The sequence below is a fragment of the Canis lupus genome, chromosome 2 (assembly GCF_003254725.2).
Source record: "Canis lupus dingo isolate Sandy chromosome 2, ASM325472v2, whole genome shotgun sequence".
Classification (NCBI taxonomy): domain Eukaryota; kingdom Metazoa; phylum Chordata; class Mammalia; order Carnivora; family Canidae; genus Canis; species Canis lupus.
Window position 1 is genome coordinate 30642504 of NC_064244.1, and position 284416 is coordinate 30926919.

The 284416-nt window shown below is 54.3% G+C and overlaps 2 protein-coding genes, 3 long non-coding RNA genes and 1 pseudogene across 10 annotated transcripts in view; 5 read left to right on the plus strand and 1 right to left on the minus strand.

Moving 5' to 3' along the window:
• LOC112658978 (uncharacterized) overlaps window positions 1–315 on the plus strand; it is a 7771-nt gene extending 7456 nt beyond the window's left edge. The window contains exon 3 of the long non-coding RNA XR_003136072.1: window positions 1–315. This exon is cut by the window's left edge and continues 201 nt beyond it. This is a non-coding gene — a long non-coding RNA (uncharacterized LOC112658978).
• Window positions 316–74581: 74266 nt separating this feature from the next.
• Window positions 74582–111535, plus strand: PITRM1 (pitrilysin metallopeptidase 1). 2 transcript variants are annotated; one of them, XM_049101344.1, is made up of 27 exons: window positions 74582–74706; window positions 78315–78414; window positions 79953–80059; window positions 80615–80766; window positions 81345–81459; window positions 81534–81630; window positions 82807–82967; window positions 89538–89664; window positions 89942–90030; window positions 90836–90964; window positions 91602–91715; window positions 91894–91990; window positions 92911–93045; window positions 97965–98103; window positions 102178–102294; window positions 103426–103558; window positions 104664–104784; window positions 104880–104956; window positions 105162–105327; window positions 105538–105659; window positions 107120–107240; window positions 107830–107901; window positions 108373–108485; window positions 109501–109626; window positions 110348–110493; window positions 110918–111020; window positions 111116–111535. In XM_049101344.1, the coding sequence occupies exons 1-27, from the start codon at window positions 74654–74656 to the stop codon at window positions 111207–111209; spliced, it is 3126 nt and encodes a 1041-aa protein (XP_048957301.1). In that variant the 5' UTR covers window positions 74582–74653; the 3' UTR covers window positions 111210–111535. The 2 variants fall into 2 exon arrangements, with proteins under 2 accessions (XP_048957301.1, XP_025301356.1); XM_025445571.3 differs by having other exon boundaries at window positions 105559–105659.
• A 756-nt stretch (window positions 111536–112291) lies between these two features.
• LOC112659098 (phosphofructokinase, platelet) lies at window positions 112292–155982 on the minus strand. Of its 5 annotated transcripts, XM_025445572.3 has the most exons (23): window positions 155790–155978; window positions 145773–145846; window positions 137325–137402; window positions 134220–134409; window positions 133166–133331; window positions 132164–132208; window positions 131891–131999; window positions 129150–129245; window positions 128218–128310; window positions 127718–127843; window positions 127318–127382; window positions 126800–126869; window positions 126534–126680; window positions 125137–125207; window positions 124306–124393; window positions 123656–123808; window positions 120320–120472; window positions 118451–118615; window positions 118086–118147; window positions 117715–117826; window positions 116778–116877; window positions 113001–113103; window positions 112292–112684 (listed from the first exon to the last, which is right to left on the minus strand). In XM_025445572.3, exons 1-23 carry the CDS (start codon window positions 155899–155901, stop codon window positions 112537–112539), a joined length of 2526 nt encoding a protein of 841 aa, XP_025301357.1. In that variant the 5' UTR covers window positions 155902–155978; the 3' UTR covers window positions 112292–112536. The 5 variants fall into 5 exon arrangements, with proteins under 5 accessions (XP_025301357.1, XP_025301359.1, XP_025301358.1 ...); XM_025445574.3 differs by lacking the exon at window positions 123656–123808 and having other exon boundaries at window positions 155790–155977; XM_025445573.3 differs by lacking the exon at window positions 120320–120472 and having other exon boundaries at window positions 155790–155977.
• A 10103-nt stretch (window positions 155983–166085) lies between these two features.
• LOC112658844 (neuronatin-like) lies at window positions 166086–169217 on the plus strand (annotated as a pseudogene).
• A 2378-nt stretch (window positions 169218–171595) lies between these two features.
• Window positions 171596–173179, plus strand: LOC125753283 (uncharacterized). Its single transcript, XR_007404725.1, has 2 exons — window positions 171596–171984; window positions 172079–173179. It is a non-coding gene; the product is annotated as an uncharacterized LOC125753283 (long non-coding RNA).
• A 60158-nt stretch (window positions 173180–233337) lies between these two features.
• LOC112659036 (uncharacterized) lies at window positions 233338–235363 on the plus strand. The gene is made up of 2 exons (XR_003136128.3): window positions 233338–233462; window positions 235021–235363. It is a non-coding gene; the product is annotated as an uncharacterized LOC112659036 (long non-coding RNA).
• Window positions 235364–284416: the final 49053 nt, after the last annotated feature.

Below are 284416 nucleotides of genomic sequence, written 5' to 3' on the forward strand. Positions count from 1 at the left end.
TGTGTGTCTGCAGGGACCAGCTGGGCCATCTGGTCTACCGGCCCCACAGCGCTGCGGTCACCCCCACCGCCGCTGTGCCAGCCCGCCCCGGCCAGCGCCACGGGCCCCTGGTGGGTTGATGAGCCCACCTGCTTGTCTCCAGTGGCCACTGAGCCACCACCTCCAGCTGTGAGCCCCACGAGGACAGAGCCTCACTTACCCACTGTACCTTCCAAGACTACAACATCTTTGGGCGTGTGGTAGGAATTCAATAACTACTTTGGGATGAGCACATGCATATTTACAGTGATTACACTGGGGCAGGGGGACAAAGAAACTGAGAAAATGAAATTTGCTTTTCACTGAATTCTCTGAAGTGTGATTTTTTTTCCAAATCTATAGCAAACAATGTGTTACGGAGAATGACAAATCCTGGAAGTAAATAACCCTTCATCCAAAAGGTGATCCTGTGCTGAAAGGGCCTGTTGGGTCCTCTCAGGCCAACGGAGGAAAGGCGGGGCAGCCCGAGGAGCTTCAGCTGTGCCCCAGCCCCTTGCTCCCTTCACGGTCCCGAAACCAATCCTAAAACATTCCCTCCCCCCAGTGCAAGAAGGGAGGTGCTTGTAGCAGGAGGGTCCGGTGTCTGTGCTTGCAGCTATATCCCTGCAGGTACCTCACCTTGGGTGTGGTGACCCTGGCCACTGAAGCTTTCAGCACGTTGCTAGATATGTGGCCACAAATGGGTGACACCTGAGGGTGCAGTTGCCAGCCCCGTGGCACGCCTGAGCGGAGGCTGGCAGGTGAAGGGGCCCTCCTTCATGTGGTGAGGACCTGCTGCCAATATAGGTGAGGCCCGAAAGGACCATGCTGTGTCATTAACGTGGGTCAGCCCTCATGTGTGCTCCGTCGAGGCGACTGGCTTTGGCTGCTTGGACAGAACTAGGTTTGATGGGTTGATTCCATTGGGAAAAGCTGTTTCTAGGGGAAGAGTGGAAACATCAAACAAAGAAAAGGTTCTGAGAAAGGTCAGCCCTCCATGTCCTGCTATTGTTCTTGACGCCCCCCAAAAACAACACTTGGTGAAGGGGCCCCCGGGGGCCCAGAGTGTGTGCTCCTAACGGTGCGGGCGGCCAGAGGAAGCAGCGAGCGAGCAGGTCAGAAGCGGGGGCGCCGCCGCCCCCGTGAGTCATCTCTGGGCTCCGTGCAGCGGCCACAACTTCAAAATAGGAAGAGGGGGGTAAGACAGAGAGAGAGAGGGAAGGAGGGAGGGGGAGAGAGAGGGAGAGAGAGAGAGTGGACATGTGGCGGGGGAAACAAGAGCCACACTGTTCCTCCAAAGGCAACAAAATAAATCACCACTGGGACCTAACAGTCTCCATGTTTTTTAGGAATCGATCTAGAAAACAAACAAGTAGGAAAAAAAAAGAAAAACTTGGGTGCGTCCAGGGCTGGGATTCGGGGGCCTCACAACCGTAGCAGCAGGGAGGCCGCGGTGCATCGGGCCTGGGGTTCCGCTCGCTGGCAGCTGGGGGCGCCCCAACAGTCACGTCTCCGGGCAGAGGCTGCAGGGACCCCCCCCCCTCGTGTCCTGGCTTCGGGACTCCGAAGCTGACGAGGCCCCATCCCAGCGGAACACACAGCCACGACTGCCGGCCCCCGGGGCCAGGGACGTCTCCAGGCCTGCCGTCGTGGATGCTGTGCTGCTGGCAGCTCTTCTTCTAACCAGAGTAGATGACAGAAGCATCCAGAACAGTAGGAGGGCATGGGCAACACACAGCATCGGGTCCATGGGGTCAGCCCGGGACCTGTTCTCCTGCCAACAACCACACACTGCCCACACCAGGATGAGGTCTGTGGGTCGGGATCCACAGCACACAGCAGGTCAACACAGCGAGCAGGCCGCACTGCACAGGATCCACACCCCATTCCGGGATCCACAGCACACGCCAGGATCCACAGCACACGCCAGGATCCACACCCCAGGATCCACACCACAGTCCGGGATCTACGTCACACACCAGGATCCGCTGTGAGCCACTTCCCAACACCTTCCTTGCCCAGGCACCATCCTTGGTCTTCCCCGTACACTGAATGGAGTCTTAGCTCCCTGCTCCCCCGCACCCCCCACCCCGGGGCTCATCCTGGTTCCCTGCGTGGTGAGGGCCAGTGATGCGAAGCGGTTGGTCAAGGTTGGTTCTTTGCTCTCTCCCCGTGGGATGATGTCTGCTCCCACCCACCCATGCCCCCTCCCTGCAGGGCGAGGTGACCTGAGAGGTCGCGGCAAGCTCAGCAGGGTTGTTGTAAAGCCACAGACATGTGTGTGTGGAGGACACCCCAGAGCCGGGCGGCTGGCAGTGTAAGCAGCACCCCAGCCTGCCCCCCTCCAGGCTCCTGCACCCGCCCGGGCACTGTCCTGTCCCTGTCCATTTGGGATCAGCTTCTTCCTCCTCCCAAGGGTCACACAGGAGAAGCCTTGCTCACGTGGATGCTCCCCATGTTCATGGAGCGGCGGCCGGCAGGCCCAGGGCTCACTCGCAGATGGGGATGAGTGTCCCGGGGACCCAGCACTACAGTTCTGTGACAGGCGCTCAGCCCCAGGCATGCGGGTCTTGCGCAGGTGGCGAGGCCAGCCGGGGCAGGGCAGCTGAATGAGGGCCTCCAATCCAAGGCCGCGGGGTGCTCAGGGGGCCCGGGCACCCCAGGAAAGCTCCTGCTCTCTGGGCAAGGGCAGAGGGCATGCTGCTCGGTCAGCCCTGGCAGGAGTGACCTCACGGCCACCTCGGGATGTGCTGTCCTGCTGGGAGACACTTGTGCTTGGTCTGTGTCCCCATTCCTGGCCCAGAGCTCCTGGACCCCATGCTGTTGGCTAAGGGAAGGGCTACAAGGGTGGCAGGGGTGTCTTGGGTTCACACCAAGGCCCTTTGAGCCACGCCTGGGTGCGTGCTGGGGGACTTCTGGGGAGCCCCGAGGATGGAGCGGGTTGCCGGGGGATCTAACCACGTGAGGATGGGGCTGGAACCTCCGGCCCTACTCCCTGATCTCCAGGGAGGAGCGGTGGGGTCAATGACCAGAGGCCGATGACTGAGTCCATCACTCCTGTGCAATGAGCCTGTGTAAAGACCCAAAAGGAGGGGTTTGGAGCACCTCTGGGTCGATGAATCCTGGGGTGCCCAGACAGGCGGGTGGGCCCTGGACCGGAATGGGGGCCCCTCGCCGCCTCCCACGGGCATCGCCCTATGCACCCCTCCCCTCTGGCTGTTCCTGAATTGTAACCTTTGTAGTAACTTGTCACGTAGCAGTGAACAATTTTCCGGTCAGTCTGGACCCGCGACCGGTGTCTGCAATGGGGTCGTCTCGTGGGGCCAAGCCTGTCACCTGCGGGGCCTGTGCTCGTGGCAGGCAGACAGCGTCAACAGTGGGCTCAGGCTGGGACCGGAGAGTCTGCCTTTGGTACTAACCGCCACCTGCACCACGCGGCCTGCCCTGGGACTGCACCCCGAGCGCTAAACACCGAGGTAATAACCTATATCCTTAAATATAGAATTAAATAAATGAACTATAGTATTGAATGAGCATAGAATCAAATCTATATTATTAAATACTTGAAATCATAATAAAACTAAACTGAAATCATAATCAGGGCCATTCTGGAGAATTCCAGCCAGGCACTTTTTTGTCCTAATTCTTCCAAAAGACTTCCTCAAATATCAGAAAGGGAGACAGAACATGGAAGACTCCTAACTCTGGGAAACAAACTAGGGGTGGTGGAAGGGGAGTTGGGCGGGGGCATGGGGGTGACTGGGTGGCAAGCACTGAAGGGGGCACTTGACGGGATGAGCACTGGGTGTTATTCTGTATGTTGGCAAATTGAACACCAATAAAAAATAAATTTATTATTAAAAAAAAAGGACTTCCTCAAAAGCCTGACTTCTGGGTCAAGTTCTAAGTCACAAAAACACATATTTGCTCTGTTTCTTCTTTGGAACGGGAGACCTCCGGGCTCACCAACAGCCCAGCTGCCTCCTAGGCTGTCCTGGGATCTGACCCAGGGCCACCTGAGAAAGCAGCATGCGGGGGCACAGAATAGCCAGGACCCCAGGTGTGAGTCCACCTGGCCCAGGACCGAAGGACAAGCCCCCTCCCTAGCCCTTCTGAGTCTCCTCCACTCTGCCAGAGGCTCACCTCCATTCAGTCATTTGATTTCCATTCATAAACTCAACCGCCCAATTCAGGGATCTTGAATATCGTCTTATGGCCCGGCCGTTCTTAGCCTCTGCTTCGTGGTCACAAATGGCTGCCCAGGCACCAGCCATCGCTTCAACGCTGCAGCCAAGAAGAGGTAGGGGGGGAGCTTGCATTCTGTCCAAATCCATGCTGTGTGCCTTCCTGGCTCAGGCAGGTGCATCCTCCACTTCCTAACAAAATATCCCTCAAGGCCTCCGAATTATGCATTGTCTCTCCAGCTTTGGGGTTTTACAAGATCAAATGCGTGAGACATCCTAGGTATTAGGAGAGTCTTGGATAAATGAGTGCCACTGACTGATTTCCTCTTATTTCCCAAGTTCTCTGTAAAACGTGAGCTCGTTTCTCTACTCTGTCGCAAAGACACATAAGTCAGTGAGCCCTGATCAAATATTCCTCTAAGGACTGCAGACTATTGATATCTTGGGTCATCATCCGTAATGTAAATCCTCAACCTTTAAATGAAACGTAGACCAGGAGTTTACTCTAGGAAGAGCTATCCTGGGGATGTACGCGCTACGCGGCGTACAACCGATTCAGGGATCGTTTTATAAAGTGATCTATTTTTCTAGAGATTTTTCTCTTGCTCCTCATTATAGGCTGTACCAAGCCTGCAGACATGTGGGCTAATTGATCATCGTGATCCGCCGAGTCGGGCTTATGTGAACAGGTGTCCATTCTTTGTCAGCCCCTAAAGCACGGAAGAGTTGGCCACTTGCTCGGAATCGGTTCCTCGGAGCAGGACAGCTTGGCGTGCGGCTTCGTATCCCACCTGTGCGAAAGGAAGGGGAGGCGAGGGAGAGGACTTTTCCCTTTAGATAACCACAAACAATCTCCAAATAACCCCTCCGCTGCAGGGAGTGACGCGTCTCTGTTTGCCAACCTGTGTTTGAACAGTCAGAATCACTACCTGAGCAGGCCCACGGGTCCGTGCCCTCGGCTGTGTGCATCTGATTTGGAGTGAGCTTGAGTTGTCACCGTGGGGCCACAGGCCAGCGTCCAAGAAATGACATTTGGAGCGAAGATGAATGATCCCCAGACAGACGTTTGCGATGGTTATGATAAGGCCCTGGAACCTTACCTCCCTCGAGGAGGCCAGAAATATTTGTGTAAAACCAGATCAAATAAAAGGCCTCTCCCTGGTCCCTCAACTAAATCATCTCTCACTTAGTGTCGTTAAACAAATATTGGCCTGGCTGCGAGGGATGTGACCTGTGTGCCGCGAGTTTGTCCCCCCACCCCAGCTACCCTCGGATTTTTTTTTAAGCCTTTTTAAATCCACTCCAAGGAGTTTCTTTCCCACCAATCTTCTCAAGAAACCCTGTCCTATGGCTTAGGTTTGGATGAAGCCCAAGGCTCCTCTCCCAGGTGCCATGTTGCCTGAGAAGGATGCTGCACTATCGGCCACCTTGCTCAGAGAGAGAAACCATCAGCATCTCTCAAAGCTGAGATTGAATCAAGAGTTGCCAAAGGGGTCCCATCGATGCCCCGGTCAAGAGCCCATGATTTCGATACAAGCCTGCCTGCAGGTCAGCACTGCTGCTTACCTGAGGCGGCCTTGGCCAAGGGACAGAAATTCTCCAGGCTTCAGCTCACTTATTGCAAAAGTAGGGATGGTGACAGTCTTGTCACAAATCGACCATGAAGATCGAGTGAGCAAAGGCACAGGAAGTGCACGAGGTGGTGCCGAGAACAAGAGCAGACTTTACCTGTGTGTTTTAGAGTAGCTTGAGGTCCAGATGGTGCCCTGAGCTCACTCCAGGACAGGGCCTGGAAGCTGGGATTTTCTGTGCGTGCCACTCTACATCTGGGAGGTGACAGGAATCCCAACACGGTGTCTCCAAATATGCCACTTGGGCACATGGATCATTTTTGAGCTGATGACAACTAAAAATAAATAGTTGTATACAGAAGAGGTCTTAGAGCCTCCTTTATCTGAACGCAGAAACTCCAGGAAAATGTGGACCACCGTAAATGTCCTGTCTAGGGGAGTTTTATGGCTGTGAGATGGCAAAAAGCCAGCGCCAAGATCAATCTGCACAAACAGACTCAACTAAAATAATCCTTATCTTCCACGAGTTTCCTCATATATTGACCTTCCCACAATTCACCGACCCTAGAAGCCCAACAGCCCCCCTGCTCCTTTGTCTGCTCCGCAACTTAGTGCCTTTTCTTGAAATGGTACATAATTTTCTGAGCCTAACCATGTCTTTGGGTTTCATTTTTTTCCCTGTGAAATCCCTGTGCATGAACTAAAAAGTATTAACATCAGTAACAATGTGTATGCTTTTTTCTCCCACTCATTTGTCTCTTGTCTGTTTAATGAGAAGTCCCCATGGGAAGAACATAAGAGGGTGGAGGAAAAATTTTCCCTCCCCTACGGATAGAACTCGGGGACTTTGGGAGGAGCCCGGTGAGGCATTACCCTAGATGCTCTGGGATTGCCTCCCACTTCTCGCAAGAAAACTTCCCAAACCAGGCAAATCTCTGTCAACACCACGTACTCTTTTATCCTTTAGGGCCACGTTCTTCTGAGTTACCACTGCATCTTGACCACATTTCCAAGCTCACCTCCTGCCACGGCATCTTGCTGAGCCAGAGTTCAGTAGCAGAAACGAGTCATTGTGAAGCCATCTAGCCAGGGGCATTTCTGCCCTAAAGCCATGGACATTGTGTGCCATTCTTTTCCCAAGCCCGGCCTCATGCTATTTCCTGAGACTGGAAGTCCCTTCTCTTACAGCTCACCCTTTCCCTCTGGTCTCGCTTTACGCGGCATCTCCACCATATTTCTGACTCACCCCATCCTGATCAGAACCCTGTTACACATCCCTGTAGCACCCCATGCTTTTTCCTTCAACACAATTGATTGTAACCATAGGCTTGAGTGTTTTCATTCATAAAAAAAAAAAACATCTTCTTGACGAATACTGCAGAAATCCACTCATATGAGGTCCCTAGAGTCATCAAATTCTACTGAAATGAAGTAGAAGTGAGTTCCAGGGGAGGGGCTGAGACTCAGGGTTTGGTGGGGAGTTTGGGAGGATGAGAAAGTTCTGGAGGTGGTGGGGGTGGTTGTAACACAACAGTGGAAATGTGCTTACTGTCACTCCACTGCACACTTAAAATGATTAAGATGGTAGATTTTACGCTATGTATATTTTATCACAATAAAACCAATCACCTTGTTAATTTACAAAAAAAGATCTTTTATTTCCCTGGACTGCAAACCCCGAGGTGGGACACTGCTGGTCTGGCTCAGCACAGAGCACACGGAAGTTGCTCAAATGCATTTGTTATGTGAACTAATAAGGAGTGTTTAATTGCTTAGATAATTCACCACCTTCTTAATTTAATTATCTGACACTTCCTCAGTAACAGGGCTGCCTTTCCTACCAATAGAAGTTAAAAAAAAAAATGTATATTTTCTCTGTCTGGGTCTAGTGCTTTCAGACCTAAATCACTCAGCAGGGATCAGCTCAGGAAAGACAGCCATGTCCAACAGCACATGCAACGCAAGGAAGCGTGAACTGAAGCAAACCACCAAAAAGCCACTCTGCCACTGTACAATCTTTCTGGAAACGCATGGAATAGGCATGGTCAGCTCCTTCTCTCTCCAAAAGCTATCTCTAGAGAAGGAAGACAGAGACTCAGGGATCAGAGATCCTGGGCTGGGGCTCTGGCTTCCCACCTGTCTGCAACATGACCAGCCTGGGGAGCCTATGAGTTTTAGTTTCCTCAAACCAAGAGTGGGGCCAGTTGTGAAAAATCTCATGACTTAATATTGATGGGGTTCAGAACATGCCACCCTAGACTGACTCTTTCAACATGAAGGAATCTGAAGAAGGGATCATGCAGGAAGGACTTTTCCACCTCCCCTGAAGCAGGTCATGGGACCCTCCTGCCACAGGTGCCCTCCCTCCACCTTGAGGACGGGAGCACCCTTATATCCAAAGACAGGGACACCAAGGGGAGTCCCAGGGAGCAGGCCTTGCTGGGTCTCCCCAGGTCACTACCCTGAGCTCATACCCTTCGTCCTACCACATTTTCCATGAATGTACACACTTCATCACGCCCAGCGTGAAAACACTCAGGTTTAATGGATTCTCCACATCTTCATTTCCTTATGAGGGCTCCGTGCCACATAAAACTTATAATAAATCTATATGCTTTCCTCTCCTTAATCTCTTTCGTCTGTCCAGTTTATAGAGTCCCAGCCAGAGGACCAAGGGTTGTAGTAGCAGAAAGAGCTCTGTCCTCCTCTCCAGTGTCCAGTGAAAACTAGGGCATGGAGCTATCCACACAGCATTGTGTCAACACACACACCATGATTACAGCCTGGGAAAAAGAGACACCAGCCTGTCTACTGGCTGGTGGTGGGGAGGAGTTTTGTTTCCTTCTTAATGCCTTTGTGTGCTTTCTAGATCCGCACAGGTTACCACAAGGGAGGAGGCCCAGCACGACCCTTCCCAGGCTGCAGCCTCACTGTCCAGGTGATCTGCTGTGACGCGGCCTCTCTGGGCAGCAGCCTGCAGCTCCCTTTGGGGGAAGCACAAGGAGTTGATGAAACCATATACACCAGCACTGAGCCCATCAGGAGCTCGGCTCTAATCAGAAATGACGGCAAGGAGGCAAGCATTGCACTGCTTAGGGTAGGCTGCTGGTGGGAGACCTGTGGGCGCCTACTGTAAGTGGTCCTACCCTGCAGACGCCATGCTGGCGGGAAGTACTTTATTCTGAGAGATGCAAAGGAGATGATAAAGCTCTCCCTTCCTGGAGAAGTCCTACCTTGGCACTAGATCTTCATTACTTTCCAGTGAGATACGACAGCCGTTCGTGGTGGTATATTCAGTCTTGCCTGACTTGCTTTGTTGACAGAAAGCTTAATCTATTGTTTAAAATGATAACACCAGCTTTGCAGTGTCATTGGGAGTGGCAAATGGAAACACACATGACGCACTGAGCATTTGAAGTCTGTCTTTTCTCCATCCCCTTGGCCTGGGATGATACAGAACAGAGAAGCAAAGACCCAATGGCTCTGGCAGTATGGGCCTGGAGAGGGGAGGGAGGCCACGACTTGTGCACCCGCCCCCACCGATCTCCTCCATCTCACCACTGACGGGCGTGTCGTGGTGCAAGCAGCTCAGCAAAGAGGAAATATCACTTGAGACTCATAACAAAGGACTGCAGATGGATGGGAGGGAGTCGGTGTTCCGTCTTGGCTCAGAACACAGCCATTTTGTTCATGTTCAATAAACTAGGACCCCAGGATTCCATTAAGATCCCATACTGCAGGGGCACCTGGGTGGCTCAGCGGTTGAGCATCTGCCTTCGGCTCAGGGCATGATCCCGGGGTCCTGGGATCGAGTTCCACATTGGGATCCCCACAGAGAGCCTGCTTCTCCCTCCGCCTCTCTCTTTCTCTGTGTCTCTCATGAATAAATAAATAAAATCTTAAAAAAAAAAAAAAGATCCTACATTGGGAACCTCACAGTGGGATGGGGGAGTTGAGACTCCACATTACAGTCCATGTTCTAGAAGACCTCTAGGTCCTCAGCTCCATCCTTCCTTTGGGGTGTGCTGGACCAAGATTTAATAAGACCCTACGTTCATAGGGCAACTCCCACTTCCCTTGAGCACTTGGCACTTGAAGGAGGAATTCGCACAGCCAACCAGGATGAGAGTTGCAAAGACCAGCTCGTTCCTGACAGAGGTGGGAGGCCCAGTCCAGCCTGGGCCATGGAGGTATCTTCCTGTCCAAAGGTTCGGTGCTTCTTTACGAACAAATGAAACAGTGAAGCAGTACAAGTCACTGTATGCTTTGGTTAACATCAATCTCTTCCTAAGTACATTTATTTATTTATTTATTTATTTATTTATTATTTATTTATTTATTTATTTATTTATTTATTTATTTATTTTTAACATCATCTGGCAAATGAGGCATTGCTGAGTCTTTCCCATCCTTACCACCCTGCCACGCACCCCTCCCCTCAGAAGCTGTGATTTGTGATTTTCAGATCCCTCTGAAAATGTGTTCATACTCTGCACGGAATTCCAACTGGAATCCCAAGAAGGTGTGGCTGAGCCGGTGACAATGAAGGGAGCCTACCAAGCTTCATTAATATGGGGAGAAAGTGAAACAGAAATAAAGATTTTTCTCTACATCCCCCTACACCACCAGACAAGGAGTAACCATAGTAACAGATGCTTAGGAAACCGGGAGGTGAGAAAGACCAAGAATGAGAATCCCCAAGCCCTGGGGACCCTGGTGGTCATAGGCAAATCCAGAAACCTCCTCTTTCTCACCTGGATTTTGATGGGAGATATTTTTCCCCTTTCTCCCAAAATTTCCAGGAAGCGATATAGAAGCAGAAACTGCCTTATAAATAGATGTTTTTTTGAATAAAGCAGACAATGAAGAAGAGGGAAAAGAAGACATTCCTCAGCACTCACACATACCAGATTGGGAAAAATAACCTCCGTGTTGAAAATAGAAATAAAATCTGCTAAAAATAGTAGTGGCTGCAAGTGCTTTCAGTGAGATCAGAAATAACAATCCAACCATTGGGGTCACTTCTGAACAAAAGACCTCTCACCGTGGCGCTGATGTCACTGCAGCTAAGGCTGCTCATGGACGTGGACCCAGAGGCCACTCTGGCGTTGGGCTCCTCTGCCCCGTGGTCCTATTCTCTGAGGCCAGGAGGAAAGCTCTTACCAGGAAGTGAACTCATGAAACCCACTCTTCCCAAGAGCCCCCATTATTCCCTGTTTTTCTGTTTTTAGATTTTATTTATTTATTTGAGAGAGAGAGAGTGAAAATAAGAGAGAGCACAGGCGGGGGTGGGGTGAGCAGAGAGCCTGACATGGGGCTCGATCCCAGGACCCTGAGATCAGAACCTGAACCCAAGGAAGACCTCTAACCAACTGAATGACTCAGAGGCCCCTAACCTAGATTTTATTTTTTTAACTAGAAAATGTTGGGAAATATCTACACCTATATTTCATCAAGGAGGAAAAACATTTTTGGTTTCAGGGAACGGACGTGCTCCTCAGAACCACCCAGAAAAGGACATTATCCAATAGGTACCAGGGCTGAGGATGGTTTCCGGGGCACTTGGAACACAGCAGGCAGATCAGAGGCCTTGCCAAGGCTCACTGAGCTTCAGAAGGCAGAGGCTCAGTGTTTATCAGCAGCAAATACGGCAAAGTATTATCCTCCTGACTGGTTCAGTGAGACTTGTACATCCAAGGACATTTCTGCACAAGGGCTGAGCTCAGACCGGGCCCGTCCACAGTGTGGGACAAAAGAGGCAGGGACGCTGCATGTCTGTGCTCTGAGGCCCCCAGAAGCTGCCCTGAACTGCGTGGCACCTGATCCTGTCTGCAAGGTTAGATCTCCTTTGTAAACACTTGGTAACCTTCCATTAATTACAAGAAGTGTTAATCTAGACTCATCATGTGGGAGGCGTGTGTGTTTGTTGACTCCTGCTGCCATCCCAAAGGCAACATGAAATATTGCAAAATTATTTAAAACAAAAGGTCAGTGAGAATAAAATACAATGAAAATTTCCCCCCAAAGAATAAAATTGCCCAATAACCTTTGACCTCTTTAAAAAAAACCTAATAGAAGTAGATCAAGATAATAAAAAAGGTGAGGAAGATTGTTCTATATGACCAGCAATGAGTAGGCAGGCTATTTGATGATAAAATTGCATATTTGGGACAACTCAAAGGTGCTGTTATTTTAGCAGTTTTTAGAATCTATTTTCTGGATGTGAACAGCTAAAAGTTGATCATTGTTTTCCCATTCCGAATCACATTCATTTAAGGTGGAAAGAGGATTTTTAAACTCCATTATCTACATCTGACTTACTGAAAATCAAATTTTTATTTATTTCAGAAAATCAGACATAGTCAAATTCTTTTATTGGACTTGATGAAAGTGACATAATTTGCTCAGAAAATTTGGTTCTAATTCCAGGTGCCCCCCTTGGGCAGTGACTTGCTCTTTCTCTTTCAGAGTCAGCCCCCTTTCCATAAATGCAGAAATAAACTAAATCCACAAAAAGTGGAACTGCTGGCTACATGAGTACATTAATAAACAGGAAAATGATGGATTACAGAGATGATAGATAGATAGATAGATAGATAGATAGATAGATAGATAGATGATAGATAAGCAGACATGTTCAATGAGCTCTAACGTCCATTCCTGCTCCACAGCATGATAATGGGTATTCGTTTTTTAAAGATTTTATTTATTTATCTGAGAGGGCAAGCATGGGGGGAGGGGCAGAGGCAGAAGCAGTTTCCCCCAGTGAGCAGGGAGCCTGACCAGGACTCATCCCAGGACCCCAAGATCATGACGTGAGCCAAAGGCAGACACTCAACCGACTGAGCCACCCAAGTACTGACACTGGGCATCCATAAGGAAAGATGTCAGTAACCCTTCAAATAAGTTATAGGTCTTCGATATCAGAAAACCTCCAAGTATTAAGACTCTTCTCCCTACTTATAGACTAATAGAAAAAAAGAAAACAGGGAAATACTCCTCTTTACAATAATTTCTGAAAAAAGAAAACAGAATCTGAAAAACAGATCGAGTCCCTCTGAAACTTAACCAAGTTGTTCCTGATGTTTGGACTTTTTTTGCCAGAGAGATTGCTATGCGTGTGAAAGCACCACTACTTCACCGTATTAGGTGTGACAGGGTTTCAAGAAAGGGCTGGTAAACATGCCTGTAGGAAGGGGATTGTTTTCTCAGCCACGTGAACTTTCTGTGACGTCTCTCCCCAGACTCCCAAGTGGGGAGTGGCTTTGTTCAGAGCGTGGAGGGCGGAGCGCACTTTCAGTAGACATCTAACAGAACGCGACTGTTGACGGATACTTGAAAGATTGAATTCGAATACTTATGTTTGACTATTTGAAGGGCCTATGTTCGTTTAGCATAAGCGGAATTAAAGTCAACCCTTAGAAGAAAGGAAGGTGTGCATTTTACAGCAGGAAACTCTTCCAACTTTGCAACTGACCATATTATAAAAATGATCCCCCAAATCAAAGTAGTGAGGAGACATACCTGGCGGCAAGAAACCAGAAAGGGAGCCAGGTGGGGTGGGGATAGATTACTGTTTTTATATTTCTTTCACTTCTAAAGGGGGTACTAGATTTTATTTTGTATTTTGTGCATCTTTTCTTTCAAATATACAGCACACGGGTATATGCAAAGAGGAATCTATGGATTGACAAATAGGTTTTCATTATTTAGGAAGAAATACAAGGTCTAAATTCTGGAAGTGTGTTAAGATCAATTTAGTTTGTACTCTCAGGACATCTCACATTTGGGGATTTAAGCTGATGTATTTTGTAAGCTTTCATAAACGTCTACCAAAAAAATGAAATTTCGGAGCTGATGAAAACGTAAGGCTGAACAAAGCAGAGTTAAGCTATTACGATTAAAGATGTCATCAAATTCTCAAGTGAGACTGGGAAAAATAAGCCAGAAACTAGGCCGATCTGGGGTGACTTTTCTGGGTTGTTTGTGTATCAGGCAGAAACAGAGACTCACCAGCCGCTCCTGGTTGTGACTAAGCAGGATTGGAAATGAATTGCTTTCTAATCTTTGAAATGCTCCTGTGTCACCGTGCATGATTTGAGGGGAGGGGTCAAGAGCAAAGGAAGCCGTGGGGCCGGTGTGGGAGACCACAGCCATGCCCAGAGTTGCTCTGCAGAGGCGAGAGGAAGACCCAGGAATGGCACGGAGATTGTGAAAGCTTTGGAAGTGCTGAGGGTCTAGTGCTGTGAGTGCGGCGGGCACCAGTGGTATGCTGTGCTTTCTTTGCCTGCTCCCCCCCCACTACACACACGGTCCCGGGCGCTAGAACCAGAAGAGCCTCTGGATGCAGGCCCCACACGGCCAGGCTGCCTTCGTTGCTCGGCTGTGCTGGGGGGTCGCACTGTTTGGAGATGCTCACCTGCTCGGAGCACCACCTGTAGATGCGGGGTGTGCACCAGCCAGGACCCACCGTGGAGGCTTCAGACCACACCTCGGCTGTGTGTCTGTGCTTTTGGCAAAGTCACAAAATCTGTGAGGCTTGGTTTCCTCATCTGCAAACTGGGGATGTGCCTCTCCCCCCACTCAGGCTCTTGGGGAGAATCGTGAAGCAAAAAAAAAAAAAAAATGCAGTGAATGTTACCCCTCTGTGTGAAGAGCTGATTTAATGCACAGGTTTCCAGTGATTCCCTCCTGGGTCGAGATGCTTTCATAAAGCCTGAGTGATAGTGTCCTCATTGTCTCTGTCGTCCCAGCGCTTGATGGCATTTGAGGTTCGGTTTTACTCCATGTCGAGCAGAAACTGAATGAAGCCTGGATTATAAGGGTAAGGAGGGGAACTGAGTGGGAAAAATTAGAGAGGGACATAAACCATAAGCGACTCCTAACTCTGGGCAACACAGAAAGGGTTACCAAAGGGAGGTGGGTGGGGGGGATGGGGTGACTGGGTGACAGGCACTGAGGACACATGATGGGATGAGTGCTGGGTGTTATACTGGATGTTGGCAATCTGAATTTAAATAAAAACTTTAAAAAATTAATTAAAAAATTAATTTAAAAAAAAAGATTGGAAGGCTTGCCGAGGAGCGGCCACCCAACCCGGCTCCGCCTTGCCGGGTGGAAACACGTTAGTGAGCCATCCACGGCACAGGGCATGATTTCACCGTTTGCCTCCGTGTGAGACCAAGCGCTCTGTTTTCTGTAGGCCGCGTACATAACGGTACAAAGAACATGAATAATGGATGTCGGGGTGATTACTGTACCCACAGGCTTCCCAGCCTCAAGCCCATGCAGCTTGTGAACCGTAATCAGACACTTGCAGCTAGAAATGTCTACATTGCGATGCTACAGTAGCCACGTTAGTAAGATCCCCGCCCGTCATCCAGTTGAGGGGCTCGCCGTGGCTGTCCCCACAGTGATTCCCGCTACTGATCGGATCCCGGAGGAAGTTTCCAAGTGAGAAGAGCAACAAAATGAAGCCAATTGCACTTTTAAATTAAATTTCTTAGGACACCTGGAGGCTCAGTGGTTGAACGTCTGCCTCCAGCTCAGGGAGTGACCCCAGGGTCTCGGGATCGAGTCCCTCATCTGGGCCACCATAGGGAGCCTGCCTCTCCCTCTGCCTGTGTCTCTGCCCCTCTCTGTGTCTCTCATGAATAAATAAATAAAATCTTGCTTTAAAATAAAAACAAAATTCTCTAAGAAAGATTTGTCTGTTAATTAAACATCACGTTTCAGCGAATCAAATCTAGTCAGTAAATGCAAGTAGTTGACAGGCCTATCAAACCTGAGGTCACTTACACCTCTAGGAACTGCTTCTGTTTTTGTCATCTCTGTGGCTTGGATTTAATCCTCAATTATTTGATTCTTGTACGTCACAGGCCGTTCTAATTTTTTACATGAATACGGGTGATGAGAGGCAGCTCTGTTAGGCTGGACCTCACCTTACAAAATATTTGTGTTTCTGAGAAGCTTCAAGCCAAACAAACCCCACTTTCCACGATTCAGTCCCGTTCACTGTTTTGGGGAACGTGCGTTCGGTCAAATGAACCAAACATCATCATCACCATCATCATCATCATCATCATCATCATCACCACCTCCTTTATATCCACCATGAAACGGCGTTCCTTACAAATCTTACAACCACATCTGCAAACCCTACACTGCCCCTTTCTGGTGAAGCATTTTGCTGTGGGCTCTCGTGCACCAACGTGAGAAACCAAATCAAATTAAAAAACCGTATACGAGAATGTTTACTCCTCCAGCTGGATCCTAATTTTCAAAGTAAACACTGAATCTTTCAGAAGCAAAAGCTGTTTTTCATGCAAGCAACGGTCAAGGTGCAAGAATCGTCAGCCACAAGCAGCTCCGGCACATCTCGGGGCTGGGACACCACCTCCCTGCCCCAGGCAGGTGTCCCCGGGCCCTCCTCCGTTTCTATGCCAGCAACCCGACGCCCGAGCCCATCACAAACCACAGCCACCAACGAGCCAGTTTCCTCCAGCACGTCTCCAGATTATTGCTTTACTCGCAAGGGGAGGAAAACAGGGAAAAAATCAAGGAGAGCAAATCTTTACAAGCTGCCCTAATCACGGCTTATGTCAAGTGACCATTGCAACGTGGGTCCTTTCTTCAAGGTTAGATTCACAGCACAGCACCCAATGAATGCACCGAACACACGGCATGCAGGCGAATGAAAGGACCCCGGGTTGCAGAGCAGAGGCCACCCCTGCACCCCTCCCGATGCAGCAGCTCGGACTCCCGGGCCGCCGGAGGAAACGGGTCGGGCATCGGCTCCCTGGGCCCAGCGTCCCCGCCGGGGGGCCACCCTAGCTTCCACCGCAGACAGCCTGCGCCCCCTGCGTGAGTCCTCAGCAGAGTGCTCCCCTGGTTGCACTGCTCCCTGAGCGTCTACCGTGGAAAGACCACCCGTGGGACAGGACAAGCAGGTGCCAACGTCAGGGAGGCCGCCGGGACAGGCTTCCAGGCCCGGTTGGCAGTGGGTGGTGTGCGCGCCGGCCAGAGGGCATGGGCCTCCTTGGACCCTGCACAAGGCCCTCGCGGTGAACCATCCTGGGCAGCCCAGGAATCTTCGGGGGACGGCTGGGGAGCAGGGATGACGGGAGCATATGTGGGTTACCCGTGGGGCTCTTGAGACCACTAGAGCTGCGCACGTCGGTAGGCACCCTCGCTCACCCAGGATGACACGTGGGCCTTGGGACCAGGTGGGACGGGTCCTGGGACAGCCGGCGCCCACCCGTCCCCCTCCAGCCCCCTGGATGCCCTGCGGGATGTCAGCAGCTCCCCAGCATCAGGGCAACTGCGAACCAGAAGCCTTTGCCTCTGCTCGGGGTGCGGGGTGTTCAGAGCAGCATCGCCCTTTGCCCCAGGAGAGCCACCCCAGGCGGCGGCGCACCCACCTCTGCCCTGAGGCTGTGCGGCCTCAAGGGCTCCAGGAGGCCATCCCCATCCGTGGCCCGCGATAGAAAGCCTGAATCGACCCCCGAGACCCCGAGGCAAATGAGTCTGGCCCAGGAATCTTTCTCTGTGAGGGGACGGGTCCCTGGGGCTCACATGCTCCAGCTGTGCCAACCCAGGTGCTCACCGACAGGCGGCCGCAGAGCCTCAGGTGGGGGCGTCTCCTAACCTCCCTGTGGGCGGGGAGCAGCTGGAGCGCAGGGTGTCGGGGAACCAGGCCAGACGCAGAAAGACAGAGGCTGCGTGATCTCAGCCCATGCGGACGCCTGGGGACACCAAAGTCCTGGAGCAGAGTGCAGGACCCTGGAGGCCAGGGTGGGGCGGGCAGGGCCAGGTGGGGCTCAGGGCACCCCTCCCATGGGAGCGCGGGGGTCGGGGAACTAAGGCACGGCAGAGGAAGGGTGCGCACACCCCCTCCGAGGTGAGACACCCATCATCTCCTGCCCGAGGACACCCACACCCCTGGCTCTCAGCGGCTCAGACATGGGTGGGCGTCTACACCACCAGACCCTGGTGCTCAGGCTCTGAACCTGGGTTGAACCTCGCCAGCAGCAGCTGCACGGGGTGTCCAGCCGCCGATGGCAGACGTAGGGCTCCTCGGCCTTCGTAACTGCACCAGCCAAACCCTAGAATAAACCTCCGTCAGGTCCCGTACATCGGCATCTATACACACAGCTTCTCAACTGTTTCACAAAGTCCTTCTTTGAACCTCTGCATCAGGCGCAAACGTCTCCAACATGATTAAAACGGACACAGGGGAGGGTTGCTCTTGGAGCAGTGGCTTCTATTAGTGAACAAGCGACAGAAACCAAAACCCCAGCTCCGATCACCGCGTCTGTGAACGCGAGGCGAGAGGGCCGGTCGCCGGGGTTGAAACCCCGACCAACATCAACTGGAGTAAGAGCTCGGCCATGAGAACATTAGGGAGCCGTGTGCACGCGGGCCCTGCCACCCATTGGGCAACGGAGCCGCCGGAGCTGAGCTGCTGATGGCTGCGGACCTGTCGCACGTCATTGTCGGGACTCAGGACCCCTTCGGCAGGGTCCCTGGCACATCCTGCGCAGTTTCCGCTGGATTCGCTTGTGCGCATCAGATGTGTCCTGTCTGCGGCAGCAAGACCACCCTCGGGATTTACGGCCTTGACACGAGCCGCTGCCCCGGCCCCAGTGCCCTCACGTGGTTTGGTGATGCCCGGAAGCGCCTCCAAGACTCTGCAGTTTCTGAGCCAGACCTGGGCTTCCCAGGGTCCCTGTCACCCGACCACCTTCTGACCCACCACGGCCCTGGCCCTCCTGAGCCATCATCCACATCGTGACTTTTGCACCCCCAGCTTCCCCTGGGCTTTGATAACTACCTTGGAAAATTGCTCTGGTTGGGGTGACCCAATGTAGCCTCAAGTATCCTCCTGGTCGGTCCCCACCTGGCTCGGAGCTCCCTGGTCTGGGTGCAAGCCTTCGCCTAGGTGTTCACTCTGCACGGTGCTGGCTGGGGAGCCCCATCATCTGCACCTGCCACCATGTCCCCACCCCGTCCGGTCCCCAGAAGCAGAGGACACCATTCCTTCTCCCACCCAGTAGGCTATTAAAGTGCAAGCCCTTTGTGCCCTGGACCATATTTTCTAAAGACTGAATGTTTGGGTTCAAAGGACTGAATTGACTAGTGGCAATGTCCGGGAGACGTTTGCCGACAGACACTTGGCACCGGTCAGAATTGGCCGCATGGGCGCTCGCCACCGCTTGGGCCCCCCCTCCTCACTCTGTAGAGTCCAACACTTCTGCTTTCAAGATCCCTCTTGTTAAAAGGGTGTAAGAATTAGGCCAGCTGATGTAAAAGCTCCACAAAACTGAGTGGTGGAGAATGACCTACTTCTAGGCTTCACAACACACAAGATTAAAAGGTTAAAAAAAAAAAAATACGTGGGGCCTCCATAAGTACTCGGAGACCAGCACTTCATCAAGATTCTTTCAGTAAAAGATTTCATTTATCATGAAAGTTGAGGGGCGCATTATCGACTTGACAGCAGATTAAGGCTATTAAGAAAATTTGCTAAAATAAACATCGAACTTTTCACCCTGCGGGAACGGTGGAATTGCCGGTAATCACTAAGTAAAACAACCAGAGAACAGGATGAAGCCAATAGTCATCCCCTTCCACAGAGCACCCGGCAGGTGAGACAGGACACGGCTTTAAGTTACAGACGTTCAAACAAGGAATAACAAGGGTGTGTGACTATAAAGCCGCTTAAAGGAAGAAAGGGTAACTCGGCCACTGCTCCCACATGGATTCCTTGCAAAGGCCTTCGTTAGCTCCGTGGGCCGCAGGGCGAGCTCCCTGAGGACACCGCACGTCGCGGGGGTGCGTGACCTTGCAGGAGTCACACCTTCCAGGTACCTACTGCCTTGAGCATCTCGGACCCGTGAGAAAGGATATCGGCTATTTGCAGCGACCCCAACACCCTCTTACCCAACTCCAAGGAAAGCATCACCTAAAGAAAGGCGGGGGGTGGCATGGGCAACAACCGAAGCTCGCGTAGTCACACATGCAAGGCGGGGAGCATCCCGAGCGTGAGATCAAGGCACCCGATCAGGAACCCGTCTGGGAACGCGTTTCGGGCCGCGCTCGGTGGCAGGCTCCCGCTCTGGCCGATTTCTTGGCCACCACCTTATGATACTGGGCATCGTGATGCGTGGCATTGCGTGGACAAAACATCAACACCTGGAATGCGCATTTTTGTTCCCACTGGACACGTTATTGATAGATACAGCGGTGCTGCATCGTCCTGGCAAATTTAGTTCATCTCTTTGATCCTTTTCCACATACTTCCCCCTTAGGCTCTTACCTGTAGGAGATGCCCGGCCGCTCCACGAATCCGTGGAACCTGGAGGCAGTTCAGATAATTTATCAGCTTCTTAACACCGTGGAGCCTCCGAAATAAAACCGTTTGCACTTCCATTGACTCACTTAACGGTGTCAGGAGGTGGGGGGCTAGAGGATGTCCGTGAAGTCACCACCGTTTTTAGCCTGTGTTACTAGCATGACTGTATTAAAACATGATATAGGGGCACCCGGGGGGCTCAGTGGTGGAGCGTCTGCCTCCGGCCCAGGGCGTGATCCCAGGGTCCTGGGATCGAGTCCCGCATCGGGCTCCCTGCGTGGAGCCTGCTTCTCCCTCTGCCTGTGTCTCTGCCTCTCTCTGTGTATCTCATGAATAAATAAATGGATTTTTTAAAAAAATGATATATATGGACTTTTTAAAAAAGCTACAAGGGAACGCTGTCTGGTTCCCTTTGGCTCTTCCAAAGGGTACTGTGTCCCAATGGTTGTTTGCTGGTGTTTAAAGTGGTGGTGAGGAAAACCCCCACTTCGTTGGCTTCAGGAGGTGAAGGCATCTGCTGAGGGTCTCTGGGGGGTGGCTGGCAGTCAGAGCAGGTGGGGAAGGTCCCTGGGGTGCGTTTCCTCAGAGAGACCCTAACTTAAGGCTCCTTGTCAAGATGAGCCTGACCCCGTCCAGCACACATACACGACACAGCACACAGTCAGGCTCTCTCCACACTAGGCAGTCGTTTCCAGGGAATGCGAGGACACTAGGCTATTTGTCCGAGGAACGGATGGGGACATGGACAAAGCGGAGCATCCTGTGTGCCAGTGATTGCTTGGCTTCCTCCCTCCCCCACCTGTGAGGCTCTCCCCTTCGGTCTGGGTTCCCAGGAATGCAGGGTTATTGCACAATGTTCTCATTACCTGGTGAGACACCGTGCAGCACAGCTGTTCCAAGTACATCTGACTCTTGCTCTCACAAATCTTTGTGCATGCATGTGTATGTGTAGGTGTGCATGCATGCATGTGCCAACGTGTGTAGACGTGTGCAGGTTGTGGACAGATGTGCATGTGTGCACAGGTGTTTTCATGTATGCAGGTGTGTGCATGTAGATGTATGTAGGTGTGCATGTAGAGGTAAGTAAGTGTGTAGAGGTGTGCACACATGCAGATATATGTGTAGATGTGTGTAGGTATATACATGTGTACTGGGGTGCATGAGAGCACAGGTATGTACAGGTGTATGTGTGTGGAAGTGGACAGGCATATGTGCAGGTGTACAGGAGTATGTGTGTGTGTGTACACATGTATACACGTATGCCAGTGTGCATGGGTGTGTAGACATGTACAGGTCTATGTGTGCATGCTGGTGTACAGGTGTGTACAGGTGTATGCGGGTGTGCAGGGGTGCATGCATGCAGAGGTGTGTGTAGATGTGTGCATGTAGGCATGTGCACAGGTACATACATGTGTGCCGGTGTGCATTTGTGCAGGTATATGAGTGTGTGCTGGTGTATAGGTGTATGCATGCATCTGTGCAGACATGTACACCTGGATGCATGTTGCATGTGTGTTGGTGTGCATGTGTACAGGTGTATGCAGGTATGCAGATGTATATAGGTGTGCATGTACAGGTGTATACGTGTGTGCATGGTGTAGGTGCGCAAGCATGCAGAGGTATGTGCAGATATGTGCAGGCAGGCATGTGCACAGGTGTGTGCAAGTGTGCATGTGTACAGGTGCATGCATGTGTGCATGCATGCAGAGGTATGTGTAGACGTGTGCAGAGAGATATGCATACAGGCGTATACATCTGTGAGTGTGTGCAGGGGTGTGTACAGGAGTCTCACTGGCAGATCCTGAGGTTAGCGTTAAGTACCCAGAAGCTGCAAGTACTTTAATAGGAACAGACACACTTGCACACTGTGTGTCTCTTAACGCTCGTGCTTCATGACCGTGCAGTGAATTGACACGTAGTGGAGTCAGAGCCTCAGCACACATGCCAGCTGGAGCCCTGACCGCCCGATGTCATTCAGCGCAGAGCCGGGGCCATTAGGGTGTCCAAGCGAGTGAGGATCGTGCGGAGCCCCCAGCAGCCTAATGGGACATCCGCCGTCGTCATGGAAACGCGGGCCCTCGCCAGCAGCATCAGGACCATGCGGCACCGGCGGCGCTCGGCTGCACACGGGCGAACACCTCCTCCGACGGAGCTGGGCTGGCTCGCGGACCCATGGGCCCGTGGCGAGCACCCGGCCGCAGATCCAAACTGCGGCGAGACCTGCATTTCCCGAGCAGGGTCGCCGGGGTCTCCACCCCGCGGAAGTCGGCCCGCAGCGGTCGGCCACCCCTCCTCGAGAGAAGCTACTCAGCCAATGGCCACTGTGACGTCTGGTGGCGAGTCCCCGAAGCTGGGGAGCCTGGGGAGCCTGGAGCCGCGGCCCGTGGGGGTTGGGGACGGGCCGGGGGATGTGAGCACCTGCGGGAGGGGAGGTGGGGCAGCATCTGTGCCATGAGGCCGCCTGACCACCTCTTTAGGGTTCGGCTGGGGAAGAGCAGTGGAGGCACCAGCCCACGGCCGGTCCTACCCCTCCTGCTGCAGGCTGGCGAGAGCGAGTGCTGCACCCTGCTCCCTCTTGCACCCTCATCTGCTCTGGAAACATGCTCCCTGGTGAAGCCTCAGCGGATCCCTGCTGGCACAAGGGGGGGGGGTGTCCTCTCCAACATGGGGCCGTCGCCTCATAGGGCATCTTCTGAGCACCCCCCCCCCGGGCACAGGCCTGCGGCGTCCGTGCCACCATCCTTCCAACTCGCACGTCTGGCTCCTTTCCCCACCCAGAGCTGCTCCCCGGAGGGCCAGGGCATGCTGCGGGCATCTGGGCGCGGTGGGAACAGCGCGGGGCTGGGAGCCACACAGACCTGAGGTTTGAAAGCCACGCGGCCTGGGAACCTGGCTCTGAGCGGGAGACAGGCTTGTCCTGAAACCCCACACTCTCACTAGTAAAGGAGGTTGTTCCAGAAGTAAGTGGGGGTCATGGGAAACACCCGGCCTCTTGGGCACAGCCTCCAGGCACCCCTGCCCTCCCCAGACACCCCCAGGACTGTGCCCCATCTGTGGGCATCCGGAGAGCGGTGCGGGTGCTGGGGTGTATCCTGCCCAGGAGGGCCAAGCCTGCGCCGTGGGGGGCCTGGGGGACCACGGAGGCCCGGCACAGGGCGCGGCGTCCTCAGGTGCGTCCACAGAGCAAAGCCGGGACAGAGGACCCGAAGCCTTAGGTGCTTCCCAAACGGTTGAAAGGGGGACGTTATTTTGCAGTTTAGAACCAGGATTTCACTGCTGGGCGCCCTGGCAGGGTTGGAGGGGCCCCTTCCGGGAGGGTCTCCGCGGGGCAGCCCGGCGCCAAGCAGGGGTGGGTTTCATTCCGAGGACGAGGGCGACACCTTGTGGGCTTCCGGGGACACCTCACGCTCGTGTGCGGCCAGAGGCACGCCTGGAGGCCTTGCTGTGTGTGCTCCCGCTGGGACCTCTGGTGGCAGGTGCCCAGGGCGGTGCAAGTGCGCATGTCGGAATGGAAAACACACCCCAGGCCTTGGCAGCTTCGGGTCTTCGGAACAACCTGACATCGGCGAGCCTGGCAGATTCCTGGACGAATCTTGATGTGATGCATCAGCATCCTTGGGTCCCCCAGGTCCCCAGGGCCTGCAGGCCGCGCCCTCCTGTCCCCCGGCCCCTCCTGCCATTTTCAGCGGCACTGTCCTGAGTGTGGTGGGAACGGGGCCGGGTCACATCCCACAGTTCATGTCGCCCTCATCACGCCCTGGCCTTTGGCACAAGCCAGCTAGAGAGGCACCTGGCCTCTGGCATCCCCCCTCCCCCCGCCCCCGCTCGTCTCCCTGAGTGGCTGCACCACGCCTGATGCCCGCCATCCGTCCTGCCCTCCGGCCTGGGCGAGAGCGAACAGCGCAGCCTCCAGGGCACAGAGGACACCCTCCTGGCTCCCCGTCCTCTTCCGGGCTGCCTGGGGTTAGAGGAGACACGCGCCCAGCTTGGGGTGAGGCCGCAGGTGCTGCTCTGTTTTCCCTTCATTAACATCAGGGCACAGCAACGTCATCGGCCCTTCCTGCGGGCGCTGTGACCATCCTGCCCAACGGGACAGCCCGCAGTCCGCAGGGACGGGGACGGGGTGCTCCTCACGGGGGCTGAGCCTCCAAAACACAACGAAGCGGAACACCCCGGGCCCAGAATCCACGTTGGCTGTGCCAACCTCCACCCCCCGGGGCCGCCCCCAGGACTGTGTGGGACGCCACTGCCCCGCACCAGGTACTGACCCTGCCCCTCCCCCGCTGCCTCCCCTGGCCTCCCAGCCCCACCTGGGGGTCGAGCACCCGCCGTGCGTCTCAGGCACCGGTGCTCAGTAAGTGCTTCCACTCAGGGCATCTGGCCACCAGGCGCGGAGGTGTGGGCGAGGGAGGCGCGGGCTCCCCGGGGGCCCCTGGCCTGGCCGGGCGTGTCACCCTCTGCAGACACGTGGCCCACTGAATGCAGCATCTGGGAGACGTGGACACGGCCTGGGGGCGGCCCGGGGGCAAAGGAGGCCTGTCGCGGGGCTTTGCGTCACACGCTCTTGAATACATGGAAGGGGACGTCAGGCCGTTGCTCTCTCAGCCACAGCTCACCGCCGCGGCTTCTTGCAAACCCGCCCTGGGCGCCTGGGCTCCGTCGGGATGCGTCTGCCTTGGGCTCGGGTGCTGAGCCCGGGGCCCTGGGATCGAGTCCCCCATGGGCTCCCGGCTCAAGGTGGAGTTCGCTTCTCCCTCTGCGCCTCCCCTTGGTTGTGCTCGCTCTCTCTCTAGCTCTCAAATAAATAAATAAAATCTTAAAAACAATAAAAAAGAGAAGAAAGAAAGGAAGCCTGTTCCATCATGAAGAAACATGGCAAAGACCCAGGCCGTGCATCCTCGTCCAGCACGTCATGCACACGTTCTCTGTCCGTAGGATCTCCAGCAGGAATACAACACGTGCCTCAATGTCACTCAGCCCCCAGCCTGGGGACTGTCAGTGGCTAAAAGGGATTGGAGGCTGTAAATAACCGTCCCCCAGTAGAAGTGGGGTGGCCCGTGCTCACGGTGCCCTGTGCCCCGAGCACGTGCATCCCTGCTCTGCTCGCAGGAGAAGACTCCCCTCTTCCCTCCCTCCCCGACCCCACGTTCTGGGCTTGGAATAAGCCAGCTCCTTGTGGAGATGCTAACCTGGACTCGACCGAGGCAGGTGTCCTCCAAAGATGCCAGGCTGGGCCCCTCTCATGTGGGAACCACGGCGGGTGGGGAGATGCCAGCGAGGCACAGGATTCCAGTCATCGAAGTAAACAACGTGTTAATGCGCTGTTAAAAAATCAAAATTAATGCAAACACCCGTGATTAAAAAAAAATAAATCAGAATTTTAAATAAAGACGGGATCATTATTCTTGACTTTTTTTTTTTTTTTTGCCTCGGGCTCCAATATGGCTCATCACAGCACTGTCCTTATGTCAAATTTTGATATTTTGTGCATCATGAATTTTCCGCACTCATTCTGAGGTTTTAGCATGTTGCGTTAAGATTGTATTTCTCTTGGGTCTTGAGGGATTTTCATTTGTTTGTTGGGAGACTCCTTAAGTGCCAGGCGGAGGAGGGTGCCAAGGGCCCACTGGCTGCACCCGTGAGCTTGCACTCTGGGACTTAGATGGGGCTGCCGGACTGTTGCACCCCACTGCTTCACGTGCCTCCCTGGGTTCCTAGCTAGCACAGAGAGGTCGAGAAAGGTTGCTTCCTCCCCACTGTATCCCAGCCAGTGCTGCTCACCACCCTCAGGCAGGCTGCCTCACCCCCCCTCCCCGCTGGATGTCCCCCCAAGACAGAACTCCCTACCCTACCCCCGTGATAGTGGCTTCCCACACAACGTGCTGCAACACTCATGACAAGCTCCCAGCGGCTGCCCTGCAGAGCACCTGGCTCTCAACAACCATTTATTGGGTCGATCAATTGATTGACTAATCGATTGATCAATACCTCTGAGCTTGGGATGCCTGAGAGGCTCAGCGGTTGAGCATTTGCCTCCAGCTCGGGGCGTGATCCTGGGGCCCCAGGATCGAGTCTCACATCAGGGTCCCTGCAGGGAGCTGGTGTCTCTGCCCCTCTCTCTGTGTCTCTCATGAAGAAATAAATAAAATCTTTAAAAAAATACCTCTGAGCCCAATCCACTCAGACTATGCATGCTCCACTCATTCTCTCTTCCACTTGACCCCAGGAATCATAGTGGAATGCTGCAACAGGCTCCTCTTTCTCCCTCTTCCTCACACACACGGTGTGCAAACACACACACACACACACGCACACACACACATGCATGAACCCCTATATCAGATTCTGCAGCCAAGAAGCACACGGGAGCCGAGGTCGCCTCCTGGGCTTGAGCTGGGCTCAGATGACTTGAGTCTGCTAGGCCACAGCTCTGACCTCCTTTCACATTTTGCTTTTGTGCTTAATGTGTTGCGCGTGGCACGTGATCATCAGTCGGGATGGCCAGACAACTTATCACGGCACCTCCAGCTGTGCTTGAATTTCCCATGAACCATGAGGAGTGTTTTAGTGCAAGTACGTCCCAAAGATTGCGTGGCACCCGCTCACACTAAAGAAACCATTTATCTCTCTGAAATTCCTACCTCACTGGGTGCCCTTTGTTGTCACTCGTGACACCTGGCCACCCTGCCGCCCACGTGCCAGTTTAGAAACTGCGCCACCTCTTTGGCCACACCACAGGGACTCCAGCTTCAGCCCCAAGTTGGGCCCACAGGTCTCCCGTGAAACCACGTCTCTTTCAGCACCTAGAGGGACCAAGTCTCGCGACGCGTGTATGTGTACATCTGTGTGCAAAGCCCATTATTTGCGTGATAGCAGCAAAAATTGGAGGACGGGGAAAAGAGGTTCTGAGGGAATAAGCTATGCATCTCACCTGAGTTAACTTCCTGCCCCAAGAAAGGCTTCATCACATGCACACACATTAGTATGTACGTTAAATATATTTACGTTACATTTAGATGTAAATACAAATATGTATGTAAATACATAGAAACACACATTTCTTGGAAGATCGGGTTCCCTGGGAAAGCCTGAGCCCCCTCCACGTCTCTGGTTGACCCACCTTTTCCTGGCGTCAGCCCCCTGCCTCCGACCTCTGGGCCCTGGTCCCCGTGAGGCCCTAGATAAGCTTGCCTCAGTCCTTGGTGCATGAACAGACCAAGGCCAGACAGAAACGTGACAGCCTCGTGTTGTTCCTACGTCACCAACGGGAGTCTCTTAATGGGTCACAGAGGGTTCTAAAGCAGTGCTCCCAACTTGGAATAACAAGGCACCATCTTAAAGATACGATTTTTGCACCAGAAGGTACATGAAGAAGGATCTTAACCTGAATGCCACTCAAGTTGCTTCTGATTCCTAATCAGGAGACTCAGGTGCAGGGTTGCTGGACTGAGAGGCTTGGCCTCGTGATGTCCGATTCCATCCACCGCTCTCCTGCTTCCTAAGCTGTCCCTTCCCTCCCAGAACAGACAGACAGAGCCAGTAAACCAGTGAACAGGAAGGGGCACACTGGCCACATCTCAGATGTCCCACGATGTGCCACCAGCTTGGGCAGCAGCCATGGGAGGAAAGCCAGGGGGTCGGTCGTCCCAGGGACTTGTATGTCTCCCCATGCATGCTGCCCAGGCCATGAAGGTCGCACACTAGTGCGCAAAATTATTATTCTTTGACAGAATAAAAAAAAAATAGGAGCTCCTGGGTGGCTCAGTTGGTTGAGCATCTGCCTTCGACCTAGGCCATGATCCCAGGGTCTTCGGGGAGGGCCCCACATCGGGCTCCCTGCTCAACACTGAGCAGAGAGCCTGTTTCTCTCTCTTCCTCTGCCCTTCCTCCCTCCTCCCTGCTTGTGCTCTCTCTCTCTCTCTCCCCCCCTTTCAAAGAAATAAATAAAATCTTAAAAAAATAAAATAAAAATTTTAAAAATAATCATCACCTATCCATTGATTGCAAAGGCTTCCAAACTCTCTTCAGAAGGAAATTTGCCCATGCACACCGCAGAGGGAAGAATGTTTTATCACGACTGCTAAGGTCCTTCCTAGCAAAGTGTAGAAAATGGCAATACAGGGAGTGGGAACCCTTTGTGCCTCTCCAGAGGAAAAGTGTTATTGCCACGGAATATATGAATTACAAAACACCACCACGTAAAGATTTACGATGCGTTTCTGTTATATGGGGGAAGAATGAAATGTAACTTGAATTTATGTAAATGTTGTTGACGGGAAACAGGGCCTTCACGTCTAGTCATGGATTACGATTCGTGTAGATACGCTCAAAGGGTGGAGAAGAGACATGTGTTGACAGGACCTTTCAAAAACCAGGAGAATTTTGTAACCTGGAGCATGTCCACAAGAGAAAAGGCAGGAGCCACCTACACGGGAGAGATCGTGAGTGCCTCATAGCTCTTCCTTTGCAGGAACTGTGAGGCAGGAGTGTCACTAAGGTCACCAGAATGGGAGCCGAGAGCACGGCCCAGATTCCAAGGGCAGCACCATGGTGCCCAAGCACCCAGCCTCTGTCCCCTCTCTGGGGAGAAGCGCCTGAGCTGGGACGTCTTTCATCCTTCAAGCTCCCGCATCCCAGCGCCATCGTGAGGCAGCAAACGCTCGAGCCCACAGAGACAGGTGGCAGGAGTAGTCGGGTCTACCCACCCACGGCCGCCTGCTGGTCTCCCGGGGAGAAAGAGCACAATGTGCAGAGAGCAGTGTATTCAATAGCGTGATAGAGGACTTACGTCTAAAGGTGGGCTCCTCTCACCCCCATGAAGGTCCGAAGAAAGATCTCATACTACGTGGAGTCCCGCCAGGTGAGGAAGGGGGTGTCTACACGGGATGACGTCTTCCCCTGAAATTGCCCATCAGACCGTGGGCCGTGGTGGAGTTCGGGATGGGGAGAGGTGGTCGGGCAGGCCGGGACGCAGGAAAAGATGCAGGATCCCAGGCGATGCGCCATCCTCGATACCAAAACCAAATGCACGGGTGTGAGCACATCAGGAGCCCAGGCCCCTGACAAGAGAGAGCCTGTCTGGGTGAGTCCCGGCTGCAGTACCCAAACACCACAGACAGGGCCTCATGAGGAACTGACACTAGCGTCCCAGTTCTGGAGGCTGGCGGCCGAGATCAGGATCCGGATACCCCAGACTCAGTGTCTGGTGAGAATCCGCTTCCTGGTCCTGAACGAACGAGGAGGGAGCTCCTTGGGACCCGTTTCACAGGGGCACCTATGGCTCGGCCGTCCACCCCCTGCCCACCTGGTGACGGGATCACAGCTGCGGAGTTCCCGGGTGTGGGTGTCCTCAGCAGCATGGTCTTGGGCCAGCAGCCATCTGTCATGGGGTGCAGGACCGTGTCCTCGCTCACCCCGGGGGGAGAGCCCATGGCTCCAGGAAAGAGACGGGGCCAAGGACCTGGGGGGTCGCTTGTGGGCCGAGGCCGTCGCTGGCTGAGAGCAGAGCGCCCACGAGGGGACGGGGCGGCCTGACGTACAGGAGGTGCCCGCGCGGTGAGGGACCCCACGGCCTGCAGTCCTGCCCAGACCAGGCCACATCTACCCACAGTGGGGTCCCCCCTCCAGTTGCCTTCCTGTGGGGCCACCAGTTTACTGTCGCAGCCCTGGGAAGTGGGCAGCCACCCACTTTCAATGCTGATGTGAGGTAGCATTACTTCCACCCAACATGTAGGGAGACCCTGATGTCTCGAGATGCAGAGACACAGCAGGAAGGGCTCGGAGCCAGGTTCTAGACGCGTCCACAACGTGTTAGAGAAGGAGCCTACACAGGTGAGCGGACTGTTCTGGTAAAACCGGGCAGAAGAGCCTCCGTGGGCCCGAGAGACACGGGCGAGGGCTCCTGCAGGACGTGTGTGAGCCGTCTTCCGCTCCATTAGTGCAAGACCGGTGTGCTCACTGAACAAGCAAAGCGGCACAGAAGGAAGAAAGAAGGCACAGACCCGTCCAGTTTTGGCAACCAGAGAAAATTGTTCATATTTCCAGTGAGCTACTCTCTGATTTTTTTTTTTTTTGCATACGTAACCTGGGTCATATTGTGTCACATTTTTCTTGAACCTGACATGATGTGTTAAGCCCTAACTCATAGAGTCTTTAAAAAAATATTCCATAAGCAAGTATTGTGCACTTTATTTCTCCTGATGGACCCACTGTGCCGCTCCAGCTCCTGCCCCCACCACTGCCACCGCGTGAGGCCACAGGGTCCCCTGTCTGCCGGCCTTCTTATCAACCCCCTTGCAGGAAAGGGAACTGAAGGCGTGAAGCATGCTTGATGGTGGTGGTCACAACCGGGCGCAGAGCACGCCACCCCAAAGCACTGCACCCTGGCAGACTGACTACCTCAAGGTGAAGGAGCTTGAGGGGCGGCAGGTGCGGGAAAAACTCTCCGACCTCCCCTAAAGCAGGTCTGGGACCCTCCTGCCACAGGTGCCCTCCCTCCACCTTGAGGACGGGAGCACCCTTATCTCCAAAGACGGAGATGCCAAGGGGAGTCCCAGGGAGCAGGCCTTGCTGGGCGTCCCCAAGTCACTACCCTGAGTCCATACCCTTCGTCCTACCACGTCTTACATGAATGTCCACCCTTCACCACACCCAGCGTGCAACACTGGGCCCCAGCCGAGAATCTCCTTGCACGTGGTTCTCCATAGGCCTGTGTCCGCCGGGCCATGCCATTGAGGGGATCAGAAATGTCCAATTCGTCCATGGAGTTCCCACGAGACCCAGCCCAGCGCCTTGCCTCGTTAGTGAAACGCCAAGGACACGGGGCCCATTTCCTGACTTTTCCCGGGCAGTTGGTCTGAGACCCTGAGGCCCGCGGGGCGTCGCGACCGCACTGCTTCCTGGTAGACGGGCAGCGTCGGCCGCCGTGTTCTGGCTCCCCGCTGCTCACATAGCCCCAGGCTTTAGCCTTAACCCGTCGGGACGTGGTGGACATGGGAGCGGGTTCCCGGCCTCCGAGCCGGCAGAGCTGAGGCCACGGCATGAATCCGTGGACTGATGAGGCCGTTCCCACCTGAGCAGGGCTCCAGGAAGGATGGGGAGCTGGTTACCTGGGAACAGATGGCCCGGGACAGACAGAGGCCCGTGGGCTCCGCAGGCCGGTGCGCCCACGTCGGCTGCCTCTGCTCCACGGTGACCCTCCATAGGGCCCCGATGCTCCCCTTGCCCTGCTGGCCCGTCCTCCACGTGCCCCCTGGGACCCGTGCAGACCCGAAGCGACGAGAGCCCCCGCGGCCCTGTGCTTCCTTCGCTCTGCCTCCCCAGCTCCTAGCATCGGTCCTCACGCAACCTTCAATAATTACAACTTCAGGCATTCGGCCCCGCGGCGTGCAGCTTGCTGCAGATATTGGCCGCGGCAGGTGTGCACCTGCAGCCCGCTGATGTGCCAGGTAGCCCGCGGTCGCTGCGCCCGAAGTCATCCCCGGCTCCTCCTGCCGCCCCGGGCCTCGGTGAGGAGCCCGCACACGCCGGGGTACCGCGAGCCCCCCGGAGCCCTGCCCTCTGGAACAGCGCAGGCCACACACCCCTCCCCACCGGGAGGTCAGCCCGGGTGCAGTGCGTGCACCACGCGGGGTCGAGTGGGTCACGGCCCGAAGGCGAACCCAAGGCCTGGTAAGCAGAACCTTGGGGGGGCGGCGCCCAGGCTCCACGCTCTTCGTGGAGAACACCGTGAGCGCCTGTCCCTCTAGAAAACACAGACGTGTCCTCAGTCCCCAACCCTCCTACGTCCCACGGCAGATATTTTGAAACTTAGAGGAAGAACAATGGATCTGTGCTTCCTGGAAACCACGAACTATTTGGGAAAAACAAAACGAAACAGCAACCCCGCGCCGCACATCTCAGACGCTTGAGCATCTCTGTGGAGGAGGATGAATCAAGACGACCGTGAAGGTCACTGTGGTTGTGGGGACACCGGGAACCGTAGGTGAGCACACGGGTCGCTTTACCGTGCGATCTGCGCTATGGCCTCTCAGCAGAAGGGCACATCTCTGGGATTCGCTTCTGAGTGATCCCCACGGACGGCGCGAGGAAAGTGGGTGCAGCGTGGATGGAACGACAGCTGCCGAGTACTGACCGCTCGGAGCCTGATGGGGAGCACACGGGGGCTTGTGATCCCGTCTACTTTGGCACATGTCTGAAATTTCCCAACAAAAGGGGTTTTTGTTTTGCATATTTTTGGCTTTGTTTTTGTTCTTGCAGCTTTTATTTTATTTTATTTTTTTAAGATTTTATTTAATTATTCATGAGAGACACAGAGAAAGAGGCAGAGACACAGGCAGAGGGAGGAGCAGGCTCCAAGCAGGGAGCCCGACGTGGGACTCGATCCCGGGACCCTGGGGTCACGACCTGAGCCGAAGGCAGACGCTCAACCGCTGAGCTGCCCGGTCATCCTTATTTTATTTTTTTTTAATTCACATCCACCTCCGGAGTGGGTACCGGCAGCTTCCGTCCCTCGGGTGGGACCACCTCCCGTCTGTCCCTGGTCCCGTCAGAGCCAGTTTCCAGACTGCCGCCTTCATCTAAATTCCAGAAATAGCTAGGGCCCTGCGACTTTCAGGCGTTGTACCTGAGATAATTAGAAAAAGAAATCTGTGTTCGTGTGCCCAAGATCATTAAAGAATTTAGGGAGCGAGCCAAAGCAGGGAGAAAAAAAAATGTCTTCCCTCCTACTAAAATTAGCTGTAAGTAGCTTATTGCAAATCTGTACTTTATTATTATTATTTAATGCAAACTTTCTGAAACTCGTGATACTTCTCTCCAGAGCGAGGAAGAGAGAAGGGGAGTCGGTGGGCAGGAGGGAGTGGGGATGAGTCAAGGGCTTGTTACGTCGGAATGACCCCGGGGCTTCCCGTCAGCCTGGCCTCGGGGGGCCGTCACCCCAGTGCCGACGGTCCTTTAAGCAGAGCTCCCACGGTCTCTCGGGAGAGACTTGCCAAAACCGACTGCTTTGCAGCTGCTCGGGGTCCCTCCTGCCGACTGGATCCCGGGACCCACCCAGCAGATCCCTGAGCCTGCACAGAAGGTGGGGACGGGACTCAGCGCCACTGCCTTCGCGGGAACGAGGAGGTCAAGGAGGGGGGGAAGCGGCCGTGGGGCGAGGGTGCTGTGCTCCGGGGGCGTCTCCCACAGCCCGAGGGGCCCGGGGCTCCGTGCGGGGGCCCCATCTCCGTCTTCCCTGGGTGCTGTGTGCGCACACTCGGAGGGGATGACACACCAGCCACAGGCCCTGCATGACACATCAAGAGTCGCCTCCCGGGAGATGCGCTAGGACTCCAGAAACAAGATCAGAAGTCGTCTGGAGAGCCCGTTGCCGGAGAGAGGGAGAGGCCGTCTCACCTCCCCAGGAGCAAGCTTCGCGGCCGGAGGAGAGGACAGCAGGGGGACAGAGGTGGACTCGAACGTCCAGCCAGCAAAGCCATCCTCAGGGTTTGCCGGCAGCAGCCCCGAAGCGGCGCCTCGGGGACCCGATGCATCCCTTCCCCGTCCCCGGGCCCCCCGAGACATGTCCTGCACCGTCACACCGGCTGTCAGTGCTCGAGCCCCCGGCCCCCGCCGAGTGACATGCTGTCTATGTGGGCATGGAAGTCACCGTGTCACGTATGGGCAATGGCTTTAGGGGCCACTTGGGGCTCCCCCATCCTTTCATGGGAACATGAGTCGAGAGAGGTCAACAGACGGGTGACAGCTGAGGACGGGAGCCCACGGCAAGCCACAGGCCCACGCGCCCCGCGGAGGAACGAACCGCGCCTGCCGTTGCTCCCACCGAGCCAGGCCAGGCCATCAGACATGCCAGGGGAGTGCTCCCCACGGACGACACGTCACGCCGTGGCCCTTCCCCCCCCCAACCCCGTGTGTGCCAGTGATGGCTTTGGAGCGAGGTCCGTATCGCAGTAAAACAATCATTTGGAAATTTGGAAAAGGGGAATTTGGTTATTTGCACGAAGGGAAGACAAACTAAAAAAAATATCTCGGCTGTAGGTCTTAATGCTCCACGTGGACGCCTGAGGCCCCCGAGTGGGACGCTCTCCCTCAGCTCGGCGAGGCCCTAAAGGGCCGCATATACCGTACATCCCAGAACGTTCTGTTCTTCCCTTTCCCCATCTTCCGGGAAAGAGTCTTTTCAGTCCACTCTGCCTCTCCCTATGCGGGAGCTTGTCCGAGTCAGCAGCCTGCGCACGTGGAGCTCTGCTTCAGGCCTTGCGGGGCCAGAGCGCCTCCCCTCACCCACGGGAGACCCGGGGCCCGGGGAGGTGGCAGCTTCCTGGGAGCCTGGCCCCAGTCTCACTGAGGGCCTTCCCCTCGGGCCACTCTGTCTCCTGTGCACCAAACCCGCGGGCTCCCTGAGCTGGTTGCACACAGCGGCCGCGAGGAGCTGGGGCGAGCCCCACCTGGACCCCTCCGGCTCCTGTACCATTAGCTTGCTCCTCCAGCGTTTGCCACGGCCTGGACAGTAAGGCCCCCTCTCTGGAAGGGACGTTGGTGACCCAGCTCTTGCAGCGGAGCACCCCAAGGGCTTAGCCTCCAGGTGACAGGCATCTGGACCCCCCGGAGCCCCACAGGCTTGCTCTGAGGTCACGGCCTGACAGGCATGGGGTGCACGAGGGAAGGTCTTCCCTCCCTGAACGCCGACCTCCCTTGGCCACTGCTCCCCTCCCCGCCCCTCATGTCAACCCCCAGCCCCCGAGGCGTGTCCACATTGCATCCCACTTCTCTCCCGTGACCCATCAGCAACTGTCGCTCGTGGTGGCTCGAGCCACCTCCGGATCCTGTCATACCTGCAAGAGCACCTCACCCCCCTTCCTAACGTCCCGCAGCACCTAGCTCTAGATCTCCAGGTCCTTCGTCAACTGGATGTGTGATTTCGAATCCCTTGTTGAGCTCCTGGAAGCCACGCTGCAGAGCAAGCTTGTTAACCCGTGACCGATTTCACTTCTGGTCGTCTGCCTCTCATCCGATGCGCCATTATTAACGAGGGGCTGATTGAACATTAATGTGATTGGAATCTGAATTAATGTATTTTTAATAATTTGTTTTCATAAATCCAAGACAATAAGATCAGAAGGACGGGCCTCGTTTTCCTCACACCAATGGAATTTAAAATTAAGAGCCCACTTTGCCCTCACGTCCATTTAAAGCCCTCAGCGGACGTGCGCTTGGCCGACCACGATAATGTTCCTTGGCAGTGGTGAGTCCGTGAATTCTCCAGCTCCCATCCAGGAGGCCTTGTTCTGGTGACCCCAGAAAGCCGTCCATCGGCGTTATAGGCCTCACGCACGTGGTTCAAGGGTGCCGGCGAAGCTGTCATTCCATCCGGAGGCTGAATGCAAAGATGTGAACTTCCACCTGGCTCCTAACACCGGCGAATCCCTCAATCTGTGCCCACAGCTGCCTTCTGCGTTCGTCCCGTGTAAATAGCGCCCGGAGAACGATGCATGGGATCACCACCGTGCGCCTCGCTCGTTCCACAAAACATCTGCTTTGCTCTTCACGGTAAACAGATGGAAGCCACACAGAATGGAATGTGAATAATAACCCTGGGTGAATTGAATCAAGTTCAATTATCATTCCCGTAATAGACTGAGTGCCGAAAAATCTACATAAATATGTTGAAAGTTTCTACGTGGATGGGTTTTTTAAAAATGTATTTGGCCAAATGGACGGGTTTTTTAAAAATGTATTTGGCCAAAAGCATGCCCGGCTTTAAATGACCGTATTTGAGCGTTTTTACGTGTTCGCACCTGATGTGATTCGACTGAAAAAAAAAAAAATGCACTGAGTTTGCACAAAGTCGTGCATGAAACGATATGCCCTAGGCATGGTGAAGAACAGAGGGTTAAGTCAGCACCACCTTCTCAGTGTGAAGGCAGGTGTCGTCTCCGAATGCCTGCACTGCGAAGCCTAACCACCCAGCTCCGTCCAGCCACGCAGCACGTCCAGTATGCAGGGCGACGCCACATTGCAAGGTAGCCTTTGGTCGAGTGACTTAAAGAGATTGGGTACTTTCTGTAGGTCGAAACAAAGACGGCAGCCGACGACTATCTACCAGCTATGCTCCGTCCTGCTGGCGCATGTCGCAGAATGCATAGACCTTGGAAGAACACCACGGATACAGAAACAGCCAATGTCCTTTAAGATACACCGTGGCAGGGATCCCCAGGTGGCTCAGCGGTTTAGCACCTGCCTTCGGCCCAGGGTGTGATCCTGGAGTCCCAGGATTGAGTCCCGTGTTGGGCTCCCTGCATGGAGCCTCTCTCTCTCTCTCTCTCTCATGAATAAATAAATAAAATCTTAAAAAAAAAAAAAAGATACACCGTAGCAAAGGCTCACAGAAGCTGGATGCCAGAGAGCTTCTGACCGAGCCGTGCGACTTTGTCATTAAGCTCTAGTTTTATCTATTTATCACCATGGTCGTCAGAGCCGTTGGTAAAAATTCAGATGCCTCGTGATTTTTTTTTTATTGTCTACAATATCAAAAATATATATATGGGATGGAGGGGGAGCATATGACGAGGTGGAGCATGGATCTGTGGGGCAGTGAAAGGGATCTGAGTGACGCTGTGATGGTGGGTACAGGTCATCACGCGTGTGCCCAAGCCCAGAGCACGTACGGCATGGACCGCGGGCCCCAATGCAGAGCACAGACTTTGGGTGCCCACGGCGTGCTGGTCAGGTTCAGCAACCACACCAAATATACCAGCCGGGGGAGGGTTGTGGGGGGGCACTGGCCGGAGGAGACTGTGCATGTGTCGGGACAGGGACAGGGCACATGTGGGAGATCTCTCTACCTTCCTCTCAATTTCACCATGAACCTAAAATCATTCTAAAAATATTTTTTTTGATCAAACGCGCTGTGATATGGAACCAAATCCCACAGCACCTCGCTTTTGGAGGTGGCCTGGTTGGAAGACAGAGAGGGGCAACGGGAAAGTGCTCTGTGGCTCCAACTGATCCATAGACACCTAGAGCATTATTGTAAGTGTAGGTGTTTCTTTCTACAGGAATAAAGTAAGTTGAGTAGAACTTTCTAGTTGGAAAGAATCACTTCAACCAACCATCTTCAAAAGCCCATGTGAGCCTTCAATGTCCACCTTCCGACACAGCTCCTTTCTTTCCTCCAGATGATTTATGCCTTTGTAAGATGAGTCTTTCTGTAACCATTGCCGCCGCCTCCAGCTGAGTGTGACACAGGTCATGCCCCCGGCTGCTGAGCCCACTCATGCATATGGATGGACGGTCCAGCAGCCAGCTGCCCGGGATAATGAAGGCCCATGCTGCAGGGATCATACTCTAAAAATGCTTACATCAATGCTATCTTAGGACCCATGGAGTACAAGGGCACTGCTTTTACTTCCATTATGTCTATTTTTGATAAAAAATTTTTATTCTGTTGATAATGGGTAGGACTGGTCAAGTGAGCGTCTATGCGATGATGATGGTTAATACAAACTAATTAATTTATCAGCTCGTGTTAGTGACATCAGCACCGTTCTTTCATAGTTATTATTCTTTGCTTTTGGATATATTTGAATATTTTTGAATTTATACATGGTATGGGGTTTGAATACATGAAAGCCTATTCTGGGGAGACGGTACCTTCTGCTCGCTCACCGTAGCCACACTCTGATAGATCCTTCCAGATGACGCAGATTACCCGTATTTATTAATTTTTATATTTTGCTCAGAACTGTTGCCCTGGGCTGGGTCTTGCCTCTCTCCTATGTTATACCCTCTGTGTTTATTTATTTTTTATTTTTTTAATATGTTCAATGTGGCTAAAATACAACATGCATTTTACCGTTCAGCAGCATTATGGACATTCCCGCTGCTGTGCAATCATCTTCCCAAAGGAGAACTCTGTCCCCATGAACACATATTCCCCGGTCCTCTCCTCGGGCCCCTGGATGACCATCCTACCTTCTGTCCTTATGACCATTGACTCCTCCAGGATCCTCCCAGAAGTGGCATCATACGGTGTTCGTGCTTTTGCGTCTGGGCGTCTTCCACCAGCATGAGGTCCCCAAGCTCCGTCCGTGCCATGGCAGGTGTCGGAATGTCCTTCCTTCTCAAGCCTGAGTAATATTCCAGCACACAGCACGCTTTCCTTGTCCATCCAGCCATCGACGGACACTGGGCTCGCTTCCACTTTGTCGCCTTGTGAATAGTGCTGCTGTGAGCCAGCGCAGGTGTGCAAGCATCACCCTGCTTTCACTTCCTTTGACTAAGCACCCAGGACAGAATTACTGGGTCATGGGATGATTCTAGCTTTATTTCTGCCTTCTGTTGTTAATGCTCCTTCTTTTTTTTCTTCTTTAAATTTTTGCTACACGGTCTATGAGTGTAATCTCTTTTTTTTTTTTTTTTAGGACTTTATTTATTTATTCCTGAGAGACACAGAGTGAGGCAGAGACACAGGCAGAGGGAGAAGCAGGCTCCCTTTGGGGAGCCAGATGCGGGATTCGATCCCAGGTCATGCCCTGGGCCGAAGGCAGAGGCTCCACCGAGCCACCCAGGGGCCCCTATGAGCGTGATCTTTACCCTGCTTGTGCTTCTGAGTCCTTTCTTTTATGCTAATTTGAAAGTATCTCCATTTTGTTCTTAATTCTTTTACTGGACATTTAAAAACTATTTACAATATCCTTAATTCTCTGTCTCTGGGCTTCCTGTTCAATATGAAATCAGCATATTTCCGACTTGTCTAGCTTCCCTTTTCTTGCCTCAGTAAATCTACTTTGTTATTTTACCACCCTTCGCTCTTCTAATACGTCGTTCTTTCCAATACCGTGACTCGCCAGTGCCGTGCAAGCTCTTGCACCCCAGACCGGCCAAGAAGGGGGCTGCGGTGTGTCTGCACCCCTTGCTGACGTGGCCAGTGCACGGCGGACCGCTGGCGTCACCCTCCCAGGAGCTGCGGTCATCCCCGTGTGCCCGTGGCTTCTGTTCTCGCTGCTCGTGCTGGATTTTAGTTTCCCCGTGTGTCACGGGGGCATCGTGTCCCATCTCCTCCGGGGCAGCACACCTGCCTACCTCACCTGGCCCCGACCCCACGCGGCTTAGACCTGAGCAGCGGCACACTCCCGCCTTCTAGAACTAGACACGGCTGCCAAGCCGGGGGGCGCCTGAGGTTTCCTCTTACGACCGTGTCCTTTGTTCTGTGTCGTTGGCCGCACACCTGAGGAACCTGGATCTACAGACACGAACCCGCTGTGTCTGTCTTCTTAGTGTCCAGCACGTCCTTGCGTCCGATGATCGCAGCTTCCGTTGTTTCTATACTGACCTCAGTCTGTGCTCCTTCACCTTCTCCTCCTTGAGCGGCCTGCACGCGAGCCTCGTGGCCCTGGGCTCACCCCGCCCGTCCCCGTCCCCCTCACTTCTCAGACGTGCCGGCAGCACCCAGTGGGGATGCGTGTCTGCCACGATGTCATTGTCACGGCGTGCAGTCTGTCCAGCGCTGATGTCCCGGCGCGGAGCTCTGCCCACCTGGGCCCGCGTCTCCCCTGCGGCATCTCCGAGAAAGGTGCCCGCCGGGCCGCGACCACTGGACACACTGTTTGCACCTGCTCCCAGGCCTGTAGTGGGCGGGCTCCTGCTTCCTTTATGCTTCTCCTTGTTTCTTATAGTGTCTTTAACAGATCTGTGCCTTTCCCTTTCCTATGGAATCCAACTTTTAATAAAGGGAATCTTTCTGGACTGGCTATTCACACAAGATACAAATGGAGTCAGGTCCATCTTCCCTGGTTCAGAACAAAGCCCCTTCCTTGTGACTCGGGGCTGCGTGCATGCACGCCTGTGTACTTGTGTGTGTGCATGCATTATTTTCTTTTTTAAAAGATATTTATTTATTTATTTATTTATTTATTTATTTATTTATTTATTTGAGAGAGAGAGAGAGCACAAGCAGGGGGGAGGAGCAGATGGAGAGGGAGGAGCAGATTCGTGCTGAGCAGGGAGCCCGATGCAGGACTGGATCCCAGGATCCCGAAATCATGACCTGAGCTGAAGGCATCTGCTTCACCGACAGAGCCCCCCACCCAGGCGCCCTGCATGCATTATGTTAGTCGTGATTTCTCCCCAGCTCACAGGAGGTGAGGATGCAGGCTGCCCCCAGTCTGGAGCTTCTCGCCCTCACCCCACTGAGAGGTTGCCTCCTGCAGAGCTCACTTGTTAAAGGACCAGCTAAAATGCTTGACATGAGGCCTGACACACAGCGAATGCTCACAAAGTGCAGGCTCTGTCGTGAGGCAATGTGTCCTGCTCCTTTGTGGCACCCGGGGAGCATCCTCCTGTAGCCCCGCATCGGCTCGCACGCCTCCAGACGGGGACCCTCTGCAGTGTCACTTGAGAAGCTGGGGAGCCGCTGGCTGGGTCGGGGACCTGCGGGTGGGCACCCTGTCCTCCAGGCCCCACTGCGCCCACTTGACCCCGTGTCCAATGTGTCACACATGCCATGGCTCACGGCCACACAGCCTCCCTGAAGGGAGAGTTTGCTTTCTGGATTTCTGTTCATCCTTGTCTCTGGGGATAAGCTTAGAAGGGACATAACAGAGATGTTTTAATGTGGACCCAGTGTGTAGTTTGCGTTGAGGAGACTGAAAGGCCAGCCCATCCAGGGCGTGTATTCATTCGTATGCCCACCGTCTACAACGCAAGTCGGGATTTGTGTTGGTAATCTGGTGGGTGTTAGGGATGTGCAGATAAACAAGACCTGAAGGAATGGAAAGCGTGGACTCAAACACCTGTCTCTGCGTCCGTGTTCACGGCAGCATCATTCACAACAGCTAAACAGCAGAAGGAACCAAACACCCATCAATGCATAAACAGGTGAGCAAAACGTGGTAAATTCACAGAACTGAGCATTATTCACCCTAAAGGGGAAGGGAATCTGACCCGTGCTACAATAATGAATCTTGAGGACGTTATGCCCAGTGGAACAAGCCAGTCCCAAAACCAAATCCACTGACTTTCATCTGACTCCACTTCCATGAGGTACTTAGAGCAGTCGTGTTCATCAGATGGAACAGTCGGTGCCGGGACCTGGGGCAGGGCGATGAGGACTTTGTGTTTCAATGGGATGGAGTTTCAGTATGAGATGGAAAGTTCTGGAGGTGGACGGTGGTGATGTTTGCATGACCTGTGAGTGTCAATCATGCCTCTGAACTGTGCACCCAAATATCATCAGGATGGAAGATTTTACATTGTATGTATTTTATCATAATTAAAAATAAGCAAATGAGGGCAGCCTGGGTGCCTTAGTGGTTTAGCACCGCCTTCAGCCCAGGGCTTGATCTTGGAGACCTGGGATCGAGCCCCACGTTGGGCTCCCTGCATGGAGCCTGCTTCTCCCTCTGCCTGTGTCTCTGCCTCTCACTCTGTGTCTCTCACGAATAAAAAAAAAAAAAAAAAAAAAAAAAAAAAAAAAAAAAAAAAAAAAACATTGTATGGTCTCATTCATTTGGGGAATATAAATAATAGTGAAAGGGAATAAAGGGGAAAGGAGGAAAAAATGAATGGGAAATATCAGAAAGGGAGACAGAACATGGAAGGCTCCTAACTCTGGGAAACGAACTAGGGGTGGTGGAAGGGGAGGTGGGTGGGGCCTGGGGGTGACTGGGTGGCGGGCACTGAGGGGAGCACTTGATGGGATGAGCACTGGGTGTTATTCTGTATGTTGGCAAAATTGAACACCAATAAAAAATAAATTTATTATTAAAAAAATAAAAAATAAATAAATAAATAAATAAATAAAATCTTTTAAAATATATAAATAAATAATAAAAATAAGCAAATGAAAGTAAATAAGCAAGTAAGACACAGTCCCAGCATTTAAGAAACCCACAGAAGGGTCAAGGAGTACTGGGAAGGGACCAGACCCCTGCCCTCCGGCTGGCTTCTGGAGCTTTGAGACCTCCCTTGGCCTTTGGGACTTTGGCCCCTCCACCACGAAAACCCTGGACTGAACCCACAGGTTCTTCGACTTCCTGTGACACTCTGACACGGCTCTGCATCACAGCCCCCAAAAGACCGTGAACATAACAAAGTTGTTATCAGAAGTCCCTGCAGCTGTGCACAGCCGCTTGCCCTGGGGCAAACCGAGGTAGAAGCATGGGGTTTGGAAACCGGCCCCCGGAGCCGCCCAGCTGCCCAGGCCGACCCGGGCAGTCCCACAGCCCCGTCGGCCTCTCTCCACCAAGAGGTCTGCATTTTCAAGCCACGCAGTTCCTGTAGCCAGCTCTGGGTAGGCCTTAGCCCAACGTGGCGGAGGTCAAGTTAGAGTAGCTCTAGTTCCAAAGAACTCCAGCCCTTGCTTGGCTTTGCCGTGGATGCAGCCAACCAGAGCTCGGAGACGCCGAGAGGGACAGTGCACCAGGAGCCCATAAACATGTCAGAGACAGACGGCTGGAAACCCTGCTTTATTACGCTGGAACCCGCGGCGCGGAGCTGCGATGAAGGATGAGTCTGGGACTTGGCTTCAGAATGACCAAACTCGAGCTAATTTACATCACTTTTTGGCCTAAGCACTTGGCCCTTACATTAGGTTTTATTTCTGTTCCCCCGACCCCTCCCCAAAGCCTCTTCTCTCTGGTCACAAATAGACTTTTACTAGCATTTTTGAAAAGAAAAAGGAGGAAAGGATTGAGGTCAGGTGGCCCACGTCGACTTGGCTCTGCTTTCCACGGTCATTACTCACTGGAATTTGAAATGCATAGTTAATCATCTGCAAAGTGAGGAAAACAAAAAGCAGAGCCCTGGCCGGGTTTCTCCGGGAGGTCGGCCCGGCCTGCCGCGTGCACTCTGGGGAGCCCTCTGCACGCAGAGACGGGCAGCCGGAGGCCCTGGAGGAACATACATGCAGACACACATACAGACACACAGACACATCATGCAGACACACAGACACATCATGCAGACACACACACACACAAGTGTAGACACACGTACACAATGACACACGTAGACACACACACAGATGCAGAAAATAAAGGACATACTTGGTGTTGACGTGGTGCTGCTTTAGGCATTAAGCAGGAAGTTGTGGCACCAGAACTGATGCATCTTATAGGCCCCAAGGAGTCATGAGCAAAGCCCATGTTTAGAGGCCTGTGTGGGGTGTGTGGGGTGGCCCACCCTGCCCTGGAATGACACCGGGACCCCACGGCTCACCCCAACTCTGACCTGACCCCCTGCCCTGAACGACACCGGAACCCTACGGCTCATCCCGACTCTGACCTGACCCCTTGCCCTGAACGTCACCGGGACCCCATTCCAGTCTGGGATCTCGGAGTCATGTCCCTGCCCGCGTGTAATTCACAGTGTATGGGGGTGTGGGAGCCAGGCTCAGCTCACCACCCTGGCCCAGACTCGGAGACACAAGGTGGCACCCAGCCCGGGGCAGCAGAGAGGGACCCCAGGGAGAAGGGGACACCTACAGGTTTGTGAGGTGACCTGGGGGGCTCAGGAGGCCCAGAGAAGGAGGCAGGAGGGGATTCGTCGCTGCGCTGGGCACAGGCCACTGCAAGCCACTATGTGGACAGCAGGGTGAGCCGGGAGGGCAGGTGGCCCAGCTGGAGAGACAGACGGGCAGGGCTCCAGTGGCCTCCACCTCCCAGAAGGGCTGGAACCTTCCAGAATACAGAAATACCTTCTCACTGGTTGGTAAACAGCAGCTGCTCCGAAGCCCCTACAATAGCCTCCTGCTGCCCGGTGACCCCACCTCCACCCATGGCTCCCCAGCTCCCCCAAACCCAGACAGTGAAAGGCAAACTCCCAGCCGAGCACGCCCCCCCGAGACCGGGCCCTGTGCGTGTGAGCGGGACCCGGGGCCACCACGCTGCGCTGCTTGCTAGATACCCTGGCCTCAAGGATGATCCTAGAGGAGGACAACCTTCCGGAAGCCGCCGTGCAGGGACAGACTGGAGGGGCGCCCGCCGCAGCGGAGGCTGGCTCCTTGTCCTTGGGGGTGAGGATGCAGGTGGGGGGCAGGTGCAGGAGTGTCCGCCGGGCCTTCCAGAACCACGAGGCGTCGCTGCTGACGCCCAGGAGCTCTAGCCCCTGCTGAGGGGCGGGGGGGGGGGGGTGACAAGCCCCCGTCCTGACCAGAGCCCTGCTGGGGCTCAGAGCCGCTTTCACGCTTAGCCGTGAGGGCGAGGCGGCTGCGGACTCCCTCCCGAGGGCCTGCAGAGGACGGTCCCCTGCCCCAGCCCCGACCCCCGACCCCCACCCCCCGCCGAGCGTGCTCTGAGACCTGGTGCTCCCCCGACGGCCAACAGTGCGTGGGCCCGGAGCTCGGGGCTCCAGGGGCTCCCGGCCAGTTTTCCCGACGAGTGGAAGGAGAAGAGCAGCCCTGGGCCGGGGAGCCGTTTGCCCCTTGCGGGCACCTGTGGCAGCGAGTCCACATGTCAGCAGGCCTGGGCCGTGGGCCTGGGCCGCAGGATGCCTGGGGGCTGCTCGGCGTTACCCCAGGGCTGTCCACGAGGATGTTTCTGGAAGATGTTGGGGTGGGAGGTGAAGTGGAACAGGTCGTCCGCACCCCGGCCTCAATTAGTTGAGGACCCAGCGGAGCAACAGGGTGAAGGGGGAGAAGCTGCCCTGTGCCCGAGAGCACGTCCGGGGCCCTGTGTGTGTGCAGAACCCCGGCTGACGCGCCCCCGCGAGAGGTGACAGTCCGGGGACTCCGGGTACGACGGGTGATCGACATTCATCGGGCAGTTTTCGTCCCTTCCAAACCAGACCCTAAGTTTTCATCGACGTGTGCGGTGCCTGGCACACAGCAGATGCTCAGAAAATGACTCGGGGTTTTGTTTGTCTGTTCTAGATCAGCTTTCTGGACAGGCAAGGTCCGGAGGGAGGTTCCAGGTGCCCCTAAACTCGTGTGCTAAAGGTGTGCGTCTGTTTTTTTATTTTTTTTATTTTTTATTTTATTTTTTTTAAGATTTATTTATTTATTCATGAGAGACACAGAGAGAGAGGCAGAGACATAGAGGGAGGAGCAGGCTCCATGCAGGGATCCCAATGCGGGACTCAATCCGGGATCCCAGGATCATGCCCTGAGCTGAAGACCGAAGCTCAACCGTTGAGCCACCTGGGCATCCCATGTGCGTCTGCTTTTAAATCGGCGAAATAGTCTGCAAATCTCATACCATCGGGAAGTTAAAATGAGCCCAGAAACAGGAAAACAGATTATGGGGAAAAAAAAAAAAAAAGCTGCTCTTGGATCCACAAGCCATGTGCCAGCCACGACCCCGAGCTGATGCTGTGCGGATCCACGGGACAGTCGGCTTCTGCCATGAAGCATCTCCAGTGAGGGACCAGGGTACTTGGGGGGCACCTTCCTGCCCAGGTCTGCCCCCCCTGGGCTCCCGTGCGGGACACTCGCTTCTTATCTCCAAACGGACGGACCAGCTGTCTTCCGGGGAAACCCTATAATTCTAGCAGGGCCCGTGCCTTGCACCGAGCTCTGTGTTTAACATATAGGCTGTGCTTAATGTCCCCCCCCCATTTTATTCCACAGTCCCTGTTTGAGGCAACACACTCATAAGGCAAAGCACTCAAGGTCCCCAACTAATGATCAGCTGGCCGGAGCCCCTGTCCCGGGCCTACATCACCTGTGCTACCTCCCGTCCCCAACAGCATCATTGGTTTGAGTGGGTGCTGCAGACAGAGTGTCTGTGTCCCCAAACTCCTATGCTGAGGCCCTAAACCCCCAGTGGGATGGTGTCGGGGAGCAGGGCCTCGGGGAGGCCACGAGGTCAGGACGTGGAGCCTCACCGGGGTGAGTCCCCTCACAGAAGACACCTCGGGGAGCCCCCCCGCCCCTTCCCCTGCATGAGGACACGGCGAGAAGACAGTGCGTGCCCCTGGGACCGGGTTCCTGGCCGACACTGAATGTGCCGGGGCCTCCGTCTTGGTCGGCCAGGCTCCGGAGCTGTGGGGAGCACGCTTGCGCCGTCCACAAGGCCCCCAGCCTCGTGCACTAAATCACAGGGTCACACGAGAATGAAAACGCCGTAAACACGCAGCAGATGAGCACCTAGGTCGGGGCTGCGGACACGCAGAGTAAGGGACAGTACTCCCCGGTGACAGCGTGCCACAAATAAGCGGTGCATTTGTTCATTTTTCACCTGGTGGAAAGAGCAGCGTGCTCTGTTTTATGTTCCTGGACCGGACTCGTGTCCCCCAGGCCAGCGCATCTGCCTGCCTGACGCGTGGGCAGCCCGGCTCCGCCCGAAGGATGGAAACCCCGCACCGATTTGTGGGGCTGGGGTTGTGTCTCCCTCTTCGCAAGCAAAGCCGAGGATATATTTTTCTTCTCTCTAGGGCTTGAGGCAAGCTTGAGCTACAAGTTAATGGGACCCAAAATATCTCTATTTTATGTTATTAAAGGTAATCTTCTTTAATTAACGTAATCTGAGGAAAATAATACACTCTGGAGGCCAAAGAAGTGGCATATCTTAGATCAAAGCTTCCTCCTGGTGATTGTGTTTGATTATCTTTTAAAAACATGCATCATAAGAATTTCTACAATGCAGTCATTTGACTCTTGATTTTATTTATTTTGTAGGTACTTATTCTGACTTTTAAATCATAAGACAGTTGGGGTGTCCTTTGCTAATGTTTACAATGTTGGTAACCCAGAGGGAGAAAACGATATAAACTATACATTTTCTTAATGTTGGTTTGTTTTTTGTTTTTTTTTTTTTTTGGAATAGAAGTATTTCTAGAACTGTAATTACTTTTTATAAACAGCTTCGTCGAGATCAGAGCATACCCCCTGTCGGCCCTCCTTGTTTCTAGAGCCTTCCGCTCTGTCCGAGGGAAAGTAAAAATAAAAAGCAGTAGCCCCTCCACCTGTGATGCTGGTAGGTGTGTGCTTCCAAGAACAGCAAACCCAGACGAGGTTAGGACTTTGTACTTCATGTGGAAGATCTGTTGACCGAGGCCTCGGCCAGCCCTTCGGAAAACCTGACTGCTTGCCCTGCTGATCTCACTTCTGCAGGGTAGAGCGGGTGCAGAAATAAATGTTATAACACACACAAAGTGCTTGCAGGGACCCAGCCCGTGGTGAGATCAAGGCGCCGTGAGAGGCGGTGTCTGGAGAGGATGCTCTTCCTGCTTTGTAAATGGTTCCCTTCTCTCTGTGTCTGCACAGGATAGAAAGAGAGCTCTCTGGCATCTCTTCCTCTTCTTACGAAGACCTCCGTCCTATCAGACCAGGGTTCCTCCGTCATGACTTCATTGAACCCTAATGACCTACCCAGAGACCCCAGCTCCAAACACCACCCCACTCAGGATTAGGGTCAACATGTGAATTGGGGGTGATGGGCACAATCCGGTCCCTGACTGGGAGCAAGGGGACTCCTCATCCACACACAGAGTGTGTTGTTCTTTTGCCTTTTTTCATCCTCAATCTTTCAGTAGCCCTAAGACCTCTCACCCCAAAGAAAACGTGGAATCTCACGGGGAAAGTCTAAATGCAACATTAATTTTACCTATGGTAACTCCTTGTATAGCAGGAAACAACCAGTTCTCACTGTGGGAAATGTGAATATGGGAGGTGGTGTGTGGAGAAGACGCAGACCAGAGCCACCTGTGCGTCTACACCCAAGGCTGTCTCCTCTTGTCGAACCAGATCCGGCAGGTTCTGGAGAAAAAGCTTCAGAAAGATAAACTAGGATCGGTCTCCAATTCTTTTTTTTTTTTTTTTTTTTTCAAAAAGAGAACCTTTATTACTTATTCTTTTCCTCATTAGAACATCTTTTTACAGCAACACAAAGCAAAGCACAAGACTCATCTGCAGACACACAGGAGTACACCAACAGCGTGTCACCAAGAGACCCACACAAGGGCCAGGTTGGACTCAGACACACACACACACAAACACATACACACACACACTCATAACGCTTGGGCTTAGAGTCACGATGTAGAGTCCTAGGGAAACTGCCAAGCGTTCCCCAACCTAAAGAAAAAGAAAAGTAGGAGAGTCTAAAGGCACGTGCAACTGGGAAAGTCATGAGGTCCCAGGATATGAAGTGCAAGGACCCAGGAGTAAGGCCGGGCACGGTGCTGGAGCAGATGCCTTGAGAGGAAGAGCCTACCTGGTCATGACTTGACTCGTGTGAATTACGACAGCTCTCCAAGCCTTTGACCCTCATTACCACTTTCCTTGTCACATCTCAGAGGACAGATGACACAGCCATGTAAAGCAACCCAGTTATTTCTAAAAGACAAAGTCCAGGACCTGAACTCTTTTAAGTTTGCCCTAATATTCAACAACCAGTTCAACGTGCTGCAGTGGCCTCATTCATGGTTTTACTGTGTGTTTTATTGATCTACCTGAGATGGCTTCGTGAGGCGACGTGAAAGCTTCTGCTTGAACACGGGGACCTGACCTCAACTTGAGCAGTCAGGCCTGTTCGCTGCAACAACGTGAACATTGCAGAGATGAAAACTGATTTTGCAGGATCTATTTTGCACTAAAAATATTGGACATGCTTCAGTGCACCTAGGGGCCACCACTTGGGGTCAACTTGCATACTGCTAAGTGTCCTTAGAGATGTCACGGGACTAGTGCTTCTCAATGCAAATTTAAAGAACTCATGAAAAGAGCAAGGTGTGTGTAAAATTATAATAGAGGGGAAAGCTTGGCTTCAGAAGATAATCCTCTCCTTGACCACAGACCTTGGTAGGGTTTCCTGCTGCAGGTTGACTTAGGGGCTGCATCTTACAGCAAACTCTGAAATTGGATAGTACGTCTGTAGGAAACCACGTGATGGATGTAAAGCCAGGGAACAGAAGTGAAGACCAAGTAAAGCACGTTCTTACTCTTATACGAGATCAGCCTGTGTCCTGTCTGGAGGGTTCCAGGGTTCCTGCGTGCCCCAGCCCAGGACACACAGACAAGCAAAAGCCAACCGGTCCAGAGGTGAGAGGAACTCTGATGACCAGAGACCACCAGTAGACATCTCAGTCTGGAAAGACAACTGATGGGAAGCATTTGGATGAAAGCTTTGGCACAATCAAGTAAATTTGGTGAAGGAGGGGAATTTTAGATTTGAAAGGTGATTGCAGGAATGTCTTTCCAAGACACAGAACAAGAGTGGAATGCATTATCCCAGGCAAAACATGACTGCAAAGACTACTGTTCTGGAAGCACGTCTGTGTAAGATCATGAATTAACCATGAGAGACTGGTATGGTGAAGCTTCGGAGCTGAGCACGGAAGTAGAGAGGAAACATGTAGCAAGCTAAGCTATGCGTTGATCCGTGGCCATGATGCTCCTCAGGCTCCTCTAGATCCCAGCACAGAGCAAACCGGTGCAGCTGGAGCCGTGTGCCTAAGATCACAGCAGCACATGGCCCAAGTGTCGGAAGCGAATCGTAGCCCGCGATCTGCATGATCCCACGTGCAGTGCGGGATATAGAGAAGCATCGTCTAAGTCATATCTGATTCATATGGCCGTCGCATCAATGTGGAGTCATGATCCATTTGAGATGCATTCAATATTTCTCCTTATCATTGTTCATTTCCTTAGCAAGTGTCTCGATATCCTCATTAATCTTTGTCTTGCACATTCCTGGTCTTATTCCCCCAAAGGAGTTCTCATATTGCCTCTTCTGTTTCCGTGATACTTTCCATAGATGGGAACCCCAGACTTGAAAGGGGTAAAGAGCTCATTGACATGAGTCTTAGGGAGAAATGACTAGGGACTTCTCCTGCTGGGATTTCCAACGGAGGGGTCCAAAGGGAGAAAAAGCTCATCCTCTCCAACCGTAGAAAGGCCCCGGGTTCTTGGAACAGCACTTCACTGCCCTCTGCATGGCATTTATCACGCATTAGAGTAGGTTGGCACCCCAAGGGAGGTGCCCACCACATTGCTAGCTGCGGTCTGGTACCCGACTGGTTATACAGGGTTCTGAGAGTGTTCTATGTTTTCTTCAGCCATATATTCGTCATGACCACAAAACGTTATGTCTTCTCCTTATGTCCTTAAGGTACTCACCAGTTGGGAGACAAAAAGATCATTGGAGAGAATTGCATTATCTTGCTGGGGTTTCAAAGAGTTCTACCCTGAGGAAGAAGCCATAAATATTCATAACAGGTCCTGCTTCCCTGGATTCTGATAGAGATGGAGACTTTGTAGGTTTTTAAGAAGGGTGTTTAAGACGTTAGCTTTGGTTGATAGCATATTTGTTTTTAATAAAACTCAACAAAATATATCTGTCTCGCATCTCCCCAGGATATTAGATTTTTGCTACATTTGGTTTCCTAATGTCCTTTTGTAAACTGGAAGGACAGGGGAAAAAATCATTCATTAGCAGAGGGAAAATTAGATAATCCACTGCCTTTCTGGAGGTTTTGTCAACCGACTGGTCTGACCTTCAGGATGACGTTCTTCATTTTGCCCTTATCTCCTTGAATTACTGCTATGCTAATAATGCCTGATTTTGTGTATTCCCATGGTTGGATTTTCTCAGGGTTTTTTACTGAGGTCAAAGCTTTCAGATATTCCATTGTTATTGCTCAAAATAAACATTCTCATTATTGAACTTAACCTGGGACTCAAAACAATGAAAAGTTTTCAAAAAGGCAGAAAACCAGGAGATATTCAGCTCTTTCAACTTTTGGTTTCAGAAACTTTATCGTGGTCATTCCAGGAAATGGAGTCTACCCAGGCGGCGAGGATTCAAAGGGGAAAAAAAAAAAAAACTTCTGAGACGCACATAAAGAGAGTCTCTGGGAACAGAGCACTTGGCCGACGTGAAGCTCTGGATGTGCACCGTCCAGGGCTCTTGCCTCCCTCCTGGCGATGTATAATTACCTGCAAGTGCTGAGGTATTCCCTCGGGCTGTCTGCCTGGACCCCTTTGAAGACCAAAGAACTATTTCAGATTTTCAGATTCCATGGCAAATATTCTCAAAAATAATGTGTAGATTCACCTCTGCTTGCGTATCAGAAAATTCAATCATCGTGGCTTGAAAGTGTGTCATGTAACACCTGACTGAGTAAGGACTAAATCCAGGGCCTCAGCACACACGGGCAAAGGTAACGCAGTGGACAACACTGCTCTGAAGGCCTCCAAATAGAAGATGGCCCGTGATTCTGTAGGTGGAACAGGACCATCTGGCTATTGATTGGCACCCCCGTTGGAATGGAAATAATCAACATCACCAAGAAGCCCATCATCACCAAAGCCTTCAGTCGGAGTTTCTCCCAGGCATCCCGAGCTCCTCATGAGCTTCCGAACTCGTGTCTCAAAGGCAACGGGCCCCTCAATCACCATCCCCCAGGCTGGAGCACCTGCCTCTCCTGCCACAATATGAGCTGGTCCTCAACAGGAACCAGCACACTTATGTCTGTCTTTCCAGAGCCCCGTGCACAGCCTGACACCCTTCCAGGCCTCAAACAAGGATTTATTGAGTCAATGAGTGAACAAATGAGATGATGTACTGTTTCAAAAATCTATCTACTGTGCCTGTGATATGTAGAGATGGGAAGCCCTCACGGGACAGTTGACTTTGTCACTCTTTACCATATACGGTGTGACCGACGGAGCTGGGGTCTGACGTCTGCTCCCCTCTGCTTCAGCATGCTTGCACCACCAGTGTTGCTTGGCTTCCTTCTTTCCTTATTGATCTGGATGCATCAGGATGCTGAACCTCCCCCGTGACTTCTTTCTTTCCTGCTTGCCGCCTCTCCATCCCCCAGTCCCATGGCCCCCGACACCAGCTCTGACTCGAAATCATGTTGCAAAACCCAGCAATTTCACTCATGTGGAACTCTTAACTGCTGACCTGATTTTCACAGCAGAACGATCCAAATGTCCTTGGCCGTCAAGGGGGCTCCGCGTATTCACCTGCCTGCACACCGCAAGGTGTGCAGATGTGGGATGAACGGCTCTGTCATCAGATCCCGAACGTGCGGCCTGCCCTCCCAGCTGCTGCCCTGCTCGCTCTCTCAAGTCAGCGCCCCCAGCCCACCAGAGAGCCCCTGTACCACAACGACTCCACAGGTGCAGCCTCTCAACTTGGACACACGTCTCTTGGGGTAAACCCCTCCAACAGCCACCCAGGTCAGCTTCCATCCTCGGGTCATGAGGGGCTGCCGCTGGGCTTCCTGAACGCCCCGTGCCGGGTCCCACCCTCCATTCCTCGGCCCCAGGACTCAAACAGGTGCTTCTCCTTCTGGATTCCAGGCTAAAATTTCCTGAAGGCAGATCTTTTTCCAGATGTGTGGAAGTCATCCATGATGTGCTAGGCACCCTAAGAAGTGAACAAGGTGGATTTTGGCCTAACTTTATAGAACTTTCCACCGGGACAGGACAAGCAGACAAGGAAACTGGCAGGTTTGCAGGTGGTGGTCTGTGCTGATGAAGGACCCCTCCCATGGGCGGAGTCCTCTGCCCGGAACACAGCCACGGGGGATGCCTGGCTCTGGCCCCTCCCGGGTCCAGTCGGTTCTGGGGTAGGCAGGCCAGGACCGTTTCAGAGCTAAGGACTATTTCCAGCCAATATCAGAGATGTGGCTGCTACTCAGGCAGGGAGGAGACCCATGAGACCCAACTGTCGTCTTCCCCAACTGGGGGAGTCCTCAGGGCAGAAGCTGGGGTGACATGTGGGGAGGATCGCAGAGCCAAGGCCAGAGCGATGTGTTCACCCCGCAGGCCCGGCATGGAGCGTTGTTCCTGTGCCCTGAAAACACAGCTTAGAAGATGAGATTTCAACACCGGGCAGCCTCGATACCCTAGAATAACATGATCCACTTTGGGCCTCGTTGGGCCTCCCAGCCTTGGTCTTGGACTGTTTTTAGCAAACATTTTTCTAAACTTCCAATTAAAATCTCTTTTCAAACCAGTTCACATAAACTTCCTGCTTCTTGCCACCTGTTCTCTCGAGATTTTTTTTTTCCTCCTGTCACTTAACTTTTCCTGAATCAAGCAACATTTCTTTCAGGAGAGGCATGAGATATATAGGAAGGATGCAACTTTGATCCTCCCAGATATGGTTCTGATAGGCAAACAGAATGATCAATAAATATGTATGGAGAACCAACGACGGCCATAGACTCTACAGCAGGCTTGACAGGACCTCGCAGAGAGAAGCCGCTCACTGCACGACGGTCAAGTTAATATGACCAAGGGGCCAATAGGTGCCCCTTCCCTTTGTTCAGGAAATGTGTGGCTACTGTAACCAAAAGTAAAGAAGCATCGTTGATTCCTGCTTTGAAAGAAATAAAATCTTGGGGCTTTTCGGTGGCTCAGATGGTGAAGTATCTGCCTTGGGCTCAGGTCATGATCTCAGGGTCCTGGGATGGAGCCTCACATCGGGCTCCCTGCACAATCGGGAGTCTGCTTCTCTCTCTCCCTCCTGCTTGTGCTCCCTTTGTCTCCCTGTCAAATAAATACATACATACATACATAAATCTTTTTAAAAAAAAAAAGGAAAGAAAGAAGTAAAATCTGCCACCACAGGCATGTTCTGTGCATATGAAATAGAATTCAGTTTAGAAACAAAAAAAAAGAAAGAAAGAAAGAAACAGGGGTGTATAGGATAGCTGGGTGGCTCAGTGGTTGAGCATCTGCCTTTGGCACAGGGCGTGATTCTGGGGTCCTGGGATCGAGTCCCGCATCGGGCTCCCTACATGGAGCCTGCTTCTCCCTCTGCCTTTGTCTCTGCCTCTCTCTCTCTCTGTGTCTCTCATGAATAAATAAATAAAATTAAAAAAAAAAAAAGAAACAGGGGCGTGGATAAGAACATATCCACATGGACTTGGGCAGAGGGCAGGGATCGTGTCCTAAGGGGATTGATTTTTATTTTTAAATTTGGAAGACAGCAGCCAAGGGAAAGCGAGACAGTCATCATAACGGGCTAACCGAAACTGGAAGCGCTGTTAGAGATTCCATTTTCTTTTTTTTTTCTTTTTTTTAATAATAAATTTATTTTTTATTGGTGTTCAATTTACCAACATACAGAATAACATCCAGTGCTCATCCCGTCAAGTGCCTCCCTCAGTGCCCGTCACCCATTCACCCCCACCCCCGCCCTCCTCCCCTTCCACCACCCCTAGGAGATTCCATTTTCTGTTATAATAGGGATAAAACTTGGAGATGGAAATTGTCACTGTTTTCATTACTAGAGAGTCCTTAAGCACCAAAAACGTTAACTCTATTGAATTGTAATCACCTGATATTCAATCCTTGTTACAATCCTCCAAACCGGTGTCCCCGCAGGGGGAGGCTTTTGCAAGTTTGATTTCTGCAAAACAATTTGCAATTCACCAAAATATATTCAACACAAAATCTAATCATATTAATATCAGTGCCTGAAATGAACAACCCGTGACAAGAGGGGAAACGAAGAGAGAAATGAGCCCCCTTCTCCCGACCCGAGGAGCGCGGGCACCGGGGCCGGCTCCTGCCAGCCGCAGGGGCCTCTGCTGCCACCGCCACTGAGGGGACACGTGCGGGCATCACTTCTGTCTGCAGGTGCAGCTCAACTCACTGCAGAAGTTCCATCCTCTTGCGATTTCCTGTTAGAATATTTTCTCCCAGAAATGACTGTGATTGGAGGCGCACTTTGCTAAAAGGAAGTGTGTCTCGGGTTAGAAAAGCCAGGGGCTTCCTAGGGTAATTTAGGGTTATTTTTAATATCCAGGGTGATGTTGTGCATCTCGGAATGAAGATGTTGTAAGACTTAAACTGATAGCGCTTCTGACAGCAGAATGGCAGAAGGGAAGGCAGGGTGGGCAGGGACGCAGTCTGACGGTCTGACGGTGGAGTGGGGCCACGCAGAGCCACGCGGGAGAAAATGCCAGCAGGAGGCAGCATGTGAGACACCCAGGTCTCAGATCACAGCATCCGTATGACTGTGTCTTTATAAACATGGACAGAGGAAAAGCTAGAGGTAAAAGCACCAAATATTGGTAGGGGAGGCAAAAGGGCTCAAGGCTTAGGGGGTCGGTCGGGGATGGCATCGCAGGTGAGCCAAGTCCTATAAGAAGTGGGGCAGGGCGGCCTTGGTGGCTCAGAGGTTTAGCGCCACCTTTGGCCGGGGCTGGGATCCTGGAGACCCGGGATCAAGTCCCACGTCGGGCTCCCTGCATGGAGCCTGCTTCTCCCTCAGCCTGTGTCTCTGCCTCTCTCTCTCTCTCTCTCTCTCTCATGGATAAATGAATAAAATCTTTTAAAAAGAGAGAGAGAGAGAGAGAGAGAGGGAGAGAGATGGGGCCGCAGGACACAAGGTCCCCACACGGAAAAGACACACCTTCAGTTCTCCAGCCGTTTGGCGATCTCCCTCCAGTCCCAGGATGTCAGGCTGTGACGCCGACATGGAGGAGCAGGTGCGTGGATAGACCTGAGTCCGATCTCCCCGTGGGGTTGGAGACGTGGGCGTGCTCGTCACGGTGAGGCTGCTGCAGCTGCGTCCGCGACGTCGGTTCCGTAATTCTCGAGCCAACGGGTGGGTGTCCCGTGCTCTGATCCCCGACACACCAGGGACCTCGAAGATGCAAAGCAAGTGAAGGCAGGGGAGGGGAGGCTTTTCTAGGAACGAGGCAGTTTGTCCAAAATTATGGCGAGAAAGCAGCCAAGTCAGAAAATCGACAGGTGAATTTCGGCTTTGGATCTCAGGGAGTTCGGGTTGTCAGCGGGAGAAATTGACCTAAAACCATGAAGCTGGGGCGTCTGGGGGGACTCAGTGGGTGAGCATCTGCCTTCGGCTCATGACCCAGGGTTTTGGGGTGGAGCCCCACATCCAGCTCCCTGCTCAGTGGACTCTGCTTCTCCCTCTAACACTCCCCCACCCCATGCTCTCTCTTTCTGTGTCAAATAAATAAATCTTTTTTTTTTTAAAGGTTGTAAAAACCACAGAGTAGAGAGAGCCCCAGACAAGACCAAGCGTGAGGTGCAGGGAACGGGGGAGTCCTGCTCTGCCCTCTGCCGGCTTCCTCCGGGGGCCCACGCAAAGAATGGAGTAGCTTTCCTTAGAGTCCCCAGAAAAGTTCTAGGAAAAGGAGTTTGTAGTGACGTGGCTCCAGTGGCTCCTTGACTCCTTAACCCCATTCCTGGGTCTGCATTGAGAAAACGCTGCAGGCCTGAGGGCCTGTTCACACGGACCTCCGTGGACACCAGGACCGGGAGCCACGCGGGGCTCACACCCAGAGGTCTCGGAAGAGAGGAAGGTGAGGCACCTGAGAAGCGAGGCAGCCCACACGCCTTTCGGACCCCAGACCCTGGGCCGGTCCGTCCTGAGACACTGGCTCCACGCGTGTATTTACAGATGGTCAAGGCTCCAACAGTGAAGCTCCAGGAAAGCTCCTAGGCTTTGGGAAGCTCCCCTTTGCATCTCTCTCTCTCTCTCTCTTTTTTTTTTTTAACAGCAGCAATTGCTTTTTATCTCGCATTTCCTTTTGACAACAGTCACCCGCGCAGTACGAAGTGGTTGTGCATCGGAATAAGTGTCACGGATGCGATGTCTGTAAAAATAAATCAACCCCCGTTAAAGGACGGGTTTACTCAAGATCCCACTTCTTGCCGAGGAGACGGAGGATGTGGAAGGCAAGGGCCCCATCTAGTGGCCGCGCTGCCCACGTGATGGCAGGTCGCTTCGCCCGCGGATTTGGGAACCCAGCTCTGCTGTTTGGGGGGAACTTCTGCACCAGCCGGAGGAAGACTGGCCATTAGTCTGTACATTCAAAACTAAGCCTATATGTAAAAAAAAAAAAAAAAGTTAAAGTTATCAATTATACTAAATAAAATTCAATAACTTAAAAATGATGGGATGAGCACTGGGTGTTTGTTATATGTTGACAAATTGAACTCCAATAATAATAATAATAATAATAATAATAATAATAATAATAATAAAAACCTAAGCCTAGACCAAACTGCAAACCATGAGGGCATGCATCGGAGGGATGGGTCTACAGAAACTACTTGCATTTCCTTTGGTTGTGTCTGTGATATACTGAGCCCTGCTCCTGCTTCCTGCGGGAAGCTAAGGTCTCCGGCACGGGACTGGGGAAGCCTGCCCATGATCCCAACAGGCGCGCTGCATTCATGGTCGCAGGACCTCACACGGCCACCACTGGCTTGACTGCAACAGCCAGCGCCAGAAGCCTTCGTAACCTGAGGCTACGTGGAGGCGGCAAGTCCCCCACATGTGTCATGTTATGGCGTGATATGACATGACAGCATTTTATTTCTTTTTATTTATTTACGAGAGAGAGAGAGATAGAGAGAGGCAGAGACACAGGCAGAGGGAGAAGCAGGCTCCATGCAGGGAGCCCGACATGGGACTCGATCCCGGGACTCCAGGATCACACCCTGGGCCAAAGGCAGGCACTGAACCACTGAGCCACCCAGGGATTCCCATGACAGCATTTTATAAGGTGAAAATCCACTACCATGAGGAAGACGTGTATTTTAGGAGAACGTACAGATGCAATAAGAATCCGTGAGAATGGGATCCCTGGGTGGCGCAACGGTTTGGCGCCTGCCTTTGGCCCAGGGCGCGATCCTGGAGACCCGGGATCGAATCCCACGTCGGGCTCCCAGTGCATGGAGCCTGCTTCTCCCTCTGCCTGTGCCTCTGCCTCTCTCTCTCTCTCTCTCTGTGTGACTATCATAAATAAATAAAAATTTTAAAAAATAAAAATAAAAAAAAGAATCCATGAGAAGTAAAATAAGGGAGTAGTTCTCTTGGGTTGGAGGGAAGAGGTTGTACCTACTTCTCCAGGTACAAAATTGCTCTTGTCACATCTTAAAACATCACGAAACACACAAACACATGTCACAACGCGGGTACTTACTTGTACACTAGAGGTCTAGCCACCTGCTCTGTTCCTCAGCAGGATTTCCGTTGCGTCTGATGTGAAACCGGGTCTGAGCGGCTTCGGGAGACAAGCGGACAGAGGTCTGTTTTCCCTGATGTTTACAGGTTTCAAAGAAAAGAGGGAGATACTTGTTTAAAAGTTGTAGTTCTCCGCAGTGTCATCTGTGCTGTCCAACCAATTCCTCGAATAACAGAATGTCAGAACAGAAGGAGCCCTGGGAAGCCTGCTGGAACCTCTGTAATTCTGTAGAAAAATGAATCGGAAGGCCAGAGAGGTCAGGTGCATCTCCCAAAGCCACACAACCAAGTGGGAATGAGGCTCAACTCCCAGCCCAGGGCCTTTGGAGGCAGACTTCTACACAAGTACACAAATACAATTCAAGATCGGAATCACATCCAGGGCCTTGTTCGGCGTGACCTTGCCTGCCTTCAATCGACACCTGCAACGTGCCTGCCAAAAGCCTGGGATAGAACAGTTAACCTATGAAGTCCGAGGCGGAGTAGATGCATTTACGCAACAGCTTTATTTTGTCCAGGAACCGAATGGAGTTGATGGTGCACAGAAAAGACTTATTTTCCTTGCAAAATGTTTCATTAAAGTATTTCCACCTCTCAGATCCACTGAAGTCAGATCGCTTCTATTAGATTTTAGATAAACTGTTGTCAATCAACAGCCACAAGGTAGGTTTCAATATTCACTATTGAACCTTGATGAAAATACCACTCTGGGATGAGAAGACACAGACCATCGTATTCAGTATCCATGCAAAAGAAAATAAAACGACACTGAACGTGAAGGACCGGGCAGTATGTGATCCACCTAGACCTGCCATTTGTGTTTTTAAGAACATTATAACATTTTGTTATCAAAGGTACCCAAAGGTTTCCTCAAGAAGGCATCTGTTGTCACATTGCCTATACTTTGAAAAACGTGCAACTTCCCATCAAAGCGAGGGTGATCTAAGCTCCCTGTGCCCTTGACTGACTCAGCACTGACCCTCGATAATCAGTTCAACTTGCCAACATTGGTCATAAGAGGGCTTGATTGTGAGTATGCATGAGAGGCAATAAAGGGATTGAATCTCAGAGGAAATGTCTAAAAATCCTAAGAGGGCCCGATGTGGGGGAGTTAATTGCACGGTCCTTCAAAACCTCTCCAAGATCCCACAAGGAGGGGCCCTGGGACCCTACTCCCCATCAGCACAATTCAACTACTCTGTATTCTACACAATCCCTTCACTTCCTACTGGCCTGGCCTTTCCTTGACTTCCAATATAATCATTAGGAGAAGCCTTCCAGTCGGCTCAGCTGATAGCATCAATCAATCAATCAATCAATCAATCACATCTAAGTGGACCCTTTGGCCACAGACCCAAGGCCAGCCTATGAACCCACCGTCACTGGTGGAGGAGCAGGTTTCTAAATCAATCTAGGCAGAAGGATGTGGTCTTGGGGCTCACACTGTCCCTGACAAACACCGGATGCCCCACAAATGGTGGCTGTTGTCCTGAGAGGCTGTGGATACATCAGGCTGTGACTGATTTGTCTCAGATGTGTGTTAATTTAAGGAAATCCACCGCACATTCTTTCTGCAAACGCAAGAATAAGCCTTGTTGAACGGTGTTTCGTAGAGGGGTTGGCTTACCTGGTCCATTGGCTGAGCGCCCATTGGGTACCTGTGTTGTTCAACCAGTATCTCTTAAGTTCAAAAGTACTTCCATAGTAATATGTCAAAGTATGTGTAGTCGAGAACTAACCATACCCACAGAGCATTGGCATTTGCTCCCCCTCCCCCGCCACGCCCAATCCTGGAAGTTCATCTCTACAATGTCCTGCCTGATGGGAATATCTGTTTACCTGGGGCCATGGGCCACACAGATCTGATCATCTACAGTGTCATTTATGGTGGGACACGTGGTATCAGCTCAAGGTCAAGAGGGTCTGGTGACTAAATGTCGACGTGGACAGTATCCTAAAAAATACTCTGAAGACCAAGGCTTGGGAAGCTTCCCTGGTTGGCAAACTCCATGCATCATCGTCACACATGATTGCCAGGAGAAGTCAGTGCTGCCCACAGTTGCTGGGACAGGACAACTGGAAACTCCGTGCCTGGGCGTGTCCTGGTCACCGCCCCCAGGCCCCTTTCCCTTGGCTGACTTTCCTCTCTATCCCTCTGCTGTAACAAACCACAACCATGAGTGTACCAGCTTTCCATGATTCTGTGCATCCTTCTAGCACATTATCAAATCTGAGCTTGTCTTGGGACCTTCCTAAGTCTGCAAAGTATGATTATCCTTTGTTGAACTTCTATGATTTAAACGACTAGCCAAAAGAACTTCAAGTAAAATGCGTGTGCAATTTAGAAAAAGGACAAACGTAAACACATGTACAAAAATAAGCCACAACAGGTGCATCTCGGGAGTTAACATTCAGCCTCGCTGGGGGAAATGCCTTCATCAGGTGTTGGTCAAGGGCTAGGAGAAACATCCTTGGCCTTGCCAACTTCTCTCAGTGTCCTTGTTCCGGCTCATTGGAAGTCCTTTTCTCTGACCCGGCCCGTGTTGTTCTGTGTTATGTTATATATTGTTACTTTCTTATATGCATCTGTCTGCAGTTGCCCGGATATTTGGCGTGGTTCTCGGAGATGTGCTGGAGCTGGCTTGGCTGGTGGCAAAACGCAGTCATTAGCACCTCTGCCCTTTTGATCCCCACGATGGTCCCTTGGAGTCATGATGGGTGTGTTTACAATGAGGGCAGTTGCAGAAGCTACAGATTAGGCTTTCCCTCCCCTGCCCCTCAAGGCAGTTCAACATTTACCTGCAAAACACGAGCCTTTAACAATTCATTTCTATATCCATCTGCTGCATTTAACCACCAGCTATAAACCATCAGCTACAACTCCCATCTAGACTAGAATCCCAACCTCTGCCCAGCACACTGGCTGTTTGCATGTTTGTGCTCCAAGCCACATCTTGTAGATCACACCGTATGGAAGGGGGTCTGTAGGTCCTATCTTTTCAGTGGACGAGTCGCATCCAGGGTCTGAGCGACCCCTGAATAAGTGTCTCTCGTTGCAGTGAAAGTATCCCTCTTCGTCAGTACTTCCCTTGATGCAAGACAGGTTCTGTATTTCTTTAATTTCCAATTCTGATGGATTGATTCTTCTCTAAAATACAAAAAAAAAAAAAGTCCTTAGAAAAAAGAAAAAATAGGAACTCTACATTTTTAATATGAGATCTAAAGAAATAATATTTCTGTTAGAATGTTATAAAAGTCTCTAAACTTTCTAAACTCAATTTCTACACTCAAGTTTTTCCATTTCTAACCTCCTAACTTCAGTACTTTACCCTCCAAATGCTCCTGTAGGCTTAACTTCCTGAGGCCAGGAAGACACTGTTCGTGGGCCACACCGAGTAGCACAGATGACGATCTGATCGCTGCCAGAGCAGGTGAGCGTTCACCTGTTAATGTTACTATGCTCCCGGTCATGAAGGTTATACATTCCTATTTTCCATTGTTAGGCACCAGGCCTCGTGAGTGAGAATAAATCACAATTTTGAAACTCAGTTTCATTTCATGTAATAATTGATCATGGACAAGCCATTGAACCCTAACCAGGTTGTTCCAATTAAGTAAATTTATCTATAAACCCACTGTATACTGATCTGAAGGCTAAGTCTTTATAATGCAATGAATTAAGTCTATTGGAATTCATTGAGATAATCATAAGGCAATTGATCAGATCCCCAATTAGTTGATCCAAATCATTTATAATGACAACCAGGACAGCTCAACAGGCTCACCCGTTACAAACAGATTTTCTCTGACTTTTAGCTCTGTGCTCCTCTTACAATATTCTAAGAAAATGAAAATTCAGAAGGTCTCCTAAAAGCCAGAATCTGTCTTGAAATGGTTATACATAACTTATATTGAAAAGATAAAGCCCTACATGAGACACGTTGATGTGATGGCTAGATTATCTAATACAAATGCGGTGAGTAAATGCAGAAGAGTAAGCATGAGACTCCATTTGATGGAAATCAGTGGAGGGTGTTGCAGTGGGTTACATCTGGGGTAAAAAATTATTAAATTGGTAATGGGTACTGGGGAAAAAAATTCATTAAATCAGGATGATGCTCTAACTACATGCTTCTGTAGCATACAGTTCATGTTAACATCAGAGCTAAAGTGTCAGGAAATGATTCAGAACCCTTGAAATGCACTTGCTAAGTGGACGCCCTCCGGAGCTGCTGAAGATCTGGAAGACAGGTGAGTACGGCCGACTCCAGACAGCCCCCCACCTCTTGTTAGGGAGCAAATACAGTACTACTGCAAGAGCGATTTGTGGGACGACGTGATTGGCTCTTCAGATAGTGTCTCCTTAAATTTTAGCAAAATCCTATGAGATGAGTTCTATTATGACCAGACCCACTTTGTTTGACAGAGGAGGGTAGTTTTATGTGATGAAGCATGTGTCTGGGAAAGTCTATGATGATCTGTTCCTTTTGGGTGAACTGCAACTCTCTCTAAAATATCAATGTCAAATTTAAATCTTTTCAAGAGAGGGAAAACGTTCCGCATTTATCAAAATTGCAAAGGCATAAAAAATCTTAAGCAGGGCAGCCCGGGTGGCTCAGCGGTTTAGCGCCGCCTTCAGCTCAGGGCGTGATCCCGGGGTCCTGGGATCGAGTCCCACATCGGGCTCCCTGCGTGGAGCCTGCTTCTCCCTCTGCCTGTGTCTCTGCCTCTTTCTCTGTCTTTCATGAATAAATAAATAAAATCTTTTTTAAAAATTGTAAGCAGTTGTGTTCTGTGGATATGTATTTTAAAGTGACATTTCTTACCCAAGGAGTAGATCCCATAAGAAATCTGTTTGGGATAATTTAGATTATTAGAGAGCCAGTTACCACTACAGCAGCCATAATTGATAATAGCTCTAAAGCTTTTAAAGTACCATCTCTCCTTCTATGTGAAAGAAACTCTGCTAAATACTTTATATTTTCTATAAGATAGCTAACATTGTCTCTATTGCACGGGAAACTGAAATTTTTAGAATTTAGGTGATGCACTGAAGGTCAGATGGTTCATAAGTGGTGGAGCTTCTCTGACTGCAGAACTGTATTCCCTACAACGGTTTCCTCTTGATGCAAAGGATAATCCTAAGAAGTTTGATGAGAATCCTAAGAAGTTTATGCATTCTAATAAAAAACAGTAGAGTTGAGTGAAGACGTGTTATAGGAATAAAGGCAGTGAAGCATGCGGGCAGGAAGACACCAGGTGTCGGGATCCCCGGGTGGCTCAGCGTTTGAGCGTCTGCCCTCGGCTCAGGGCGTGATCCTGGAGTCCCGGGATCGAGTCCTGCATCGGGCTTCCTGAATGGAGCCTGCTTCTCCCTCTGCCTGTGTCTTTGCCTCTCTCTGTGTGTCTCTCATGAATAAATAAATAAATAAAAATCTTAAAAAAGAAGAAGAAGAAGAAGACACTGGGAGTCTAACTAAGCCTCTTCTCTTTGTCAGAGGAAACAACAGAGGCTGCAGGGGACGGGGAGGAAGAAGAGAGAGAGACAGGAAGAAGGCATCATCTCGTCTGAGAAGCAAAGGGCATGGCGAAGGGGGATTGCTCTCAGCTTACTCTGTTTTTTCCAGGGATTGGCAAAACCAGTTGACAACAACAGAAACCGCTAAGCGCTCTCAACCTGCTAGAAATGCCCCTGGGAATGGCAGTGGGGGGCATAAATATAAATTGCACCCAGTCCCTGCCTTCAAGGGGCCCCCAGACAAGCAGAGGAAAATGAATGCAGAAAAGCAAAAGCAATGAGCAGCACACTCTAAATTCACCCAGGAAAGGAGCCGCCTGGAAGCCTGAGGCTTTTCCATGTAATGGTCTCGATATACCTGCTGGTGAGCGTATCTACAGAAATGGTACACTTTCCCACTCCGGGTATCTATTGAAGTCATAGCTACAAGTGAAAAAAAGTTTTAGAAAGCTGCAAAGGGAAGGATAAATGTCCTCGATCGCCCACATCCGTTTGTACCCTCCACAACCATTCATCATGGATCTCCATGCTTCCAGGCATTTTTAATTGCTGTGACATCGATATCTGTAGCTGCATTTTTATTTTTAAAAATTTTTTATTTTGTTGGCAAATTGAACACCAATAAAAAATAAATCTAAATTAAAAAAAGACAATTCAAAAAAAACTATTTTAAAAAAGGATCATACTGATGGTTCTTCAAAAAATTAAAAATAGGACTACAACATGACTCAGCAGTTGCACATCGAGGTCTTCACCCAGTGGAACTGAGAGCAGGATCTCGAGGAGGTGTTTGCACACTTGTGTTCACAGCAGCATTACTCACGCAGCCGGAAAGTAGCCCAGCGCCTGTCGACAGATAACACGGACAACAAAATGCGGTAAATACAGACAATGGGATGTTTTTCCAGCCTTTGAAGGGAAGGACATGCCGATGCGGGCTACAACATGGATGAGCCTTCAGGACATGATGCCGAGTGCAATCTGCTGGATGCAAAAGTCCAACATTGTGTGGTCCCGTCCACCTGAGAGTAGTTGAATCCGTAGAGACAGAGCTGAAGGTGGCTGCAGGGCCGGGGAAGTGGGGAGAACTATCTTTGGGGGGTGCCCCATCTCGGTCCCAGACGATGAGCGCTTGGGGATGGACGGTGGACACCGGGACCCAGCAGTGAATGTGCTTAGTGCCACAGAGCTGTCCACATAAACAGGAGCAAAATGGTCAACTTTCCATTATCTGCATTTTACCCAAATTAAGAGTCATGTTTTTAAACAATGATTTGCTGTTTTTCGACAATGCTATTGATGGGCCGTCCTGTCATGTGGGTGCATGTAGCCCCGCTCCTTGTTATTATATGAAAAGACTGAATGGATTGTCCCCCTATTTCAAGCACCTGCTCAGAGCAGGGTCAGGCCCAGGGCCCAGGACACCAGGGCGCGCATCCCATAGCAGGGGGTTGAGAGCCCTATATCAGTAGAGATCCGGCAGGCCACAGGCTCCTGACCCTGGGAGCTGGGCAAGCACAGCTGAGCAGGCCTGGACCTATGCCGGGACGGCCGGGGATCTAGGTCACTATCCCAGGCAAGGTGGGGTAGGAATGTGCCACTGCAGCGGCTGCAGGAGATGGGAGGACGGCCTCTGGGTGCAATGGGGTGAGCGCACAGGTAGCAAGACAGAGAAACAGCACCTGCTGCCCGGGCTCCGGCTGTTTGATCCCCGGGGCATGCTCTCCAGGATGGCAGGCGTTTCCAGCACATTCCACGAGAGGGACGTTTAATAGGCTGCTAGATGACACTTGGGCACGTCTGCATTTACTACGACCCTGCTCAATCAGTTCCGCAGTCCTTTAGGGTATATACGCCTCTGCTGAGCGGCGAGAGGGCAATTGGCCTCTCTCGGGAACATGCACTATTGCACCCCTTTTCCACCCAGACAGGTGCACCCTACGATCCCTGCAGGAGTCAGTGCTCCCACCACGAGCGCGTGCGGGGCTACCCCAGACGCCGGCAGTTGTCAAGTGCTTAAACCTCTGCCAACCAGATTGGCTAAAAACAGTTCCACATTTTCATTTTAATTTCTGTTGCCTTTGTTGTTAGTTGGAGGGCTTTTCTTTTTAATAATTGGTCATTTGTAAGTTGTGTGAAACAACTTTGCCTTTTTTAAATTTTTATTTGTTTTTCTTAGAGATTCTCAAAAATGATTTATATGCTATAGCCTTTTCCTGCCATGTGATTTGCTTTTCTTTGGGGGAGGGGGGGTTGTTGGTCTTTGGACTTTTTTTTTTTTAAGATTTTATTTATTTATTCATGAGAGACACACAGAGAGAGGGGCAGAGACACAGGCAGAGGGAGAAATAGGCTCCATGCAGGGAGCCCAACATAGGACTCGATCCCAGGTCTCCAGGATCAAGCCCAGGGCTGAAGGCGGCTCTAAACCCCTGAGCCACCCAGACTGCCCAGGTCTTTGGACTTTTTAACAATACTTTTGTTCCACACATATTTTTATATTTTATACTGACCAATGAACCAGATTATGTATTTATTTAAGAGAGAGCGTGCACATCTAGGGGAAGAGGGGCAAGCAGACTCCAGGCTGAACACAAAGCTCCACCTGGGGCTCGATCCCAGGACCTCATAGCAATTCAATTTTTCACCTGAGCCGAAATCAGGAGTCGGATGCCCAACCAACGGAGCCCCCCAGGTGCCCCAAACCAGTTTTTAAAAAATGGATTCTGGATTTTTATATCATCCTTATAAATAATTCCCAAATTGTGTTTTAAATGTATCCATTTTGGGGATCCCTGGGTGGCTCAGCGGTTTAGTGCCTGCCTTTGGCCCAGGGCGTGATCCTGGAGTCCCAGGATCGAGTCCCACGTCAGGCTCCCTGCATGAAGCCTGCTTCTCCCTCCTCCTGTGTCTCTGCCTCTCTCTCTCTCTATGTCTATCATAAATAAATAAATAAATAAATCTTTAAATAAATAAACAAATCCATCTTTCTTTCACGTTTTTATGGACTCCTTTTATATTAAATCCATTGACCTATCGGGACTCTCTTTTGGTGTAAAGAACGGGTCTATATCGAACTGATTTATTGCAGTGTCATTTCTTAAATGACCGTCACTTTCTCGGTGATTTAACATGCTTCCTTCATCCCGGATGAAAGTTCCCTATGATCTGCGGTTTCTGGACACCGTACCTGGGGTCCCCTGTCTGTACTGCCTTCCTGGGGCCCCTACAACCAGCAGCACAGACCAGGAGCTCTCACAACAGACTCCTTTGTGTCCCCATCCTGGAGGCTGGAGCCCGAGATGCGGGCGTGGGCAGGGCTGGCGTCCCCCGAGGCCTCTCTCCCTGGCTTGCCCACGCCGCCCGCCCCCCGCCCCATGTCCTCACATGCTCTTCCCTCTGGGTGAGTCCGTGTCCTCATCTCCTCTTCTATCAGAGACACCAGTCAGATTGGATCAGGACCCATTCTCACGACCTCAGTTTACCCTAATCGCCTCCATAAAAACCCCATCGCCAAATACAGTCACATTTTAAAGTCCTGGGGGTTACGGGAAGTTAGGGCTTCAACACAGGGAGTTTGGCTGAGAAACAGTTCATAACACCATCTTATAACCACAGATAAAGGATGGTTTCGGTGGAAAGATAAAATCAGTCGGAAGATAAATGCCTGTCTGTTTAAACCATGATGACTCAGGTTATCCACCGTCTGCCTTCAAAGCCTTGCTGATGATCACGGATGGACGTCCCAACCTCTAATGTCTCTGGAAGCATATCAGACGAGAACACAAATTCAGGAAGGAATCTGTGAGTCAGAAGGTGCAGAATTCCAGATATCTGCTCTACGCACACGTAGCACACGTGCCGGGGTTGGGGGGCAGGTGGAGGGTGAGATAGACGTGAGTACCAACCAAGGACCGACAGGTGGTGTGCAGAGGCCCCTCAGGAGCACGTGCCTTTCTCTCATCCAGTCCCTGATTCTTAGTGCTGTCTCCCCTTGCATTTAGATTTAATATACAAGTTGAGTTTTCTTCCCAACTTTGTATTTTCAGACTCAGCTCCCCAAAGACACTTGCATTAGACGCTGGACCAGTCCTGCTCTTCCCATGGCACGCTAGCTGTGCGGAAACCAGGGCCAGCCCTCACCCATCCTGATCCACTCCTGGCACAAATTTATCTGGCCCCTGACCCAAAAAGCCCTCATTGTTCCCCCAAGAAGTGTATTTCAACAAGGAAATGACTCCTTTGTTATCAATGTTATCAGTAAAGGAGTCATTTTGATGATCGATATGTCAAAAAATGTGTTGAAATGAACCCACTTTAGCAATGATGTGTTCTCTGAATTTAACAAAGAACCAATTCAGAAGTAACAAAAACAGCTTTTCTCCCATTGAGCTTTAAGCTATATAAATATGCTCTTGCCTCTGGCTTGTTTCCACTAAAAAGACATTTCACTAATGAATATTTATTTCACTGCCATGGATAATAATGCATAAAAATGCTAAATAAATGCCATCTTGGGCATTCTCTCCCTTCCTCTCTCCTCTGATATGTACCCATTTGTTCTCTCTCTAACTGACAGGTATTTGTTTCAAAGCTCCAAAAAGTGATGTCTGGAAATTCAATTATAATATTCATCTCCTTCTATACCTGGAGTGTCAAATTCCTCCTTCAAACAAATAAGCCAGAATATCGTAGAATGTTTTGCTGAAAAGACCAACAATTTGCAATAGAACGTCACATTTGTTGTGTGAAATAATGATTTCGATCAGTGAGTGGGACTCAGGGAAGAAGCTCAGGGGAAAAACCCAGGGAGTGAGGGTGGGGAAGGAAATGTATATACACACACTTCCTCTTTTTAGGATAGGAACCTGACAGTTGTATTCTAAAGTACCCATAGCAGATTAGTAAAATACTAATTTTAACAATATGGCATAAACATAAATGTTTCTTTTTTTAAGATTTTTTAAAATTTATTTACTCATGAGAGACACAGAGAGAGAGAGAGAGGCAGAGACACAGGCAGAGGGAGAAGCAGGCTCCATGCAGGGAGCCTGACGTGGGACTCGATCCCGGGACTCCAGAGTCACGCCCTGGGCCGAAGGCAGGCGCTAAACCGCTGAGCCACCCAGGGATTCCCTAAATGTTTCATTTTTAAAGATTCTTCTAGCATTTCATAATACAGAAAGTTGGCTTATTTTAATGCAGTGGTAGGCAACATAATGGGCCACATCCTAATCCCTGGAACCTGTGAATATGTTAGGATGCACGTCAAAGAGGATGTAAGGTAGCAGATGGAATTAAAGTAGCCAATCAGATAATTTTTTTAAAAGATTTTATTTATTGATTCATGAAAGACACAGAGGGAGAGAGAGAGAGGCAGACACAGGCAGAGGGAGAAGCAGGCTCAATGCAGGGAGCCCAATCCATCCCGGGTCTCCAGGGTCACGCCCTGGGCTGAAGGCAGGCGCTAAACCACTGAGCCACCCAGGGATTCCCTACCAATCAGATGATTTTAAGATAAAGAGATTATGTTGGATTATCTGGATGGCCCAGCATAATTACAAGGGTCTCTACATAAGGCAGCAGAAGGCAGAAGCATCGATCTAGAGAAATGGCATCAGGAGAAAGGCTGGACCAGCCATTGCTGGTTTGAAGATGGAAGAAGGGGCCACAAGCCAAGGAATGTGGGTGGCCTCCCAAAGCTGGAAAAGGCAAGAAAACATATTCTTCCCAGCATCTCCAGAAAATTGCAGCCCTTTAGACTTCTTTTAGCCCAGGGAGACCTGTGCCACACTTCTGACCTGCAGAACTGTGAGATAATTAACTCATGTTGCGTGAGGTCAGAAAATGTGCGGTACTCTGTGGTAGGAAATAAATGCAAAACATATGACATTATTTATTCATGCACTATTTGGGGAAAGTCCAATGTGTCCCCTTCCCCAGGAAGGCTTCTCTGAGCCACCCTTTGCTGGAACTATCTTTGCCTTTGCCCTCCCGGGGGCACTGCATTAGACAACACGGTAATTTTCAACTTATTTTTCTACAACCTACGCTAGACCAACAGTTCCCTAAAAAGTGGGGACTGCATCTTTAATCTCTGCCTGAAGAGCTGGTTTCTAAATCTTTATCCAAATTTCAGCAGCAACTCAGTAGCCTATGCTAGGAGTTCAATAAATATTTATCCAACCAGAGTGATGATGAACCCATTGCACTCCTCCCTGGAAACCAGTCACAAACACATTATCAGTTTTATAAGACGATTTGTCATATGAAAGATGTAACCCATGTCACAGAGCAGATAAAAGGTCACACGCAGAGCCTGGACTGGATGGATAATTCTGTGTCATAACCAACCGAACGAGCTGTGGGTTGCTTACACCAGCTCCCAAGTCATTCACAAGCAAACAGCAGCATTTGGGTTGCAGATAAAACACCGGATGCCTACAAAACCATTGGAATGTGAATAATGGTTATTAGCCTTGGAAAGGAAACATTCGAAGAAAATGAACTTAGACTTTCGAAGTCCCCAGGGTTTTGTTTTCCCCTCTCCATTTCATTGTTTCTACCTGGTGATGACACTGTCCTCATAGTCTTCCACCCCACTGCTCAATAAAAGTCAGTGTCAGTGCAAATTTTGGGGAATGAGTACTTGCATTGGAAGCACTCTGCTCACTTTGGAGCGCTTGTCTGTCTCCTGCTAAAGTATTTCAGGCACCAGTAAGTCCGTGCTAAGGACGAGATGCAGGTGGAGGTCCTTTCTCTGCCTGGGCTCTCATTCTAAATTTGCACATGGGGATGGGGCGGAGTCGGGGGTGGTGTCCAGTCTAACGATTTATTCTGCAGGCGTTTTAATCTTGAGGATTTCTCTGTTACAGGAAACAGAAACAAAATTCAAATCATGGGTACTAAAAGTATAAGTGAGAAGAGTAAAACCTTTAAGCCCTTTAAGAGATATAATGTTATTCTGGCTTTGGGGCAGGTGCAGACTGATTTAAACCAGCAATTCAATTTTTCCCATATAAATTACAAGATTTATTGAATCTGTTCTCCAGTGACCTACTTCTAGGGGTATATTCCTGGCTTTCTTTATATTCCCTTAGACTCCTTGACTCTCTCGGTGCTAATATTAACACACTGTCTTTTTTGTTACAGCTTTTATAGACTTGGAAACCTAAAAGTCCTGAACATTAAGACTTGTCTTAATATCTGCTAAAATAAGTTTCACACATTGTCCTTCTTCAAAATTGCTTTGCCTGTTCTTTTCTTTTTCTTTAAAGATTTTATTTATTTATCCATGAGAGACACACAGAGAGAGGCAGAGACACAGGCAGAGGGAGGAGCAGGCTCCCTGCGGGGGGCCCGATGCAGGACTTGATCCTGGGACCCTGGGATCACGCCCTAAGCTGAAGGTGGATGCTCAACTGCTGAGCCACCCAGGCGTCCCTCTTTGCTTGTTCTTGAATTTTTCTCCTTCATCTGTATTTTAGGATCATTTTGTGTTCTAATCTGTTGGAAATGTTTTTTTTTTTTTTTTGGTTTGTTTTGGAATTGCATTGCATTTTTTTCTGCAATGACATCTTTATCATTCTGTGTTTCCTATTTATGCATATACACTGTCTTGCCATCTATTTAGTCTTCATAAATTTCTTTGATTAGAATATTATGTTAGCGGGGACACCTGGGTGGCTCAGTGGTTGAGCGTCTGCCTTTGGCTCAGGGTGTGACCCCAGGGTCCTGCAGGGAGCCTGCTTCTCCCTCTGCCTGTGTCTCTGCCTCTCTCTATGTCTCTCATGAATAAAATCTTTTTTAAAAAAATGATATGTTAGGTCCGTAACTAACATCTCCTTTCAACTTATCCTATTCCACGAGTTTTAGCCCCATTTAGCTTTTTTCCTTATTAATTTGTGTTATATATATATATGAAAAATAATGCATATCACTATTTTGGTATCTGTGTAGTATTTAGTTATATGAGTATCTTATATTTTATTAAAGAAAAGTCTTCTTGGTAGACATTAATGCTGTTCAATATTTGCTGTAGTTGAAAATGCTGCAGAGAACATCTTACCCAGCATTGTGCCCTTGTGAGAATGGAGCTATAGGGTAATTTTTCATAAGAAGTGAAATTTTTTCTGAAAGAGTACGCTCACTTAAAGTTTGTATAAGTAGCGCCAAAGTGCTTTCCAAAAGGTAATACATAGAGAGAGTAACACATTAGTACTTGGAGCATAAAAGCAGCTGATCCCCGTAACTTCATTAGCCTCACTGGCCTTAAATTTTATCAAATCATCACATCTAATAGATAAAATAATATCCATTGTTATTTTAGTGTACTTTTTCCTTAATTATGATTAATCCTGGATTTTTTTTCATATATATATATAAATTTGTAAGATCTTTTAAAAATTATTATTATTATTATTATTATTGGCTTAACCAAGAGGAATCTCAACAACATCCTGTATTTTCTGAAACAACTTTTCAAAACATCTGAAGTCAAACTGCGTTCAAAGGAAGAGCTTATCTCCACCAAAGGTGAATATCAGAGAACATGCCTAGAAGCAGAAATGAAACCAAAATCTGTCAAATTAATGTGAATTTCTTAATGGGTCTTTAAAGACACAGAAGAAATAAAACTCAAGGATGGAGTCAATACTGTACCAACATCACAATAAATGTTTGTTGAATGAAAAGTAGTGAATGAGCACTAGGGTTGGATCCTAGGTTTCAGTAGGGGGATCTTTCGCCTTATTCCATATTATTAGCAGTGTTTGTTGACATCTTACATATTTCTACAATTTATCATTTTAAATGTGGAAGCACTGAGCTAATCCCTTATCTTGCAGTTCTAACAACCATCACTTGTGGTTTATGATAAATTCAGGAATAAAGGATTTCCAAAAAGTATGCATTTATGCCAATGACATGCAATCCCAGGAAACAACACATGCAGTTGAACACTTTGTACTTTTCTTTGGGAGGTGAAAGGACTTTGACTTTTCTGCCTTAGTCAGATGGCTGGAGCGGCCATCGAAAAATACCACAAACCAGATGATTTAGAACAACAGAAATTCACTGTCTCGTAGTCCTGGAGGCTGCAAGTTGGAGATCAAGGTGTCGGCAGATTGGTTCCTTCTGAGGCTATGTGGGGGAATCTGCTCCATGCTTCTCTCGGAGCTTCTGACATGCCAACAACCCTTGGTGCACTTTGGTGTATAGAAGTATCACCTTGATCTTTGCCTTCATCTTCACACGGCCTCCTCTTCATGCCGGTGGGCCCAAATATCCCCTTTCTATGAAGAAACTGCTCATCTTGGATTAGATGCCTATCCTAATGCCTACCTTCCAATTTGATACCCTCTACAGAGACCCTTTTAAATGAGGTCACAACATATCTTTTTGGGGAGATATAATCCCATCCGTAAGCCTCAAATATTCATTCCGTTGCTCTTCTATATCCCAGACAGCCCCTCTTCTGATCAATGCTCATCTTACTAAAACAGTTTCGTTATGACATTGGATGTGTTTTTGAAATATAGGATATTGTATAGACAATTCTTTAAAGAATTGCAATGATTTTTAATATAAGTCGAGATGACATACAAGTGTTAAAATTATATTGGGTGCTATTCAAAATAATTATTTATAAATTACTGTGTGTGTGTGTGGGCAGGTAGGTAGCCATCAACGGGGCTGTATGCTGTGGGAAGATATCAGTAAGTGGCAATTACTGGATTTATATAGCATCCATTTTTCAGAGAGATCAAAATACTCTAACTTCCCAGCACTCATTTCCCTAAACACTGTCAGTAGTGTTATAGTGTTAATGATACCCAACCGTCCCCCAGGATCACAGAGACGCTGTGGTGACTCAGTAACATTTACCACCCAGATTTTCCAAGGAAGAAAAGTTTACACACGGAGTGTGTTTGTATTAGTGGCTTCCTATCATCACCTCTGGTTCACCTGTTTTCTCCTCTGGATAAAGAGCTACTCGGTTTACCTGCAGAATCCATGGCACCCTGGAGAGTTTTTTGGAGGCTTTGGTGTCTCTGGTGACCCTCTCCATTGCTACTTAGAAGTTTTTCTTTAGAGCCCAGAAGCGATGGCAGGGATATTTGAGAGGGGCCAGGGGGGAAAGAAATGAGGGAGAGAGAGAAGCAAGGAGGTCGTGGCCCTGAGGATCTGCAGACAGAGGTGGGGCCGGACTTCTCCCCGCCACTGCAGCGCGCAGGTGAGGCTAACTGATCCCAGGTGCGCAGGCCCACACGCACGACCTGCCCCCCTGAAGCCTGGCTCTGCTGCTCCAGGAGGGCACGTGGGTACTTCGGACAACGCAGAAGTGCGGAGTCTTCCCAGACGTGAGATGCAGGTGGGGAAGGCGGTGAGCACCTGTGCAGGTGCTTTGAGCTGTCCCGCGGTTCCCTGGGGACACACTGAGCGGACCATTCATAAAGAGCGTGACATCATGGTGTGCTGACCCTCGAGACTATCTGGTGCGGTCCTCGGACCATTTCTACAAAACCCTATATTCAGGGGCTGAGGCACCAGGTGGGCCCCCGCTGGACATCCTTTACTGTCACTTAACTACCTGCAGACAGAGCTGTGAGCACCCACGGGTGCAGGTGCACGACCTCCCCCAGGAGACCAATGCCCCCAAGAGCAGGACAGGCAGCTCACCTGGTCTGCCTGAGTCAACCCCACACTGTGCCACACGCTCCACCTGCGGGGCCCCGCCCCTCCCTGCGCACGCCCCGCCCCTCTCCTTCACAGGCCCCGCCCCTCGCCCTCACAGGCCCCGCCCTCCCCGCCCAGGCCCCGCCCCCAGCGCGCGTCCCTCCCCACGCACGCCCCGGACACCGCGCCTGCCCCGGGCTCCGTTCGAGAGCCCCGCCCCCGCCGGGCGCCGACGCTCGGAGGCCGCGACGCTCCGCCCCTCCGTCGCCCCGCCCACCTGGGCGAGTCCCGCCCCCTTCCTCGCCAGCCTATTGGGGACGGCGTCGCCGTGCGCGCTGGCCAATGGGAGTGGCGGCCAGTGCGTCACACCCCCGCGCCGTGCGTCCGGATAAGCGGAGCGGCGGCCGCGGCCCTGACGCGGGTCACCAACCATGTGGCGCTGCGGCGGGAGGGCGCCGGGCTTCCTGAGGCGGCGGAGTGGCGGGTGAGGCGCGGGCCCGGCGGGAGGGCGGGAGGGCGGGAGGGCGGGGGGCGGCGGCCCCGGCCCCGGGGGCACCCGGGCGGCTCCGCGGTCTCGTCCCGGCCCCGCCGTGCCGCGCCGCAGCTCCGTGCCCTGGGGCCCCCGGACCCCGACAGCCCGGGCCCGGGGAACCCGAGACCCCGACAGCCCTCACCTGGGGAGCCCTTACCTGGGGACCCCGACAGCCCGGACCCGGGGAGCCCTCACCTGGGGACCCCGACAGCCCGGTTCCGGGGAGCCTGGACCCCGACAGCCCGGACTCGGGGAGCCCTCACCTGGGGAGCCCTCACCTGGGGACCCCGACAGCCCGGGCCCGGGGAGCCTGGACCCCGACAGCCCGGACCCCGACAGCCCGGACCCGGGGAGCCCTCACCTGGGGAGCCCTCACCTGGGGACCCCGACAGCCCAGTTCCGGGGAGCCTGGACCCCGACAGCCCGGACCCCGGGAGCCCTCACCTGGGGACCCCGACAGCCCGGGCCGGGGGAGCCTGGAACCCGATAGCCCTGACCCGGGGAGCCCTCACCTGGGGACCCCGACAGCCCTGACCTGGGGACCCCGATAGCCTACACCTGGACGAGGCTGGACCCGGGGAGCCCTGGGATCCCGACAGCCCTGACCTGAGGGAGGCCAGACCCTGATAGCCCTCACCCGGGGAGCCCTGGGACCCCAGACCCCGACAGCCCTCGCCTGGGGAAGGCCGGACCCCGGACCCAACAGCCTGGGCTCGGGGAGCCCTCACCCAGGGAGCCCAGACCCCAACAGCCCGGGCCTGGGGAGCCCAAGACCCCGACAGCCTGGACCCGGGGAGCCCTCACCTGGGGAGCCTGGACCCGTGGAGCCCAGACCCCGACAGCCCTCTCCTAAGGGATCCCTGGGACCCTGGACCCCGACAGCCCTGACCCCGGGAGCCCTGACCTGGGGGAGCCCAGACCCCGACAGCCCTCTCCTAAGGGAGCCCTGAGACCCTGGACCCCAACAGCCCTGACCCAGGGGGTCCAAGACCCCGACAGTCCTCGCCTGGGAGAGGCCAGACCCGGGGAGCCTGGACCCTGACACTCCTCTCCTAAGGGAGCTTAGGGACCCCAGGCCCAAACGGTCCTCGCCTGGAGGAGCCCAGGCCCCAGCACACCTCACCCGGGGATCCCAGGACCCCGACAGCCCTCTCCTGTGGGAGCCTAGACCTGGAGACCCTGACAGCCCTCAGCCAGGGACCCTGAGACCCTCATGGCCCTCTCCTGGGGAGCCGTGGACCCAGGGACCCCAGAACCCTGACAGTCCTGCCCTGGAGGAGCCTGGACCCCAACACACCTCACCTGGGGATCCCAGGACCCCAACAGCCCTCTCCTGCGGGAGCCTGGACCTGGAGACCCTGACAGCCCTCGGCCAGGGACCCTGAGACCCTGATGGCCCTCTCCTGGGGGACCCTGAGACCCCGACACCCGTCTCCTGGGGGAGCCTGGACCCCAGGCCCCCTCGCCTGGGGAGCCTTGCAGAGCCTGGGTGATGGAGGCGCAGCAGTCCCTCTCCCAGGGACTGCCCTGCCAGAGGAAGGGGGTTCCTGTGCCTGGTTGGCGTTGGGAGCGGCAGCCAGAACAGCACGTGGGTGAAGCCGGCCAGGCGAGGCTCCCCGGGCCCCTGGGAGGTCAGGCGAGCCCAGCGTGGGGGGCACAGGTGCGGGTGGGCCTACATGTGGATCTTCCTGCGTGATTACAGCAGCTGCGGGCCTGTGGTTCTCATGAACATGACCGCCCTGTTTGTGGGGAGCAGGGAGTCCTCTGGACACCTGATGCTCGCTTGGTGCATCGGAGCTCCTGGAAATTGAAGTTTGTCTAAATGACTAGGTTCTTGTAAAGAGCGATGGAGTCTGACATTCAACGACGGTGGCGCTCCCCGCGTCCGCAGGTCGGTTTTGTCTCAGGCTGGTTCGCAGGAGCCCGTTTACTGCTGTGCGGGTGCCCTGGCGGGGCAGCGGGTGCCCTGGCGGGGCTGAGTACCTGGGGAAGCCCCCGTGCCTCGGGCGTTTCTGCATTTTCAGCCTGAGCACGTACTTCGGGGGCTTGTGTTCTTGAGCGTAAACACGTCTGAACATCCTCTTTCTTTCCGGACGTGGCCAGCTTTAGAATTAGGACCGTGTTGCTCCCGTGGTCTGACAGCGACTGGGTCAGTGGTTTTCTTTCCTTTTCTGTGTTTCCCTCAAAAGAAGTATTTTTGTGACCTATAGTAACGTAGAAAATTCTGTAAAGCATATAGTACAGTTGAGAGAAAATACTTAAAGATAGCATCCCTGTCACCCAGAGTAAGGTGAGAGCCCTGACGGATGGGAAGCCTCCCTGCCTGCCCCTCAGATGGGCCCTCGCTCCCGGTTCATCCCTTGCTTTTCCCCATAGATCTGTGTACGGGAGATTGAGCTCCAGAGTCCCTGGGTCCACAGACCCTCTCCCCCTCCTCCCCGCTGGGGATGTCAGTAGTTCTCTGTGGTTAAGAGTCGGTTTCTTCATCTGCCTCTTTTCCCTTTGCTCATTTCTCGTTCCACATGAACGACGTCCTATGGTCTTAGCGTCACCCTGTCCAGCTCCACCCATAGTGTCGGCGTTCCTTTATATTTTCACTGTCTGTGTATTCCTACCACACAGGTTACCTACTTGGGATGATACTGGGTCTGTCCTTTGTATTTGTCTTGGCTTAGCATTATGCGACCCACATTTTTGTTACAAGTGGTTGTTCCATCGATTCTTATGGCTAAGCTTATCTATTGAATAGTCCACAATCTACCTATTTGGAGGACGGACGTCCTGGTTGGTGGAGTTTGGGACTCCTAGGAATGGTGCCAATGCAAGGCCTGTGTGCTGCCACGTGATGAGGGCAAGTTCTCCAGGACACGTGGAGGTGAATCCTTGCTCATTTAAATGATGCCAAATGTTATTCCAGAATCGTTCTTATTTGCACACCTCAGTTACACCGCAGGAGTTCTTGGCAATGCTAGATTTCTTACTTTTTACCAATTTGGTGGATGCATAATGGTAGTTTATCGAGATGCTGTGTACTGAGATGGAAGAAGTCCTTTTGATGTGAGCGTTGTTTTTCATATGGGTAAGGAAAGTTGGTATCACAATTATAGTTAATGAACATTTGCATGTAATTGCAACATGCAGTTATTAGTTGATATGAAGCTTTAGCTGAGTAGTGAAAATGATCATAGAATTGAAAGAACTTGGGCACCTGAGTGGCTCAGCTGTTGAGCGTCTGCCTTCAGCTCAGGCCGTGACCCCAGGGTCCTGGGATCAAGTCCCGCATCGGGCTCCCTGCTTGGAGCCTGCTTCTCCCTCTGCCTGTGTCTCTGCCTCTCTCTCTCTTTCTCAGGAATGAAGTCTTTAAAAAAAAAAAAAAAAGAATTGAAAGAACTTTACTAAAGATTCAGGAAATGAATTTTCTGGAGTCTATTTGGAAGTTGTACAGTTTAAATGTCTTGATCATTCGAACATTTGAAAATGTTTTTGTGATGTTGCTGACTTAGCCACACAGTTGTCCTGCAGGAGCGTCTAACCTGGGTTCCTCTCCTCCCATGGAGCAGGGCCAGCCCCGGAGCATGGAGGAGGAGGGGCAGCAACGCCTGTGAGAGGGCCCAGCAGCACAAGGTGGGAGAGCAGATCCACGGCTTCACCGTCAGCCAGGTGTGTGGGGCTCACCCTGTTCCACCTTGGGCTCAACTGAGCAGATTGTGCAAGTGAAGAGATTTCCTGATTCTTGGATACGTACAGATCCCTGGTCCCTGCCCTGAACCTAACCCCCTGAGGCCCCATGTCTCTGGATTGTAGAATGAAGTCACACGCGTTGATGTTTGTGTGTCCACACACTTGACTGGTCACTGTGCTGAATAGACTGCCCCACATCTGTGCAGGTCACGTCTTCCTAGCACATGCTAGGAAGTGTGCTCCACACACAAAAACTTTATTTTGGAGCCATCTGGGTACAGAGATTGTGTTCCTGGACCTTCGTGATGTTTTCTCTTTAATGTAATCAAAAGGTAGTGTACACCATGGACTGGCTAGTTGGCTTCATGCGATGGGTAACACTCCTACAGCTTCAAGAGGCGGGCAGCTCTCAGTCCAGGAGGGTGCCAGTGTAGCCACAGCACGGCGGAAGTGCAGAGACCAAGAGGATGACGGGAGGGGAGGGGTGCCTAGGACAGGTTCACGCAGAACTAGGGGGTGTGTAAGTGGAAGGAGGAGAGCTGCACGTGCCCGTGGCAGCAGTTCCAGACATTGTGGGGGTGGCCTCAGGACAGTGGGTGAGAGCACGTGTGAAGTCCCTGAAGGCCACGTGGGGGGGGTTGGGACGTACGACAGTGACTGTTAGGGAGGACCTCACTGCATTTTTCAAGTGTTGTAGAAACTTGTCATAAAACATGGTCCTTGTTTGAGGAGTAGGGGAGGCAGACAGTTCTGTGTGTCAACTGATTTTAAATACATTGATCATCTCTTGCAAGGTAAAGTGTTAGATAATTTAACGGCTTGTAAACCAAGCCGAGGCCCCTTAAAACGATGTGGTGCCAACGGCCACGGAACCTTTGTGAGGCTTACGTAGGTAGGAGATGACCGTCCTCGGGGTGAGGATGCGCTAGTTCTTATTGGAGGTGATTTGGACCCTCCCACTGGGAGCAAGTAACTGGTGGTAGCCCCAGCACCCCCCTCGGGACGCCTCAGAACTGCAGAGACCAGGCGAAGCACCTTGCGGTCCCGGGCTGTGGCCCACCCCAGTGTCCCCTCCCAGCGGGGCCATTCTGGGCAGTCCTGGAATGACGTGTATAAAAGGAAGCCACACAGCAAGCTTGGCGGGTGAGAGCAGGACCCCTCCCGGGCAGCCTGGTGTGAGGAGTGGGGTCTGCTTCCCCGTCTGCTCCTCGGAGCCTCAGCGGTTTCCTCTGCCGATGGGGCTGAGGACCACCCCCCCCCCCCCCCCCCCCCCGCCACAGTTACCCGTGAACTGTTCAGAAAGTGTCTAGCAGACGGTAAGCCTTCAGAAAGAGGGTGCGTAGGATGGTCAGTGCGAGGCCTGCCTTTGCTCGTTTGTAAGATTAGGGTTTGAACAAGGTGTTGCTGATGTGCTGGTGCTGCCTGGTGACACAGACCAGGTCCCGCGGTGCAGTGCGCGTGCCTGTCCGAGCGTCTTTCCATCTGACTAGCTGTTCACATGTTTCTCGTTCATTCAGGTGACGGCCATTCCTGAACTGTCCCTGACCGCAGTGAAGCTCAGCCATGACCGCACAGGCGCAAAATACTTGCACTTGGCCAGAGAAGACAGCAACAACTTGTTCAGGTGTGGGGGGCGTTGTGCACACACGCTCTTGACTGTTTCCACTGATGGCACCTGCCATGCCACAACTAGTTTAAAGGCTTTGTTCACTCATCTTTTATTTTATTTTTTTTAAGATTTTATTTTATTAAAAAAAAAAAAAAAAAAGATTTTATTTTATTCACGAGAGAGAGAGAGAGAGAGGCACAGACACAGGCAGAGGGAGAAGCAGGCTCCATGCAGGGAGCCCAATGCAGGACTCGATCCTGGGACTCCAGGACCACGCCCTGGGCCAAAGGCAGGAGCTAAACCGCTGAGCCACCCAGGGATCCCCTCATCTTTTATTTTTATTGCACATATCTTGAAAACAGAAGGGAAAGTTTAATTGAATTTATGTCCTCAGTGACATAGTTAAAGTTCGGGGTCTGAGTTAGTGATCTTCTGTGTTGTCGTAAGAGACCGTTTTTGTGCGAGGGTACGCGGCTGGAGGGGTTAAGGCCGGTAACCGCGGTGAGCGGAGTCCTGGACGCTGAGCTGTGCACCTGAGCTCGCCTGCTGGCTCCTCTTGTTTCCCCGCAGCGTGCAGTTCCGCACCACTCCCATGGACAGCTCTGGCGTCCCGCACATCCTAGAGCATACCGTCCTGTGTGGCTCTCACAGATACCCATGCAGAGATCCTTTCTTCAAGATGCTCAATCGGTCACTGTCCACTTTCATGAATGCCTTCACAGGTAAGCTGGCCTCCTGTGCTGGGGCTGTGCCGGGGGCCACTGGGTGTGGGGGTGCTTGGCAGCCCGTAGGCGGGAACACGCGCACCACTCTCTGGTCTGGTTGAAAACTGCTAGAACTTTAATCCTTCGGGAAAGCCGCATCGTGGTCAGATTATAAAAACTATAGTTTTAAGGAAGAGACACCTGACTTTTTCTGAAAAATGTCATAATAATACTCTTTTGGAAACATTGCTATTAAAGTTGATCTCTGTGGCATTAAGTTAATGTGGCAGGGGTGGTGTTTGAGCTTAGTTTTAGGAACTGGGGCAGCGCGTAGGCTGATGGTGTGAGAGAAGTGCCCTGGGGCCCACAGTTCCCAAGTGCATTAAGTCAGCAATCTGGGTGAGGCCGTCTTTGCAGGCATGTGAGGTCATGGCTGGCTGTGCCTGTTCCCCCCGCCCCGGCCAGCCTGTAGCAGCAGGGTGCTTCCTCTGTGCCAGGGGCAGTAAGGGCTCACCGTAGGGGGGTAGGAGGTGGTGGACATGACTAATTCCTGTGGGAATCTGTCGAATCTCAAAAATGTTTTCATTTACACCCAGCTAGCGATTATACTCTATACCCATTTTCCACACAAAATCCCAAGGACTTCCAGAATCTGCTGTCTGTGTATTTGGATGCGGTCTTTTTCCCATGCTTGCGGGAACTGGATTTCTGGTACGTAATGATTGATTGATTTAGACTTTAGTATTGGAGTCACTGTCACTGTGTAATTACTTATCATTATTTAGGCAGGAAGGATGGCGACTGGAACATGAGAATCCGAGAGACCCCCAGACACCCTTAATCTTTAAAGGCGTCGTCTTTAATGAAATGAAGGGAGTATTCGTGAGTTGTGGGGGTTTTTTGTTTTGTTTTGTTGTTTCCTTTTTAAAACTGTGTAACACTGATCCTCCTGTGTGAGATATTGGAATGTTCCTGGGTCTGGAAGACCGTTGACATTATCTCACGTTGTTTGCTGGGCTTATTGAACCAGCAGCTGGACGGTAGAGGGCCAAGCTCCCAGTGTTGCAACTACAGCTCTCCAGCTGCGGTGGGGGCCTGGCCTGGGGTCTGTGGGAGGTCCGTGAGGTAAACCTTGTCATCTTTTCTCACGCTGGCCAATGTGGAGTTTCCCCGGGCCTGTGTTAAGAGTTTTTTGATAGTTGATCAGACACAGAAACAAGTATATCAGAGTCCAGCCGTCTCTAATTAGGCCAGACATTAAGGAGATTTGCAAAATGTGCAAAACAGAGCTGTTCTTTAATATTTCTGCTTTGTCTCAGAAATAGTTTCCAGAAACTATTGTTAACATGTAGTGATGGGTTAAGATAATGAGTGAATAAGTAACTTTTTTAAAGGTCTCAGATTTTTAATTTCTAATACAGAAACATTATGTGTGTGCACACACACTCCTGTGCAGTCAAGAAACCCACATCATCAAAAGCTCTTTGGGGACCTCATTGATTCTGGGGCGCATGAAAGATCTGAGACCAGGCAGTTTGAGGACCTCTGTGCTGGGGCCCGTCTTCCCAGCGCCTCTGACTGTGGAGTCCTGCCTTGACATGTGGGGCTGCTTTGCTGCACCATAGGGCTTCCTTACCTTTGAATAATCAATTAGGGTTTCATTTCTTCCAGCAGCTCCTGGAAACTCCTGTTAGAGTGGCTGCTTTTGCTCCGGAAGCCCTTGGGACCCCTCCCCACAGCTCATGGGCGGGGGTCCTTGCGCATCTTTCCTTGTTCCGTACATCCCTCCCCTGGCCCTCGGCTGTGTAGCTATTGGTGGCCCGTGCACAGTGCAAAGTGTTTTCCCTCTGGCGAGAGCCCTGATCCCTGGGTCCTGTGCGGGGATTGTGAGTGAGTTGTGTGCTTTGTTAGGATCCTGGGAGTGCCTGGTATACTGCTGCGACAGTGTAAATTTCAGGGTGTTACTCCCAAAATGTGGTTCATCTGCGTAGTTCATCTGCTGTGTTGTAACAGTGGGTGTTATTTTTCACACACATATATCTTTTCTTTTATTTGAAGACTGACAACGAGAGGATATTCTCGCAGCACGTTCAGAACCGACTCCTGCCTGACCACACGTACTCTGTGATCTCCGGGGGCGATCCCTTGTGCATCCCAGACCTCACATGGGAGCAGCTTAAACAGTTCCATGCAACCCATTATCACCCCAGTAATGCTAGGTAATATTTCACGTTTGACGTTTAATTAATGGTGGGTGATGAAGAGTATACTGGTGTGCATACACTAAGTGATACGGCTTCTCTCACATTTGGCAAAGGATTGTTTATGAAGAGCTACGTAGATTTAGAGGATTCTTCCCTTAACAGATTGATGTTCATTCTGCATGTCTACAGCAGCAACTTTTCTGTGCCCAGCATGATAGTGACAGCGCCTCCTAAAGGAGGGTCCGGATACTGCCACCATCAGCCCCCTGCACCTCAGCTTTACGATGTAGGACGTGGGTGTACTGGCGACCGTCCCCCTCCTGAGGTGCTCGGGAAATGGCGGTTACCCTGGCTAAACTGGGGAACTTGCTGGTTTCAGCTGTTACTAATAACAAAACACCAATGTGTGTATTTATAAATAAAATGCTGATGGAAAATCAAATTTTCAAGATTATTTAAAATGTAAAAAAATTTGAATTTTGATAACAAAAACTTTGAAGCATACAAAAACCATAGAGCGTAGAATGATGAACTTCATAAACATACCACATATAAGGGAGATGACAGTCCTCATGATGGTCTACCTCTAATACTTAAATTCGGGACCCTGAAACATTTTATGACATCATACTATATTTAAATACTTGCTTGAAAGCACCCACTAATTATTCCAAATCCGGATTTCCCGGTAGTACCTAAAATAACATGTTCAATCCAAATGAGGCGCATATATTTTGTAAAGCTCTGTTTTTCTCCCTGGAGAGACACAGGCCATCTGCAGGGTTGGTATCCTGGCATTCTGTGAATATTCTGTTTCTTACCAAGCTGTTAATGTTCTTTGATTTATTTACTTATTCGTTGTTTGGTGTGTTCACTGCCTGGAACAATTCCAATAGAGTTTGCAGAGTGTTCTAAAGAATTCTTTAATTTTGGGGGACACCTTGGTGGCTCACTTGGTTCAGCGTTCCAGCTCTTGGTTTTGGCTCAGGTCATGATCTCAGGGTCCTAAGATAAAGTCCTGTGTTCAGCTGTGCACTCAGCGGGGAGTCTGCTTGAGATTCTCTCCTCCCCCATCCCTGCTCCCTGTGTGTGCATATGCATGCACACACTCAAAAAAATTCAATTTCTTGTATGTTTATTAACTGGACTTGGGTGAACATGAGCTTCTCCCATCAGTAGGGGCTGATGGGTTAGCCTGAAGTACAGCTCTAACGGGAAGGGCGGAGACAGGCTTCTTTTCTTTGGGGGTCCAATTTTAAAGGGAGATGGTGGCAGTAGCTCCTCCAATGGCGACAGAGGAACCTTTTTTTCTTTTACTTTCGTATGGTTTATTTTTAATACCATTGTTATCTCACAGAAATATTTTTTGTATATGTGTATACTTCAAATTATATAATTGAATAGGATCTTTTTTTTTTTTTTTTAGGATCTTTTTTTTTTATGCTCAAAATTGTTTCAGCCGTCGTTCAAGGGAATTCCTTTAAGCTCATCTTATCTAATGGTGTCTTTAGTTTTCAATAACTGGTTTCTGTATCCTGCCCCAAATCCTGGTTCATCCTGCTCCTGATCTGTAGCTACTTCTTTCTCCAAGGAGTCCTGAGACTAAGTGGAGCCCGGCATTTAGAGATCAGCGTCTCCATGGATGCCAGGGGTGCTACTTGTTATTGGAGTGCCACTCTTTGAGCCACTGAGTGGAAAATTTTGAAGGATCTTTAAGATACTTGTTCCCCAAATCAGATGTGTTTATTTTTTTGGGATATAACCAACATATAGCATTGCAGTAGTTGTAGGTGTGCAACAGAACAATTTGGGTCATGCATATGCCATGAAGTGATCACCACAATAAGTCCAGTTAACATCTATCACTGCATATAGTTGTAAATATTTTTTTCTGATGAGAACTGTTAAGATCTGTTAGCAGCTTTTAAATATACACTACACTATTCAACATAGTCACCATACTGTATGTTATGTGCCCATGATGTAACTGGAAGCTTGGACCCCTCCTACCCATTTTGTCCACCCCCTGCCTCTGGCAGTCACCAGTCTGTTTTCTGTATCTGAGTCTTAGCCCAGAAAACAGCTTATTTAAAAAAAAAAAAAAAATCAGTGTCATTGTACTCTTTTTCCCTAGATGGATAAATATGTTGTCCTAAAAACACGTAATCTGAGATTTGTAGCCTGAAATTGAACTTTGTGAAATTCCTTACTTTGACAGTAAAAGATGGGTTACTGTACTCCTGTAGCTAAGACCATCAAATATTTTAACATATGAGTTACTTCATTTTTGAAACCCCTTTATATAGTACATTTAAAATAAGGAGCAACTTCCGGCAGATTTACATTTAATTAATTACTTTCACATGATTTGTGTTGTGTTTCTTATTTAAAAAAAAAAAAAAAAATCAAAGCCAATATTTGGTCTTTCTAGTTTAGGTAAGTAAACAGGGGCCCCTGGGTGGCTTCATTGGTGAAGTGCCTTAGGTTGAGATCGTGATTTCAGGGTCCTGGAATCCAGCTCCACATTGGGCTCCCTGCTCAGCAGGAAGTCTGCTTCAGAATTCTCTCTCCTCCTACCCCATTCCCCCCTACCCAGGTGTACGCAGCATGCACACCCTCTCAAATCTTAAAAAACAAAACAAAAACCAGTGAATGCAATGTATTTCTATACAAACTTCATTTCAACATGGGAACTATTTTGCTATGAGGTGCTATATATATGTGTACCTTCTGGTTCTTTAAAGATTTTGTTCACTTAGCACTAGCCAGGGGAAGGGCAGAGGGACAAGCTGACTTCCCACTGAGCAGGGAGTCCAACATGGCACTGGATCCTGAGACCCCGAGATCTTGACCTGAGACAAAGTCGGACACTTAACCGACTGAGCCACTCTGGCACACCAATGTACCTTCCATTTTTAAGTTTGTCTTTTTAATTCTGTTGTAATTAACGTACAGTGTTATATTAATTTCAGGTGTAAAATAACATAATTCAACACTTGGCATATGTTATTCAATGTTCGTCAAGATCCCCCATCACCTATGTCCCCCATCAACCCACCACCTTACCCCTAATAACCATGAGAGTGTTCTCTAGAGTTAAGACCAGTTTTTTTCAGTTTTTCTTTCTCCCTTTGCTCATTTGTTATCCTAAATTCCACATGATTGAAATCATACAGTAATTGTCTTTCTCTGACTTAATTTCACTTAGCATTCTATTCTCTAGCTCCATCCGTTCTTGCAGATGGCAAGATTTCATTCTCTTATGGCTGAGTACAGCTCCATTATATATACCACATCTTTGTCCAGTCGTCTGTCGACAGACACTTGGGCTGCTTCCATATCTCAGCTATTGTATATAACGTTGCTATAAACACAGGAGTATGTGCACATATCCCTTCAAATCAGGGTAATATTGGCCTCATGGAATGAATTTGGAAGTTTATATTCCTCCTGTATTTTTTTTGAAAAGCTTGAGAAGAATAGCTATTAACTCCACTTTTAAATGTTTGGTAGAATTCGCCTATGAAGCCAAACTGGTCCTGGACTTATTTATTTGGAGTTTATTACTAATTCAATTTCTTTCCCGGTGGTAGGTCTGTTGAAATTTTCTATTTCTTCCTGATTCAGTTTTGGTAGTTTTGTATGTTTCTAGGAATTTATCTATTTCTTCTAGGTTGTCCAATTTATTGGCATATAGTTTTCATGACATATTTTTATAAATGTTTGTATTTCTGTGGTGTTGGTGGTTGTTTCTCCTCTTTTATTATTAGTGTTTTTGTTTATTAAGGTCCTCTTTCCTTTTTCTTTTTTTCTTTTTTATTTTTTTTAATGATCCTGGCTAGAGGTTAATCAATTTTGTTGCTCTTTTCAAAGAACCAGCTCCTGGTTTCATCTGTTGTATTTTTTTAGTTTCTATATCATATATTTCTGCTTTCATCTTTATTATTTCCTTCCTTCTGCTGGCTTGGGGTTTTCCATGTTATTTTTCTATGTCCTGTAGGTGTAAATTTAGGTTGAGATTTTTCTTGCTTCTTGAGTTAGGCCTGTATTGCTATAAACTTCTCTCTTAACAAACACTTTTACTGAATCCCAAAGATTTTGGACTATTGTGTTTTCATTTTCATTTGTTTCCATGTGTTTTTTTTATTTCCTCTTTGATTTTTTGATTGACTCACTCATTGTATAGTAGAATGTTGTTTAACCTCCGTGCATTTGTGGTCTTTCAGACATTTTTCTTACTGTTGATTTCTAATTTCATAGTGTTGTAGTCAGAAAAGATGCATGGTATGACTTTGGTCTTTTTGAATTTGTGGTCTAACATGTGACCTACTCTGAAGAATGTTCTGTGTGCACTTGAATGTGTATTCTGTTTTAGGATGGAGTGTTCTGAACATATCCCTTAAGTCCATCTGGTGCAATGTGTTGTTCAATGCCATTGTTTCTTTGTTGGTTTCTTGTTTAGAGGATCTGTTCATTGATGTAAGTGGGGTGTTAAAATCCCTTACTGTTACTGTCGTCTTATTGTAAGTTCCTTTATAATGGTTATTAACTGTTTTATGTATTTGGCTGCTCCTATGTTGGGTGCATAAGTATTTTTTTTTTAAGATTTTATTTATTTATTCATGAGAGACAGAGAAAGAGAGGCAGAGACACAGGCAGAGGGAGAAGCAGGCTCCATGCACAGAACCCCATGTGGGACTCGATCCCAGGTCTCCAAGATCAGGCCCTGGGCTGAAGGCGGCACTAAACCGCTGAGCCACCCGGGCTGCCCGGGTACATAAGTATTAGTGTTAGTAATTGTTGGATTGTTCCTTTTATGATTATATAGCGTCCTTTGTCTTTTTTTTTTTTTAAGATTTTATTTATTTATTCACGAGAGACACAGAGAAAGAGATAGAGGCAGAGACACAGGCAGAGGGAGAAACAGGCCCCACGCAGGGAGCCTACTTGGGACTCTATCCTGGGTCTCCAGGATCACATCCTGGGCTGAAGGTGGAGCTAAACCGCTGAGCCACCAGGGCTGCCTGTGTCCTTTGTCTTTTGTTGCAGTCTTTGTTTTAAAGTTTATTTCATCTAATGTAAATATTGCTACCTTAGCTTTCTTTTCACTTTGCATGAGAAATGTTTTCCATTCTTTCAATCTGCAGGTGTCTTTAGGTCTGAAATGAGTCCCTTGTATCAATGGATCTTGTTTTTTTTTTATCAGTCACCCTCTGTCTTTTGATTGGAGCATTTAGTCAACTTATATTCAAAGTAGTTATGGATATGTATATATTTACTGCCGTTTTGTTACTTGTTTTATGGTTATTTTTTTGGTTTTTCTTTTTCCTCATTCTCTCACCATAAGTTAGTTTTTTTTAGTGATATGCTTAGAATCTTTTCTGTTTATTTTTTTCATATGACTGGGTTTTGATATATGGTCACCATTAGGTTTGTATGTAACTTTTGCACATAGCAGTCTGTATGTAGCTGATGGTTGCTTGTTTGTACCCAATCTCTACTCCCCACCACCATATATGGTATCATACTTTACATTCTTTTCTGTTGTGTGAGTCCCTTGATTTTTACAGATATGCTTATTTTTACCATTTTTGTGTTTCCTGCTTTTTTAAAACTTAACTCTTAATGTTCTTTTTCCACTCAGAGTCCCCATTAACATTTCTTGTAGTGCTAGTTTAGTGGCCAGGAACTCCTTTAACTTTTGTTTGCCTAGGACACTGCTTTATATCTCCTCCTATTATGAATGACAGCCTTGCTGGATTCAGTGTTCTTGGCTAGATTTTTCTCAGCATTTTGAATGTATCATGCCACTTTCTTCAGGCCTGCAAAGTTTCTGTTGAAAAACCCACTGGTAGTAGCCTTTTGGGGTTTTCCTTTTACATAACTTTCTTTTGTTGCTTTTATAATTCTCTTTATCACTGCTTTTTGCTACTTTAATTACTATGTGGCTTGATATGGACATCATTGGGTTTATTATTTTTTCCCAATGGGGGTTGGACTCTCTGGCCTCCTGAATGGTAAACAGCTCTCCCTCCTGGATGCCTCCTGCCTTTTCACACTGCTGCTTTGGTGGTGCTCTTTCAGGGCAGGGACTCAGTTTCCCATCACCCTCCAGGTTCTCTCAGAACATAGCCTGCTCATGTTGAAAGTTCCAGCTATAAGTCCCATTGATTGTCAGAACTCCTAAAACTTGGCCCCTCTGGCTTTCAAACCAGGATGTCGTGGGGATTCACGTTCCTATGTCAGCTCACCAGTGTGACCCTCTGGTGCTCTTCCCACCCACAGGTCCTTCCCTCCAGCAGACCGACCCCAAGTCCCTTTAGCCCCCCACAGTGACTCCTCCCTCCCTTCCCACTCTCTCCAGTGTGGTCTCTTCTCTGCATTCCGTTGTGGCATTTGTTCTGCTGGTGTCAGGTGGTTTTCTGGGTTATTTACCCTGACGTAACTGCCCTATTTGTATCTGGGATGAGGTGAGTTTAGGCTTTTCCTACTCTGCATACCTTCCATTTTATATAAAAATCCATCTGTGTTAATTTCTAATCTTTTAAACTAAGGTAGACTTAATATATTCTCTGAACATTTTAGGTTCTTCACTTATGGCAATTTTCCACTAGAACAGCATCTGAAACAAATTCACAAAGAAGCACTAAGTAAATTTGAGAAAATTGAGACAAACACTGCAGTGCCAGCTCAGAAGCCGTGGGATAAGCCAGTAAGTGCCCCATCCAGAGAATAAGCAGTGTTTTTACCTACTAAATACACTGAGATGGAGAGTCAAACTGTGTATTAGTAATAGGATTTTCAAATATTGTGGCCTCTGACTTGAATGTAAGAGCTTCTTAACTCAAAGGAATGGTTATTTGTTTGAAAAGGTTAACTTAGTGGAAAGCATCTCTTGGGCCACTTTATATGTACACGGGTAACTTCTACTAGTTTAAAGGCAGTCGTTCATACTCTGCACCTACTTAAAGCATCACCTCCTTTTACAGAGGGAATTCCAGATAACATGTGGCCCAGACTCACTGGCTGCAGATTCCTCTAAACAAACAACCGTCGGGGTCAGCTTCCTCTTACCAGAGTAAGTGTCTGCTGTGAAGTAGGAAAAGTGCACCTTAGCAGGGCTGGAGGCAAATGCTCCAGGTATAAGTTCGTTGATGGTTAGGATTTAGGAGTCGAGCAGCTGTTGGGTGGCAGGGAAGATTTTAGCATCTGGGATGGTTCTGAGGAAATTGCCACTATAGTAGCTATCCAAAAAAAAAAAAAAAAAAAACTTATTTTCTTAGTGCATTTTAAAGCTTATTTCTGTGGAGAAAACTGGCTTGGATGGCAGTTGTTAATATTTGTCGGGGTAGGACCACAAGGGCCCTTGCACGTGGGAAGAGCACAGTGAACACAGGCTTCAAAAACCTGCACGGCACGTGACACTGTAGTTGTGGAGATCTGGCACCCACGGGGCACGTAGGCAGGCTGCCATCCTCTGCCATCCCGCATCGGGGCTGGCTGCCCTGAGTGGCCACACTGCTGGACACGGTCCCCCGTCTCCTCTCTGTTCTTGTCTAGGTGTGCACAGTGCACTTTTAATTGAGATAGTGTGGGTCAGAGTGCTTGGCACACTAATGTGATGGCATTCGATATACAGCTAAGTCAACTTCATGGTTTGGGACCCCAAAGTAATCTGGTTTATGAGAGCTTTGCAAACCAAAAAACAATTACTGTCTTTTATCCATATAATTTAAAGTAAAGGTTAAAATGCAAGCGTTTGTAGAACATCCACTTCTTTGGAAGTAAAAGTGTTGATTTAGTGGTGATTTTAGTGATTGGAAAAAATTTACGAGGAGCAACAGTTTCCCTTTTTCTCTCCCTGCCCCCTCTTTTAAATGAAGCATCACTGATACATTTGAAGCCTTCACGTTAAACCTCCTGTCTTCGCTCTTGATCAGTGGACCCAACTCCCCTTTCTATAAAGCATTGATTGAATCTGGACTTGGTACAGACTTTTCTCCTGATGTTGGGTAAGTTTCATTATCAGATCAGGTCAGTGGTATTTGCACTTGGGGCCAGTTTGGACATTTGACAGTGTCTGGACAAGTGTTTGGTTGTCACAGCTGGGGAGGGTTATTAACATCAGGTGAGTGGGGTTAGGAACAGAGTATGCACAACATCCTACAGTCACAGAGTGGTTCCCTGCTCCCCAGCACCGAACAGTGCATGAGATGACAGATCCAGTTCAGCTGTCTTCTGTCCCCTGAAGGGGACATTTGGGGGCGGGGGGGGGGGTGATAGCTTGTCCAAGATCTCAGAGTGGTGTACTGCGGCCTTCTTTAAAAGCCAGGTTGTTAAATATTCTTTCAAATCTTAAGATTTTGTAAAGCTCAGCAGTGTTATTTCCAGATTTAACTTAGCATAACTCTGAAGGTTAAATTGCGGTGAATTTTAGAAATATAAATGTGGACACGAATGCACGTATGACCAGTTATATCTGAGGAGCAGGTATCTGAAGACCCTGCTTCAATTGGCTTTTTAGTGGAAAACTTGGGAGGTTTAAGTGTCCATAGCTCTCTTCTCTAGAGTGTTGGATCTTTAAGTGAAGCGTGTTGTGATGATCGAAGCCATCGGAATTCTGCTGTGTGACTGACCTGTATGTTGCAGGTACAACGGCTACACGCGGGAGGCCTACTTCAGTGTGGGCTTGCAGGGGATCTCGGAGCAGGACACCCAGTCTGTGCGGGACATCATTGACAGGACGATCGAGGAAGTCATCGAGTGCGTGTGGCTGGTGCTCACATTCCTGACACTGTCCAGTGAGGGAGCTCACCTCCCTCCATGTTTTACTCTCTTTACCTCCTAAAACGTGTTCATTCACTCCAAGGTGTTTAAAGATGATCTCTGCTGCTTTGGTGTATTGGTTCCTTTTTAACATCCCCATTCTCTGTTTCTGTAGGAAAGGATTCAAAGAGGACCAAATTGAGGCTCTCCTTCATAAAATTGAAATACAAATGAAGCATCAGTCTGTCAGCTTTGGCCTCACCCTGACGTCTGTGCGTAATTTCTCTTTTACCTCCTTACATTTGTGTTTTCTTTGTTTTTACTGTTGTGACCAGTGGGTACTTGATGGCACTGAAAACACAGGTAGCAGCTACTCACAGCGCTTTTCATTGGAACCTTGAAAATTGTGCTGTTTGGGGTCTGATATAAACTTAATTTAGTTTTATAAACATGTCTTTTTACCAGCCTAATTGGCTTTCTGATATCTTATTTTTCTTTTTAAGAATCATTTGTTTTAGAGAGAGAAAGAGCATGCTTGGGGTGGAGGGCCAGAGAAAGAATCCTAAGCAGGTTCCACACTGAGTGTGGAGCCCACCACAGGGCTCAACCTCAAGACCCCAAGATCATGACCCGAGTAGAAACCAAGGTCGGACACTCGACTGAGACACCTAAGCTCCCCTTATATCTTCTATTTTTATTTTATTTATTTATTTTTTTTAATTTTTTTTTTTATTTATTTATGATAGTCACAGAGAGAGAGAGAGAGGCAGAGACACAGGCAGAGGGAGAAGCAGGCTCCATGCACCGGAAGCCTGACATGGGACTCGATCCTGGATCTCCAGGATCGCGCCCTGGGCCAAAGGCAGGCGCCAAACCGCTGCGCCACCCAGGGATCCCTATCTTCTATTTTTATATAGGACAGATTCACATGGAGTATATACAGGTAGAGATTCATTACTGTAGGTCTGTTGGTAATTATATTTCCTAAAAGTAATTTTAATACCTGTGCTTTACTTTACTAGAGAAAAGACAGATTTAAAAATTGCCTAGCCAAGGAATGACTTAATTTTGGTTATAATCAAATTTTGAATACAGAAACCGAGATGATAATAAAATGTCACATTTGGTATTGAGTGAGCTGACTAGAGTTCGTCGTGTAATGTGCATGTGGATTGGATGTTCTTGGTTGCAGTACATTGCCTCCTGCTGGAATCACGACGGGGACCCTGTGCAGCTCCTGAAGCTGGGGAGTCAGGTGGCTCGATTCAGGCAGTGCCTCAAGGAAAATCCACAGTTTTTGCAAGAAAAAGTAAAACAGTATTTTAAGGTAAGGAAATTGGAGAATTTATGTGAATACATGACATAATTTCTTAATTATTAATTAATGCTCCTATTAACAAGTTTAGTTTTGATTCTGACACAAGTTGGCTTTTTATATGAACACATGAGTGTTTTTTGTATGTGAGTGTATGTATACATGTGTATAAACAAAAACATCTGTAGGCATTTCTGTTCTGCTTTGTTGAAAGAAAGATTGTATTACTCCTCAGTTTTGGGGAAGGTTTTGATAAGAGTTGTTCAATTGTCATTAAAAGTTTGGTGGACTTGACCTATGAAGAAATACAGTTCTGGGATTTCTTCATCAGGAGTGGTTGTGTGTGTGTGTGTGTGTGTGTTTTCATTACTGTTTCAGTGCCTTCGTGAGTTACTGATCTATTCAGAGTTTTCTCTCTTCACACTTCAGTCTTGGAAGGTGATGTGGGTTTCGGGGTCTGTTCATCTAGGCGTCTGGTTCATGCCCGTAGATTGCTGTACTGCTGGTGCTGCCGGGCTTGTTTTCTTAGTGTATCTGAAGGGTTGGCACTTTTGTCAAATGTCTGAAAAAAAATCTTCTCTGTGATAGGAGTTTCATTGTTTCCTGTGTTCTGCTACCGTAGGTCTGGCTGGATCTCACTTTTCTATTTACTGAGGATACGGAGATAGTTTAAAAACTCATTGGTCTTTGTTTTTAACGTATGTGTGAATTGGGTACGTGTCCCTCTTACCACTGATTCTGTGGGGTCCTGTAGTTCTCTGTGTTCTGCTTATGGTTTCATTTGTCTCAAGGTATTTTCCAAGGTCCCTTATTGACTCTTTAATCTACTGGTTGTTTAGGGATGTCTTGTGTAAATTCCATATACTTGTGGATTTTCCAGTTTTCTTTGTACAGGCATTCCTTGGAGAGAGCGCATGTGTGGTTCACACCATCGCAGTAAAGCAAATAGAGTTGAGTGAATGTTTTGGTTTACCAGTGTACGTAAAAGTTAGGTTTACACTACCCTGCAGTCCTGCAGTCTGCTAAGCGTGCAATAGCATTATGTTTAAAAATAACTACATTCACATCTTAGGTAAAAAATACTGCTAAAAAATGCCAGTTATCTGAACTTTCAGTAAGTCGTAATCTTTGCTGGTGGGGAATGGTGATGGCTGCTGAAGGTGGGGGTGACTGGCATTCCATAAAATAAGACACTGATGAAGTTTGTCACAATGACAGACCCTTCCTTTCATAAAAAAATTTCTCTGTAGCAGGTGCTGTTTGAAAGCAGCATTCTACCCATGGTACAACTTCTTTCAGAATTAGAGTCAGTCCTCTCAAACCCTGCCACTGCTTTATCGACTGAGTTCATGTAATATCCCAAAATTTTTTATTTATTTATTTTAAAGAGAGAGCCATGCGCACAAGAGAGTGAGCAGGAGGGAGGGGCAGAGGGAAAGGGAGAGAGAAGATCCCAAGCACACTCCACACTGAGCATGGAGCCTAACATGTTGGGTCCTCTTTGATATTTCTTATAGGATGAGTTTAGTGGTCATGAATGAACTCTTACAGTTTTGTTTGCCTGAGAAACTTGTATTGTCTTCTATTCTTAATGATAGCTATGCTGGATAGTGTATTCCTGGCTGCACATTTTCCCCTTTCAGCACTTTGAATATGTCATGCTACTCCCCTCAGGCTTGGTCCTGCTAAAAAATTCACTCGTAGCCTTAGTGTTTGTTCCCTATGTAATGTCTTCTTTTCTCTTCCTGCTTTTTTTTTTCTTATCAGTACTACCATTTTAATTACTGTTTGTCTTGGTGTGGACCTCCTTAGGTTGAATATTTGGTGCCACCTCTGTGGCTCCTGGATCTGTCATCTGTTTCTTTCCCCAGGTTAAGGGAGTTTTCAGCTATGAGTTTTTCAAATAAATATTCTGTTTCCTTTTCTGTCTCTCATTTTGTAACACGAATGTTATTCTGCTTGATGGGAGGCACTGAGTTCTTGAAGACTGTTCTCAAATTTGCATAGTTTTTCTTTTTCCTCTCGTGTGTTCATCTTGATTCCTTTTCATTATTTTGTCTTCCAGGTCACTAATTTGTTTCTGTACTACTTCTAGCCTATTCATTCCATCAGTTGTATTTTTTTTTTAATTTATTGTGTTCTTCATCTCTGATTCTTTTCATCTCTCTGTTAAGGGTCTCACTGAGGTCCTCTACTCTTTTTCAAGTCCAGTGAGTATTTTTGTGATCATTACTTTAAATTCTCAACCAGGCATACTACTTAAACCTTATTACTTAGTCTCTCACTGTGGTTTGGTCTTTTCCTTTCATTTGGGACTTATTCCTCCGTCTCCTCATTTTGTCAACTCTGTGTCTGTGTCCATGTGTTAGGGAAGTCAGCTATCTCTCTTGCTCTTAACGGTAGTGACCTTAGGAAGAAGAGATCTTGAAGTGCCCTGCAGTGCACTGTGCCCTGTTCCCTGTGCCTGGAACTTCAGGGAGTGTCTCCTATGGGTGCCTTGCTGTTGTGTCCTGGCTTCTTTTTCCTTCAGTTTTCTCTCCAGGCTCTCTTTGTTTGTTGTGGACAGTATTTGTTTCCCAGCAGGAGTGGGGCACATTTTAACAAAGTGTCCAGTGGTCTGCTTGTGAAGTGATCTTGCCCCCACTGCCGCCAGAACTGAGTTTCCCTCAAAACGCATGGGTCAGAGATGTGGTATTGGCAGGGTTTGTAGCAGTCTTCACGGGGAGAGGCCCACAGTGCCACGACTGAGTGCTACTGGTAGTGACAGATCCGCTGAAGCATAGAGGAAGTGTGGCTTGGTGCCAGTTAAGTGAGGAGTGTCAGTGTAGTTCTGGATCCCACAGATGACCATTGTTTAATGCTGGGGGTAGGAGAGGAAAGTGATGCCTATCAGCTCCCTTGTTCCTGCAGGGGTCTCCCCTTGATCCCTATCTCTCGGCCACACTCTTAAGATGAGCAAATCACTCTGCCCCTGACGGTTCTGAAACTGCTGGTTCCATGCTAGATCTGCAAGGCTGTTTGGTGTGCTGTCTCTTTAAGGGTGGAATACTGCTTCCTAACACCCTCTGATGCCAATGTTTTAGATTCCAGATTCTGTGTCCCATTGGGTGTAAGAACTCATGACATTCGGCCTCTCTCATTTCCAAAAGCATATGTTACAGGGATTCATTCTCCCTATTGGTGAGCTCCCCAGTGTGAGAGTCTTTCACCATTCTCTGCATCACCTGCCTCTTCCCTGCTGTGGACAAACCATGGTTTGTTTCTCTCCCAAACTGCATCTTTGCCCTTCTGACCTTCTCTTACATGGCCTCTTCTCTACCTGGAGAAGTTTTACTTCTTCCTTACCAATTTAGATGTCTTTTTATTTCTTGTCTGATGGCTACAGCTACAATTTCCAGAACTGTGTTGAATAAAAGTGGTGAGAATGGACTCCTTGTCTCATTCTTGATTTTAGAGCAAAAGCGCTCAGAGTTTCTCCATTCAGTATGATGTCAGCTATTGGTTTGCCAGATGTGGCCCTTATTCTGTTCAGGTATATTCCCTTTAATCCCATTTTGTTGAGAGTTTTTATCACAAACGATGTTAAACTTTATCAAATGCTTTTCTGTACCTATTGGCAAATGATCGTTTTTATTTTTATTTTTTTAAAGATTTAATTTATTCATGAGAGACAGAGAGAGGCAGAGACATAGGTAGAGGAAGAAGCAGGCTTCTTGCAGGGAGCCCATTGCAAGACTCTATCCCAGGACCCCAGGATCACAACCAAAGCCGAAGGCAGATGCCCAGCCACTGAGCCACCCAGAGCCCCAGCAAATGATCGCTTTAATGTTATTGCTGAATGTGGTTTGCTGATAATGTGTTGAGGATTTTTGCATCTTGTTTTATCAGAAATACCAGCCTGTCATTTTCTTTTTTTGTAGTGTCTTCAGCTTTGGTACCAGGGTAATGCCGACCTCATAGAATATATTTGGAAGCTTTCCTTCCTTTCTGTTTTATTAGAATAGTTTGAGGAACTTAGGTATTAACTCTTTAAATGTTTGGTAGAATTCACCTAAGAAGCCATCGGTACCTTGACTTTGTTTGTTTGAGAATACAAGAACAATAACCTAAATGCGTGGATATTTGGGCTGTTTTCTTGATGAATTCCTTTAGGATTTGCTCATTTATTTGCATTTGCTTCGGGGCATTTGTACTTGGTGTGTATGCCCTGGTAGATTGTCATGAATGTAGTAGCACCTCCAAGGCTTTACCACAGAGATTAGACTGGTTCTGTATGAATGGCAGCTCTGTTGTGCTGTGTGCCATTTTGGCTTAGGTTTGGCACTTGACCTGCCATCTGTCTGTTCCTCAAAGTTACTTGGCATTAAGTTTATGCTGTAGTCTGGTTCTCTTTCCTCCCTGTAATATTGCAAATAGATGAGCTCTGTGTATGTGTTGAAGAAAGAAGCACATTAAATCACCTAATACTTTTACATTAAATGGATGTCTAGTTCATTCTCTTGATTTACAAAATGCTGAATAAAGAATTTAGTTCTAACTTTTTGAGAGGTTAAAACTAAAGAAGATTCAATAAAAATTACATTATTTTATTCTGTTATTTTCAATTTAGAGTGAAAGATTTATAAAGAAAATGTTGAATGTTGATACTTTTGGGGTTTAGACATAGTACCATAAGAGTAAGCATCCCAATAGTGAGAACCCCAGCATGTGTGACTGACATGTTACTTTGTGATGAGCGTGGTGGCTGGAGTGTCCCATACCTCCTGAGATTTCTGCAGGACGGCCTTTGAGGGATGGATGCTCTGTTGTCCTCACTATTCAAAACAGGTGGGCACATCCTGCCCCAGCATGTGGCGCTGGAAACTGGTCAGCATGTTGGGCTCCAGTGAGATCTTGTTTCAGTTTGGCCTTTGTTGCTGTGTCTGTTGCAGAATAATCCGCACAAGCTGACTTTGTCAATGACACCCGATGACAAGTATCCGGAGAAACAAGCACAGATGGAGACAGAAAAACTAAAGCAGAAGGTCAACTCTCTTTCCCCGAAGGACAAGCAGCAGATCTATGAGAAAGGTAGATGTTTTCATCCTAACTCCTAGCCTTCAGCCAAACCCAGTGAACTTTGTAAAGGGAATGTACAGTTGGATGCAAGTATCATTTCCACTAACAGACATTTATTGGGCACTGACAAAGGTCAGTGCTGGGTGTGATGGCTTCAGTGCCAGGGTTTGCCTTTATTCTCAGGAGATTCATCCTCTAGTTCAGCAGGAAAGACAGAAGTTGTAGGAAGGAGGCCTTACATTTTACAGATTTTATAAGTACTTGGTACTTACCAGGGGCTGTAATATACCACTAAAATCTGTTATGTTGCAGTCTGTAGTTATAGTTAATCACCAAGTGAGCACTGCAGACTGTATGATTTTGAGCTCGGAAGAAGTGAATCTCACTAGGGGTGGTGGAAGGGGAACTAGGGTTGGTGGAAGGGGAGGAAGGCGGGGGTGGGCGTGAATGGGTGACGGGCACTGAGGGGGGCACTTGACGGGATGAGCACTGGGTGTTATTCTGTATGTTGGCAAATTGAACACCAATAAAAAATAAATTTATTATTTTAAAAAAGTAACAGAAAAAATAAAAAGAAGTGAATCTCGGTGAGGGATGAAGGCCTTGTCATGAGGTCCCGCCCGTGTCTGTGTGGTGCAGGTGTGGGTGAAGACAGAGTCAGCTACATGATTTCTTACTGTCTAAACACACACTTAATGTTAGGCCCAGTGGTCTGCTCCAGAGTATTTGCCCAAAAGAAATGAAAGTGTATGTCCACACAAACTTCAGGGGAGCTATATTTCCATCAACATGGTATATCTGTACTGGGAAATATGGCTCAGCCACACAAAGAGGAGCAAAATCCTGGTACACTCAATAGTGAGGAATCTCTAGAGCATTGTGCTGGGGAGTTAGCAGGCACAAAAATACCTACTCAGTCCATTTACATGAAATTGTAGAAGTGGTAAAACCATCCTAACAGAAGCAAGTGAGGGCAGGGGGTCACCTGCAGGGAGCCAGGAGGGAACTTTCTGGGGAATAGAAATGTTCTGTCTTCACGTGATGATTACATTACTTTATGCATTTGTCAGAATTCATTGAATTATCTTTACAACTGTGGATTTTGTCATATGTAAATTCTATATTAACAGAGTCTACCAAAATAGGTATACAGAACGTACAGACACCGCCTACCTCTCCAGAGTGGTAGTTGGCTGGGATTATGTGAAGGATGGTATTGTTGGCTTTCGATAGGAAGTGAGTAATGCTAGATTTCATGATTTAATCTCATCAAGGCAGAGTTAATTTCAGCATGTAACCTCTCCCTCTGTCTCAGAGTTCTTGTTTTGACATACAGCTATTCATACATTTAATAGCTAATTGTGAGTAATATAACAATCACTTTTGTTGCATGTGTGCCAGTTGACAAATGCCAACTTGCTTTTTTAAATTGAGATATTGATTGCTTCTTGGCCTTTGGTTAAGATCAACTGTAGTACTGTTCTGATACATTTAACACATGATGATGCATTTCTATTCGGGCACAATCTATTAAGTGGATTTAAGTAAGTAAGTAGAGATGTAAGTGGTACATTATGAGTTTCAAGAGTGTAGCACCATGAATGGCTATTTGTGCAGATTGCTCAGTGATCACAATGCACCTCGTTGACATCTGTCACCACACAGTTGGAATTTATTTTCTTGTGTTGGGAACTCATGAGATCTACTCTTAGCAACTTTCAGATATGCAACACGGCACTATTACCCAGAGTCACCAATGCTGTGCATTGCATCCCATGACTTATATCTGTAAGTTTGTACCTTTTGACCCCCTTCATCCATTCCTCTCACCCCAGCCCCCAACCTCTGGCACCCACCAATCTGTTGTCCATGTCTGTGAGCTTGGTGTTTGTTTTTTCGGGTGCCATTTATGAGTGGGCTCATAGAGTATTTGTTTTTCTCTGACTTCTTTTACTTAGTGTAATGACCTCTGTATTGCCATAAATGACAAGATTTCATTGCTTTTCTATAGCTGGATAATAATCCATTGTGTATATACCACATCTGTATCCATCGGTACATCCACATGTACTCATGTTTTGGCTTTTGTGAACAACACTGGAATGAACATGGGGGTACAGATACCTTTTCAAGTTAGAGTTTTTGTTTTCTTTGGGTAAATGCCCAGAAGCAGAATTGCTGGATAATGTAGTGGTTCTGTGTTTGATTGAACAGCTTCCATACTGTTCTCCACAGTGGCTGCAGTTTGCATTCCCACCAACAGTGCCCAAGGGCTACCCCCCTTTCTCTGCATCCTTGCCAACACTTATTTCTTGTCTTTATGACTTTAACCATTCTGATGGGTGTGAGGTGAGACCTCATCATGGTTTTGATTTGCATTTCCCTATGTTGATTGTTATGGAGCACTTCATATTCTTGTTGGCCATCTGTATGTCTTCTCTAGGAAAGTGACTGTTCAAGTCCTCTGCCCATTTGTAACGTTTTGGTGTTGAACTGTGTAAGTTCTGTTACATCTTTGGTATTAGCCCTTTACAGATGAGGCTGGCCGTATTTTCTCCCATTCCATAGATCGCCTTTCATTTTGTTGATGGTTCCCTTTGCTGTGCAGAAACTTTAGTTTGATGAAGTCCCACCCATTTTCCATTTTTGATGAAAGCCCTTTGTGGCACAGAACATAATTCCAGGTCTAAGCAACAGAACGTACATTCTCTGAGTTGTCAGGTTGTTGGCATGGCCACAGAGGTATGCTCTTGTCCACACCCAACATGTGAGTGGATGGAGGCTCATTTTACAAAAGCATGTTACTTTACAGATTACCACAGAGTTCCATTAAGTAGGAGATAGTGCTAGTGCATGTAAGGGGGTATTGCAGGTCAGTAAGTCTTAAATGAGGACTTTAGTGTGAGCAATCTGTGAATCAAAGGTTAATCTGTAGCTGACCACCAATGAACATAGTGAGCATGGGAAGTTAATTAACTTTAAACCATCCTCCAGTTTGGGCCATCTCTGTATAATGGGTCACATGCTGTTGTGAAGGGCTGTAGCCTCTGCCATGGGGAGCGTGTTGCTGGCCGAGGAGAAGCTGCTGGTAGAGATCGCTGTGTGCCTACAGGTGCTTTGGGAAAGGAGCAGCAGGTGTCAGGGTGTGGCTGCCGACAGGATGAGGGGTGGGCCCTCCAGCTACTCCCCAGACTAGGTGAGGGGAGAGGCAGGAAGCAGGCTTTCAGGTCCAGCACACAGGCCCAGGGGTGCAAGGGGTAGTAGGGGCAGGGTCAGCCTAGTTGGTCGACGGAACAGACTGGTGAGGGCGGGCCTGGGAATTCTGTGGGAATTTGCAGGAAACCTGCGCCTTAGTGCCTCCTGCAGCGAGTGCTGTGTGCCAGCCCCAAGAGGCCAGGTCCCTGTGTCCGGCCACCCTGAAGGCCCCTGGAGGTGATAGGTGCTGGGGACCGCAGGGGGCCAGACATGGAGGCAGCTCAGCCCAGCTCTTCACACTGTCGTGGGAAATGAACTTTTGTTTGACAGAACTTCACTGGAGTCTTTGCTAATGTACCATCCAGCGCTGTTGTCAGCGCATGTGCTGAGCCTTGGTTCTCTCCCTGATGGGCTGGGCCGTTGTATCTCCAGGAAGGAGGGGTCTCCCCCTCTCCCCAGATCCGTGAGGGCTCAGGCCCAGAAGGAGGTATGCTTGAATTCGTAATTTGTGAAATTTATGTGATTACAAGCATGGTGCTGAAATTAGTGCAGATGAAATAAGAATAGACAAGTTCAAAAGTTGGAGCTTCACGCCAGTGAGAAATGGGTTGAAAACTCTGGCCCACCACCACCCTCCTCCCCGTGAAGTGGTTCCCTTAAGTGACTGAGAGGAGGAGAGTTCAGAAAGCACGGTCTCCTGAGCAGGTTACTGGGCCTTGGAATGGGCTTGCTGGGAAACATGGGAACTGTAAAACCACAGGGCTGGTGGTGCGGCCAGGCTGACTGTCAGGATGAAAGGCAGCAGCAGGGACAGACAGACAGACAGACAGACGGACAGCGTCAGACCTCCCAGTGGCCGTCCTGAGCGTTCATCACCTCGCTTTGTTCTAGGCTTAGAACTACAGGATCAGCAGAGTAGACTTCAGGATGCCTCGTGTCTGCCAGCACTGAAGGTGTCGGACATCGAGCCCACCATGTCATTCACGGAGTTGGAGGTGGCCCTGGCAGGTCAGTCCCTGGGCATGGTGTCTGCAGGAGGTGCCACATGTGAATGATTCCCATGAAACGTCCAACCGCCCTCTTGATAGGCTTACTCTTCACGGTTCGTGTAGGTGGGATTTCCCGCGCGGTGACAGTAGACTTCCCTACTCAGGGACATTCCTCGCAGTGGGCTCACAGAGTGCTGCTTCCACAGTCCCACGAGGCTCCTGATCACCCGGTGGCTGTACTGAGCACAGCCCGAGGGCCGCCGGCACCCTCTGTGCCCCTGGTCCAGCCTCACCCCGTCAGGAGAGGCGGCAAGCCGCGCAGGGAGCCCGAGCACACAGCAGGGCCGCGGCGTGGTCTCCTGCCAGCTCCTTCCGGCCCACCCTGCATCGCTGCTCGTGGGGAGGCGTGTGAGACATGCTGCGGCAGCAGCACACTGTTGGGTGCCGGTGGCCGTCTTGGGCATGCTGTGCCCGAGGAGTCCTGACGCCCTGCTGCACTCCCACCAGGGCCATCCCACTGGTTCACAGGGCTCCTCCGTTCACCACGCTGATGCATGAATGTGCATGCACGAATGAGATCTTTGTTTCTGGGTGAACAGAAACAGGACGCTCAGGACGGCCACTGGGACTGTTTCTGCAAAGTGGGGTTACTAACGAGTTTGAGTTTCCCCTAGCTATGGTTTATCAGTGAGGTTCATTAAGTGTTCATTAAAAGAATTAGTGAAGGTAGACCACGGGTTGTCCATAAATGCCCTGCACCCACTGCTGCTGTAAGAAATTGAGCCCGCAACACCTGCCCCCGAGGACCTTGGGACTCCAGAGGTCATGGGGGCCACGGTGGGTCCTCAGACCCCGGGTTTGGGGGTGGCATTTGGGAGGGGTGAGAGAGTGGGAGCTGTCAGCCCACCGTGACAGCATGGAGGGCTGCAGGTGGGCACAGGCAGTGTCCGGCCTGCCCAAGCACCAGGGTAGCTCCAGAGCCTGAAGAGCACTCCTTGCCCAGCCCTCTCAGAGGCATGGGTTGTTTAGTGGTCACCAGGAATGGGCAGTAGTCTTTGCTGATGGAAATTTTAAATACCCTTGAAAAGCACCAGCATTTTAAAAATAACAATGATCATGCGATTCAAAAGTCTGCCTTTTGTCTCTGCAGCTGGCGAGACCCCCGTGCAGTACTGTGCCCAGCCCACCAACGGCGTGGTGTACTTCAGAGCATTCGCCAGCCTGCACACCCTCCCCAACGAGCTCCGGCCCTACGTGCCGCTCTTCTGCAGCGTCCTCACCAAGTAAGGGGACACACGTGTTGGTGCAGTCAGCACGTCTTCATGTATTTTGTTACTGAATTTTTCTGTATAGGTATTTATTTTGCTTTGGTGCATCAGCAGTCACTTTTCAGCATATGTCAATTTTGAAAACCCATAGTGTTATTAAAGTGTGAGTAAAATGTGATATATTTGTTGAGAAGTCGTTCTACAAAAGCTGTATTTTCTTACTAAAATGTAAGGACTTAAAGTATTTATAAGCCCAGAGTACATGGTGATACTTAGACATATCTATGTCAACAACTTAGTTCCTTTTAAAATGGTGAGAAGAATGATTGTTGCATCATCAGCATATGTAAGTCAACAAGTGTGCCACATAGGCACGGGGTGACCTTGAGAGGCCAAGGCACGTGCCCCCCTCCGTGGAGCCAACTAGCTGCTGTTACTCTAGGAAGCTATTGTCTGCATCCGTGTGGGAACACGGGGGACCCAGGTGCCAGGACAGCACGGCAGGGGGACTCTAGCAAGTGGGCCAGCCGCCCCGAGCCCCCCGTGTGCTCAGCCTTCTCCGAGAGGGAGCCCGAGGATGTGGGTTCTGTGTGAAGACCCCTCCAGCCATTTCCACGTTCTCCTCCCCCAGGCCTCCTGCTGCTCGTCCTTCGGCGGCACGGCCATTCCAGGGAGACCTCATGAGTGGCGCTGTGGCCTGAGTTATTACCCAGGGAATAGGATGTTGTTCCAGAAAGCATCATCCACCTGAGAGGACTTCTGCTATTCCTGAAACTCAGGAAGGCTTGCTCTCCAGATGTCCTTTCTGACCTGAGCATTTGGGCAGGGGAAGTCTGTGCCAGGATGTCATAGAGAAAGGAAAACGTAGCGACCACCAGAAGCCCCAGAAAGCTTGGTGCTGCCGCAGTGGAGCTTAGTGTCCCGTTAGCGCCGGGCAGCTGCTGTGTCCGCCTGGAACGAGGCGCACGGTGGGATGCACAGCTGTGCTCTAGTGTTGCTGAGGTGTGAGGGCGGGGCTGCAGAGGGTGCGGCCCGGCCGACCCGTAGGCGGCTCACGGCTGATGGGGACGCGGCCAAGACCGTGCTGGCAGCTGGGGGAACCGTGCTTTGCTGTCGACAGGCTGGGCTGCGGCCTTCTGGACTACAGGGAGCAAGCGCAGCAGATCGAGCTGAAAACGGGGGGGATGACCGTGTCGCCCCACGTGCTGCCCGACGACGTGCATCTGGACACGTACGAGCAGGTAGCGTGGTGCTTCTGTATCCCAGGGCGCTCCACGGGGGTTCTCCAGCACCTTTTTTCCCCTCTTAAATAACTTTTCTTTCTTTCATGATTCAGGGTGTGCTTTTCTCATCTTTCTGCCTTGATAGGAACCTTCCGGACATGATGCACCTATGGAGTGAAATATTCAACAGGTAACCGTTAGTAAAGACCTAATTCTGGGGCTCAAGGGTTGTCAAAGCAGTTTCTACTCATTTCTCTGTGGTGGTTGGTTTCTGAGGTTAATTTTAGTTGTAATTCCTGAGGGTACTTAAATCATTTGGAAACTAGTTTTCCATGATATTGAAAGGGGTTATGGGCGGGTGTCGAGGAACTTAACGCCTTTTTCTTTTTACAAAGCCCGTGCTTTGAAGAAGAAGAACACTTCAGAGTGTTGGTTAAGATGTGCGCTCAAGAGCTGTCCAACGGGATCCCTGATGCAGGGCACCTGTACGCGTCCGTCAGGGCGAGCAGGACCCTGACACCCACGGGGGACCTACAGGAGACCTTCAGCGGGATGGAGCAGGTGAGGAGCCAGGTCTTCCAGAGTTGGTGACAAACTGTTTACATCCCAGAAAACCAAATTTCATAGGAAAGGTTCTTTTAATTCCCCCTCGTCGGCCCACCCGTCCCCGAGCTGAGCCGGGCAGGTGCATCCCATCCCGGCACAGTCACATTCCCGACCGGGAGGGAGGAGCACCTGTGGTGGCCGCCCCGCCCGGGGGTCTGTCTCTAGGTGTCGGCTTCTCCGGCTCAGGTGAAGTTGATGAAGAGGATCGCGGAGATGACAGACCTCGGGCCGGTGCTGAGGAAGCTGCCGCACATCCAGAAACACGTGTTACACCGGGACAACATGAGGTAGCGCCTCCCCCGCCGTTCCCTGAGTGCGGTGTTCAGATTCTTCTCACTTGAAGTTGTAGTTACGTACACTCACCTTCAATCAGAGAGAGAGTCTGGGGCTTGGGGTCAGTCATGGAATTTGTTCTGGATTTCAGATGTTTCCCATCATCAAGAAACCTTTTTTTATGGGAAAAAAATATTTTAAGTTTAGTAAATGTGGAAGGTGGGAAAGCAAGCTATTGCAATCCTAGAACTGCAAAGTAGGTATTATCTTGCTAGTGTTCTATAAGCATGAGACGGGAAAGGTTAGCTTACTTTAGAGCAGAGTAAAGATGCAGAGTTTCTCGTGAGAGCAGTTACCTGATGACACGAGTCACACACAGTCGCCCTCAGGCCGGTGAGCACGAATGACATGGTAACAGGGTTGACAGTGTACTTTGAGTGTCTCACTAGCAGGGGCACAAATGTGGATTAGCTTGTAGTTCCTCATAAAGGGTCCCCCAGGGCTTCCTGGCACAGCACCTGGCTGCCACTTCTGGGCCATGGCCCCCCTGCACCCATGGGCACTCAGACCTTCTGTCTCCTCTGTAAGACACGACTTGGCAGATTTGTGCAAGAAGTGGATGATGGCTCCCGCGTGTAGTCAGCAGTAATATGATGGCACCTGCTATTAATTACAATAAATTCAAAAAAAGAAAAACAAAACAAAACAAAATAATAATTAGAATAAATTCAGGAGCTACGGCCTGAAGGGAGAGACACACGCCGTCGGTAGTCTGTACCGTCCAGTAACTTGTACGTGAGAACAGTATTTGTGATTTTGTGGAATTTCCAATAGTACATTTCTGGGAGCCTGGGACGTCTTTGGCAACTGCCACTTCACTTTAAGGACCAGTTCACGTTTCAGGGTGTTGATTTCTCTCTTAGACGGTAATGTAGGTTTTCTGCCTGCAGACAGTGTGAGTCGGAAGGCACTGTGGGCAGACCTTGCCTGGGTCCTGGGCTGTCCACGGAGCTGAGCGTCGGCGGTACGCTCGTGGCGTCCGCGTGGCCGTCCCCCGGCTCTGGCCCTGACCTCACGGGAAAGCACTGTGGAGACGGCTCTGTTACGTCAGCATTGGGCTACTCTTTACTTCTAATGTTTTTGAACACTATTTTTTTTTTTTTTTAAGATTTTATCTATTCCTGAGACACAGAGAGAGACACAGGCTCTGTGAGAGGGAGAAGCAGGCCTCATGCAGGGAGCCCAATTTGGGACTCGATCCCAGGACCCCGGGGTCACGCCCTGAGCCGAAGGCAGATGCTCCACCGCTGAGTCACCCAGGGGCCCCTTGAACATTATTTGATACAAAATGGATGTAGTAGTCACGTCCTTGTGTTCTTGTGTTACTTCTACGAAATACTGAGTGAAACAGTGTTTTATGTTTTATAGTAATGGTTTCTGACATATTTGTGAATTTTTTTTTTTTTTTGCACAGGTGCTCCATGAATGCTACACCTCAACAGATGTCTCTGGCAGCAAAAGCAGTAGAAAAGTTCATTAGAAGCCTCAGTTGGAGTAAAAAAGAACAGGAGCCTGTGTGCCCGTATGTGGTCGAGGTGAGACCTGCTCCCTGGCCACAGCACCATCGGCCCCTTTTATTCCCACTAGTGTCCCATCTAGGGGGTACGATGTCTGTGGTGTCCCCACGGCATGGCAGGGCGAGGTAAGAAGTGAACTCAAAGTGCCCTTGTCACTCGAGCCTTGGAGAGAACACTTCCTGCCGGGGAAGAACAGTGGATTTGAGAGCCGCACCATTGGCGTGAGAATGGCCCAGGACTGACTCGGTGTCCCGTTCCCCGCCGAGCAGGTTTAGTCTGGCTCAGCAGAACCGTCAAGGAGCTTCTCCTGGGGGAGGTGGACAGTGCAGGGGTGTTACAGAGCATTCCTGCTCCCGTGACTGTGGCAGGGCCACTGGGCCTGTCTTTCCAGTGCTGGAGCTCCCAGGAAGGGGGCATGCTCCTGCCTCTCCCTGACCATCTGGAAATCCGTACAGAAATGTCATGTGCTTAAAGCGGGGTTACTGAAAATACGTAAGCACATGTGCCCCGACACTTGTCACTGGCTATGAGTTTTCGAGACTGTATCTTATCCGTTTAAGGGGAGTTGGGATTTTTCTCATCTCTCTTGGAAACATTTTACTTTCAGAAACCTGCACCTGGTGGATCCAGCGTAAGCTCCCACGTGAGCGGCCCCCGAGTCCTAAGGAAGCTGATCACAGTAAGTTAACACGGTCCCCGTCACCTTGGAGAGAGCAGGTCCGGGGTTGTCTGCCCTGCCATCAGGCCCCTCACCCCCCGGGGTCTCTCCCCTGCGGGCAGGGCTGTAGCCCGTCCTGCACCTGTCAGGGCCCTTGGGCTCCCCGCCTCGCTGTCAGCTGGGCACCCTACACCCTCTACCTGCGCCGCTGCAGTGCATGAGGGCTCCCGTTTGGTTCATCAGAGGATGGCAGTGTAACATGTTTCTGGAGAAAAACGCAAAGATGAGGTCACCAAGTCACTTACGGGTGGAAACCATGTAGGAGGAAATGTTTCTAACCGAGAAACTACACACTATAGCCCTGGGTCAGGGTTGAGTGCTTCGTTGTCCAGAGAGCTTGTGTGGAAGGACGCGGTCACCGTGCCCTTAGCCGCGAGGGCAAGGCCAGGGGTCCTGCGGGAGGAACCCACACAGCCTGCCTGTCCTCCTCAGGACCCCACCTTCAAACCGTGCCAGATGAAGACGCACTTCCTGCTGCCCTTCCCGGTGAACTACGTGGGCGAGTGCATTAGGACGGCCCCTTTCACAGACCCGGACCACGCCAGGTGCGGGGCCAGGGGCGGGATGGCCGGGGTGGGCGTGCAGGCCCGGCCCCCACGGCTGCTGGGGGTTTCCGTGAGGATAGAATTACAGGTGGCGCTCAGCTGTTTGGCCAGTTTGTTTCCATGCTCCCAGGAGGTAAATGTGTGTCCTGAGTGCTGAGCCCTCGCACCAGGGGTATGTGCTCCCCTGTTGAACAGGCTGAGAGCACGGACATGTCCTAAGGAGGACCCTGGCAGTAGCAGTACCCGTATTTTTTCCCCTTTCTTTGCTTTTGTTAGTTTTCCAGCAGTGAACTCGTTTTCTTTCTTTGAAAATAAGTGGGAGGTCAGCCCCCAGTCCCTGCTGGAGAGGGGGGCACCCGTCTGCACAGGTCTGGCACCGTGAACCCACGATAGGAGCAGCTCCCCACCCCCCGCCATCTCCGGGGGACACCTGTTGGCTCCTGCAGTTGGCTGGACTGAGACCAGTCAGTGGGGAGCGAGCAGGGCCCCACTCAGTCCTGGAAGGTCCTTGCTGGAACCATCCGTCTCTTCCAGCGCATCGGCCATAGCTGCACTTGATCTGAATGTAGGACTCAGAAGTGCACTCTCGGAGTGTGTACACCTGTGGAAATCTCCTTAGGAGCTTTCCGTGTTTCAGTGGAGACACACGGCCACATCACTGGGGGATCTAAAGAAAGGATGGTTTATACATTTGCCCGAGCGATAAAATTTAGTCACCTCTTCCCTTGCTCAGAGTCTCAGTATCCCTGTGTGCTGTAGCCAGAGGAGCCCGGAAGTGTCAAGGGGCGTCCACGTCCCTCTCACCACCTCTTCCCACAACCCTGCCTTGAAAATTCACCTCACGTTGTTCTCGTGATTGTTCTCTCTTGTTCATTAGAAAAGGGGAGACCGTAGTGCATCTTGGTTTTATCCTAAGCCAGAAAGACATCAAATGCGTAACTACTTTGTTAAGTACGGTACTTCCCTGGCAGGCCTGCAGCTTTTAACGTGCTTTTTTTTTAATCATTCATTTCAGTCTTAAGATCCTTGCACGTTTGATGACTGCCAAATTCTTGCATACAGAAATCCGAGAAAAGGGTGGTGCTTATGGTGGAGGCGCCAGACTCAGCCGTGATGGGGTGTTCACACTTTACTCGTACCGGTGAGTCGGCGCTGCCCCTCCCGACTCTGGATCCCCCAGGCATCCGCAGGTCCCCCCATCTTACGTGTTGGGGTGAGTCTGTGAAGAAGCGTTTCCCCTTGTCTCGCTTCTTGGGCGCATCCCCACACCCAGCAACATCGTCTCGTTGTCAGTGTCTACGAGCAGTGGTACGTAACACGAACTTTGGCCTCAATGTTTACCTGTTACCAAACACCAAGATTTTAGTTACAGACAAGCCGAGAGCTTCACGGGCTCCTGTCGGGCCCAGTGTGGGTGCTGGGCGCTTCGTTGTCACGGCCCCTGACTCTTCTCGCCCCTTTTCTAGAAGGCTTCTAAGCATATGCCTTAGAATACCCCAGGTGCAGGATGAGGCTGCTGCCCCTGACGCAGTCTCCCTGCTTCCCCCTGGTCACGTCCTGGGACTCTTAGAGGACGCATCTGCACCTACAGGACAGGAGCACGGCTGTGACCCTTACCTCCACGGCACCTGCAGGGGGCACATGCTGCCGTGAGCAGAACAGGAAGGAAGGGTGTCCGGGCTCGCTGGCCTGTATGTGGGGGGTTATGTGTCTATTCTGGGTGCGTCTGAAGGAAGTGAGGGGTTTTACTCTTAGCTTCTGCACGCGAGTCTCCTTCCCTGTCTATTTGACTTCCCATATCTGTGAAATCAGGTGCATTTAATCTGTGGTGAAGTAGGTCATGGGTGTCTCTGCCCTCCTAGGGATCCACGTTCAACAGAGACGCTGCAGTCTTTCTCTGAGGCTGTGGAGTGGGCTAAGGCCGGGAGGTTCACACAACAGGACATTGACGAAGCAAAGCTTTCTGTTTTCTCCGTCGTGGACGCCCCCGTGGCTCCTTCAGACAGAGGTATTTGGAATAAGCAACAAACCACCTGAGAAGTGGTGTTGCCCAAGCACCTGCCCTGAGCTCCTCTGAGCTGTGTGCCTGTCCTCAAACCCCTCCGACCCTCCTTTAGGATGCGTAGACGTCCCCCTTGAGCTTCTCAGCACCCAGGCTGGGACATCTCGTGTTGGCCACTCACAGAGTGTGGAATCCTGTCCTCTCAGAGCTTGAGTGATGGGAGGCCCAGGGGCCCCAGGAGCACCCCAGGGTGGGTGGCCCGAGTCTGGGGGAGGAAGCCACTCTGACTTGGCCTCCACACCCGAGGGGAGAGGCTGGATGAGAATGTGAAGGTCACCAGCGTGACCTCTGGGCGTGTGTCCCTCGGGCGCCCTTAGAACAGGCTTAGCTGCCCCTGCCAGCCGCTCTGAGTTTCCGTGTCCATGGTCAGGGCTGGACCACTTTCTTTGTGGCCTCTCGGATGAGATGAAGCAGGTGCACCGGGAGCAGCTCTTCGCCGTCAGCCGCGAGGGTCTCATCAACGTGAGCACCAAGTATGTACCGCGTGGCCCAGTGTTCAGGGCTCCCCTGTGGCCGCCAAGGCTCCTAATGTGGGAAACACCCTGACGTGTCCCCGCCTGCCTTCCAGGTACCTTGGCGTTGGGAAGAGCACACACGGGTTGGCTCTGCTTGGACCAGAGAACGCAGAGATCGCTAAGGACCCGTCGTGGATAGTAAGATAGCGAGCAATTCTGACTGTACGCAGGGGTTGAGCGGCACCGGCGGGCACGTGAGGCTCCTGAAAATGAAGCCTGAGCTCATTTAGTTGGAAAGGTGAGAGAAGTTACTGGTTCCCTGCACATTTTGCTCACATCATTCTTAGAATTTTGGGTGGCCCAGTTAGACCAAGCTCTTCTGTCCTCGAAGGAAAGATCATGAAGAAATGAATTGAAATCATGTATTAAATGCTAGAGATGCACAAATTATTCTAAGAAATGGATATGTTTATTTTACCTGGAACACTTAACTTATTTTTAAAACGTAAAAATAAAAGATAACTCTGACTTGACCTACCTGTGATTTAGTCATTATTTTAAGTGACGTTTTGCTAGAGAAGTTCTTGGGGCCTTTACTGAAAAACAAACCGACTATTGATTTGTGAAACCGGTGTGGTCACACCACAGACGCTGGGGAAGTCTGTAACAGATGGGCGGCCTGAAGGATTAATAAGCACATTAAGCTTCTCCCACTGTCTTTGGGGGAGGGAGTATCCGCTGGCTCTCGTGGCCACGCCACCCTCAGGTCCCCGATGGAACTCGACTCTGCAGCTCCCTGTATGTCTCCGGCGACAGGAGAGGCAGAAACAGATGCCTAGTTCGCCAGCTCCCTGTGCCCAGGGAAGCCAGGCTCTCCGTGTCCCCCTGGCTGGGATGGCCCACGGCCCTATGGGGCCCTCCCCTGGGTCCTCCCCGACACAGCGATGAGTTTCCTCGGCAGGAGGGCCTCGGCCTCTGTGTGCAGTGAGGCTCCAAACTCACCTTGTTCTCAAAACACATCCCCAGTTCCTGTTTTTAATTCTACCCCTGGCCTCACTCAAGTTGGGTCGCCCCACCTGGCTGGTGTCCAGTGCAGGGCCCGTCTGCACACTTGACAAGTCGCACCTCTACCATGGGTCAGAGCGGAGCCTTTGTCTTTTGTGACGACTTTGTACGTGCAGAGGGCCTAGCTCACCCATCCCTGCCCATAAAACTGCTGGGAAAGCCTTGACGGTGGCTCACAGATCCCGAGGCTCTAAATCCCTATGTAAAAAAACAGAGTACCACGATTGGGGTTGTAGCTCAATGTTTAATTCTACTGGCCACGCACGTGGTAAAGCAGGACACAGTATGGAACACGGAACACAGCTCATGTTGGAGTCTCGGGGCCCGAGGGGGTGGGGGAGACAGGACGGGGGCTCCGTGACTGGGTATTCACGTCGACGATACTCGCAGAAAAGTGCCGATAAATAACTTAAGTGCTAGAAAACCAGGCAGCAAACGGAAGTCCACTGCAGTGTGGGGCGGGTGGTGTCTAGATGGCAGCGGGCTCCTCGTGGCCTCGGTGGTGCACATGCTCCAGCTGGCCGGAGTCGGAGACCTCGTAGCTAGCCTCGTACTTGGCCAGGATCTTCATTAGCGGCCGCAGCTTCAGCCACCACTGCTCTTTGGGGATCCTGTGCCTGTGGACAGGAGGAGCGGCTGTCAGGATGGCTGGCCATGGCCCAGAGCACGGCTCTGGCGTCGGGGGCGGACGCAGCGTTGGACGACGGGGCGGCTTTCCTAAGCTACGTGAGCCCACTCCGTATCTTCCCAGAGATCCCCCCCCGCCCCCCCCCCTCCCCCCCCCCCCCCCGCTCCTAAAAGGCTTGTCTAAGTTGCTTTCCTGGAGCTACTTCCCGGAGTTGCTGGGCTCAGCAGTTAGGACCCCAACTCCAGCCGTGCGTGGGGTCCCTGCAGGGCAGGGAGGGCTCCCCTGGCGACGGCTTGTTTACTTACTCGAAGTCGGTTTCCTTCTTCAGCTCTGTCACCGGTTGGAAGAAAAGATTTCTTTTGCTTATTCCCAGCACGCAGATGGAATCATCGGTCACAAATCTTTTTCCTGTAAAAGATGGAAAAAATGTCAGAACAAATAATCGGGCCTGCCGGGCACAGGAGAGGTGAGGGAGAAACGGAGGCTTGCCGGCGGCGGGGGGCAGAGAAGAGCTGCGGCCGGAAGCCAGGCCCCACACTGCCCGGGGCCCTCAGACGAGGTGGGGGCGAGGCCCAGGGAACCGCCGCACGACTGCGCTTCCTTGGGGGCCGTGGGCACCGCTCCGGTACCGCTGAAGCCCTGGGACTACAGACAGGGCAGAGAGGAGGCGCCCGGGCCACGGCATGGCCCCTCTCGCTGCACAGTCACCCCCAGAGGGGCTGGTGACCTGCTCTTGGCGGCGCCCCCAGAGCTCAGGCCAGAACGTGCTTCCAGACGGTGAGCAGGTCTCGCTGCACACGCCGTGGGAGCACCCGCTTCCTCCACACAAAGCGCCAGCTCCAGTGACCTAGCACAGGAAGCCTGCGCTCCTGAGGGACATGGGGGAGGCTGCAAGGGCAGGGGAGGAGCATCCTCAGGCCAAGTAAGAACACCCAAACCTTAAGGCAGAGTCAGCTCTCCGAAAACTAAAATGAGGCTGGATCGTTTGCCTCGCTGCTTTTTAAGTCAAGGGTTGGATGTAAAACTAAACACACAGACTGGTCAGGGCAACAGCGGTGAGGTCAGGACGCGTCTGCAGTAAAGGGGGCTAAGCGTGCCACGGGAGCCAGGACATTTCCTAGAAAGCAGACTGAAACTGATTACAGAGCTGCTTTGTTGTTTCTGGAAACATTGGAAACTCCGAAGTCCACTCTCCCAAGGGAAGCAGGAGGCTCGACACGTCCCAGGGGAGTTGTCAGGCGTCCAGAAAGCAAAGTACAACTGCCGTCTCACAGACTCTTCTGACAGGGACAGGACAAGAAGGGAAGTCTCTGGAGCAGGAGGCCATCACGGGAGACGGTGCAGGAGCCGCACACAGACCCCCCACCCCCACCCCGGGAGGCGGTGCACCCTGGGAAGCAAGGTTGGGCTGGACAGCAGCTCATCAGTTAAAGGAAGTGCCCACCTCGGTCAACGCTAAAGGGTGTACGGGTATCCCCCGCTTTCACGGAAGACCTGCACTGGTACCTGTTTCCGCCAACTGAAAGGAATCCAAAGAGGATTTTCAGTTTTACAAAAAAAAAGAAAAAAGAAAAAAAGGCGAGAAGCAGCAAGGTCCTGGGGGCAGTGGGAATGGCGCCACCCCGCGCCTTCCCTGGGAACTGCAGGCAGCGTCTGCACATGCAGCTGCCTGGGCTGTGCCTGCGAGCGCCGGGCTCAACCTTGATAAGCCTCCTGCATCTGTGAGCAATGCATGCGTCCTGAGGGATTCTGGGGCCTTGGGGATGCTCAGGAGTCTGTGTGAATTAATTGCTTCGTCATGCCATTCTGGCTCATGAAATGGTCTCGTGACATAGCGAAGGAAACCCAAAATATCCTTTTGTGATCAAAAGACTACGTAACAAACACCAGCATCACGATCCCCAGTTCCTCACAGACCTACGGGTGTGACTGACTAACAGAAAGACCTCCGTTAAATAACAACCCTGGAAGCATTCCCCGTGCCACCAGGGCTGAGGCCTCGACGGGAGCTCTGCTCTCACTGCACCTCTTCGGGATTTCTCTGGAGCAACACTCACCCGCCCACAAGTAGCAAGGAAGAAGTAAAAGGTTGTATACGAGACGGGCATATGTCCATGGCTGTGAGAAACAAAACATCCACAAATAAGGGCTGGAATTCAGTGTGTAGGAAATTGTGGATTGCAAACTGTGTACAAAAATTATGTTTCCACAGGCCAACGATAAAAAAAGATAAATACCACTTACAACACATTTTTTAAGACTTCAGGTCAGGAATAAACTTAGCAAAAGACATGCAAGATCTATATGCTTTCATAAGAGATAAGGAAAGGCCTGAATATATGGAGAGAGAGTCCATGAATTAGAAAATATTTTTAAGGGACGCCTGGGTGGCTCAACGTTTAAGTGCCTGCCTTCCGCCCAGGGTGTGACCCCGGGGTCCTGGGATCGAGTGCCGCATCGGGCTCCCCGCAGGGAGCCTGCTTCTCCCTCTGCCTGTGTCTCTGCCTCTCTCTCGGTCTCTCACGAATAAATAAAATCTTTAAAAAACAATATTTTTTTAAATGTCAGTTCCTCCTGCAAATGATTTATTGATTAAATGTAATTCCCTCAATCAAAACATCCAACAGAGTTTTTGGAGGACCGTGACAATCTGGTTCCATTTCTGCATCGGCACAAAAGGCCAAGAGAAGCTGAAACCAGAAGCAGCCCCAGGGGAAGGGCCTCGCCTTACCAGCTATCAGGAGCCATCTACAAGGCTGGGATACCAACAATCAACACTGATGGCCCAACCATGAACCCCGCAACCCAGGTCGTCCCGCCAAGTTCACAGGTACCTGGTCTGTGGAGATCAGACTTCTCAACAAACGGCTCCCAAGTAAGGGATCATCCACATGAAATCAGACCTCAGACTTCACATCAAGTGGATCAAAGTAGTAACGCATCCAAGTGTTTTGGCAAAAAAGAGCTCAAACCACAAAGAAAAACGTTCACTATCTACAGAAAGACTGAGAGGACGTCACTAGGAGATGCCCTGCACAGCACGACCAGCCCCACGATGCCTGTCTGCACCAAGGGGGGAGCAGAACATGAAACACAGAGCAAGCTTCCGCAATCAAAATACGGTTCAAAAGCAAGAAAAAGTCAATAAGGTAAGTGTTCGCAGGCAACGGAAAGGTAGGCAAAATGCCAGCAGAGCTCACGGGAGCAGCGAGAGCCTGAAGGCAGCCTGAGGGCGGCTGGCTTTCCCTCCTAGCTCTGGAAGGTTCCCCTCAAGGCCACGGTGAAACTGCCACGTCACAGCGACAGCCCGAAAGGGACGGGTCACGTGGTGCCTGGACAGAAGGAGAGAGGCTACACTCCCCACGGTGGGCCTGTGCACGGGGACGTGGGGATGCAGGGCAGGGCTCAGGGTGGCTGGCCCCCACGCCCCAACACCAGCTGGGCCCCCAATGCCCTGCACAGGGACCGCGCCCGGGCTTCCATACGCCTAAACACACACCCGCTCAGGCGTGGGAGCCTGCCGAGGCATCGCCCAGGCGGCAGGGCTACAGGGTGGCAACTTGGAGGCCCCGTGGGGCGGTGGCCAGCGGGGGGGTGGAGGGTACCGCACAGACATCTGCCAGTTCCTGGGTGTCTCTGAAAAGAAGGGTCCCTGTATCTGTCCAAAGTGCCGCGGGGAGGCCAGGGTAGGGGCAGCATCCTCCCGGAAAGGAGCCCCGCGTGCAGCTACCTGGGCCCCACGGAGCAGGAGCACAGCACGGCCTCGGCCCAGCCACCCACTCCTAGGGGCGGCCTGGACAGAGGGTCACGCAGCAAGTGCAGTCGGGCGGCGGCGTGCCACGTGCGGCCCGGGCCTGGGTGCGTGCCCACGAGGAGCACCCCCAACCCCAAACCGCCGCCAAGTGCACTGGGTCCACGGTGTGTCGCGTGCGGCCCGGGGCTGGTTGCACGCAGACGAGGAGCCCCCCCGCCCCCCGCCACCAAGTGCAGTCGGGCCGCAGAGTGCCATGTGCAGCCCAGAGCTGGGTGCGTGCCCACGAGGAGCCCCTCCACCCTCCGCACCGCCCCACACGGCCCCGCACCTTTGCCCGGAGACTCCTTCAATTTCATGCTGATCCACTGCATGGCTCTGGCAGAGATTTTGGTTCCGAAGTTTCTATCGAATGGTGAGGGCGCTCCACCCTGCGGGCGGTCAGTTACGGGAGGTCAGTGCCGCGCCCGCCCGCCCCTTTTGCAGATTGCGCTGGGAGGTATGGGCACTTAACACAATTCAGGTCACACGCTTAAGAGACTCCACTCTAGACAGTGGTGTGGGGGTTCTGGTTTTTTGTTGTTGCTCGTCTTCCCTGCCCTTCCCCAGCCCTTCTGCTGTTGGGGCCTGTGGCTGGAGCTCAGCCCGAGGCCCGCATCCCTGTGCTCGTCCCCCCCCCCCCGCCCCGCCCGCACCCCTGGCAGCTCACAGCTTCCAATCGTCCGTCAGGGTTACTTTGTCTTGTTTTGGGGGGGGAGCCAGTCCCAGTTTCCATCAGGTTCTGACCGACCTGGGGGCTAGCCCCCACAGAAATACAGACGCCCACCATCTCGGCACGCACCAAGAGCCGGGGCCCTGGGAGCACACAAGCCGACCCAGGACGGCAGGGCCAGGAGGCAGTGCTGGCACCAGGACGGGCCTGTCACCCTCGCCCACCGCCGGCTTTGTGGTCCGCCGAGCACCCCCAGAGCACTCTGATGGTGTGCAAACCTCACGCGTCACAGTCACTAAGGCCCGCTATCCAATGATGTACCCAATTCAATCAGGTTTCCCCAATCAGCGGGTGTCAACTCTACCCATCAATGCTTTGCCTGAAAACCGCCCACCCGCCCGCACACAGGATTTCTGGGTTGCGGAGTGGGGCGGGACTGTTAAATGGAACCGTAACAGAGCAAAGTAGATGCCGAAGTGACGACGACCGTGTCTCCCGCGCCGACGCTCCCCGGGGCTAACAAGGCCTCCCACCAAGTGCCCGGGACGGGCCGCACCTGCTGCATGTGGCCCAGCACGTTCTTCCTGCAGTCGAACACGCCCTTGCCCTCCTCGGAGTACAGCTGGTAGATGAAGTCTGTGGTGTAGTTCTCACTGCAGCTCTCGTTCCTGCAGGGAGCATGGGCGCGGGCCGTCGGGGGGCGCCCAGCCGGCCCCACACCCGCCCGACTCCACCGCCCTTCCTTGGACATGCCGGTGCCTCAGAGAAACGACTTGGTATAGCCATAGCAATAACTACGAAGTGACCCTGGACTCCTCATTGTACCCTGTGGGTACGCCCGTGTACGCAGCCTGCAGCACGCTGTGCAACGGGGCCCTGAGCTGGGCCCGGGAAGGGGCTCCGTGGGTGGGGACGGGTTGTCCCTACCTGAGCACGAGCCCCCTCTGAATGGTGGTCTTCATTTTCTCCGTCAGGTGCTCCACGTTGGACTGGGGAAGAGCAGGCATTCAGGTGGTTCGGCCTCGTAGGTGCCACCCCGCGTGCTGTGTCCTCGGCGTCCCGCCACCCCGGCAGGCAGGCCTCGGCGCTCCAGGGATGTTCTCCAGCCACCGCGGACCCTCCCACACGGACACCCATCCAACCCGCGTCAGCACGTGCCCCTCCACGTGGTGATGGGGTCATTGAAAGCGCGTGGAACTTGGTGCACCGTCACCCCCGTCGCCCGCCCCTCAGAGCCAACCCCATCGGGGCCCCGAGAACCCTCACCTAGGGGCCCCGACGCATGGCCATACCTGCAGATCTCGGATGTCAAACGGCTCCTCAAAGATGTAGGCGGCATCGGCTCCCGCGGCGAGCGCCCCCATGTTGGCCAGGTAGCCGCAGTAGCCCCCCATGGTCTCGATGATGAACACGCGCCGCTTGGTCCCGCTGGCCGACTGTTTGATGCGGTCGCACGTCTGGCCACAGAGAAGGACACAGTCATGCCCCCGCGGGGGCGGCCAGGTACCGCGGCTGGGGGCCCTGCCCACGGCTGGTGTGGTCACCGTCCCCGCGCCCTGACACTGCCTGCCACGGGGCGCCTGCGCCCAGCTCACTCCAGCTGCCCTCGCGTCCTCGCGGCACCCCAGGGTTTCACGGGCACGTCCCTTGGGTCGGCTTCTGAAAGCTCCCGGTGACCTGCGCTCTGGGCGCCCTCATCCTAACCCTAAACGCTACGTCCCGGAACGGGATGCGGCTCCTGCACACAGGCCCCCGGGGGTCTTCTGAGGAAACGTCCGCCACACAAGCCAAAGGGGGGCAGCAGACGCGGCCGTGCACCGCCCTCCACCGCCTCACCCCTGCAGAGCACCGCGAGTGCTCCCGGGGCAGCCCACGTCGGGCACCAGCTCCAACTGCAGCCTTGCTCTCAGCATGGGGGGCGGCGCCCCCAGACCGCCCGGTCCTCCTCCAGCACGTGCAGCCACGGCCCTCGGTTACGAAGACCACCGCCGACCAAAGTCGCGGCACCAGACACAGCCCCAACCCGCCGGTGGTGCTGGCAGGGGGACCTCTGGGGGACGGGGAGGACTCCAGGGCTGCTCGTGTCCCTGGCCTGGCCCAGTCGGCCCCATCCACGGTGGCAGCCCCCACCTCCCAATGCAGACGCCCCATGGCGGCAGCCACGGCTCTCTGAGCACGATGGTCCAAGCATGGAGTCGGTTCCAGCACTAACACATCATCACACTCGAGCTTTAAGGACACATACAAGATTAGGTAGAGCTTGGCGCGGGGCTAACGCAGAGCCCGTGGACCTGGACGTGAGGACAGAGTCGTGCTGAGCCCGGGAGCCCGTGCTTAGCCCCCGTGACGGAGGCCTTCCCGACAAGTCAGCAGTCTGCTGAGCATGGGGGCGGGGTGGGGCGTCCCATCTGGCCACTGAGACGCCCCCGGCGAAGCGCAACGGATGCAGGGAGCCTCAGAGCGGGGTGACGCCTGGCACCTCACGGCGCTCCGTGGCCGCGTTGGCCACGTACACACAGGCAAGTCCACGGTCACATGCGGGGCCCATGGGAGCTGCCACAGTGGGGAGGATCTGGTACAAGAATGAGCAGAAGGCTCCAGGTGCAGGTGCCACGTCACAGGTGGGGCACCAGGCGCTCAGGAAAGAGCTGTCCCCTCCCCGTGGTCCAGCTCAGAACCCCCACCTAGACCCCGACTGCACACTTCCAGGCCTCTCCAGCCCCCAGGGCAAGCGCTGCAGGCTCTGCAGCCAGCCCACCCCTGGCCACCTTCCCTCCTCCTGTGTGTGTTGGGGGACCGTGCCCCAGACAGCCTCCACCCCACAACAAGGACCCCAGCAACCGGGGGGTGCCAGCGGGGCCTGCCTCCGCCCACACAGCCAAGGGCGCATCCGAGCCGCAGCCGCGCCTGTCCTCCCGGGAGCTTCCCCCTCAGGCCTCCGGACACCCGGGGCGGGCTGGCTGCCCCCCCCCACATGAGCAGCCGCCTCGGGCCGCAGGAGACCCCCCAGGGTGCTGGGGGCCCTCCGCCTTCCAGCCGCCCGAGTCCCGCTCAGCCCCGACCGGGGCTCGCTCCTTGCGCGGCTTCAGGCGGGCCAGCTCCGGCCATCCTCGCGGGGCGGGAAGGACCCAGAGCAAACGGGGCAGCGAGGGCCCGCTTACCTCCATCACGGCATTGAGGCTAGTATCACAGCCCAGGCTCAGCTCCGTGCCCGGGACGCTGTTGCTTATGGTGGTGGGCAGGACGCACACGGGCACGCAAAACTCCCGGTGCTGCTTGCGCGCCTTGGCCAGCAGGAGCGAGCTCTCGAAAGCCTGGAGCGGCGGGAGGCCGGTCAGCGGGGCGCCCCGGGGCTCCCGGGAGATGGAAGGTGTCGGGGGTGGGGGGGCCCAGGGGAGGCGGCGCGAGCAGGCGGGCAGCAAAGCAGGGGCCGGAGGCGGCGGCCGGTCCTTGGCGCCTGGGAGGTGGGCTGGGGCCGTCAGAGGGCCCGGGAGCCGCGAGCCTCTGCGCTCCCCAGGCCCCCGTGACCCCCGCCGCCCGGGACGCCAAGGACGCGGGCTGTGGCCACGCGCAGGCCAAGGTTAGTGGAAGTACTCGTTAGTGTCCGCCCCCCACCATCGCCCCACGGCCACGCGCGCTCCTCCGCTCGGGACTCCCCCCACCCCTGCCCGGAGCACGGGCCCGCTGTGGGGCCACGCACAGCTGGAGGCGGAGCCGGCCTTGGGGGCACGTGCTCCCCAAACACCCTGCTCCTGGGGCGGCGGCCGGGGCGGGCGTGGAGGCCTGTGCGGGTAGCGCACGGAGTGGCCGGCACCATGCAAGGGGGCGCGCTCCAGCCCCTCCGTCTGCAGCCGCGCGTGGAGCCCAGGCAGGCAGGCGGCTGAGCCCAGGAGGCCAGAGGCGGCTGGCACCTCCGAACCCAGGTTAGAACCCCAGGAACGCCCTCCGTCCTGGTTCCTGTTGCTCCTCCTTCCCTTCGATCTTCGGGAAGCCACCGGGCCCTCCTGTGGGGACGGGACGGCCTGCCAGGACGGGGCCGGCACCAGGAATGTGGCCCAAGGCCCGGGGGCAGCGATGCACGGCTCGGAGCTCTGAGTGCACAGCGCGTGGAGGCGACAGGCCCCGCGGAGAACGACCCTGGCTCTGACTCCCTGCACTCCTGACCCGGGCCGGCCAGCAGGGCAGCAGCCACCCTCTGGCATTCGCGGCACCTCGGCCTCGGCGCAGACTGGGGCGCATCGTGCCACTTCTGGGGACCCCAACGCAGCCGTGGGGGGACGGCTCTCTGGACCCCTGCTCCAAGGGGCCGGGCCTGCAGCCTCCACGACACGCGACACGCACAGAGCTCCGTCCATTCTGAGGGACACCGGGAAGTGGAGCGTTCACACTGGCAGAAGGAAGTCACCCGTGAGGACAGTGACGGAGGAGCCCAGGAACGCGACAGTCCCTGCGGCAAGGCCACCTCCCAGGGCCTTGGCACTGCGGGCGGCAGGGCCGTGCTGAGGTCGGGGGCCAGCATCATCGCTCGTCATCGCCAACGCACCCCAGGGGCCGAACCCAAACACCACAGGCGCTCGGCCCTCAGCACAGCCACATCCGGACACGAGGCCACAGGCCCGCGGGTGGCCCATCTGGGAAGGAGGTCCTGAGGGAGGCGCACAAACCCACGGTGAACTCACTTTGGTCCCTGGTCCCCGAGGGCCTCTTGGATCCTGCGGAGCAGATGGGGAGGGATGTGGACCGCCCAGTGACCCGTCACCTCAGGCCCCTGAGGCCAGCCCTGCCGGGTTCCAACCCAGATCCGAACCTCCTAAGGAAGACACGCCTTCACCGCAGCTCATAAAAACACAACGCTGTGGGAAACCAAGGGATGTGCACACGCCGTGCCCACACCAGGGCCCCTACAGCACCAGGACCGTCTCCCCACACTCAGCAGCGGGCACCCAGGCTCCCACCCAGGTCACAGGCAGGACCAGGACCACGGTGCCGGGCAGGTCACCCTTGGGCTTGGGGCTTCGGCGCACACCTACTCGCCCAGTGAGGGTTGGCCTGGCACCAGCACCAACACAAAGCTGCCCACTATAACTTGGTAACTGGCTTTGAGCAACTCAGAGGAGAAACCAGATTCAAGACATCACAGGACAAATTTCCAAATCCCTCCACAGGGAGCAAAGCACCAGGATCACTTAGAGCTTCCCTACATGTTTAGGTTTTCAAATTTTGAGCAACACCCATGTACCCGATCTTTATAACCTGGAAAACATGTCTCGTAGCGGAGGAGCCTGGCAGGTGCCAGAGAGGGCACGTCGGATGTGGCAGGGAGACGAACACCAGCCGGGGCCAGGGCCCCAGACAGCCCCCCAGGCCCCACCCGCCCCGGGAGTTCCAATCAAGTGACAACGAGGAAACACGAACTTCCACTTGCTTCTACTGAGCGTAAGCAAACTCCAGCCAAGGGCAGAGAAAAGGGCAGTAAAGCACTGGTGAAGGTCATGGACAGTGAGGGACGGACATCGACCCTCCCACGGCAGGTGCAGCCGGTCAGGAGCGGAATCGGCTCACGGTGGCCAGAGCAGGAGCAACAGTCACCAGGACGGGGCGCGCGGTGGCCCAGCAACGGGTTAGTGGTGCCAACAGGGCCGCTCCAGCGGCGGAGACCCCGGAGACACGGGGCAGAGCTTTTTAGTAAAGAAACCACAGAAAGTTTAAGGAGCAGAGAATAGCGAAATAGGACAAAACAGAAAAACGCAAGCGCAAGGCATTCCTTACCATCCGATTTTTATTTAAAAAGCATTTCTTTTATGTACCGGCACTAGAGACAGGTTTGAGCCCACAGGGTCAAGGAGGAAAATCCGAGAGCAACATTCACAAGAAAACTACTGGGGAATCTGCAGCAAAAGTTCAGACGCCAGATTATAAAGAAGAAGAAACGTGTCTGAAGCTCCCGCGCCATCTCCACAGCGTGGCTTACACACGTGGTAACACGGGCCGGGTCTGTCCTGCTACTGCCCTGTGGCAAGACGCAGGATGGATGCCACAGGGACTCAGGTCGGTGAACAAAGTCACAAGACCTCAAACATCCATGCACAGCCATCAGACCCAGGATTTATCACAAATCACGTCACGGGAATAAAGTGAATTTGGCCCTGACAAAAAAAAATAAATAAATAAAACCACTACACTGACTTTAACGAGTATTCGAATCACAAAACCCTAATACACAAGTACTTGAGCTGTAGATGCTCCCTGTCACTCGATGGGCCTCAGCGGGCACACGGCATCCTGGCCGCGGGGCAGGAAAAGAGGTGGCAAGAAGCCACGGCTCTGGGCATTGGATTAAAATCATCAGGCTTTTTTTTTTTTTTTTTTTTTTAAAGACCTTTCTGGAAACAGACCCAGGTGTCACTCCGGTCTCTAGTGCGCTGGCAGATAAAAGCGGGCCAGGTGCCCTCGGGTTAGTGTCTGCGGCACCTGCTTTGCTGGCCACGCCCACTTACGTCGGTGATGGTGTTCAGGGCGGTGTCCGCGCCGATGCTGAAATCGGAGCCAGGCACGTTGTTGGAGACAGTGGCTGGGACCATTACCATGGGGACACAGAACTCCTCGTACTTGTCGCGGGCGGCTGACAGCTCCAGCAGGCCCAAGTAGGCCTGTCAGCCAGTGTGCAGGGGTGGGGGCAGGGGGGAGGTGGGAGAGGTGCAAAGGGGCCGTTAAAAACACAGTAAGGCGTTAGGGTCACAGGGAAGCGACACCACGGCTCCTGTCCGCAAGAGTCGTGTTATTGGAGGTCCTTAACGTTTTCTTCAAAGCAAATGGGAAAGTTACTACGGGACCGATCTTGGTTAAATAGACATGTTAAGGAGTGGGGTCCAATGGGCACGGGACGCCCCGTCCTGTCCCAGCTCCAGGCCTAAGCTGCAGGGGGATGCCCGTTCCTGCCCCTAGAAATGCCACAGAACATGCCGGGCAGGGACGCACTGGACGGGGATCCCGCTCTGGCTCCCGGGTCAGCGGCTGCCACCAGGGGAGCGCCCCGCCGCAGCGTCCCGGGACCCAGGGGTGCCCCCACCCCACCCAGAAGCCTGCGCACAGCTCACCCCAGCCCTCCGGTCCTAAGGGGCCCGCGGAGGCAGCCACGGGGACGTACCTCGAACCCGCCGATGATGAGCAGCGCATTGATGCTGTGGGTGCGCATCTGCTGGGCGATGTCCTCCAGAAACTTCCCGGGCAGCGTGCTAGAGGCAGTTGGGGGGGACGTGAGGCCAGCCAGCCCTGCCGAGGCCCCCCCGCCCCGCCCCAGCCCGCGGTCCCCAGGAGCAGCGCCAGGGAAGCAAGGCTCCGCTGTATTCAAAAATCAATCGCTCCATCAATAGATGGGAAGAAACGCACGGCAGCCGGACCTAAAAGAATCCTACTGCCTCATCGGGAAAGAACACAAACTGCACCACAACAGCGTGTGAACATTCGTAGTAGCGCTTTGAACGGAAACTTCCTATTTGGAATCCGGTGCGAGCCACGCCCACCTGAAGCCCCACGCGCTCCCACTCACGCCTCTCCTGCTCTATCACCTAGAACCATTGGCAGGGCCCACGCATAGGGACCAGCAGCCGTGCGTGGGGGCGCAGGTGGTGGGGGGTCTGGGGCCTGCGGTGCACACTCTTGCTCCCAAGGGAGCCTGCGGCCCACAGAGCACCCCGGCCGGGCTCTGCGGGGCCCTGCTGCACCCGCCACGGGGCCTGCACAGCCCCGGCGGTCAAGGACCCCGGGAGGACAGCCCCCATGTCGCGGGCCTCGTCTCTGCCCCAGGGCGCACATCGGGGACCCCCCAAGCACGACCCAGGGCTCTGGGGGGGTGGTGGCCCGGGAGCCCACGCCAGCGCCCTTCGGGATGCCTTCCCAGAGCGAACAGGGGCAGCTGCTGGTCTAGGACGGGGGTCCCCCTTCCTGAGCACGGGGCACGATGGACCCAGGGATTTACCGTTTGGTCCCGAGGATGGAGCCTCCTTGGCCGGTCCAGCCTCCGACATCCCCCCAGCCGATTTCCTTCACCTGAGGAGCACACACATGGTCCCACGGGAAGCGACCAACGAGGGACCCACCCCCATCGCAAGGCTGAGCAGCTCGGCGGCCCCGGGGTGAAGCCCGCCCCCCACGTCCCGCCACGCACAGCAGACCCAGGTGTGGCCACGCTCTACCCCTGGGAATCAGGTGCGTCTTGGTCGATGTAAGAGACCGCCCCTTCAATAAGGCTGGAGGAGACGTGAGGGACCCAGCGGCGGCCAGCCAGATGTGCACCCGCGCTCCTGGGGCCCCTCCCGCCTCGCCCCTCAGGGCGAAGGTCTCATCCTCCGACCGGCGCCCTGGGGGTGCCCTCTGCCGATTCCCCCCCCAGCTCCGTCTTCGGCCCATGCTCCCTACGGCCCCGCTGCTCCCCGGACGCCTCCCCCAGGCCATCCCGCGACCCCTCCAGCTGTCCCCATCCTGCCCTAAACCCTCTGTGTTCCCCGAGCAAAAGCCAAGTCCTCCCAGTCACCTACAAGCCCCCGCCCCTTCCACCTCTCCCCTGTGCCCCCCAACTCCCCGCTGCTGGGCCCCCTGAGCCCACCGTCCCAACCCCAGTGCCCTGGCGCTGTCCCGGGCCTGCCGGCACGCCCTCGCAACCACAGGCTTGGCGTCTCCGTCCCCAGCCTAAGACCCCCTTCCCAGGGACCTGCGTCTGAGAGTCCCAGGGCGGACCCTGCTCTGTGCCCCGTGGGCGCTGGCCCTGCTCGCAGCCCACACCCTGAGCTCCACCTCCTGAGGCTGCACCCCTGCCCGCAGAGGGCACTTTGCTTTCTCCCTGACCCGGCTTCCCGGGAGTAAGGACTCTGTGCACTGCCGGGAGGTAAGACAACCGATGTCATCCCGTGGGGCACGCTGTGGCCTGTGACCCAGGTCTCGTTCACCAGTGTCTCTGTGCCTCAGTTTCCACGTAAGGAGAAGGGGACTAATACTGCAGGTTTACCACGAGATTTCAACGAGTTAACGTGTGCGCATCCCGTAGGAGCAGGAAGCGTATGCAGTTAAGCGCTCAACATGCGTTTGTTCGCTTTTTCCACCAAAGCTTCTGTCCGAGTGCTTGCCGGCCTCATGCGCTTGGCCTGCAGCGTCCCAGGTCCCCTCCCCCACTAAGGCCGGAGCCCACGAGCCCCGCTGCCTATGGCTCCTGGAGAAAACCGCGTGGCGCGCTCCACGCTGAGCCTCAGGGCAGGGCCCAGGACGCGGCCCCAGACAAGTCATCCCCGAGGGCAGCGGCTGTGTTCACCACCCGATGGAGCCCTGGTGTGAGGCTGGGAAGGCAGCTCCTGTTTCCCGCAACGTCCCCCGGGGTCTCACCTGGCCTTTGGCGAAGCCCTCAAAGCCGTCGTAGATGGCGAGCATCTTGTGGCCATCGGCGATGCCCACCCGCACGGCCGAGCGAACGGCGGCGTTCATCCCGGCGGCGGGCGCCCCCACGTTTATGACGGCCACGTTACAGTTGCTCTGCAAGATGAGAGGGCACGGTGCGTCCCTACCCCACGCCCCGGGCACATGCTGAGCGCACGGCCCGGGAGGCTGGGGGCGAGGGTCCGCGGAGAACACGGTGGGGGGGTGTCCCCTACCTTCACAATCTGATCATCTGGGAACTTGATGGCAAGCCGCTTGTAGGTGTTGAGGTTGGTCTCGAAACTCCTGGAAGGACAGGGCGCCACGGGCCCGAGGTTAGAAGGGCTCCCCTGGGAGGTCACCTGAGCCAGATGCAGATGGTCCAGGCACCTGCCTGGGGCGCTCGGGGCAAGCAGCAGGCCCTGGCGTCACCCCACGCCAAGGCCCCGGTATTCCGTTACATAAGGAGCGTGCCGTGTACGCGGCCGAGAAACTTGGTCTCTCGTACACCCGAGTGTCTCTCAAAACGCCATCCTTGGGCGACTTTCCATCGTCACCGCGCTAACCTCTCCTCCACCCCACCGGCCAGAACAGAGACAGCAAACCAGCGCGTGCCCCCGGCTACCCATCGCGTCCCCACGGCCGGAAGGGGCGCAGCCCCGGAGCACATCTCAGCAGCAGCAAAGGCCCCAGGGACGCAGCAGCAAAGGCAGCAGCAAAGGCCCCAGGGACGCAGGGCCCTGCAGAAGGTCACCTGCCGCGGAGCCGCACGGCATCCTTGAATCTCCTCTCGTCCATGGCCTTCTGCACGTCCTGGGTCTTCAAACAAACATGCAAGAGAGACTGTGTCAAGGCTCAGACGCCTGTGGACAGGCCGCCGTGCTGGCCGCCTCCCGCACGCCGACCCTCCAAGGCCGCCAGCCGGACACCTGCCACCGCCCGGCGGCTGCCAGGGACAAGCCAGGCCCGCCTGGCTCAGGCCGCTAAGAGGGCTGTGAGGCCACGGCCAGCAACACCGGGCGGGAGATCCCGGATCCACCTCCCGCCCCACCTTGGGGGCCCCCGGGTCCTGGGGAAGCTTGTGGAAGCCCACGTGGCACCAACCAGCCACAGACTACGGACAGGACGGCGAGCGCGTGGACGCTGCAGCTCACCATCTGCACACACTCCACCAGGGGCAGGCGCACCGCCTGGTTCCCGCTCAGCGACACCACGCAGGCCGGCGTCTCCGGGGTGGCCTGGAGGAGGGCAACCACGGCCTCCACCCCCATGCGACTGGCCTGGAAAGGACAATCACGAAGGTCACAGACCGGGTCAAAGGCCAAGGCAGCAGCACCCCCACACCCGGCCCCCGCTCCACAGACGCATGACCACACCCTCAGCAGGTACAACATGGGCGGAGGCCTGTCCCCCGTTACTCAGCCGGACTCCAGCTGCCTCCCTGCCTCCCGTCCTCCTGGCCTTGGGGCTCTGCTGACCCCAGGGCCTGCGTGCACAAACCACACGGGGGCTCTGTTCCCGGGGTCCCGGCCACCCTCAGCCCTCGGGTCTGGGGTCTCCCTGCATCTGCACGTCCTGGATGGGCCACCCCAGCACAGGCACAGACTGTCCCCTCTCGCCCCCAGGGAGGGCACCTGACCATTTGCATCCTCACCAAAATCCGGTCGAAGGCCGAGGGAGTCCCTCCTCTCTGCACGTGCCCAAGTATGGTCACCCGCGTGTCATATCCCAGCTGTGTGACCACGAGCTGCAGAGACAAAGAGCGTTAACGCGGGGGCTCGGCTCGCACGAGGGGGCGAGGGGCAGTCATCCTTCCCCTCCCCCTCCTGCTTCCCACTGACGTGGAAACAAATACTATTTTCCAATCTTCACTTCCTAGAAGGTTTAACGTTGAGCTTTTTTTTTTTTTTTTTTTTTAAAGAATGTCTTTATTACCAAAAAATAAAACCCTGGCCTGTCCTGCCTTGCAAACGAACATAAGTAAGGTGATCAAAAATAAAGAAACGGACACGTCTCCCTGACCATCGCGCCAGTCGACCGCGGCGTACCTCGGGCGGGGCGCCACCAGCGGCTGGGCCACCGTCCTCGCAGGAGGAGGACAGCAGGCCGGGGTTGCGGAAGCCGGGGGCCCCTCGCTCTGCCCTTCATGACCCCGTCCGTCTCAGCTTTGCCCCGGAGGGAAGGAGAACCTTTGCCCTGACCCCTTCCCCGGGCTCGGCACTGGTCACACCCAGACACCAGGCTGCAAACCTACGCACATGGCGTCCTCGGCCGTGAGGGACAGCTTCCGCCGCAGCCCGCCTGTCTGTGTGTCTGTCTGTCGGGAACGTGTGCCGTCGCCTGCCCAAGTGGACAGCCCGCCCCTGGGACCCCGCCCCCTGCCCCCTCCGTCTCCCTAGGGCCTCTGGGAATATTCGCGACCCTAAGACTCAAGCCGTTAGAGTCCTGAGTCATTACAGAAGCATCTCCAAACCCCAGGAAGGACAGAAAGCGCTTTAGTGATGACCACACCCGCGCCAAGGGCGGACCCCGTGCTGCGTCCCCAGCTGGCCGCCGAGGAGAACCGCAACTGACGGACACACTCACCTCCTTGATCTGCTCAGAGGTGATAGGCTTATTCTGGGTGTCTATGGCGCCCTCGGCCACGATGATGATATTCAGTCTCTTTTTCCGGGCACGGTTCTAGGGAAGTAGAAAATGAGCCGCCTCAACCCCTGAACCATCTCCACGACAGACAGGCCCAGGGCCCTTTGCCCCGGGCGAGCTGGCCTCTGTCCAGGGGAAACCTTCACCAGATTTCACAAGCGGGTTTCCGACTACCTGGGCGGGTAGGTGGAGGCGGGGGTAGGTGGAGGGGAGGGACACATGGCTCCAGGCGCGGCCGCGCTCCTTTGCCATCCGGCCCCAGGAGGCAGTGAGCTCAGCCCCGGGTCCCCGCAGGGCATCTATACCGCAGGCCAGGCCTCCAAGCTCCTCCAGCAGCCAGCGCGGCCCGCCACCCCCCTGCAGACCTATCCAGGAAGGCCGGACTTCCCAGCCCCCGCAGCCAGAGCACAGGGCCAGGGCCTCGCAGGAAGCAGGAGGTAGGAGGGTGGGGAGGGAGGGCGGAGGGGCACACCTGTGCCCGCACCTGCACCCACACCTGCACCTGCGCCTGCACCTGCGCTCGCACCTGTGCCCACACCTGCACCCGCACCTGCACCCACACCTGCACCCACACCCGCACCTGCCTCCCCACAGGCCCCGGCGGCCATCACCCAGCAGCACCCAGAAATCCTCCTCGGCCCGTCTGCTCTCCATCACATCCCACGTCACGGCCCCTCCCGTGGAGGCCGTGGGCCCCGGAGTGGCCAGTGCCTGAAGCTGCCCCTGCCTGTGGCGCCCGGGGCGCATCACCCAGGGGGTGGTTCCGCGCAGGCCCACCCGGTGCCTCCTCGGGCATCACGTGCTCACTGGCTTGTCTTTGAATAGACATAAACGTGCTCAACTTCGAAGAACTTGCTGGTCACAAGTATTTTCTAAAAGGTGTAAAGCTGTGGCTTCCAGAGTGGCTGTGACGTGTCCGTGAACGTGGGATGGGCCCCAGAGCCACGGCGTCCACATACCACACTCTCCGGAGGCTGCCAGAGGAACAGCGTCCTCTCCACCGTGCGGGAAGATAGGCCCCTGGCCCCACAGGTGCCCAGCACCTGGACCACCCCAACCCCCCGTGCTTGTGGAAGCGCTCGGGTGGCAGCGGGACCCACAGCCCGTGGGGAGTCAGGACTTGGACGCGGGGTGCTGAGCCCAAAGCCCCCCTGGGGGGAGAAGCCGAGACCAGCCCTAGGCCCGGGGCGCCTACCCTCATGTGGAAATGCCCGGGACGTGGGGCGAGGGCCCGGGCCTGACAAAACGTTCGGGAAGACTCGCAGTGAGCAATGGGAATTCATTACAGACGCGGTGATCTCAGCTGCTTCCGCACGAGGAGCCCGAGCCCTCCGCCTCGGCTCGGCCCATGCTCAGGGCAGGGGCGCAACACGCTCCCGCCGTCCCCGCATACGGGAACGCACGGATCTGAAACCCACGGAGTCTGCAGACGAGACCATGCGGTCATGGCAACAATGGGCACCTAAAGCTCAGCTCCTAAACCCAAATAGGGTGTCAGCCCTGCCACCGGCCCTGACCTCCACCCTGTGTGCACCCTTCCCCCCACCATCTCCACCACCGAGCGTGCTCTTCCCTGACCCACACCCTCCCGTCCCCCCAGCTCCACCATCATGCACCCCCGACCCCTGACCCCCCGACCTCCACCCCTGTGCACCCCCTCCCCCCAGCTCCACCATCACGCACCCCTTCCCTCCTCCCCCCCACCTTCACCCCCGTGCACATCTGTGCAGCGGGCCTGTTTCCTCGTCTCCGGGTGCTGCCTGCAGGACTTGGCCTGACCCCGGGGGCCCTGGACCAGGTCCGGGGGCATCACGGGGGCGGGAGGACAGCTGGCAAGCACAGGCACAGCCCCTGGGGAATGGGACCACGGGAGCGTCCCTGCGATTACAGACTCAGCACATATCCTCAGGCCACACAGAGGTACTGTCCAAGACCAGTGCCACCCCGTCAGGCAGCCACGGCCCCACAGCGGCCGCCGGGGAGCGCTGCCCTCATCCACAGCCAGAACCAGGACAGGACCAGCGGCTTGAGCGCGTGGTCAGCAATCCCGGGGCCTGGGCGCGCGTGCCCTGACCCGTCCGCAGCCGCCAAGCCTCGGCCCCAAGTGCACGGGGCCTCCCGGGAAGCGCTGGCCTTCCAGCAGTTCCCCACCTCACTGAAGGTCAACAAAGCTTTTCGGTACGTCCCCCAAACGCCTCTCTTGGACCCTGTCACCTGGAAGGTGGTGGCAGGCTCTCCCGGCACGCAGAGCGCGTGTGCTTGCTGAATACGTCTGTGACTCGCCTGGGCCGCCCACTGACGGTGATGACACGGGAGGGAAATGCAGCACCCGCCGGGGCTTCTGCGCCGGGAGCGAACCCCGCACACCCCCCAGGGAGCCATCCCCCGGGAAGCCGTCCCCCGGGGACACAGAGCGGGGCACACAGGCCGCCGCGGGCCACACATGGAGAGGCCTGGTCAGAGCCACGGGAACCCCACCCCACCTGACACACGCCCGCCGCTGGGGACACACGGGTAGCCAGGTCACACACACCCCACGACACCGCTAGGACTCGCTCCAGAACCGCGGAGTCTCCACCTGTGTGACCCCAAGCCAACGGGGAATCCCCCAGGCCGCCGCCACACGTCGTGGTCAGGCGGTGGGACCAGCAGCCCCGGCCGTCGAGGGACACGCACGTTACCTCTGAGAGCTTGATGCACATATTCTCCTGCCAACCCTCTTCTGGCGGCGATTCCGGAAGGAACACCCAGTCGGCGCCACAGGCCAAGGCGCTCACCAGGGCGAGGTACCTGTCCGGAGCAGCATTGGCCGTGTCAGGCTGCCACCAGGAGCCACAGCGCGGAGGCCACCGGGGCGGATGCGCATCGGTGACCGCGGGCTCCACGGGGCAGCATCGGCCCTGTGGGGCGCAGGGCTCTCGAGGGGCCGCGCTGAGGTGGCGACGCGTACATACCCGCAGTGTCTCCCCATAACCTCGAGAACAAAGGTCCTCTGGTGGCTGCAAGAGAGACAAAGGAAACGTCCACTTACCACCACGCGGCCCACGTGACAGGCAAAGAGGCACGTGCTTTCCTTGCCAGCTGTGCAGAAAGCCTGCCTCGTGTCGGTGGCAGGCACCTGTGGGCCACAAGCACCTGCCCCGTGATGGCACCTGCCCCATGATGGCATCTGTCCCGTGATGGCACCTGCCCCATATGGGCCACAAGCACCTGCCCCGTGATGGCACCTGCCCCATGATGGCATCTGTCCCGTGATGGCACCTGCCCCATATGGGCCACAAGCACCTGCCCCATGATGGCACCTGCCCCTGTGAGCCACAGGCACCTGCCCCGTGAGGGCCACAAGCACCTGCCCCGTGATGGCAGCACACAGCTGAGCATCCAGAGGGCCCATTCTCTGCAAAAGCAGATGCCACTGTGCTAGCATCTCAAGGTTGTATGGGCAAAGGGGCCTCAGGGTTACACCCGCCCAGCGTGTCACCCACACATGCTCATACCCCCGGGCACCCGCCGCATCGCTCAGCACACGCAGGACAGCGAGCCGGCCGCCTCCGTGGCCCCCAGGCACCGACAGCCACTGGATCACGGACGGGAGGCAGCACTTTCCCCGCACCCGCAGTGTCCTCGAGCGCCCATCAAGCCAGGCCCGGAGCCATGGCTGGCCTGCTGTTCCCGTGGGGACCTTGCTGGGGTCCCGTTGGGGTCGTTTTTTCTAAAATCGGGGGTAGGTGTAACTTTTTAAGTCGAAAATAAAAATCAACAGGAAACAGTTCTCTAGCTCTGGTTTCGGACCTTCAGGAGCAACGCCGTATCCGATCACCCACCGGGGACACCCACGGATGTCTACACCGCAGCACAGAATGTCCGTCTGGGGAACCTCCCAGGGCCGACACGGACGTCCACACCGCAGCACATGTCAGCCCCATGCCCCTCCCGGGGCACTGCTCGTGCGTTACCTCTGGGCGGTGGTCATGATGGCGTCAACGACCTCGATGATCCTGTGCAAGGCAGAGTCGGTGCCGATGGTCATGTCCGTCCCGCAGAAGTCGTTGTCGATGGAGCCCACCATGCCCACGACGTTGAGGTACGCGTGCTTCTGCACCTGCTCCTTGTCGATCTCACCTGCGTGGGAAACGGGCCCGTGTGACCAGGAGCCGCCCGATGCCCCTGCAGCGGGCTGCTGAGCACCGGGCAGCAGCCGCCGGCCTGCTGTTTTGAACCACCTCGTTCTGCACACGTGGGGCGACGGGCACGTGGGGTCCTGACACTAACAGGAAGGAAGGCCTGTCCGTGCTGGTGTTGGGCAGTGGCCCGGGCACATGTCCCTCTGGAGAGGATGCGGCCCCATCAGAGGGGGGTCCTGGGGGCGCACGTTCCCGGCCACGCTGGGGCTGCTGGTGGCAGGGATGTACCCGCCAGCTCGCGGCAAGGACTGTGCAGTTGTAGGTGTGCAATCGGGAGGGGCAGTCGGCAGGGCGCCAGGGGTGGGGGGGGACCAGGGCCACCCGAGCCACGACGACGGCCGACAGCCACCTGCACTCCCCAGACCCGGGGCTCGGGGCGACCGACTGCCTCTGCCTCGTTCACACCTGAACACCGGAGGGTTCCCTGGCGAGGGATGGCCCTCATGGCCCGGCGGGTGACAGGGAACCCAACAACGGAGCGCAACTGCATCTCCGCTCATGTCCTGGCAACAAGTGGACACTCGGGAGCCTGTGCGCCCTCCCCTCGCCCCCCCATGTCCCCACATGGGGACCCCCGGGAAGCCTATCTCAGGGCTCCGTGAGCACCACCCGGAACCGGGTCAGATGGGCGGTGCCCGGTGGGGAACAGGTGCACAGGACCCGCTGTTCCCGAGGCACAGAGTGCAGGGCCCGGAGAGGGGGGACTGGGCAATCGCGCCGTCCCCAGCACGTGCATCTGCGTAGTCGGCTGGGCGGATGCAAGAGCTCGGAGCTCTCTGGGGGCAACGGAGAGCCCACGGGGGCGACGCGCAGGCCCGGGCTGTACCGTGTTGGGCCAGCTCCTCCAGCAGCCCGCTCCACTCCTTCCGGAAGATGTTGGCTCCCGTGAGGCTCCCGTCCCCGCCGATCACGCACAGGTTGGTGATGCCCCGCTGAACCAAGTTACACGCGGCTTTCAGGCGACCCTCCCGCGTCCGGAAGGCTTTGCAACGGGCACTGCCGATAATGGTCCCTCCCTGGAAGACAAAGGACGTGGTGTTTATCATCCTTCCTCCCGCGGGACAGGAAGCAGCGGAGCTGGCACACGCGCCGTCACCTGCGGGACCCACGAAATCTGGGCTCCCCTGGGGCCCATGTATTCAGGTGTGGGTACAGCGGACAAGGCTCGGCACCGGGCCCAGGACGTCAGGTAAACGCCGAGGAGGAGAGTCCGGAGGCGCCCCAGCCTCCCGGGGGCCCTGGGGTGGGGGTGGCCAGACCCCACCGCCCGGCCTCCCTCAGGCCCAGGTGGCACGGCCCCGTCCGCCAGAGCTCGCCGTGCGCGCAGGCAAAGCAGGGACCTGGGAGCCAGAGGATTCCTGTTTGCCCAGGCGCCCCGCCCACCTCTCCAAGGCCAAGTCTCAGGAAAACTCAAGTCGGATCACGCAAACTGCCAAGAGCGAGAGGCCACGACTCCTCACACTTGGTCTTTTGATCACGAAAGATTCCCGGGCATTGGGAGAAAAGAGCAGGACCCTTCACGTCCCCCGCGATGTGCTCACAAACCTCTGTGGTGTGTCCTCCTCCAAGGACACCCCTGGGTCATAAGCACAGGGAGCGGCGGGAGGGCCGTGGGGATGGTAGGTCCGGGTCACCCGGTTCCCTGGATCAGACCTGACCGGGAGCCATCGGAGGGTCACGGGATTTCGCCCCACTGGAAGCTGCCCGGGCAGCTGGTCCACACCGAGGGGGTCACATGCTGGGGGCTCGGCGGGAAGCCGCGGCTGAGGAAGGCGCAGAGGTCGCGCGGCCCGTCCTGTGTCGCCGGGTGGGGACAGCGCCCAGGACAAGGCGCCCCCCGCATGGGGTTTAGGTCAGGACCTCGGAAGACGCCGCCCTGATGCTGGCAAGTAGTGCTCCCCACAGAGGCCTCACCGGCCGGTCCGCCTCCCAGGACAGGGCACAGGGGTCCAAGTGCAGGCCCCACCAGCTTACAGGGTACGCCCGCCATCACCTCCCGCGGGGTGACGGGCGCCAGCCGATCCAGAACGTGCTGCGGGTCCGGGGGCGCGGGGTGCCGGGTGCCCACGCCGTGACAGGGGTTCTCAACAGCCGCATCGTCGGCCTTTCTGTCATGGGAACGTCTAAGGCCTATGTTTTTAGCAACGTTCAAGGTCATAGTTATCGTGCAGCAGCGTGGACGTTCCCGAAGGTGCGAGGCGTGACGATCTTACACTCGCCCCGTAGGGTGATCACCATGCTCCAGCTCACGAGCTCGTCCGTCACCTCTGGCTCCTGTCTGTGTGCGTCGACAGCGAAGATTTATTCTCAGCAACTTTCAAGGGTACAATGCAGGGTCCTTAACCACAGCCACTGCGCTGTACGTTCCAGAAGCTGTTCGCCTTCTGCCTGAAGTCAGGGCCCGGCGTCCAGCAGCGGGTCCCTGTCTGCACCCCCCCCCCCCCCCGCCCAGCTCCCGCCAGCCATCAGCGTGTCCTGCTTGTCAGCTGAGCTTAGGTCCCCCAGGGTAGGGGGTGGCGTGTGTCCATCTCTCAGTGGCCGACCCACGTCGGCCTGTGGGTTGCCCCAGAGGTGCGCACGCCGTCCCGGCCGCGCGGGTCCCCCCGCCTCTTACGGGGGAACGTGCTCCACTTCCACCCGGACACCACGGGAACGGGATCCACGCTGTTGCGCAGGTGCCCACGGCACGGCGGTGCCAGCTCGTGGCTCCCTTCTCTTAAAATATTAACGGGTACGTCTCAACAGGTCCAACCGCCAGTGAAGAGCTTATTGTCAAGTCCGTTCTTCCCACGTAATCCGCCTCGTAATCCGCCTCCCACCAGGCCTGGAGGCTTCCCCGAGCTAGTGTTTGGGGAATTTGCAGGCAGGAAACAACGAGGCAGATTTCTTTTAAATTCAAAGTAAGCAATTGCTCTGCCTGCAGCTGGTACTTGCCTCATTCTTGTGCACATCAGAGCAATTAGCCCCGACGGCTCAGGCTGGAACAGGGAGGCTGTGTTCCTCTAAGGCCCTGGGAGGCCCTGGGAGGCCACCCTGGGGGACCGTTCCCAGGCCTGCCTGCACTGACACCAAGTGATGGAGAATCCAGGGGGCGGGGGCATTGGCCAAGAACGAGGCACCAACACACCCAAGCCGCCTCGGGGCTCATCCGCTCTTAAAACAAAGGCAAACCCCGAAACCACTAGGAGGACCCCAGTGAAGGCTGGCGGCCGCTAAGGACCCTTGGCGGCAGGAACACTGCTCCGTCCGCAGGATGGAAAAGCCAACCTGGGAAACCCGCACGAGAGCCGTAGCTTCAGCTCAAATCCCCGCGCGGCTGGCTGCCCAGGGACGGATCCCGGGGACGGGCGGCTTGTGACTGTCCTCCGGGGCCTCGGGGCCGCCCCGGGGCTTCGTGCTGAGCAGGAACCTTGTCCTGGCTCAGCCCCCTCCCACCCCCCGCGGGTCCCCGTCCCCCTCATCACAGGGTGTACAGTCAGCCACTGCTTGCCCACCCAGTCCTGCCCTGGGAGCCTGGGGGGCCCGACTCCCCCAACCGGGCCCCGGTGCCCCTGGCAGGTGGAGGCGCCAGGACGGGGCATGGCCAGAGGGCTAAGGGCAAAGCCAGACAGGAGCTCACCGCCCCTCACAGCCCCGGGGCCACCCGCTAGGGACCCGGGACCCGCTGGCCCCACCCGCACCTCCTGAACCTCCACGTCACCCCGTGTGTCCGCGCGGCTCATTCTCTGACTCCCTGTGATCCTGCAGCAAAGCTCCTTGAGGACTTGAACCGAAGGACAAAGCAAGGCTGTTTCCTCACCGGGCGAGGAGGGGAGAGGAACGCAGGCAGCAGGCTCACGCGTGTCACGTGCCGCCGCCGCCTCTGCACGAAAGGTTCGCAGCTGGGAGGGGGTGGGCTTTAGGGACCCGGAGCATTGGACTCGGCACGTACCACTTGCAGGATGCTCGAGACGCTTTCCCAGTCGGCCTCCACGATGTTGCTGCCGCCGTCGACCATGCCCTGGTAACCCTGCGGGCGAGAGCGGGAATCCTCGTGAGACGGGGTGACTGCTGAGCCGTCAGGTGGACCCGCGAACCCCGTGGGTGCGGACGACGAGGACTCCGAGCCCCGAGGGCCCCGGGGTTAGAAGCAGTGCGAGACCAGTGCTGGCCCGACGCATCGAAGGTGCACGAAAGCCACCTAATGGGTGCGACACGTGGGACCTTCTTGCCAGACCCGTCCCAGGTACCGGGGGGAACAAGACAGCATGCCTGTCACCCCACAGCACCTGAGCGCCTCAAACGGGGGGAAACTTACCCAAAAAGCGTCTGTAGTTTAACAAACTCCCATGCAAACAGTGCTGTCAATCACACTGCACACAAGAGCGCATGCCTGCCGGGGCCTCCGTTTCCCCGGGCGATCCACGCCCCCCCCATGGCGTGGATCTGAGAAAGCACCGCAGCCAGCGGTCCTCCCTACCTTCCAGGTCGGGGCTGCGGGCTCCCCGGGGGCAGCGTCAGCCTGCACTTTCCCCGGAAGCCCGAGGGCCGTGCCCTTCAGACCCCAAGCACAGCGGCTCTCCCCGGGCTCCCCCCGCAGGCCGCGCGACGCCGAGGAACCTGGGAACATCCACGAGCACCTTTACCTGCGTGACTCTCCCCAGGACGCTCAACTTTACAAAGGAACAGACCTAGTGGGTCATCAGCAGGGACTCAGAAGTCCTAACCAGGGGAGGTCAAGCAGGAAGGGGAAGGAAGGGGTCTTCAAGACGGCCCATAGGGCAGGGGACCGCGGCTGCCTTTCGGGGCCAGGGATGCGCGCTCCTACTATGCCCGCCCCACCAGAAGTCTGGCACAGACCGCGTCGTCTAACGTGCAACGCGCATCCACAGAGTGTTCAGTGCACAGAACGCGTCACGGTATCTTTATATCGTGAAACTTGGGGTTATGGGATTCTCTCTACGCCGTAGACAGCGCGTTCCCTGGACTTCTGGAAGTTACATGGGATGAACCTGCTCTCGACACCTGCTCTCGACGTTCAGTCGGAGCCTCCGTCCCCCTTCCTGTGTCACACGTAAACGAGGCTTCCATCAGCACCCGTGTCTGTGGATGCATGGGTCTCAGGTCACATAGATACACGTTGTGTGACACGTAATGTGTCGTGGATGCTCACTACTTATAATCTATCGATACAATTACAGTATTTTATATGTACACTGAGCGTAGTTGTAGAGGATACATTAGACCTTGCAGCCGTGTGGTATTTTATACACAGTATGTATGGATAAATACGCACGTGCCTGCACGTGTCCTCGTCACATAGGCATCATGTGTGCCAAGCAGCAAAGGGACAGGTGCACAGGATGAAGGAGCACAGAGAGGCCGACGGCGGGCTCATGGTGGAGCCAGCAGGCCTTCCCGCGCCCCCGGACGGAGGATGGACGCTGGGGCTCTGGCTCCCGCAGCCCCCAGAGCAGCCCCACCGTGCACCGGGCAGTTTCAGCCCGCTCCAGGTAACGTGCTGAGCCGCCGCGGCTGTCACGTGCAGGAGTGTGGTGGGATCCAGGCCCGGCCCCGGAAAGCCAGCTGGTGAGAGAGGCTGTATCCACGCCGGGCCCGTGCATGAGCTGCCCAAGCACAGACGCCGCTCGGGGACGGGGCGCCCAAAGCCAGCTGTCCCCCCTCTGAGTCCTGGGGATCGTCGGCAGGAACAAGTGGGGCCCCGGATGACAGTAGGCGGACAGGAGAGGCGGGGGACCCAGATGGAGACCGCCCCGCGCTCTGCACACCCCACACCGCAGGCTCCCATCAGCAGCTCCCCGCCATCTGTGCCATCTGTGCACGCACCGCAGCTCGCCCTCTCCCCTGCAGCTCCCTCCTCGGAGGCCTGGGTGGGGACACCCCACGTGAGCGGGCCTGCGGGCCTCCAGACCCTGGACACGGACGCAGCCCTACGCAGAGGCCAAAGTTCCTAGCGCCCTGGCCGTGGGGGATGGAGGGGAGAAGCCGGTCCTGGGGAGCCCAGGAGGGCAGGTGCACACGGGCCGTCAGGGCAGAGCGGGGCAGGTGCGCACCCACAGGCTTTGGCAAAAGCAGAGCGGACACCCTGGCGGTGCCCCCAGCCGCTGGAGGACTTTCTGCAGGCTCCCCCGGACCCCACAGTGCTGACAGGACACGCGAGGCCCTGAGAGCGATCCCAGCAAGCGCATTGCGGGCCTCCAGCGCCCGCCCATGCCCCCCGACAAGCACCGTCCACGGTCCGCTCGGCAGGTGCCGCGCTGAGAACCCAGAAATTCCCTCCGCCCCCGCAGCCACTGCTCCGCACGTCAACACGGACTTAATAAAAACAGGTAGAAACCCCTTTGCTGTGGGAGCAGGAACATGGAGAACCACGCTGCAATCGCCACGTACCTCCAATCGTAGAATGTTCTCCAGAGCTACTTTACGTCCTGGGGTTTAGAGGCGCCTTGAACAGCTGGTGATAAAGGGCCGCTCAGTGACCCGGGGACCCGGGAGTGCGCTCCTGGCTGCGCGGGGGCAGGAAGCGACTCACCCCCTCCGCAGGCTCCTGGAGCTGGGGTGGGGCATCTGAAAATCCCTCCCAACTGCGATTGTCAGCGGTCTTCCACTTTCAAGGAAGAGGTCACTGAATTAAGAGAGGACCGGCCTGCGCGAGCGTCCCCTGAACCGTAAATCCAGATGAGCGGTTCTCCCCTGACGTCTCCTTGCAGGTTTGAGCCCTTACTCCAAAGCAACCAGAGCCCAAAATATTTTTCTATGATTCTCCTTGGAATTTGCCTGCAGAGCCAGTTCTGTGACTCACGGAGGAAGAAAACCACAGAACACACGTAGCTGAAGAGCCACACGTAGTTTTTCACCCGGAGTAACAGTCCCCACCCCGCACACACGGCGGGCCCCTGAGTGGCCGCATCGCCCTGCAGGAACCTGCTCTGGGGCCGCCGGGGACACCTGAGCACGCACCACACGCTCGGACAGGACTTTGAAGACCATCCTGAGCAAAGTACACCAGGTCCCCCGATACGGCGTCCTCTGGAGACCGCGCTGCACTTGGGGGTCACGGTGGCCTGCGTTTTGGGGCGCCTGGTAAGCACGTCCTGCGTCAGAGCCTGTCCACGAGGGGGGCCTCCTCGGAGAAGGGACCTCCCACCACATAGGGTCTAAATCAAGGACCCAGTCCTGTGCCATGTTTGAGGAGCACACCTGTCACCTCACACCTGATAATGTTTTTTTTTTCCCAGACCTGATTTCCTGGATTACTGGGTCAGCAGCCCACGGGCGGAGAGGCGGCATCCCGACTGCCGGGGGAGCAGCCTCTGGGTATCGCGGTGACGGAAGCCAGACCTCTCCCCAGGGCTTTGCTGCCCGGGGGACATACCTGCTTGTGCTTCCCTCCTTCTACGCTACAGCAGGTCGCTGCCAGAACCCGAGAGCGAGCACACCGCGAGGCCAGACTAGGCAGGCGGGAAAGGAGCGGCAGGGGCCCCCCGGTGGGCGCTGGCTTCCAAGTCAGGGACTCGCGACTGTATGGCTGCGGGCGTTGACCGCAGAGCCTCAAGTCCAGGTCCTGCCCACGCCCACCCGCCGCTGGGCGCCCCCCACCCCAGGGCACCCCCCCCCCAGGGCGCTCCGGATGCCCGGCAGCCTCCTCTGCTCTCGGAGTCCATGACCGCGGGGCACCATCTACACAGTCGCCTCTGCTTGGTCCCCCCGACATGTGGACCGGCTCAGAGGCGCCAAAACAGGTTAGAAGCCGGGCGGTCACAGCAGAGCCCTGCGCCCCGGAAACCTGACAACAGGCCGGTGGGATTTACGGGGCCGCCCGGCGTCGTCAGGTGGCTTGGACGCCAAAGCTGGTGATACCCAGTTCCAGGTACGCGGAGAATCCCGAGGCCGCGGCAGGACACGGCGGGTCCGCATCCTCGGGTGGGAGAGCCTGCCCCCCACCGGCCGCTCAGCCAGCCCCCGGGGTGACACGGGGACCCCCTAGCGACTCAAACGCCGGGGGGTGAGGTGGCCGAGCTGGGGCAAAGCCCAGGCCATGGCGGCGGCGCGCGGGGCAGGGGCCCAGGGAGGGGCTCGGCGTCCCCTGCACAGCAGCCACGGCCCTGGGGCGTCCGCGCGGGGACCCAGCGGCCCAGCCGCTCTCGGCAACAACCCTCCACGCCTGCCAGCGGCGCGGGGGACGTTTAACCGCACGTCCGATCCCGTTACTATTCTTAGACGTTTTGTGGTCAAGAGGCTCCAACTTTCAGGAAGTTGAAATGCAGAAGCGGCGACATGTGAAATGTCCAGTTCACGGGGCAACGTGGTTCTGGTCACCTTGACGGGCCTGCCAGCACCGGGGGCAGGGGGAGGCCGAGAAGGGGCCCACACGCCCTCCAGGGTCCCGGGGCTCCCTGGCCTGCCCCCCACCCCACCCCCCCGCAGGCGGCGGACCAGGAGCTCAGGCTCGGGCGCGACCCGACACCCAGGGTGACCCGGGGACCCCCCAGGACAGGAGGTCAGGCGGGTGGGAACCAGCCCCGCCGCGCGAGGACCCGCAGCCTCACCGGGAAAGGGGGGGTGGGGCTGTCGGGGTTTCTCTGCCGTGAGCAGGGCAGGTCTTACTTCAAAAATGGTGAAAGCAGGCAGCCCGCAGCGCCAGCCACGCGTCCACGGCCAACAGACGGCTTCAGTCCGCAAGGGGAAGCAGGTAGGAATCGGGCGGACGCGTTCAGGCTTGTTTGCCGAGGATGACATGGGGCCTGATGCACAGGACCCGGGCTGCTAGGCCCCGTGCCCCTCCGGGGGAGCCCCGGTGTCCTGTGTAGACAGGGGCTCGAGGGAGGCCCCGGGTGGAGGGAGCCCTGGGTGGAGGGAGCCCTGGGTGGAGGGAGGTCTGAGGCAGGGAGCCGGGATCCCAGGAGAAGCCACTCGGGGCGGCAGGGGCAGGTTGTCCACCTGCAGGGGGAAGGCCTGACCCCACGTGCTCAGGCTCCTGCCTTAGCCCCATCGGCTGCCTACCGGGCACGACACCAGCCTTTCCTCGGGGTTCAGAAGACGGGGAGATGGAGACACAGGGCCAATGCCCAGGCCCAACTGGAAGGCGTCATTTCAAAGAGGTAAAGACTTTTAAGCTAGTCCCAATGACAAGGCAAGAACTGGGGGCACCTGGTTTAGCGCCGCCTTCAGCCCAGGTTGTCACCCCGGGGTCCCGGCATTGAGTCCCATGTCAGGCTCCCTGCATGGAGCCTGCTTCTCTCTCTGCCTGGGTCTCTGCCTCTCTCTGTGTGTCTCATGAATAAGTAAATAAAATCTTGAAAAAATAAACAGTTATACCCGTTGTCAATCTGTAAGAAAACCTTTAGCTACAAGGACTTCGAGCCTGCTAATTGCATGAAGCAGGACGGGCCTCCTATTCCCGCCAGGAGACCACAGAAACAGACCCCAGGGGGTCTCCTCCCCGGCCCCCCAGAAGCCAGGGCGTCTGCAGACCGGAGTCTTGCCAGGCTGAGGGACAGAGGTGCCACCACCATCCCCGAGGGGCCGAAGACACCCGTAGGTTCTGCGGGGAAAAACCTCGCCCGGAGGGGGGGCATCAACAGGTGCAAGGAACGGGTTAATCCTGCGGCCGTCCTCCCCCGATGGTGCCCAAGGGCCGGGCCAGTCCAACCCGCGCAGGCCTGGCCCAGATCTGCAGCAGGCCCGGCTGCAGCCAGACAAACAAACCCGCTGCCAGGCCCCAAGCAGAGATGCCAGCGTTTCCCGCTCAACACACCTCCCACAGACTTTCTGGAAGGAAAAAACCCAAGAACCCTGTGTCTACAGAGCAGCACCCTGTTCAACGGTCCGGGGGTGTCGGCACGTTCCACGGAGACCCTCGCGGCCGTCCAGGCGGGCCGACCCCAGCCCACGGTCGCCTCCCGGGTCCTCTGATGGCCGCCCCCCGCGGGGGAGCGGGTTTCCCCCGAGCACGGGGCGTGGATCAGGGACGTATCTGCTCCGACTCACGATCCATCCTCACGCATGAAGAGTCACGCTTCCCCACCCTTTTCATCAGGATGTCCGTGACCTCAGCTCCTGGTCCTCCCCCTGTTTCGGGAGGTGGACTTGAGGCTTTTTCCCTCCCACCTCCTTGTCTCTGTCTCGCTGCCTCTTGAATCAACCCTTTCCTTGCCACACACACACACAAAAGACAATAAACGAGCAAAACGTGTGGAACAGATGCCTGAATGAGGTTTAAGAAGATAAAACTAAGGGCCCCTGGGTGGCTCCGCGGTGGAGCAGCTGCCGTCAGCTCAGGGTGTGACCCTGGGTCCGGGGATCGAGTCCCACCTCAGGCTCCCTACGTGGAGCCTGCTTCTCCCTCTGCCCGTGTCTCTGCCTCTGCGTATGTCTCATGAATAAATAAATAAAATCTTAAAAAAAAAAGTCCAGTCTGAGAAGGATTAGTGTGGAAGTCGCTGTGTCTCCAGTTTCCACACCCAAACACTCAGCAGGTGCACGGCCGCCAGGCCCACCCCGTGCGCTCCACGACACGCACGCCAAGGGCACATCCAGCCCTACCGTGGGGCTTCCTGACCTTGGCACTGCGGACACTGGGGCAAAATCACGAATTCCTCGATGTGGGAGCTGCTCTGGGCTCAACGGCCTGGGAGCACCAGCCCCGGTGTCCACGCCCGAGATGCCAGGAGGTCCACTCCCACCCCGATAACCGGACCGTCGTTAAACATCTCCTGACACGTCCCCAGGGGTGAATCACAGCCCTACTATGGGCTCCACTGGGCGCGTGAGCTGTCGCCCCAGCCCCACCAGTGACAAAGACGCAGAAAATGCAGACTTCCTTCTACCGACGAACCACGGGTCCATTCCTTTAACTGTGAAATACCGGATAGGACTTGCTTGTCCCCCCACCGCCACCCCCGCACCCCGTGAAGCCCAGTGGGGCGGGGACCCAACGGCAGCTCCGAAACGTCACCGGCCATGGCGACAGGCACTGCAGGCCCGCGGGCCACAGGAGCCAGGGCCCCGGCACATCCGCCCTCCGAGAGAGCCTTCCCCAAGCCCAAGCCTCAGGAGCTGCCGTCAGGCCCGGGGTGCAGCGTCCCTGCGGCTCTCGGGCGAACGCAAGCCTCCCCAGAAGGCTGTGGAGCGAGATCAGGAGGCAGAGCGGCCTCTGCGCACACGGCCAGCAGCCGCCGCGGGAATGCACACACGTGTGCCTGCCCGTGGGACCCTGAGCATGGAATGGAGGGGACGGGGCGGGGGGCACGGGGGATGATGGGGGACCGGGGACAGGGCAGCGGGGGGCTCCTCCACGCCGGCCAGCGGCAGCTGTGACCCCGAAGCGCCCGACACAGGGGGACCGAGCGATGGCCTGCAAATGCTCCGCGGGGCCCGTGGCCTTCCTGTTGCCCAAACGGGAGCAACGGCAACCCGCGTCAGAAGCGCCGCGCGAGGAGGCCTCCCAGGGCAGCAGGCAAAGCAAACTCCCTCCCGCACGCGGTGCGCGGCCCAGGGAGCCACGGCCCACGAACGGCCTCCTCCCGGGGCAGAAACACGCGCCGCGGGCACCGGCTCCACACCAGCTCCAGGGCTCAGGTAGGGCCGCGCACGCGAGACAGGCGCCCGCAACCAGCATCAGAAACCGCTGTGGCCCACGGCGCCAAACCTGGCACAAGGGACAGTCACTGGTGCCCAGGGTTGGGATCAGGGTCATCCTAGGGGTCTACGTCCAGAGCAGGCCTCCTGCCTCAGGACACGGGCAATGTGGGGCTGTGACCCACAGCGTGCAGCCGCCTGGGGACGGAGGGGCACTGGGGGGACGGGGGGGTCACCAGAGGGACGGAGAGGATCCTGGGGACAGAAGGGTCACTGGGGGCTGGGGGTCACCAGGGGAATAGAGAGGGTCCTGGGGATGGGGGGGGGAGTGGAGGGGGGGAGAAGAGGGGGGAAGGGGAGGATGGGGAGGAGGGGGGCTGCAGATGAAGACATCCATCCCCCAAGACCACCAGGTGCAGACAAAAGGGCATTATGTCCCGGTATGCTGTCCCTTCCTGCTGCACCCCCGGCCCCCCATCTCACAGACCGGCATCTGGAGCCCCCCACCCCACATCCCTGCAAGCCCCCCCACCCCGCATCTGGACCAGGGAGCCCCCCACTCTGCATCTCTGCAAGCCCCCCCACCCCAACTCCCTACACCTGGACCAGGGAGCCCCCCACCCCACATCCCTGTGAGTCCCCCCACCCTGCACCTGGACCAGGGAGCGCCACCCCCTCCCCAAAGGCCCCCCCACCTGGATCCCATCTCCCGCCACCTGGTGCCAGGTCGCAGAGCCCGGGCCCGCGCCAGGCACAGGTCCCTGAGCCAGACTAAGCCGCAGGGAGACGCAGCACCGACCTCATAGATGAAGTACACTTTGGCTCCCACGTATATGCCCATGCGCACGACAGCTCGGACGGCAGCATTCATACCTGCGGAGGGAACGGGACAGTCGTCAGTGACCAGCGGGGCGACTCTGGCGCTGCCCTCGGACCCACCCGAAGGCTTCCCACCTGGACGACGGGCCTGGGGCGTCCCTCAGGGGTCCGTGTCTCGGGCCCGCGGAGCGTCACCACAGGCAGACTCGGGCGCCACCCCGCGGGGCCACAGGCCACGGCGCCCCGTCCTCAAGACCCCGGGGAGGACGCAAGGTTGTCAGCAAGCCAAACTCCCAGAAATACAGAAAATGACAGTTCTCGTGACGCGAGGGGTAGAGAAGAACACGGGATTTCATGAGCAGCTACTGCAGTAAACGACTCCTCGGGCCACGGCAGTGAAAGGCTGCGAGTCCCGAAGCCGGACAAGCTGTGCACGCTCGGCGTCAGTCGGGCTCGTCACCCGAGAGGTCGACGCGGACGCGGACAGGTGCACGTCCAGGGGCCTCGTCACCTCACGTCCTCGAATCTGAACAACCTACTAACGGGTGCTCGGCCCTCCAGACCCTCGACTCCCTGCATCCAGGCACGAGCGGCCACTGTGCCGCGCTCACACCCTCTGCGCATGCACCTGTGCGGAGGCCCGCCCCCCGCCCCCGCGCCCCTGAAATGGACATTTCCCCCCACACCAGCTCCGGATCCCACCATGTCCCTCTAATGTCACCCACGCTGTGGCCAGAGTGACTTACAAATACTTTCTTGGTTTTTTTTGTTTTGTTTTTTGTTTTGTTTTTTTAAAGATTCTGGAAAAGGCAAAACTATGGAGACGACGACGAGATGCGGGGCTGCAGAGGGGCAGGGGCCGTAGCGACCAGTCCTCGCCGCCGCTGCACGGTGGCCGGGGTCCAACCACATCTGTCCAAACCCACGGGACGCCCCCCGGCAGCAGCGACTCTGGCGGCGGCTCCGGGGGAGGAGGGTGCGTCCGCGTTCCCGAGGCAGGCCGTGCAGTGGGGGAGCCGAGCACGCGGGGGCACGGGTCCTCCTTGTACCTTCCATTCAGGTATGAACGGGCCAAAACGGCTCCAGAAAATAAAGTCTTTAGGGCACGGACTGGGGGCACCTGGCGGGCTCAGTCGGAGGGGCCGTGATTCTAGACCTCGGGGCTGCACGTTCAAGGCCCACACACTGGGCGTAGAAGTGACTTACAGATAAAACATTTAAAAATAAGTACGAAGGAAACGCTGGCCTGCGTCCTTTCCCCTGGGCTGCCCCCGCAGCCGGCCACGGAGCCCCGCGGCTGCACCGTCCCGGCACCAGCCCGAGCGTGCCCCTCCGGTTCTCCAGAGGTTACCGGGTGGGAACCCACGGGCACCAATGTGGCCTCCACGGGGCCTGCATGCAGGCAGCCACACCTGCAGGAGGAGGCAGCCCCTCACTCCGCCCTATTATCCTGGAAGGGCCGCCCCGCGCCCGTGCGCACACCGTGTGGGGCGCTCACGCATCTGCACCTGGACAGGTGCGCTCTCCATGGCCCGGCCAGGTGTGCACATGGCCTGCAGCCTCACCCCGAGGCCTTACGGATGGAGGAGCACAGCTGCTCACCGTCCCTTCCGACAGACCCCAGGATTCTAGGCCTAGCTCCATGGCCCCCATCCCAGGGAGATAACCCCAAACACTCCACCACGTGAACACCATCCCCAGGGGACCGGCACCTGCAGGCCTGCGCCCACCTGAGAACCCCTCCTTCCTCACGAGGACGCTGGCTCCGGGGGTGGGGTGGGGTGGGGTGGGGGGGAGTCCTCTTGTAAAGGCCTCCCTTTATGGGGAGTTTCTAGAGAATGTAGGACACAGCAGAACACTGTGACGAGTGACCCCCGGAGACCCGGGTCACGGAGGTCCGCAGACCTTCACGCCAGCCCCACGCCCAAGTCCCAGCCTGGCCTCTTGGTGTTAACCTGCACTCACCTGAGACGGGGGCTCGCCGGGTCACCTGCGGCAGTGGGCGTCCCTGGGGGGTGGGGGCTGGGGGGGCTTCCCTGGTGGGGAGAGGAGGTTCCTGGGAGGGCGAGGGCTGTTCACCCTCTAGCAAACAACTATCCCTCAGCCCTGCTCAGATTTTATTCATTTGCAAGTGAGTGCACTTTGCTTAAACCAGCGGGCCTCCCCCAGCTGGGGCACACCTGCCGCGCGAGGGGCCTGGGAGGTCACGCCTCCAGCTCTGCAGCAGATGGACGCACTCCAGGGGAAGAGGAAGTCTGGTCCCCGCAGACAACCTGAGAGCCAGGGGAGCAAAATGAACAAACGGCCCCGCTGGAGCGAGAACCTTAGTCTCTATTTTATCTTCACTTAAAAGGCGAGCGGATTCCCTCGGGGCGGGCGCACCTGCCCTGCTGTAGGATGGCCCCAGAGGAGCGAGGAACGAAACCGCCTGCTGGCCCCAAGGGAGGGCTTCCCTGCTTGGGGCGGGGCCTGCGCTGGGTCAGCTGGTCCTGGGAATGGGGTGGGGCCGGGTGGGGCCGTGGCCCTGTGGGGGACTGGGACAGGGACGGGGGACAGGGACAGTGGACGGGGGACAGGGACAGTGGACGGCTGCGAGGAGCCGACCCTCCAGGACATAAATCTAGCCTTAAAGAATCGCCCGCGCGCCCCTCGGTCCCAGGGCCTCAGTCACACACAGCTTGGACGCGGCATCCATTCCTTGTGCTTTCACTTTTGTTTCGGCACCAGATCTGGGAATTTACGACCCTCCTGGGGTGGCTCCGTCCTGGAAGCCTCTGCCTGGGGCTCAGGTCATGGTCCCCGAGGTCCTGGGATCGGGTCCTGCTTCTGCTTCTCCCTCTCCCCCTGCCCCTCCCTGTATGGGCTCTCTTGCTCTCGCTCGCTCAAATAAATAAAATCTTAAAAAAAAAAAAAAAAAAAGAACAGATCAACAACAACTCTCCTAACGATTTCCACGGGCAAATGTCATCCTGCTACCAAGTCAGAATCTTAGAATTTGGAAACACTACCAGCTGATGGGAACGGTGAGATCCTCCGTTCAACCCAACAAACGGAACAGGTGCACCAAGTGCTCCCCGGATGTCATGGACGGGGAAGCCCCTGCAGGTGAGGGCTGGCGGCCATGAAGACCATTCCTTCCTCAATTAAAATAAGAACTTAGGAAAAAAAAATGAATGACAGAAAGGAATTGCGGAACCAATCACTGTCCTGGACGTCCGACACGAATGTAACTACACTGCAGTAAAAGTAAAGACGGTTAAAAAAATAATTTTAAAAAAATAACTTAAATGATGTTTTTAAGAAATCATTTAAATAGGGGATCCCAGGGTGGCTCAGCAGTTTAGCTCCTGCCTTCAGCCCAGGGCATGACCCCGGGGTCCCAGGATCAAGTCCCGCATCGGGTTGCCCGCAGGGAGCCTGCTTCTCCCTCTGCCTGGGTCTCTGCCCCTCTCTCTCTCTCTCTCTCTCATGAATAAATAAATATTTTTTAAAATAATAATTTAAATAATTAAAAAAAGAGAAAAAAGACATCCTTCCTTCCCCGAGGTCACGGAGTGCAGTGGCCCCGTGTCCAAACGCCTCCGGAGGTCTGCTCTGATGGAGACCAATCTGCAAGGAGCGAGGAGTCTGTTGATGCTGATAAAGTAACAGGGGCTCATCCCCATCGGCGCGGGCTCCTCACTTAGCCCTTCCGACCCTCTGGAGCTACGTACCCCCCTCCCGCCCCCGCCACCGCCTCATGATCGCTCCCTCACTGATTAAACTCCTTTTTGAAAAATCGAGTGAGGTTGTTCAGTCGCACTGGCTTCCCCCTGAAATCCTGTAGACCTCAGCTTCGGACCGAGGCAGAGATGTCAGGAAACAAACTTAGAGCCCCTCATCTTGCCCTTGCTCCTCGAGTCCTTCATAAAAGCTTCCCCATTTAACAACGGAGGAGTCCCAAGGACGCCCGCGCCCCATCAGCGGCTTCCTGCATCCTGCTGCATGCGAGGCGCTGGGCCCCGGGCGAAGGCGTGGAAAGTCAGAGGGCGGCCTGCGACGGGTGTGCGAGGGCAGGCTGGCTCACCGCGCGCCCACCCGACGCCGGCGGACGGGGCACCCTGTCACTGATGCATCGGCAAGCGTGGCCTGCCCGGCTCTGCGGGGCGGCGAATAGGGCCCGACGGGCACACGGCGCCACCGCCCTGGCAGGTGCCGAGGAGAAGCATCCAAAGCACAGCAGGGCTGGGGGACCCGGGGCAGTACAGCGGGGGACGCGGGGAGCCGGCGCGGGGCCCTGGAGAAGCCCTGACGCCCAAGAACCGGACGACCAGCCAAGGGGACATCTGCACAAGGAGGCTCCTGCAGGCCCTGCCGGCGTCCCCTGCGCGCCTCCCGGACTTGGCCACGTGCACACAGCAGGGCCCCTGGGTGCTCCCCCCGCGGCGCGGGCCTGACGGATCTCGCTGATGACGCTTATCCTGGGAGGCCCGGAAACCCTAGGGTGCGCAAGACGAACATTCACAACGAACTTCTCCGGTTTCTTTTCCTTCCGAGATGTGATGATGTCACCTTCCCCTCCTGGCCGCTCTGCTGCCCTTATCAGAAGCACCCAGTCTGCCCAGGTGGCTTCCCTGCCCCTACGAGGTAAATCCAAAGTCCTCCCTGCCTGCCCCTCCCCACAGCCTCACCCAGCGGGCCCTGTGCCCTTCTCCCGGCCCCGGGCTGCTGGGCACTAGCTCAGCCCTCGGCGCCGGGGGGGATGAGGGCAGGAAAAGGGGAAATGAACCCCAGGAATACTAAGCCAGAGCTGAGCCAACGAGGAGGAGGGGCTATGGCCAGTGGCCCTACAGCACCCTTCCCACCATTTTCTGCCCAGAAGGGACATCCAGTCTCGTCACGTATTTGCACCTTTGTACGCAAGGGGTCCCACGGTCATGAACCTTGCAGTCGAGGTCCTCCTCGAGGTCAGAAAGCCACTCCATGAAACTGCCCCAGGGACCCAGGACACAGGCACCAGCTGTGGTTCTCAGGCCGCAGCAAGACCCACAAAACCAGAATGTGCACCTCACCAGGACCCCGGGGCGGCCTCTACACAACCCAGAGGGAGCGTGTGAGCCCCTGGGGGCGTCGGGCCTGCAGGGCCCTGGGCTGGGCGCTGCCTTCCCCCTTCTATCCTCCTCCTTCCACGGAAGACATTCACTGGGGAGAAGGAAGGAGGACAGAGGGACTCTGCGTCCTTCATTCTGCAAACGAGAAACAGAGGCCTGCCCGCTGCCCCGAGGAGAACCAGGGAGGGGCCCATCAGTCAGTCTCCTGGTCCCCCAGGCGGCTCCACCACGCGCCTGCTGCGGCTTGTCCTGACAAGCACAATTGCCGGAATTCCCAGCGAGCTAAGCCAAGGGTGGCGGGGACGCGTGGGGCGAAGGACACGGGGGCTTCCTGGCAGGCGCTCGGCCGTGCGTGGAACCGGAGCGCCAGCCCAGGCCTGCGGAGAGGGATTCGGACGGCACCTCAGCCTCCCGCTTGACACGAGGTCCTCCCGACCTCATCACAACCACGCGGGGTGTGCAGTTCGGGGGTCCCGGCGCCTGCCTTCCCCGCGTTGCCGGCCGCCACCTTTCTAACGGGGACGGCTTCCTTCCCGAGTCCCGCCGGCCCCAGTTCTCCCCGACGAAAGGTGTCCGTCCTGAACCGAAGCCGTTTGTTCCCCATAAGGCAGATCTGGGGTTTTCGGACCTCAGGGTGTCCAGCTCCTAGGAGTCGCCCGGACCGGCCCCGCAGGGAAACGGGGCAGCGGCTGCAGGCCCATGGCACTCGCGGGGTTAATGCTCTAACCCCAACATGCTGCCTCCTAGACGCACCCATACTTCCTAAATTAACTAAATGTTAAGTGGGGGAAAAAAAAATCCCAGTACAGAGCGTGCGTACAGAGTTCCAGGCCCGGAAGGGGCCCCGGGGAGATGAGACACCCACGGGTCCCCCGTTTCCGCGGCGCACTGGGAACCTGCCTGCCGGGCTCGGGGCAAGCGCACGGGGAAGGCGCCCCCTGGAGGTGTTCGGGGAGCGCGCAGTCAGCCGCAGGAGCACCTGGGCCCTGGCCAGCAACGGGCGCCTGGCGTCTGTGACGGCGGCAGGAGAGCTCGGGGCACCTGCCCTTCCCAAGTACCGCTGCGCAGGTAGAAGGGAGCCTCTGAGGAGCGACGGCCCAGGTCACCGAAATGACTTAATGGGAAAGGGAAGCGGCCAGAGCTGGCAGTCGCCCCCGCATTTTATGAAAGGGGAGCGGCCCACAGGCCTTCGTGGGATTCAGGAGACCGACCACGCAGCAGACAGGAGAGCCTGCTGGGGTGGCGCACGGGGTGGCCGCCACAGAGGCCCCCGGGAAGAGGCTCTTGGGTCCCGGCCCCACTGCCACTGAGAACGCAGGGCACCAGGTCCTGGCAAAGCTCACTGGCCTCGGCAGGCACCGGGCGTAAGCTAGCAGCCCGCCACCAGCCCCCGCTGCTCCCGATGTCCTGTCCGACCTCTCCGGGTCCCCTGCTCCCTGCTCCGTCTGCTTGCCCCGAGGTGAGGGAGGGAGGGCTCGACCTTCCCAGCCACGCTGCCCCCCAGGACACTCGATTTCCCCTCCTGCTCCTCTGCGCCGGGGCCCACGGTCTGTAGCCAGTGATTCATGTTCGGCGAGTGACACAACCTTGCTCGAGGGCGGCTACTTAGTCACGGAAAGGCTGTCCGTCTGTCCGCCCGCCCGCCCGGCAAGGTGCAAGTTCAGTTTAAACTTGCAGGCATTCCTTGCGACAGCAGAAGAAACCAGAAGCTTGAGAAAAATAACTAGCCCTGGAAAGACTCTGCCTTCGGGGGCAGGGCTGAGGCAGGATCCTCTTCCTTTGGTTTTTTTTTTTTTTCCTCATTACTAAATTCGTTTGGAAAACAAAGCACTTCATTGGGCGCAAGGATGTTGCCGTAAAAAAAAAAAAATGTTTTCTGCTCTGATACCAAAGCTGTTTAAAAATCATCGGGGTGGGGAGTGCCCGGGGGGCTCAGAGGGTTAAGCCGGGCTCAGGTCCAGATCTCAGGGCCTAGAGATGGAGCCCCAGGTGGGGTCTGCGTCAGCAAGGAGTCTGTTTGGGATTCTCTCTCCTTCCCCAACCCCCGCCCTGCAATACATAAATACGTACATATACATATATATAAAAAAAAAAAAACCTTTAAAACCTGGACTTTAACTTTACAACCACACCTGAAGAGCATGGCCCTACTGGGAAGGAGGTGGGATCCAGACCCCACAGAAGTCGTTTTAAAGCCTGTCTCCTGCCACAGAGGACCTGGGTAGCCCGGACCAGGTCGCGTATGTCCTTGTGGGTCTTTCTCCCAATCCTCCACAGTGAGGACGTACCTATCTGGGAGCAATGTGAGCAGGCCTGGGGAGAACCGTAAGGCTCCTGGAACCCAAAGCGTGCCCAATAGACAGTCGCTGCTGTTTATTGGCTTCCATCTCCCGTGGAATCCTACCATAATTTCACATTTGATCGGAAAACCTGAGATCAAGACTCGCGTCTTTAGCGAGGGGAGGAACTCTCCAATCTCAGGGAAATTCTGCCAACAGAATCTGGACTCAGCCCAAAATGGCAAAAGAACCGAGTGTCTGACACATTATCTCTGTCGGAATAACCTCGTCTAAGAGTCTGTGAACGTGTTGCTGCTAAGACCAGACCCTCTGAGCTCACGTCGGGATCAGCTTTCTCCGGAAGAAACGCATCCAGAGGCTCCGGCAGGTCTAAGACGGGATAAAAGCAGGAGATGGCGCTTTGCATGCAGGCCAAGAAAAACCCCGAGCCAGCGGCCCACCCTTGGAGTGGGGCCCCAGGCATGTTGGTCTCTCCCTGGGGTGGCCCAGAGGTGCCAAGTTGAGAGCATCCATCACCTCCCCTGACCTCACACCAACAGCGCAGCCTTCTGTAATTTTGCTTCTCAGACTATCCTGTCCCACTGCCCATAAGGCGTGCAGCCTTACTGGCCTCTATCGTGACTACTCCCAAGTGGCTGAGCCAGGCTAAGCAGTGGAAAGTGCTGACTCTGTGTGTTGCCCCAGCATCTCCAGGGCCTGCACGTCAACTACCAGGTAGCTGAGCAAACCCCAGGACAGGGATTCAAAAGAATGACCCACTATATAAATTAAAAAAAAAAAAAAATCTATTTAAACAGACACACCACCTTAATTGTAAAATCACCTGGAAAGTGGCCTGCTGCTTAGAGCCTCCTTCTCTTCCTCTGCCAAAGACGCATTTCTTTCAGGTTAAGATTCACTCAAAATGCTTCCTACTTTGGGGCACCCAGGGGGGCAGTGGTTGAGCACCTATCTGCCTTTGCTCAGGGCGTGACCCCGGGGTTCTGGAGTCGAGTCCCACATGGGCTCCCCCTGCATGGAGCCTGCTTCTGTCTCTGCCTGTGTCTCTGCCTCTGTCATGAATAAATAAATAGAATCTTGGAAGAAAAAAAAAAAAAAGGCAAAAAAAAAAAAAAAAAAGCAGATGCTTCCTAATTTGTGCTGGGGCAGGCAGGTCTCCGGACGCAAGTGCTTGCTAGGCCATGTGACAGGGAAGCCGCCGCCGCACCCCACCAGGCCCCACGTGGCGCGCCCTGGGGTGCTCCTTCAGGTGCGGCTCCGGACTTCCCCGTCGGTCGGGGCCTGTGCTCTCCAACGGTTTCCTTCCCCGGGAAGGGCAATGTCTACACCGGGGCCCGTTACTAGGACGCCAGGGCACGGAGCCGCCGGGGCTGGGGGCGGGGGCGCAGCGGGCACCCGAGCGCCCTCCCCGCGCCCAGGGCGCGCCCCGCCGATGCCGAGGGCCCAGGGCGCAGGGCGCAGGGCGCAGGGCGGCGACTGGCCGGGCATCACGTAGACGCGCGGCGGGCGGGGCTGCGGCCACCGCGCCCCGACCTGCCGCCCCCGCGCCCGCCCCGCCCGGCTCAAGGGCGCCGGGAAGGTCACGCGCGCGGGGGGCGGGGGGGGGGGCGCGGCGCCCGAGCATCCCTGCATCCCTGCACCTGGCGTGACCTGGAAGCCTGGGAGAGCCGGGCACCAGGGCGGGAGCAAGGGCAGGAAATGACCGAACCCGGCTCGGGGAGGCGTCCCCAAGCGGTCTGTGAGCTCCGGGGACGCGCCCCGCCGCACGGCGGCCATCCGCTGGCTGGCGGGGCTGGCGGGGCTGGCTCCTCCGGGGGTGCACCTGCATCCGGGGCGCCCCCTGCGGCCCCACGTGCACGCGGCGCCGGCCCGGGCGTGGCCCCGTCACCCTCCCCTTTAGGCGGTGGAAGTGGTCTCCGCGGGTGTCCGCGGGCCGGGGCTGGGCGCCCCCCGGGCTGCCCCACGTGGCGGGGACGAGCAGGGGCGCTGCGGGGCGCACCCGGGGTGCCCGCTTCCTGCCGGTGGGCGGGCCTAGGCACCCATTTCAGTGTTCGGTTGGGTCGGGAGGGCGGCGGACAGCGCCCCGCGGGGCATCCCCGGCCGGGACCCCGCGCCCCCCGCGCCCCCGCGCCCCCCCCCGCGCCCTCTCTGCTCCCCTCCGCGCCCCCCCGCGCCCCCGCGCCCCTCCAGGCCACAGCGGGGACCCGCCCGAGCCGCGCGCCGGGCACCCGGCCGTTGTAACCGCGCGGTGGGGGCGGGGGCCGCGCGGCTCGGGGCCCGAGGGGACCCTCCATTCCCCGACTCGGACGGGGCTGGCCCGGAGGCCCCGCCGCCAGCCTCAATCTAAAAACTAAACGTGGAGGAGAAAGTAACTGGTCTTCCCGTTAGAGGAGCCGCCGCATCCCCCCCCCCCCCGCCCCGCCAGGTCCCCGCGGCCCCCGGGCTTCCCCGCCTCCCCGTCCGCCCCGCGGGCCCGCTCCCCTCGCCTCCTCCGGGAAGTCCCCGCGCCTGCCCCCGCCGCCCCCGCCGCCCCCGCCGCCCCCGGCCCGGCCCCTCCCCCGGGCCCCCGCATCCCCATCCCCGCGGGCGGGGTCGGGCGCCGCGCACCTTGGGCATCCCCGCCGCTGGTCAGCACGCCGATGGCCTTGCCGGCCCCGGACAGGTGCTCCAGGAACGTCCGCAAGGACACCTTGCTGTCGGAGGCCTCTTCCCCCGCCATGGCGAGCAGGCCGACCGGCGCCGGGGCGGGAGCGGGAGCGCGGCAGGCAGGCAAGGAGGCAGGGAGGGAGGCAGGGAGGGAGGCACGGGGGCCCCGCCCGCGCCGCCGCTCCGAACCCTCCGCCCCCCCGGCTCGGCGCGCGCCAATGGGCGGCCTGGGGCGGGCTCCCGGGCGCGGGAGGGCGGGGTGGGGCGCTCGGAGGCGGGGGCGGGTGGAGGCGAGGCAGCACCGCGGGAGGGGGGCAGCTCCGGGCCGAGGGGAGCGCCGCAGGTGGGGGGATGGAGGCAGAGGGAGCGCCACGGGAGGGGGGGCAGCTCCAGGCTCAGGGGAGCGCCGCAGGTGGGGGGATGGAGGCAGGGGCAGCGCCGCGGGTGGGGGGCGGATGGAGCAGGGGAGTGTGCAGCAAGGGGGGGCACATCGTCTCAGGGGGGGGTGTGCTGCGGGGGGCTCACTGTTGCAGGGGGGTGTGCAGCAGGTGGGGGTACACTGTGGAAGGGGGGTGTGCAGCAGGGGAGGGCACACTGTCGCAGGGGGGTGTGCAGCAGGGGAGGGCTCACTGTCGCAAGGGGGTGTGCAGCAGGGGAGGGCTCACTGTCAGCAGGGGATGTGCAGCAGGTGGGGGCGAACATCGTCGCAGGGGGGTGTGCTGCGGGGGCACAGTGTCGCAGGGGGGTGTGCAGCAGGTGGGGGCGCACATCCTAGCAGAGGAGGTGTACAGCAGGTGGGGGGCGCACTGTCGCAGGGAGTGTGCAGCAAGTGGGGAGGCACATCGTCGCAAGAGGGGTGTGCAGCAAGTGGGGGTGTACGAGGGGAGGGGGGCGGGAGGACCCCTCGGGGAGCGCCGCAGGTGGGGGGGCAGATGGAGCAAGGCAGTGTGCTGCAGGTGGGGGGCACTGTCGCAGGGGGGTGTGCCGCAGGGGAGGGCGCACTGTCGCAGGGGGGTTGCAGCGGGTGGGGGGCACATCGTCGCAGGGGGATGTGCATTAGGTGGGGGGCACATCGTCGCAGGGAGGTGTGCAGCAGGTGAGGCTCACTGTCACAGGGGGGTGTGCAGCAGGTGGGGGACACATCGTCGAAGGGGGGTGTGCAGCAGGTGGGGAGGCACAACGTAGCAGAGGGGATGTGCAGCAGGTGGGGGGCACATCGGAGGGGGGTGCGCAGCAGGTGTACGAGGGGCGGTGGGCAGGAGGACCCGTCAGAGGAAGCGCCGCAGGTGGGGGGGGCGGATGGAGCAGGGAAGGGTGCAGCAGGTGGGGGTGGGAGGAGGACCGCTGGTGGGAGGAGGACCGGGTGGGCCGGCGGGCCCGGGGGCCAGGAAAGCCAGGCAGGTGGGCGGAGCACCTGAGAGGGGCGGGCACAGCCCCGGGGCCTGGGTCGGGGGCACTGGTGGGGGAGGGAGCGGGGAGCTTCCAGGACGCCCGGGAATAGCCCCCAGGTGGGGCACCCAGGGCACCCGAGGTGGGCGGGGTCGCGGCGGGGGGAGCCCGCGGTGGGAGGGGTGCTGGGGGGCCGGGACCCCGACCGCAGGGCCCCCAGCTTCTCCTCAGAGTAGCCGACTCCGGGCCTGGCCTACAGTCCGGGGCTGGGTGCACCTGCCCGGGGTCCCCCAGCTGGTGGGCAAAAGTGGGCGACGCTGGCTGACCTGGGCCTGCTCCGGGCTGGAGGAGGAGCAGGAAGTGACTGGAGGGGCCCTGGCGCCACCCTAAGCCAGATTGGGATGCGGAGAAGCCTGGGGGGGGGGGGCAGGAAAGATTAGCAGGGAGATTAGACTTAAATGCTCACCTGGGGACCCCGACTTGTGCCAGCTCTGCTGGGAATCTCCAAACCTAGAACATGCGCATCCAGTACCCTTGGGCGATGCATGAAACCCGCGCCCACTCTGCACAGAGCTCAGCTCAGGGCCAGGCCCCTGCTTCTGTCGTGGAGCTGGGCCCTTTCCGGGGCCTCCTGTTCACCGGGCACACAGCTCTGTGCTTGGAGTACAGGTGACCCCAAGAAGCGCGGCTCAGAAATCCCCCACCCACAGTTCTCCCTCCCAGAAATCCCCCACCCACAGTTCTCCCTCCGGAAGGCCTCAGCCTGCAGGTGGATGCGCAATAGAGGTTTGTGGGGTGGATATGAGAGGGAAAAAGAGCTCGAGGAAAGACTTGCTGAGTTAACCCGAAAAGTAATAGCAACACAAACAAGCTACTTGGGCCACCCCAGGGGAACAGTGGGGGCACGCACATTTAGGTTGGGGTGCTCGGCCCTCCCAGTTACCCCTCATCCTCGAGCTCGCCCCTCTGAGCAATAACATTTATTGTAAAAGAAAAAGACCAGGGATCCCTGGGTGGCGCAGCGGTTTAGCGCCTGCCTTTGGCCCAGGGCGCGATCCTGGAGACCCGGGATCAAATCCCACGTCGGGCTCCCGGTGCATGGAGCCTGCTTCTCCCTCTGCCTATGTCTCTGCCTCTCTCTCTCTCTGTGACTATCATAAATAAATAAAAATTAAAAAAAAAAAAAAAAGACCAGGCTGGAGGGCTGACCTCTCCTCGGCCGGAATTATTGGTGCCTCCGTAACCCCGCAGGAGTCAGAACCACCCTGGCCTGATTTCCACAGCCCCACCAGAACCGCTGAAGTCCAGCTTTGGGGTGTTTCCCCGAGAATATGTGCTTTTAGCAAGCTCCCGGTGTCTTCTGAGGATTGCAAAGCCTGAGAGTGACTGCTCTGAGCAGGGCAGGGGCTGCTGGAAAGGAACGCTGGGTCTTCTGGGGGTGGCGGGCGGGTGCCCCTCACTCTCCCAGGGCAGGGGAGTGGAGCCAGGCTGCGCCCAGAGGTCGTGCACCCCCTGCACCCCCCACCTAGGACTCATGCTCTAGAATCGCTCCTTCCTAGAGCATCCTGCACTCGCAAAAGTGGGTGCACACTGAGCTTTAAGCTAAGCCCCGAGGCCCTTACCTTCTTATACAATCGGCATTTCATAATGTAAAGTTAGAGATGGGTCATTTGTCTTTGAATTGTCCATAAGGTAGGGAACAGTGGCTATACACGGGGGCCAAACACGAAAGTGCGTTAAATAAATTTTGGCAAAAGTCTACACTGGAATAGTTGTCAATTATCATGCTGGAATAAATATGTGATCGCTAATTTAAAACCATTATGGTTGAGACTTGTCAGAGCTGACCCCCCGCCACCCCCACCCCCCGCGCGCCCAGCTCCCCGCCGCCAAGGTTCTGTGTGTTTGCAAAAGCTAAGGTCTATGTCACCGGGGTTGTGGCTCAGGTGGGTCACCCAGCGCTCTTCCCAGCTGCACTCTGGAACCCTGACCCCGTACAGCATACAGGGACCGCCAGCTGCTGGGAGGGAGCCACCGCTCTCTTCTTCTTCTTTTGCAATACAGGTATTTTAGTCCTCCTTCAAACCCTTCAGCTGGGTGGTCGTTATGGGGTTTTGTTTTGTTCTGCTTTTTAACTTTGGCCTTGGAAGAGCACCTCTGGCACCAGGGGAGAAGGTTGCCTGCCCTAGTGACTGCATAGCTTACCTCCAGCCGGACGGGACACGTGCGCTGCCTCTGAGTGACCCCTCACTTCTGTGGCTCATCCCAGCATGCACATCACAGCCAGAACTATTCTGGGAAAAAAAAAAAAAAAGAACTGTTCTGGGGTCTGGAATTCGGGCTCGAGCGGGCTTTGCTGGCCCCTGCCCGGAGCCTGCCACGGGCCGCAGCCTGGTGTGGGCCAGGTCTGAAGGCCCAGCTGAAGGCTCCCCCAGGGGAAGGGTCGGCCTCTGCACACACTCCCGGGGTCCGGGCAGATCCGCTTTCCTCGGGGCTGCTGGAGGAAGCGTCTCCATCCTCCCTCCTGGTCCTCCGGGGCCTGCAGGCTTGAACTCTGCCCCTCATCCTGGCAGTTGCCTCGCCTTCCAGCCTTCCAGCCGTCCCCGTCCCGCTAGCTCCAAGCTTATCTGCACACACACCACCTGGCCTAGCCTGGCCACATGCCCCGCATTCCCTCTCCTCCTTCCTAGAAAGTCCACGCACAACGCCCAGTCATCTGCTAAACTAGGCGTTGCCGCCGCCCCCGCCTCCCCGGGGCCGGTTGTCTTTCAGTGTCCTTGTCCACACTTAAAAATAATTGTGCTCCGTGCCTAATAGCTAAACTTTGCATTATATATAGAACACTTGGATGCTTTCCAAGACCTTGATGCACAATCTCGTCCTCCCGAGCCAATGAGAATCTCTAGAAACTGGGAGGCGGCGGGGGCAAGGGAGCGGAAGGCAGTCTCACTATTTCTACCACGTATGTGGCTGTTCCGAGTTTCCACCGTCGAGGCAAACTCCATCCAGAGACTGGAGCCTCTCACGGGGCAACGGTATTTCCTTCGCGGGGTAGGTTGGCAGCGGCCGGGCCTCCTCCTTCCAGCAGGGCTGGCCTAGCAGGAGGCCCCAGTGATGGTGAGGGTGGGGGTGAGGGGTGGAGGGGCTGTCCCAGCAGAGGAGCATTGCCCGAGCACTCCCGTCGCTGCTGGGGCTCGTTTCCCCTGGAAAGCAGAGGGAACGAGGGGTGGCTGTCTTGAAAACGAAGTTGCAGGCGCATCTCCCAGCTGGGAAAGGAAATTGTGATTCGAGCCACGTGAAGGACTGACTGGTGACTTTCTGTGTCGGGCTGGCCGGGCAGAGGCCGCCCAGATGTTCGGTTAAACATTACTCTGGGTGTGTCTCTGGACGGCTTCGCATTTGAATCCAGTGACTCAGGGAAGCAGACAGATTCCCCTCCCCAGTGTGGGGGGGGGGGGGGCCTCCGCCGGTGCCCTGAGGCCGAGAACATAATAAAAAGGCAGAGGGAAGGAGAATCTGCTCTTGCTGCGAGCCAGGACGGCCTGTCCTCCTGCTCCGCTGGGCCTCGGCCTGTGGGTTTGCACGAGGATCCCACACGGCCTTCCTGGATCCCCAGCCTGGGCCTCCAGAGCGGCGCGAGCCTCAGATCCGCATGATCACCCTCCCCGTGTGTGTATAAGTATATCCCACAGGTTCTGTTTCTCCAGAGAACCCTGAGGAGTCGAATTCCTCCCTAAGGCCAGGTGAGGTCCTGCTCCGGCTGAGAAATGCGAAAATCTGAGCGTTGGTTTGCATAGCGTTTACGCAGACCTGTGTCCTCCATGGGCGCCTGAAAGTTTGGATGGATAATACCCGGTTCACGCGGGTCCAGCTGAAATGATTCACGGCTGAGGCGTTCCAGGGCAAACAGTCTGAAACATCTGAACGCAAAGCCATCGATAATAACCCTGTTTCAGTTTGCAAACGGGCACGCGGGCCATACGTGTCTTAGTGGCACATGCAGCATCCAGCAGGTGATTTTTAACATTTTGGGGGTACGCTGCCTGAGATTCTGGTGCAAGCCACGGACCTCTTGCTCTGCCCAAGAGTACGTATGTGCACACGTAACTAGCACCTGCTGCACACAGTCCGGGACACTCCGGGCCTGGCGACTGGCCAGGCGGCCCAGGGCTGATGGCAGAGAGCAGAGAGGTCGCCACAGGCCCCGGGGCACACGTCTCCGACTCTGAATGGTCCCTGGCTGCCCACATGCAAGCCCTCTTTTCCTAGGGGGCCAAGCCCAGCTGGTGGGGTGCAAGCCCATGGTAATGGGAATGAGCGTCCTATGCCCCGGGGGGGAAGCAGGTGTTGGGCCTGAGTCTGTTGCCCATTGGTGCTCAGACCCCCCTCCTGTCCGAGCACCTGAGACCCACTTCAGAGCTCCTGTTTCTCCCACTGAGGGGGTGCATGGGAACACCTCCAGGCACACTGCTCTTTGATGAGCCTCTCCAGCCCGGGCCCATCGGGTTGGCTGTTTGTCCTCTCGTCCGAGGCACTTCTACTGTGGAGCAAGTGACTGTTGCACCCATGGGACATGCTCTCAGGGACGCCTTCTGCACAGGCCACATCCTGGGGACCTGCTTGTTCCTCCTGGAGTGGCCTCCCTCCTCACCTGGGTCCCTACAGGCAGCGGGCCCAGGGGCCCCACCCGGCTTTCCCTGGCACTCCACCCACCAGGTCACCAGGGGCTCAGTGCCTAGGGCACTAGGTGCTGGCCAGCCCCCCAGACTCCCAGCCCCCCAGGCTCCCAGCTCCCCAGGCTCCCAGGCTCCCAGGTCTCTGTGGTCAGGGTGCAGGCAAGAGTCATGTTGGCCAACACCCCCAACCCCCAGCCCCCCAGCCCTCCAGGCTCCCAGGCCTCTGTGGTCATGGTGCAGACGAGGGTCATGCTGGCCAACCCCCCAGCCCTCCAAACCCCCAGGCTCCCAGCCCCCCAGGCTCCCAGTCTCCCAGCCCCCTGCTCTCAGGCTCCCAGCCCCCCAGGCTCCTAGGCTCCCAGGCCTCTGTGGTCAGGGTGCAGGCAAGGGTCATGCTGGTGAACACCCCCAACCCCCCAGCCCCCCAGGCATCCAGTCCCCCGCTCTCAGGCTCCCAGGCTCCCAGGCCCCTGGCCTCTGCAGATGGGGTGCAGGTGAAGGGTCATCCCATGAACAGCCAGCTTGCTTAGTTAGCTTAGGAGACTGGAGAGGTGCAGAGAGAGAGAGGGAGGGAGAGACGCACCCCTGCAGTAGCAGGATGCAGAAGCGCACCTGGCTCCGGCTGCAACCCGCCTGCCTCCTGCTGGGTACCCCCCCACTTCCAGGGGCCACCAGACCTGGTAGCGTGTGGGGCCCCTTCCTTGCACACTCGAAGCCACACTCCCTCCTGCCCCATGTGTCTGCAAACACCTCCCTGCCCCAGGGACCAACCAACCAACAAGAAAGCTCTTGAAAGTGGTGAGTCCGGTCCTTGTTTCTCAGCTGCGGTGAGGCCGGGGTGCTGTCTCCCACAGCCCTGCCCGCCCCCCACACCCCCTCCCCGCTGGGGTTTCACTGGGGCCAGTGGCTCTCTTGCGTGAATCAATGCCGTTCTTTCCGCGAGGTCCTGCAGGTCATTTTGGCCACCAGTACCCTGCCATCTCCCGGCCCCTCACGATGCCACGGCTGCCGTTCGTGGCTAATCCCGTCCTGACTCAGGGCTGCTGGCCCGGGGGCTCGCAGCCGCCCCGGACTCACCACGCTGGCCAGCTCTGATCTGCCCGCCACGGCTGCTGATACAGGGGCATCGGGTCACTGAACAAACGGGCGGGCGTCATAAGGGGAAGGACAACCGAGACGGCCCCCTCCCACTTCTATTATTAGGTAGAGTCATCGTCACTGTTTCCTCAACATTCGCCCTTAAACTGAGCTCTATAGGCCCATTACCATCTGCTTTTAGTGCCAATAAAAGAAATTCCAAAAAAAAAAAAAATAGAAATTCCAGAGCCCTTTCTTAAAAAAAAAAAATCAATTTTACTTAATGTATTACCTACTATCCTAATTCTTTATTTTATTATCTTTTTTGCTTAAAGAGCCTTGGAGACGGAGATGTCCCCGCTGCAGGCAGGGAGAGAGGAGCCTCTCCCCACAACCGGGTGCACCTGTCCAACAGACACCAGCCAGGGGACAGGGGTGCGGGTCCCGGCGCAGCGCCGAGGCGGGAGGGAGACCCCGGCCCCTGGGACACCCACTGCCCCCCCCCCGCCCACCGTATTTGTAATCTGCAAACCGTCTCCCGAAGGCAACTGCCTGACTGGTGGGTCCCGGGGAAAAAGGCCTAGGGGTCTGTGCTCCAGACCTCCTTGGCTCTGTGCTTGGGCGGCCGCATCGGCACCTGCTCCACGCCCCCGCGTGGGGACCCAGGAGGCTGGGCAGGAACAGGCCCAGGCACCGCGGTCGGCAAGGAAGACAACAGTATTTTGGAGACGGTGCGGTTGGTTGGAGACGTGGTGCTGATGGTTCCTTGGTCCCCCCTGGAGGGCAGTCAGGGCACTGCGGGGGATGCCCGCGCCCCTTGGTCCAGGGCTGTCAGACACCAGCACTGGCTTGCGGTGGCCCCCGGGGACGTGGGGGAAGGTAGGCCGGCCCCGCGGGCGGAGTCTCCATCCTCCCCGAGGAGAATCACGCGGATTCCGGCCCCGGCCCCTCCGGGTGGCCGTCCTGTCCTTGCCTCACTCGACCTCCGCCTGGCTGGCCGGCGCGCGCTGCCTTGGGCGCCCGGGGAGCCACACACAGAGACCTTTGTCCCCCCCCCCCCCCCCCCCCCCCCCCCCCCCCGCCCTGCTGACGAGGCGCCGCCCCGGGCTGCCTGGCCCCTGGGCTTGCTCTCAGCTCCAAGACTCTGACCTCAGCAGAGGGTTCAGAAACTTCCTCTTAAAACTCATTCTTGTTTTTTTTTTTTTTTTTTTTAAGGCAGACAAACAAACAATAGACAAAATAAAAAGAATCGGCTGTGAGCAGCAAGTGTAGGCACTGAAACGAACCCTGCGGGCACGCTGGCCACTGGCAGGCCGACCGGGGAGGCAGGTGTTCTGGCCATGAAGTCTCGGGTTGGGGATAAGGTGTTGTGCAGATGGTATTTTTCTTGACTTCTAGCGATTTGGAATCCCAGAGATCAAACAACAAGTAGCGCGGGCTTTCGAGGCGGGCAAAGTAACCGCAAAGCAATGTCCAGAGCAGGGGCGGTGTGGAACACGGGGATGCGTAGGAAGGATGCTGGGTTGTCTTGAGGGAGTTTCCCCCAAAGGGCTAACTGGGGACACGGAGAGAGAGACACAGAGAGACAGAGGCAGAGAGGATCAGGCTCGCCCAGGGGTCCAGGGACCCGGTACGGGTCGTCTGAGCCTTCCCTCGAAGCATGTGGGGAGCGGCCGGAGCAGCTTGTGCGCTGCGCTTTCCTGGGCTGTGACGAGGCTCAGGCCGCTCTGCTTCTGCCCTTCACTCTCTATTTTGAAAACGAGGCTCTTAGGATCGGAGCTTATTTCCCATCTCGCTGGCTGTGGCTCAGTGACGGGCCAGAAGGGACTGGGATCCCAGGAGCAGATGGGTCCGGTGGGAGCTCCTGAGGGCACTCAAGGTCGCTGCTTTCCCCGGGCTCCTTCTGCGGCTGTGTTACCGCGTGTGCACGTGTGTGTGTGTGTGTGCATGTGCGTGTGCAGGCGAGTGTCCCCGCGCACACACAAGGGAGGTGAACAATGGATTTGTACTCCTGGCTGCCCCAACGCCAGGCAGCGGGACTCGGGGCGCCCCTGGCAGTGGACACTGGGCTCCTGGCCCCAGGGCCGCCTACTGCCAGCGTTTCAGGGCCTCGGGCCGCATCCCTACCTCTGCGGGGTCTTGTCTCCAGGCCACTGAGCCTCTGGCGGCCGCCTGGCCAGCATGGGGGGGGCAGCCCTGCAGGGGGTTCTGAGGGTCTCAGCCGGTCCTGGGGGTGTCACTGGCTTCCAGACCTGGTGATGTGACCCACGGGGGATGATGTGGGCAGGAGGATGTGTGCAGGGGGTGGGCACAGGGTGCAGGGAGGGGCCGGGAGAGTTGTCTGCAGGCACGAGGAGAGGCTGCGGCCCTGTGGAGAGAGGGCGCAGGGAGAGTAGGGGAAGCAGGGGGGAGGACGGGAGCACAGGGAGAGCAGGGGGGTAGCAGGGGGAGCAGAGGAAGCAGGGGGAGCAGGGATAGCGGGGGCGGGGGCAGAAGGAGAGCCCTGTTCCCAGTCTACAGGGGCACTGAGTTGCAGGGGAGGGGAGGGGCTGAGAGGTGAAGGGCAGGAGGTGCCCCCTGACCCCCTGCGCCCTGGGCCCCTGGGCCGCCAGTGGGCGGGGACTCCCAGCGCAAGGGCTGCCACAGGAGTGAGGCCCCTCCCTCTCAGACTTCCGCCCTGCTCTTCCAGGGAGGAGGGGGGGACGTGGGGGGGGTGGCTTCCAGCAAGGAGGAAACCTGCCTGTGACCGCCAGGCCCCCCCTCCACAGCGCCTGGGCCGGGGCTGACGTCATCCTGGGCAGGGACTTCCTTATGAGGCTGAGCAGGGCAGCAGCAGGCGGTTGGGGAGCAGGGCTGGGGGAGCCAGCGGCAAGGGAGGAGTAGGGCTGCGGGGGGAGGTGCAGGGCTGGGGGTGGGGCGGGGGGGGGGGTGCAGGGTAGCTGGGTCCCCTCCACATCCGGCCTGTTCCAGAGGAGGAGAGGGGGGAGTGGGGGAGCGGCTCGGGCTGGGGTACAATCCCCACCTCACAAAGGGTCCCTGGGCTTCAGCAGCAGGAGGGCCGGTGGGGGGGGGTGTCTTGGTGCCCAGATGGGTGGTGGGTGGTGTGTCCCTGGTGATGCCGGGAAGTCAGGGCGATGGACTGGGTGGCCCTGGGTGCGCGTGCAAGCCCTGTGACACCTGCAGGGGCCCTTTCCTGGGTTTCATGGTCTCCAACAAGCGGGGCAGCCTCCTCTCGGGGAAGCTGTGAGAGGTCCCGAGGGTGCTGAGTTGGGACCCCACATGCTGTCCCCCTCATGGGTGGGGCGGAGGGCTGCACGCTGCGGGGGCACATGGGCCCAGGGTCAGGAAGTGCTGCCCCCTGAGGCAGCCCTGCCGGCCGTCTGGGGACCGGGCTGAGTTTCTTGGCACCGGGGTCCACGGTACTCCTGCTGCCCAGCGTGGGACTCCCCATCGGTACCCAAGGCGCGAGCGCAGTCCCATGCAGGAAACCAGACTCACCCTCTCGGCGCTTTCCCCAGCCAGCTGAAGCTGGGGTGTAAAAAGCACATACATATATAAAAAGCAATTTCAAACAAAGAAGCTCTATCCAAGTGTTAGGACGACTAGAATAGCCAGAAAGCAAAAATGGTGATCGAGCTGACCTGGGATTGCATTCGTTTCTGGCGCGCTGGCCAGCTGCTGGGCACGGCTCGATCCGGCCAGGAGTCTCCCCGCGGAGCACCCTGGGATGCACCAAGCTGCACAAAGCCACGGTTCTTCACGGCAGTCAGGAAAACGCGCTGCGTGCCACATGGTATTGTATTCTTTTTCAGGTTTCTATCATGTTATTAAAAACGACCCTCCGTGGGGCTTCTGGGTGGCTCGGTCGGCTAAGCGTGTCGCTCTTGATCTTGGCTCAGGTCTCGGTCACACGGTGGGGAGTTCGAGCCCCGCGTTGGGCTCGGCCCTGGAGGCAGATCCTACTTTTAAAAAACGACTGTGGGAGCGCGTCTGCATGTGTCCCCACCGCCTCCCACACCCTCCCTACTCAAGTGTGCTCTGTGCTCCTGGGAGTTGCCCCCCCACCCCCGGGGATGCAGGCCCCGGGCTCCCCGGCTGCTCCCTTCTCCAGGTGCCTTCATGCCCCGTAAGATGCGAGAAGCACTTCAATCACTGCACGTTAGCTTCTTTATTATTTTTTTTTAAGATTTTATTTATTTATTCATGAGAGACACACAGAGAGGCGGAAACACAGGCAGAGGGGGAAGTAGGCTCCCTGCAGGACTCGATCCCGGGACCCCGGGGTCACGCTCTAGGCCAAAGGCAGACGCTCCACCACTGAGCCCCACACCCACCCCGCCCCGGGCGTCCTGTCTCCCAGCTTTTACCTGGAAGATGGGAAGTGTCGAGGTTCACGGTGACTTTCCGGACTCCGCGTGCGGGAGAGCCCACGCATCCCACCCCCTTGTTGCGTTCCTCCCGTTGGCCGTGAACAGGCCGCGCAGCCCCCCCCCACGTCTTCCCCGTTGCCGATGACGAAGCGACCGTGTGGCAAGTCTGTGCCTCACGCTCCACCGCGGAGCCGCGTGCCCTTCCCTTCCACCCACCCCTTCCTGCCGCCCATCTCAAGACTTCTAGAAAGCTCTGAACCAGGTCCTGTGAATCTTGCTCTGTGTGTCCTCTCCACTGGGTCGCATTTGAACCCTTCGCGACACAAGCTTCCCAAGGAACCACGGCTGGCACTCGGTTCTGCTCGTTTCTCCAAATCGGCTTCGTCCACGACGGGGGTGGCGCGGGGCCCACTTCACCGAGTCCTGAGCTCCCCCCGGTCTGAGCTGCCCCGCTCTGCTCCGTGCCCACCAGGGAGACAGGAAGACCAAGGCCCTGCGTGTCACCTGCCCCCCGACTTGGAGAGTTAAAAACGTGCTGTGCAGGGTCATGAGAAACGGTCGTCGTCGGGAAGTTAGAACGAGGAGGGCCACATGGTCACGGTGCCAGTCCCCAGAGAGGTGGGAAATCCTCCCGATTTCGTGCCTGCACAGAAAGTGACGGCTTTCTCTTCCCCACAAACCTGGAACATGCATCTTGACGTGTAGACAACCAGAGGCACAGGCGGCCCCGGGCCCCCTTCCACTGTCTTTTTGTGTTTCTTGTTTCGCTTCTCCGAGGCATGTAGATGTGCGTCAGGCATCCGGGATTCACCGCGCCACATGTCTGGCAGGCGGGTGTGCGGGCCGCTCTATCACATCTCATGCCCCATGTGCTGTGACCTTGGGGGAGGCCATCGCCCGTCACCATGGCTGCTTCTGTGTGAGCGAATCTGGGCCTGGGATGGTTGAGGACACACGGGGAGCCCGCTACAGACGCCGGGATCACAGCATTGCAACCTCCGGGGAGCTCAGGCCGGCTGCACGTGTGCTGCGTGTGAAACACGGCTCCGAGCAGTTGGCGCGCCCCACGGCACGTAACCCTCAGACCCTCGTGCAGGACCCACATTTTATGGCGGAGGACGCGGAGCTGCACGGAGGTCACAGACTTTGCAGGTCTCTCAGCAGTGACGGGGCGGTGGGACCCAGAGCCAGGCACTCACACCCCGGAACCCTGTCTGCGGTCCTGGGGCCCGAGGCCAGCTGGCCGTTCTAGGACAGTCCTTCGCTCCATGGAATAGAGAAAGCTTTAAAAATAAATCCTGGGGATCCCCGGGTGGCTCAGCGGTTTGGTGCCTGCCTTTGGCCCGGGGCAGGATCCTGGAGTCCCAAGATCGAGTCCCTGCCTCGGGCTCCCAGCATGGAGCCTGCATCTCCCTCCTCCTGTGTCTTTGCCTCTCTCTCTCTCTGTCTCTCTCTGTGTCTATCACAAATAAATAAATCTTAAAGTAAATAAATAAATAAACAAATAAACAAACAAACAAATAAATCAATCAATCCTAACTTCAGAGCGCGCCCAACAGCAGACTCCGAGAGATCGGCGGACCCCAGCGAACCGCGCTCGCCCTCAGCCCCTCACCCGCCGCTCCCGGAACCTTGGCGGCAGTGGCGGCAGCCTCCGCTGAGCTGCTCATCGTCGGCCGGTACACGTCCCGTGAGCTGCTGCAGGTGTTCCCGGAATGCTGCATTTACTGCGTAGGATTCACTTTTCGAAATCCTCCAGGGACACAGCCCATTGCAGAAGCGAGGTGTCCAGGTGCTCCCTGCAAAGGCTGGCATACGTGGTGTCGAGGACCGGGCGGCAGGTGTTGGGAGAGCGCTGGCAGGGGGGCCCCGACTGAGACCCCTGCCCCGAGCCCTGGGCGGCCGTGTCACCGGGTGCTCCTGTGCTTCTCAGCCAGCATGGGAGCCAGTGCCGCACAGGAATGGGGGGTCCCCTGTGCTCTCTCACCAGAGGAGCATTTGCCAAGGTCAGTGAGGGGCCGGTAGGCCCCCGGAGAAGCAGCACCCACAATGATGACAATACCAGATCCCTTCCAAACCCCTTTGCACCCTCCCACTGTAAGCTCCTGGAGGACAGGGAGCACCTCTACAAAAAATAAAAAACCACCAGTACCTCCCCCATCTCGCAGTGTCCCAAGACCCTGTGGAGTGGTGGAGGTGCACCAAAAAATAAATAAATAAATAAATAAATAAATAAATAAATAAATAAATTAATAAATAAATAATAAAAAAGAATCTTAACTTCAGATTACCTATAATCGAACAAGAGTATTTGGGCGCCACTTTCTATTCATGGCGCACCTTTGCTGCTTTTATTTTAATCAGGCAGTCATGGATAATATTAATTTTTTATTCCTCATTACGCATTTGTGGCTTCCATTGGGTGACCTTGGTGGTGCATCCAGACGAAGCTTCTAGAGTGTAAACTACACTCAACTGTCCCATCGTCTGGAAGCTTCCAGTATCTGGAATTGCTGTTTCTTTCTTTCTTTTTTTTTTTTTTTTAAGATTTTATTTATTTATTCATGAGAGATGCAGAGAGAGAGAGAGAGAGAGGCAGAGACACAGGCAGAGGGAGAAGCAGGCTCCATGCAGGGAGCCCGATGTGGGACTGGATCCCGGGACCCCGGGGTCATGCCTTGAGCCAAAGGCAGGCGCTCAACTACTGAGCCACCCCAAGCCTCCCTGGAATTGCTGTGTTTTCTGTATTTTCCTCCTCACATCCCTCCTGAGCTGGGGACTGGCTTATCATTTCCTATATGCCTTTTGCAGAAATCCCATTTTCTCATCTCTTCCTGAAGACTCCCCTGCCCCGCAGGCTCTGAAACGCCGGGATCCTTGCAGGCCCTGGCTGCTGTGCGCTGCCCTAGTGGGGTAAACGTGTGGTTTGATGCTGATGCTTTGACTTTTGGGGTCTGGCGACAGGCCGGCCCCTGCAGTTAGGCCGCCCCCACAGCTGGCGAGGGACTTGCCTGGGGGCTGACCTTTTGGAAGCAAACCCACCGGGACCCCCGCCCTCCTTTGTTACCTGTTACATCCTGGGCCACTGTCCCTAGCCCTCCGCCCTGCAGGGCCAGTACTCGACCACCCGCTGGGCACAGCTCCTCCCCGAACCCACCTACGAAGAGGACGAAGAGGACGAGGAGGACATTGCTCAAACGAGCCAGCCCTACCCTGTGCAGGCCTCTTGGGTTCCTTCTGGTGGAAAGCACGGTAAGAGCTGCTGCCCACATTCCCCATGGCTCTCACTGCCTCCCGTCCACCCTGATGCTTCCCGCTGGGCCTGTGAGGCATCAGGGTTACCCCACCCACCCCGCCGCCAGTAAACCATCTCTTCAAAGACAGTCCTCCCTATCGGTTCGCCCCACCATCCTGAACAATGATAACACCTACACTTAAAAATACACTTCCAGGGGCACCTGGGGGGCTCCGTGGCTGAGCGTCTTCCTGTGGCTCAGGTTGTGACCCCGGGGTCCTGGGATCGAGTCCATGTCGGGCTCCCTGCAAGGAGCCTGCTTCTCCCTCTGCCTCTGTCTCTGCCTCTCTCTGTGTCTCTCATGAATGAATAAATAAAATCTTAAAAAATAAAAAAAAAGCACTTCCAGGAAGGATTCTTTTCTTCACACAGGAAGTACTTGCCAACTAGCCCGGAGACATGTGTGCAGTCCCTTCTGAATGAGGTGAAGAGACAGGTGCTCCATTTCCATTAAACTCTGATCTTCAAGGCTGAGACTACACGGCCCTGCTTTTTATGCTCCCACGCCACCACGTCAGCCGTGAAAAAGCGGCTCGTTATTGCTTACGTGTTGATAAAACAATATACCCACACGAGATGTTTTCCAGGAGAAAACCTACGCGATCATAAACTCCTAATAAACACATAGCGTCCATCGCTTGTCAGCGCAGAATGACGGTATTTCTCTCCAGGGTCTCGGATTTGCTGGAGAGTCTCCCGGGTTGTGAAGTGGATGGCTTCCCAGCGCAGATGGTGTTCGTTCTGCTAAAAAATAAAGGAATACCCGCCACGTGTAGGTCGAAGGTCTCGCTTGGAATGCCAAGGCCCTGCTGCTCCTTGGAGCCCTGGAGTGAATGGTTCTCATTATGCATCTGGCAGCCCATACGGGGACGTACTTACTGAGACTTAGATGCTTTACAATATGCTTAACCCGCATGACATTGAGCTCTATGTGATCAGTGATGTTCCTGAGTAGCGTGGGGTGCGAGGGAGATGCCAAGAGGGGCTACTGTGTCACATAGGACAGGTCACAGCGCTATTCCAATGACTCATTGGAGGTTCCTCTCTTGGGTAGGAAGTGGTTTCCTGGTAAAAACAAGCCTAAAACCCCACCCTTGTTGCCATAACAGAAAGAAGGAAACAGATCCCTGAAGGGGAACAGAGGGAATACACTGGGGGTGGAGATGCGTAATGCTTGCAAATCATGTCTGAAATCTTCTAGAACATATGGAAGGGAAGCACGGCTTAGCATAAACCAACGGGATCTACAGACTCAACTTGGCACGAGTTTATAAGGCAAAGACTACACTTAGGATGAGAATCTTGGAAGGAGAAGTAGGTGTGTCAGTGGTGTGAGGTCCGGGACGCAGGTAGGATGCCGAGGGAAAACAATCTTGACCGGTGGAGAACGTTCCTGGAGGGACCGTACATACAGCTAATCGCTGATTCTTTTTTTTTTCTTAGGATTTTATTTATCTCTTCATGAGAGACACACAGAGAGACACAGGCAGAGGGAGAAGAGAAGCAGGCTCCATGCAGGGAGCCTGACACGGGACTCGATCCCAGGACTCTAGGATCACGCCTTGAGCCTAAGGCAGATGCTCAACCACGGAGCCACCCAGGTGCCCCGAATCACCGATTCTTTACTGAGAAGAAGTGAGTGCGTGGAATCGAGGGCTATTTACTATCTTTACGGCCCATGTCCTACTCAGTACTATGAGGATGTTGTGGTCTTTATTTTCACGAAGTTATCACTTAAATAAACGGCTTTAGATGTGCGGGGTTGACGCCGCCTGCCAACGAAGACTCTGGTGCTAAAGGATATAAAACATCAGGTCACAACCCCTCCTGCAAGAATTGGGACTTTAGGAAGATGCTTTCTGTTTGAGCGTTTCCACTGCATTTATTTTTCAGACCATCGTGGCTCCGCCCTAAGTGTTTCTCTGGATCTAACAAAGGCCGTATCTGCTTTAGAGGGATATGAGTTAATTATTACTCTGGGATCTGAATTAATTATTACTCCGGGCCCTTTGGATAAACTTTTTAAGGAGATGCTGACTCATGATGAGTGCCTTTCCCGCTGAGCGTTCCCTCTGGACACGAGGTTCCCATGTTTATAGAAGGATTTGGCCCATTAAACATCAAGATGGGGGGAGGGGAAGGATGTCTAGAGGTTCCTTTAAAAGAATAACTTGGTTTAAAAGGACACAGACACACACAAAATGTGTGACGCCTTGGGAGGGGTCAGTATAACGGTCAGAGGGATGTTTGGGTTCCCCGGTGGTCACCGAGGACACCGGGCATCTTGCTGTTTACTCATTTCAGGTCATCTTACTCTTTTCAAGGGAAGATGAGAAATGTCTGCATGGAATGTTCCTGGTCTCCAAGAAAGTTTTAGCTATTTTAGTCACAGGGAGGAAATGGAGCCCAGCGATGAGCCACAAGGGCCGGACGGTGACGTCTGCACTGTGTTGTTCCCTGGTGTTCAGGGTAACGGGTCATTCTGACTCCCTCCACTCCTTGCGGTTCCCCAATATTCTTATTAAAAAGGCTATTTTGAAGTCATGTGGTAACCAAGGGGGACTTCCAGCCCGATCCCCTAACCGCATCGTAACTTCCGCCCTGTAGCACAAGGATCCCGGTTTATTTGACCTTGAGATGACTGAGATTCTTTCCTAAGAATCTGTGGTATTTATCTGATCCTAGAAAGAATTTACACCGTTCAAAGTCCTCTTCATGGGGGATCACGGCTGTGCTCAGAGACGTGGGGCTTTACTATGGGACGGAAAACTAATCGCCAGTTGACTCTCCTTTGCCACCTCTTTTCCTGCCGTGTCACTTATGTTTGTAAATCACATCCGGCGAACACCGTGGAGATCCTAGGCTGATAGAATCGGAAGGTGTACATGGTGTCTGCTCTCTCAGGGAGGGGTAGACTGTGTAGACTGTGCGGGTCCCCTTGGGGAGGTGCGGACAGTGTAGACCATGTCAGTTCCTTAGACTGTGCGGGTTCCCTCAGGGAGATATAGACCGTGGCAGTTCCCTCGGGGAGGTGTAGACTGTGTAGACCATGTGGGTTCCCTCAGGGAGGGATAGACCGTGCGAGTCCTTAAGACTCCCTGGGGAAAAAAAAAAAAAAAAAAAAAGGACTCCCTGGGGGGTGGGTGTGTGGACTATGTAGACCATGTCAGTTCCTTAGACTGTGCGGGTTCCCTCAGGGAGATATAGACCGTGGCAGTTCCCTCGGGGAGGTGTAGACTGTGTAGACCATGTGGGTTCCCTCAGGGAGGGATAGACCGTGCGAGTCCTTAAGACTCCCTGGGGAAAAAAAAAAAAAAAAAAAAAAGGACTCCCTGGGGGGTGGGTGTGTGGACTATGTAGACCATGTCAGTTCCTTCAGGGAGGTATAGACTGTGCTGTTTCCCTCAGGGGGATATAGACTGTGTCAGTTCCCTTGGGGAGGTGTAGACTGTGTAGACCGTGCAGGTTCCCTCAGGGATGTGTAGACCGTGCGAGTCCCCTTGGGGAGGTATAGACTGTGTAGACTGTGCAGGTTCCCTCCAAGAGGTGTAGACCATGCAGCTCCCCTAGGGGAGGTGTGGACTGTATAGACCATGTGGGTCCCCTTGGGGAGGTATAGACTGTGCAGTTTCCCTCAGGGAGATATAGACCGTGTCAGTTCCCTTGGGGAGGTGTAGACTGTGTAGACCATGTGGGTCCCCTAGGGGAGGTATAGATTGTGCAGGTCCCCTCAGGGAGGTGTGGACTGTGTAGACTGTGTGGGTCCCCTCAGGGAGGTGTAGACCATGCGGGTCCCCCAGAGGCCAGTCCGTTTACTGCAGTGCACCCAGCATGCACCCCCAGGGCAGGGCCTCGTCGTACCCTGTGTCCCAGCCCCTCCCGCAGGGACCCCGTCCCCCTCCTTGCGGGGCGCACAGGCTCCCGGGCCGCTCGGGGAGCGCGGTCAGGAGGGTGCCTGGACGCCCATCCCGGGACCCCCCACCCTGGCCCTCGTGGCCCCTGACACGGCCCGTGCCCACAGCCTCGCTCCTGCCCGCGCCCCGCGATCACCGACTCCTCTGGGAGGGAGGGCGCGGGTCAGTGACGTGGGTTGTGCTCACTCTGGCATGGTGGCTTCTGTCCTTTCCTGAGGGGTGACGACACGCAGGCGGCCGTGTGCATTCGGTGTACACTGCACCACGCGTGTGGACCCAAGTAGACCGACTGACTTCCCCCGCGTTTCAACCCGCAGCTGGAGCAGCACCAGGGCTGACCCGGATGCAAAGCTCAGCGCTGCGAGCAGGGCCTACGTGGCCGCCCTGCCCCCCCGGAGTCCACCGGAGTCGCAGGCCGCAGCCAGTGGCCTTGGGACTATGGGCAACAACTGCCTGACCCTGATGACTCTTAGTCTGGTTCAAGGGTCCCAAAGCGAACAACACAATCTGTCACCTCCCTCAACCCCTGAGCCCCCCAGGCTCCCCCGGCACCGATTTTAAAGCCCTCTCAAGGCTCAGGGGTGGAGCATCTGCCCTCGGCCCAGAGCGTGACCCCAGGTCCCAGGATCGAGTCCCGTGTCGGGCTCCTGCGTGGAGCCTGCTTCTCCCTCTGCCTGGGTCTCTGCCTCTCTCTCTCTCTCTCTCTGTGTCTCTCATGAGTAAATAAATAAAATCTTTAAAATAAAATAAAATCGGTGCCAGGACATGATCATCTTCCCGGAACTGGCTGAGCCGGGCGTGCGTGCGTGTGCAGCGTGTATGCATGTGCAGCGTGTGTGCTCAAGCAGAAGCACGGCCTTACTCACGGATACGGTTCGATCACCTTGGGGCTCACTCACGCCTCCCTCGTTTCCCAACAAGCACATCTCACGGCTGAGTCCCAAACGCCAGGGATGTCGGGTCAGGGACATGCTGAGGGACCGCGTGGTCCCTGCTTTCACCGCCTGCCCTGGGGCCACAGCAGGTGCCCGTGAGGTGCAGGTGGAGAGAGGAGGGTCCCGGGGTGCGTGGGCCGGAGAGGGACACGGGGGGAGTGGCGTTCACGGCCTGACCTGTGGGTTGGTGGGTCGGGTGCAGAGTGGGGGGGGGTGGCGAGGCCGGCAGGAGGCGACAGGGGCTGCCTCGAGGGTCTACCGTGTGTGTGCTTCCCGCACCTCGTCCCCGGGCCGTCCACGCAGCAGGGAGCTGGGGACGTCAGCATTTCCCACACGGGAGTGGCCCACCTGTGCCCGACCTGTGCCCCACCTGCCCCCCACTGCACCCCACCCATGCTCCACCTGCCCCAACTGTGCTCCACCTGCACCCCACTACAACCCACCCATGCTCCCCTCACTGCACCCCAACTGTGCTTGACTTGCCCCCCACCTGCCCTCACATGCACCCCGCACCCCACCTGTGGCCCACCTGCTCCCCACCTGCCCCCCACCTGCACCCCACTGTGCCCCACCTGCCCCCCTGAACTCCACCTACACCCCACCTGCCCCCACTGTGCCCCACCTGCACCCCACTGGCACCCCACATGTACCCCACCTGCCCCCACTGCACCCCACTGTGCCCCACCTGCCCCCCTGCACTCCACCTGCACCCCACCTGCCCCCATTGTGCCCCACCTGCACCCCACCAGCACTCCATGTGTACCCCACCTGCACCCCACTGTGCCCCAACTGCCCTCTACCTGCACTCCACCTGCACCCCACGTGCCCCTACTGAGCCCCACCTGCACCCACCTCCCCCCACTGCACTCCATCTGCACCCCACCGGTGCCCCACTTGTAGCCCACCTGTGCTCCACCTGCTTCCACTGTGCCCCACCTGCCCTCTACCTGCACTCCACTTGCACCCTACCTGCCCCTACTGAGCCCCACCTGCACCCACCTGCCCCACTGTGCACCACCTGCCCCCCCGCACCCCTGCACCCTACTTCTCCCCGCCTGTACCCCATCCGTGCCTCTGCGCAAGTGCTCTCTCACCTGGCCTCTCCTTCCACCTGGGCGTGCCTGCTGTGCGCCGCCGTCCCGGATCTACCGGCCACCCTGCGGCCGGGCACTCGGTCTTCCTCTTACTCCACGAGGGTTTCCCGTGTTAGAAGCCATCACCTTAGGCAGCTACTCAGGTAAGCTCCCCAGTTTATGGTGGAGTCGCGGAGCCAGCCCCAGGACGAAGGCCCTTAAGTGAATCTTTTTCAATATACGACAGTTAATATTAGCATTAGCAGGTGACGCCGCCCGATTGGTCTGTTTGGGGCGTCAGGATGCGGTGTAATGGGACTCGCCCGAGCAGCCTTGCGTTTCCGGCTAGAACGTAATTTAATTATTTGTGTTACTCCCTTTCACACCAATGTACCTCGTGTGTCTTTATGAGATAAGGGGAAGATATCACCCTCTAGTTGTCACACATAAGGCCTATGTTATTAAGATAGCTTTTAAACCAACAGAAGCTTTTTTAAAAAAAGTTTAAGTAATCTCTTCGCCCAACATGGGACTCTAACCCACAACCCCAAGCTCCAGAGGTGCGTGCCCTTCCAACAGAGCCCCCCAAAATGCTTTTATCTAGAAACATTTTAGACGAAATTTTATATAAGAATGGAGGAATTGACCCATCAACGCTGCCTGAAAGCCGTCGAGGACTCTTACGCAAATAGTAGAATTATAACAGCAAAAGGGAAGGTAGCCGGACAGTCATCCCGAAGAGTCTTCAAGGATTGAAAGCCACGCGAAGGACATATTTAAAATTCTGAGACCCCTTCTTTCCACCTGTGAGTGAGCAAAGGAGACGATCTCTGGCCGAGGACACATTCCACGTGGCAGGTGTGTCGCTCTGCGAGGACCAGGACCCGCGCGCCTTCTGGCTGCCCAGACCCCTGTGCTGATGGAATCTGAAGCCGCTTTCTTGGTGTCACTACCTCTACTCCCAGGGAGCGTGAATAGCGAGTGGAGACACGTGGGCGGCAGACGAGCTTCTTTCTGAGGAAGTCTAACGAACGGCCCCGAGGTGGAGTCATTACGAACCGGGTATCCTAGAAACGGTGCGACTCATCAGCAACGAAGCCAAACGACCGGGGTGGAATCGTGAGGAAGGGTGCACTTCGGTTGCAAAAATGATAAAACTGTCTCTATTCGTTTTTCATGGATTTTCATAGCAGGTCCTAAATCAGTAAAGCATTGCTTTTCCTGGAAATAGTTGTGACTCGCAGGACGCCGGCCGTTACGAGCGCCAGCTGCCACCGGGTTCGGAGACACGCGGGTTCCGCACCAAGAGCTTCACGGACGCCGAAGGTCACGACAACCTGTTAGAGCAGCTCGCATCAATGTCCTCGTTTTGCAGAGGAAGAGCTTGTGGCATAGAGAGGCCGAGTAGCAGGTGCATCTGGAGCTCCCACCTGGTCCCCGCGTCGGTGATGGCAGCCACGGTGCGGTCCTGGGGCTCAGGCAGGAACGAGGCTCCTGGAGGTAAGCAGGCTGCGCAGAGTGACCGCGGGCACTCCGGGTACCCTGATACCCCAGCTGTGTGAAGCTGAGGCGACCTTCGGCCTCGTACGTCACGTCATTGCTTCCGCAGCGGCCTTGGTTGGAGGCTCTCCCCAGGCTCACTCACAGGCGAGTCCTTCCTCTGGGCTAAGCTGTGACCCGGCGACCGCGGGAAGCAGTGCAGCCCCTCGGTGGCCTTGGGCACGTGTATCAGCGTCCGATGGCCCCAGCGACAAATGATCACAAATGTGGTGATTCAAAGCAGCACAAACTGCAATCACCTCATCATCTATTGAAGCGACTTATGTCTGGTAATAATGGTTTAAAATCATATAAAAATCAGTCCTCCTCCCACACGGCAGCAACACACAGCAAAGACAGACAGTATTCCGTTTCTTGGCACAACAAAATACCAACAAAAGTAAGCAAAACTTGCACCTAGAAAGGGCTGTATAAAGTTTTATGAAGAAAATAATATGGGGTTCAGGGGCACCTGAGTGGCTCTGTGTGTGGTGTCCAACTCTCGATCTCAGCTCAGGTCATGAAGTCAGGGTCATGAGTTCCAGCTCCGCACTGGGCTTCCCATTAAGTGGGGGGTCAGCCTACAAAAAAAAATAGCGGCACCTGGGTGGCTCAGTCGGTTAAGCATCTGACTCCTGGTTTTGGCTCTGGTCGCGATCTCAGGGGCGGGAGATCAAGGCCCAGGTGGGGCCCTGCGCTCAGCATGGAGTCTCCTTAGGATTCTCTCTCTCCTTCTCCCTCTGCCCCTCTGCCCCGCACTGACATGCTGGCTCTCTCTCTCTCTTATGTGTGTGTACTTTCTTTCTAAAATAAATAATTTTTTTTTAAAGAAGAGAATATGCAGTTGTATTTCTGGCAGGTTCTATTCCTGGTAAACCAAGCCACTTGAAACACCCCTTCTGCTACAAACACTTGGAAACGTTGGATTCAGTATAAACGGTGTGGGGAAGGGGAGGGATGTGACTTCTCCGCTAAGTTCTCGAGAGGGAAAGGAGAATTCCTGGGGGCAGAGGAGACAGAGAGAGTGAAAATCAGCCTGGAAAGTGGATGAGCAGATGCTGTCGAGGCCTCGTGGTGAGCCCATGACCTCAGGGTTGTGGTTTCTGTACAGATGGGCTTTTACCTGCCTGCGGCCTCCAGAAGTGAGGGAGACTGCGAGGCCCGGGGCCCTCCGAGTGTCTGTCCCTCAGGGCAAGAGGTGGGGTGATAAGAAGTAAGCCAGCAGAAAGGCAGAGCGGGGCACGCGGGTCGCCGTCCCCGATGGAAATAACATCTCCCTTGGGAAATCTCATAAATATTGACTTTGCCTCTTGGGAGGACTTGGATTTGACATTGACACTTCCCGTGCAGCCCGTAATGGAGAAACTCTGTCCGTGATGCCTGCCAGGAGCAGGGCTCAAACCTCCCCGAAAAGACGTTCCCACGCCTCGGACTACGTGGCATTATCGAGGCCCCTGAAGATGAGCTCGCAATTCAAAATATGTGCACACACACACACACACACACAAACCCACAAAACTTGATACCCTGTGGTCCTGGGGGGTCAGAAGATCACAGTGGGGTTCACTGAGATAAGCTTCAGGTGTCAGCAGGCTGGTACCTTCCTTTGGCACGGGTGGGGGCGGGTGGTATGGATTGTGTTTCCTTCTCTCTTCCAGCTTCCAGAAGCCGCCTGCTTTTCGGATCTTCAGAGCTGGGTGGGTCGCTTCGTCTCATCCCTGATCTCTCCCCTCTCAAGACCCCAGGATCCCACTGGGCCCATCTTGATCATCTGCAATAATCTTATCATTTAAAAATACTTAATTAAAAAAATACTTAATGTAATCCCATCTATAAAGCCCTCAGGGCACGTGTCCCCATCAGGTTCCCAGAACTAGGTCTCGGACATCTTCGTGGCGCGGGGCAAGGGTGCATCATTCCAGTCACCGTGGAGTTTTTGGATAGTTGAGGTCTACGGAATCTCCAGGTCTGTAGAAGGTCGGGCCAGACCAAATTTCTGTGTTTTCTTTTCTTTAAATTGTGGCTGTCCTTTTCATTTTCCTCTCCGTTTATGGCAGCTGATGGGAGAAGGAAAAGAAATGGCTTATTTGGCTATATATAGTCAAATATATATATATTATATATAAAATATAATATTTTATATTATATAATTATAATATGTATACTTTAATATATATTAAATATATATATTTATATATATTTTAATACATATATATTTTTTCAAGTGAGACCTGAAAGCATTCACGTGTGTCTGCCTGAGGTGCAGGGGTGCACGTGCTTATTTCATACCCCCCACCCCCCGCCCCGCCTGCAGCCTGGTGCCTCAGGCCAGCTCCTCCCTGTTTTGGGGACCGGAAACTATTTTCTCCCATTTCCAGACATTACGAAAGGCCAAGTCCAAGTTGACCTGGGTGTTTCCCATGGCTCCCACACGCATCACGGCGTGGGGCATCCTTCCCTCTGCTCTCCCTGGTTTTCTCCCACCCCCCTCGCCCCTACTTCCCCAATGCCGCACCCAATAGTAATACTCACAGGTTCAAAGTCAAATGAGAGTCCCGATGTGGTGTTTCCAGGAATATCCTCCGGTCCCTGGAGCCGGGGTCACCCAATTCCTCCCATCCCCACATGACACCCCCAGCGGCCAGGAACGGAGCGAGCCTGTATCCTCGTGGGTCCCACATGGCTGGAATGAGGCACCATCACCACATTTGTCCCTCAGTAGATCCCACCTTCCTGATTCATGGAAAATTGTGCTAGAAGAGTAGAGGGGAAGGAAGACTCATGGGCCAGGAAACCCCCTGGTCTACACCAAAGGATGGCCGTTTCAGAGATTTCCAACTCGACGTCTTCCTCTCCCTTCAAATGCACTTTGCTTGCTTCCCTGTGGTCGCCCAGTCCGGGTGGGAAAACCAGAGGCTACGGACTAAATTAATAAATGAAAAGCAGCTTGCTGTATCCGTGCTTGCGAGTGTAGTCCTTTCACAGCCCATTTTCCCTTCTTCTTATTTGTGACCTTTTTTTTTATGCCATCATTTTCCTCCCCAGCTGTGATGGTTGGTTTCATAGGTCAATCTGGCCGGGCAAATGGTGGCCACATATGTGGTCAGGTGTTATTCCAGATGTTTCCGTGAGGATGTCTTTGGATGAGATTAACATTTAAATTGGTAGACTTGAGGAAGGCAGATTTTTTTTTCCCTGTGGGTGGGCCTCACCCAACTAGTTGAAGGCCTGCGTGGAACAAAGACTGACCTCCCCTGAGCAAGAGAGAGTTTTGCAGCAGGTGGCGGGCTTTGAGCTCCAGCTGTAAGTCTTCCCTGGGTCTCAGCCTGCCAGCAGCACCCCCCCCGCCCCGCCCCGCTCCCCGCCCAGGACTACAAGATATGAAGTTTGGGGGGTTGGATTGACCAAGTCTCCACAATCCTAGAAGTCAATTCCTTAACGTAAATCTCTTCATCTATTGCTCCATTGATCGATCTCTGTATTTATCCTGTTAGTCCTATTTCTCTAGGGAAACCTGGCTGATAGAATGGCCTTTTCTCAAACCGATAACATTTTTGTAGAACCTAGATGAGGTGGTACTTAGTGGTTTGGGCCATGCAGGAGCGCCACGGAAAGACTCAGCATGGAACAGAGCCCCGTAGGGCGGTGGGATGGGCGGGGGGCCTGCCTTGCAGCTGACTGGGGCTTGGAGTCCGCCCTGCTGTTTACTGGCTGGGTGAGTGTAGGTGGCTCATGGGACCAGACTCACAACAGAGGATGTGAAATGGCTCACACCTGCTTTTCTATGGGATGCAGTAAGGCTGAACAGGAGCACCATTGTTAGGATAATTAGGAGGAAATCTGCCAGGTTTTGTCTTCAAAAATACACGTTTTCAGGAATCAGGACTGACAATGGTGTTGCTGCTGTGACACTATCACCTAAGAAGAGCATTTCTGGGCTGGGGGGATGAGGTGGCTGGGTGATAGGAGGGCACTTGATGGGATGAACGCTGGGGGTTATACTATATGTTGGCAAACTGAATTTAAAATAAATAAAATAAAATAAAATAAAATTTAAAAAATGGGGAAGCCTGGGTGACTCAGTAGCTTGGTGCCTGCCTTCGGCCCAGGGCGTGACCCCAGGGTCCTGGGATTGAGTCCCACGTCGGGCTCCCTGCATGGAGCCTGCTTCTCCCTCTGCCTGTGTCTCTGCCTCTCTCTCTCTCTGTGTCTCATGAATAAATAAATAAAATCTTAAAGAAATAAAAAACCATGTTGGCCACATTCCTTTCAATCTTAGCCTTCTTGTCTGGGCTTTGTAAGGTTTTTGTTTTTGTTTTTGTTTTGCCAACATCATGCTTTCGGTTCCCAAAAGCAAGTACCATTTCCCCATAAATCACACAATTGCTCGCTCAATTCGTTAGTCACAACTGCTACTGGTACAGCGTATTGAGGCGCCTTCCAGGAAGTCTAAAAATCCTAGATCAAAGATGAGTGTGCGGTTGCTGGAAAACCATAGTCTTGCTCAATCGACGTCTTAAGAAGTGGAAGTTTAGGGTCCTTGCACGGCGTGGCCTCGGGGATTTGAGCAGCCAGCCTCGGGCTCCGCGTTGGCCCCACGTGCTTCCGGACGGCGAGAGGCAGGGCATCTCTCATCAGCCTTGTATCCCGGGTGCTTGGCCCTTGAAAGAGAACGACTGATGTTTGGCGAATGAATGACGGAGCTTCCGGGTCACTTCAGGGTGGGTTACTCCTGAAGACACATTAAAACTCGTTCTTTCAAAGGTTCACTGAATCCGCGTGAGGTTGGGTGCCCACTGCGCGCTGGGGCCTCACCCCACGAAAGCTAGGCTGACGTTTGTGTGGAGCAGCCAGACACTCCCTCCCGGGGGGCAGCGGCCGTGACCCGGGCCGTGACCCAGGCCGTGACCCGGTCCTTGCAGGGCACGGCCTTGCGGCACCGAGGATGGAGCTGCAACGGGGGCTCGTGTGAGCCGGGGCTTTGTGCCCTTCCTCTGTAGCTCGGGGCTCGGGAGGCAGGCGTCCTGGCGGCTTGCTCCACAGGAGGGGACCCCTGAGAGCCCGACCTCCCCACGCTGTGCACCCTGTAATGTGCGGGGACCTGGAAGCTTCAGATTTCATGATCCCCACCCAGGAGCTGGGGTTTATTCACTACGGTGACATTCGGGCAGTGGAGTGTGGACGGCGGAGACCCAGGTGATTGGTCCCTGGTGGGCGGTGGGATATGAGCTCTGCTTGGAAACGTGCAGGGGTGTTGGCGGTGCAGGGGCTCTGGGCAGAGGTAAGAGGGGCTCCCGGCCGGTGCCCACGCGGACCGTGCAGGCTGCACATCCACCCACCGTCTCCCCGCAGCTCCTCGCTCCCGTTAAAGCCCTGTTTTCGCTCCCGTAGGAGGAGGGGTGACGACCTGAATATAACCAGTGCCCCCCCACACACACACACCATCCCGGGACTGGGCTGTGATTAATCTGAGCGCCTCATGCCAACTGAGCCTCCCTTTGCGAGCGCTTGTCTTGGGGGTGAGTGCACAACCCCACCGTGGCCAACGGTCCCCGTGCGAAGTGTGCAGGGGGGAAAGATTTCTTCCATCCTCTTGGTTTGAGGATGTGATGTCCGGAGCTATGGCTGCCTCTGTGACCGTGAGTCAGAGGTCGAGAGCATCTCCGAGACGCTGACCCAGGACGGACCCTTCCGGAACCTCCTCCCTGTGAACCTCGTGTTACGGGGGTGGTTACATCTCCTCACCCGTGACCCCCACTCAGCAGGCGCTTTGTTACTTGCAGCAAAAACAAGAGCCAACGTGACCTCACCGGCCCTGCCTAGAAGGTTCCCGTGTGAGAAACGAACAGATCTTAGATTTGACACGACCAGAGGAGCCCACGGTGTAAGTTATGAGCACATATAAGCACCTGTACGCGTACGTGTGTAAGAAGGAGGTGGGGCTGCTGCTGCGGGCGCGAGGGGCCTTCAGAAGTGAAGCGTCCGATCAGTCATTCGGGTGTTTGCCTACACGCTGCACCCCAAGCCGGTGATCCCTTGGGAGCGCCCCCAGGATTCAGAGTTTCTGCTGCTGCGCTTCCCACTGACAATCTGGCCGCGGCTCGGCCGGCACCCAGAGATGGGAGTCCCCACGTGGGCGAGGAGCCGGGAGCCGAGGCCAGGACAGGCAGCGGGTCCAAATCTGTCTGTTCCAGGAACGGCGGGTAAAGGGAAGAAAGTCCTGGAAAGGGTACTGGCTTACGGGAAAGTAGTGAAACATCAGGCTGGGAAGAACGGACAGTAGGGGTTATGGTCCTTGGGAAGGTGAGCTAGATCTCAAGAGGCACTGACACCGCTGTTTAAATCATTTTATTTTATTTTATTTTATTTTATTTTATTTTATTATTTTATTTTATTTTATTTTTTTTATTTTATTTATAAGAGACACAAAGAGAGAGGCAGGGACACAGGTAGAGGGAGAAGCAGGCTCCCTGCAGGGAGCCCGACGTGGGACTCGATTCCGGGACCCCCGGCGTCATGCCGTGAGTTGAAGGCAGGTGCTCAGTCCCTGCGCCCCATGAGCCACCAGACATCCCGCATTTTTCCAAGGAAACAAACGTGAGCACCCCTGTGAGTGGTAACTGGAGCAGCAGCCTCGCCAGCTGATGGCCGCGGGCTTGCCGGTGCCCAGGGTGCAGGCTGCAGACAGGACGGCAGGTGCTCTGGGGACCACACCTTGGCCTGGCCCTGACCTGTTACCTCCATCCTCCACCCGGACCGAGGGGCTGCTGGCTCAGGGCAGCGGTCACTACGTGGATGGAAGGATTCAATTTTCTTTATTCACTTAGGGTCTTCTACGCGCCTCTGCTGGAAAGACGGGAGCCCTTCCTGCAACAGCGCAGCGGTGTCACTGCACACGGGGATGCAGACCCAGGCAGGTGGCACAGCCACGTGGGCCAAGCCTGGACTGTGTGTGTTACACTACGGCATGGACTGCAGGTCAGCTGCTGACCACTGACCCTGAGAGGAGGGTTGTCGCGTCAGGGGAACCCCAGGAAACCGACTGCTCCTCACCGCGTGGGGGCTTGTGATCCTGGGGCAGGATAAGTCCTGCAGGATGGGAGAGCAGGGACGGGAAGGTGCACAAGGGCACGCAGAGCGGCCGCGTAAAGATCCACCGGGCGAGTGTGGGGACGGAGGGCATGAGCTGCAAGTGGACGTCACAGTCCTTGCCCTGACCTCAGATGGGTAGCACACAGCTTCCTCGGCTGGAGCAGGAGGACAGACATGACCCCTGCCCCACGGGTCTATGGCAGGATTAATAGTTCATGCTTGTAGAGAGCTTATCACCCTGCCTGGCAAACAGTCTACACAACAGGGACGTTTATTCAATACAGAAAATAATAAGAATCAATGATTTATATACAGAAGATCCTGAGGAATCCAGTGAATAATTATTAGAAGTAATAAATGAGGTGAGCAAGGTTGCGGGATACGTTGTGATCAATAAATTAAAATCAATTGTGCTTATGATACAATACAAAATAATATTTTACTTTCAAAGATTTTATTTATTTGTTCATGAGAGGCAGAGACACAGGCAGAGGGAGAAGCAGGCTCCATGCAGGGAGCCCGATGGGGGACTCGATCCCAGGACCCCGGGGTCACACCCTAAGCCGAAGGCATACGCTTAACCACTGAGCCATCCAGGTGTCCCTGGAAATGATATTTTAAACACAATAGCATCAAAAAGAATAGAATATTTGGGAGTAAACTTAACAAAAAGCGGTGCAAAATGTATGTGTTGAAAACCACAAAACACTGTGGACAGAAGTTCAATAAAATCAACATAAGCAGGGAAAGATCCCATGTTAATTAGTGGTTGGAAGGCCTCACACTGTGAAGATGCCGATGCTCCCCAAAATGTCGTACGGAGTCAGCACCAGCGCATTCAGAATCCCAGCTCTCTTCGCTGTGGAAATAGGCCGACTCGAGAATTCCTGTGTCACTGCAAGCGACCCAAGAAGAAAATAGGAGGATTCCTATTCCCTGATTTGAGAATTTACTGACAAGCAACAGCCATCAAGACACAGCAGGACCTTGGAGGGTGGGGGGCAGGCTCTGTTGGTTTAGAGTCTGACTCTTGGTTTTGGCTCAGGTCACGATCTCCGAGTTGTGAGGTTGAGCCCCACATCGGGCTCTACACTGGGTGTAGAGAGTGCTTCAGAGCCTCTGTCTCTTTCTCCCTCTGCCCCTGCCCCCTGCCTCTAGCATGCATGCTCTCCCTCTCAATTTAAAAAAAAAAAAAATCCTTAAAAAAAGACACAACAATAAAAAAAAAAACAAACCTAAAAACTTCTGTGCTTCCAAAATAAATAAATAAATAAATAAATAAATAAATAAATAAATAAAAATAAATAAATAAATAAATAAAAAGACAGCTCTCAGAATGGGAGAGAAGTATTTGCAGACCCTATATCTGACAAGGGACTTGTATGTTGAATATACAAAGAACACTCACAATTCAGTAATAAAAAGACAAATACCCAAGTTAAACACGGGCAAAATCCCTGAGGATTTATTTCTCCATAGAAAAGACACAAAGGGGGCAGCCCGGGTGGCCCAGCGGCTTAGCGCCACCTGCGGCCCAGGGCGTGATCTTGGAGATCAAGTCCCACGTCGGGCTCCCTGCATGGAGCCTGCTTCTCCCTTTGCCTGTGTCTCTGCCTCTCTCTCTCTGTGTCTCTCATTAACAAATAAATAAAATCTTTAAAAAAAAGAAAAAAAGAAGAGAAAAGACACAAAGGGCCAATACACACAGGAAAAGGTTCTCAGCCTTGTTAGCCATCTTAAAAATGTGAATCAGAAGCGTGGTGACGTAGGACATCAGACTCTCTCAAGTAACTTGAACCAAAGGTGAGAAACACGTGTTGGGGGGTTGTGGCCGAATGGGAGCCCTCGCACATTAATGGTAGAGACTCAAACTGGTGAAGCCATCTGGAAAGCCATCCGGTGGCTCTGCAAACAATTGGACGTGGTTGACGTACACCTCAGCAATTCTGCTCCTAGGTATCGACCCAAGAGACATAAGAGCATGTGTCGGCACAGGGACGTGGCGCTGAAGGCCCCTCCTGGTAATTCCCAGGATGTAGAAACAACCCAGATGTCTAACATTCGGCGAATGGGAGAACAATATGTGCTGTATTTCTGCAGTAGAATATTCTTCTTCTGTAAGACGGAATGACGCGCAGAGAGAGGGCACACGTGGATGGGCTCCCACACATGGTGCTTGGTGAGAGAAGTCCAGCATGAGGGGCCATAGACGCAAATCCACTGATGGCAGATATCCTGAGGAGGAGAGTCTACAGGGACAGCAAGGAGGTCCATGGTGGCCTTCGGCGTGCGAGAAGGGCAGGGAAGGACCAGAGAGTAGCTAAAGGGGATGCGATTGCTTTTTGGGGTGACATAAAATGTTCCAAAATCGACCGCTGTGATTGTGGCATGTGTCGGTGAGCATGCTAAAGACCACATGGTCGGACACTCGAAACAGAGAGTGGTGCAGTGTCGGGGGTCTGCGATAAGGTGCGTGGTGGCGGTCTGCTCCCACCTGGTTTGGGAATTGGCTTTCCAGGTGCTAATCCCCGAACACCCTCCTGGTGGCTTTGTAGCTTCGGCCACTGCCTGGATGTTACCGACTTCTTAACATAAACTTGGCCTCACTTGGCTTAAAAGCCAAATGTCCCTGTTTGTGCTCAGAAACACTCGTTTTCATGGGAACGGCACCAGGATGTCAGGTGGTTGTTTGTTGTTTCCTTCATTTTGATGAACTCGGGACACCGGGACCTCGCGCTGCTCGGGTCTGGGAGGCGCTGTGACCTGGACGCTCCCCGAGCCTGCGAGGTGGCAGGGGCTTTGCTGCAAGCACACCTGACCTGCACTTAGGGCAGCCCCGGTGGGGTCGGTCCACCTCCCAACTGAAACCTCCCAGAGAGATGGTAAGTACAGGATCTGTCACTGACAAGGGAACATCTCTGGCAACTGGTAAACCCCAAAGTCCATCAGGATAAACACCCCCAAGAGTTCCCCGTGGGGGTCGGGGGAACTGGGAGCGGGGACTGTGGCAGGGTGGAGGTAGAACTGCCCTGTGCATGGGAACCCTGACATCCCACAAGGCCCTCTGGACCCCTGACACCCCTCATGCCCCTCTGGACCCCTGACTCCCCACCTGCCCCTGGACCCCTGACACCCCATGTGCCCCTCTGGACCCCTGACACCTCACATGCTCCTCTGGCCCTCTGACTTCCCTCATTTCTCTCTGGACCCCTGACTCCCCCATGTGCCCCGGGAAGCAGTAAAGCCCTGCAAAGCCTCCCCTGCAGAGGGACACAGCTCCTGTCTCTGAAGCGTGCCTTTGGGCTTGTGAGATGACTCTTCACCACACTCGGGGCCACAACTGCAAATCCCAGGCTATAGCCACAGCTTAGTGTATGTGGAATCAGCTACTCTGCCCAGCAGTAGGCTGGGGTCCCAAATAAGCCTCCATGTTTTCTTAAATGTAATTTCTGGAAGGAGATTACTCTCCATGGATTGCTTTTGAGTCTGGGGAAATCAGAGAGCCTGTGGAGAGAGAGGTCGAGCCTCCTTCTTCCACGTCCCGGGAACATGAAGTGGAGATTTTCTTTCAACCAGGGACTGGTTTGGGCTGACTTTATGTAGGTGAGCTGATGAAAAAACTATTTGGAGCCCACTTAGTTTATGATTGATATTGTTGTTGGCGTACATGTTTTCCTTACAATGAAAGCTCATCGTAACGAGAACTGTCAACTTATCCTCTTTATAGAACCTGGCTTCTCTGTGCCATTCCCTCTCTCTCATGTATACCCAGTATGTGCTCCGCAGTAGGTGTTTTTCTTATGCTCTATCTCTATAACTGCATCTGCATATCTCAAGGCATATTTATAGTTTGCCAATTTAGTAGTGGAATTAAAAAAAAAGGTACTCTGAAAAAATAAGTGCTAATGACACGTGCGGGCATTTTAAATAATGCCTTGAAAAAAATGCAAAAAAAAAGCCTTGAAATCACATAGCTTTTGAAATTTGAAAAATTTTTGGAATTTTGAAAAAAAACCTTTATGCATGCTGTTTCTTAGGTTGGTATACTTAGTATTTAGGGCGTGCGAGCTAATTATATATGTAATATATATATATTCAGAATATTTTAATGAATATTTTTCAGCTGTCCTCCATCATATAGCTTGAGATCTTCGTATTTTATTTTTAGATCAACACGATAGGGAATTTGATGCGTGGCCTGGGCTCTAACTGCAGTTGGTGTCTGGTTATGTAAAGCCACAGGCTGTCTCCGTCAGGTATGCACCTGGGAGGCCACAGACAGTGGAGACGCCTCTGCTCTGCACGTCTGTTAGCAAGGGCTCCTCATGGGACGTTACAGAAATACAGTTTGAGCTAGAGCAATGTGGCTTGTGGTTGGGGTTGCTCAGTGCTCGGCTCAGTGCTTGGCTCCAGCCTCAGGTGGTCCTGGTGGGGGCTTGGCTGGATTAGAGTCCTGCTTCTGCTTCTCTGTGCCTTTGCTCTCACACACGGCAGGGACGGTTTTGCTAGTCAGTTGTCCTCCTGGGCCACGCCCTGGGTCCAGAGAGTGGGATATGACCATCAACTGGAAGGGGGGCACAGACCACCGGTGTGTTCCTGCCGGGCAGGTGTGGGTGTTGGGAACACACAGGAAGGACCCCGCAGGGGCCAGCGGGTTTATCACAAACCCCGGGGTGGAGGGACGGAAGACCCAGCACCCAGCATCCCTCTGAGCTGCTTTTCCTGAGCTTGGTTACCAGCTAATGTGGAGCCTGAGACGAACAGCCACCAATTTCACAGAATAATTTGCATTTTTGATGCTAGAGGTAATAGGTGCTGAGTGAAGGAGTGGGAGGCCCTCGGCCTGCACTGTGGTCCCTGCAGGGGGATGGCTTGCCCTGCATCCCTTCATCTTGGATCATGTTCTGGAAGCAGGAAACCAGAGGATGGAGAGGGCCATGTGGGGAGAGCAGCTGAGTTTTCCAGCCCCAGGGGGTCTGTGTACTGTTCCAGGGTGGGGCAGGGGCAGGGGTGCAGAGAGGGTCATGGAGACTCAGGGGTGCAGAGAAGCCAGGGGGAGATGGACACATGTCGGGGTTCTTTTGTTCTGGAGGCTGGGACACGCCCCTCTCCCAACCGTCTGCAGACGTGCTGGAGAGGGGAGCACAGGTGGTGGGTGAGGCCCGGGAGCTGAGGGTGTAACTGCAGCCCGAGAACCAGGGGCGCCGGGTCAAAGAGTGATGTCCTGCAGGGCGGGTGGGCAGGGGGTGCGCTTGGTGCTCCCGAGTCCCCACTGAGTGGAGGGACCCACACAGCACCTCTGACTCTGATCTGCTGAGTTCCCAGACTCGATGCTGGTGTCCTCCAGGACCCGCCGTCCTGGGAGACACACCTGCCAATCATGTTTGACCTGACACGGGGCGCCCGGTGGCCCAGGCGAGGTGACATACACGGCTGACTGCACCTGTGGGGGAGGGCAAGCTGCTCTCGCTTCTTGTACGGGTTGACATGCGGAGAGACTGAGGCACACAGTGCTGCTGGGTGACCTGGCCGGCTTCTACTCCCAGTGGTGGGGGCAGTTGGCTCGCGTGGTTCACCCAGGGCCCACTGTGCAAGCCCGCCCAGCCCACGAACCTGTGCACCTGCCTGAAGCAGGGCCTCGTCTAAATGGGGAGAAGGGAGCTCAGGCGCCCTTAAAGGAGAGCGTCCAAGTGTGTTGCTCCCCGGGGATGTGGGGCCACCTCGCCCCAGGCAGGTGCCGTGTGATGGTGGGTCCCGCGGCCCCACGAGGGAGCCGGATCGCCGCCCGCCCCATGGACACAGAGATGGAGCCCCGCCCCCCATGGCCAAGGAGGCTGGGGCGGTGCAGGCGGCAGGCCGTGGGGGGCCCGTGGGGGGCCCTTGGGGGGAGGGTCCGAGACACAGGACTGTCCTGCCCCACCTGTGTCTGTGCTGAGCCCAGGCCTCCCTACCCCGTGGGCGCTGGTGGAGCGCTTCCCGGTGAGGCCGGACAGCAGCTGCGGGAGCCCAGGATGGAGCCACTGACCCCACCTGCGCTCGTGGCCCAGCAGGGAGCCAGCAGGCCTTGCAGTGCGGGGAGCCCTGGGGCCTTGCTGCGGGCCACGGCTGGCGAGGGCTCCTCGGAGCGACTTGGGGGCGACCCTCAATGTCTGTCCGGATGGGCAGATGGACCCCGCACAGCTTCTCTCTTATTGAAGAACAATCAGACTGTCCGGTCGCTGGGTCTGTCTCCTCCGTCGGGGTTTGCTCTCCACGCCTGCCCTGGAATCCCGAGGCTTTGCTGAGCACCTGCTGCTCCAGGGGAGAGACCCAGGAGCAGAGGCCAGAGGGGATGGTGTGTAGGGAGACCTCGCACCTGGAGCCACGCAGGGAGTGGGGTGTGGGAATCACCGGGAGAACAGTCCCCCGGCTTCCACAGTCCTGCGCCCCCTCCCCCCCACGGATGGTGGGAACCTGCTCCCCGCTGGGTCGGAGGCCGGGCCTGTGCAGAAGTCCACCGACAGTCCCCAGGTCCACCTACACCTTTCTGATGAAAGGGCAAACAATTAAAATACACCCCCTCATTATATCCCTAAGTACCATAATACAAGCACCACCTCGGGGCTGGCGTCCTGACATTAGGAGAGGCGCCGAGGCCATCCCGCAACAAATGATAAAGTCCTAGGATTAAAATCTCTCCTCCTCCTTCCGGCATTGATTTAAGAAATAGTGGGTTTATGATGTCTATGACGATTGTGCAAAACTTAAAGTTCATTTTTCGTCTCTCTGAGTCTTTTATTTCTTCCACTGAATTCCCAAATACTTGAAAACTGTCTCGATTATAAAAACATGTAGACATAGGGTGACACTTAAACTAAATGCGGTGTCCTCAGCAGAAGGTAAACCCTTCGTTACAACTTCATGGCGACCGGGGACTTGCATCACCACGTGCCTGGGAGCATCGGGGGTGCAGAGCCAGCCAACACCTGTTATTCTAAAATTTATGCCCCCCCAGGGATTCAGAAAACCTATTGGCTAATTTTTATTTATTTATTTATTTATTTATTTATTTATTTATTTATTTATTTGAAAGAGAGAGAGAGAGAGAGAGAGAAAGAGGCAGAGGGAGAAGCAGGCTCCATGCAGGGAGCTTGACACAGGACTCGATCCTGGGTCTCCAGGATCACGTCCTGGGCTGAAAGCGGGGCTAAACTGCTGCGCCAGTGGGGCTGCCCTAATTATTATTATTTTTTTAAGTGGAAGTCCAAGTGTCATATATTTTTTTGGAATCCCCAGAATTCAGTGGACATGAGGCACACCAAATAGTAAACCGGTCTCCAACCTCTTTCTAGCCTTGCAAAGGGAGCCTCTAGCAGGTGTGCAGCCCATCGAATGGGAGTGTGCAGGGTTATTAGCATTACTTATTTATTCAAATGACTATTTCCTGGACATTTACTGTGTCATGGAAGCCAGGGGGTGAAATGGCCTCAAGAACCAGGTTTGTGTTATGCCCCAGAGGCCCCATGTGATGGGGAGACAGAGGCCGGCACAGCGAGCACCCCTCAGAGCCCCACCCGAGGCCCAAGGAGCTCCATGCTGGGGGGGCAGCTCCCCACGTCGGCCTGGACCTCTTGCCATAATTATTCCTGAACGGCAGTTTGTTCCCACGTCAGCATCTTCTGCATTTCATATAATTTTATAATTTAGCCAAGTGTGAGGGCCATTCATAATTTCAGAGTTTAACTAAATATTAGACAATTCATCATTTCAGAGCTTAAATATTGGATAGTTCGTGGTTTCACTGAATAGGAGGCCACTTCACAGTCTCACTAAATGTGGGATAAACTCCTGAACCAGGAGATCAGAGGGTCGGACGCAGCGCGCTCTTCCTAGGAAACTTCGCTCGAACACTCGGCAAGTCACTCACTGGAGACCCGAGGGACGTAGGGATGCTGTTGGCGGAGGCGGGCGGGACCCAGGTACAGAGGCTCGAGAAATCTAAACCCATCCCGTGGATTCTGCACTCGAAAGTCTGCAAAGGCCGCCGAATCTCTGATGTGTTCAGGAATCAGTGGGCATTGAGTGGGTCTAAGGAAGGGACAGAGCCGGGCGCCCCAGAGGACATCCGTGCGGACTTCCCCAGCGAGAAACATTCTTGGCATTTTAATGTTTGTTTAATTTTCAGCTACTAACTTTTAAAAATTCACCTGACCTCCTCCGACTGTACAGGGGCTTTGCCAGGAAATAAGGCGCTGCCCCCAAAGGGCCACAGGCTCGCCCAAAGTCAGGGTGATGGCACTTCATCACCGCTGGGATTTCGGGGGGAGGCACAGAATTACATTGTTTGCAGTTCTCTGGTGTCGGGGGTGCCCGTGAGCACCCAGGAAGGAGCACCTACAGGGATGAGGGCGGTCAGTGGCTTGGTTCTTCTCGGGGAGGCTAGCAGGGAGCAGGCAGGGATTGCACAACCCTAAGGACTGCTTTGTGCATCGCGTGGGCCCTTGGTACCCGGGCTCCAGACGTGCCCCCTAGGGAGCCTCTGCACATCTGTCCTCAGAAGCAGACTTTCGACGGGCGAGTGGGCCTGGGCCGGATCCAGTTCTCTCCGCATCTGATACAACCCAGGTGTCTTGTATTTTCATTAGCTTTGCAAAGGCCATGGCGTGCTCCTTAAATATAGGCACACTTGATGGGTTTTTTCCTCCATCCTGTCCACAATAATCACCTAAGAGAGAAGTCTGTTCATTACCAGGTCTGATTAATTTTACTGAGGACGTGGGAGTGCAAAGCCAGGAGGCACTTATGAACTGCAGGGTGTGTGGCTCACCCCGTGAACGTGATACTCACTGCATTGGTGGAGAGGAAACGATATTTATAGAAGAATAAAACAATATCAAAAGTAGATATGTTTTCCTCAAGGGACTGCATTTCTTTTACATTTTTAAAAATTTAAATTCAGTTTGCCAACATATGGTGTGACACCCAGTGCTCACTATCCCATCAAGTGCCCTCCTCAGTGCCCGTCAAGGGACTGCTTTCCTACAAGCACATATTAATTTCCCTGCGAGCATCTTCTCTGTGACCCACTGGCGTGGAAATCTGGGGGATCAGATGTGTGTCTGGGATGCGGTGCTCATCCCGGCCCGTCCTTCGTGGTGACGGCTGGGTGGGCGATCAGCACGCAGCACCGGTGAGGACTCGGCTGTCTGGTGCCGTTTCAGCTTTCTCTCCAAAGATAAAGGAAAGTCCGAGATTTTGCCCATTCCCTTGGGCTTTCCACAAGCCTAGAGGTCACGTGAGAACAATGAAATCTTCAAAACCAGGAAAAAAAAAAGTGAAATGTCTGAAAAATGTGGATATTGCTGTGTTCCTGTTCAATGAGTCCTGCAATAAATACTTGGGGGCAAATTGTGGGGCAGAGAGCTGTCCATTAAGAAAGGAGCCGAGTGAAGGACACAAAAATTGCCAACTTCCAGTCGAAGCTGGTGGCTTCTGGGGCTGAATGTTCAAGTTCTGGAGCTGGGTGTCCAAGTTTTGAGGCTGGGTGTGCAGGTTCTGGGGCTGGGTATGCAAATTCTGAGGCTGGGTGTGCAGGTTCTAGGGTTGGGTTTACAGATCCTGGGGCTGAGTGTGCAGGTTCTGGGGTCGGGTGAGCAAGTTCTACGGCCGGGTGTGCAGGTTCTGAGGCTGGGTGTGCAGGTTCTAGGGTTGGGTTTACAGATCCTGGGGCTGAGTGTGCAGGTTCCGGGACCGGGTATGCAAGTTCTGGAGCTGGGTGTGCAGGTTCTGGGCTGGGTGAGCAAGTTCTGGAGCTGGGTATGCAAATTCTGAGGCTGGGGGTGCAGGTTCTAGTGTTGGGTTTACAGATCCTGGGGCTGGGTGCAGGTTCTGGGGCCGGGTGAGCAAGTTCTAGGGCTGGGTGTGCAGGTTCTGGGGCTGGGGCGCAGGTTCTGGCACCGGGGTGCAGGTTCTGAGGCTAAGTGTGCAGGTTCTGGGGCTGAGTGCAGGTTCTGGGGCCAGGCGTGCATGGCTTTGTTCAGCTCCGGGAACACGCCGCGTGCATTCTGCGCTGCAGACAGCAGAGGGGAGCAGCGGACCGAGTAAGCCGCGTCTGGGGAGGGGAGAGAAAGCAGGCACACAACCTGAAGGCTCCTGTGATGAGGTCCTCTCGCTTTGTCCCCATCTCCCTCCTGTTTGCTCCTCCTCGCCCCCCTTCCTTGCCTGCCCCTTAGGACAGTAACCTTTTCACAAGTTCACCAGGAGACGCCCGATGTGCACGTGCGGGGACAAGCCGACCCGGCGGCGCGCTCGCACCGTGAAGGGCAGGAGCTACAGGGTGACAGCAGCTGCTGGGGTGGCTCCCGAACACCAGTCAGGACACTTAGGGACTTAGGGGAAAGTACTTCTTAGGGCCTGTGTTTCCTTCCCACGTTTCTTGGGCTACTTTCGCTGTCATGTGTTTCCCTGGACAGGGGTCAGCAGGCACAGGATCCCAGAGCCACCCGTCCCACATGTGGCTTCCTGTGGCCATGCCGGGGTCACCGATGCGGCCGGCAGCAGGTGCACCTGTTCCCTCTGGTCTGCGTGGGTGGGAGGGGCGCTGGGTGCTGCGTGCCATTCCCAGCTCTGCGGCTCAGAGCAACATACATATTTCTCTGAGTCACAGCTGCTTTCTCCCCCTAAAATTTAAAATTGACTAAATAACAGTACTTTTGTCACAGTGTCTTGAGGATTATTCGGCCGTGGCATCCGGCATATGGGGAGTGGCCAACGTGTGTTGTTGGTACTATGATCCATTTTAGGTATTTATTTTTTAGACCTCTGCGTCCTGTTAAAAGCAGATTGGAATCGGTGCACAAATAATCCCTCTCCTCTTCCTCCCGTGTCATTCAAACCAGTGATGACAACTGTCACACTCGCTTGACCTTCACGGTCGTCGGATCTAGACATCCAGGAATTAAGAAATGCCTCCCTAAGTATACTCCCATTTGACTTAAAACAATGCCCCACATCACAAAATCCCTACATTTGCACTTTCTGGATGTTGAAAAAATAACGTCGTATCGCAGAATATATTGTTTGAATATATTGTCTATATTTTTATTTTTATTTTATTTTATTTTATTTTATTTATTTTTTGTTTCTTTTAACTTTTTAAACTGCTTTGGGGCTCAATCGGTGGAACGTGCGACTCTTGATCTCGGGGCTCTGAGTTCGAGTCCCACGTCGGGTGTTGAAAGGACTTTAAAAAATCGCTTTCAAAAATGTCAAAGGCTCCATGTGGCCACCCACATTTCTAGTGGACAGGAAGCTCCTCCTAAGTATTTTTGTGCCGTCAGAAAACTCAAAGTGTCGTTTATTATGTTATTTTTTAAAAGTGTAACAGGCGAACGGGGAGTTGTGGGGGGGACTGTATGGAGAGTCCAGTCACTGGAGAGAGGCCCACCCAGCAATTCACTGAGCTGCCTCTCTTGCCACCGTTTCTGCCAGTTTTGTGACCTCTGAATAATTTATCTTTGCTGAAATGTGACAAGTGAAGGCTTTTTCCTTTTCTCCTCCGCTTTCTCGGAAAGCCTGGCTCTTCCTGTGAATTATCAGTAAATCCATCAAATGTGGACAAAGGAGAGCGCGTGTTCTGTTTGGAAGATTTTGCGTCTCTGCCCCGGCGCCCCGGCTCCCCCGGCGAGGGTGGGTGCCTGGAGGGACCCCGCGTGTCCCACCCACGACCCGCTTCCCCGGCTCGCCCCTTCCCGCCTGTCTTGCCGAGAAGTCGGGCATTTACCCCCTGAACAAACACGCCGCACTGCAGGCTGAAGAACACGCGCGGTTCCTTCCCTTCTTGCCTTAAAATGTCAGGAAATCCGTTCTCACATCAGAAAGTGTCCCCCCCTCTTTCTCAGGGTGATGGAACCAGGGGCGGGAGATGGCACCTTACTGATTTCGGCTCTGCCCCCGCGTTAGGCTTTACTGACGTCCGTGGCTGTGTTGCTCTCGGCCGATAACGATCTCGGACCCGCGAGGTCCGGGCTGGTGGCCTTTCCGGGCCCCCGTGCCCCCACCTGTCCCCCCACCTCAGATCCTGCTGCTCTCCTCGGCGTCACCTGACAGCCGTGCTGCGTTTGCGGGATTCAAGGAAGCATTTATGCCGTGCGGGGCCGGCAGAGGCATCCCGTCTAATAAAGACTTGGTAGTTCCTCATGTTTTATTTAGCAATCGTTTTGCTGGGAAGCCTTTCCTTCACGCATGGAGGGAATCCTCAGGTCCGTTTAGGCAAATTCACTGCCTCTTCTTGTTCTCCTATTTTATTTAAACGGCTCCTGCGTTTCTAGGTGTGCGAATACAGGGTCAGGCTGGATCTCACGCAGCGGCTGTGAGGCGCTGGTCATTACCTCGTCGCCTGGGCCTGCGTGACCGAGACTCGAGAGTGATCCTGCCCCGCCCCGCGTGGGTTTTCCAGTTGTGGGACACAGTGGGGATGTACAGAAACAAGGAGACTCTGGTTTGCTTTTAAATTTTTTTATGATTTTTTTATTCATTAGAGACACAGAGAGAGAGGCAGAGACATAGGCAGAGGGAGAAGCAGGCTCCATGCGGGGAGCCCGACGTGGGACTCGATCCCGCATCTCCAGGATCACACCCTGAGCTGAAGGCAGATGCTCAACTGCTGAGCCCCCCAGGTGTCCCCGTGGTTCTAGTTTTCAAACCGTTGCAGCTACTAGGCTAAGTGAGTGGCCCCGGGGGTGCTGGTGACACAATAGCAAGACCCGGGGTTTGAGCCCAGGGCCTCCTGTTCTCCGCCCGCCGTGGCCCAGCCCCCATCTCAGCCTTCTGAGCCCGCTTCCTTGTGCACAGGATGGGGAAATGACGGCGCTTTGGGGACGGGCCGGTTGGGAGGCCTTAGGTAACGACATCAGAAAAGACCGCGTTGTAAACCGCACGGCAGGACGCGGGGTTGCCTAACTTTTACTCCTCACCTGCAGAAATAATTAGGGCCCCAAACCCTGGCCAGCCCCGCCGCGGCTTTGTCGCTCCTCTAGGGCTGACGGGGGCACGCGGTGGAAGTGTCTGCATCCATGAGCATCCCCAGAACGTTTCTCTCCCCGGGTCCCGACAAAGGCTCGACCCTGACAGATCTCGAGACCTGAGAGCAGACGCGCCAGGCCCAGCGCGGGGACTCCGGGGCCGGTACTGGTTGGTTGCAGGTAGCTCACCTGTGGTCCGTTGCCCCAGGGGACACTCAAGGTCTCTCCAGAGCGTGGATGAATGAGATCTAAGGGCATGGTTCAATCATTTGCCGTAGATTTTTTTTAATGATTTATTTATTTTTATTTATTTATGATAGGCGTAGAGAGAGAGAGAGAGGCAGAGACACAGGAGGAGGGAGAAGCAGGCTCCATGCCGGGAGCCCGACGTGGGACTCGATCTCGGGACTCCAGGATCACGCTCTGGGCCAAAGGCAGGCGCCAAACCGCTGCGCCACCCAGGGATCCCCCATTTGCTGTAGATTTTTATTTTTTTATTTTTATTATTTATTATTTTTGTTTTGTTTTGTTTTTTGCTGTAGATTTTTTTTTTTTATGATAGTCACACACACAGAGAGAGAGAGAGAGAGAGAGAGAGAGAAGCAGAGACACAGGCAGAGGGAGAAGCAGGCTCCATGCACCGGGAGCCCGACGTGGGATTCGATCCCGGGTCTCCAGGATTGCGCCCTGGGCCAAAGGCAGGCGCCAAACCGCTGCGCCACCCAGGGATCCCTTGCTGTAGATTTTTAAATAAGCTTTGTTTTTTAGATTCACAGCAAAGCTGAAGAGATGAAACAATGCCTGCCCCCCTGCCCCCGCCACTTCCTCCTGCATGTGCACAGCCGACCCTGCAAACGACGTCCCCACCAGATGGTGGCTTTGTCACCACCCATGAACCTGCATCATCACTTCGTCACCACCTGGAGTTCGACGTTTATCTCGGTGCTGCGCCTTCCGCAGGCTTGGACAGGTGCGTGATCCTGGATCCTTCGCTCCCTTAAAAGCCCTCTGAGCTCTGCTGATTCATCCCTCGGCAATGTGCTAGAGAATTCTTAACCCCAATCTTATGCCTCAGTTTGCATATGTCTCAGTTTCCTGTGGGAACCTCGAGGTGACTTCTCAGCCACTTTGCTGTGGTCGTTACCGCCGGCACACCAAGGAAAGCCCTGCACTTCAATTTCTGAACGTTTTATTGGCGTCGCCCCACATGGAGGGCCATTCCCCTGTCCCCGAGATGGGCCACAATTCCTGGTCGTTGGTCGGCGGAGCTTGAGACCAATTCCGAGGAGCGCAGGACCATGAGTGGTGTGATTTGAACTCATTACAGATCCCACTTTCTAGGACAAAAGCATCGCCAGGCTACAGCTGGCATTTGGGGCTCCTAGAGTGGCAGGCGTGTAAAGTCCCATCAGGTGCCCCAGCTGCATGGAGGAGGCACCCGGGGCCTCACCTCCACGTCCTGCCAGAACGCTGTCCCCGCGGTCCCATCCATGACCCCAACCCCCGCCCCGTGCCATCCTCACCTCCGTGGCCTCCCTGGGGCCCTGGGTTTGAGAGAAGTGGTCCACAAACAGCACTGTTACTGTATGATTATCCTACAATCCCGAGCCCCCACCCCACGCAGTTTTTTTTTTTTTTTTTCTCAGCCTGTCTTCAAATGAATTAAAAGTTCTGATTTATTTCCAGGGCCTTTAAAAAAAAAAGCTCCCCGAAAAGCAAATACTATTTGTAGTGGTGACAGGCAATTAGCAAAGCATTTAGATTTATTATAAAGCACCGGCGAAAGCGGGGTTTTATTTTGCTGGTACAGGAGGGCTCAGCGCTCGCTGCAGATAACGGGTTGACGGCGTCTTTCCCGCAGGCCAGCCCTTGTCCCGACGTGCACGGTGGCGGGTCCATGGCCGGGGCGTCCCCGTGTCACCTGTCCGCTCACACCTGGTCTCCTCCCCTTGTAATAGAATCGTTTCAGCTTCTTGCTCGGGCGTTGTTTACTCTGCCCGCGATGTGCTCCAGGTACAAAATTGCCTTTGAGTGAGAGCTGACATCGATCCCAGTGCCTGGCTGGGCATCCCCGCGGCTTGCATGTGCGGAGGGGAAGCTCACGGGAGCACTCGGAGGAAGGCTTTCTCCTCCTTTCAGGAGACGACGGGGCTGAGGACCCACCAGAGGACCAGGGGGTGGAGGGTGGCGGAGAGACCTGGATGCAGGATGACATGGGGGGGGGGATGGAGGGTGAGGGAGAGGCCTGGATGTGGGAGGACAGGGGTGGGATAGAGGGTCAGGGAGAGTCCTGGATGTGGGAGGACATGGTGGGGTGGAGGGTCGCGGAGAGACCTGGATGTGGGAGGACGTGGGGGGGGATGGAGGGTCAGGGAGAGGCCTGGATGCGGGAGGACATAGGGGGGATGGAGGGTCGGGGAGAGGCCTGGATGTGGGAGGACCTGGGGGGGGATGGAGGGTCAGGGAGACGCCTGGACGCAGGAGGACATGGGGGGGGATGGAGGGTTGGGGAGAGACCTGGATGTGGGAGGATATGGGGGCGGGGAATGGAGGGTCGGGGAGAGGCCTGGATGTGGGAGGACCTGGGGGGGGATGGAGGGTCAGGGAGACGCCTGGACGCAGGAGGACATGGGGGTGGGGATGGAGGGTCGGGGAGAGGCCTGGATGTGGGGGGACTTGGGGGGGATGGAGGGTCGGGGAAAGACCTGGATGTGTAAGGTGGGGAGGGAGGAGGAGGGGGCGAGGGTCGGCGAGGCCTGGATGCAGGCCTGGATGCCCCCGGTGCCCACGCCCCTTCCTCCCCCAGGACCACCCTGCTTCTCCGTCCCGGTTCCTCTGTTTCCTGCCAATAAAATTAATTTCCTTGAATTCACTTCCAGCTATGTCCACCCCCCGGTTTGTATCTTCCTCCAAGTGTCACTGCTCATCTTTTCTCCCCAGGCCACGTAGGAGGGAACAGTCTGCTCTGAGCTGTCCCCCGGTTGGCGGCCCTGGGGGACCTAGAGCCGGCTCAGTGCTCTGCGGGGTGAACCTGGGATGTCGCCCCCCATCACCTTGGCTTTTACCTTCCAGGTCTAGTGTTTCACCCAAGGAGCCTACTTTGCAGACGCACCTGTTACGCAGGTACACGCACGGCCTGTATACGCGTACATGTGCAAACGTGCGACCTCGTGCATGAGAACCACCAGGCGTAACCACGTCATGGACCGTGAAAGCCGTTTTACCTCGCGTGTGACGTCACTGACAAAAAAGTCGCGAATGCTGGTAACAGTGTATTGTTAATAGCCATCTTCTAGTCACAGTACCATGAGCAACTATTTATTATTTTACCATATTAGCTACATTCCTTTTTTATTTTTTATGATTGCATTTGTTATTCCGATCATATTGTTAATAAGTAGATTATTACAGTAACTATTCACAACAGTGTATCATCGATAACTTTTTAAAAAAAGATTTTATTTATTTATTCATGAGAAACACAGGCAGAGGGAGAAGCAGGCTCCCTGCGGGACCCCGATGTGGGACTCCATCACAGGACCCCGGGATCACGCCCTGAGCCAAAGGCAGACCCTCAATCTCTGAGCCACCCAGATGTCCCTCATCAATAACTTTTTGTCACAGTCACTGTGGGATTTGCGGTGTCTCATGCCCTGGAGCATATTATTAACAATTATTGTAGCAGCGTCAGTAATCCCCGGAGCCTGTTTCCGTGTCGTGTGCTCAGCTGCACGTGCTCCCAACAGGAGCGCCCTGTCACAGGTGAGGACGCAGTGTCACCCTAACCCCGGGGACCGGCTCCGCCCCTGTGGCTTGGGGCCCCGGTGCCGCGCCCACTTGGCAGGTGGCACGCATGGCCTTGCTCGGGAGCCAGGTTCCATCTCCAGAGCCGCCTCGGCCCTAATGCACGTGGCAAAGGTCTGTTTCTTCTTGCAGATGAGGTGCTATAGGAGCCTAAGACCCCAGCAAACGTGCGGTGTTAGGGACGTCACCCCAGCCTGCACCGCCGGCTAGCAAAGACTTAGCTTCTGGTGTCCGGCCCTGCCTTCCTGCAAAGGCTGCTGGAAATCTCTGGGATTTCACTGTGGCATCAAATCACAGCTCCCAAACTGCCTGTGATGGTAAGATGGGGTGCATGGGGCGCTGGGGGGCTCCCCGGGGGGGCGTCCAGCTCTCAGGGTCGGCTCAGGTGGTGATGTCGGGGTCGTGCAGCCGGTCGACGGGCTCCAAGCCCTGCATGGAGTCTGCTGGAGATGCTCCTCCCCTCCCCCCTCCCCTGACACACACTCTCTCTCTCTAAAACAAATTAAATCTTTTTTTAAAAAAACCTTTAGTATGCAAGTGTTTTAGGCAGTATCTGTTCTGACGTTTTATTAATAGAGCAATCGTGTAGCCCGGGGGCCTCGTATTTACCGGAGGGGAAATTAAAATGTGATGACAGCAGCATGGTGCTGATGTAGCCGTCGTGCACTGTGCGTGTCGCAGGTTTGTGGGACCTCACAGAGGGTTCTAGGAAGGGCCTTTAGGGACCCGCAAATGTGCGTCCCAGCGGAGCATGCTCAACGTATAAGCAGCACAATCTCAAATATGCGAGATTACGGATGCACATTTTCATAAAACGGGGTGAGAAAGTACCAAAAAGGTCATACTCATTAACAGTTATCATCCCTGGGCCTCGGGCTTTTGATTGATCACTTCTATTTGATAGTTTGGTACATTTGCAGAATTTTCTGGAATGGGCAAGTACTGCAAAAGCTTCTGTTATGAAAAAGAGAGAGAGAGAGAGAGGGGGAGAGAGAGAGAGAGAGAGATGTGTTTAATCAGAGAAAGACCACGTAGGTGATTCAGACGTTCCACCGCGTGTGACGGGTCAGCAGGAATGTTCTGGAAGTTTCTGCGGCCGCCGCGCCAGCCTGTTTTGTGTTGCTATCTGTACCCATCACCTCGTAAAGCTTCTTTCCGGAAGCCGTGCGGCCTCTCTGGCTCCGGCCTTCTCAGAAAATCTCCGCTCTCTTTTGTCAATTTGGGCATAAAAGGAGTGAGCGAGAGGACAGACACTTGCAGGGAATGTTTCCTGGAGGTGATTTTTCACGACCATTAATTTTCCACTTGCCTCAGATTTTCCTTTGACTTCAGGAAATTTGGTTTTTATTGTCCTCCTAGGAGGCCCGAGGGCACAGGGTATTCATGCCCTCGCCTTCCCCCAGACTCTTATTTAAATTTAGATTATGGCCACATGAAAAATTTGTTGGGAGAAGTAATCAGCGAGGCCATATGTTAGAGTTTCAAAAATCGCCCTAATTTCCATTTGACTCACATCATAAAAATCACCCTCCCATTCAATCCGACTATTATAAGGTGTTTTAGATGAGTGATGTGGCGAACGCCCGTAAAGGCGAGCTAATAGCAAGGCCTTGGTCTTGGAGAGCGCCATTAATCTTTGTCTCGCTCACGCACACACACACGCACACACACGGGTGGAAGCCACACCGACGCCCGGAGAGCTCTTGAGACAAGTACCTGAAAGTGGGAGGGAGACTTTGCATTTTCCTCCCCGGGGGGCTGGTCCTCGCTGCAGGGAGAGGCCAGCGGGGGCTGGGGGGTCCTCTCTGAGTCTCGTGCACCTGCTGCCCACCCCTGTTCCGACCCCTCTGCCCCGGCGCGTCCTGCCGAGGGGTGGTGGCCTCCACGGCCCACCCAGGTCACTTGAAAGCCGGCTTCGATGCCCGTGAGAGTATGAGAGGTGGACCATCAGCCCGCCCAGTGATTCCTGGCGGATTTCAGTCCCCAAGCAGGACTGAGTGCCCTGCGCGTGCCCTGCGTGTGCCCTGCCATGTTTATGAAAGGAGAGCTCAGCGCTCCTTGCCTGACTCACTTGTGCTTGGCGACTGCCACCGGCTCCATCGCGGGTTTGCTTCCCAAACCATGCACCTTCTATCCTGGGGCTTGGTCGCACGCTGTGGCACCTGTGTGTCTGCTCAGGGGCGGGGGGGGTGCATCCCCCGATGTCCCTCCTGGTTCCTGGCTCCTGCCGCCCGGACTGTGAGGACGGCCACCCCAGGGCGGGTGGCTGGTGGCATCGCATCGTGTGCTGGTGGGTGTCGGGACCGCAAGGTCACTGCTAGGAATCACATCCGTGTGCTCCGCGGTAACCCCGCAGCACTCACACTCAGGACCGCGCAGCCTCCACCCGCGGCGAGACCCGGCTCCCGGGAAACAATCGGAGCTTGGAAAATCCTTCACGCTGGAGAACTAAGTTCGGAAGAGAAGCTTCATTCTTCCCCATTTCATTTTCTGAGCTTGGTTATTAAACTTTCTTCCAAAAAAAAAAAAAAAAAAAAACAACTTTCTTCCAGGGGCCCCTGGGGGGCTCGGCGGGTGAGCATCCGGCTTTGGCTCAGGTCGTGACCCCCGGGGCATCGGGCTCCCAGGAGGGAGCCTGCTTCTCCGTCTGCCTCTCTCTCCGTGTCTCTCATGAATAAATGGGTAGGATCTTTTTTTTTTTAATGTTATCTTCCTTTTTTAAAAAAGATTTTATTTATTTATTTATGAGAGAGAGAGAGAGAGAGAGAGGCAGAGAGAGAAACAGGCTCCATGCAGGGAGTCGGACGTGGGACTCGATCCTGGGACCTCCAGGATCACGCCATGGGCCAAAGGCTGGTGCTAAACAGCTGAGCCACCCAGGGATCCCCAAATGGGTAGGATCTTTAAAAATAAAAAATAAATTTAAAAAAGTAAACTTTATTCCAAAGGCTCCGCGGAATTTCGTGCCTCTATGGTTTAGGCGCGTGCTTTCCTGGCTGGAAGGACGGACAGCCTGGGTGGGGGGCGACCAGTCCCCACTCGTCAGCGAGCTGCTGTTAACCCCAAGGAGTGCAGGTAGTTCAGCCGCCGGGGGTGGCTGGCTACAGAGTCACCCCATTTGATGTGAGGCTCACAGGGATTTGCAAGGGGACCTGGGGCTCAGCTCCGAGGTCTCACAGCAGGATTGGGGGTCATTGGTGTGTATTTGCCCTTTGCACACCCCTGCAGACAAAGACGGGTGTGGCAGGTACAAGTGGCCACTGGGAGGAGGACAGTACTCAACACAGCCAGTGGGACAAAGCCCGGGCCCCAGGCCCCCAGGTGCCACCCTGCAGGCTCCACCTGTCGTCCACACCTTCCCCCAAGTGCAGAAAGAGCCAGCACCCATCCCCCACCCACCCCGGCCATGCAGATGACACCTAGCGACCCACCCACCCTGGGATCCCGCTTCCTGTGGGGCACACGGAGACCCCTCCACTGCACCGTGGAATTTTTATTGCTTTAATTATCACCTACAGACCATGTGGGAAATCTTCCTTTCACTACGATAAAAAAAAAAAAAAAAAACCCAAACGGTTTCCTTTCTTATTTCTTTTCGAGAGAAACCCTACTGTGTTCTAAAGTGAACATTTATTACCGAGAAAAGCCTTTTAGTTTTAAATAAAATCTGGGTGGGTTTAAAAAAATTTTTTTTTAAAGCTCATCGGAAAACATTTAAAAACTTGCATAAATAAATTAGTTTTTTTTTTTTTTTGAAAATAACGTTCCCTGACTGCAAAGCTCACTTGCGCGCGTGCTATTTGGAGACATTAAAAAATTTCGCACGCGTTCTTCTGCTAAGGATCTGCTGTGTTCGCGACCCCACGAGAGATGGTGGGCGTGCTGGCTTCCCTCACCGCCGTCCGCGAGACCGTGAAGCGTTCCGGGATTTACACCACATTGCTGTTTCTCCTGGAGTCCTGAATAAAATACAAATTGAGATAAAAACACGCCCGCGACAAAATTTTTGAGTCCAAGTAGCCGGTTGTGCATCAGCCCTTCCGTTAGCACACGTTCAAAACCCTCCACATGCACTCTGTTGCCACCTAATGCTTTACTAATATTTAGAAATACGCTCACAGTGGGAATTTGCAAATGTTCTCCCCAGAACTTGGGTAAACTGTATTAACATAATTCCAAATCCGATTGCTTTTTATGTGGTGAGAGATAGAAACCAGTGTTGCTATTTTCAGTCATGAGTTTGAGACGGGGAAAAAAAAAGACACTGAGGGAAAGCAGGAAGGTATTTATGAAATCACGACAGCTCAGCGAGTGTGTTTGTGGTCGGCGCGGCGCCCTCTGGCCGCCCCGGGGTCCCACGGGCACTTCTCCAAGTCACCTTCGGGAAGCGTGTCATGTGGATGCTCAAGCAGAGAGGAGCGTCGCCGCGCATCCTGCGATAGCATCACCCAATCTCAACAAACACCCATGTTTTGCTACATTTGCTTTTTTTTTTTTTTCTGTTTTTCCTCCCCCCCTTACAGGATAATATGTTGTAATGCGGCTTTCACGGAAGGTCATTTCAACCCCACGTCCTTCCCCGCGTCTTGGAGTGGTGAGGAGGTTCCCCAGCAGTGCCGCTACCACGCAGCGCAGGTCAGGACGCTCTTCCCTGTAGCCGATGCCCCATCCACAGCCAGGCCTCAGCTGTCCTGATTCGCCGCCGATTCCCTCGGGTCCGGGGCCTAACAAGGTCCATGCGTTGTCAGGACTCCTCTAAATCTGCAGCTCTGCTGCCCTTCGTTCCCCTGATCCTTCTCCCTGCCACTGCCTTGAAGAATGTCCCGTGTGCTGGTTCAGTCTCATGTGTCAACTTGGCTGGGCCACTGGGCACCCGGATATCTGCTCAGACTTTATTCCGGGTGTGTCTCTGAGGGCATTTTTGGAAAAGATTCACATTTAAATCAGTGGACTTTGAGTAAAGCAGATTATCCTCCCCCACCGGCATGGTGGGCCCCATCTAATCAGGTGAAGGCCTCAATAGAACAGAAAGACCTACCTCCCCAAGCAAGAGGGAACTCAGCCGGCAGGCCGCCTTTGGACTTGAACTGTAACGTGGGCTCTTCTCTGGTCTCCCGCCTGCCGGCCAACCTTGCAGGTCTCAGACTTACAAGCCTCCCTCATCACCTGGGCCAGTGCCTTAAAACACCTTTGTCCGTGTACGCACAACCTGTTGGTTCTGTTCTCTGCAGAACGCTCCTGCATCTGCAATCTAGCAGGGTCTCTTTGCTTCCTCAGGGTGCTTTTCTTGAACCCTCCATCCCCTACATTTCCCATCAGTGGAGGCTGGCGCTAGCTGCAAGGTCCAGTGCAGTAGGCACTAACCGTGCGTAGCTATCTAAATTCAAATGAACCGAAGTCAGATAAAATGAATTCAGCTCTGCAGTCTCACCGGCCACACTTCAAGAGCTTAATAGCCACCTGTTTCTCGTGGCTGCTCCACCGGGGAGCACAAATACAGACCATTTCCATCACTGCAGAAAGCTCTGTCGGACAGCGATTTTTTTAGGAGCCTGGATGTATTCGCAGCCAGCATTTTAGCAGGAATATTTCATAGGCTGTGCATACGTGGGCCTTTAATGCTGTCTTATTTTCTCTCCCTCCTTCCAGGGTTTTCTTGCATGAGCTGTAGAATCGAATGCTCTCCGAGACTTTCTAGACCTTCTGTCCTAGTCTGTGGGGGCTGCTGCAACAGGATGTCACAGACAGGGGCGGGGTGGTGGGGCTAAGCAATAACACAGCTCTGGGGGCTGTGGGCAGCGGATCTGGAGTCTGCTGGGAGCTCTTTCCTGGCTCACAGACCAGTCCTCTGGCTGTGTCGGGGTCCCGTGGAGGCGTGAGCGGGTGCTCCGGGGTCTCTCCTGCAAGGGCACTAATCCCACCGTGGGGGCTGCACCCTCTTGACCTCATCACCTCCCCCAGGCCCCACCTCCTAAGACCGGCTCCTTGAGGGGCTCAGTGTATGGATGTGGGGGCACACAGCACTGAGACCATGGGTCCACTTCATGCCTGAAGTACTGGTTTATGGAGTGCTTGGCTTCAGCCGGCCTGTTCTCTAAACTGAAATGCCTCTGGCAGCCTCGGTGGTTTGGTCCTGCCGGGCGCGGGGGCGGTGTCTTTCCTGCTGCAGCCATGCCTCCTTGGTGACCCCACAGCAGCTTCTGGGATGTCCCTGTGTGCGGGGCTTCTCCACCCTGACTCTGAGCTCTGCCCTCCTCGTCCTCAGAGCCGTGTCGGTTGTTGAAGCCACACAGAGATGTGTGATGCTTTCCTGTCCCGGGGAGCTCGTAGCCCCGAGGGGAAAGTGCTCCTGATGACCGTGCGGAGGTGCAGGACAGGCACGCATACACGCACATGCATGCACACGCACACACACGGTACACACGTGCATGTACACACAGCACACACATGCACACACATGCACACACGTGCACACACACACACACACACATGCACACAGCACTGTGACCCCGTGTCCCCTGGTCCCTTAGCTCCCTAACCACATTGGCTCACACAGTGAGGTCCCTCGGCCAAACAGCCTGGTGGCCCTTCCAAACTTCTGCAGTTTCTAAATCCAACGCTCTGATGTCAAATTATGCTCCTCCTCTCAATTTCATTCAGATCCTGCTCTCTCCAAAAATCTTTACCCTTCTGTATCCCTTTGCATTAGCTTCCTGGGGCTACCTGGGGCCTCCTGAGGCTTCCTGGGGCCTCCTGGGGCTTCCTGGGGTTTCCTGGGGCTATCTTGGGCCACCTAGGGCCTCCTGGGGCTTCCTGGGGCCTCCTGGGGCTACCCGGGGCTACCTTGGGCCACCTGGGGGCTACCTGGGGCTTCCTGGGGCTACCTGAGGCTTCCTGGGCCCTCCTGGGGCCTCCTGGGGCTACCTTAGGCCACCTGGGGCTTCCCGGGGCCACCTGGAGCTTCCTGGGGCCTCCTGGGGCTTCCTGGGGCCATAACAAACCAGCCCACACTGGGAGTGGGGGGGTTAGGACCACAGAAATCTACCATCTCAGCATTCTGGAGGCCAACGGGCTTGGTTCCCTCTGGAGGCTCCATGGGAGCATCTGTTCCAGGCCCCTCTCCCAGACTCCCAGGTCCTGGGGGTGCTGCCGGCAACCCTGGGCCTCCCTGACTTCTGGATGCATCACTCTGACCTCCGACTCTGTGGCCGCAGGGTCGTGTCTCAGCTGAAATCTCCTCCTCTTAGGGACACCATCACACTGGCGTAGGGTCCACCCCACTTCACTGACTGATCACATCTGCAAAGACCCCCAGCTCCGAACAAGGTCACATTTCCAGGTACCCAGAGTTCGGGCTTGAAAATGTCGTGGGGACACAGCTCAAGGCACCGTGACTCTGGTGTGTGTTCTTCCGAGAGCTTGTAAGAAAAGCAGCAACAGGTCACAGAGCACTTCCTCCGTGGAGCAGTGTTCTGGGCATGTGAGCGTATTTTTTAAAAAAAGATTTTATTTATGTAAGAGAGAGTGAGGGAGCACAAGCATGCACAGGGGCAGAGGGAGAGGGAGAGGCAGACTCCCCACTGAGCAGGGAGCCCGACGAGGGGCTCGATCCCAGGACCCCGGGGTCATGGCCTGAGTAGAAGGCAGACGCTTCACCGACGGTGCCCCCAGGGCCCCTGCCACGCGTGTTGTTAGGTTCTTCCTGTGTGACCGTCTGCCCAGCGGGAACACCAGGGTCATGGCTGCACAGACAACGTCCCCTGTCACCCCCTGGTCCCTGACACCCGCCCTCAGACGCTTACACCCTGGGACAGCCCGCTGGAGAGCGGGCGATTCCTTCTCGCCCAAGGGCATCCTCCCGGGCCCCCGGGCGTGTCGCTCAGCAGGTTCCGAGGCCAGATGCTCTGGAGAGAGATCGTGGTCCAGTCGCCGGTTGAAGGTGGAAGGAAGGAGCTGCAGGGGCCGGGCCTGGCACTGGGAGGCCGCACCCAGGGGCCCTGTGGGCTCGGGTGTCCGCAGGGCGCTCTCTGCTGGCTGACCTGGGACGACAAAGGTGAGCCTCCCTCCGGACTGTGCTTGAGGCCTGGCCCAGGCGGCCGGTCTGACGCCCACAAATGATGCCAGGAGGTGAGCAGTGGGGAGCAGGCAGGCGGGAAGACTGGGGTGATTGACGAGTGCGTCTTTCAGCACCGCAGCCACAAGTACCCCTCACCCCACAGCAGCTGAGTGTTCATTCGGGCAATCACCCTACAGCATCTCCTTCTATACCAACGTCTAGAATGCACGGCGTCGCTTCCTGGTTCTGTGGAGGGCGACGGAGACCTGAGGGGCGCTGGGGGCGCCAGGCGGGGCGCAGGGAGGCCTAGGGACTCTGGAGGGAGGGTGGGCCCAGAAGGGGCCCCGTGCAGGTAGGCACCTCCAGTCCGTGCAGTCTCTCCATGGCGTCAGGGGTGGTCGCCTTCGCCCAGGCTCCCAAATGCTGTTCAGCTGCAGCGGGGTGGGTGGCCCCCAAAGCTGCGTCCACATGGAACCTCAGGGTGCCACCTTGTTTAGAATAAGGGCCCCGCGCAGATAGAACGAGGGTGAGGATTTCAAGATGAGCGCTTCCGGGATCCTACGTGCAGTGACAGGTGTCCTTAAAAGAGACAGAAAGGGAGTGGACACACGGAGAGACACGGCGAAGCCGCGTGGAGGTGAGGCAGGGAAGGGAGTGACGGTCTGTGAGCCAAGGGCCGCCTGGGGCCGCCAAGACCCTGGGGAGGGCGGGCAGGGAGGGATGCTCCCCGGACCCCACCAACATCTGGATTTGGGCCCCAGATCCAGGAGGGGATCAATGTCCGGCATCTCGGCTGCGGCCCAGGAACCCATGCAGGAGCTTAAACCAGTGCCACGTCCAGCCCACACCCCAGGAGGCCACCCCAGGTCACCCGGCACCATGCCCTTTGTTATTCAGAATAAAGAAGTAGATTCAAGGAACATCCTCTTTCACTTGAGCTTCATGGGACGTGAATTTGCACCATTAGAGATTCACTTCGTGGGCTTGAACAAGCCTGTTACAGGCAGGAGAGATCCTACGTGAGTCTGCAACATTGTAGGGAGAGTTGGATTCGAATTCATTGACAAGAGACTTTTGGGTTATGTAAGAAGGCAGTGGGGTCCCTGTCCCTCCCACCCCCACCTCCCCCGGGATCCGTAGCTGTGAGGCCGACCCACTGTTCACGCAGCACCTGCTGGACCTTTCTGGGCCAACCCCGGGGCTTGGCGGCCAGGGGACCGCAGGCCTGCTGCTGCTGTGCCGGGAGCCGGGAAGCCGTCTGCGTGGACGCGGCCTCGCCTGACCTCTGGCTGCCTCCGTGGAGCTGGGCTGGCCGGCAGGGTGACACACCTTTACCTGGCGCCGCGGTAACAGGGTTTCCAGAGGCTTTGCCGTTTGCAGGGAGCCGCCGTGCCCCTGCAGCCCCATGCGGCAGCTGGTCTCCCTGCGGGGACGTGGACACTGAGGCGGGGCCCGCATCTCCAGGACCCGCGGTGGTCCGGGTGCAAGGCACAGCACCCGGGGGCCGGGCCGACCATCGCCGCAGCGCCACACGGTGGTCCGAGGCTCTGGGGGGAAACGTGGGCGCCTCTGATTTTCTAATGGTTATTTGTTCCCCCAAAACATTAAAGGAGGTAAAAAAAATATTGCAAATTAAGTGTATTGAGACTCACATTATTTTACATTTAAATATCGTATTTATACCCGGGCCAGGATTTATTACGGTTTCACCTTCTTGGGTTTAATGGAAGCAAAGTCATCCCTGGTGTCTCCGAAATTTACTTCATCGCTGCGTTTTCGAAAGGCCTCGTGAATTAAACCGGGAGACGGTGCTCGGAAGCATGTTAGATGAAATTTTTTTTTTATTATTGTTAGATGAATTTAAAACTTTACCAAAAGACATGAATATTGAAAATAAAAGGCAAGAAGCTGGAGATGCGTGATTCATCGGATGAGTGTACCAATTACCATGGAAAAGTGGATATCACATAGAAATCTGGGAGCCTATACGCATCCCAATTTTACATTTCAAGTGGAGGCGTGCAGAATTAAACAAGCTATCTTCAGATTCTGCATTTTTAACTAGAAATAAGTTATTTTGCAGGAATATCCCTGCTTTTCAAGTGCCAGCCCCTGTCTCAGACCTGAAAATCCTGAAAGTTACAAGGCTTGGGAAAAACCTCGATGGTTTTCAGCAGCTCGAGTTGTCAATAATCGATAATGTAAAACTGGCACCATGTTTGGATCTTTTATATTTATTTATTTATTATTTATTTATTTATTTATTTATTATATTTATTATTTTTATTTTATTTTATTTTATTTTATTTTATTTTATTTTATTTTATTTTATTTTATTTTATTTTATTTTATTTTATTTTATTTTATTTTTTACTGTGTTTGGATCTTGCCCAACGTGGTGATTCTATCAATTGAAGAGAAGATAAGCGGAGGGCAGATTTTGAAAATAGTTATCGATGATTTTGCTTCCATTCATGTCAAGGAAAGAAAAAAATCATAATGAATTTTGTCTCCGGTGCAAGCAGAAAGCATCTAAACTTAAAACACTGCTGTGACATTGAATATAACCATTTTTCAATTTTTCCTGATTTTTCAATGACCCGACTGATCTGGAAGAAAAATTAGTCATTGAAAAAGTTAATGAAACGCAGACGTGATGGTGCGCATCTTCCCTTTGACTCGGCTCAGGGCCATTGGATCCTGTCTTGATTTAAAATTGTGTTTTTTTTTTTTTTTTGTTGTTGTTGTTGTTCATCATGAACTTTTCTGTGTGAATGTTGATTTTTTCTTTTTTTTTTTTTGCAACGTCAGATGAAAATGTGTATTGCCTTAATGACCAGGGGTTGTGGGGCCCCCTGGGCGCCGCTGCTGAGTCTCCTGCTTGTCCCCACCGTGGCTGGACACCTGGGTCTAGCTAATCAGACCAGGACACTGGCGCCTGAGACAGAGCGATGTTGGCTTGATTGGATCAATCGGGAGGTGCATCTGGAAATATCGTGGATGTATGGGAAATTCGAGGCTTCTGGGGCACGAGGAACCTGTCCATCAGGAAGGACACGCAGTGGGCGCGATCCCTTCCTCCTCCTGCAGGTCCCCTGTGCCAGGAGCAGCTCCGCCGGCGGGAAGGACGGCCGGGGGCGTCGGGGGACATGGTGGGCAGTCTGATGACGTCCTTGCACAGCCCTGGCCTCTGTCGGGACCGTCTGGGTGCCGTGGGGGCCCGCGGGCTTGGGAAGGACAGGCCGGGACTCCCCGGCAAGCCCGGCCCCTTGACCAGCAGGGAGGCTGCGCTGACCCCGCATCCCGGGATGCGCGCCCTCCCTGCGGGTCAAGCCTGAGGTCACGCCGTGTCAGGTGTCCTCCCTGGAATTCTTGGTTTTTCACCCGGGACAGACGTAGAGCCTGAGTCGTAGGAGGCGAGGAAACAGTCGCCCACAGTCCAGGAGACGTTTTCTCATCCCTAGAACGTCCCTTCACCTCCATGCCCGCCAGCAGGTGCCCTGGCGGTGACTGGGGGCGGGGGCTGTGCCGGAGCCCCTCGGGGAGGCCCTTGCTCCTGGGGGGGGGGGGTGCTCTCCGGCCTCCCTCCGTGAGGTCATCCCTCGCTCGCCTGGAGCCCGGAACCGGGAAAAAGAAACACAAGGAAATTCTTTAGCTTGTTAGCGAATGCTATTCAATTTATCGAAAAATATGAGATTGAGCGGGACACCGGGCCGGTCCTGGCATCTTAGTTCAGTAACCTTCTCTGACCGGAAACCCGTGTCGTGTGCTAGAAATAGCGCCTGTAACTCCCGGGCTTCTGGAAGCTTCTCTGGAGCCAGGCAAATAGGGCATGGGCACCGGGCTGCCGGATTGCTGCCGAGCCTCGTGCGTCAGTGGCTTTCCCGGAAGGTCCTCTCGCCTCGATCGTGGGGGCTGCATGAGGATGGGGGCTCCTTTGTCTCCTGTGATCCATCAACCGTGTTCTGTGGTGGGGCTCCGGGGCCTCGGGGCCTGAAGGTGCACGGGGAGCCCCCGGGCCGGTGGGGGTGGGGGGCGTTGGGGGGATCCCCGCCGTCCAGGAGGGAGCAGCCGTGCTCTTTGACGTGGGCCGCCTCGGCGAGCGCTTTTTGTGGGTGTCTCGTCTCTAGCGGGGTGCCCGACACAGGGATCCCAACCCGGACAGCAAAACCCACTTTTGGCAGCACGTTGGAGGCCCGGGACGCAGGTTGTGGGGCGATTAGTGATGTTGGCTCGTTGGACAGAAGCTCCCAGAAGCTCCTCCCGAAACGGTCCAGCAGCTCTTCGCCGGGGGAGCTTTGTTGTCATCGTTAGCATTTTAACGAGAGCCTGGCCTCATTTCTCACTGTCTGGTAGGAAATGCGGAAAATTGACCAGAGGAGACTCATGCTGCTCCCCTGGATTGTTAAAAAATATGATTCGTCTTCTATGGCCACTGGCTCCTTCCCTCTAAAGGAAGGGCGTGCGGAGACGCCGACGAGTAAATGATGCTGGTGCAGGTGACTGATGCGCCTCATGCCGTAGAGCTGGCCGACGATTTCTTTCATTCTTCTTTTTTTTTTTTAATGGACGTTGGTAGTTTCTGATGGCTTGTAAAGCCTCCTCCTGGGCATTTTATTTGATCCTCAGAGAAACTTCACGAGGTGGGCAAACGACATGGGGGCTCCCCCGGCAGAGTGGTAGGTGGGAAGTTGCCTCCCGGGTGCCACGTCTTCCCAAAATTTGAAGCCTCCCCTCCCAGCGCGGCTGTACCTGGAGATGGGGTGTCTGCAGAAGTCATTCAGCTCCAACGTGGCCGCAGGGGTTTCCATACAGTCAAAACCGCCAAGTGCCGTTGGTCCTCGGTGGCCGTGGGTTGGCTTCTCAGGGAACAGACGCTGAGCGTGGCCCCGACCGCCGTGGAGGCCAGAGTGGGTAGCCGAGGGGGCTCCGCTCGGTGGCGCAGGCCTGGCCACGGCTCGCCCCTGTGGGAACTGGATCCGGGGTGATGCCGTGTGGCTGGGAGGCCTGGCCGTCTGACCCCGTGACCCCAGAAGAGCTCACTGCTGAGGCCACCTGCCGACCCCACTGTCTGCAGCCGGGTGGGGAGTGTCCCTGGAAGGTCTGGGTGGCACGTCTCACGTCTGCCACATGGAGGCCGGTGGCCTTGTCTGGGCACCCAGTAGCCTCACGGCCCTGTGCAGGGTCCTTGGGTGCAGGACATAAGTGGACACCCCGGGGGTGGCCACAGCCTCCCGTCAGGCAGATCACAGGATCCGGCAGGTATGTCCTGATGTTGCTTCTCCTTCCAGCACATCTGTTCGACCCTTAGTGGCTTCCTGAAGGTAACAGCTAAGCCAGAGGAGCATCACAATGGCTGCAAGTGACCGTGTCTGCAGCAGGCCACAGCGCAGACCAGCTCTCACTGCAGAGAAGACCTCCCCATGTGGCCGCAGGGCCCTATGACAGTCCCACGGCTGCCCCTCGGCAGAAGTAGCAGGGGCCCTAGTGGCAGGGGAGGCGGGAAGGATGAAATCTCAGAGGCACGTTTGCTCAGCTGAAAGATGCATCAGGAACCTGTTTCTCGTGGGTGGGGGGAGGGGTGACTGGGTGATGGGCACTGAGGAGGGCACGTGATGGGATGAGCACTGGGGTGATACCGCACGTAGGCAAATTGAATTTAAATGATAATAATAAATAATAACCTGTTTTTTTTAAGGTTTTATTTATTCATAAGAGACACAGAGAGGGAGAGAGGCAGAGACACAGGCAGAGGGAGAAGCAGGCTCCATGCAGGGAGCCCGACGATCCCAGATCCCCAGGATCACGCCCTGGGTCAAAGGCGGCGCTGACCTGTACGTTCGTAAGTGGACTTAATTTGCACGAAGGGGAAGAATCGCCGTTCACGTTTGGGAGGACCCACCGGGCTTGGCTTTAGATGCTTCCTAGGATCTCCTTTAGTCCTGCTCTCTTGCTCAAGGCGCTTGGGTCACAGGACGGGAGGCGTCGGAGCGGGGTTCTCGCCCGGGTGCCCTGGTTCCCTGGCCTGTCCCATCGGCGACTCACCACTGGACTTCCCACTCCTTTACCCACGAGGCCACTGTGGCTTCACACGGGGGCGGCTTTCCTTTCTCAATGGACAAAAGCCGCGTCTTTGCGATTTCCTTGCCATTTTTCTGCTTCTCCGACGGCTGGGGTAGGGGGGCTCTGAGCACGCCGACGGTGGGTGCAATCAGATGCACAATTAGGTTGCGATTCACATTATGTAAAGGATTCATCACGCCGATTGATGCAAAATGACACGCCATCCCGCTTGGCTGTGATTGCCGAACCTTCGGTCTCCGCGGCTTGGTTGTAATCACGGTTCGGCAAACGCCCTTCCAAGATGTCATTACGGGCAGTGCGTGTGTGTGCGTGTGGGTGTGTGTGTGTCCATGTGTGCTGGGCGGGAGTTTTGATTTCTTTTTCTTTTTTTAAAAAAGATTTGATTTACTTATTCATGAGAGACACAGAGAGGGAGAGAGGCGGAGACACAGGCAGAGGGAGAAGCAGGCTTCATGCAGGGAGCCCGACGCGGGACTCGATTCCAGGACCTTGGGGTCATGACCTGAACTGAAGGTAGATGCTCAACCCTGGAGCCCCCCAGGCGTCCCAGGAGTGTGAATTTTCCATTGCAGTGGTATCTGTGTAGACTTGCCTGTCTGCCCACGACCTTGATTTGATTGGCAAATTTTAGCCAATTTGCACCCGCGTCTCTGGGCAGGTTAGATTGGCTTGTGTCCTAAGGGCCAGCTCCTCCCACGAGGGTCCCGAGCTCGGGCCCCTCTGCTCTGGCCCCTCATCTGCCTGCTCCTGCCCTCGACCTTCCCGCTGGACGGGGCCTCCCGCGGGGCTGAGTCTCTGCTGGCAACGAGGCGCGCAGGCCCGAGGCAGGAGTCGTGGTGTCGCTGCTGCACAAACAGCCTTATAACTTGCTGTTAAAAATATGTGGGATAGACACACATTTGTGGGTTCCCACGGTGGAGCTAGATGCTCGTCTCAGTCACCGGGCACATGTCACTGCATCTGCCGTGAATCTGGCGGCCGCGCGTCCACACTTTGGGGGATGTCTTCCGTTTCCCTCCCTCCTTCCTTGCATCCTTCTCTCCTGCCTTATTTTTCTTTCTTCCTTTCTAAAAGTTTGAGTTACTTTGATTTGACTACTCGATTTCCACGATCAGGGTTTGGTTTCGCTACTTCAGACAAAGCAGCCCACTCACGGGCTCAGCCCCACCGGAAAGGGAGCTGCTCTCATGGAGGAGGGGTGGCCTGGACCGTGGGCCAGACGAGGCGGCCACCCCGCTGAGGCCGCGTGCAGTGGCTCAGGCTGGACGGTGAGCTCATGGGTGCGAAATGCATCAAGAGAAAGCAGCTCGAGGACTCAGAGCAACGTGTGCTCGGGAATCACGTGCCGCCCAGGGCGAGAACCGTGTCCACTGTCACTTTCATGGACTCCTGTTGCCCGTCGCCCTCCGACGTCCTCCAAGGTGAGGTCATAGCCAAAGAGCGCGGCAGGCAGTCAGGGGCAGGAGCGCGACGGGAGACCGGGGGCCCCGCCTGGTGTGCTTGGAAGTGTGATTGAGGTGTAGTCACGGTAGATTTGAGCCTTGGACTTGAAGGGGGAGGTCCCATATGCACATTTTCTCTTCCCAAGGTTTCGGTGTCAACACCGCACCATATGTCTGCACGTCTGGACGGGAACGACGACTTTCGTACGGATTCAGTGTTTCTACTGGAGGTGCTGCTGCTCGGTCCCTGACGCCACCAGGCCCCCCGAGGCGGCCACCCAGGCTCCACGCGAGGCAGCTCTGCTCCCCCAGGGCACGTAGGGCTCCCAAGTGCCGGGTTCCCACGGCCGAGCGGCTGAGCTCTCTTCTGCGATACGAACCTTACTAACTGTGGGCCTAACTGTGGGCCCGGAGACAGATTCCGAGCTCTGCACCACTGTGTGGACGAAAGGCAAGGCGGGTTTTCGGCAGCCGAGGCAGGAGCGCACCCGAGAGGCTGTGACTTCTGGAAAGGGGAGTGCGCTTGGCGCATGGGCCCGGCGGGGTCAGGTGGGCCCTGATGCAACCTGTGGCCGTCAGGGGCTGGCTTTGCTTATTTAGGGGAAACGGCAGCGAGTGGACGGGCTTCCTCAGGTGCCTGGAACCTCGAGCCATTGGCTTCCTCACGTAGCTTGCCCTTACCCACAAATTCATGTTCTACACGCCTGCTGCGGGTGCGCTGGGTGAGGCACCGGGGCGTCCTGGGGGATCGGTGGGTCCCAGCCTCTCCTTCATGGGCTTAGGTGCTGGCGGGCAATGCAGGTCTTCAACAGGTGGATACATGCTTAATGGTATGGATCGGAGCCCACCGAGGCTGCTCTAACAGCACACCGCAGCTGGCCGTCTAACACAAACGACAGAGCTGTATTTCTTGCAGTTCTGGAGGTGGGACCCCGAGATCCAGGTGTCCAGTGAGCCCCCTTCCTGCTTCACAGAGGGCGCCTTCTAGTGGGAGGGGCCTCCCCAAGGTCCTGTTTAGAAGGATGCTCACCCCATCACCTGGTCCCGCCCTCCTGACCTCCGCCCCGCCCAGGGGTCCCACCTCCTGGTGCCCTCACCTTGGGTCTAGGCATCCATACGGGTCTGAGGGTGCAGAGGTTCAGAGCACAAGAGGGAAGGAAAGGGTCCCCGGGGAGCAGTGATGGAGAAGGGGATGCAGGGTCCGCAGGAGGGACAGGAGAGGCCTGCGTATGGGTGGGGGTGTGGGAGGCTGCAGGCGCGGGGAGGGGGGCGACCCTGCGTGTCAGAGTCACACACCGCAGCTGGGGGGTAAACCCCAGACAACAGCAGTTCACACGGTGCTTGGAGGGATCAGCTGAGAGCGAGTGACTGCTCACGGGGTAACAGCGCGTCGCTGTGTCTATGTGGGGCTCCGGGCCCCGTGCTCCCTCCTGCGGATGCACCGTCCCTGCTGGCCTGCTGGCACAACCACATCTGGGCGTCAGGGCGCACTGACCCGCCGCCAGGAGGCCAAGGGCTACAGGTGGGATTTCGGAGGCCCCAAAGGTGGCCCGTGGGTTTGCCCGGAGCTGCTCTCGCTGCACACACACTGGGTGCCGTGAACTTGGGAGATTCCCTGTCCCCGTCCTGGAGGTTGGAGCCTGCGGTCAGGTGGGCAGGGCAGGTGTCCCCGAAGCCTCCGTCCTGGGCGTGCAGACACCATCCCCTCCCCGTGTCTCCACATGGCCATCCCTCTGTGCGTCTGTGTCCTCATCTCCTCTTCCTACGAGGACCTCACTCAGATTGCACTAGAGCCCACCCTCGTAACCTCATTTCACCTTAATCGCCTCTATACAAACCGCGTCTCCAAATACGGTCTCATCCTGAGTTCCTGGGGGTTGGGACTTCCACATGTGAATTTTGGGGACATGGTTCAGCCGGTGACAAGTGGTGCCATCTGGGCCACGTCCTACGAGCTCATGCTGTGTCCTCAGGGATCACCGCTAGCTCTTCCTTGAGGCCTGTCAACAGGCTCTGAGCACTCACACTCTTCTGTCTGTCTGTCCTGCCCCTGCTTCGGTTGTCTTCGGGGCGGGGGGTGCAAGAGGAGCCGCCCAGAGGGGACTCTGAGACCCCTGATGGTGCCAGGCAGGAAGACCCCTACCCCACAGCAGCCCCTGGGAATGGCCCTGGGGAGACGCCACCACACTGAGCCTGGAAGACACCGAGAAGGTGGACAGCAGGGGAAAGCCTGGGTTATCCATAACTTGATAAGATAACACGCTTAATATTCAGCGGTGCTGCAGGTGGCTTTAAAGCTCTTCCAATGGAACCTTCCATTTACAGAAGAGACAACTCACACTCATGGAAGCGAAGGGACCTGCCACAGCAAAGCCAGAAGCTCTTCCAGAAGTCTGCCTTCCTCCCCCCTGGTCGCCATTCCCTCCGAAACACTCCCGGGAAGGGGTCTCTGAGTAATTGCAAAACTTCTGCAGGCCTCAGGGACCGTGACTTCCAGCCCAGCCTTCCCCTGTTTCATGTGTCTCCCCCTCTGCCGTGACTTGGAAGTTGAATGGGAACGTGGTTCAAGCTCCCCTGGCATCCCGAGGGCCGTTCACACACAACATAAGATTTGCTCGCTGTTTGACTTTGATGGATGCAAATTTATTCTAAATGAGCCCAGCGTTCATTAGTGTGTAAGCATATGTTGTCGGTGGCGGCCTACGGGGCCACGCGCCGGATGTCGTGGCTGGTCTCCACTGGACACCATCCGCTAGCCTCGGCCTGCCTTGCTCCTGGCTAAGGCTCCAGATGTTGTTTCTCTTGCCCTGGGGCGTCTACAGGTTCGCTACGGGGCTTTCTCTTTCAGGAGAGAAGCACAGACAAATCTGTAGCCAGAATTTAAGTTTATAGGCTGATCTACCAAAGCGAGCATTTCTTTGAATGTTGGCTACTCGGCCATCTGCTTTGACTCACAGACAGTTCTTTCTGTTCCGTGACTCCTCGGGGCTGAATCATCGCTCGATTCCACTCCTGCTCGATATTTCTCTGCGAGCAACGCTGCTGCCATTTCTGCTGCCTTTAGAAATACCTGTAATAAGCACAGCATTGGTCCAAGGACAGAGTGCTGTTTTGCAGAGACCCATTGAGCTAACACGCACGTAGCAATGCAATGAGAAAATATGAACAGTGTCGGGTTTAAGGCACACAGGTCTGCTGAGTTAATTAACCCTTTCCTGCACACCCGTTAACTCCAATCAAAAGGAAGCTAGAGTGGCTAAGATAGCAGACAGAGCAGGCTTTAGAACAAAGAATATTACTAGGGGTAAAGAGAGACATTTTATAATTACAAAGGGATCAATTCCTCAAAAGACACGCCAATCCTAAATGTTGGTATACCTCAAAACAGGGCTTCGAATACATGGCTGAGAATGGAAAGAACAGCAACGAGGAAGAGATAAATCCACAGTTACAGCCGACACTCCAAATTCTCTAAGTTATTAGAACAAATAGATAAAGAAATTAGTGAGAATGTCGGAGACTTAATAGTATCAGCCAACTGGAGCTCATTGGTACTTATGGAACGCTCCACCCACCGCACCAGAACGTATATTCTTTTCAGGTGCACAGAGAACATTTTACAAGATAACTCACACTGTGGAACATACGCTGAATTTCATAAATGTAAAAGAATTCAATCATACAAAATATGCTATCTCTTCACAATTGAATTAAATTGGAGATTGGTAACGTTGAGAAATCTAGAAAAGATTCAAATATGTGGAAACAATAACTCACATCTAAACAATCGGTGGGTCAGAGGAGAGAAATTAGCATTTGACTAAAAGGGAAAGTAAAAAGTATTTTGAGTTTAACAAAAATGAAAACAGAGCACCAAAATTTATTTATTTATTTAAATAGCCCTAGATTTTTAAACAGTTTAATATGTAGTTAAAACCTCCCACCCCTCACCCCCTTCTCCTTCAGATCAAGATAGCCTTTCTGATGAATTTTACTAGGCACTTAAGGATGAAATAATAGCAATTTTACACATAATCCTTTACAAAATGGTACTGAAAGGGTAATTACTAACTCACTTTATGAGGCTGACATCATCCTGAAACCAAAACTATGGACTTTTATATCCTTTTAATATAGATATAAAAATTACTAGCAAAATGCTAACAAATGAAGCCCAACAAAATATAAAGCAGCGTCATGACCAAGCGGGTTTTTCTGGAAATTCAGGATTACTATAACACATGAAAACCAATAAATGGACTTCCCATATTAACCAACTAAAAAGGAAAAAAAAATAATCTCACATTTTCTCAACTGATTATTTTAATAGACACGGAAAAAGCATTTAACAAAATTCAACATTCGTTCCTTATAGAAACTCTTAGCTCGGTGGGAGTGGGCATAGTTCCTTCAGCTGATCCTGCGCCTCTCCAAGAATCATATACTCAGTATCACACATGATGGATGAGATTGAAGTCTCCCACCTGTGAGTAGAAATGAGCCCAGATTCTCTCTCACTTTTCAACACTGTTCTGGAGTCCAGCTAGTGCAATAGAGCAAGATAAAATATATAAAATGCGTTCTGATTGGAAAAGAAAATTGAAAGCTGTCTTTACATGCAGCTGAAATGATCATCTATATAGATAATCTGTTGGAACCTACAAAAAAAAAACCCTACTAAAACTAATAATAACACAAATTCACTACTAAGCGAGCTTGGCAAGGTTGCAGGATATAAGATCAATATACAAATATAATTGTGTTTCTATAGACTTGCAACCAATAATTGGAAATTGAAATCTAAAAGGCAATAGCTTTTACATCAGCATCCGGAAATAAAATAGTTAAGGATAAATCTGACAAAAGATGTGCAAGATCTGTACACTAAAAGTACGACATTTTTCTGAGAAACACTTAAAAAGTACTAAATAATTAGAATGATACTTTGTGTTCATGGCTCTGAATATTGAAGCTAAAATGTCAATTCCACCTTTACTGATCTGTATGGCTTTAATGCAATCCCAATCCTAATCCCACTTGATTTTCTTTCTTTCTTTCTTTCTTTCTTTCTTTCTTTCTTTCTTTCTTTCTTTCTTTCTTTCTTTCTTCTTTCTTTCTTTCTTTCTTTCTTTCTTTCTTTCTTTCTTCTTTCTTTCTTTCTTTCTTTCTTTCTTTCTTTCTTTCTTTCTTTCTTTCTTCTTTCTCTTTCTTTCCCTTCCTTCCTTCCTTCCTTCCTTCCTTCCTTCCTTCCTTCCTTCCTTCCTTCCTTCCTTCTCGGTAGAAATCGATGAGTTGATTCTAAAATTAAAAATTCAAAAGATCCACCCTGGGTGGCTCAGTGGTTTGGCGCCTGCCTTTGGCCCAGGGCGCGATCCTGGAGTCCCAGAATCGAGTCCCACGTCGGGCTCCCGGCATGGAGCCTGCTTCTCTCTCCTGTCTCTGCCTCTCTCTCTCTGTCTATCATAAATAAATAAATAAATAAATCTTTAAAACAAATAAAATAAAAATTCAAAAGATCCAGAAGAACTGAGATAACTGTGAAGAAAATAGTAAGTTTGGAGGACTAGTATTAGTTGATAAGACAATGTGGTATTGGCATAAGGATAGAAAAATGGATCAGGGGAACATGCTGGAGAGTCATACATGCAATTTGTTTTTGATAAAGGTTCAAAGGTCTTCCATTACAAGGCGGTGCTGCAACAATGAAATGTCCGTATGCAGAAGGATGATATGGACACGTGTCCTCTGGACACGTTCATGCTGTTCCTACCATTTAGGCAGATCTACACACTGAACTGATTGCTTCCGTTCCTCTCCCCACATTTGCTTCGTGGAGATTCTGATGGTCTTTGGCGAGGCTTTGGAATGTATTATTTTTAAAAGAATCGTGCATATTAAAATTCATGAAGCTGTGTAACCACGACTTATAAAATCTTGTTCTAAACCTTGGAATCACATTCTTCCCTTTTTCCCACTGATCATTGCTCATTTCTATAAATCCTTACATGAAAATGTCCCCAGAATATCATCCCCATCATATCCATACTGCATTCCTTGTAGCTCAGGTTCTTACTACCCTACTTCAGCCCTCAAGGTGGTCACCTGTGTGCCCCCTTTTTTCCAGTCTCACGCCTCTGCAGTCATTTCTCTGTAACTTCTTACCCAAATCCCCAGGCCTGATCTTAGAATCGAAGGGTCTCAGGCTGGAAAGGGCCCTGGTGGTATCTAAACCAGTCCTTCATGGAATCCATAAACCCCTTTGGGTAACTCCACTTCAGAGCTCAAGAACTTTGACCTGTCCATGGAATAGTCCGAAGTGCTTATTATGATATTCCAATCCCTTGCACGTATGGCCTTGCACTTTCCTATCCTTATCTCTCTACGTTTGCTCTTCCCTTTCTCGTTCACTAAACCTAACACTTCATTCACATTAAAATAGTTATTCTTCTCCTAACACCATGTTTTCCCAACACTGTTCTTCTTCAAAGAACAACTCAGATATCACCCACTTCACCAAACTTCCCCAGATTCTATCATTTCCATCCCTGCCTTACTGTAGCCCGGAGAATAGTCTTCTCTCTCAGCCAATAGTATTTGCCACGTCCTTCTTTATATTCATGTTTGTGCAGAGGTAAGAGGTCAGCTTAAGAGCTAGGAAGAAGATTCTCCTCTTAGGAGTGAGAACCGCCTAGTTGGGCAGCTCTCCTGGAGTCTCCATTTTGGTTGTAGAGATCTCGCCCTTAGGGCATAGTTGGGGAGGAGAAGAAGTGATACCCAGAGAGGAGTGAACTGTGATGTGTAAAAATGAACAGTCACATTGGTCGTTGGCAGATGGGTCCCATGGGGGAGAAGCAGCCAGAAGGATGAAGGTAAAGGGCAGAAAATGCCAGTAGGGCATTGCACTGGAGTCTGAGAGTAGACCTGTCTCCTTCTCTAGGATGGGGAGCTGGAGGCCTGCTAGGAACAGAGATGCCTGATTTCCTCCTCTGGGATGCTCTTCTGTGATCTAATCATTGTCCAAATGTCTACACTCAATAAGTGGGTGGGTGGATTGAGGGGAATTGTGGGAAACTGAGCTGGCCTCCACGGTGGGGTTAATATGAACTGGAGAAAGGGGAAGAGATGAGTGGGAAGGAAAATAAAAGCAGAAGCTTGGGGGAAGTTCACCCTGCACACCAAAATCCAATTTCTGAAGACGTTGTGAAGAATGCTGTCTTCCTCACATGCGGAGGGCATTCTGGGTGATTTTATTCAAATCTCACAGGCCAGAGTGACCATGCACTCAGGACTGGACACATTATAACATCTTCCCGGGGGTGGTGATGGTGGTGGTGGTAATTCAAAGGTTATTTGCCCATATTGTGCCCACTTATCCCAATGTGGCAGGGTTACTACCTTTACTTCCATTTCATTGATGGAGAACCTGGTGCTTGTGGAATTTATTTGCTCTGGGTCACATGGCCAATAAGTGACAGAAGGACTCCAGCCTGTCCTAAAAGCTGTGTCTTGAGCTGCCCCTTCATCTGTTGTCCCAATGCCTACTGGACTGTAATCCCTCTGAAGACAAGAACAGCGCTTCACTCCCTTTTGTTGCCCCGTACCACCAGTCCGTAAGCTTTGCTCAGAGTAATGTTGAATAGTTTATTGAATCGAGGTGAAAAGAATCAAAAGTCCTAAATCCCACGATTGAAGATCAATATTCAAGGAACTACAGATGGCTCAGTGTCAGGGATACTAATCAAATGCGTGTTACTATGCAGTTTTATTCTCCACGTATGGAGTAAGACACCAAACACAATGGAAAAAAGTGACCCAACTCCAAAGAAATGTATCACAAAGGATGGATTTAGACAGACAGGAGAGTGGCAAAATCGGTTATGAAGTGCTCAACATAATCCATTTTAATGAATTGTTAGCTGAATCAGGCAAAGCATTTAGGATTTCTGGGAGGAATGTACAAATATCTTGAATATTTATTTGACATTTTCTTTACGGATTCTTTCTTTCTGCACGGCTGCAGGTGTTGTTGACCAACGGCCTTGGGAGGAATGACTGCAGCTGAGTCCATACCTTCTCAAATCCATGAGACTGTTTCTATTTTTGTAGAGTAATTTTTCATTAACAGTAAATCCCTAAGATTTGCTCAACCAGTACAGCAGTGGTTGGCCAGAGTTCAAGTTTCTGATTCTAAAGTATCTGATTCTTAGATGCCAGCTCGGAATATTAATCGTTGTGGCTTCATATTTATGATGGGTGCGTCTTTGCTTGACTAGGAAACATAGTAGTAGGTCATGGGGTTGGGGAAAGGATGAGTCCCACAGAGTCGTCTGGGTGAGGAGGAGAGTGAGGAGCAGGGGTCAGGCATTCACCCCAATGTGAGGCCAGTCTGCCGACCTCTAGGTGCAGAATTGTCACAATCCCGGTGACAGCGTGTGTGTTGACTGAGGAGGGAGGCCTGGCTGTCGTACGGTGGTGGTGGTGTCCGTGCTGACTGGCCATGGCGATCGATGCTGGGGAGGACCGTCTCTCGAAGCTACCTTGACACCTGTCTCGGGCTCTACCTGATGTTAACTCTTGATTTGTGAAGGTGTGAGGCCCAGACAGACCTTGAGGGAGGCAAAGTTCTTCTGTTGCAAGCTCAGCTCCCCTTCAGGGCTCTACTCTCTGTACGCCAGCACATAGTAGATGCTCATCAAAGTTCCCAAGGAGAAGCATGGGGTAGCCTTTCTCGCATTGCTGTGCCCAGAATAGCTGGCGGGTGAGACCTGGACATTCTCGGGAGTATTTCTCCAGCTTTCTTTGGTGGATGTGGATGCGTAGTTGTAGGTCTGCCTTGGAAGCTACTGGGCCCCCCCAGTCTCCTCTTAGCAGATCCCCACCTCTCGGTTCCTCCTCCATCAGATACAGAAATGTGATTCTAACACAAGAGTGTACAGGGCCTCCCAGGGGGCTCTGTCGGTTAAGCATCCGCCGCTTGATGTCAGCTCAGGTCGCATCTCAAGGTCATGAGTTCAAGCCTGGCTTTGGGCTCCCTGCCGGGCGCGGTGCCTACTGTGCTCTGTCCTGGCATAGGAAGCGTTCTGCTCTAGCTCTGCTTTTCACCTTTCTCTGTTTTTTCTTTCCAGGGTCTATTTCTGTCTTAAAAATCATCACTGACGGCAAAGAAATAAGAGGATTGTGAGCGTGGAGGTGGTGACAGAAGTCAAGGGGACGAGAAGACAAAGAGGGCAAGCTGAGAAGGTGGCTGGGACCTGAACACGTGGACGGATGCCCAAGGAAAACCCCCATGGGAGGAGCAGTAGCATGAGAAGCTGAAGTGTCGAGGGGCCAGAAACCGGCTGGGAGAACTGAGACCGTTGACAGAGGACAGGGTGTGTCGTTGGGGTCGGTGTCACCTGTCAGGGCAGACGCCCTCTGCCCTCGGGGACCCCGTCTCCCGCCGACTGTGGTGCTGGTCGGTCTCACCCACATCCGTCACCACAGTTGTGAGCTCAGGGCCCCAGGTCACAATCTGGTCCTCCGGGGTCTTGCACGTGGTGACACTGCCTGAGCCCCAGTGACCTGAATGTCCCCTTGGATGCCAGGAGGGCCTCAACATGGTGAGACAGAGAGCGTGAGCTGGCATCCGGGGGGCTCTGCAGTGGTGAGGGAGAGCAGTGAAGCCACGAGGAGGGGGGACGGTATCTGGGATGGTAGGGGCAGCATTTAGGGTTTGAACGTGGGGACAGCTCGCGGGCTTGCTACCTATTTCCGCGTAACAAGTGACCTCAACTAGTGGCCGAGAGAGACAGAGACAGAGCACAGAGTGACAGTGGCCAAGGAGGAAGCAGTCTTCCCATCACGGGAAGGACACAGCCTCTGTCCAGACCAGCGGTGTGTGTTCCAGGGGCGGGGTCCCCGGGGCCAACTTGCAGGCAGCCCACCACACTCATGCAGGTTCTCAGGGAGGACGACGCCCTCGATGGAGACAGAGCTGGGCCGGTGGTGCATGTGGGGAAGGCTAGACCCTGCTGGGGGGCTCCGGGAGGGGGTCTGTGGGATTGGGGGATGAGGCCCGGGCTTCTCAGGAGATGCTGACCAAGTACTGGTGTGTGAGGCGCCCACGCTCCCGGCCGGTTTCCAGGATCGGTGTAAACACACAGCAACACACCCCAGGGGATGTGAACATCCCGCCGGGAAGGTAGAAGCACAGCCCGTGCTCGAGAGAACGCTTCTGCTGAGTCATGATATTTCCAGACGCCCTAATAGCAAGAGGAGGGGAGACAGGGTGCAAAGGGGGGTGCAACTTACCACGCCTTCTGGTTAGGGGCTCAAGGGGGGCAGTTCGCGGTGGTGAGCCCACGCAATCAGTTAGGACAGATAAACTACTACAGCTTTGAGGAAGATCCGTGTCATGTACTCTGTGAACGCAGGCCCCCTTCTTCCGAATCCAGAAATTCCCTCCCTCCTTCTCTCTCGTCCTTTTTCCTTTAAAAAATAACATTTACGTAAGCGGTCTGCGCGCTTACACGTGCTCTCACGGAGATCCGTGAGTGCCTGGCGCCTGCGGGGAAGGGCTCTGCGGAAGGTGAGCCCATACGGAATTGCAGAGTTTTTCTCTCCTTTGCACGTCAGTATCAGCACCCCTTTATTTCGAATGAGTGAATGCAAGTGGAAACAAACATGACCCACAAAGGGGGCGAGGGTGTAGCAACCTGGCAGAGACCATGGAATCTGATCCCCCGTGACCAGGTCACCACCGGTTTTGGGGCCCCGTGCTCACATAACTACTATGTTAGATTGACGTCTGGGGTGCATTGACCTTTTTTTTTATTTTCCGCCGCCTTCCTTACTTAAAAAAAAATTAAATTCTTTCCTTTCTAGATTCTTTTTTTGGGGGGGCAAGATAGTACAATTTCCCATGTTTCAGAGGGGTGTAAGCAGCTAGTTTTTCTCTCCTGGTGCTGAAAGCACCTGGTCCCTCCTTCCTGTAGCTTTGGGGTAATTCAGGCGGGCCCGGCGCACAGGGCCTGAGCTCCCAATGAGGTGTCGGGGGCCCGGGCAGTTTGCACGGGCTAATGTGAGCTCCCTCCATTTATGCTCGACAGGAAGGCATTTTCGATGGGTTTTCTAGATGCTTTTTAGCAGCATACCAACTTTGAGAAGTTTGTCCTTTATCTGTCACCCATGTAACCTATTTTTTTAAAAAAATTGTGCATTTCTGCTAAAAGAGTTTATGTATGTGGGCAGAGAAAAGACGGCTGGTGTGCAACATACAGAAGCCAACAACACCCTTATTTCGCCCACGGTTCATCCCACAGGTTCCCTTAAAATTGGATGCTGTATTTTTTTATTTTTATTTTTATTTTTTTGGATGCTGTATTACACAGTTTGTATTTCTTTTTTTAAATATTTTATTTATTCATGAGAGACACACAGAGAGGTAGAGACATAGGCAGAGGGAGAAGCAGGCTCCCTGCGGGGAGCCCGACGCGGGACTCGATCCCGAGACCCTGGGGTCACGCCCTGAGTGGAAGGCAGACGCTCAGCCCCTGAGCCCCCCAGGTGCCCTAAAACAGTTTGTGTTTCAAGGTTGCATAATGCATGAGGACAGTTCTCAGGACGGGGAGAGAGGGCAGTGTCCAGGAGAGCTGGGCCCACCTGGGGAGAGATGCTGCGGGGACCATGCAGACCCCTGAAGCACTGGTGACCGCCCCGGCCTGTCCATATCCGCGATTAACCCGGTGTTCGATGCCGTTGAGCGCTTTGTCGGGTGGTGGCGGGCGCCTTTACCCATCTCTAGTTTGTGTCTCCACCGTCTCTGCTTTGGGCCAACAACCCAATTTAAAGGCAGCTGGCAGGTGTTTCCGGCTCATGAGCGGCGTTAAGTTCTGTGCCTCCAAGGGGTGGGAACCCCGGCCCGGTTTGGCCGCGGGGCTGAGCTGTCAGTGGGTGCTCCTCCTACCTCTGCCTCCCCCGCCCCTCCCACCGCTGCCGTCGCTGTGCCAGCCCCACGGGGAGGGCAATCTTGAGGTCACGTGTGCTCCCCCGTCCCCCGCCCCAGCCCAGCTTGGAGGGCTGCGTGCTGTGCCACTGGCCCCTGGTACGTGCTCACCTGCGTCCGCTGTCACACCTCCAGGCGGGGCTTCGGGCGTCGCAGGAACAATGGCAATCCTGCAAAACCATTTCTCTTTGACGGGAAGCTCAGCATGAATGCAGGTGTGCCGAACACGACTGATTGAGCATCACTTCTTTCTGAAAAAATGAATTAAAGAGGTGCCCAGACCTCACTGCTAGTGGGTCCTCTAGCTGGACTTGTGGAATCATGGGATGCAGAAGAAACCTTCCCTTCCTCCTGCCCCCTCCTTCTCTCTCTCTCTTCTTCTTTATCTTCCTGAACCAAATACCGATTGCACACGAGGTGCCCACATAGTTGCCGAGAAAGCGGCTTTCGCGGAGCTGGGAGCTAGGTAGTTTCCCAGGACACCCTTCTCGACCCGCGAGCGTCTGGCAAGCGTCTGAGGGAGGACCTTGTTCTCAGCCGCCCTATTAGCAGACATCCGAGGCCCAGCAGATGGGGAATTCCAGACGGCCCGGAGAGGAAACGTCTTCCCTTGACCCGACGTCTCCAAGTGTGACTTGTAGGGTGGCTGACTCCGACCTAAGGCGGCAGCCCCACTGGCGACGGTAACATGGGCCTGTTCCGCTCCCGGGGGAGCTGTGCACGTCAGCCCGAGGGCTCACAGACGTGCTGGCTTCTGAGCAGACGAGCACTCGACGGCCTGGCAGCTCAGGCTCCGTGTGCCCCTTGGACCTGCTGACCCCTGCTGCCCGCCGCCCTGCCACTGTGTCCCCGCCCCCGGCGTGCACCTGTGTCCCTCCCTGCTGGCCGCACGGGCCCGATGCTGCCCTCTTCAAGCCACCGCCTCTGTCCGTCTAGTTCCCAGAGCCTGGGCGCGTTCCTCCGAGGACTTTATTAGTGACTCCAACGTGCAGATGCGGAGCTGGGCGGCCGCGCCGGTCGCGGGTTCCAGGGCATCGCACTCTCCCACCTGACGCCGGGCTCCAGACTTTAGTCTTACAGGTGTGTCCGTGATGAGTAGTGGCTCCCGGCAGGACGCATCCACAGGCCGGGGGCACAGGTGCAGGATGGCGTGGGGTCCTTTCCGGGCAGGGCCGGGGGCCTGGCGAGCCCTGAGGTGTCCCAGTCGGTGGGGGGCTCTTTTCATTCACTGTCCACTGACCAGCGGTCTACGGATCTGCAGCAATAGAAGTTGACGCAGGACGGTAATGCGCGTGGTGTCTGTCTGTAGCAACGCGTGAGGATTTCCTCCGGTGCAGAGACACGCGACTCCCTTCCCGGGAAAGCACAGGCGTCATATTTATTTGCCTCTAGGACATTTAGCCATTCCGTACCCAGTGGTGAGTTCATTCAGCCTTCTGATTGCACATCTCCGCTCGTCCCCGTTTCTGCTCAACATGTCTTAATATCTTATTGTTTCCTCATTTATTAGTGAGTTAGATGTATTCTTGGGCATGTGTTTATTTTATTTTTGCACGGGGGTCACACTTCTAGTCTTGGAAATGGGATCTTATCGCTCTCCACGCTCAAGGCACCTGCACGGCCGTACATTCTTGGTTTGTCTATTAATCTCTTGAATTCCCGTATGCCTTCACGGCAAGAAGCACGATCTGCCTCCAGAAGCTTCCTCTCCCCCAGCGTTCGGGGGACATCTCTCATGACCTAGGGGCTCTGCATGCACACGTGTGGGCGCACGCCCTAGCAGGTAGGATTCTCCGACTCAGCAGCTGCTTATGGTGCACGCGGGTGCCGTAGCCGTGTTCGTCCGGCCACTTTTGTTCCTTGCACCTGTTCAATTAGAAACACCTTTAAACACAGGCTGGGGAAATTACTGCAGGAGCAGAATCACCCGGGGGGAGAATTAAAGACCTTCCTCCGACAAGCCTACTTCTAATCAGGGCTGGAAGCCAGGAGAGAAAAGTGGGGCAGGACTCTGGGTGACGGATGCTCCGGGATTCGACCTCGCTTCCCTGCAGAACCGTGTGTGTGACCAGCCACGTAGCACATGTCTGTGCGGCTTCATGAACAACTGAGAAAATCGGATGCGCCCAACTGACCTCCCGGCTCCGCACAGTCTGGCTCCACGGCTCTGACGTGGAGTGGGCACGCGTTTATGCAGGTTGTGGCTTCACCAGCACTCCCGGGCTGTGCTTTCCCACCACCCGTCTGCAGGGCCCCGGGCGGGTACAGGACCCCCAGGTACGAGGCAGGTGTGCCAGTCGCCTCTCGGGCACACAAATCCAGGTTCAAGATGTTGGTTCTCTTGTTTGCTGGTGCTGAGACTCTGAAAACACCTGAAGGGACAGACTGGAAATGCCCACGGCCTTGGGGTGTGAGTAAGACAGACGGCGCCCCTCTGCGCCTCTCAGCAGCCGGGGAGATGCTTCCTCAGCCTTCTCACCTCTGTGTCATCCCTGCAGCAGCCAGAAGGCAGCACATGGCTTCTTCCAGGCGAATGTGAGCTACATGCTCCGAGCACCCACGGAGGCCCTAAGCACGCAGCGACTGTTTTACGTGATACCTGAGGCTTTGGTCTGGTGTCTCCCCCACGGGGCCTGGGGATCCTCTGCGGGGGTGGGGGTTCTTTAAACTGGGTGTTTGGGCTGCAGATGCTGTGGTTTTGACCCGCGCTGGTGTCTTCACTGCTGTCTGTCCAACAGACAAACCAGCAGGGTCCCGAAAAGGACTTGTTCGTGCTCCCCTTCCTGTTCCTCGTCAAAGGAGAGCAATTTGATGGAGGAGGATGTGAAGACAGAATTCAGTTATTTGTGGTGGTTGCGGTGTCACATTGATAATTTGCTCAATCTTCTTGCAAAGTTGCCTAATTGAGAAGAACTCAGCAGATGCTTCTTTGTCGTGCAGCATTCAGCTGCTTGTCTGTGAGCCCGCCGGAGGCCTCCGGCTTATAGGTCCCCCTCCCACCCTGTGTGCCCCTCCGAGGAGGAGGAGGAGGGGGAAAGGGGAAGAGGAGGAGGGGAAGGAGGAGGAACAGGAGGATGAGGATGAGGCAGAGGAGGAGGATTAGGAGGAGGAGGATGATGAGGAGGAGGAGGCGGAGAAGGAGGAGAAGGAGGCAGCGGAGGAGGAGGATTAGGAGGAGGAGGAGGAGAAAGAGTCTGTGGAGGAGGAGGAGGATGAGGAGCAGGAGGATGAGGAGGATGAGGAGGATGAGGATGAGGAAGGTGAGGAGGATGAGGAGGATGATGATGAGGCGGAGGATGAGGAGGCGGAGGAGGTGGCGGATGCGGAGGAGGAGGATGAGGAGGAGGCGGAGGAATAGGATTAGGAGGAGGAGGCGGAGGAGAAGGATGAAGATGAGAGGATGATGATGAGGCGGAGGAAGGTGAGGAGGATGAGGAGGAGGCGGAGGAGGAGGATTAGGAGGAGGAGGAGGAGGAGAAAGAGTCTGTGGAGGAGGAGGAGGATGAGGAGCAGGAGGATGAGGAGGATGAGGAGGATGAGGATGAGGAGGAGGAGGAAGGTGAGGAGGATGAGGAGGATGATGATGAGGCGGAGGAAGGTGAGGAGGATGAGGAGGAGGAGGCGGAGGAGGATGAGGAGGAGGATGATGATGAGGAGGAGGAGGAGGAGGCTGCGGAGGCTGCGGAGGCGTCGGGGAGGAGCGGAGCCCCCAGGCGGGCTCGGTCCCCGGGCAGTGCCCGCCGCGCCCACGGGGGGGCGCTCGGCACACGCGCAGCAGGGTCGGCGGCCGCGGTGGGCAGGGCTCCCAGGGCTCGGCTCGGGCTTCCTTTGCGGACCGTTTCCTGGCGGCTCCGGCGATGCGCCTTCCTGCCGACCCTCTGCCCCGCGGCTCCCGTGTCCTTTCGTAAGAAAACCGGCCCTTCTGGAGCGGCCGCGGGCCTCGGGCGGGACGGGCCGCAGCACGCAGGGCTCCAGGGTGACCCGGGCTGCCCGCGCTCGGGGTTCGGGGCCGGGGGTGGGGGGAGGGGCGGGGGCGGGGACGGGGGCGGGGCCGCCCGGCGGGGACCCCAGCAAGCCCCCTACCCCCCCCCCCCCCCCCCCGCCTCCCCTGCGGGCCCAGGCTTCGCGTGGACTTCCAGTCCCTTCTGTGCTGTGCTGCCGCCCGCTGCGACCCCCGCCCCGCACGCCCCGCCAGGGCCTCGGCCCGGAGCCCGCCTCCCACCAGCGCGGTCTGCGGAGCCTCCAGGTGCAGGTGGGGGGTGGGCCGCTGTGAGGTCTGGGCGCACGCACACGCACGCACACACACATTCACACGCGCGCAGGCATGCACACACGCAGTCACACGCCTGCAGACACACACTCGCACACACATGCACAGACACACGCACACACGTACACACAGAGACATGAACACACACATAAGCACAGAGACATGCACACACGCACACACATGCACAGACACGTACACACAGACACACAGACACATGAACACACATAAACACACAGACACATGCACACATGCACACACATGCACACAGACACATGCATACATGCATGCACACGCACACACACGCACAGACACATGCACACACGTACACACAGAGACATGAACACACACGTAAGCACAGACACATGCACACACGCACACACATGCACAGACACGCACACACAGACACACAGACACATGCACACACATAAACACACAGACACATGCACACACATGCACACTGACACATGCATACATGCTTGCACATGCACAGACACATGTGCACACATACACACAGACAGCACACGCACATACACAGACACCACACACATGCACAGACACATGGACACATAGACACATGCACACGCACATACACACAGACACATGCACACACATGCACACACATATTACACACAGACACATGCACATATACACACATACACAGATACATGCACACACGTACACACATACACACACAGATGCACAGACACACAAACACATGCACACATGCACATACACATGCACACACACAGACACATGCATGCACACACTCACATGCACACACATATGCACAGACACATGTGCACACATACACACAGACAGCATACGCACATACACAGACACATGCACACACACGTGCACAGACATGGACACACAGACACATGCACATAGACACATGCACACGCACATACACATAGACACATGCACACACACATGCACAGACACATGCACACACATATTATACACAGACACATGCACATATACACAGACATGCACACACATACACACAGATACATGCACACACGTACACACATGCACACACAGATGCACATACACCTGCACACACACGCACACACACGTGTGCACACACACATTTGGGCTTCCTAGGCAATCGGGATGCACAGCTAGTCTTGAGAACCACTATTCCACGTGCACCCTGACCATCACGCCTACCGCTGACTGCCTTGTTTTATAGGTGTCCTCGTGGTGGTTGCACAGAAACTGCGGAAGTGTTCTGGGTGGTCCCATGCACCCCCCACCCCCGCCTCTGTGTTTGATGTGGGACCCGCTGCTGCAGAGCCAGGGATGCGCTCCTGCTTGTACCCTGTGGGCCGCACTCTTGCCTCTGTTCTTTGCCATGGACCCCTCTCTTCCTGGGGGCGTTCGAGTTCTCAGATTCCTTGGAGAGGCGCATCCGTGTGTCATTTGTCTTTGGAAGACATTCACTGTGATGAATCTGTGGCTTTATTCCAGATGCAGTCCCATCGTTCTACTGGATGATTTTGTTGTCAAACAAGATAAAATCTCCCCTAAAAACATGCTCTTTCTCCTTCTTCAACTCGACTGGGACACTGTTGGTTGGGTTATTTTCTTCCCACAGCACGCAGTAATGTTCTGGATACTGACAGCCCAGGTAAAGCTGGTAAGAATGTCCCACGTGCTTGTCAAAGAATGCCTCGTCGAGTTCCTTCTGGGAAAGAGGCTTTCTATCCAGAATAGAATAAGGGCTAAAATATAATGGGGAAAAAAACAGGTTGTGGAAACACTGGCTATGTGTCTGTGATGGTGCTGGCACAGTGGGGTCACCGCCAGGCTGGCCTCCGGGTGGCCTGTGGTCAGGCACTGTCTACACTGCCGATTGGCCTACTTGTCCCAGCCTCATCTGCTGCTGGGTGCCCAAGCCTGTGTCCCCACAGCTCACCGGCTCCCATGTGCTCGGAGGAGGAGGGCGATGTGGGCAGGGGGCAGGGCCGGCATAGGCAGGAAGATCCAGGACCATGCCTATTGGGACAATTAGGGACACGCAGGCCATTCCTTTGAAATTTGGCCAGGTCCTTGGGGAATATAAGATGACGATGTAAATATTGAAGGAACGAGATTTTGCAGGATGGAGGCCATGGGCATTATGCAAACGCTCCTCCTCCATCCATCTCCAAACCCGCATCGTCCCTCCTTGGGAAAGCAGAAGACACTCAGAATTTCTAGGTGAAAAGTGCTGGGATGTTCGATCACTCTAAATCAGAATTTCAAAAAAAAAATCTTAAAACTGTTTGGCCGTTATTATTATTTTTTAATAAGATGAGGTCAGAGGCCTGTGTTATAAATCAGCATAGAAACAGCTTCCTTCCGTGGCAACCGGGAGGGTTTTCTCTTCCCAGAGTCCCGACACGTTGCGCTGTGTCCACCCACCACCCGCCAACCTGTCCCTCCTGTGCGGTCTCAGAGGCCAGTGGGGGAGCGGGGGCCTGGGGTCACATCTTATCTCCTCACTCCACCTGTGGACCTAACTTTCTAAGGTCAGGAGTAAGGGAGATGATTTCCAGCCAGGTCTTGAGTCTGGAAATGTGGGTACAGAGCTTCCTCTGCGGGCAGGATGTCCCTACATGAGTGATTTCAAGCATTTCGTTTTATTTGTATTTTTTTTCTCCCAGGTATTTACTGTTGGCTAATAGGTTAGAGGCCCTTTCCTTGTCTGTTCATCCTATGAACAACCTCTCAGCAGGTGCCCCCTTTCTTTTTCTTTTTTCTTCTCTTCTTCTTTTTTTCTTTTTTTTTTGCCTTAAAGAGTCCATCAAAACCTTGAAGATTTTTTTTCCCTCTAAATAAGCATGGAGTGAAACAGAATCATTATAATAGAAATGTAGAGTTCTTTCTAAAACTAGACTATTCTTGTGGTCTTATCAACCTGCCTGTCTTCAAGAGGTCACTCCATTTTGTGAAAGGGGAGAAAAATCTTGGTTTTTTAAAAAAGATTTTATTTTAGTATTTTTAAAAAATTTTAAATTTTTAAAAAAAGATTTTAAATTTTTTAAAAAAGATTTTATTTATTTGAGAGAATGGGAGAGAGCTCAGAGGGACAGGGAGAGAGAGAGAGAAGCTGAGCAGGGAGCCCAACGTAGGGCTCGATCCAAGGACCCTGAGATCATGACCTGAGCTAAAGGCAGACGTTTCGCCAACTGAGCCACCCGGGTGCCCCCCAAAATCTGATTTTTTGAAAAAAGATTTATTTATTTATTTGAGAGATAGAATGAGTGGGAGGGGCAGAGCGAGAGTCCCAAGCAGACTCCATGCTGAGTGCAGAGCCCGACGTGGGGCTCCGTCCCACAGCCCTGAGGTCATGACCTGAGCCAAAACTCAGAATTGGCCACTAACTGACCCCACCACCCATGGGCCCCAGAAAATCTGATTTAGAAGGATCATCCTCAAGAACGATGCACGTGAGGCCCACAGGCATCCCCTCGGAGGGAGAGACGCGCCAGGGGAGGTGCACTCGAAGCTCCGGATCTGTCTGCCCCCAGCTTGGTGCCAGGCAGTGACTTGACCTCAGTTTTCCGAGTCTGGATGAAGGACGATGGTGTAGGAGTTGGGGGTGATGTGTGTAGTGTGCTTGGGGCGGTGCTTGGAGTGTAGACACTCGCATGCTCTTTGCCCTGGGACCCCGTGAGTTGCGGGGGACATGAGGATGCGCGGCGGCACCTGCCTGCACGAGGATTTACGGGGAGACGTCTGAAACCTCTGGATGTATAAGCAAGTCTGGGAAATGTACCAGCGCATCCTCCGAAAAACGCCTCATCTTCGTGGTATTGTCTGACCTTAAGTGGTTTTCCCAGGAGGAGGAGAGCTTGACCACATTTCCATCAGGATAAGGATCTCAGCATAATTTCACAGCGTATTTCCCTTGCAATATTCCGTTTGGTCATCTGAAAGTTCACGTCTTTTCTTATCTGAGGAGGTTCAGGTCCGCTTAGGAAATAGTGCTACAGTGAAGTAAGTGATTTGGAAGGGAAATTCCAACCGCTTGGGCTGTGCACGTACAGCGGCCACGATAAGAAATAATTGGTACTCGGTCCTCGTTGCTGTCCTGGCCGACGCACTACCTCGCGACCTTCTAAGAAGGGAGAAACCTTAGAGGTGCCTTCCTCCAAACCTACATCTTTACAGATGGGGACATTGAGGCCCAAAGAGATCGTGTCACTCCGCTGGGCCGGAGCAGGATAAAACTCCTAACGGGGGCCCTCCCACCCCAGCGGCAGTCTTGCTTATCTCCACTCACTACTCGGGGCAGGGGCGACCCGGTCTGGATCGGGGCGGGAGGTGTGCAGCACACAGCTAGAGGGGATCGCTCCACACCGACACCACACAGGGTGGCAACCAAGCGTAGGCCCTTTGAGAGCCTGGGTATTTCTTTGCAACTTTGAAAATAAGGTGATTCCAGGGAACCTGGGAGCATCGCTAAGTACCGAGGATGCTGTGGAGGTCCCTGGGGAGATGATTCAGCGTCCGGCCGCTGCCAAGTCTTCTGTAGATGAACAAAGCATCTTTTTTTATATTAATCATTTCTAAATGAAGAAATCATTTGGGAATGGGGAGGCGGGCATGCTAAGGCCAGCTTCCCTTTCATTCCGGGCATTACTGGAGAGAAGTAGGTGCAGGAGAAGTCAGCCCCACACCTGAGAAGAGAAACACTCGTGAACACACTGTGCAAGGGGCACCTTCAGCTCAGGTCATGATCCCAGCATCTTGGGATCGAACCTCATGTCGGGCAGGTGCTCTGGTCAGTGGGGAGTCAGCTTCTCCCTCTCCCTCTGCTGCTCCACTGCTCAAATAAATAAATCTTAAAAAACAAAACAAAACAAAACAGAACGTCGTGTTTTTGTCATTAAGGAGACCTAACAGGTGCACGTACAGCCAGATTCTGCAAATTCAGGCTACAATAGGCTACTCGGGTCGAGCACACTGGTGCAAAGACAAAGGGGCGGTCTCAGGTCATCAGATGTCACAAGCAGGTGCTGGTACGGAACGAGGTTTTATACTAATTAGACCAGAAGCAACGATATCCAGACGAAAAGGGCTGGGAAGTCACCCAACGTGAGGCGGTGGTCTGAACGTTCCTTTCGGCAGAGCGATGATCAGAAAAAAGAAGGTTCGCCGTGCGGGTCAGGCCGCCAGCCTTCTGGGGCTCACCTTCCTGCCTCAGCCTGGCGGGCACTCGCTCACGGGGGGCGGGTGTCGTTTCCCTATTTTTTTCTATTTTTTTTTCTTTTTTTCGTTTTCCTATTTACGGCCGTGCGTTTTCAACCTCGGGGAAGGCCCAGACGGAAAATAAGTCAGACCCAGAGCGCCAACGCTCCCTGGCTGTGACGAACAAGCTGCGTCTATTTAGTGTTTCAAGTAATTGTAATATTTAAGAGAATTTGACACAGAGACGATCTAAGAGATTAGGCTCGCGATTCCAAATGAAAACTTGTAAATTGCTCAAGTTACATTTAGACGTGTTATTTGAAATGGAAAGGCGCGAGAGAATTTAGGGACATTTCCACACGGGCCCGGCATGCCGAAGGGAACTAGGAGAACCGCTACGTTTACGGACTCAGTTTACTGCGTCGCCTCGAGCTGTTAAACACGTGGCAGGTTCTGCTTATCCAGTGAGCGCTGGGGAGTGAACACGAGGAGACCAGGCTACGTTAAACACGCAACGTCGTTTGGGGTATTTAAGGGCACTTAACCAATTGCACTTTGCGTTTGCCACGTTAAAAACGGCGTTGATGAGATAACAAACACATCGGAGGAGCGAACGGTGTGCCTGGCGCCAGGACTCTCTGCGAAGGGCGCCCAGCAACCCCGCGGGTCGCTAAGATGTCCCGAGTGCACTCACAGACGTCCTCGCTCCTGTTAATTAACAGAAAGGGATCACCGCGAGTGGCCTATCTCCGAGTGGAGGATGCGCCTCGGGAAAACAGCATCGCGGTGTGCCAGACGTCAGTAACTCCCCGAGGAGTGTGCACCTGCCTCCCCCGTGCTTGCTTCAGGCTCCTGGGCCATGTCTGCAGCCGGGTGTGCAGCAGCAGAGGCTGAGGTGAACTAATGCACGACAGGAGGGGATCCCCAGACGTGGACATAGGCACCTGTGTCCGTGGGCGGCCGCGGGTGCTCCCTGGGGTGCACAGTGGACCAAGGTATGAGGGCCGGGTGGTTACCACCAGGCAGGGGACCTGTCCTGAGGCCCAGGGGCCGCTCAGTCGGAGCAGGAGGCAGCATGCCCGCGGCCAGCCCTTCCTCCCTAGAGTGAGGCAAACACCAAGAACCCAACGGGCCTGTGGTGGAGGGAGGCATGAGGGCCCGGAGGGAGGGAGGAAGGGAGGGAGCATGGCCCTAGGATGCTTCCAGAACCTGAGCAAGGGAGGCAGAGGGCGTGACAAGAGGAGAAGAGGGAGCGTGGGGGTGGCGAGAAGCTTGGTGACACGCGGATGGGCACGCAAACACCACGGCCAGGCACCTGCCAGGTGCAGGACTCAGGCGAGGCCACTGTGCCTCCATCGTCTGACATCTTAACCAATAGGTTGGCTTTGTCAGCAGACTTCATAGCGACGGAGTCACCTCGCCTTGCTGGATGGAGGAGATGCCAGGGGTGGCATTTCTGCAAACGGCCTGTTTCCGGTCGGAGTGCCTCAGCTCAGAGGGGGCAGCAGTGGGCCGTGGGCCTGTGCACTGTCCTGGGAAATCCCACTTTCCTGTCGGGTGTGAAAGCAGAGGTGAGCTGGGGCGGGGGGGAGCCCAGCAGGGGAGGGGTGGAGGCAGCGTGGGGTTTGCTGCTGGGCCTCCCGGGCCGGGCCTCTGGACACTTTCTGTCACTGCCCCGGGCAGGAGAGGATGGCGTCTAGATCTACCACGAGTTCCACTACACCAGGATTTCCCGTGTTATTCCCATTTCCTCAGTAAGGACGTCGTTCCACGGCTTGCTCCACACAATGGTCTTGGTCTTGGTCTTGGTCTTTATGTGTGACCTTGAGATGTGAATCCTGGAGCCGCTCCTGCGTCCCGGGACTCAGCTGCGCACCAGGCTGGTGAACCCCAGGGTGCAGAGACGGCCTTCCCGCCGCAGTGCATCCTGCCAGCCAGCGCCGATCCCAACACCACACTGACCCCGCTGGCCCATGCAGACCCCAATACTGCACCGACCCCGCTGGGCTGTGCTGACCCCATCACTGCACTGACCCCATCACTGCTCTGACCCCGCTGGCCTGTGCCAACCCCAACACTGCACTGACCCCGCTGGGCTGCACCGACCCCATCACCACACGGACCCCACCAGCCTGAGCTGACTCCATCACTGCACTGACCCCAATGGCCCACACTGACCCCAACACCGCACCGACCCTGCTGGTCTGCACCGACCCCAATACCTCATTGACCCCTCCGGCCCCTGCCGACCCCATCACTACACCAACCCCACTGGCCCATGCCGACCCCAACACCGCACCGACCCCGCTGGCCCGCACTGACCCCAACACCTCACTGACCCCTCCAGCCCGTGCCGACCCCATCACTGCACTGACCCCGCTGGCCCATGCTGACCCCATCACTGCACTGACCCCGCTGGCCCATGCTGACCCCAACACTGCACTGACCCCGCCAGCCCACACCAACCCCATCACCGCACTGACCCCACCGGCCCACACCGACCCCATCACCGTGAGGGAAGTCACAGCAGCGTCACCAAGCTCCGCTGACTTAATATTTGAACCGCATGTTATTTCCATGTGCAAGGGACAAGGAGGCGGAGGCTCGCTCGGTGCAGGGGGCACTTGGGGCCCTGTGAGTGGACGGTACAGCGGCCATGAGCAGGGCCCCCCGTCACAGTCACTGCTACTTGTGGGACTGTCGTCTCAGGTTACTGAAACCCTATCCTTGACTCCGGGCCGCCCGTCGTCGTCGTCGTCGTCGTGCGCACACACTCTGTGCAGGACAAGGTCCTTGCTGCAAAGCGAGCGCCGGAAAGCTCTGGAGAGGCCGGGTCAGCGGCGCAAGACACCTCGCTGTGCCCGTGACGTCAGGAAGGGGTGGCCGTAGTCACGGGGGTCGGAGCAGAGTCAGTGGAAGGCAGAAGGCGCTTCCGGCCCGGTTGCTTTCCCCGTGGCTCCACTTTTAAGTGAGAACGAGATCGCTCCACACAGGATCCCGGCAAATGAGCTGCCGCGGGTTCGCGCCACTGCCGCCGCGACCGTGAGGAGTGGGGTTGTCCTGTCACCTGGACCCCGCGTCGTCCCCACCACGCCCGGCAGCTCAGGGGACGCCCGCCTCCCAGCTCAGCCCGGAGCCCTCCACCCCGGAGGAAAGGCAGTTTGCCCTTTTGTTTCTGACTTTGGGAAAACACAGATGAGAATGTCGACTCTGCTGCATCGACGCTCGGTCACGCAGACTTGACTCTACGCTTGTCGGAAGCCGTGACTTACAAGTCAGGGCCTCGGCTGGCGCGGATATCCGCTCCATCGCCCAGGACGAGCGACACTTTCCCTTCCTCCTTACGCACCGCAAATGGCCCTCGGTGCAGAAATCATGACATAATCATGACCATCACCACGAAGGCCCAACGCTGGTTTCTTGTCCAGGCTCTAAGTATCCTCACGTCCCCGTGACAGGTTACACGAAGATGCGGGATGGTTTTCTGAACTCCCAGGTGGCGACAAGACCTAGCAGAGAAATGCAACCCCCCTGGCTGGCTTTCTGTCTGTTTTTAAATCTCCCACCACTAATTTATTACTGATAACTGCATTTTTGGGGTCCCGGGGACTCTAAGGAGGCTGGCTGTCGGGTCTCTGTGTTCCCCGGTGAGGGGAGCACTTTCCCATCCTGGGCCTGGGGGCTGCAGGCTGGACGGTGAGGATGTGTCGGGAATGTCTACGAGCGCGAGCTCAGGTCCCTGCCGTTCCCCTGTGTGGTCGGGAGGGATGGGGCACGGCCCCCCATCAGGCATTTCCAGTGGTCAGGTGAGTGTCCACGTTCATAAAAATTGTTAACAACCAAAATCCCAAGTGTGCCCTCACCCGACTGTGTGGTTGGCAAATACGGAGCGAGGGGATGGGCATCCACGCGTGTGGGGGCCGCCCTGGCCACTGAGCGTGCTGGGGCTGTTGGACGGGAGCAGGAGCCCCGGCTGCAGGTCTGGGGAACGGCCTGTGACTGTGTCCATCAGGACGGACGTGGCCCTGGGTGACCCGTACCTGTCACAGGGGGATGGAGGATGGCCTGGCGGGGTAGGACCGGCCCTGCGCCTTCCCATGTCCAGACTCAGGGGACCCTCCTTGGTGCTTCGCAGCTGCCAGACGCTGACCCTCCCCGGGCCGCCCGTCCAGGCCCAGGGCACAACAGAGACGGACAGCGTCCCCCAAAGTGACTCTCAGCAGAAGCCAACAGTCTCCCAGAACGCCACATCAGTCGGGGTTCCCCAGAGAAGAGACCAATAGGAGACGCGGGGCTGGATGGGCGGCGTGCCAGCGGAGATCTTGTGCGCATTGGCTTGTGCCCGGGCTGTAGATCCGTGGAGTCGAAGGCCGGGCGTTCGGGGGCAGGAGGAGACGTCCCAGCTCAACAGAGAGCTTGACCCTCCCTCCCGCCACCTTGTCCTGTCCAGGCCCCCAAGGACTGCGGGACGCCCACCACCCCCGGGAGGTCCACCTGCTTTACCCAGTGTACGGGTTCAGATGCTCATCCTAAGACCCTCACAGGCACCGCAGGGCAATTTTGCCAGTTTCCGGGCATCCCTTAGCCCAGGTGGTGGATGCCTGACACTAGTCATCGCAGGTCTGCGGAGCGGGCTGACCCTGGAGGCCGCGCGGCCCGTTCCACCTGCGAGTGAGGCTGGGGACTGGCAGTGGCCCTCGGGGCCTCGGAGTCTGGCCGGGGGAGCCCGCAAGGGAGGAGCGAGCTTGGGTATCGAGGTCCCGAGCGCATCGTCACTGCCCCCCCTTTTCCCCTGACTCCGGGCTGTTTTAGGCAAAACCACACGCGTTTTTAAGTGACCGAGTGCACACTAAGGGAGCGTCGTCTCACCGCCTGTTCCCACGAGTGGGGACGGTTGTCAGCCTCGGTGTTACAAAGATTCACAAGTGAGCGCGCGTGTGCGTTGTAAAGATGTATGGGGGTCGATTCATTTCGAGGTGTCGGCATCAGCCGTTCTGGCCTATGACAGCGTCTCATAAATCCAACGTTTCCCAGGGAATGTTGTTTTAGAATGTGATTTGTGAATTGATGCAAAGACGCGTCCGCGGGCGCCGTAAATCAGGGACAAGAGACAGTAGCAAAGGAAGTTATTCAGATCATTTGAGCTCGTTTATTTAGAAATAATTTCGGGCCATGTATTAGAGGAACGGGAACGATTTTGGCCCAAGGGCGGATGGAAAGGGCACAAAGTACCACCGGCGCGTGTGCACGGGGCACGCTGGGAATGACGTCATGCGAGGGTTGGGCCGCCCCTGGAGCTTACCTCCCCTACGTCACTCACAACCCCACAGCAGCGCCCTCGGGGCGTGCGGGGCGGTGCCTCAGTTTACAAACGGGGCCCCAGTGCAGAGAAGTAAGGCCATAGGTCACAGGTGCCCAAACGGAGCATCGCAGATGCCCCCGCGCCGGCCCGAGTACCAGCCTACCCTCGACACCACAGCCCTTACCTGTGCAAGAAATATTTGTGCGGTGACCTCCAGAGACACGGGCCGGCGTGCGAGGGCCCCACACCGTTGGCTCTCCATCGCACGACGTGCCCTGTGCACCTGTGTGTGCCTAACTCGGCAACCGGAAGTTTGGAAGAATACGAAGAGGGGAGATGCTCTAAACAGCCCGTGGGTCTTTAGGACGCAGTCTTCTTAGAGGATGCAGAGTTATAGTTTTTTGAAGAAGGACAAAAGCAAACCGTAGAAAATTATTATTTTCTGGGTCTCAAAATACCCAGTGCCCAGAAAGCTTCATCCCTTAGAAAAACCCCGTGTCAACTCTGCTTTCATGCTTCTCGTGGGGGCCGATGGCTTTGTTCATGGCGTGGGTGCTTCTTATTTTCTTCTATCTAAGGAGATTTTTTTCCTTTCTTTCATTATTATTATTTTTTTTGGTATCTTTGTCTCTTCGTATAAATAATATAAGAGCGTTCCTAAAAGCCCGGCACCAGGCGCTTCTGGGTCGCACGTCTTCTTAAATTTCAGGGCCGCGTGGCGGCTTTCCGCCAAGCCTTATCTCTCGCGCCAAAAAGAAGAGAGGGATCACGATGGCAGGCTTTTCTTCCCATCCGCGTGCACGCAGAGCGAGGAAAGTTCAGACATCCCCAGCTTCAAATGGCAGCTTTCAAAGGCATTTAAAAAGTCGAGGGAAGAAAGGGAAACAAATCTCGAGCTATTACAAAGAGGTTTTTTTTTTTTTTTTTTAAGCGAGACATGTTTATTAAGCGGCCTCCATTCTCTCTCACGTATTCAAAGACATCTGATTAGACCATCCTGGGGACACTGACAAAGCTCTTGTCCGTCTGTGCGGGACAGATAAACCGCCTCCCGGAAGATCGTTATCGCCTCTCGGGGGGTCTGCTGGGGACCGGCCTGGAGAGTGCCAGGGAGGCGCGCGAGCCGGCCTCAGGGGGTCCCGGGCGCAGGAGCCCGGCTGTGGGGAGGTGCCCTGGGCGGCCCAGTGGCCTCCAGCTGTGGACTGTGGGACTCGGGCTCCCGCTGGGGACTAGCTGGGGATGCACACGAAGACGCGGCCAGGAGGAGAGCCCTGCAAGCTGCTGTCTCCAGAGACTCAGTGCACAGCACGGTCCCCAGGTCCCGGCGGCCGCCTGCAGCCGTGTCCTGCAGGATCGCCGGGCCCGATTCCCGAAAATGCACCGCTTCCCGCCGCGTGGCCACACCGCTGACCGGGAGCCGCGAGGACACGCGGACACGTGGGGTTCCCATGGGGTTTCCACGGGGTTCCCACGGGACGCCGCTTCCCCGCAGAGCGAGCCCTTCAGATTCCGGGCAGGCTTCTTTTCTCCATATTGTGGAACGAGCATTTATGCAGGGAAGAAATCATGTACAAAAGATATTCTTTTTTAATTTTTTAAAAAAGATTTATTTATTCATGAGAGACACAGAAAGAGAGAGAGAGGCAGAGACACAGGCAGAGGGAGACGCAGGCTCCATGCAGGGAGCCCGACGCGGGACTCCATCCCGGGACTCTAGGATCACGCCCTGGGCCGAAGGCAGGCGCTAAACCACTGAGCCACCTGGGCTGCCTATCCCCTCCCCCCTTTTTAAGATTTTTTTTTTTTAATTTTTAAATTCATGAGAGAGAGGCAGAGACACAGGCAGAGGGAGATGCAGGCTCCATGCAGGCGCGGGACTCGATCCCAGGACGCCGGGGTCACGCCCTGGGCCAAAGGCAGATGCTCCACCGCTGAGCCCCCCCAGGCGCCCCTGAAGATACTCTTAATGGACGTATTTCTTTCCCGGCTGCTGAGCGATTCACTCGTTATTTCAAGTGGAATTAGGTATTCACGTTCCCTATCAGGTGTTCCTGGCATGCCATGTCCCACACCATCCCCTTCCCCCAGCGTGTTCCCCGGTCCCCACTTTCCTGCCTCGTCCCTCCCGCAGACGGTGCCTCGTGTTGCCCCTACAGCCGTGTGCGGAAACCAAACGTCCTAACACCCCGACGGGATGCCGTGAGGAGGGCGCCCCGGGCAGGTGCTCCGGTCGCGGAGGTGGGACTCCCATAAGGGCACCCAGAGAGCCCGTTGCCCCTTCCCATGTGTGCGGCCGCGGGGAAGAAAAGCTTCCCTGTGTTAAGGAGGAGGAAAAAGTGCTAAGTTTACAAGTCACAGAAGGTGCATTTTCCGTCGTAGCCATGGAGCTTCTGAGGCATATTCTGAATAAAGGCTGGATGTTCCAGCTCTGAACCGGGCGGGGGGGTGGGAGGTGAGGAGATGGTCAAGGCCGCCCGTCCCGTGCTGGTTCTCACCAGCCCATGCCTCCCTCCCAGTAACCGAAATCCCTATTTCCCCTGCTCCGATGCACCCTCAGCACTTTTTTGCAACCCCACGGACAAGCACGAGGCTCCACGTCGTTTCACGGGGTCGGGAAGAAAACGTGTGTGTTGGGGTGGGGGGGTGAGGCGGTTCCGACGGCCGGGCTGGCACCCACTGGGAAGGACGGGGCAGGGTGTCGGGAAAGCCGGGCCCTGTGCTGTGGGGCTTGATGTAACCCCGCAGGCCGGACGCGACCACAGAGGGGACCATGTGCCGTGCATGACGTCAACCCATCGCACTTCACCTTTATTGCATTACTGTCCAACATTCAACAGAGATTTTAATTAAAGTTTTAGATTTCCAGCCTCTCTGGAGAAAGCATAAGATGCTGGGAACCCGGGGTCCGGGAGCTCCAGGGCCATCGGGGTGGGAGCCGAGTGGCGGCTCTACCTCTGGACTAGGTGGGGGCTCCAGGCTCTGCCGCAGTCCTCTCCCTGCCCCACGGTCACCCCCGCAGGAGCCCGGGCGCCCAGCACTGGTGTAAGTGGCTCGAGGGCTGTTTGCCGGGGTGTCTGCAGCCTGCGTGTGTGTTGGACGCTGCACCTGCTGCATCAGCGTGTGGGGCGGAGCCGTGGAGCAGCATGCTCACCCCCGAATTTAGAAGCACCGGGCTGGAAGCAACGCCCGGAGGAGGTAGCCAACGGGGTGGGACCCGGGGAGGTGTTAGGACCGCCACTCAATACCCAGGGAGCCCAAGCCTGGTAGCCAGGCAGCAGGGCACGTGCAGGGCGTGCAGCGTGCTGGCGACCTGCCCCACGGACGTCGCACCTTTGGTTCTTTGTGGAAGGGGCAGCTTTCTGAGGTGTCTGGTCATCTGTGAGTGTTTGCTGCCCTGGGGGGTGGCTCCTTGAAGCTTGGGGCGTGTCTTCACACACTGTCCGGGGGTGTTATTTACCTGCGGGGACCTGTGGGGCATCCTGATGGGTGACTGGCCGCTGTTCCTTGGGCGGGAGCATCCCGAGCAGCCCGGCATCCGACGGAGGTTTTCCCAGGTGGCTTCTCTGGTTCATTAGGTCTCCGTTGGGAGGGGAGGAGGCCGTACATACCCTCATGGTGAGCATGGTGGGTGCGCCCCGAGGAGTGTCTCCCTACCGCCCGGCACCCATGGGAGCCCAGCCCTGCTGGGCTCTGACTCTCGAAGACAGGGGTCCTATTGAGTCGTGCCCGTGCCCCTCGAGTGCAAAGTCACAAAGTCATGCAATTTCACTTCCAAAGGTTACCGCTTGTCACCGTCTATGCCTCACATCCGTCGTGACGACCCATTGAATATGTTCCCACTGTGAGTCTGGGCACCCGCTGGGCCTCAGGGCGGCCGGTCCGGTCCGTGTCTGCTCGCTCGCCCTGGAGAATGTCGGAGCGGTGTCATCATAGGACACCTGACCCAGAGCGCGTGGCCAAGGGCGATGTCCCCACAGCCGATGACCACAGACGTGGCTCTCATCTCACCCCGTAAGGGACACCCGCGAGCTTCATCTCACCCCCACCCCAGAGCAGATGCGGCGCTCGCGTGTCACATGGCCTTGGCGTTGCCTCTGTTTAGTGCAGGTGTCTTCTGCAAACCAGAGAGTGAATCATAGTGCAACCAGGGTGCCCTCTGGGGTCCCTTCCTACTCTGAAAAGAATCATAAAACGAAGAGTCGGGATGCAAAGAAACAGAGGATTTAGGATGATGTGAAGAAGGCATCGGGCCCCTGGCGTTCTGTCACTTTTGCGATGGTTGATTCAATAAACGGCTAATTAGGGAGCCGTGGTTACGCGCAGGTGGTTTGGTTGGTGGTGGGGGCGCTGGCCAGGGGCCGGGATTGAGGACGAGCGCTGCTGGGAACGGATGAGGGTGACAGCCATGAACCCACAGAAGGAAGACAGTGGCCTGGAGTGCTGGGGGGCTGAGTTCTAGGTGCGGGTGCACGCTGGGCACTTGGTCACGCAGGGTCCACACTGCTTTCCTTTTCCGCTCACAGACGATGTTATCTTTCACAAAATCTCTTTAGATTTCAATTTTCATGTATCTAAAGGATATGATAGGGGATCCCGGGGTGGCTCAGCGGTTTGGCACCTGCCTTTGACCCGGGGTGCGATCCTGGGGACCTGGGATCGAGTCCCGCGTCGGGCTCCCGGCATGGGGCCTGCTTCTCCCTCTGCCTGTGTCTCTGCTCCTCTCTCTCTCTCTCTCTCTGTGTCTATCATGAATAAATAAATAAATCTTTAAAAAAAATAAACGATGCGATATGTTCTGATACACGAGTACGCTGTGACGTGATCATCGCACCCACAGCTCATTGGCACCTCCGTCACCTTGCAGGATTTGCGTTTCTTCTCGGCCGTCCTCACACCCAGTTTGTGCGCGGGAACGACGTCTCCCCATTTCCTGCCCCCATCCAGCCGCCCCCAGTCCTCGCCAGCAACCACCGATCCGCCGTCCGCGTCTGTGGGTCTGACTTTTAGATTCCACGGGTAAGTGAGCTCGCGCGCATTCGTCCGTCTGTGTCTGACTTGCGTCACTTAGCGGAAGCCTTAGAGGTCCACCCGTGTTGTCACCTATTGCAAATTGTCTTTTTTTTATTATTTTAAAATTTTTTTAAAGTGTCCTTCTTTTGCACGGATGAATAATATTCCCAGATGCACATAAATACATTGCATTTCTCCATCCGTTCACCCATCAGCGGACACATAGGTTGTCCCCACGTCTAGGCTGTTGTGAATGATGCTGAAATGGGCCCCGGGGCACAGACACTCTCTTTCAGGTACTCATTTCATTTCCTTTTTTTAAATTAATTAATTTATTTATTTACTCATGATAGAGAGAGAGAGAGAGAGAGAGAGAGAGAGGCAGATGCGGGACTCGATCCCAGGACCCCAGGGTCACACCCTGGGCCAAAGGCAGGCCACCCAGGGATCCCTCATTTCATTTCCTTTGCATATATACCCACAAGCCGACTGCTGGGTCACAGAGTGGTTCTATTTTCAGTATTTATTTATTTATTTAAAAAAGAGTTATCTATTTAATTAAGAGAGAGGGAGCACACGGGTGTACATGCATGCATGTGGGGGGGCACCTCAAGCAGTCTCCCCGCTGAGCATGGGGAGGCTCGATCCCCCGGGACCCTGAGACCACAGCCTGAGCCAAAATCAAGAGCTGGATGCTCAACTGACTGAGCCACCAGGGCACCCGGGTAATTCTATTTTTAATTTTTCTGAAGGAGGAGGCTCCATGCTGTTTTCCGTGGGGCTGGCTGTGCCGTTTTGGTTCCCGCCAACAGTGCACTTTCGCAGCGGGTGGTCAGGACAGGCTTCATGGAAGAGGTAACACGGAGGGGACACCGGGGCCCGCGGTCGGGTCCTGAAGGGGACCCGTGCCCGACTGCAGAGGTTTAAAGGGAGGGTTGCTGAGGACTTATTACTGTAGAAGGTGAGGGAAGAAACGGAGTGCGGTGGGCCTGGGAGGGCCCTGCAGTGAGGCGGGACGTGGTTCAGGACGGGGAGAGGATCAACCTTTTATGCCCCAGGGGTGGAGGGGTCTCCAGGGCAGAGCTGAAGGGGCAGGACTGCCTGGTGTCGCCCCACCCATGGGTGGGATGGGAGAGTTGTCCCTGCTGGGATGCGAGGGGGAACGGGGTCGTCCTGGGGCGGACTGTGAGCGGAACGTGCCGGGAAGTGGGGGGGTGTAGTCTGGGAGCTGCCTTTCGCGGGAAGGAGAGGGGAGAGGGTGCTGGGGGTTCCAGGAGGGAGGGAACACTAAGTGGGCTCTTAGGACCGTGGGGTGGACAGTCCTCACCTGCAGAGAAAGATGGGGTGAGAAGCATCTGCACACATTCCACGGGGCGGGCGGGATCCCATCCACGGGGGGCGGATGGCAGACGGGATTCGGAGGTGGTGGTGCTGTGTCTTCCTCTTGGCTGTGCTTGGTGCTGGCGCGCAGGTCCACACGCGTGAAACTGGGGCGGGGTGTGGGGTGGGAGGTGCCGGTGCTCGGCTTCCCCCTGGACCATCCCGGCGGGGATGCAGGCCGGGTGATGCCCCACACGCGACTTCCTCTGTGTTTGACGCCCGCCTCGGGGACACGTGCCAACGCTCGTCATCTGAAATCACGGAAATCGTCCTACCCTGGAATGAAATGCCCACCGCACGTGAGGTCGAAGGAAGAGGCTGTAGGAAGAGAGCATGGGGCTGAGAGGGACCCTGCGGTGGAGGGTCGGGGGGAAGGAAGACAGGGCCTCAGGCGCAAGGTAGGGTGAGGCCAGGCTGGAGGATGCAGCACACACGCCAGGCCATGGGGATCCGCTGGAGGGGGCGGCCCTTCGGGACATCGCAGTGGCTGCCTTGAAGCTAAGCGGGCCACCTGGCACGGACGGCGGGAGCGGCGAGCTGGTGGCGGCTGGCAACCAGATGGGCCTGACTAGGTCCGGGGGGGGAGTCTGTGCATCTTTCCAGAGTGCGATGGCCGCGATCGAGAAGGCTCCTGTGGGCCGCAGTGTCGACCTGGTGGCGGTGCTTAGGCAGGCGGGAAAAATCTACCTGGGGCGCGCTGCTGCGGGGGGTCTGCAGGTTGGGCGGGTGGCAGAGAGCGGGCACCGCGCGTGGCGTCTGAGCGATTGGAAACACGGGGGCCTGACAAGGAGGTTTTGAAGCTTGGAGGCTGCAAATCCTGAGTCTAATGAGCGGGATTTGTGGCGCTGAGGGGCATGGGGTGTAGATGGAGTGCTGGAAAAACTAGCCGTGTGGTTGGGGTTATGCCCCTGCCGGGTGCTCCCTGGGTCTCGGGTGGTTCTCAGTGCCGGAGGGTCTGCCCCAGAGGCCCCGGAACCCACCCGGGTATGTGCAGTGGGCTCCTCGTGAGGCTCGCCTGAGCGGGGACGACCCCACGCCACCGCCCCCACATTCCCGAGCTGCTGTCCCTTTGGCGGCCTCCGGGCCACCTGGCCTCAGCCACTGCCGCCCTCATGGAGCCACATCAGACCTGCGGCATCTCCCCGAACCCCGTCTGGTTCTTCCCTCCACCCTCCACCTCCCGCCCCAAACCCGATTCCTTCCTCGTCACCCGCTCCACGCTTGTCCGTGGAGGTCGGGGAGTTCAGGGGGCTTCTGGGCGGTTGTCTGGGGTCTGATTCTGCTCCAGAGACAGCCGTTCTGGGGTCAGGAGGGGGCTCGGGGAGAGGTCTGGGGTGACTCGCTGGATGCGGTCCGAGGGCTCGTTGGGGAGCCCGGCTCTGGGTCTGCCTGCCGCCCGCTCACACCCACTGCACGAGACTCCTCACACGACCGGAGCTCAAGCCCAGTTGGTGAATCTCCAGATGCATGCGTTCCGTGTCCCAAATAACGAATTCCCATCGGAAGAGCGCGTCGGCATCTCGGAAGGAAAATATTCTTCATGCAGTGAAGATGGTTTGGAAGCAGATGAACCTTTCCTCCGGGACACTGAGATTAAGCAGAAAATTGAGACAAGGGGATGAAGTATTATTTTCTCTTATTGCCGGCTCACCATCTTCTAAATCTCTCCCTGCCCGAAAACGCAGGTTAAGTGATTTTTTTTTTTCTTAAGGCCTCCTCGGCTTGTAGCTTGAGCTCCACTCACACTGATTTTACGGCTAAATTGCAAGGCCCCAGCGGAGGCGTGGAGCCGAGGCAAGTGCAGGCGGCCCGGCGCCGAGGCCTCTGTGACGGCGCGTCTCCGCCAGCCGCCCAATCAGTAGGGACTGTGAGCTGTTGAGGAATCGTGACCGGGGAGACATTAGACCCAACCCCATTGTCAGAATTCTTCAATTTATGCAGTTTTTTTTTTTCCTCCGGAGGACAGAGTCCTGAAGCTTCCTAATATCAAAAGGGCTCGATATCTGATGGAGGACGTATTTAGGGAAAATCGGCCCTGAATCACCGAGCTATTATTATTATCCTACATTCTCATCACTTATATAAAGGCTAATGTAGAAGCGATTTTTCAGGAATAATAAAAAAAAAATCCTCTCGAGTTTATCAGGAGGTGAATTTAGCTTTTTATTTTTTATTTTTTATTTTTTGGGGAGTGTGAGTTAACATAAATGAAGTCACTTTTTGAACTTGGCTTTTCTCTTTTTTTAAAGTTAATGGGAAAGTACTTTTTTTTTTTTGAGAGAGAGGGAAGGGTGGGAGAGGGAGAGGAAATCTTTCCCTTTTTTTTTTTTTAAATTTTATTTATTCATTCATGAGAAACAGAGGCAGAGACACAATGCAGAGGGAGAAGCAGGCTCCATGCAGGGAGCCCGATGTGGGACTTGATCCCGGGACTCCAGGATCAGAACTTGGTTTTTCTTTCGGGGTCGTACAGGCAAAGTTGTCTCATCTGTCGGGCAGACTCTGAGGCCTGGGTAGCTAAGGATCGGGTCCTGGCATTGGGTCTGGTGTGCGTGTCCCCCGGGCGTCGACGCTGGGTCACGGCGGGGCGTGGGTTCGGCTTCAGGAGGCGGGTGGCTGAGAGGGGACGGTGTGCAGGCCCGTCGGGCAGGACAGACTCCATCTCCCTGGGCTCCTCTGCAGGTTGTCTGAGCTCAGAGGGACGGACGGACGGACGGGATGCAGAGGGCGTGTGGGGTGGGGAGGCCGCTCTGGCCGAGCCTGTGACGGAGGACACGTGTCCCCGCCCGCAGAGCGCAGGCATCAAGGGTGACCCTTCTGCAGACTGGACTCGGCGTCAGTGTCGGTGCCCTGTCCACGCGGGCGCGTCAACTGTGACAAATGCACCGTCTGCTGGGTTCGCGGACACTGGGAGAAGCTGCTTGTGGGGAATGTCTGTACCTTCCTTGCAGTTTTGCTGTGAACCTCAAACTACTCCAAAAAAAAGCACTAAATCCTAAAGAAGAGAGAGCAAGAGAGAGAGGGCGCGCACATGTGAGACCCTCATTCCCGGGCCCGGGACAGCAGAAGGACCCAGACACAACCGAGGAAGGGCCCGCGTGTCCCCCGTGGGGGTTTTCTGGAAGCCTCGTTGTTTGTCGTCGCGGGAAGACAGTGTGTCTGCTTCCCAGCGATTCGGAAGGGGAGATGGTTTCTGAGAACGTCTATTAAAGGGTTTGGGGGGAAGTGAAGGTTTTCACTGCGGGGAAAGTCAGGAATTTATCTCCGGCGTTCACAGGGAGCGCATGATGAGGGCAAATTACCCGGGGTCGGCACGAAGCGCTTCGGGAGCCTGGCGGGAGGCGGGGGGCGGGGGGCGGTTCGGGCCTCTGAGAACCGTCCCTGCCCCGCTGCGCGGCTCCCCTTCTAAAAAAAATTGATTCCATTACTGAAGAAATAGCTGAGAGAAGGAAGTCCGGGACACGGGTTATATTTTCTGCAGAGGCTTTCAAAAGGCGTTTGACAAAGTATCATATCGAAGGCTCCCGCGAAAGGAAGGATTTATGAATTAGAGAAAAAAAGGAGTCACTTGAAAATGAGGTGGAGAAGAGACCAAGGAGGCGCGATCAGTCACTCGGACAGACACTCGGGAAATAGAGCCCCGCGGGCCCCGCGCGGCCGCCGCCCCAGCCCTTCCCGCCCGGAAAGCTCCTTGACCTCTGCAGAGTCCCTGCCTGGCGGGTGGGCAGGTGGGCAGGTGGGTGGGGGTCACGGGAGGCGCCCGCAAGGTGGGCTCCCGCAGTTGGGGGTTGGCTGGGGCCTGAAGTCACCCTGCCTGGCTGTGGCCCTGCATGGGGCTCAGCGTCACCCATGGGGCACGGACTCACGTGTTGGTCAGGTGCACTTGCTCACCCCCTGCCGCCCCTGCCACCGTCCTGGATGGTCCTGTTGGGCTCGTCCTGCCCGGCCGGGGGGCTCCTCTCTCGCTGGCTGGGTTTGGAGTGTGGTCTGAGGAGGGCCCTCCAAGAGCCCGGCGGCGGGGGGGGGGGTGGTCTATCAAGGGAAAGCCAGATGAAGGGTGATAAGATCGGGGTTTCCCCAGAGTCGGGGCAATGTCACCACGTGGACCGCGTGTGCCCTGCGATATATTAAATCCCTCCAATCAAGCTCTGGCGCTCCCGGGCCGCGCACCCTCTTCCTTGCCCCCTTCCTGGTCCATTTGGAGGAGTCATTTTGCTGAGCAGCATCTGTCACCGGGACGGGGAAGAAGGGGTGTGGGAACCAGCGGTTCTGGGATTGGAGCTAATCTAACATCGTCCGCAGGTTAGAGCCGCATAACCTGTGTTTTGCACCTTCCCCCACAGAGAGAGACCCACGGGAGGCAGACAGGGCCTCCCTGCCGCCCGAGCGCTGCGGAGGATTCCAGCAAAGCCCCATCCACGTCCACCACCGTGGGTGGTGAGCCCCCGCCTCATGTGGAGGCTGCAGGCATGAGCTGCCAGGTGGTTCTTGGCGGCGTTCAGCGCATCTTCCAGGGGATGCGTTTCTCCTTCCCCCGCTGGAGGCCGGCGTGGGGCTCCCCTGTGCTCCCCCTGTGGTCCTGCAGCCCGATGGCCGCTCTCGGGGGACCTGGGATCCGGAGGGAGGCCCCAAACCACGAGAAAGGGCAGCAGGTTAGTGTCTGACAAGCCAGTTGGAAGGGACACGTATTTCAACCAGGAACGTGTCGGAAAGGAAGCGGTGAAGCAAGACCATGGCGGGGGCACGTTGCCGTCTACCCGCATCATTTTAACGTTGCACATTTAGCTGCGATAGAGTAAAAAATACCCGTTCCTGCCGTAAAATCTCTTTCGTCCTTCCTTCCTTCCCTCCCTCTCTCCCCCTCTCCTTTTCTTTGCCAGGATTTTCTTCTGGGGGTCGTGGAATCGACAGTGCGTGCCTGTCTCCGGAGGCCCAGTCTTACTACACAGACCACCACCCAGGAGGCCGGGTGAAGAACACGTGCCCTTAAAAAGAGCGTCTCTAGGCTGGGAACGAACCTAAAATTAAGGGAACCAAGTGGATGGTTTTTTTTTTTTTTTTTTTTTTTTTTTTTTTTTTAATTTTTTTAATTTATTTATGATAGTCACAGAGAGAGAGAGAGAGAGGCAGAGACACAGGCAGAGGGAGAAGCAGGCTCCATGCACCGGAAGCCCGACGTGGGATTCGATCCCGGGTCTCCAGGATCGCGCCCTGGGCCAAAGGCAGGCGCCAAACCGCTGCGCCACCCAGGGATCCCCAAGTGGATGGTTTTAAGATCATGCGCCAAAAGTCTGGCTGCCTTTTTATTTTTATTTTTATTTAACTTAATTTTTTTTTTTACTGTTTTGCTACAATTATGTGGATGTTTGACAGCTGACCAGTTAGTCAAATTTGATGAGGGCTCCCCCAAAACGGGTGTGCAGACTCAAACTGGCCGGAGGCATGTAGGTTATAAGTCAGGGCATCTGCGCTTTCATTTTGCTCTGTAGTGGGACGACGTGGGGCTCAGGTCCCAGCTCTCGAGCCCCTTCCTGTGAGTCGGGCCAGGAGTCCGTTCCGACCTCCATTTGCAGGGGCTCAGGGCCCTTCAGGTCCGGTGCAAACCCACCTGGGCCCGGGGTTCCGAGGACGGCAGCGCGAGGAGGCTGCGCTCAGACAGCAGCGCTCTGCATGTGTGGGGCTGAGGCTTCGGGGTTTCCTGCTGGCATCCGCCTGCTGCGGGCCTTCGGGAGAGGACGAGGATCATGTCCATCTTCATCGAAGCAAACCCTTTTGCTTCTCTTCTCATTTCCAGCTCCGGGTCGCCAGCTTTTATTCAACCTACAAAACTCACTTGTGACGATTTCTGTTTTGGAGAATCACTTATTTCCGTCCCGTGCAAGGACAGTTTGGAAACACATCACAGGTGTACACGCACATGTGTGCACACAGGCACACGTATGCACACATCACGTGCACACACATATGCACAACACATGTGCACATGGGCGCACACATCACAGTTGCATGGGTACATGTGTACATGAGCACACACTCATCACAGTGTATACTTACACATGTGCACACGAGCACACACACACACATCACAGGTGTACATGCACACATGCATGCACAGCACATGTGCATTCAGGCACACACATCACAGGTATACATGCACACATTCATGCACAACATGTGTGCATGCAGGGCACATACAGCACAGTGTACATGCATGATAGGCACACACATCACAGGTGTACATGCACACATGTGCACAGGGCACACACATCATGTGTACACACACACATGTATGCACAACACGTGTGCACGTAGGCATGCACATCACAGTGTACGTGCACACACGTACACACAAGTGTGCACACACACCCACAGTGTGCACACGCATGCACATTCATGCACACACATCACAGGTGTACACTCACATGTATGCACATGGACACACAATGCACACACATCACACATGTCCACACACATGTGCATATGGGCACATGCATGCACACACGAGTGTATCTGATTTCTACCCCACGCTCTCTAACTCTGTGCAGGACAGGAGATAAGATACCGCCTCGCCGCGCTGTGCTCTGCTCAGATAGCCTTATCTTCTCTGACACAGTCATGAAACCATAAAATTAGAAGTCAGCCCCCGTGCGGCCCTCTAGTCGGGGCCTGGCCCCAGGTTGGGGGGTGTCCATGGGATCGCCTGACCAGCAGCCACCTGCGACTCATCCGCTGATCTGTGGGTTTCTCCACCATTTACTTCAAAACAGAACTGCTTTACTTTAGTTAAAAGCCACACCTTTAAAAAAACAATAATAGAGTTTGCCGTTAAACAGGCCGCCCTTGCTGGCGGAGGGTCTTTGGCCTGGATGCCCTTCTTCTGTCTCTAGGTCCAGGGGTTTCCTCAGGCCCCGTGTCCTTATTTGTCATGAGGAGCAGATGGAGTCCGGTCTTTGCTTAGCTTGGAGCCCCTGGCTGCTGCGCCCGGGAGTGTCCAGAGAAGGAGCAGTCCGTCCCACGTCACCCTACACGTCTTTCCGCACCTGCAACATTAAAGGCTTTAGGGACCTGTTGGCAACCCTCTGGGAAGGAGGAGGAAGGAGCAAAGTCCAGATGGCCAGGTCAGAGTCATTGCTGCGGCCTCTCAGAGGCTTCCAGGGTGCGGAGCTCAGGGCACCTCTCAACGGGCATCTTTCCGAGTCTGCCGCCCGCGAGGGCCCCGGGTCCCGGGAAGGAGGTGAGGCCCGAGTCCCCAGGCTGGGACAGGCTGCCGGATGGGAGCCTGGTGGACCGCCAGCCCTCACCTGAGCAGCTGCGGGGACATGGCTGTGCTTCTGGTGGCCCCATCTCTCGCCCTCCGATGCAGCCCCGGGACGCCGGCCTCGGCTGTGCATGTGTCACTCCAATCATGGACTTCGGATGTGCTACCTCGGATTTATGCCCAATTAGCACGCAGCACAGGGACAATTATGCGTCCCACCAAATGTGTCAGAGAGGCGTCGTCACTCATTTTATCGGATTAAAACACTGAATGCTGTTCACGTGCGCTCGGGTTTCTAGTTTGCTGCCCGCGTGGGGGGGCAGGCCTCCTCCGTTCACGGTCTGTGCGGCCCCCAGCGAGCAGGGAATCATCCCGAGGGCAGCCTGGCCTCCGCCCGTGGAAGCCTGAGGTCACGCTGCCCGGACGGTGTGCGCACGTCTACAGCTTAGCAGGCAGGCCGCCCGCCCGAAGCCTTCCCCACGGCCCAGGACTGGGCTGTCTGACGTGCATCATAGGGTGGGATTAGCCACATCGAGGCGAATGCACGTGGCTGAGGCTTACTTGGGGACCACTTGGAACAGTTCTAGAAGGTTCCATCAGGCGGGAAATGACCCCCTGCCCCCTGCACCCTCCAGCCCATGCTCTTGGCGTCTCTGTGCAGGCTGGGCCTGAGCATTGACCGGAGCCGGAGAGAAGGCCAAGGGGTCATTTAGGGTGACTTTTAGGAGACGTGCAGTCCTCACAAGGATTGAAGACCCAGGGAAGAGGTAAACCTAAATGCTTTCTACCAGGTTGAGCAAAAACAGGGAGTTTTTGGGGAAAAAAAACAGCTCAGTACACAAGGATGCTAAAGGGAGGCAGGATCATTTCCACAAGGTCTGTTGCACAGAATTCTCTCGGCTTCCACTCCTGGTCCTTGGTGATGAGGACGTGACTTTGCTCCGGGCACAGGAGCACGTCGTCCACGTGGGGTCCCACCTCCTGCTTCCAGGAGAAGAAGGGAGGGCAAAGCACCATCTTGGACCTGATGCTTTTCAGGGGCCTTCAGCTAAGATCATCCTTCCGCCCGAGTGGCCTATTTTCGGTGACATATTCTGGTTTCCGTCAGTGTCATGGGCGGTTTGGTCCCCCTGATTCAGACAGCTATCACAGCACCCAGAAGTATTCTTGAAAATGCCCCTAAAAGAGACAGTGAAAGAGCCCGGCGCGGGTATGCGAACCCGTGTAAACGCTGCGGCTTCTCTCACCGCTCTGGATGCACCTCTGGTTGAGGCCCAGGCCTCGTGGGGAGGGTCAGTCCACGTTTTAAAATAAACTCTCTTAACGCGAGTTGCAGTTTGCATCTCTGGGCACCGTCGCTCCAAGGTCCAGCGTGGAGCACAGAGCTTGTTCACGGTTGTTGGGAGGGGGGTTGCTGCCTCCCACCTGGGGCCTGGGCTGCCCAGTCTGGCCTTTCCACGTGCACAGCCTGGGGGCCTTCCTGTGTGCCCAGAGCCCCCCCACCCAACCACCCCGGCCTCAGACTTTAAAGGGTCCAACTGGCAGACTGGTGGTGGAGACCAGTGGTTCTCCTTCTCCGGAGCTTGAGGGTTTGCATTTCCCGGGGCCTCTCGGTAATAGTAGTAAATGTCCCCCCGGTTGTGGCAGCCCGGGCGTTCCCTCTTTGTTTTTTTTTTTTATTATTTCATTTTATTTTATTTCATTGTATTGATTTATCCAATCATCTAGGTTACATTTAGCTGGATTAAGAAAAACTGTTATAAACATTGCTGCTACGAGCGTTATGTAGCTGTATTTTGTTCAAGTCTTTAATTATCTTTTTTTTAAATTTATTTTTTATTGATGTTCAGTTTGCCAACATAGAGAATAACACCTGGTGCTCATCCCATCAAGTGCCAGGCGTTCCCTCTTTAATTGCCCACCGGCCGGGAGTCCTCGGTGCGTTCGCCAACTACACTGTGGTCGCCTATTTCTTCCCCTCCCTCCCAGCTTCAAAGGCATCTGACCTAGTACGCAGAAGGCACCTGCCTCACGTGCTTTTAAGGCAAGAATAAATGAAGTGATGAATGTAGGAATAAGCGATCATTTACTCAAAAATAGTATTTATTAACGTTATTGTTAGGTATCAGTGTTAAGTATCAGTTCCACACACCAGGGGGTCACGGAATGAATCCTGTTCCCCCAAATTTGTATTTAGACCTCCCCCCCCCGGGGCCTCAGGGCGTGACCGTATTTAGAGACGGGGTCTTTAGAGAGGTGACTAAGGTAAGATGGGGTCACTAGGATGGACCCCGATCCTGTCTGACTGGGGTCCTCATAGGAAGAGGATGTGAGGACACAGATACATGCTGATGGATGACTGCGTGGGGACACAGGGAAGGGACGGCGTCCACATGCCCAGGACGGAGGCCTTGGGGACACCAGCCCTGCCCACCTGGACTGCGGGCTCAAGCCTCCAGGATGGGGAGACCGTAATGATGTTTCAACCCCCGCCAGGGTGCTTGCTATAGCAGCCCTACCACGCCGATACTCGGTCTGCGCTGAGCAGTTGAAACCCACTACCCCATATAATCCCTGTGCTGCCGTATGAACAAGCACGTTCAAGCCTGCGGCGTGTCTGAGGAAGCTGAGTCACGGGAGGTCAATCACCTTGGCCAACGTCACGCAGAATATATGTGACACAAGGGAGCCGGAGAGCAGGTAATCTCAATTCGGCTCATGCTCTTTGGCTGCTGTGACTCAGTTTCCCCTCTGTACAGAGCAGTGTGTGAGCCCCATAAGGTGACCAACACATGAGCTTGTGGGGGTGGCCTCCATCCTGTTGTGCTCAACGCAGCGGTTGTGGAATATCTGCCGTTGAGTAAGCGGCATGCCAGGCGCCGGGGACTCCGAGACGAGCGCCACAGAGGCCCAGCTCCAGGGAGCCCCCACTCGGGTGCGGAGACAGGTGGGCACACACGAGAGCGAAGTACTGCGCCACCCACGCCGGACATTTGCACTCATCCGTCGACACAGCGATTCCTGAGTGTACGCCGTTTGCCAAGATCTGTATGCGTGTCTGTGGGCACGGCGGCCCTCTGGTCCCCATCCTCATGGGGGATACCGCACGTAGCACGATACCACCTTCACCGAGTGGGCACATGGAGGAGAGAGTGGATTCCTACCGGGATGGAGGGGAGCTCAAAGGTTTTAGGGGAGAGCTAGCGTGCCACGTCTAGGGAGATAGAGCTCTCACGCCAGGCAAAAGGGGAAGAAAAGCGTCCTGGGTGGAGAGCAAGCCAGGAGCAAAGGCACGCAGGTGGGAGGGGGCGGTTCTGGATACGGGATATGGGGTGTCGGGGTGTCGGCTGAGCAGAGGCAGCGGGCGGGGGAAGGCTGCAGGGAGGAGGGGCCCTGGAGAGGCCTCGGGCGCTGCCACCATGGGGTAAAGAATGCTCTTGGGCGGGCGGGAGCAGGGGTTTCCCGAACAGGACGATGGCTGGCCACCCGGCAGGTGGAGGGAAAGATGGGGAGCCAAAGGCAGGTTTAGGGACGGAGCAACCAAGTGAGAGATGCGGAGGGGAGGAGGGGGAGTCCTAGTAAAAGGAAGGGAGGACGCGACTCCAAGAACAGCGGGCCAGCAGTGAGGGGGTAAGACGGGCTTGTGGATGTGCCCAGGCTCCTTGCTGGGTCGGTAAGCCCGGTAGAGATCCTGGGAGGAAGACTCGGGCCCGGCGTCGTGCTCGTCAGCAACGCCCTGCTGCAGGCCTAGGGGGGACTTGTGGTGCACCGGGTGACGCAACCGTGGCAGTTCCAGGCTTGGTTGATGACGTGCCTGGGGGTCAGCTCCCCGCTCCCGCTGCTGCCCTTTGTGTCCATGGTTCCACCTCATGGTTACAAGCCGGCTGCTGCAGCTCCAGACCTCACATCCGGGTCAAGGCGGGCCGACGGGCAGGGGACCCCCAGCAAGCTCTCCCCCAGTGCCTTCCGTGCCGTCAGGGAAGCAAAATCGCCCCGGGAAGCCCGTCCGCAGGTTGTGCCTTCTGTGTGAGTGGCTGGGACTGGCCACCAATCATCCCTTCCCCTGCTGGAGGCAGCGGGGGCCTCAGGAGCGGGGGCTGTCCCCACCGGCCGGGGGCCTGCCCCGTCCATCCCCAGGGCGGGTGCGCAGCCACCCCAAAGGCGGGGCGTCTGGAGGCTTCAGACGGGGCAGATGGCAGGTGCTGGGATCTCCCAGGGGACGCGGTCTTCCTTGTCCTGGAGCAGGATGTGTGAGAACAGGTTGGGGTGGGGGCGGTGGTCAGCTGGGAGGACGTGGGGGTCAGACTGGAGGACATGGGGGCAGACTGGAGGACATGGGGGTCAGCCGGGAGGACATGGGGGTCAGCCTGGGGGACATGGGGGTCAGCCCGGAGGACATGGGGGTCAGCCGGGAGGACATGGGGGCAGCCGGGAGGACATGGGGGTCAGCCGGGAGGACATGGGGCAGCCGGGAGGACATGGGGGTCAGCTGGGAGGACATGGGGGCAGACTGGAGGACATGGGGGTCAGCTGGGAGGACATGGGGGCAGCCGGGAGGAAATGGGGTCAGCCGGGAGGACATGGGGGCAGCCTGGAGGACATGGGGGTCAGCCGGGAGGACATGGGGGCAGCCAGGAGGACATGGGGGTCAGCCGGGAGGACATGGGGGTCAGACTGGAGGACATGGGGGTCAGCTGGGAGGACATGGGGGCAGCCGGGAGGACATGGGGGTCAGACTGGAGGACATGGGGGTCAGCTGGGAGGACATGGGGGCAGCCGGGAGGACATGGGGGTCAGCCTGGAGGACATGGGGGCAGCCGGGAGGACATGGGGGTCAGCCGGGAGGACATGGGGGTCAGCTGGGAGGACATGGGGGCAGCCGGGAGGACATGGGGGTCAGACTGGAGGACATGGGGGTCAGCTGGGAGGACATGGGGGCAGCCGGGAGGACATGGGGGCAGCCGGGAGGACATGGGGGTCAGCCTGGAGGACATGGGGGCAGCCGGGAGGACATGGGGGTCAGCCGGGAGGACATGGGGGTCAGCTGGGAGGACATGGGGGCAGCCGGGAGGACATGGGGGTCAGCCTGGAGGACATGGGGGTCAGCTGGGAGGACATGGGGTCAGCCGGGAGGACATGGGGGTCAGCCTGGAGGACATGGGGGCAGCCGGGAGCACATGGGGGTCAGCCTGGAGGACATGGGGGTCAGCCGGGAGGACATGAGGGTCAGCCTGGAGGACATGGGGGTCAGACTGGAGGACATGGGGGCAGCCTGGAGGACATGGGGGCAGCATGGAGGACATGGGGTGCCACAGCTCCTCCAGAAATGGGGCTGAGGAGACCCAGGTGGAGGAGTTGGCTCGGGGGAGAGGCTCGAACTTCCACAGGTTCCAGGTATGGAGTGAGGGGCGGGGAGGGAGGGCCGGCTCCCCGTAGAGGGGGCAGGGAGGCCTGGGGGGCAAAGGGCCGGGAGTGGGGGGCCTGGGTCAGAGGAGGGCAGCGGTGGGTGACTGGCGGTGCAGGGGGTGGGTGGGGAGGGGCAGGGAGACTGGGGAGCAGGTATTTGCCTGTGGACTTTGTTCTGCAAGTGGAAGGGGGGGTTGGTGGAGGGGCTGAGGGCGGGAGGGGCAGGTGTGGGGGGGACGCACACGCCCCAGGCCGGTGCCCCACGGTGCCCCCAGCCGCACCCCGACAGGGGCAATCAGGACGTCATGGGGCTGGGGGCACAGCCTCCATGTGGGACCAGGAAGGCTGTGTCCCGGGGACAAGGCTCTGTCCTCCGCACGCTGTCCCACCGTCGGTCTGCAGGGCCGGGTAGGACATGACCTCTGCCCCTCTGGGCGGCAGGGGGCAACCGGCTGGGGGGGTGGGTTGGGGTGGGAGGTAAAGTGGGGCCCGAGGGGTCGGGTCGGATGCAGGACAGTGCCCGGTCCCCAGAGCGGTGGGGGTGGAGGGGCACCGGGAGGCCCTGACCCCAGGTCCCCAGGGCAGAGGGTGGCTGGGGGGTGGGTGGTGGTGGGGCACTGGGAGGCCCCATACCCAAAGTGAGGTTGGGAGATGGGGGCACCAGAGCGGCAGGCATGGGGGGCACCTGGAGGCTCCCGGAGGCTCCCGGCAGGGTGTTCGCTGTGTAGACCACTGGGGCCAGGCCTGCCTTGGGGGCTGCGGCGCAGGGTGGTGACACGGGCAGGGCCAGTGCCAGGACCCAGGAGCAAACCGCCGCGTGTCCCGGGGACAGGGCAGGAGGTCGGGCGGGGAGGGGGCGCCTGGGGGGCAGGTGCGGAGGCTCTGGGAGCAGGCTGGAGTCCTGGCCTCCCGGGGACTGCCCCTCGGGAAATGGTGACCCTCCGGCAGCCGCTGGATTTTCAGGGTCTGCAACATGTTCCGCGTGGCCACACGGCTCCCGGGCCCCGGCGCCCCTCCTTCCCCAGGCCCTGATCCCCGGCCAGGCTGCACCTCTGTGCTCTGCTTCCTTTGCTTCTGTTTTTAACCATGGCCCGGATACCGGCACGGATTTCTCGCGGTGACTTGTACTGACTCTTTTTTTTTTTTTCCTGAACAAACGTCTCGGCATTAGGACCGCTGTTTTTCAAAGCAGTAAAACTGTGCAGCACCTGGTTTACCGGCCCCCCCGATCCTGACATGCCTTGGGGCTCCCCCAGCCCAAGGCCGGCCCCTGTCGCGGGGTTTCCGTAGCTTGTTCTTACGGCCGATCCCTCCGTCTATGCGGTAGGATGATGGCGAGCTGGTTCCTTTGTAATTTTGCAGCGTCCCCTCCTGTGTGCGCTCCCCGTCCAGGGCCCCCTGCACAGAGCCCAGCGAGCTCTGAGTCCTGTGGGTCACTCTGCACCCCTGCCGGACCGGTCGGTTCCCTGGACACCCCCCCCCCCATGCTCTCCCCTCCCTCCTCTGAAAATAGGGATACAATAACACCCAGCTCACTTTCCTTTTGAGATACAGGGCGGTCCCCCTGCAAAGCACTTAAGCCAAGAGCTCGGAAGGGCCCCTGGACGCACGGACCTTCATTAAGCAAATAACGGAATCACCTGGTTTGTCGTTGCTTTATATATGGAAAGTGATGGGGTAAATTTAGGAAACAAAATGGATTTTTTTCTTTTTCTCCCTTTTACCACCTGTGACTGTGATATCAGTGATTTAAAAAAAAATAAAGCCGTTGCTTTTTCTTTTTCTTTCCATTTTCTTTTTCTTCTTTTTTCTTTTTTTATTTTTTTTATAAATTTATATTTTATTGGTGTTCAATTTGCCAACATACAGAATAACACCCAGTGCTCATCCCGTCAAGTGCCCCCCCCCAGTGCCCGTCATCCACCCCCCGCCCACCTCCCCTTCCACCACCCCTAGTTCGTTTCCCAGAGTTAGGAGTCTTTATGTTCTGTCTCCCTTTCTGATATTTCCCACCCATTTCTTCTCCCTTCCCTTCTATTCCCTTTCACTATTATTTATATTCCCCAAATGAATGAGACCATATAATGTTTGTCCTTCTCCGATTGACTCATTTCACTCAGCATAATCCCTTCCAGGTCCATCCACGTCAAAGTAAATGGTGAGTATTTGTCGTTTTCTTTCCATTTTCTTGTTGGACCATATTTTAGAGCAGTCCTAGGTTGACAACAAAGCTGGGGGGAAGGCACAGAGATCTCTGTGTACCCCCCGTCCTCCTGCAGCCTCGCCCGCCATCTGCACCCCCACCAAGCCGATCGTCTGCTATAACCGATGAACCGACATGGACACAGGGTCATCACCCCAGAATCCAGAGCTTACATCAGGGTTACAGTCCGTGAAGCACGTCCCGTGGGTCAAGACAAACGTGTGAGGACACGTACCCACCATCACGGTACCGTACAGGATAGTTTCCCTGCCCTGGAAACATCTGCTCTGCCCTCCCCCTGCCCCACTCCTGCTTTCAGACATGTGGGCTCCTCCCGTATCTCCAGGGTCCTGCATGGTGGCCCCGTCTTCCTCCCGTGGGCACTGATGGTGCAGGGCTGGCAGGTGGGCACAGAGGCGTGCGCAGGTGGCCGCCCCACGTCCTCCAACGGGCCGATTGCCCACTCCCTGTTGGAAATGGGGGGATGCATTTTGACAATATGGTTTGTGGAGTTGTGTCACCTTCCTTTGGGGCTTGGAATCAACACTCCAGGTAGCAATTCTAACGACCGACTAGCAGCATCCTTGGCACGCGTGAGCCTGGCAGGTGGCGGCCGCGCTCTTGGCCTCAAGCTGGGAGAACGCTCATGAAATCACATGAAGCCCCACGTTGACTCTTAAGAGAATTCCTTGGGTTTCTAGAAATCTGGTTTCTATTTTTAGGAGAGTGAGACTCTTCAGCCTCGGGGCCGCCCGGCTTGGCGGACAGGCATCCTCACACCTTCTTGAGCTGAAGCTCACGAGTCGTGGTTTAAATATCATGATGGCCACGGCCGCCCGCTTCCAGGACCCCTGCGTCTGTCGCTGGCTCACCTCAGACTTCCATGGTTGCGTTTCAATTCAAAGTCACATTTAAAGTTGTTTTTCTCTCTCTCTCTTGCTTCCATCCTTTAGTTTTTTTTCTTTTGTCTCTTCCGTTTTGAAAATTTTGGAAAAGATAATATTGGGGTGGTGATAAATTCAAGAACGTGGGATCCCTGGGTGGCTCAGAGGTTTAGGGCCGCCTTCGGCCCACGGCGTGACCCTGGGGTTCCGGAATCAAGTCCCGCATCGGGCTCCCTGCATGGGGCCTGCTTCTCCCTCTGCCCGTGTCTCTGCCTCTCTCTCTCTGCGTCTCTCTTGTATAAATAAATAAAATCTTTAAAAAAATTCAGGAACACTTCTATAATTCTTAAGGGTCTTTAGAGATAGACATTTGAGAAGGTGGAGAATAAACAAATTTGTAAGTAATAGTTTGGGGTTTTCAGAACCAAAGTGTAACAAGACTCATCTAGGTCACATACCCTGGAACACAGCTATTGACTAGAGGCAATCAATCCGTTGTTTAAAGAGTTCATTTGCTACCCATGGATGCTAAATTGATATGTAAAGTTTTTCTTCTACAATAAAAAAAAAATGTTAATTGGTTGTTTGGACTTATTTGGAAATAAGAACTATCATTTTTGAGCATTTTATGACATGCTACCGTGTTAAATGTTTTCTCCACGTTATCTGGCGAAAGTCAGACTGCTTTCCCTGTTATTATTGTGTTTAAAATTTTAATTAAGTTTGCTTTACAGATGAAGACACCGGGACACAAAGAGATGAACTAATTCGCCTACAATCACATGGAAATGAGGACTTAGAGCCTCAACTCAGGTGTCTCTAAAGCAGTGGCCCTGCTGTTGGGGGATGGTTGGCAACGTCTGGGGGCATTGCGGTTGTCATAGCTCGGCAAGAGCAGATGTTCCTGGCCCCTGGAGGGTGGAGGCCAGGGACGCTGTTCCAAGCCCTTCCCTGCCCAGGGCACCACCCCGTCCCCAATGTCAGCAGTCGAGGCAAGGATGGAAAGCTCACCCTAAAGCCTCACGGGGAGGAGGGCGGGGGGTGGGGGTGAATGGGTGACGGGCACTGAAGGGGGCACTTGACGGGATGAGCACTGGGTGTTATTCTGTATATTGGTAAATTGAACACCAATAAAAAATTAATTTATTAAAAAAAAAAAAGAATTCTGAAGCTGATAGGGAGGCTCCATGGAGTTTTCTCCCTTGTTTTAAGATATCTGTTTAGGGAAAAAATCATTGTCTAATTTTGTTTTCTGAATGAGGTAAATTACTTACATGAAAAATAAAATTTACCTACTTGATAAATAAATAAATAAATAAATAAATAAATAAATAAATAAATAAATAAAGCAAGCCTCATGAAAGCCTTTTTGCTTTTAGTGTGAAGATGCCATGAACTAAGAAGTAGTGTCGGCACTAGTGGGAAGGGCCCAGAACCAGAGGGCCGGGCCACAACCTGGCGTGGGGTGGCGGCTGGAATGACTTGGCTGTGTGGCTCCCTCTCTACGCTCCTGGATCTGACGCCAGGTCGGCTGCCATCTCCCTGGGGACGCTGGAAGTCACTGGAGCCTAGGAAGCCCTCGGGAGAAAATGGAAAGTCAATGAAGCTCGGCTCCCATCCTGGAGCCCAGTACGTCCCTCACCTTGCACGTGGACGCGTGGGGCCCTTATGAACGCGTCTTCTTTTCATTTAGGTGGACTCGGTATATTTTTGTTCTGTGCAGCAAGAAGTCCTGGTATGCCAGAGACTGACTTTCTTTCTTTCTTTCTTTCTTTCTTTCTTTCTTTCTTTCTTTCTTTCTCTTTCTGACACTTCTTTCACTAGAAATCTTTTGACGTAGTGTTAAAGCTCATGTTTTAAGATTAAATCAAAATAGAGTAAAACTTCCTTGACCTTGTGAGTCAATATCCAAAGGAGAAGACTTTCTTTTTTTTTAAATTTATTTATGATAGTCATCACAGAGAGAGAGAGAGGCAGAGACATAGGCAGAGGGAGAAGCAGGCTCCATGCACCGGGAGCCCGACTTGGGATTCGACCCTGGGTCTCCAGGATCGCGCCCTGGGTCAAAGGCAGGCACTAAACCGCTGCACCACCCAGGGATCTCAGGAGAAGACTTTCTTGTTCTTACTTCTTAGACTCTGTCAGATGGATCTCCTTCCAAAATCTAAGTGGAGAGGATCTTCACTCAGCCAGGCTGTTGACCCCTAGGATTGGGTCCCTTTTCCAGAAATTGTCGTCCCGGGAGTAAGAATCACAGAATTGTCATGTTGCTCACTCGAGAGCCACTTAATTTAGGAAGAAAGGTCCCCAGCTCTGGGTCACCTATCATCAAGCTACGTCCTCAGGAGCAGAATTTAACACAATCCAGACCTGTGTTGTGTTGCCGGAGAGGCCGGGTGGTGCCTGAAGGAGGTCAGAAGAGGTTCATGGTTTCAGCCCCATGGCCGAGTCACTCACTCCAGACGAGTGGCCCTGAAGTTCTAGGAATCTAGATTCGATGGGTAGAAGAAGGACCGGTCACTGTACCTGGGCCGGGAGGGTCGCCCACACACATTTCTCTTCCGGAGAACATCTGAGCAGGTTCTCTAGCTCACCGTGGAGGTCGCGACTTACGTCCATCAGATGTATGAGATTCTTCTTATTTTCCGTTTTCCCTCTGGCGTCCTGATTCCCTTTCCAGGATGGTTCTCCCCACAGAGTGGCACAGATGGGCCACCGCTGCGGCCTGCAAGCCCCTGAGCAAGACTGGGCCCTCTGCTCTCCACCTATTCCAGTGGTGAGTGGAGCATGGTTTGTAAGCCGGTCCAGGCATCCCTGACGTCCCGTACAAACCTGAGACCTACAAGCAGTGCTTGTACCTCCAGGTATGAGCCTGTTTGATTTCCTAACTCTTGGAAAGAGTTCCTAACTCTTCATTAACTTTTTCTTTACCACCTGAGGTTGGAGGCATTTCCCAGGATGATGAGGCCCATCACTGTCTGTGTGTTGGTTCCTAAAACCCACCACCCTCTTGTGAGGCGAGCAGCAATCAGGGTCTGTGATATCTTTTTTTTTTCTTAAGATTTTATTTCTTTATTTGAGAGAGAGAGAGAGAAAGCAAGTGCACAATCATGGGGAGGGTCAGAGGGAGGGGGGAAGCAGACCCCCCCCTTGAGCCCAGAGTCCCACATAACGGGACTCGATCCCAGGACCCTGAGATCATGACCCGAGCAGAAAGCAGATGCTTCACCGCCTGAGCCACCCAGGTGCCCCGGGGTCCTTAAAATCTAAAACTCTACTCAGAGCTGGTGTAATGAACCACCGAGGGCAGGGCCTTGGGCGCTCACCATGAGCTCCTTAATGCCCAGAGTGCAGCTTCCAGTTCCCTCCAGGGCTCTGAACCTCTTCCCTGTAGGTGAAGGGAAGCCCATGCGGCATTGCTTGTGTGATCCTACAACCAACTTCCCGGTGGCCAGGATGGTCTTGATTGCTGCTCCTGGTGGTGTGATTATTAGCACCATCCTTTCTGAAGCCCAAATACGCAGTTTGCATGAGAAATCATGGGGTCACCTGAGCTGTTGGGTTAGCACCCTCTTAGATTACTGTACAGTCCCCGAGAGCTGGTTGAGAAACACAGCAAAGGCAGCAAAACGCTGTGTCACCCACCCCTGCCCACTTCTCCCAGACCCATCGCTCTTCAGTGTCAGACGCTCCTGCAGCAGAACTGAGGTGTTCTCTTCGGCCGGGCTCGGACTGGTGTATTTCCATCCCCTGCAAGATTAAGAAGATCAGTGAAACCCAGAGACAATTTGTTGCAATGAACACCCATTTTAGAGATCTGCGAGAGCAGAGAAAATTAGGGCCCCCTTGGGCTGCAATTCAAGAAGCGAGGAATTTGATCAGGAAGGAATGATCCAGACGGTCGTCACGTGGCAACCTCTCCAAGGCAGGTCCTTGCCCAGTCGCCATGGCAATCCCACCGCGAATGCAGAAAAATCCCGAGCCCAAGTGGCACATCTCTGACATGTCAGGGAAACGATCTTATGCGGTGAGTGAAATCTCCTGGGAGGGTCATAAATCCTGTGCAACAAATTATACACTAACAGGTTCTTAGAGGAATTCAAATAAATCCTCACAACCGCTTAGCAGGTAATCTCCAGATCAGATTCCCATTTTTCTTAAGAGCAAAATAATATATGGCTTCTTATACTCTCCTAGTGAAATGCTATATATCAAAGATATGAATTTAGTCGAAATATTGATCTTAAGCCAAAGTGAAACTAAGGGAAAGTTTAATGCGCTTCACCACAAAGGAGAGAGCCAGGGACGTGTGCGTGAAGTGTGCGTGAAGTGTGAGGGGAGCATCTGGAGCAGAGCCATGGAAAAATCCAGAAGACCCCGGTCCTCTTAGACTGTCTAGTAAGGGAGAACACAGAGACGTGGCTGCACGGCTCTGCTCCCGCCGAGCACGTTGTCATGGAGATTCGCCCTTGCAATTAGAGGACACCGGATAGATCACAAAAAAGGGAAATATCTCAATGGCACCTGAATCCTTTGAAATGTCGTATTGCGGGCCACACGATGCAACCGTGTGAGAGCCGCGTGCGGTGTGTTTTGGGGGGAGGAGCTGCGGGCACGGAGGTGATGCAGGGGAACAGGTGCACGGGGCGCCCCTGGGTGATTCCCCAGGTGCGGGGACGGGAGACGTCCCCCGGCACTGAGATGAACGCCTCTTCCATCCGCGGAAATGCACGTCCTCCTCCTCCTCTCCCTTCTTCAATCAGAGAAACTCGGACAAGCATAATAAGGGAAATTATCTTCCTTTTCTATCTCAGTTTGCCAAAGCGAATCAACCCCTTGCTAAATCTCCTCGTGCGTCGCAGGGCAAAGAGTCGAAAGAAAAAGTGCCTTTGAACAAAAATGTCTCTATTTTCTCTTAACGAAAGATTCTCATGAAGTCATCTGTCATTCAGTTAACTATGTGCTGTCCAGAATTTCCTGTTTCCGAGGAGAGCAAGCAGGAAACCCTAGCAGGGAGTCTGTCCAGCCACCTTCGCGTCAAACATCCACACGAGCGGGGTGGCCGTGATTTGTACTCCTCACGGCCACGGCCCGCCAGGCGACGCTGCCCCAGCCTGTCCTTTGGCTTGCTTTGCTGGATGTGACTTATCAGACACCAGCAGCCAAAGTCCTAGGTAAACCAAAGTAGTTTTTCTAAATAGGCTATTACTTATTTATTCGGGGGATTTATAAAAATGTGGCCGTCATGTGGAGCCTCTGGGTACATGAATAATGCAAAAGTACAAAACATTAAGAAACAGAAACAAACAAAAGCCAGACGTGTCGCTCTATTTCTCTCCACAGACAGAAACCACTTTTTTGATCAATACATTGAATTACAAAGAGGGATTGCTAAACAATGCAAACGGGCATTTAATAGGACATAAAAGATTTAGTCGTCAAACAAATGCCTTCCTGCCATCCTGCGCGCACGAGAGTGTGGGCAAGTCCTGGGAGGGCAGTCCGCTGTTGGGACAGGGGCTGGAGCAGGGGACGGAGTCTCTGTGAAGAGGGGCATCGGTGGGGCGGGGGCAGTGGGGGGCACGTGGACTTTCCAGAAGGGGTGGTCTGTGCACCCAGGGTTTCGAGCTCTGGTCCCATGTGGGCTTGTCCACTCCTTGTCCGTCTCCTGTCCTTCAGGGTGTCATTTCTGGGCACCATGCTCACTGCAGATGGGTCTGTTGCTGTGTCCCTTTCTCACTTGGATGCTCACCTCCAGGCCTGCATGGTCAGCACCACCTGTTACCTGGTCACTCAGAGCTTCCCAGAGCACCTGCCCGGCTTCTCTCTCAAGGCCTCTGCCGGCCTTCAGGCCTAAAGGAAGGTGGGAATCTGACCAGAAGAGGGGCAGAGGTGGGAGAGAGAGGAAAAAACACTTGTCACATTGGGTAGGGACAGGAATTTAGTGGCTGAGACCTAAATACAAGAGAGAAATAGTTCAAACGAAAGCCAACCACACAAATGGAGTTTGCATTGCATTCACAAGCAATAGGGATTTCATTAAATGTAGGAAGACCTATGGGCCACTTATGAGTATTTTTTTTTTAAGATTTTATTTATTTGAGAAGGAAAGAGGACAAGCAGAGGAAGCGGCAGAGAGAGAAGCAGATTCCTCGCTGAGCAGGGAGCCCAATGCATGACTCGATCCCATGATCTGGAGATCATGACCTGAGCCGAAGGCGGGTGTTTAACTATCTGAGTCCCCCAGGCGCCCCTCATTAGTATGTTTTAAAAGTATTCTTCAGCGTGGTTAAAGCCAAATCAATATCGGATTGGCCTCTGGAAGCAATGCAGCGGAAGGAGGCTTTGTACTCCAGGGAGAAGCCTGGGGGTCCACGCCCTGCACTGCCCGGGACTCTCAGAGAAAGGGAAACAAGGCCAGGCTTATGAGAGTCAAAGTTTCAAAGTGGTGATTTCAGCCTTGGCATTCTGCTTTTGTTCTCTTATAAAATGGGCCCCAGATATAAGAGTATGGAAAAATATCTACAGTGACTGGAAAATAAAGAAGGATGTTCTCAAAAAAGCTAGATGACTTTAATGTGCTTGGAGAATCTGAGACAAGAGATTGGATGGTGAGAGAAACCAGAGAAAGGGTCCACTGAAGAGTTTAGAAGATAGTTTCCTGTCAGAAGCCTAGAACCTTCCACCCCCAGGCTCAGAGATGCAGGGATACAGGTGAGGCTGGGGGAAGGTGCAGAGCCCAGGGTGCATTCTCCAACAGCGGCCCAATGAAGCTAAGTGGTATCACAATGCAGGGCACTGGGCTGCATCAGGATTTTACAGAGAGACAGAGAAACAAACTCAGAGAACATTGTGCCAGCTCACATGGAGGGGGAAAGTCTGGAATATTCTACTCCAGAGGGTCTGAGTTTCATGCCCAGCCTTCTGTGACCTCCCTGGTTTTCTGGCTGATGGCCACAGCTCCATCCTGGGAGCTCATCGCCAGGGGTCCAGGATGATTCAAATTTTAGTGCAAATATAAAAATTATTAAAAGAAAAGAAAGATGTTACTGAGACGTATTGATCACAGCCACCTGGGCCAACGACGTGGGCTATTCCCATGGAATTTCCAAGTGTGTTTGGGATGGGTGGGTAGTAGACAACCAAATTTTATACCCAGAACAGTTACCCTAGGAGGAACCAATACTGCTGATGGGGGAGAGAATAGGGTTTTAAACATGCTTTACCTATTTGTAGGATAAAAAGAAGTTTTATTAAATTCCAAATGACATCAGCCTGTGGGGGAAAATGTAAAAATTAACAGCAAGAAGGCGTTAAACAGAAAAAAATGAAATAGTAATTATATTCATTTTCTTGATATTAAAGACAAGGTCTCTCCTATTAAGAAACATGATGTGTTATTTACAAAGAGATCCAAGAAGACACAGAAAAGATAAAAATTGAAGGACTAATATATGCATACTAAGCATTGGTGTGTAAAATAATGCAGTGTTAGAGGGAGCAGTCAAAAGTAGGGTTCATGGCAAAACCCTGATCCTCTCTGATGGATAGAACATTGATGAGTATTTATTTAATTAATACGATAGTATCAACAATAAATTGTTAAAGATTTTAAACTATAATCATCATGAAAGTTCTCTTTTTCTGACAGAGGTCAAGAATAAAACCTGTAAATTAAGAGTAAAAATGAGATAGTGTAATTATTGGGCTCTATTTAGAACTTTATACACTGTGAAGAGAATGCACTTTCCATCTGAGTGCTTTTGGAATATAAACAGAAGTTGGAGTCAAAGAAAACCCAAATAGGGACCCCAAAGTGGGAGTTGTATTCAGAAAACATTCCTTAGCCACAACAAAAGTAGCAATTTACCAAAGGGGGGAAAAAAAAAGGAATCGGTTTGGATAATTTTGAAAAAAAAATCCATCTCTTGATTCAGTGAGAAAATAGCACTTGTAATTATATACATGGTAGGAACTAAGTATAATAATATTATGTTTCAAATACATGTTATTCAGAAAAAGTTGAGTTCCAAAGAAAGTTCGTATTTAGAAATCCTTTTATTATTAAACTAAAAAAAATTAGAATTCTAAGAATATATAAGAATATATAAGAATAAGTGTTTTTTTTTTTCTTTTAGAGTCAAGCAAATGATGCTAGGGAAATGAATAAGCAAATATAATCTCAGCAATTAAATTTATTGGAAGTCAGAAATCGTCAGAATTAATAGAGGATCCAGAAGATGATTTTTGGGAAGCAGTCAGAAAGGTACAGATGTAGACATGAAGTAGAAGGAGTGTCAGAGGCGAGGGTAGCAGGATAAGAATATTGGAATACCACCTTAGACTTTTCTACTGATTGATGCTGTGTGCAGAGAGGATGTGAAAATAGAAGGTAATTTCTGAGCAAGGATGGAAGATGGGTGAGGATTTGTGCAGGTGCCCTGGTGAGAAGGCCGTGTTCTCCCTCCCCTCAGCACCAGTGTGCTGGCAGCTATGGAACGATGGAGAATAATGACTCACAGATCATCCACTGAATAACTGCCCGGTACCACTTCCAGCGATGCTTCCCAGACCTGCAGAACTTTACAACTCTGACCTCACACGAGGGTCTTGGGGGGCTTGCAGCTTCAGAGGTCATATACCTGGAGCCCCTCTAAAGTCCTGCCCCAGAGCTCTCAGGAGGGTTGGTGTCTGAGTCACTAAGCAGGATGATAACAAAAGGAGTTTTGGGGAAGGGCTGCATGCTTTGGGATTTGGCCTTGTTTTGCCACAGGCATCCTCCTGATTAAAACTAGTAAATCCCACCTGTTCACATGACAGTGATACAGGGGGTGTTGGTTTTGCTTTGGGAAAGCCTAGTGCAGAGGGAACCCACTCCCACCATGTGGAAGAGAAGTGGTAGGCCAGCCCCGAGACGGAGGCCCTGTCCTTCACAGTCCTTCACAGCCAGTCGTTACCATCCCTGGATGGGCCTTCATCTTGCCCCATGGACACCTGGTTCTTGACTGAAGATGATCTTTTTCCAGATCCTTCCCAATGCAGGTGGCTTCTGTGCCATCGGCCGGGAGGAAGGACCGCCATCTTGTTGTTCCTCACTTGCAACTTGAAGACCTCTCTCCCCTCTCCAACCTAGAACTTCCATCTCTGTGTATCAACCATGGGATTGCATCTCCCCCACAGGGTTTTTCCATCTTCTCGTTTCTTGGCAGTTCTGGGCTCACTGAGGCCCTTTCCAAGGTCACTGCTCATACGATGGGCATGAAGGAGTCATTCAGTGCCTGGAGCTCCCTGATGGTCTTGTCCTCTGCTGACCGATGCCTGCCCACTCCCTGCCACCAACACTATGTGCCACACCTGTCCCTGGACAAGCAGCTCCCGATGCCATTGCTCCTTGTATCCAGGGTCCTCAGTCCCGGTGCTTCCATCTCCAGCATCTCCGGCTGTCGGGCTCTACTATTTCTTTTTTCATTAAACCTACCATATGATCAATTTCATATTGTGCTTATATTTTCTTTTTCTTTTTCTCCTGCTAGAACGTAAGCTCCATGTGGCCAGGAGCTGTGATCTGCTGCTGAATTCCAAGCACCCAGAAGCATGCTTTGCACACAGGGGGTGTTCAATACTTATTTATTTAGTGAGCAAATGAAGAAGACTATGTTTTTGAAAGGAGACCCATCCATGGCCCACTGAGGCCACAGCTGTTAAATGAAAAAGGGTGTGGCATGTTAGTATGTGGAGTGTGATGCCATTTTTGTCTATGTGAAAAGAAATATTTCATGTCCATCATGATTCCTGTAGAAAAATGTCTGGAATATTAGGAGTGATTTTTCTTTCGTTGGTGGGAACATGGGCAGCCTTTACATTTTCCCAGATTTGTTTTTTTCCTTATTTTTTTTTTTTTTTCAGTGAGCATGAAGGCAACAAAGCTAACTTACAGCCCTCTCCAGGAAGAGCCCGTCGATTCAATGAATGCTGTCTTTGCATATTTGAATTCCAGAACTGTGCATTGTCCTACACAGGTCTGCATTAGAGCCTCTGAGGTTGCAGTTTTCCTGGAAAATTTCTGGGAATTGACCTCTGGGAAGTTCTATTTAAAATGATTGTTGTGGGAGTTTTCATACAGCCCATCATCTCCAAAGAAAGTGTTCAGGAGAGACTTTGAGGCAAGGTCTGTGCAGGCATTGCATGGCACCTCTGTATTCCCTCTCTCCTATGAGCCTGCCCACAGCATATCCTCACTTTGGGGTCAATTTCTGTAAACCCCACAGCACAGGGAAAGTTCTCTTTCCTCGAGACCCCACTTGAGCCCATGGTGGGTGCTTGATTGCTGAACATGTGCTCACATCTTACCTTGGATTCTTCTGCATCATTCATGCAACATGCTTTGTCCTCCAATAGCTTGTGGACACTTGTCTTTGTCACTCGAATACCCAGCGATCGACCAGCCGGCAAAGATGATGAATTCTGCAGAAAAGACTCAGGGACATTTTTAAAAATTGGTTGCAGACTGAATCTGGCTTAGACGGGATTGACATCAGCATAGCCGTCCTTGGTTACCGCCAGTCGGCGCCTCCCTTGGCCTGATGTCGTCGTGGCTGGACCACAGGGAAGGGAGGGCATCCAGCGTCTGGGATGGGGGACATGGCAGGGTAGCAAAGCCAGGGAGGAAGGCAGTCCAAGGGCTGACTGATGGGATCGCTCAGTGGAGTGGATCTCCTGAAATGTAAATGGCAAGGAGATAAATAAGTCTATGTTTGAGGCTGTGGAGAGGCAGCCGCCGAAGCCAATGACAACCCAATGATCAAAGATCCGAAGTGGGGTCTGAACAAGCTAACAGCCGTCTCCATGGTGACAGTCACTCCCACCACCCTCTTCCACTGCTAAGAGGCTCTGAAACTCATCTTTTAAAAATTCTGGTGCAAATTGATTAAAGGAGAAAATGACTCTGCTTTCTTTGTCTCTTTGCTTTATTCCAGGTACCAGGTTGAACAAAAAAAAAAAAGAAAGAAAAAAAAAGAGACCTTTATATATAGATTCCCCGATTCACACAGAAAATGGTATTATAAGTAATTTTTTCACTTCTTTGAGTCTATTATTAGGGTTAACAAGCCTAAAATGGGTGTTAAAAATGCCTCACTCGTGATTGCGCCTTTTCCCCAGCACAATGTTATCACGTGGTCCTAAATTTGAGTATAATACACCTCTGATGAGCAGCTAGCATCTGGGTGATTGATCATTACAGTTTAGCAAATATTACTATGGATAAGGCAACCCTCATCACCCTGTGAGCTGGGAGCGTGCTCGCCACTGTCTCATTCGCGTGGCAATTACTCATGGGCCTTGTGCCACTGCCCCGATGTTATTGTACTGAATAGATTTCTTTTTTTTTCTTAAAGTGTTTCATGTACGTGCCCACTACCTCTCCAGCTCTATAAACTCTGGGAAGTCACAGCTAGTGATGGGTATGCATCAGCTTTCCATATTGTCAGCTGCTCTAAATTACAGAAATACGGTTGTCTAGTTAGGAGATATGAAGTCGCCAAACTCTAAGATGGGATTCATCCCATGAACAAACATATTTAGTGTTTGCTCTGGTCTGAATGTTCTCACTTCCCCAAAATGCATATGTTGAAACCCAACCTCGAGGTGACGGTGTCAAGAGGTAGGGTCTATGGGTGGTGACGAGGTCATGAGAGTAGTTTTCCCAGAGGGGTTACTGTCATTAAAAGAGAGACTCCTCCCACCATGTGAGGACACCATCTAAGAACTAGGAAGGGGATTCTCACCAGACCCTGAATCTGAGGGCATCTTGATTTTGGATCTGGAGACTTGTAGCCTCCAGAGCTGTGAGCAAACAATGCCTGATGTTTACGAGCCTCCAGTTGTTGATATGTTTTTTAAAGATTTTATTTCTTCATGAGAGACACAGGGAGATGCAGAGCCATAGGCAGAGGGAGAAGCAGACTCCTTGCGGAGAACCAGATGTGGGACTCCATCCTGGGACTCCGGGATCACGCCCTGAGCCGAAGGCAGATGCTCAACCATTGAGTCACCCAGGTGCCCTGGAAAGGACCATTTTGGATAGCATGAGGTGGAAGTAGGGCTGATCTTCTCATTATGACCCTCAACAGCATGCTTGAAGGTTGTTATTCCCATCCTTGAAACTATGGCTTTGATGACCCGGAGGTCTTGATTCCCAGGAGAGGGACACTTGAGCCAGCCATCTCAGGAAGTGTTGCACTGGATCTAAATTTATGGCTCTAGGACTCCACAGTTTGAATTCCTCATGGATGCAGGGATCACTGTACTGGCAGACATGATTGACCTTGATGGTTGAGACATGATAGACTTACCACCCATGATGTCTAGAGCTCAGAAGAACCACTGGGGTGCCTTTTGACATGTCCAAGTTCAATTTTAAAGAGCTGTAAGTGGGAAGTTGCATCAACCATGGTCTGACTTAGGGTGGTAGGACCAGGGAGCTGACTCCTTCAGGGGTGAATGTCTGCATTTCTCCCCCGGGCATGTAATCTAAACCAGTAGACATGCTGATCAACCGTGAAGAGGTGTGTAGGCCAGATAGAGAAAGATGGTTAACGTGAACTACCGTGTTGGGTCCAACCCAGCAGTGGGGTGCTGGGGAAGTCTCAGAACTCCTTCCATAAAGCTTTCTTTCCTTTCCTCTTCTCTCCAATCCCTGGTCCCTCTCCTCCTTCTCTTCTTAGATGTGCAATCAGCCACCGTCTTTAGGAAAACACAGGCTGGGGTGAACTTGACGAGGAACGTAAATTGATGTGAGCAGTGAGAGGGAGCAAGGGAGGCGTGTGCTGCTGCTCTACCCAAACCTGGAGCCACTTGCTCTTTCCAGGTGGGCCAACTGGCTCCCGAGGGCCAGACCACTGGTCTCATCTGAGGGCTGCCCCGGGTTCTGGAGCCCACTTGGCCCGCACACCAACACCGTTCCAAGGAGCAGCGCTGATCCCAGAATGGATGGGCATGGGGTCTAAATAGCCCAGTTTCCTTGGCTGCCATAATTCTGAGACATAGTTCACATTGCTTCTCCACATTTCTCAGCAGGATTGAGCCTTAGTGGCTAATTGTGGTGGCTGGTTCATCTCATTATTTGCTGTTTTCCCTCCTTGCATGCCATACCCGCTCTGGGGCTGACGGTCCTGCTCTTCCAGAGGGACATACAGGCATCCTCTGCTTTTTGGAAGTTTGTCACACCACTTTGCTTTTATGAAAGATCTACATTAGTACCTGTTTTTTCTAGCTGAGAGAAATTTGGAGGGTTTTTTGTTTTCTCTTAGGAGAAAAGGGGAATGGTGCAGAGTGTTGAGCCTGCTTTTGCAGCCCAGCTGGCAGGGGTGGTGCCACCGGCGCCACCCAACACCATCCCTGGGAACCCATGCGGCGTCTCTGCATCATCCCCCAGGGCTCTGAGCTGGGTCTGGGAGCCTCTGGGCTTCAGCTTCTGTGCCTCCCTTATCAAACTGTGCCCTGAGTCTCAGAAAGCCTGAGAGGGGTGGGTTTTTGCATCTGGAATGTTAGAAAATTGTTAAGTTAATAAGCGTAAATTAAAGTGAATCGCTTCTTCACTTTGGACATTAGGAAAGGCTTTGTGGGAAGTCTTTACTTTTGGATGGGATAAATGTGCATTGAGTCCATACCCTACATCCAAGGGAACCCAAGTCAGAGGAAGAATACGGATTCTGGGATTCAGGCAATGCACTTGCCCTCAGTTCTGTAAGTTCCAATTTCTCAAGAGTCTTGGGTAGATAGGTGATTCCTGGCCTTTTACAGAGAATCACAGACAAAACTAGCTTCTAGTGAGCAAGAAGTATTTTACTCTGTAATTGTCAACCGAATGCACAATATACTAACAGCTGTCAGGTACCCCGTATGTGATTTAAGGCACAGTTCTAGAAAATTTCTAGAGGGATCCCTGGGTGGCGCAGCGGTTTGGCGCCTGCCTTTGGCCCAGGGCGCGATCCTGGAGACCCGGGATCGAATCTCACATCGGGCTCCCGGTGCATGGAGCCTGCTTCTCCCTCTGCCTGTGTCTCTGCCTCTCTCTCTCTCTCTCTGTGACTCTCATAAATAAATAAAAATAAAAAAAAAATAAAAAAAAAAAGAAAATTTCTAGAATTTTTTTTTGGTCATTTGAATAGATATTTAGAAACATTTTCTTTTTTTATATAAATTTATTTATTTTTTTTGGTGTTCAATTTGCCAACATATAGAATAACACCCAATGCTCATACCATCAAGTGCCCACCTCAGTGCCCGTCACCCAGTCACCCCCACCCCCTGCCCACCTCCCCTTCCACCACCCCTAGAAAATTTCTAGAATTTATCTTATTACTCATTATGATATGAGGTTACCATGTTATCCCTCTTTTATGAGTGAAGAAATGAGCCTTCAGAGTGGGTGAGCAAGCTCCCCATGGTGACACAGTAGAGGTGGGTGCAGGGCTCAGTCAGGTTTTTCTGGCCCCGATGCTCCCCTCCACCACCCACCCCTGTAACCATCGTGTCTCAGAGAATTATTGGTGGACTTGGTCTTGCTCGGTGCCAGTGCATGAGGCTTCTGTTGAAATCATGATGTTTGGAGGTGAGGTCACCTCAGGAAAGCAAAACTCTCCATTTTATCAGCTAGTGACCTATATACTCATTAAAAATAGTAACATAACAGACCCCGTATCACTTACTCCTTAAATAAGCTACACTTTCTCATGTGCTTTGAACCATATCGCTCCTCCCTTCTCTCAAGAATAGACTGTACACCTTGACCTGAGTCTTTGATGTTTTCATTGAGGAACTCCAACCAGGTCACAAACTAGGTCAGTTTTTAAAATATACGTCTTACAGGTCAGATTTATTTTAAAGAGGCAGCCATTGAGGTCAGGTACATGAGCCATGGTGCATTTCTTGCTGTGGGGCTCTGCCTCTAAGAACACCATGACCTAAATTTCAAAAGTACTTTGTGCAGAAACGTTCTGGTTCTCGCCCATCACTCCCTCACTCACGCACTACAGGTAGGTAATTCTCAAGTTAATTCTCCTTTCTTGTATATTTTTTTCTGGAAGAGAGATGGTCAGATCGTGAGTGTATTTATTTATTTATTTATTTATTTATTTATTTATTTATTCCCTTTGGCAAATAAACTCCTTCCATGCCAGACCCTGGGCTAGTCACTAGTCAGAAAACGAGTAGTTCCCCAAAGAAACAGTAGGCATGTTCTAATGGAGCATCTGAAAGAGTTTAATCAAGGAACTTTTATAAAAGTGTGGGGAAGTTGTAGGGAAACAAACAAACAGAAAGATTGTCAGGGACTTGTGAGTGTCAGGCCAGTGATGCCCTTGGGTCTTGGGTCTTGGGGTCTGTCTAACCGTATAGGGGGAGGGTGTGACTGTCCAGGAGCACAGCTGGCCTTGCAGGTCCCATGGAGGGGCACAGAAAGAATGAAGTCCAGCCGTGGACTAAATGCTTGTGTCCACCCCACCCCCCCAATGCCTATGTTGGAACCAAACGCCCAGTCTGATGGTGTTAGGAGGTGGGGTCTTTGGGATGTGACAAGACCATGAGGGTGGAGCCCCCCTGATGGGATTACTCCATAATGGTATTGGTGTTCTTATCAAAGAGACCCGAGAGAGCTCCCTTGCCTCTCTCACCATGTGAGGGCACAGCGGGAGGGAGGACATGGGATCTCCTGGAGCCTCGATGTTGGACATCAGCCTCCAGATAAACAGCCTCTGCTGTTCATCAGCCCCAATGGTGGTGCTTTGCTACAGGATCTCAGACACGTGGAGGCGCTGCTCCAGCCTAGCCACCTCCCTTCTTCTGTGTCCCCTCGTGGCCCTGCTTGTTCACGTCCAGCTGGAGGGCAGCCCCTGGAGCACAGAGCAGGGTGGGCAGGATGGAGGGAGCTCTGGAGGAGATGGAGGGAAGCCACCACGCTGCCGAGGAGCAGCCAGACGTGGGAGCCTAGCAATGCCACGGTCACGCGAGCTATTAAGCACTTTGAAATAGAAAATATTCTCCAATTAAGGCCTGTCTGAAATGAAGTCAGTGCTCAGAGGAGAGGTTAACACCTGCCTGGAGAATGTGGGAAGCTTCCCACTGGAAGCGGCACTGCAGCTGTGTTTGAAGGGCTCCAATATATACAACATCACCCGCCTGTGAAAAATAACTAGAACAACAAACGTAATTGAAAACCTAGGTCTTAACAACAGTTCTGTGGAGGAGCGATGTGTCTGCTAATTTCCAGTCCTTTAGTGTTACAACAGGAAGGGGAAGGTGTTCTCAGGAAGAAGCAAGGGAGCCATGAAAGAGAGCAGTGAGTTCAGATAAAATATGAAAAGTCTTCTTAACACCAGTGTACACCAAGAAAAGGTGTGTGAGTGGACCCAAGATGTCATGGCATCAGATGACGAGTCAGCGTGCGGCGACTCAGTTAAAATAAGCTAACTGAGACCATCTGTGCATAAGTAGAAGTTAGCCCCGTGGTGCAAATATGATGAAAATTAAGAAATGCAGGAAAAGGTGATAAAACGAGCATGTCAAAAATACACAGTAAATCAAAACAAAGACCTAAATATGCTAACGGTGTCCCTCCAATTTATATTTTGGCAGAACTCAGAAGAAACAGTTCAAGTGTCTTGATGAATAGAAATAGTTGTAAAGGAAAATAAAACTAAACACAATTTTAGGAGGATCTATTCAAAATCCAAAGGATCCATTTGGGTTAATGCTTGCTTATGATTCATTCTCAAAACATATCTTGCCTAATGTTTGTGAAAGATCCGGGAAATCCATTTCCAATAAACTCACAGCAAGGTGATCTGGGACCCGAGAGATGGCCCTGCTGGCCGGCCGTGTACGTGTCTCCCTGGGAGCTGACCATTCCACTTCTGTTAGGGTTTCCACATCCATGTTTTGTGATTCCTTTGGAGTCTACATCCTTTGAAGGCCAGAATTCTGACCTTTTCCTCTGATGCACCAAAGACACATCGATGATTAGTGCTCTATAAAGGTTTATCAAGCCAAATGGATGGTTACTGAACAATAACTGGAAGATCAGGCTTCATAAAATAGTACGGGCTCTTTGTCGGGAGGAGAGATGCTGTCAGAAAGAGTCAGGCAATTCTTCAAGAGCTCTTCAAGCCGCCAGCTCTAGAGAAGAGAAATGCATTGTCATCAGAAGGACGCTGACAGTGATAGGTGAACGCCACCGTATCCAAGACAGGATCTGATGTTGCTTTATAGCGTTTTAATGGTAAATAGAAAGACATGTGAAGGAACACCGGTGGAAACCAGCCTGAGAGACACGCGGAAATATATTGGAAATGTGAATGTAGATCAAAATACGAATGGATCTGGTTGAGAAGGATGGTTTGAGCAAGGGAATACGGAGGCATCGTGCCCTCTCATTCCAGATCTGACCCAGGAAAGAAACAGTAAGCTCTCCAGGAGCTGCGAGGAGAAAAATGTGTAAAGATCCAAGGGGAGTAAAGGTGGATTAAAAAAAAGAGGAGTTATAAAGATGCCACATTAAATATTTATTAAGATTATTCTAGCTAGGAGGTAGAAAACTCATTCCAGCCAAATTAATCTATAATTCTATTGGGTTATTGCAGCAGCCTGAAAGAGACTTTAACAAAAGAGGTATAGTTGTGCACAAATATAGTCCAGATTCTTTCCTATTAATTTAATGTGCTTCATTTTTACAGCATTTTATGATGCACAAAGTGTGGGTTCGTTATTTCTAGTGCCACACTTAGTCCTCGTGATAATACTGTGACGAGGTTATTATCTATTTCATGAGGAAAAACTGGATAAATGGGCCACACCCCAGGATCCACACATCTGCTTCGTGGTGGAACTGGGGTCCAGACTCAGCTTTCTTATGTGACACTTACCTTTCATTTGATGGCACTAAAATTTGGTTGTGATGATTGCCTAGTG

Excerpts from the sequence above, each read along its gene's own strand:
- PITRM1 (XM_049101344.1), top strand. The coding sequence starts at position 74,654 with ATGTGGCGCTGCGGCGGGAGGGCGCCGGGCTTCCTGAGGCGGCGGAGT. Across the intron at positions 91,991-92,910 it reads TTGGCCTCACCCTGACGTCT|TACATTGCCTCCTGCTGGAA; the intron begins GTGCGTAATTTC and ends TCTTGGTTGCAG. Across the intron at positions 109,627-110,347 it reads TTCACACTTTACTCGTACCG|GGATCCACGTTCAACAGAGA; the intron begins GTGAGTCGGCGC and ends CTGCCCTCCTAG.
- LOC112659098 (XM_025445572.3), bottom strand. The coding sequence starts at position 155,901 with ATGGCGGGGGAAGAGGCCTCCGACAGCAAGGTGTCCTTGCGGACGTTC. Across the intron at positions 123,809-124,305 it reads TCATCATCGGCGGGTTCGAG|GCCTACTTGGGCCTGCTGGA; the intron begins GTACGTCCCCGT and ends ACTGGCTGACAG. Across the intron at positions 118,148-118,450 it reads TTGACATCCGAGATCTGCAG|TCCAACGTGGAGCACCTGAC; the intron begins GTATGGCCATGC and ends GCTCTTCCCCAG.